This window comes from Staurois parvus, unplaced genomic scaffold (assembly GCF_062004578.1).
Source record: "Staurois parvus isolate SC_StPar_1 unplaced genomic scaffold, SC_StPar_1.0 ptg000080l, whole genome shotgun sequence".
Classification (NCBI taxonomy): Eukaryota; Metazoa; Chordata; class Amphibia; order Anura; family Ranidae; genus Staurois; species Staurois parvus.
Window position 1 is genome coordinate 503,843 of NW_028317876.1, and position 255,005 is coordinate 758,847.

A 255,005-nucleotide genomic window follows, 5' to 3' on the forward strand; every position below is an offset into this window, starting at 1 on the left:
ATTGTAACCGCACTGTGAATCTGTGTTTATCAGCTTTTCCTTAGCAAATATCGTGACTAAACTGATGGCGCCTTGGTGAAAGACCCCTCAGCCATGACAGAACAGCTGTAGAAGCTGAAGGAAGGAAGCAGGTGACCACCATACGCAGTCTCCTCCTTGCTCTGCTCAGTAGTATGCAGCGCACGTCCCTAACCCCAGGTGGCGCTCTCCCAGCAGCCATTAGGGCTTTCAGAGCACACCACGTGACTGGGAGCGCTAGTTTCCCGCCCTCTCCCTGTTGTCTGGCGCTTCCTTGGTTGTCAGGGTAACCGGCGTGTTTCCGTAACGCGTCGGCCCTCCGAGCCTAATCCTAATATGGCGGACTGAGAACAGAGGGAACGGCCAACGGAGAGCGGAGGAGGCCTCAGGATACAGAGACTTGACGGGTACACTACACGGGGTGAGCGGACAACCGGGCTCCTCTGTGTATGGGTGACGAGCTGGGCTTCCTCTGAGGGGGGGGGGGGGATTTGGGGCGGGCGGGCGGCTTTTTTTTTTTTATCGGGCCGTGTACACTGATTGTCATTTCACAATTGTGGCCTTAGTCGGGATACGACCAGGTACCTCAGGACTGAGCAATTATATATACAGATAGAATGATTTTCTTGTGTATTTGAACGGAGCAGCGAAGGGTTAACCCCTTGTCATCTGTGTCCCACTGAGGAGATTGCCCTTCACTTCCTGCCCGCTGGACACACCAGGAAGTCCATTCAGAATGAGGTCACCAGTATAAGTGTGTCCATTGCAGGGTTGCACTGCTACTCCCCTTCACAATTTTTATTTTCTCTCAGGCCCCATTCACACCTGTGCTTTCTAGGAATGCGCAGCAAAAAGCACATCATGCAGGCGGAGACATTGTGTCTTCATTGCACGCCAAACGCAGATGCACTGTGTTCACTGTCTGAAAAGGCGTAGGAGTCCCTGGCGTGTTTGTTGCCTTTACCTAAATGGACTTCCTTGTGCGGTCACATGAAAAACGCGCAAAGAAACGTGTGAAAAATGCGCATTAGTGCCAGTCCCCATGACAAGTAGAGAGGACACTGGCAGCAATGACAATCAGACAGGGGTTCTAACACCTCACTACTCTCTCTTATATAGAAATGGGACTGTTCATACACTTCAAGGGTGCGCAATTTAGGTCTCCTGACCCCCGGGACATGGAACATAGAAATGCAATTATTTTAGTAAATATAAACTGCTAAATACCTTTTCCCATTAGCAATTACAACAGTCTTGTGACTTCTGCCAGTGTCCAGCTAAGTACTGGTTAAAGCTTGCAGGAGGAATTTTCATTTTGCTCTAGGACGATGCAGGACCCCTGCCCTCTATCTGGACAGTGCTGATTGGCCCTGTGCTGATCACATGCATTCACCCAAGAAAGGAAAAAAAAACTCTCTAGCAATACACACTAAACTGAGCATGTGCAGAGTGTCTCCACAAGATATATCTTATCAGGAGATAAGAAGGGGAGGATCAGAGAAGTCAGGATCAAACAGGGTTTTTTTTACACAATGCAGAGGATTAACCCTTTACATTCCACAGCGAGTATAACCAGCATTTTTTACTACATATACAGACTGAGCTGACTGTTGTGGGTTTAGTAACACTTTAGCCACTTGCTCTCCTGAAGATTTACCCCCCTTCATGACCAGGCCATTTTTTGTGTTGCGTCCAGGGGCGGACTGACAACTCATGGGACCCCTGGGCAATAGGGATAATGGGGGCCCCTGTGTCCTTGCCCAAACTAAAAAAAAAAACCTATGAAAAAAGGTTCCAGGGGCATCTCATGGGGCCCCCTACTGACCCCGGGCCCTCGGGCAGTGCCCGTGTTTCCAAATGGTCAGTCCGCCCCTGGTTACATCACTGCGTTACTTTAACTGACAATTGCGCGGTCATGCAACGCTGCACCCAAATGAAATTTACGTCCTTTTTCCACACACGAATTGAGCTTTCTTTGGTGCTATTTGATCGCCTGTGCGTTTTTTTTATTTTTTGTGCTATAAGCGAAAAGACTGAGAATTTTGAGAAAAAAACAATATTTTGGACTTTTTGCTATTAAACATGTCCAGTAAAAAAATTTGAAAAACCAAATTTCATCATAAATTTAGGCCAAAATGTATTCTGTGACATCTTTGCTAAAAAAAAATCCTAATAAGTGTAAATTAGTTTACATGAAAGTTATAGCGTTTACAAATGGCAGCATAGATAATGGGATTTTTTTTTCTACTAGTAATGGCGGCAATCAGTGACTTTTAGCGGGACAGCGGTGGACATTCTGACCCCGGGGGGGGAACTAACTTAGTGTAACTGACATCCCCAGTGACACCAATACCGTGATCAGTGCTAAAAAAAAAAAAGCGCTGACACTATACTAATGGCACTGGGCAGGAAGTGGTTAATATGAGGGACGATCAAAGGGTTAACTGTGTGTAGCGAGTGTTTTACTATGGGGTGGGGGGGGTGTGTGCTTCACTGTAAGCATACTGATCGAGATGGCTGTACTGTGCACAGCCATCCTGAGCAGTGTGCTCGAGTTGACAGGGAGGATGATTGTTTATAAACAAAACATTCTTCCTCCCCTTCGGAGGTGCTCGGGACCCGGTGATTGACAACGCCGGGCACAGATAGGGCGCGCGTGCCCCCTTACCCGGAAATGCAAAATCACATGTGTATGTATATATATATATAGCAGGTATACTGCTACAGGGCGGCACATGTGCGCAAAATCCTATATATATATATATATATATATATATATATATATATATATGTGTGTGTGTGATTTTGCGCATATGTGCCGCCCTGTAGCAGTATACCTGCTATAGGGCGGTCCTTAAGTGGTTAGCTACTTTAATATTTTTTTTATTCATTCTTTATTTATGAGTATTTTTACATAGAATGTAGCACGGCCAAAAAACAAAACAAAAAAATTTTTTTACTATAAAATTACTTGGCGCCAGTGATACGTAAATATGCGGCCTCTTGGCTGGACCTGGACGCCGAGTGGCTTCATATTTGCGTACCCAATGTAAACAAACGCGCCGAGAGCGCACGCCCTGCACGCTCCCAACACAGTATGGGATGTATAGGCAAGCAGATATACTGACAGGAAGGATCAATGAACTAACACTGCACCGTGGTAGTTGAGAACTACAAGCCGACAGCCGCTAAGGCTGTCAGGACTTGTAGTTTTCTCATTCATAGAGGACTGTGAATAAGTGACCTGGGCGGAGCCATGCACAACTGTGTTTAACAGCTGTGGAAGCGGGGAAGGGGGGCCTGCCAATTCACAACATATTACACCCTGAATATGTGTGTAACATGTTAAGGTAAACTTATCCTTTAAAACCCCCAGAACATGATATATTTTCTGAAAGCAGAGGCCCTGTGGAATAAAAAGATGGTAGTTGCAATTTTTTTAATGTCGCACAATATTTGTGCAACTGTTTAACAAATGCTTACATTTAATTTTTAGTAAAAAAGACATTTTAGTGCAAACACACATTAGAATACTCAATTTTATTAGTAAAATATAAGGTTGCATTAAGTAAATAGATACAAAACGTGTCACATTTAAAATTGTGTGTGCCGTGATATTGTGAAAAACTAAGATGCCCTAAAATCTCCATAGATGACGTTTTAGAAGTCTTTACAGCTCATCAGTTTGACGTTAATGCGGAACTAAACCCTCCTATTGTTTTCAGCCAAGGAAGCTCTGTTTAATCTTCAACTGCCATGGTGCTGAGCATGTGGTCAGTTATGACACCAGCCATTTGATGGTTTCACAGTTTGGTTGAGAGCACAATCAAATAAGACAGTTACGTTCCTGGCATTCCAGGAATTTAACTTTTTTTCTTTTTAACCATTAAGGCTGTTTTCACACTGATGATTTTTAGAAGCGCTTTAAGAGGGCATAAAGCATAAGCGAGGCTGAAGAAAGATTCTTCCCTATGTACAGTATGTCTTCACACTGGTCTGTTTCGGTGTAAAAAAATCCTGCTTGCCTACTTTTTGGAGAATATTTAGTCAGTTAAAAAAACAGCACCAAAAGTGCACCACCCCATTAAAATGCATTGAAAACGTGGCAAAAACGCACCTTTGAGTTTTTGATGCAGTTTTTGAGTCACATGTCCTGTGAAAAAACGCACCATTATCGCGGTACAATCACATATGTGTTTTTGCTACAAATCACTGTGAAAGTGTCCTAAATTGATGGGTTTAGTTCTGCTTTATATCTGAGCTATGGCCATAAAATTATTGCTCTCACTCCAGCATTCATGGTGATACCTCACATGTGGTGCAGTCGCAGTTTACATCACAGCTTTATGTGCGCACGCATTCGGAGTGAGGCAGGGGTTATGGATAATTATTTTTGTTTAATACATGTTGTTAGAATTTTTTAAGCTAATTTTCTTTAACTTTGTTGCTATCCCAAGGGGTTAACAAACCCTCATTTAGTTATATCAGCTACTTGTATAGTGCTGTTAATTTACACAGCATTTTTACTTATTATTATACAGTATTTATAAAGCGCCAATAGTTCGCTCAGCGCTGTACATTACAAAGGGGGACAGAACATGTGACAGAACAATACCAATACAATGCAAAACATGAGGGGATCGAGGGCCCTGCTCTTTCGAGCTTACAATCTAAGGTTCCTAACTTACATTCATACATATACTGGGGCCAATTTAGACAGGAGCCAATAAGGCCTTGTTCACGCATGTGTGTGTTGTGATTAAAGCATTTTTCCACTGCGTTGTGCAGTGTGTTTTTGAACACGCATTTTGTACATATTTTTGATGCATTTTGTGCTTTTTTTTTGCCAATAGAAAAGTATTGAGTGTGACTTTGATGCAACTTTACACTCTCTGGCACTCTGTCACATCAAAGCAGTTCAGGAACCTTTTCGAAGATGCAGCGACTTGGAAAATGTTCCTACACTACTTTGATGTGACTTAGAGTGCCAGAGAGTGTAAAGTCGCATCAAAGTCACATTCATTACTTTCCTATTGGCCAAAAAATGCAATTGATACATTTTTGGTGCGTTTCCATTGAAGTCTATTGTACGAAAAACACAATTTGCTGCGGGAAAAGTTGCTATTCTTTCCCAAAAACGAGTGGTTGAAAACACATTTCTGTGAACACGTCAGATAGGAAACCATGCTAAATGGACTGTAGTGCGTTTTGCAGAGAGATGCATAGTTGTGAGCCAGGCCTAAACCTCCCAGCATGTCTTAGGAGTGTGGGAGGAAGCCTTTGTACCTATAGGAAACCCACACAGGCATACTACAGGCAGGTAATGTCATGGCTGTGATTCAGACCATTGACTCTTGCTGCTAAGTGGATGTGTTAACCCTTAGCCACTGTGCTGCCTATATATAAGAACGTTTTGTCGAGCTAGGCTGTATACAGCTTATTGTACAGATATACTTTTAAATGCACATAGCCTGTTTTAGTACTGGAAGAAACTTTGTATTGCTCAGTGTAGAAGTAGCAGAGTATAACAATATGTGGTTTAGGACTCACCACTGGTAAAACAGAACTATATGCAAACCTTTTTTTTTTTTTTTTCTTCATTTCGGGGCGGGTTATAACCCCTGACGTGTTTATTTATTTTTTTTTACATCTGTGTCCTATTGTGGAGATTTCTCTTCACTTCCTGTCCCATAATAAAACCGGAAGTGAGTGGAAACCCTTGAAAATTAAGTGAATTCCTTGGGGACCCCCAGGTCACCTGAACTAGTGTCCCCATAGGAAGATTTCCCTTCTATTACCTTTTTTTGGGGACCACCCAAAATGTGGGTTTTTCTTTTACTTTCACTTTCAATAATAATTATAAAACAGGACAAATAAATATGGTGAATGTCCTTAACTGGGGCACAGACAGCAATAAAACCCGACACGTTTTCTAATCCATTTCCACTCTATCCAAAACTAAATAAAAAACGTTTTGCCTTTAGTTATACTTTAATATTGTTACCGTTGACAAAAAACATTTTACACTGTAGCATGTTAACAAGTTTAACAAGTTATCCATTTTCCAGGAAGTGACAGACGTTGAATATACAGTGGAATACATTTAGATATGTCTACTTTTTGTATTTTACAAGTAGTGGGATTTCTCAGTTAAGCCAGCTATGCGTGGATTGAAATTTGACCGATTAAACAGGGGCTGGCCTAATTCCGATCCATCTATAAGCAGGCTGGTTGTACTGAAGTAGATCTGCTGATGAACTTGTGTACAACCAGCCTGTTAGGGGTTTTCCTGCACAATTAGTGCCACCGGCTATAGCTGGCAACACTAATCATTGTGTTCTGCTGACAGGGAAGGCTCGCCACTGCAGAACACAATAGCTCTGTGGATGGGATTCCTCCATCAACACTAAATGTGTTGGAACTGAGCAATTTTCTTTCCTTCCACTTGTGGAAGAAAGGTTATTCCTTTTCTAATCATCAGTGGGTCATATTGACGGTTTTTTTCAGTTGCATTGATTTGAAGGAGCAGGATGGGGATTTTTTTCCGGAATGTAGGAATTTCAAAATCTAGCCATACATGGATTGGAATTCAGCCAGTTTAGTGGGAACTGGCCGAATTTCGATCCATCTATGGACAGGCTGATTGTACAGAAGTCACTTAGAGATCGATCGATTTTGTACAACCTGCCTGCTGGAAAGTGTTCTCTCATTCAGTACTGCTGGGCTGGAAGTGTATTCTGACGGCGGGGAGATCTCCATGTACGGAGACTGCTGGTGAATGGCTCTATGGCGCTGTCCTCCATTCATAATCCCATCTGTTCACACGGAGTCTTTTGTCATTGTACACCCTTTCAGCCCCAGAGCCATGTGACACCGCATAGGAAGGGAATATGTGATGGCTGGCTTTGTGTTGCTCAGTCGTGGTGGCAGTGTGAGTACTCCCTGTGCCATGCTTTCTGATAATGGTGGTGTGATCAGCGGGCGAAGAACGATCCGGTTCCCGATGTGATTGTTGTGTATAGATGGAGCCGCCAGGTCAGGTGTAGGATGATGTCAGGTTCGGCGCCTCCTAGTGGCGGCGTACTGGCGCGGAGTGTGTGCCCGGTGGCGGGATGGCTCGTTATTGTCAGTCCGGCCCCCTTGGCGGAGAGTCTCCTCCTCTCATCGTGCATTCCTCTGCAACGCTGCGAACTGCTGGATGTGAGATTGAGGGAGTTTGAGGCGCTGAGCCCGGCGATCTTTGGCAGGTTTGTTATTTAGATGACATGGATCCGTAACCAGCGGCGGCCTCTTGTGAGCCGTGGTCTGTATAGCCTCGTGTGTTCCTTTGTGCTGTCTGTCAGCTGTGCCTTGGCTCGCTCTGTAGTCCTGCCTTTCTTCTGACCTATTACACCGGCAGCCTGGCCCTGACATCCTCAATTCATTTAGGAGCTTCCTGCACGTTATGGGTTTTTTCTGATCTCTGCAAAAAGCAGTTGGGGTGACGGGTATAGTTGCTGTGGATACTGTAAACACTTCATACTTCCATACTGTGGGAAGGGAGGGAGGGGCCAGAGGCTCAGAGAATAATCACCTTTCATCCTAGCCTTTCCTTTCATCAATGTCTACCTGAATGGCTTGTTATTTCCTGCTTGGTAATTATGTTCTATTGAAAGCAGCAAAGCATAGATTTATACGCATTTGTCTTAGCACTGGTTTGTTCATCCCTTGTGTCTGTTCATGGTCTGCTGACAAGGCATGAATACGGTTCATATGCGTCTTGTGCAACTGATTTGTGCCTGCTTGCTTATTCCCTATGGGTTTGCTTATTTGTCTTCTCCACCTTTTGTAAACAAGAATTCCTGAAATAGCTATGCTTATAGAAAATATTTTTATATTGTCTAATATATCCCAGCAGCTGTTTCCATTAGAAAAAAATTAGTGTGATGATGATCATGTTTTATGTTATGTAATAGTCTAATAACTATTTTATATAAAACAATGTATAGCAGGTTATGTAGGGTGTGTAAAGTCCAAATAAAATGCTGTTTTTACTCCTTAAACGTCAGCTCACATCCAAGTATTTCTTCTTTAGGTGGATGCTGGTCATGTGCTCAGCCCATCCACTGGGCCTATTTATAATGGATATATTTTTTTTGTTAGCTTCTTTTAGTTTGTGTTTGCAGATGCATCGTAAGGAGTAAAAAAAAACAAAACTTTCTTGGCTTCTTAAAGGTTGTAGCTGCTGGCAGTGCTAGCAAATCTTTCAAAGAAAGCTCAACATTACAGTCCTCTATTGCTCTATGACGATTAAACTGTAACTAAGGACAAAATAAAAAATGACATGATGCAGTCTGTCCTTAGCATTAACCCAGTGTCCCCTGTAATATAGTTTTATTACCCGGTGATCCTGCTAGTATATCTGTGTTGTAACTTCCCCTAACGCTAGATTCACATTTGTGTGGGTGGTTATGGGTATGGACAGTGTGTAAATGGCACCTGTTCCTGCAACCACCCACAGCCAAAATGCTTTGTTATTTTGCAGACATGCAGGACTGCCATTCATTCTTAATGGTCCCTCAAAAATCTGAAAACGCAGCACGTTTTCAGGTGCTTGTAATCCCATGGTTCAAAAGCACTATGCAATTTCCCTGTGGCTGTGTTTTGTAAAAGGTGCAGGACCTTTTTTTTTTTTTCTTTTTTTTTCCTGCATGAAATGCAGGTACAGCAGCCCATTCCAATGAATGTGGTTCGCAGAGCCGCTTAGGTGTGAACCTAGCCTTGCAGCCAAAGCTGTCCTGTAGAAAACAGGAAAGAAACAGCAAAAAAAAAAAAAGAACTTTAAAGGGGTTTAAACCTTTCCTTTTCTATCCAAAACGTAGCAAAATTTTGGTAGTGCATTGCATTTTAAGCCACGTTTAGATCCTTTAAGGCAGAGGTCTACAAACTTTCTAAGCAAAGGGCCAGTTTATTGTCCTTCAAGTGGTTGTAAAAGTAAAAGGTGTGTCGTTTTTTTTTTTTTTTGTTTTTTTTTTTTTTGTTTTCTACCTTAATGTCTTCTCTGCAATAAGTTAAAAAAACCTTTCAATGTTCGCTCCCCCCCAGCTCCCCGCAAAAACTTACTTGAGCCCGATCTTGATCTGGCACTGTGCATGTATGCAGCAGTGCTGCTTTTCTCTCCCCTCTCTCAGGAGGCTCAGCAGCCATGGGAGTCGATGTCTCCTGTCACTATCAGTCAAATCCTGGGAGCAGAAAGCAGGAGGTGGGGCAGTGCTGAGCCACACTGTACTTGTCAAAGGACACACACACAGTGCGGCTCAGGATTAAGCCTATATGAGCAAGCGCTTGCTATGGGTCACTTGAAGAGGAGGAGCCAACCCTACCAGAGGGGGACCCCAGGAGAGGAGGATCGGGGCTGTTCTGTGCAAATCCATTGTACAGAGTGGGTAAGTATGATGTGTTGTTATTTTAGAAAACAATATTAAATCTTTACAATCACTTTCATACTTTAGGGGGCTGGACTGTGGTCAGTTGGCAAAAACAATCCCTCGGGTTGAGTGGTCAGTTGGGGTATAATAAATTACATCGCTACTGTGATAAGTAGAAGAGGAATAGTGCCTCATCATTGATATTATTGGGAGGAATAGTGCCCCATCATTGGTGTCAGTGGAAGGAATTATGCCCCATTGTTGGTGTTAGTGGAAGCAATAGTGCCCCATCATTGGTGTCAGTGGGAGGAATTATGCCCCACTGTTAGTGTTAGTGGAAAGAATGGTGCTTCATCTTTGGTATCTGAGGGAGAATTAATGCCCCAAGGGCCAGATAAAGGCAACCAAAGGGCTGCATCTGGTCTGCCTTTCACAGTTTGGAGACCTCTACTTTAAGAGAGGATGCAGGGTCAGTCAGAAAAGAAGGACCCTACCACACCTGCTTAGTCCTGTTTTGTTACAGAAAACTTACTGTGTGTTGTTTTTTTTTTTTCTTGTGAATTACTTTCCAGGCTTTTAGTCACTCTTTTCTCCAAAGCACTTGCTTACAAAATGGCTACTGGGGGAGGAACACCTGAGGAGGGCATTACGGAACAAGATCTGCCTAACTGGAGTCATGAATCTCTGGAGGACAGACTGAATAATATGGTATAGTTTATCTTTCTTAATGTTTTGTAATTAACCTTTTTGTAACTACTGTGCCTCTGCTTGTGAGAGTATTTACCAGAAACACAAAGACTATCAATAAAACTTCTTTTGGCTAAAACAGATGCAGATTCTCTTCTGACTTTATGTGAACACCAGGAAAGCCTACTTGTACTTCTGACTTTGAGAAAGAATAAGGAGCTTCTTTTGCAGGAGGATGCAAAGAACAATTTGTTTTTCCCTGACACCAACTTCGGTTGTAAAATTTAATAAAAAAATAAAATAAAATCAACACTTTCATCTCCACGCATTCATTAAAATTAAGCTTTCTTGCAATGCTAGCAACCTCTGTTGTCTGCACCCACCTTTAACTATTTTGAGGCTCATCCTTGCAGCCTCAAACCTTCAAATTAATAGTCTGAAAACACACTGCACCTGGATTACATGTGAATCGCACAGGAACGCACAGCACATTCCTTTGTGATTCATGGTGTGAAATTATTATTATTATACAGGATTTATGTAGCACCAACAGTTTGCACAGCGCTTTACAAAATGAAGGTAGACTTTACAGTTACAATACACTTTGGTACAAGAGGAAACAGAGGGCCCTGCTTGTTAGAGCTTACAATCTAGGAGATGGCCCTAAATGTCATTAATTTGGGATATGCAACTGTGTTGATTTAGCAAGGTAGTGGATATACGTCAACCCTCGTAGTGAAAGTCAGAGAATCTTCCAAATTGGTCTCTGTTTTTTTTTGTCTTTAACATTTTGTACTGAAAACTAAACAAAGATTTAGCTTTAAGTACCCTTTAAAGTGATTATTAAAGGTTGGTTTATTTTTTTAGAAAAATAACAAACGTCATATTTACCTGCTCTATGCAATGGTTTTTCACAGAGCAGCCCTTATCCTCTTCCTCTAGGGTCCCCTCACTAGCGCTCCTAGCTCTTCCCCCCCCTTTGACCAGTGCCCACAATAGCAAGCTGCTTGCTATGGCGGCTCTGGTGTGTGCTTGCTCTCAAGCCCTCTGTGTTCATAAGACACATAGAGCCACGGCTTGGCCTTGCCCCCTGCTTGCTCCTCATTGGCTTACTGGCTGTAATTGATAGCAGTGGGAGCCAATGGTCCCACTGCTGTGTCTCAGCCATTGTGGAGAGAGAGAGACCCGAAAGAGCTGAGACTCCCGTGCACAGCGGTGGATCAAGAGGGAGTTCCGGTATTGGGGACACACACAAGGTTTTTTTACCTTCATCCCCATCCTTCAGCTGTTATGTCAAGTCAGAGAATGAGAAGTCATTTGTTTTGCTTCTTGGTGGCTTCCTTTTTAAAACATCTTTCAGATAGAGGAAGTGTTTGGACTGGAGAGGTTCACCCACTAATAGTCAAGGTGACCACTGATATGAGAAAAGAAATGGGGTGGGAAATCCAAAACATTTGAATAGTCATCTGCATAGGAAAAGAAGAAAGATAGTCAGTGGGTGCACCCTGGTGGTTTGATAGGGGATTCCCATTCTGGAGAAATTTTCCTCTAATTTTATATTGTGTGTCAGGGACAGGACGTTAAGGGATATCTCCCCAACAATTCTTTATCCAAAACGATTGTTTTGCCTTTACATCTACTTTACATTTATTGCCATTTATGGGGTGCTGTTTTCATGATTGTTGTCTTTTAAGGACTGGAGTGGACAGAAGAAAGCTAACCGATCATCTGAGAAAAACAAAAAGAAGTTTGGCATGGAGTGTGAGGCACGCCTTACAAATGACATATCTCCTGGGTCATCTCCTGGTGTTGGTCGCAGGAGGACCAGAACGCCACATACTTATCCACATACTAGATACATGTCCCAAATGTCTGTCCCAGAACAGGCAGAACTGGAAAGACTCAAGCAGAAAATAAATTTTGGTGATATGGACCAGGTATGTTTAATATTGTTTATTATTCTGTTATTTTTTTTATACTGGTTTTTTTTTTTTGCCTTCTTAAAAACTAGCTGTCACATCCATAATGTTGTGACAATCCAGTTGTTTGATGTGCTTGGCTTTATTCGTATAATACTGGACTTCCACAAGCCAACTGGCATTATGGTTAATTTGATTCTTGAGTATGAAGTACAAGTTGCTTTCTGTAAAATTCAACTAAAATAAAAGCTGTTTTCCATTTTAAACATTTAAATGTGAAAGTCCAGCCTAAGAGCTGATACAGCAAGGTGCCCTTTGTTACTTTTACTGGGCACAAAGCATTATGGTAATGAAAACAATGAAGTGCTAGATGACAGGAGCAGAAAATGGGGATCAGCAAAGTGTCAGAAGTGTGTCATTTTTGGACACTAAATTAGAATTGCAATTAAATGCATAGAGAGGTGCAGAACAGTGTAACCAGGATATAATATGAAATGTATACAGGGCTAGAGATTATGAAGGTGCTGGTTTTGATTCTCAACCACTCGGCTATGGTTTGAGTTTAAATATAAAGAGCTGCTTAGAATAAGAAACATTCTGCACAATTGTTGGGTAATATTTATGATTTAATATAAGTCAGAGAGCTGCGTAAAGTGGTATAAAACACAAAAGTAATATTTTTTATTTTGCATCTTATTTTTTAAATGTGATGGCTGCATTCATTTTCTCTTTTAGGCTTTCTTTCTTCTGTTTTCATCTGGTAATACAGTCATTAAGTCTGTTGTTTTTAGAAAGAATGAGCTGTTCAGCAGAACATATCGGTTACAGATATGAGGCAAACAATTTAACACAAGCAAGGGTTACTGATCAGCTTTTATTTATTTATGTAAAACATTTATCCCAAAAGGAAAACTATTTGCTATAACTGCTTATAAAGTATTAGCTGGAGTTTGGCTTCAATTTGTTAGTGTTTTAAATCTGCAAGTACATTTTACACTCGCCATCCACCAGACTTGACAATGCTGCTGTCCAAAGGTGCCCTTTGTGTTCATCCATAATGAGAGCACTGTATTACAGGAGGTGTGTTACTGACCAGACCACCAGGTGAAAACATAGGTGAATGAAGCCAAAAGAAAACTTATGCAGCTACAACATCTTATTACTGGTAAACTGCAATATATTGCATTTTTTTGTTTTGGGTTTACTGCTTGGTGACCCACATCAGGGAATTCTTGACTTGCATAGTTGCGTGATTGAACAAATAATCTTAAGAATATAACAAGCAAACAAAAGACCTTATTGAGACCAAGACTTGGTGAATTCCTCCAAAACCTTCCATGTCCCAATATGAAAATACTTTTATTGAGTCATAGAAAGATTTGGAAGAGTTTACCAGCTCTTGGTCTCAATAAGTTTTTTTTTTTTTTTTTTTTTTTTAAGATTGTTGGTGCATGTACGCAACTATGGAAGCCAAGAATTCCCTGGCGTGGGTCACTAAGCATTAAGCACCTCTTTGACTTAGATTAAGTCATCGCTATTACCCAACGATTGTGTATTAGTTTTTTTTTCTTTTTGAAATCCAAGCAGTCAATGTTTTTTTAATAGTATACATGTTAACTGTTTTATAAATTATTTAGTTTTCATAGATAAAAGTGTAAACTGCTTTCTAAAAAACTTAGTAAAAGAAGCATAAGTACCATCTGAACCCATCAGAACATTCCCCTGATTGAGAAGCCATGTAGTGCAATGCCAAGGTGTGTGATGTATAGTGGAGCAGCTTTGGATATAGATTATGATTTGTATATAGTCAACCCAGCAAGAGTGTACAATTTATAGCACAGTTTGTTCAATAGAGCATATAACACATCGCTCAGTGTATAGTGTTGGAGCAGTAGAGAATATAATATACAGCTCAGGGAACTAAGTATAATACAGTTGCAAGAAAAAGTATGTGAACCCCTTGGGATTACGTGGAGTTTTGCATAAAATGTGCTCTGAACGTCATCTAAGTCACAACAATAGAAGAACACAGTCTGCTGAACATAATACTACACAAACTTTAGATGTTGCCATGGTTTAATTGCACATAACGTGTAAACATTCACAGTGCAGGGAGGAAAAAGTATGTGAGGCCCTAGCTTAATGACTTCTCCCAGAGCTAATTGGAGCCAGGAGTGAGCCAACCTTGACTCCAATCAGTGTGATATTGGATGTGTTGCTGACAGCTGTCCTGCCCTTAAAAAACACACACCTGTTTTGGGTTTACTGGTTTCAAGAAGCACTGTCTGATGTGAACCATGCCTCGCAGAAAAGAGCTCTCAGAATACCGATGATCAAGAATTGTTGACTTGCATGAAGCTGGAAAGGGTTACAAAAGGATCTCCAAAAGCCTTGATGTTCATGTGTCCATGGTAAGACAGACTGTCTACAAATGGAGAAAGTTTTGCACTGTTACTCTCCCTAGTCGTGGTCGTTCTGTAAAAATGACTGCAAGAGCACAGCGCAGAATGCTGCATGAGGTAAAGAAGAACCCCAGAGTGTCAGCTAAAGACCTACAGAAATCTCTGGCACATGCTAACATTTTTGTTGACACATCTACAATAAGGAAAACATTAAACAAGAATGGAGTACATGGGAGGACACCACGGAGGAAGCCATTGCTGTCCAAAAAGAATATTGCAGCACGTTTGAAGTTTGCAAAAGAGCACCTGGATGTTCCACAGCACTACTGGCAAAATATACTGTGGACAGATGAAACCAAGATTGAGTTGTTTGGGAAGAACACACAACACTATGTGTGGAGAAAAAAAGGCACAGCACACCAACATCAAAACCTCATCCCCACTGTAAAACATGGCGGAGGGAGCATCATGGTTTGGGGGTGCTTTGCTGCCTCAGGGCCTGGACAGATTGTTGTCATTGATGGGAAAATGAATTCCAGAGTTTATCAAGACATTTTGCAGGAAAACGTACGACCATCTGTCCGCCAACTGAAGCTCCGCAGAGGATGGGTGATGCAACAGGACAATGACCCAAAGCATACAAGTAATTCAACAAAACAATGGCTGCACCAGCACAGAATACGCCTTCTGGAGTGGCCCAGTCAGAGTCCTGACCTCAACCCGATTGAAATGCTGTGGCATGACCTTAAGAGAGCGATTCACACCAGACATCCCAAGAATATTGCTACACTGAAACAGTTTTGTGAAGAGGAGTGGTCCAAAATGACTCCAGATCGTTGTGCAGGTCTGATCTGCAACTACAGGAAACGTTTGGTTGAGGTTATTGCTGCCAAAGGAGGGTCAACTAGTTATTAAGTCCAAAGGTTCACATACTTTTTCCTCCCTGCACTGTGAATGTTTATTTGTTATGTGCAATTAAACCATGGCAACATCTAATGTTTGTGTAGTATTATGTTCAGCAGACTGTGTTCTTCTATTGCTGTGACTTAGATGACGTTCAGAGCACATTTTATGCCCAATTCATGCAAAACTCCACGTAATCCCAAGGGGTTCACATACTTTTTCTTGCAACTGTATATGGCACCATAACTGCAGTAAAGCACTGCACCATATGTAAAGTAAAGCACAGAGAATGCAGTGAAGCAGTGTGAAATATATGATGCACAGTGCAAATATAGGAGTAGCATGGCGTGTGTGTGTGTGTGTGTGTGTGTGTGTATATATACAGACAGTATATTGTACAGTTGATGGGTATCTAGGTGAATGAATCTATATTTATATTCGCTGCATGATACACCTGGACATGTTGATGATTAACTTCATTAAATTCATTAAACAAAAGGTCAGTTTGTACACCAAAAATGGTTACCGGTTTCTTTATAATCATAATTTTATCTTAAAAACTGGTTTTGACATGGGGAGGAGCTGGAATATGTTGCCGGCAGGACATTGAAAGTGAAGAGCTCCCGACATGACTGCTGCCTGCATGCTGTAGGAACCCTGGCTCTATAGAGCCGCCAACCCCTTCCACTCCCCCCCCCACCTAGTTTGTCCCCCTACCTGGAGCCACATGAGCGGAGAAAGGAATTTCGTGTCTCTCTGTGCGAGAGCGGCTGCCGCAGTGAGGAGAGGCGGAAGCTGAGAAACGCCCACGTGACAGTAATGGTGAATCCCGGGAACAGCTGCCTGCCGGGGAGGAGACGGGACTCCGGGGCTCTCTGCTTTGGACAGGAGCTCTGTTTCCCCTGGATCCTCAGAGAAAACCGTAGAGAAGCCGGTGACAGGCGGAGATTGCCTGTGTGATGAAAACGGGCTGTGCCGGAAGACACTCTGCTCTGCATAAAAAATAGGAGATTGGAACCTCTATCCCCATGGAGGGTGCTCCCTCAACATCTTCAAAAGACCCCCTCTGAACAAAAGAAACCATCATATATACAATTGGGTCCATATATATTTGGACACAGGCACAATTTTATTTTGTTCTGGTATTTACCAAAACATATTCAAGCTATATTTATATAATGGATATGGGCTGAAAGTGCACACTCTCAGGTTTAATTTGAGGGTATGTACATCCAATTTGGAGGAGTGGTTTAGGAATTACAGCTCTTAAGAGTAGCCGCCCCCTTTTTCAAGGGACCAAAAATAATTGGACAATTGAATTAAAAGCTGTTTCATAGCCAGGTGTGGGCTACTCCTTCGTTATTTCTTCATCAATTAAGCAGGTAAAAGGTCTGGAGTTGATTCTAAGTGTGATATTTGCATTTGGAATCTATTGCTGTGAACCTACATCATGCGTTCAAAGGAGCAGAGAGTACGGTTTGGGTGGTATTTAGAGACAAGATCAGTGATGTAATTTGGGGCAGTGTTATGAACGGCTTTATAAGTCAGTGTTTTGAATTTTATCTGTTGGGCAATTGGAAGCCAGTGGAGGGTTGACCGAGAGTGGTGGCAGATACAGAACGGTTAGTAAGGTGGATGAGTCTGGCAGCAGCATTCATGATAGACTGAAGTGGGGATAGCCTGTGATGAGGTAGGCCAGTGAGGAGGGAGTTACAGTAGTCAAGGCGTGATATAACAAGGGAGTGAATGAGTTGCTTAGTGGTTTACAAGGTTAGGAACGGTCGTATCGGAGATGTTGCGGAGGCGAAGTCTACACGAGTTTGTCAGTGATTGGACCTGGGGCTGAAAGGACAGATGGGAGTCTAGGATTACACTTAGTACCCTGGCATGAGGGGTGGGACTGATGATAGTGTTGTTGATCTTGATGGAGAAGTCGGGGGGGGGGGGGGGGGGCATGGGCTGGGGGTAATACTAGTAGCTCAGTTTTGGAAAGTTTGAGTAGCTTAGTGATACGAGTGGAGACGGGGTGAGGTGAGGGGTAGAGAGATGTGTGTCGTCGGCATAGAGATGGTAATTGAAGCCATGCGAGTTTATCAATTGGCCAAGGGAGGAGGTGTAGATGGAGAAGAGAAGGGGTCCGAGGACAGAACCTTGAGGGACCCCAACAGAGAGAGGGAGTGAAAAGGAAGTGGCAGCATTATAGGTAACACTGAAGGAGCGCTGCGATAGATAGGAGGAGAACCGGGAGAGAGTGGAGTCTCTGAGGCCAAGAGAGTGTAGTTTTTTTTGAGGAGGGGGTGGTCAACCATGTTAAAAGCCGCAGAGAGGTCAAGAAGTAGGAGTACTGTATAGTGGCCATTGGTTTTGGCGGTTAGTAGGAAGTTGGCGAGTTTGAGTAGGGCAGTTTCAGTGGAGTGTAGGGGGCCGAAGCCAGACTGTGTAAAGGGTCGAGAAGGTTGTTGTCGGTGAGGTGGGAGCTCAGGCGATTTATAGACTAAGCGTTCTAGGAGTTTAGAGGTAAATGGCAGTAGGGAGATGGGTCTTAAGTTGTTCAGGTCGGTGGGGTCCAGGGAGGGTTTAAGTATGGAAGTGATGTGCTTTAGAGTGGAGGGGAAGGTACCAGTGGAGAGGGAAAGATTGAAGATGTGAGTGAGGCAGCATAGGATGGAAGAAGAGGGTGACCGTAGGAGTTGAGGGGACAGGGTCCAGGGGGCAGGTGGTGAGACTGGCTTCTGAGAAAACCTTAGCGACCTCTTTGGTAGTAGCGAGGTCAAAAGAGCGAAGTTTTGAGGGGGTTTTAGTGTGAGGAATGTTAAGTGGGGTGGATGTCTGAGCAGTGGCGATGTCCCTACGAATTGCGTCAATCTTGTTTTTGAAGTGGTTAGTAATCTCGTGGGCGGTGAGTGAGATACTGGGTGGAGGCGGAGAGAGTAGAGAGTTAAAAGTAGAGAACAGCTGACGAGGACTGGAGGAGAATGTATTAATGAGGGTAACAAAGTAGGCTTGTTTGGCAGCTTGAAGGGAGGAAGTGTATGTTAAGAAGGCACATTTATAGCGGGTGAACACTTGTTGGGATTTGGTTTTAAACCATAGTCGCTCCAGCGCACGACTATGTCGTTTGAGATTTCTGGTGTGGTCAGTCTGCCAGGGTTGTAGCGGTCGGGACCTAATGCTTTGTGGTGTTGGGGGTGTGAGCGACTCTAGAGCGGCTGAAAGCGAGTTGTTGTAGACAGTAGTGGCCAAGTCAGGGCAGGACAGTGGATGGATACTGTTGTAAAGTTGGTCATTTGCAGAGTGGAAGGGAGCAGGGTTCAGCGCCAGAGACCTTGGCCAGGAGCAGATCTCTGAAACCACTACTAGAATTAATGGGTAAAAAGAATGTTCGATATAGTTGGGGCATCCCAGCATGTTTGGGTGTAAGGACGGGAGATCAGCGAGACTGAGATTCTCAAAGGACTTAAATGCTTTTTGTGAAAGACTTAATATTCAGAAAATTGATATTCCATGATAGTTGGAAGGGTTAAGGAGAGTGTAGACTTAGAAAGAGATGAGTGGGTTTTAGTACCCAAATAGTCTCCCATTCATATCCTATTATTCAGCAGGTGGTGGGTTGGGGGGATATGGGTGGGCAAGAGAGGTGAGGTGTGTGTGTGTGTGTGTGTGTGTATATATATATATATATATATATATATGTATGTGTGTGTATGTGTATATATATATATGTGTGTGTGTGTGTGTGTGTGTGTGTGTGTGTATATGTATGTATGTATGTGTATATATATATATATATATATATATTTATAAATAATGTATGGAATTTTTTTTTTCTCACCAGCTATGCTGTCCTCCCCCCCCCCCCCCCCCCCCCACCCTTCCCCTTAAAGTATATATGGGAGTCGGAGGTATTGGGAATAGCGTTCTAGTTAAGAAAACGTGTTTTGAGAAGAACCACAAAGAGGAGTTGAGTGTGGGAAAATACCACTTCAAACTCCAGGGCTTTGAAATGTGCCAAAAGGGACAAAAAATAGGGATGGACAAGGGGGGGGGGTTTGGGGGATGGGAGGTGGGAGATAAAGGTCACTCCGAAGATCTTTCTGTTCCAAATTTTATATAATTGGGCTCCTTTAAGCGAGTACTCAGATGGAGGAGATAGTCGGTCATAAGAACGACCTTGAGTAATTTTATGACATATAACATGAAAGGGGTAAATACCCCGACTAAAAGGCATAAGATTCTTAGGGAAATACATCAACATTGCATAGACAGTGTTCCTGCAAGATACATATTTATCACAGAATGCAAATTATATTCTAAATATTACCCAACATGGTATTATGCAGATTTACTGATTAAACATGCTAAAGGGGTCGCAATAGGGATGGCTAAAAATGTAATATTTACTTTGGGAGATAGACTAGTTGATCCAGAAAGTCATTTTTCTATTTTTGAAAGGAAAATTATAGGGAATACAATGCACATTAGCAATTATGTATTGCCCTAATAAGAACTCAATGACATATCTAGAGAGCCTGCTAAGAAAACTTCTAAATTTTAAGAAGGGTTATCTGATTTGTAGCAGGGGATTTAAATTTTTGTATGGACCCTTTGATGGGTACTTCATCATGAGCATGGAGAGACGGAGGTAAAAATCTGAAGTTGGTCAAGAAAATGTTACACCAGTGTCAGCTGATGGACTCATAGAGAATCATTCATCCAAGAGACAGATTATACCTTATTCTCTCTGGTGCACGGGATGTATTCAAGGTTGGATTATATAATGATTGAACATAGGCTGGTAAAATCTTTGGTAAAGTCTAAAATAGTGGTAATGACCTTATCAGACCATGCACCAGTCATAACAAGACTAAGGTGAGAAGGGGAAAGGAGTGGAGGTAGTACGTGGAGGTTAAACAAGACGCTTATACAGGACATCGAGATGAAGAGAAGAATAAAGAGTGAAATAGAGAAATATTTTATACTCGATGAGACAGAAGAGGTTTCCATTGCTACTATCTGGGAAGCACACAAGACTTATATAAGGGGAATCCTCATCTCAGTGGGAGCTGAAAAAAGAGAACGGAAGAGAAAAAAAGTTTTTGTTAGGGAACTATGACTTAGAACAACTACATAAGGAGAAAGAAATACAACAGAAGATAACTCAAAAAAGAGAAGAATTAAAGGAGTTGATGGAACAGGAAACGAGAAGAGCCTTTAATCTAGTTGCAAAAGAGAGATGTCAGTGGGGTAATAGACCAGGAAAATATTTAATGAGAAGCCTGAGGGGAAAAAAAATTGAACTATATAGAGAAAATAAAAGATAAGAATGAAGACATGGTACATTCAACCACTGCTTTAGCTAAAACGTTTAAAAAATACTGTAGTGATTTATATGAGATAAACTCTAAAAACCCGTTTAAAATCAGAGAAAGAAAGAAGGAAAAAAGACAGCCATACTTGAGAGGCTGGATTATCTAGACTAGAGGAAGAGAGATTAGCAGTATTAGATAAACCTATATCACAGGAAGAAATCTATACAGTATTGAAGAGTACAGCTGCAGGCAGGAGCCCTTGACCAGACGGATATACGTTAAGATATTACAGGAAATTTAAAGAACAGGTGCCTAAGATGTGCAAGTACATGAATGCTTTAGGAGAGGAAATGGATATTAGAGCGGAGTCATTGCAGGCATATATTACAATCCTACCGAAAGAAGGGAAAGACCCGTCCCAGTGTGCTAGTTATAGACCAATATTGCTATTAAACATAGAAAATTATATGCGAAGGTTTTAGCAAATAGGATGAAAGAGATCATGCCAGAATGGATCCATTTAGATCAGGTGGGTTTTATCCCGGGGAGGGAGGGAAAGGATAATGGTTTGAGATCATTATTGCTTTTGCAAAAAAGCATAGAAGAAAATCATCCGGTAATAGTCCTATCAATTGATGCTGAGAGAGCCTTTGATGGGGTAGATTGGGGATATATGTTTGACACATTGGAAGTTCTGGGAATAGGACCAAAAATTATGCAATGGATTAAAACATTATACAGTTCTCCAAGGGCAGCAGTCAAGGTTAATGGCTCTCTGTCACAGTTATTTTAAATGCATAATGGAACCAGACAGAGATGTCCACTCTCCCATACTTTTTGTTATATCATTGGAACTGCTTCTGTGCGAAGGAGTCTAGATGTAAAAGGAATTGTGGTAGAGGAGGTGGAGCATAAGGTAGCGGCCAGGGGCAGACTGACAACTCATGGGGCCTCCGGGCAATAGGGGATCATGGGGCCCCTGTGTCCTTGCCCACACTCAAACCACACCCAAAAAAGCCTATGAAAGGTACCAGGGGCATCTCATGGGGCCCGCTACTGACCTCGGGCCCTCGGGCAGTGCCAGAGTTCTCGAATGGTCAGTCCGCCCCTGGTAGCGGCATATGCAGATGATATGCTATTTTATATAGTCAATCCCAGAGTAACTCTACCCAACTTAATAAAAATGTAAAAAACTTATGGAGAACTATCAAATTTGAAAATTAACCTCTCACAGTCAGAAGTACTAAATATCAATATTTCAAAGATAGACAAACAGATATTACAGAAAGCTTTTCCCTTTTGCATGGAGGGATAAGGAGTTGAGTTATTTAGGTGCAAAGTTAACTCCCACGTTAAAAAATATATAGCAGACAAACTATATTCCATTAATAAATGAGCTGAATGAAGATTTGAGGAAAATACCTACCAGACCAACCTCCTGGATTGGCCGTATAAATCTATTAAAAACATGTCCCAAAGATCCTGTATAAAATGCATATGCTACCAATATATTTACTGGGGTCTTTCTTTAAGATAATAAAAAAGATGATACTCAAGTACGTATGGGCAAATAAAAGACCAAGAGTTAGTTATGAGGTATTATGCAGGGATAAAGCTAATGGTCTGAACGTGCCGGATTTTAGGAGATACTGGGCAGTATTACTTTCACGAATAGCAGATTTCGTACTGTATGTAATTCATGGGGGAAAAGTTGGGTAATGATAGAAAGCACACTTAATGAGTCACAGTTAGAAAAGATTTGGCTTCCGCAATAGTTTAGAAAATTGTCCCAAAACTACAAGCACTCTAACACAAAATGTTTTTTGGATATGGGATAGAATTCATACACAAAGGGGGTGAGAATATAATTCACTGTTCATACTGTTGGGGGGAACTAAATTTTTCCCTCCGGGAAAGAGGATATTGCAGGAAAATGGATGAAAGATAGAAATGCATGTTTGAATGATATCACTGAAGAGGCGAAATTGTGCACTTTTATGGATTTAAAAAATAAGGAAATATTTTCCATGTTAGATGAGTGGCGTTATACTCAACTAAGACATTGGGTAGCAGCACTCCCACAACCACTAAGGACGACGGAGGACATGTATCCATTTAAACTATTTTTTAGTACAGATACAATACGAAGGCATGTTACTTCCCGCATTCACAAGATTCTTACTGCTATATATGGAACTATCCTCCCCACCGTTTTTAGAAAAGTGAGAGAAGGAATTAGGAATAAACCTAAATGATCAAGAAAAAAAGAAAATATTTAATCTAGTACATGGTACAGTGGATATGAACACAACAGAAATGAATTATAATTGTTTAGCAAAGTGGTATAGTACACCTAGTGTGGCACATAATCAACGAATAGAGAGTTCACCATTATGTTGGAGGGGGTGTGGGGAAAAAGGAACAATGGTACACATTTGGTGGGAATGTCCTAAAATACAGCAATTTTGGCAGGGAATATTACAACTAATACAGAAAATAACGGGGATTAGCGTATTGAAGGATCCATGGGTTTGTTTGTTTAATAACCTGGATCTCACAGTGAATCAATATAAAAACTAGATGATATTTCACTTAATAAATACGGCAAAAGGATTGATCCCTAGGTTCTGGCAGGTATGGGAAGCCCCGAAAATCTCGAACTGGATATCCAGAGTAGAGTTTATATACAGAATGGAGGAACTATATCATATTGGGGAGGATAAAATTGAAAAATGTAAGAATATATAGGATAGATGGATGGTCTTTAAAACCTCTAGAAGATGGCGCCCGGAGCAGCCGCATGACCGCCAGCTCCTGCACTCCATCCGCTGCCATCCAGGCCCCTGAGCCTGCTGCCGGGGTCCCCACCAACACCCTGAAGGGGCCTGGGACAATCCGTCCCTCTGACAGGCCAAAGCGGATTGAGGCCTACCACGGCAGCAGAAGCCGCTGTGTTTCCTGCCAGCCGTGGCCGGAATCGCGGTCGCGGCGGGAAGCCTCCGCTCCTCGGGGAAGCTGCCACCATCCCCACCGGTCCTACTGACACCCGGGAGGGGTCCGCTTCCACCTCAACATCCCAGGACACCAGGTACTCCATCAGGGGCACCCACTACCCACCAGGGGGCCCAGCCACCATCACACCACTAGCCAGCAGGGATTGCAAGCTACTAGGGACCCCAGGCTACTATCCCACCGGGGACCGCAAGCCCACCATCCCACCTGGGACCACCACTATCCCTCCGGGAATCGCAAGCCCACCATCCCACCAGCACACCACCCCGCCCTCCGGTGCGCTGTCCCTCTGGCGAAACTCCGGCGACTCCTTGCCTACCACGACCCCTGAAGCCGCGGCCTCTCCCTCCAGCCGCAGCAGACCACGGAGGAGCGCGAACCACGAAGGGCTGAGGTTTGTTGCCGTGACGCCCCGCAGATTGAAGGATGCAGCAACCACCCCCGCTGGCACAAAGAGGGTAAGCCGCCACCGGCCCCGACTGGGAAAGCCACCGCTGCCACATCTCCCCACCGTGCTCCACTCAACCGTGCCCCTGCCGTGCACAGCCCTGAGCTCCGCTCCATCCGACGGAGGCGCCCACCAACGCCTAGCCCATTCCGGACATCGGCCTGCACCACCTCCTGACGCCATCCTACACCACCTCCTGACGCCGGACCCTCAGCGCGCCCTGCCACCGGGCCCTCAGCGCCCCCCCGCCGCCGGGGCCCTCAGCGCCACCCGCCGCCGGGCCCTCACCGCCTCCCGTCGCCGGGCCTCCAATCACCTCGTCCAGCCGCCAAACCACTGTGCCCGCGGACGCCGGCCTACAGCACCCACAGACTGCAACCTGCCAGCTGTGGCCCCAGCTCAGATCCTGACTGAAACCTCCCTCCTCTCCGACCCGATCAGCATTCTGCACACCCTAGCATGCCACCTGCACTCCTCTCTCCTCTCCTCCATCCCCAAACTTGCCTCCCTCTACCCCCCTACTCCCCCAAAACAGCTCTACATCGCACCCTCACTTCTTCCTTCCCCCCTCTACGGCTCTCATCACCTCCTCCTGATACTCCACTCCCCCGCCGACCCACATGCCACCACCAACAGACCCACACGCTCCTGCACCTCCCATTCCCATGCCACCTTCCTCACCCTCCTTCTCCTTACTGCCGGTAACATCTCCCCGAACCCTGGCCCCCCCCATCTCCCCACTCCCCCTCTCGGCACCCCCCTACTCACGCCAACCACCGCAACCCCCTCAATCTCATATCTGTCCCCCTCCTCCCCACATCCACCCCTCCCCTCTCGGTTGCACTCCTGAACGCCCGTTCGGTTTGCAACAAGCTCACCGCCATCCATGACCTCTTTGTCTCCCACTCCCTCAACCTCCTAGTGGTCACCGAAACCTGGATCCAAGCCACTGACTCCACCTCTCCTGCTGCCCTCTCCTATGGAGGCCTCGTCTGGACCCATTCACCGAGACCGAGTGGCCGCAGAGGTGGTGGGGTCGGCATGCTCCTGCCACTGCTGAGCACCTTCCAGGTCCTCCCTAACCCCCTCTCCCCCTCTCCCTCTCTCCCTATCCTTCTCCTCCTTCGAGGCCCACTGCATCTGGCTCTTCTCCCCCACCCCCCTGAGGATTGCGGTAATCTATCGGCCTCCTGGCTCCTCTCCACCTGTCCCCACCAGCTCTTCTCCACTTTCAAATCCCTGCTTTCTCCCCCCCTCCCCACTCAGCACCTCACTCACCGCCCACGAGATTGCCAGTCATTTCCTCAACAAGATTGACGCAATCCGTAAGGACATTGTCAACTCACAATCTACCTCCACCCAGCCTCTCGCCCTCCTTCAACCCCTCAACCCTCCCCTCCCCCGACCTCATAGCCGCTCTACCCGCCACTATCCCTAACGCTCTACACACTATCACCTCCCCAACACTCTGCTCCTTCAACCCAGCTACCCCTGAGGAGGTTTCTAAGGTCTTCACTGATGCCCGCCTCACCACCTGCCCCCTGGACCCTATCCCCTCTCAACTCCTCCAGTCACCCCCCCCTCCATCATTCGCTCCCTCACCCACATCTTCAATCTCTCCCTCTCCACTGGCACTTTCCCCTCCCCTCTAAAGCACGCGCACATCACCCCCATACTCAAAAAACCCTCCCTTGACCCCACTGATCTTAACCTTAGACCCATCTCCCTGCTGCCATTCACTTCCAAGCTCCTTAAGCGCCTGGCCTACAATCGCCTAAGCACCCACCTCACTGATAACAACCTCCTTGACCCCCTACAGTCCGGCTTCCGTCCCCTGCACTCCACCGAAACTGCCCTATTTAAAATCACTAACGACCTGCTAACCGCCAAAGCTAATGGCCACTATTCTGTCCTGCTCCTTGACCTCTCCGCGGCATTCGACACTGTCGACCACCCTCTCTTCCTTTCTAAGCTGCACTCCCTTGGCATCAGGGACGCTGCTCTCTCATGGTTCTCCTCCTACATTTCCCAACGCTCCTTCAGCGTCACCTATAACACTGCCACCTCCCCCTCCCTCCCCCTCTCTGTCGGAGTTCCCCAAGGCTCTGTCCTCGGACCCCTCCTCTTCACCATCTACACCTCCTCCCTTGGCAAACTAATACACTCCCATGGCTTCAATTACCACCTCTATGCCGACGACGCACAAATTTGCCTCTCCATCACCCCCTCACTCTCCGCCCGCATTGCCCACCTCCTAAATGACATATCTGACTGGATGTCGCTCCACTTCCTCAAACTTAACCTGTCCAAAACCGAGCTCCTGGTCTTCCCGTGCCCCCCGCCCATCCTCTCCATCACTACTAACAACGCCACCATCACTCCCACCCCACATGCCAAAGTCCTGTGTGTCACCCTGGACTCCCACCTCTCCTTCCTACCCCACATCCAATTGCTTTCATGCAGATTCCACCTCCGCAACATCTCCAAGATATGTATATTCCTCACCCCGGACACTACCAAACAACTCGTACACTCCCTCATCATCTCACGCCTGGACTACTGCAACTCCCTCCTCACTGGCCTACCCAAACGAATGCTATCCCCACTCCAGTCGATCCTGAACTCAGCGGCTAGACTCTTCCACCTCACCAACCACTGCACATCTGCCACCCCCCTCTGCCAATCCCTTCACTGGCTCCCGATTGCTCAACGCATCATATTCAAACTGCTAATCCTGACCTACAAAGCCATTCACAACGGCGCCCCAAACTACCTAACCGACCTGATACCTAAATACCACCCTACCCGTGCCCTTCGCTCCTCACAGGACTTCCTACTTTCTAGCTTCCTGGTCTCCTCCTCCCACACCCAATTGCAGGATTTCTCCAGGACCTCCCCCATCCTCTGGAATTCCCTACCCCAGTCCATTAGACTGTCACATACCCTCATCACCTTCAGGCGCACCCTGAAGACCCACCTCGTCAGGGATGCCTACCCCAACCTCACCTAACAACTGACCTCCTCCACTCCTCCTACCACTTCATTCCCCAAAGCCATTTCCTCTTGTTCCACTTCCCCTCCCTCCTAGATTGTAAGCTCGAAAGAGCAGGGCCCTCGAACCCCTCGTGTATTGCATTGTTTCTGTCCTGTCTCATGTTCTGTCCCCCTGCTATTGTACAGCGCTGAGCAAACCCTTTGGCGCTATATAAATACTATATAATAATAATAGAAGATGTTTAGAACTGATGAGGGGGTAAATGATGGTTTTAGTTAGGATAAGAAAGGCGGTCGTTATTTAGTTATTGATAGGTAGGTAAAGAGAGTGGAGTGAGACAAAAAGAGGTTGGGAACAGAATATTGGAACAGGAAGTAAGAGGTTTTAAAATAGGAGGTGACTAAATGGGGTAGGGAGGGGGTGAGATGGGAGGGAGGGGATGGGTATATGCAAAATTCATTAGGGTCATTGTATGATTTTTAATGTATGGAAAATAGTTGTATTTGTATTTTTGATATCAAATTTAATTAAAAAAACAAAAAAAAATGGTTTTGAAATGTTACTTGTGTCTGATCTTCTACATCTGAATCCAGGCAGATAAAAAGAAGTACCATTTTAATGCAGGTCTTTGCAATCATTTCATGGATTTTGAAATATAGCTGCTTTGTATAAATTAGATTTCTGTAATTCATTGGATATTATCCCTAAGACTGGTGGAAGGGGAACCAACAATTTTGCAAGTAAGATTCTCTCTTAGCTAACTGCCACTTGTTGGGACATTACCTTGTATTTGAGCACTCAAAAACTGGGCAGCATGATGGCATTTGGCAGCCCTGATTCACATGTCTGCTGCTGATTGAAGCTCTGGTTTCAAAACTAATTGATACAGCAGTTTTTGAGTAGTTCGGGTCAGGTTTACATCAGGTTCAGGAAAGGTCTCGATGAGGTTCCGGTAGAGCCGGTTCACATATAGGTGGATTGGATGCGGTTTGAACCGTATCCATTCCGCATGACGTGAAATAACATTGCTTTCTATGGTGCCTGTTCACATATGCCTGGTGCAATGTCAGTGTGGATTGAAAAAGTGTCCTGATGGATTTCTGAGCAGTGCAGTCTGGTACAGTTGTGGATTACAGGCTCATTAACTTCTATGGGAACCAATTCTGAGTTGCACATGGCGTGATTTTGTGAACACAATTTCAGGCTGGTTTTCTCTCCTGCTCCCGATGTAAACCTGACTGAAACGCGGAACAACTATTTTGTCAATAAGCTGTGAAAACGGAGCTTCATTTAGCTCCACACATATGTGAATCCACACTGAATCTGGCCCTGCATCATTATGAAATAGTGCAGAGGGAGTTTTCTGGTTGAGAAAAGGTAGACGTCTTGTGAATAACAAATCCTTTCACATATAAACTTTAAAGTTCTCAAAATAGTGGCTGTTTTTTTTTTTTTTTTTCTAGACTTTTTTTTTTTCTTTTTTTGGTGATCCTGCCAAGTAGCTTTCCTGTCTTAGGGTCACACCACTTGAAAGAGAAGTGTGGGATCCCGCCCCCCCCCCCCCCCCAATCATACTTGCCTAGTTCGATGCAGCATCGCTCCAATGCTGCATCTGTCTCCCCCCCCCCCCCCCCCCCCCAGAACGAACTGCATTCCTGTGATTCACAAGAGAAGTACAGCCAAAAGAGTGTTAGCTGTACTTCTCCTTTTAATATGTATATACTGTAAAGTAACTTTAGGTTGCTCTCCTGATTTGGTTTATAAACCTCTTTCCCTTTCCTCATCTCCATTACATAGACAGGCATTGCTTCACAGAATATAGCTGAAACATTTTTTGGGGTTACTATGCACAGGAGGTTGCAAGGATATGCCAGAAGATTTCTCACAGGATCAGCATGGCTGAAAAAAACAATCAAGCCACCCCACCTATGGCCTTTTTTTTTTTTTTGGTCCTTGAGTTTAGATATAATTAATCATTCAGTTCATATGTATCTATTTCAGCTGTGTTTGTAGCTGTCTGCATGCTGTAAAAGAGGTTCTGCAGAATCCTTGGATATATTCTGTAGCTATGAAAAGGAGTAACGATTATGCAGAATCCGCTAAACCTTTTTCAGTCATCTGTGTTCTGCACAAATGTTTATTTCACTTATATTTCTCTTTGCAGAGGAGCATTGGGAGTGACTCCCAAGGCAGGGCAACGGCAGCAAATAATAAACGGCAGGTTTCTGAGAACCGAAAACCTTTCAACTTTTTACCGCTTCAGCTGAACACTAATAAAGATAAGACTACTACACCAAGCCCACCAAAAAGAGAAGCCAGCATGTCGTCATTGCCAAAGGACTTCCTAACTTCTGCTTACTCTAAAGATTTGGCACACAATTTTGAGCCATCTTTATCGGATGATGTGAGGGGAGAGGCTGCCATTGACAGTAACCAGGTATAGTGTAATTTTCTCTCAAGTTGCTGGTATTTTGATAGAAGTAATATAGTTCTAGTCTTGCAAGACATTAATTGAAATAGAGCTGTATGGATATTTTAGGGGCATTCATGCTGGGAAAAGGTCATCTACTTGGGGGCTTCATTTTTTTTTTTTATAAGGCTATAAATATTGGCTGGCACTAGTGAGGTTGTTTTATAATGTGGGAAAAGTGATATACTTATATTTTTTCAGTGTGTTAAAGTGTGTACACTGGGACCTTTCTTGCATCCTAAGCTGCAATTTTGAGGTTTACTGGCCACAGTTCCTATACCAGTTCCTATGTGTATTGCTGCTGCATTTTATCTACTTGTCAACTGTGGTGCCCCATGTTTACTACATCAATAACTAATGAGAGACATTTCCCTTGAATTATGAGGGGAGATGTACCGTATTTGCCGGCGTATAAGACGACTTTTTGACCCTTGAAAATCTTCTCAAAAGTCGGGGGTCGTCTTATACGCCGGTACACATGTTAGGGGGGCTGCGGCATTAAGTACAGGGGTTTGCAGGGGCTGATGTCTCTTACCTGGATCCAGTCCCACGACGATCCGGTCCAGGAAGCGCGGCGTCTCCTTCAGTTCGGCCACTGGATGTTCGTGCGGCTGCTCGGCTCCGCCTCCTCACCGGTGATTGGCCGCCAGAACTGTAGCTCAGGAAAGGCACACAGGCGGCCAATCACCGGCGAGGGGGCGGAGCCGAGCGGCCCCACGAAAATTGAGTGCCGGAGCAGCAGGTAAGTGTGCTGTGTAGAGGTGCTGCTGCAACCACATATGCTGGCTGCAGCAGCACCATACGAGAACAGGGTCAGCAAGTCTCAGTGGGAGGAATAGTGCCCCATCATTGGTGTCACTGATACCAATGATGGGGCACTATTCCTCCCACTGACACAAACGATGGGGCACTATTCCTCCCCCCCACTGACACCAACGATGGGGCACTATTCCACCCCCCACTGACACCAATGATGGGGCACTATTCCACCCCTCACTGACACCAATGATGGGACACCATTCCTCCCACTGACATCAATGATGGGGCACTATTCCTGCCACTGATACCAATGATGGGGCACCATTCCTGCCACTGATACCAATGATGGGGCACTATTCCTCCCACTGACACCAATGATGGGGCACTATTCCTGCCACTGATACCAATGATGGGGCACCATTCCTGCCACTGATACCAATGATGGGGCACCTATTCCCCCCACTGATACCAATGATGGGGCACTATTCCTGCCACTGATACCAATGATGGGGCACTATTCCTCCCACTGACACCAATGATGGAGCACTATTCCTCCACTGATACTAATGATAGGGCACTATTCCTGCCACTAATGCCAATGATGGGGCACTATTCCTGCCACTGACATAAATGATGGGGCACTATTCCTCCCACTGATACCAATGATGGGGCACTATTCCTCCCACTGATACCAATGATGGGGCACTATTCCTTCCACTGATACCAATGATGGGGCACTATTCCTCCCACTGGTGTGCATTGGAAGAGGGGTAGTCTTATACGGCGAGTATAGCCCAAACACTACATTTTAGCAGGAAAAGTAGGGGGGTCGTCTTATACGCCGGCAAATACGGTACTATTAATGTATGTAATTTAAACTATGCTAAAATTACTTGTTTTTCATTGTTCTGATTTTGTAATTGTTTTTTTATACCAATCGAACATATTGTAGTCAGGACCTGTTGCTTGGTTCATTAAACTGATGTTAAAAGCCAAACTCCAGATTTACTTTCACTTTTATTAGTTTGTTTGGGAAAAGGTGGCCCAAACAAACTATTTTCCAAACTAACTGATTTGGCCTCTGTCAGCTCTGTATAAACTAAACTGTATGCAGGATCCGCTACATACAGTATACAGTGCTGTGTCTTGGTAGTTGTACAGGGACCTCCATTCTGCTGCCGAGACAAAATCGAGTTGGGCTGAGTGCTTCTCAACCATTTAAAGGAAGCCTTGTATTTATAAAAATACAAGGCTTCCTCTCATTGGCCACAGGCGGAGAGATGACATCACAATATCCACCTCAGCCAGTCAGAGGAAGTTTTGTATTTTGTCCTAGCAGCAGACTGGAAGTCTGATGCTATATACAGTAAAGACAGCGCTGACAGCAGCTGCATCAATGAAGTAAACCTGGAGTTCGGCTTTAGAGGAAAATGAGAGATATGTAAGCTGCCAATGTCAGCTCTAATCTTGAAAATACTATTTTTTTTTTTTTTTTTTTGTCAGAGGATGCGCTCACACTGGAATTGGTTTACGTGAACCATGCCTGACTTGACTTGACTCGCCTCCCTACTCTTCTGCTTGTCTGAACTCACACTAGACTTAAAGCAGGTTGTCCTGGGCATACCTACGTCATCACCCCTGCTAACCAGACCAGTTATCCCTGTTTCTATAGACAATCTTTTATGGAGAGCTCTGTGCTTTGGCGCAGTTTGCACTCGCACTATAGCAAAACATTCAGGACCACAATTGATTCGTGCCCAGGGCCACCCCTTCCAAGTGATCCGGGGCACAGTTAACCGATCCTGAGCATGGATCACTCACACTACACAAACATACCTGCACAAGGGGCTAAACCTTGTCTGTTACTGGTTCAAAGTACCAGTGTGAGTGCACCCTGAGTCACAGATATGAAACAAGTACATAGGTGAGGAATTCTGACTTTGGTTGCTGTATGCTTGTGTCTATCCTGACAGCTGTGTTCTAAACACAGATTTGTCCTGATTTAAAGCTAAAACATTAGGATAATGTACACTTTGAGAGAACATTGCAAGGCTGCTTTGGCATTTTGATTTAGTGATGAGTATGTTCTAAGTGTTGGCTGAGCAGGGCTTGTCTGCTTTGAACTTGTAACATAGTTATATTTACCAAATATACCCGCATTGTCTCTTTAGTCCTTGTGTGTTGCATGTAAGTATTTAAATTCTACTTAAAATCAATTTTAACCTGCATTTTTCTACTGTTTTTATATTTAAAACCTCATTAAACCCAAAATAAACCAAAAAAAATTCTTTATCTTACATAAGAGGACACAGGGTATGGTATCTTCCTTTGAGATGGGATTATGCTGCCACCTTTAGGTGATTGGACACTGGCAAAAAAGACCAGAAATTCCCTCCCACTTATGTATTATTATTCAGGATTTATATAGTGCCAACAATTTACACAGTGCTTTTACAATATAAAGGGGATAGTACAAATGCAATACAGTTCGATACAGAAGGAATAGGAGGGCCCTGCTAATGGAACTTGCAATCTACAGGGAGGGAGCAGTGATATAAAAGGTAATATCTGTAGGGGATGATCTGATGGAGGTGACTCAAGTACAGTTCTTAGGTGCAGGTGGGATAGGCTTCTCTGAATAAATGAGTGTATAAGGATCGTCTAAAAGCGGACAATGCATAGATTCAGTTTTTTGCTCGTGTCTCAAGGTGATGGTTACATCTGTGTTTTCTGCGCAAAATAGTTTTGTGGTTTTTTTTTTGTTTTTTTTTTATTTTTTTTAAGCTAGTGTTCTCAAGATTTCCATCTGGGAATACGAGGCTTGTCCATATCTGTCTACGGTGCTCTGCTAAGAGGGATGGTACCTAGAACCTGTACTGACAGGCAGGTGCTGTAGTGGCCATCAGCTGGAACTGAAGACCGTCAAAGTAGTAAAAAAAACGTCACCAACCAGCACACCATGGATCTCCAACTTGGGTCCAAAGCTTTATTCAGCGATCACATTGTTATAGCAGGAGCCAATGGTTTGGAGCCTTGCAGGACCCCTTCATCACATGCCTGATGAAGGGGCCTTGCGAGGCTTCGAAATGTTGCTTCTGCTGTAAAAGTGTGATCGCTGAATAAAGTTTTGGACCCTCCTGGGAGATTCACAGTGTATTGGTGACTTTCTTTTGCTTAGAGCCTGTGCTGGACACTCCCTGTAATGTTGCCATTTGACACTGGACTCTGTTACGAAACCCTGTGCCATGATTAATTTGCATTCGAACCTGCAGTGTGCTATACAGGTCCAGAGAAGTGATCCTCACCTGGGAAATTGAGTTCCTGAAGATCTTGTGGCATTTGTCCGCCAAGATGGGTGAAGTCTGAACCCACCTGGGGGGCCTTGGAGCATGGGTTGATGAGTGCCCTGGTGGTAGTCCTGTTATACTGGGTGCTTTTTGTTACATAGCATTGTTTAGGGACGTTTCAGGAGGTGTTTTGTTACCACTGAGAGCAGAGCATTGTGCAGGAAAGCAGGGGGAAAAAGAGCAGCAGAACTGAAACTAATGGAACTTGATGTCTGTTCTCCGAGCCGCTGATGTCATTTTTGTGATAAAAGGCGTATGATGGATCCAGGATGTGCTGCTGTGATCTTGCCAGCTGGCTGATCTATATGGTTTCTCTTTTGGATGTCTGGATTTTAATTGGCGGTACTATATACTCCTTGCTTTTTGTGAGTTCATTTGACTTAATCTTTTAATAAAGTGGCATTTTACCACACTGCACCATGAGGTCTGTCTCTTTCCATTCTTTTCTTGTCTGCTGTATGTGACCTGCCTGAGTGGAGCTGCAATCATCCATTCCAAGGGCAGAATTGTTACACTGATTTTAAGCCTGCTTTGACCAGTTGTGTGGATGGTCATATATATTTTGGTAAGGGGCTTTGCTGCTCATCTTGGATGCTGTTCTTAATTGCAGAAGATTCTTTGGGCACAGATCCTCCTTACAGAGTGGGCTGAGTTTTTATAAACTTGTTGCAATGTTGCCTTGATGGCGTGTACATGTATAGGATCACAACAGTTTGTTCACATGGGAGTGAGCACTTTTTCTCAAGTTGTTGTACATATTCTACATATTACTCTATGTGAGATTTTTTGTTTTGCATAACGGTTCCTTGGTTCATGGATCTTTATAGGAGACAATAGTGCAGAATCATTTCTTTGGAGGTCCACACAGATTGTATGTTTAACTACCATAGAGTGCTCTTTGACCACTCTTAATTAAGGCGGTCAATTTATTTCAGCAAGTGGTGAAGTGTGTAATCTTCTATCACATCCAGAGGGTGGTGTGATTTGCATGGACCTTTACTAAGGACTTGATTTGTGAAATTTTATGATGTATACTGTTCATATTTTTCTTCACTTTGGTTCATATTATATTTGTGTATAGTCATATTTTAGAACTGCGTTGGTGACTGTGAGAATACCTGAGCAGCAGCTGCATCTGATTTGCATTCAAACGCTGTTCAACTTTTTATGACCTGGCCTTTCCTAATGTATGGCCAGCTTTCTTTAACCACTTGCCCTCCCTGAGGATTTACCCCCCTTCCTGACCAGGCCTTTTTTTGCTATTCGGCGCTGCAATATTTTAACTGGTAATTGCACGGTCATGCAATGCTATACCCAAATGAAATTTATGTCCTTTTTGCACACAAATAGAGCTTTCTTTCAGTGGTATTTGATCACCTATGCGCTTTTTTATTTTTTGCACTATAAACAAAAAAAGACCAAAGATTTTGAAAAGAATATTTTTTTTTACTTTCAGCTATAAAAAAAAATATAAGTAAACTCGAAGTTAGTCATAAATTAGGCCAAAATGTATTCTGCTACATTTCTTTGGTAAAAAACAAAATCCCAGTGTATATTGATTGCTTTGTGTGAAAGTTTATAGCATCTACAAACTATGGTATAGATACTGCAATTTACACCATTTTTGCTGTACAGCGCTGCACTAGTTTAACTGACAATTGCAAGGTCATTCAATACGGTATATAAATTAATTTGTCCTTTTTTCACAGAAATTGAGCTTTTTTTTGGTGGTATTTGATCACCTCCTAGGTTTTTTTTTTTTTTTTTTCTTTTTTTTTTTTTGGCGCTATAAACACAAAAAGGTTGAAAATTTGGAAAAAAAAACATTTTCTCATTTCTGTCATAAACAAAATTTAAAAAAACTCAAATTTCATCATAAATTTAGGCCAAGATGTATTTTAATACGTGTTTGGTAAAAAATTAAAATCCCAATAACTGCATATTAATTGGTTTGTGTGAAACTTTATAGCATCTACAAACTATGGTAGAGATAACGGAATTTACATAGCATTTACTTTGGCTGCCTATCACATTTTTTGAGGTGCTAAAATACCAGGACAGTACAAACACCCTCAAATTACCCCTTTTTGGAAAGTAGACACCCTAAGCTATTTGCTGAGAAGCATATTGAGTCCATTGAAGATTTATTTTTTTTCCACAAGTTTTTGGAAAATGACGAAAACGTGTTTTTTTTTTTTTTTTTTGTTTTTTTTTTTTTCCCACAAAGTTGTCAATTAAATGATATATTGCTCACATAAGCCATGGATACATGTGGAATTATACCCCAAAATACATTCTGCAACTTCTACCAAGTATGGGGATACCACATGTGTGAGACTTTTTGGGAGCCTAACCACATACAGGAGCCTGAAATCCAATGACCAGTTTGAAAGCCTGTGTAAATGCGTGTAAGGTGTGTAAATACCTAATTTCACTTCCTCACTACCTATCACAGTTTCGGAGGCCCTGAAATGCCAGGATAGCACCAGCCCCCCAAAATAACCCCTTTTTGGAAAGTAGACACGCCAAGGAATTTAAAAAGAGGCATGGTGAGTATTTTGCAGATCTAATTTTTTCTCACAAGGTTTTGAAATCTAAAACAAGAAAAGAAAACATTATGTTTTTGTTTTCTTTCTTCATTTTCCAATAACTTGTAGCAACAAACAATATCTGAAAAATACTCACCATGCTTCTTATCAAATTCCTTGGGGTGTCTACTTTCCAAAAAGGGGTCATTTGGGGGTGGGGGGGGGGGGGTTGGTGCTATTTTGGCATTTCAGGGCCTCTGAAACTGTGATAGGTAGTCAGGAAATGTAATGAGTAAATAAAGCCCTTTAAAAGCCTACAGGTGCGGTCCTGTACTTGGCTAGACTGCCAAAATGTCTCTCAGATGTGGAATCTCCATACTCTGGAGCAGAATGTATTTTGGGGAGTAATTCCACTTATATCCATGGCATGTGTGAGCAATAAATCATTAAGTGACAGTTTTCTGTGTGAAAAAAAAAAAATATATATATATAATATTTTTATTTTTTTTTTATTTGTCATTTTTCAAAAACTTGTCGTAAAATAAATTCTTCTATTGACTCTACATGCCTCTCAGCAAATAGTTTGGGGCATCTACTTTCCAAAAAGGGGTAATTTTGGGGGGTGGGGGTCATTTTATGCCCAGCATTAGAAGTTTATGCCACACATCACTCACTCTTTTAACCATCTGAAAACAAATCCTTTTCTGACACGTTTTAGTCACATGAAAAAAATCAGTATTTTTTGCTCGGAAATTACTTTTGAACCCCCAAACATTTATATATATTTTTAAAGCAGACACCCTAGTAATTAAAATGGTGGGTGCTGCAATTTTTTATGTCACATAGTACTAGCGCAGCGATTTTTCAAACACACGTTTTTTGAAAAAAATATACACTTTTTTACTTTTATTGCCCAAAAACACAATCTATTGGCCAATTATTTGATAAAATATAAAAGATGATTGTATGCTGAGTAAATAGATACCAAACATGACATGCTTTAAAACTGCAGGACCCTGTTGCTGTAAGAATAAACAAGTCGGTGCTTCAACTGAATGGCATTCCTGCAACGAAAACAGTAATGGTTAACAATAACAGCTTTTTTTATTGAAATATGTGGCAAAAAAAAAAATATATATATATGCACCGAAGCATAGGGGCCATCCACCCACTGGCCACCCCAGGCCCTCCATGCGTCTGGATATATGCTCCTTTTTTTTTTTTTTTTGTAACTGCGGATGAAAAATCTCATACAACAGTGCTGCACACAGACTTATGTATATTCTGAGAGCAAGTTCCTGTTGCTGTCAAAATAAACAGGTTGGTGCTGCAGCTGAATGGCATTCCTGCAAAGAAAACAGCAATGGTTAACATTTAATCAGTAAAATCGTAACAGTAGAACATTAACTCGACAACAAAATAAACTACAACTATTTTTGATTTTTAACATTTTTTAATTTTTATTGTACTTTTTATTTATTCTTTTTGGTTTTTTTTTTTTTTTTTTTTTTTAACTTGAACTTTAACAGAATGTAGGGTCTCTCAACATGCAATAGCCAGTTTCCTGACTACCTAACATCTATCGAGACCCTGTGTAAATATGTGCCCTGAACTGTGCTGTGCTGTACTCGATACTAATACTTCACTAGTGTGTGGTAGCGACAGAAGCAGTCCTTGAGGCAGAGACCAGGTTGGCCAGGACAGGAGGGACAAAAAAAGCAGATGTCACACCTAATTCCATCTCTGCTACAGACAAATATCTTTTTTGGTGTGTCCGTTTGGGGTACCAGGAATGGCATCGGGAAAATGCTTCTCATGCAGCCGGCTAACTGCATCTGTGTTGGGGGTTTGGGCCACAGCACTTTCTGGATACAAAAGGGCCATGATCTCTTCCTGGAAGTTTAGGAAGGATCCACTTCGTTTAGTTGCTCTGTAAAGCACAAAAGCATTGTATAAAGCCAATTGAAACAAGTAAACACACACTTTTTTGTACCAGCGTCTGGCTTTTCAGGAAACTAAGTACGGCTTCCTCATCTGGTCATTGAATTCCCTCACATGTAAGGTTATAGTCGTGGACACAGAGGGGCTTCTCAACACCAGCTGCCGTGGCAATGGATGGTTGTGAATGGAAGACAGGACGAAAACATCCCGTTTGTCCTTCCACTTCACTGCAAGCAATTCCTCATTTCTCAAGCAGGCTTTTTCCCCCTTTCTAAGACGGGTAGTTACAAGCTGCTGGGGGAAGCCCCGGCGATTAGGTCGCATGGTGCCACATGTGTTAATTCCAAGATTGTACAAATGTCTAAATAGTGGCACGTTTGAATAAAAATTGTCCACGTATAAATGGTACCCCATATGGAAAAAGGATGACACCAAGTCCCAAACTATCTTGCCACTGCTCCCCATGTAGTTTGGGCATCCAGGGGGGCTCCACGTGACTATCTTTCCCCACTTAAATCCGGAACTTATATGTATAGCTTGTTGTCCTCTCACAGGTCTTATACATCTTGATCCCATATCTGGCATGCTTGCTGGGGAGAAATTGTTTGAATGTAAGGTGGCCAGAAAAATGAATGAAGGACTCATCAATGCAGATGTTATGCTGGGGAGTAATGCAAATTTTTGGTTAAGGTGATTTACAAGGAGCCTAGTTTTGTGGAGCCTGTCAAATTCAGGGTCACCCCGAGGACGACAGTGTATTGTCATTGAAATGAATAAAATGCATTATACTCTCATATCTATGCCTGGTCATGGCAGCAGAGAACACAGGCATATGATGAATCGGGCCTGCGGACCAATACAACCGCAAATAATTTTTTTAGTAATGCCCATGTTGAGCGTTAGGCCCCAAAAAACTTTACATTCGGAAACTATAATGGGTTTCCATTTGAATGGTCTGGCAAGGTTTGAATTTTTGTTGGCAGCGATAAACCAGCATGCATATAAATTGCTTTGATCCACAATCAATGCATACAGATCTTCTGTGAAAATCAGCTTCATAAAAAATCAAGGGGAGTAGTTAACTGCTTCCATACAGGGCACTTTTACCCCCTTCCTGCCCAGGCCAATTTTCAGGTTTCAGCGCTCTCACACTTTGAATGACCATTGCGTAGTCATACAACATTGTACCCAAACTACAATTTTATCATTTTCTTCACACTAGAGCTTTCTTTTGGTGGTATTTAATCACCGCTGGGGTTTTTAATTTTTGCTAAATTAACAAAATAAGACCAAACATTTTGCAAAAAAAAAAACACGTTTTTTCTTTGTTTCTGTTATAAAATTTTGTAAATAAATTTTTTTCATAAATTTAGGCCAAAATGTATTCTACTACATGTCTTTGGTGAAAATAACCCAAATTAGGTAGTATTATTTATTCTGTAGGAAAGTTTTTATAGAGTTCACAAACTATGGGATATATCTGAAAATTGATCAAGTACTGACGGCCAATCTAATTTCTTGAGGTTCAAGAATGTCGGAACAGTACAGATCTCGCCCAAATGACCCCTTTTTGCAAAGTAGACCGACGTATTCATAACAGTCATAGCGAGTTTTTTGAAGTTGTCATTTTTTTTGTCATTTTTTCAGAAACTAAGAAATAAAAAAAATGATTTTCACCATTTTTTTTTTTTTTACGTACTGTCACCAGTGCAGTACAGCGTCATCAGATAACTGGCATGGCAGTGATCAGGGACACTGACTGGTGACCGTATATAAAAAAAAAATAAAAATTTTTTTTTTAAATTATCAATTTTTTTTAAGATTTTTTTTTTTTCTTTTTTCACTATGACCAAAGTAGTATAATGTTACCATAGTAACATTGTATTACTTTGGGAAGTGATCAGTATTTTTTTTTTTTTTTTTACACAATTTGCTTATAGCAAAGAATTACTTTGCTATAAGCAAGCATTTACCTGAATGACATCGATTCATTCAGGGTTTTTTTTTTTTTTTTGTGTTTAGGTGTGATTTGGCTACGGCTAATCACATGACACAGCTGGGCTGTGATTAACCCGGCTTGTGCATGTGATCGCTGTGACCATTCACAGCTAGACACACTAGTATACAATAGATGGCATGAAAGGAAGCCATCCATTGTATTCAACTGATTGGTCACACCAGGTCACATGGCACTGGCAACGGGGCTGGTACACATATCTGTCATCGGCCGTGTTCAAGGTACACGGCCGGTGACAGATCACAGCTCTGCGGGCAGGCAAACTGCGCATGACTGAAAGGACGCAATATGGCGTCCACCTGGAGGGACGAGCTTCTCGCCCGGCAGCCATCTGGCTATAGGCCGGGGCGGGAACTTGTTAAATTTGCTGTTTCCACCTTAATTCCGGGTCGGGCAGTGAGTGGGGGAAGTACGGGGGCTGCCAATTGGGATTTGCAAGTATATCTGGAAGGATACTAGGGGCTCTATGGGCCTGTGTGCAAATCCTTGGCGGTTTCGGGACACTACTTGTGCTCGCCACCACACCAGCTTGTACTGCACTTGTGGGGCTCGACACGTCACCAAGTGATACCTCAGTGTTGGTATGTATAATACCAGGATGTACTAGGCCGCTGGTGCTCGCCAGTTCACCAAAAGGTAGAGTGGCACTAGAACTGGCACTCTGTTGCATATGAGAGTCATCATATGATTGTAAAATCTCACCAACCTGGGAACGGGGTTTGGTACACCTCACCTTAGCAAGGACGACTTCTCCATCGTCTGAGCTATCTGTCATGGTGCCTCTGCTGTCTACAGGTTTGTATTCTGAGGCAGATTGTGTCAGTGAGTCTTCCCCTTCGCTCTCACCTGACATGCTCAGAAACCTGTAGGCCTCTTCACTACCTTTCGATTGACATTTTGGCCACTAAATTTATAGGTACCTAGTAGGGGTGTACGGAAATTTCGGTGGCCAAAAACACCCCTATTGGCCGTTGGCTGATATGAATAAAAGCACCGATACAGGTGCCGAAAATAACCCCGCTCCCTCGTCGCAGTTGCTCGGTAGTTCTCAGCCTTACCTAAGAAACCACTGAACAATAGAGATTAGTGTAGGAAAGATGGCCTGCACTCATCTCTATGCCATTGGAGGACCGGAACGATGTCACTTCCGATTCCAGTGCCTTGTAAACAAGGCCATTTTTAATTTATGTTCTTTTTTTAAAGCGCTAGATCAATGCTTTTTTTTTTATCTAATGCTTTACATTGTAGGAGATATGTGGGGTCTTACCCCATATCTCTCCATAAAGAGGACCTGTCACTAATTATTTCTATCACAAGGGATACATGCATTCCTTGTGATAGGAATAAAAGTGATTCATTTTTTTTTTAAAGGGACAGAGTAAAAATAATTTTTTTTTAAAAAGTTTACTGTGACTCCATCTCCCCCATGCTCACGCGTAGTAGTGAACACATGCGTAGGCCCCGCCCACATATGTAAACTGTGTTCAAACCACACGTGAGGTTCGCCACGAATGTCAGAACAAGTGCAATAATTCTAGCACTAGAACTCCTCTTTAACTTTACACTGGTAATCTGTAGAACATTTTAAAGCGTTGTCCATGTAGTTTGATTACATAACATGAGCGTGCGCGGTTTTAAAGAATGACATGTTTCTATTTACTTGCTGTAACATCCTCTTTCATATTTTACAAAAAAGGGGTATTTATTGTGTTTTTGTTTTTTTAATCATTAAAGTGTATTTTTTTCCAAAAAGTATATATTAATTTTTAGATGCCAATTTCGGCTTCGGCACCAGAATTTTCACTCCAGTGCACCACTAGTACCTAGTGCGACTCACAGGAAAAAGAGCACCTGGCTGTCAGGGACTGCATGAACCGCTACAAAAAAATTTACTGGCAAGTGCTAACAGAGATCAGGCCTGACTCTGCGAACACTGCGGTTTTTTGTGCAATGTATCAAGGGACAGTGATCTACTGACACTGCACTTGCTGGGGGAGAGAGATGGGGGTAAGCGTAGGGGCTAAACGCAGGTGCTGGCTGGTGCCGGGGCTGATCCTGCTAACGCTGCGTCTTTGGGGAAACTATACTAATGTGGGTGCTGGTATAGTGCTGATCTGATCAAAGATATTGATCCGTTCAGACATTATACTAGCAATGAAGGTTTATTGTATATGTGAGCGTGTTCCTGGCAATCAAGTGGTTAAATGTGATGACTGGTGTACTGATAGGCAATCTGACGCTATTTGGGAGGGACGCTAGCTGACTCTAATGCTAGAGCTGACTCTAATCTAAAGTCACCGGCGACACTAATACAGTGATCGGCAAAAAATCTGTACTAATGACACGGGGGTGGGGGGGGGGGGCGATCAAAGGGTTAAATGTGATCTGAAAGTGTTCTAACTGTGTGCAAGTGTGCTGTTTTACTCACTGTCTTCTTCTCTCTCTGGGACAGGATGTGCCCAGAGAGAGATGTCATAATTTCCTGTACCTTTTGTAAGTGTAAACACAGGTACAGGAAGATCCCTGATAGGGCAGGGATCGATCATCTGATTTAGGCCGAACATCACTGGGCTAAATCAGATGTTTGATCCCTTGGGGATGAAATCATGGCACCCGCGGGTTGGCTGGGGGGGGGAGGGGGTGCGTGCTTGATTCTGTGCACCTGTGCCGCCCTGTAGCAGTATTTCTGCTAAAGGGCGGTCAAGAAGTGGTTAAAGAATTTGTAAACCCATTTTAGATTCTTAAACATAAAAACAATATGTTGCGCTCCTGCTTTGAATATTAAATCAATACAAATTTCCAATAGATATATCAAAAAAATCAATATTAATAAACTTGTGAAAAACAGAAAATCATGTGAAATCAAAATGTTATCCCGTGCTTATCATACACGAAAAAATATATAATATAAAAAATATAATATATATAAAAATTAATCAGTCTTCAATGAAAAAAAAAATATATGTGACTTTTCCCAGTGAATCAAATCAATAATTCCAGGTGACTTCCTTAGTGAGTATAAGATGTGCGCTCACCTCCAGATTAGCCTGTAACAGGCTAATAACACTTTTTGTCCACTCAATGGGACTGATGTTTATTGCACCATATGAAGAGTGGTGGGTCCCTCTCAGGCTGCTTCCCGTCTCCTACTCCTGCTGGAAGCAGCCTGAGAGGGACCCACCACTCTTCATATGGTGCAACAAACATCAGTCCCATTGAGTGGACAAAAAGTGTTATTAGCCTGTTACAGGCTAATCTGGAGGTGAGCGCACATCTTATACTCATTAAGGAAGTCACCTGGAATTACTGATTAGATTTGAATCACTGGGAAAAGTCACAAAATTGTTGGTGATATAAAAGTGTTTTTTACACTATTTTTAAATGTGAGTGCTACTGATACTTAAATAAAGCACTGTTTTTTAAAAAAGATACAGCACTATTTTTGGTAATTTTCTTTCCACTGAGGGCACCTGCCAAGGAAAGGAAAGCAGGAGATAAGCAGTATAGGAGTAAGATCCCAGCAGGAGTAGGAGACGGGAAGCAGCCTGAGAGGGACCCACCACTCTTCATATGGTGCAATAAACATCAGTCCCATTGAGTGGACAAAAAGTGTTATTAGCCTGTTACAGGCTAATCTGGAGGTGAGCGCACATCTTATACTCACTAAGGAAGTCACCTGGAATTACTGATTTGATTCACTGGGAAAAGTCGCATATAATTTTTTTGTTCATTGAAGACTGATTCATTTTTATATATATTATATTTTTTATATTATATATTTTTTTGTATGATGAGCACGGGATGACATTTTGATTTCACATGATTTTCTGTTTTTCACAAGTTTATTAATACTGATTTTTTTTAATATTTATTGGAAATTTGTATTGATTTAATATTCAAAGAAGGAGCGCAACATATTGTCTTTATGTTTTTGAATTATTTGCACATTTAAAGAGGATGTTTTGTATGTTTGCGATCCTGTAATAGCAGTGAGTGGCTCGCAAGTTACATCTTTGTTTTCATTTTATATTCTTGATATGTGTCTGCTGTACCATGTGCTTGTATGAAAAAGTATCATGTTCTCTGTGTATTGCTTCCTTTTGTGTGAAATCCCTTGTGTTCCTGCCAGTCCCTCTGGACTGACCAAATGACCAAACTGACCAAGCTAGACATGAGAACACAGGTAGTTCTCCAGCTGTGCTGAGAACAGGACAATTCTGATCATTGGAGGAGAAAAGGTTCAAACACGCCTCCCCCCTGCACAGCCATTCACTGGGAAGATCAGTGTATTATAGGTGCAGGTGAGAACAGAGTATGTGATCACTTATGAAAAAGGGAAAAATATGTGTTTACTATTTAAAATTTAATTTTATATCTATGCACAAGTGTTTTGCCTTACATTTCTATTTTAAGCAGAATTGTTTATTTTACAAGGTTTAGGTTCACATATACTTCAAGGGAATTTCACCTAACATCCTTTATAATTTATACTCCGTACACAAGGCTGACTTACTTCATTACAGTACCTGAGCGACCATTCATATGTCTTGATATGAAATTGCAAGCTTAGTTATGGGCATGTTGTTGTCCATTTATTACTTTAGTGTCTCGTAAAAAGCTAAAAATAAAAAAAGTTCTAAAGAAAATGACCACAAAAAAGTGTGGTACTAATTGGATCCATTCATCTCTTGCCCATGCCAGATTCATTTTTGCCATAAGATTGGCTTGCTAGTGACTGCACAAATATTATATAGAGTCCATTATTGTGGATGAGTTGAAAAAAGTACAGCCAGAGCTTGTTTGGCTGTACTTCTCCTGTGGATCACAGGAGTGCAGCTTGTTCTGCACTCCTGTGACCCATTTTCAGCTGACAATGGGCTAAATGTCACTCAGCCGGTCCAGGGTAGGGAAAGATTGTGGCTATGTGGTTAGGATCCAAGCCTGAGCCTGGACCGGCACCTGGGTCAGCCGCTCAGCGAGAGCCTGAGCCAGCTGCTTTTGTCTCCTCCACAGTCCAGGGCTCCAGTGAGCATTGGGAAGGGGGGGAGGGTAGAGCAGACAGCGCTCTCTGCTCAGTGCGGCAGGGAGTGCTGAGTGATCAGTGGTGTCTGATTGCTCAGTTCTCGTCTTTTCGGAGCCAGCAGGGGATAGAAGCAGCATCAGTTTGATACTGAATCCACCTAGCAAAGTATGATTTAAAAAAAACAAAAAAAAAAATTATACTTCTCTTTTTACACGGGTGCTGATTGTTTGCATTTCACTTTGTTCTGTTCCATATAGTATTGCTGGGCTAACTGTGTGCATGTGATTTGTGGAAATCTGAAAATGCAAGACCATAAAAAGACTGCTTCTACCATCATCTTCTTTTATGTATCCCAATAATATTTACTCTAAAAATCCGTTAATTCTTTTGTTCTGTTACAATGTGCCTGGCTAACACAAAAAAATAAAAGCCATTTTGAACACATAGTTACCGTTCATGCCTTTTTCTGTAGATTGTGAGTAGACTTGTACAGATTCGCAACTATATCTCTAAGGCCAGTTCTATGAGAGATGACCTTGTTTAGAAACATGAAAGGTCAGCAAATGTGGAACACTTGTCAGACTTAATTGGCCATCTAAAAGCCCAGGAAAAGGGTTACTGTAAATTTCTTCAAAAAATGCTTGTAAGTCTGATTTTTACCGACTGCATGTTACGTGTCTGATGAAATTTTTAAAATGCGTAATTTTGTCTCTCGACTGTTTTTCAATCTTTTATACTAATACCATATTTCAGGCTAGTGAAAATGAGGAGGATACCCGCACTATAGATTCAGCAGTGGAATCAGGTTCTGTAGCTGAGAGCATATCACTAAACTTTGATGTGCAGTCTGAGGCTTCAGATACCACGGTAAGCACATTTTTGAAATACCTGGTTCCTTTTAGGTACGTAAGCCCCTTCAGTTTAGGTGTGTGTGTCTCCAAGTGGAAGCTTTGTCATACTTCATAGCATTTTTAAAAAAAATATTCTAAGTAATTTTTACTATACTAGTTGACCATATAATGCATTTCTCCCTGAATTTGTTGTAAAACTATTTGGTAAAATTATTTCAGAAACCTTGTCCAAGATGTAAAACTTGGCATGTATTTACTATTGTCATGGCTTTGTAATATTTTGGCCTTGACTAAAAACATACATAAAAAATCTAAGATTTTGTTCAAAGTTTAGTTTACAGTTATTTTTTGAAATGTAGGCAATATGGTGATCTGCTTGGCTTTTTGTGTCTATTGGGGCTTACAGCGATGAGAACTAGTGGTGGCTCTGGTTCTGTGCTAGTTGGGGTTTTTGGTGTTCTCACTTCTTGTGCTGCACTCTTTAGTATAAGATCCTGCAGTGAGACTAGAATATCTTTTGCCTGTGGCATTTGTGAAAGTGTATAGATGAATGGAACTCCTTCTAAACAACTAAATTTATAGTTGTCGATATACTAAAGTTAAGAACACCTTTGTTTTGCAAGGTGAATGTTCAGATTCTAAAATTATCTTTCAGTTTGCTAACTAAATAGTCACTGTGTAATCAATCCCATAGTGTTATGAATGAGCAGGATAGACTGGCTAAAATAAGTCAGAAAGATCATGTCTCCAGTTTTGTTTCCAGGGGTTGCTAAGTTGTTTCGTGTGTCTGGTCTTCTCTCTATTTTCAGTAAGCTCTGATAGTCTGTCAATTTTGGAACACAGATGCCATCTCGTTGGTGTATCAGACTTTATCATACCTGTTAGTGACATAATAAAAGGAGTTTTTCTCACACTTAAATCCACAGTAGTAAAATCAGACTATATGATGTGAAGCATGCTTGTTATACTCGCTTTGGAACCTAAAAGACTAATCCCTCCGCATTTTATAAAAAGGCTTTTTTGTCCTGCCTTCTCTGATCCTCCATTTCTACTTTCTGCAATACATTTGGCTATGAACAGCACACAAGAACACAGTGGCAAGTCTGCACATGTTCCATTTGGTGTGTATTGCTAGAGTTTTTTTTTTTTTTTTTAAACTCCTCCTACAAGATTAAACAGTGCTTAGCTGGACGCTGATAAAAGTCACAAAAGTGCTATGTACTGCTGATGAGAAAAGGTATTTAGCAGTTTATATTTACTATAATAATTGCATTTCAATGTTCTGTGTACTGGGGGAGATCAGATATATTGAATGCAGGGTCCTGGGTTTAGTAACACTTTAAGGTTTTTCCATTTTGTTTTCTCTTTTAGAGAACACCAAAGAGTCATTGATCCTAGTGTTAAAGCATGAGGAGTAAGAATCAAGGTTTTGGATGGCAGAGCTGGGAATTGAGCTAGGTTCACATTGTTGTGGTCTGGGAATGCTCTCCAAACCATGTGCTTTCCCGATCCACAGGAAAAGCGTGCTGCTCTTTAGCAGACACATGGGGTACCATTAATTCTTAATGGCACCCCCATGCATCGGCAAAACATCTGCGTTTTTGTGCGTGTGAAACCTCATGGTGCAGCACTATCCAGGACTTTTTTACCCCACGTTTCTGCTTTTAGGGCAGCCCAATGACATGAATAGGCTACCCTACCTGCATAGCATGGGTCGCACATGAATGGAGCCTTATGACTAAAAAAATCTCATCGATGGAATCACTGAGAGATTCTGTTCACAGGTAGCATTCACCATTAATGCTGGTTTACTATGGAGTGCCACAGGCAGAAAATTTGTATGTCCCTTTCTTTTAATTTAAAGGATCCATTTTTGGAGATGTCCTTTAAAGTACACCTGTGATTAAGAGAAATTAAGGAGCTCCCATTGCTAATCTTTATGTACCTGTAAAGGAGAATAGTTACCTCTCTTACTGTTAGCCCCACAAACTGCCGGTTTCATTTCAGAAATTCCTAGCTTAAGTTTTTTGAAGAAACCTAAACTTCTAAGCATTTAGCTGCCCATACATGTTTGTTTTTTTTTTTTCTCAGCCTGTTCCATCCACACAAACAAGGTGGATGGAGGAATCCGCTCACCCCCACATCCAGAACATTGTGTTCTTGTGTTTTTTTTTTTTTTTTCTTTTTCATTTAGATTTTTTATTTCACTCTTTAGCACATTACATGTTACAACAAGGCAAAAAGGAAAAATCCACCAAGCATGGAGGGACAATAACAAATGTTATAAGTAAAGTATGAACATTATTTACCTCCATATCGTAGAAAACTGTGCCTCACTGCAGCACACATGAAGCAGCAGGTAGACAGATGAAATGACAGTACGCCCAGAGGTTAGTTACCAGGCAGGAGTCATTGTACAACCTCCTTGCCATCTCTCTGAAACATTAATCCGGATCCCACCCTTTCAGGTTTGGGCCTCTAGAGCAAAAACTTTCCAGAAGCGATGGGTAGACAAAAGGCAGCAAAAAAGAGAAAGAGAGGAACACAGGAAAGAGAGAACGAAAGGGAGGGGGAGAGAGCGAATAGAGGGAGGAAAAAGGAAAAAAAAAAAGGCGGGGGGGGGGGGGGGGACGGGGACTGTGCTATAAGGAATTAAGGGAAGGGGGAAAGGTGATTGTAGGGGGGGAAGGGGGCTGGAGTCTTCTTTAGAGAATGCCGGGGGCAACTTAGTCCACTTTCACTAGCCCTGGACCTATGCAGCCTGTGAAGAAAGGAGCAAAGCCTAATCTTGTGTGCATTGGAAGTCGTGCCAATAAAACCACGTTTTGCTAATGTTTAATGGCTGCTGTCAAACGTTCCATGTCATTGATCTTGTTCACTACTGCTATCCATTGGCTGCTTGCTAGAGGGGCAGTTTGTTTCCATTCAATGGAATACACACTCTGGCTGCATTGAGCAAGTGGATCAGGAGGGACTTCTTGTACCTACGTCTGGGAGTAAGGTTCAGGAGGAAAACTTCCGGGCACATGTCCAGAGTGAAATCGGTAAGTTTGTGGATCATCTGTTTTAACATCATTTCAAAAGGCCTGTAAAGCTGGGTATGACCAAAAGGTCTGCAACAGTGTACCAGTCTCTTGCTGGCAACACCAACACAACTATGAGAACTCTGAGAAGATCTTGTGGAGGAACTCTTGGATCCTATGCCATCTGGTCAGCAGTGTGTAGCTTGATTCTTGATATCAGCTGGATAGGGAAGACCAGTGTGCATAATAAAGAACCTGGGCTTTCTGAGCCCGAGACAGGATTTTTCCATTTCCCATCCCTGAAGAAAAGGGGGAACATAGTCCTCCGGAGGTATGGAAATCAAAGCATAGGACATTGAAAGCGTTTGACGTAAAGAGGAGGTTTCCAAGCAGAGTTGCTCAAATTGCGAGATCTTACATGAAAGCACCTTTTTCAGTTTAATGGTAGAAAGTGGCATATTTGCATAGCTTTCCATGGATCTAGAGGGGGGGAAAGCATCCCTTGGATCTCAGAAATGGAGCGCCATCTGTTGCCCATTGAAAAGTCCTAGGCGCGGAATTGGAATTGATTGGTGGATAGAAAAGCCTGAAATCGCGTGTCCTCCACTCCCGAGGGAAACTCCTGAGCCCCTATGATAAGGGACATTAGGGAAAAAGACTTGTGTAGCAGAGCTTAAGCAGCCCGCTTTAGCCAAGGTCGCCATTGTGGTCCCTATGGTAGGATGCATTTTGACCTCCGAAGGGAAAGGTGAATTTTGCCACAGTAGTGTCGGTAAAGGGAGTGGTGACAAAAATTGTTCCAGGGTTACCCATTACTTTTCGGAGCTATGTTTGATCCAGTCTAGGGTACGGGACATATGTACTACATGGAAATATGTGAAGGGATCCGGGAACCCTAGGCCCCCTGCTCTTTGGGTAAAGCCAGAAGTTGATATGAGATACGTTTTCGTTGTATGGCCCCATAAGAAAGTCAAGCATTCCGCTTTGATCGCTCTGAGAAAGGATCTAGGGAGTGCAACCCGGAGTTTTTGCAGCAATTATAGGAGCCTGGGCAAGACTGTCATTTTCAGAATACTGTTGCGGTCAAACCAACTAAACGTTGGTGCCAACGGTTCATATTCGGTCTAGTTGTTGACAACTGCGGGAGAAAGTTCTCTTTGAATATCTCAGATGGGAAGTGGGTGAGATATACTGTATGCCTGAATATTTTAGTTTTTTCTGGGCCCAGGCAAAGGGGAAATTATAGAGACTATTTTAGATCCTCTGGACTCAGGTTGATATTTAAAGTCTCCAATTTGTTTATATTTATTTTGTAGTTTGATAACGCTGCATATGTTTGCAGCTCTTGGAGGGGGTTGGGAATTGTGTGGTCATGTAATAAAGAAGAGAAGGTTGCTGGCATAAGATGCTACCTTGTGCTGAATGTCCCCGGCCTGTAGGCACCTGATATCCAGGTGGGTCCTGATTCTACAGAGTAAAGATCAAAACAAAGATCAGGGACAACAGAGGACAGCCCTGTGTAGTGCTTTTACTCAGTGAGAATGCGGAGGACATGACCTCATTAGCTCTCACAGTCGCTGTTTGGTGTGAATAACTTCTGTCCACCCATTTGCACATATGATCTCCCAAACCTATATGTCTCAAGGAAAAGCCAGTTGACCTGATCAAAAGCCTTCTCCGCATCCGCTGATAACAACAAGGTGGGGGATGTCTCTAGAGCGGGCCAGATTAATCAGATTGAGTGCTTTGGTGGTGTCATCCCTCACCTCACTGTTCGGAATGAAACCCACTTGGTCATTATGGACCAAGGTGGGCCAGTGCGATATGAGCCTATTGGCTAGGATCTTCATAAAGACTTTGAGGTCTATGTTTAACATAGAGATGGGACAATAATTTGCGCAGTCCAAACCTTCTCTGCCCTCTTTGGGAATCAAGACAATATTCGCAGCAAGAGTGGATACGAGCAATACCTCCCCGTTCAACAGAGAGTTACATGATTTCACCAATGTAGGTACTAAATGGGCAGAGAAAGTCCGGTAGTAGAGTAAGGGGAAGCTGTACGGGCCGGGCATCGGTTTGTCTCCATCCCCTGCATCGCCGATAGAACCTCTTGTTCTGTAATGGGACCCTCCATTTCTTCCCTGTCTGCTGCAGACAATTGAGGTATACCCAGTTGTCGAAAATAGGCATCTTTAGTCGATGCTCTAGTCTGGGGATCGGTTGGAACACCATTAGGTAAATTGTAAAGCTTCTCGTAATAATACCTGAAACAGTTTGTGATATCTTGAGATTTATGCAATTTGTCACCCTGCGGGGATCTCACCATCTGTATATGAGATTTTTTTTTTTGGTATCCCGAAGAGCTCGGGCCAGTAGCCTCCCAGGTTTACCTCCAAATTCATAGTAATGTCCCCGGGAATACATCAATTTACTTTTTGCTTTCGTGAGAAGGATAGAGTTTAGGTTGTCTCCTCAGAGTTTAAGGTCAGCTCTATCTGAAGCTAGGGAGCGTTTGAGATTGTTCCAGGACCCTGATACGGCCCAAAAGAGTATCATGTCCTTTTGATGTTCCTTTTTAACTCTAGCCCCAGCTGGAAAAGGGAACCCCGCATGACACATTTATGTGCCTCCCACATCACCCATGGAGAGAGCTCTTGAGTCTCATTAGTGACAGAATATTCTTGAATGTCCTTCACAAGGCCAGCTAAATATTGTGGTTGTTGAAGCAAGCTATTGTTCAACCTCCACAGTCCAGAAAGAACATCTTGCATCCTCCCCTAACCTCTTAGGGTCAGAAATTGTTCAGAGGCTGATCTCCCCCGCCATCAGCAAGGGAAGTGCAGACTGGCGTAAGAAGAAGTAATCTAGACGCGAATACAGATCATTCGAGGCATAATGAAACCTATAATTCAGTGAATTGGGATGTAGGAGATGCCATACATTCACCAGGGTTTCCCCCAAGAGGGTCTTTTTTTTATTCTCCATAGGGCCACGTAAGACATGTGAGAGGACCCTTTAGAGACATCCAATAGAGGGTCCAAGGCCACATTCAGGTCCCCCCACTATCCGAACTCCCTCCGCAAAGGTTGACAATTTCTCAAGACAAGGAAGCCCACCAGATCCATGTTGAAATTTGCCAGAGTTACCAGGTGACCATAAATAGTGCCCTTAAGGAAGAGTGTCGGTGCAACTCCAGGGCACCATCTTGGAGGCATCAGACCCAGGCTTCGGAACTGTCAATTAGGGTTCAGAGTCCAAAGGACGATCCCGGGGCCTCTGTACACTGGCACTTCTGGAATGCTGCCATTTTCTCCTTTGGTGTAAGGAGTTAAAGGTTGGGATCGGTGGAAGGGGGTCCGGAAAGGCATCGAGCCAGTCAGGAACCGGTATTGGAGCAATCCCCAGGAATTGAAACAAAGCTGGCAGGTGGGCCGGTGAGTACATGGCAAATTGACGATTGTCCGTTGTAACGATGATGTGGAAGGGTATCCGCACTTGTATGTGGCCGCTGCAGTTTGCAAGATTTCTAGCAAAGGGTTTCAGCTTCTGGCTCATTTCTAGTGTAGGCCTAGACTAGTCCGGCAAGAGGTGGACTGTAGCAACATCGAACTCCATAGGACCCTGGCGCCAGGCCTGTTTTTTAAAATCTGGTCCTTCTCCCAAAAGAAATGGACCTTGCAGAGCACGTCCCTAGGTTGGTTGCGGGTCGCTGCTCTAGGGACTGGTACTCTGCGTATCAGGTGCAGTTCAATCACTGAAGCAGGGTCTCGATCCATATATTTGTTAAAGATTGCTGTCGCAGTAGATGCCAGGACTGCGGTTGCTGTTGCTTCCGAAATCCCTTTCAAGCTAATTTTGTTCCTCCGACTCCGGTTCTGTCATCTGCCCGCAGGTGCAACTGTATGACCTAGGCACATTGCTGCAGGAGGGTTGTCTCCAAGGCCGCAATGCAAGCCTCGTGAGTGGTTTGAGTAGTTTCCAGTTCCGATACTTGTGTCTCTGCGGCCGTGACCTTGTCTCTAACCTCATCCACCTTCCTTTTCAGCTATGATTCAATATGTAATGCCCAACGTTCCAGCTCGTTTTTGGTAGGGAGTGAGGCCAGACTAAGCTGAATGTGCTTGAGGGTTTCCAACTGCCCTGGCTCAGAGTAAATGGAGCCTGAGTCTTCCGACCCTGCTGGTCAGTGTGTAGTACAGAGTTGGGGTGTAGCAATCGGGGAGACAACCCTGACCTCAGAGGTGCAGCTGGGTATGCTGGATGTGCGACTCCCACGATGGGGAGAACCAGAACACTCCTCATGGTGTGCCTTGGCAGTCCCAGGCACAATGTTGGATTCCGGCAAGCTGTGAGGGTCCAAGCCTGAGGGGTGAAAAACCGGCTCAAGTCTGTTGTCGAGCTGTCCCTGGAGGTGCTATGGTATTTGCGCTGTTTTGGCATCCGGAGAAGGGTATGGAGCGGGTATGGAACAGGTAAAGTCCGCTGTTATAAGCAACATTAGTAGTGTCCAAATCAACAGTTTGGTACATTCTGAGGAAAGAAGAACGCACTTGTGAACTCAGCAACATAAAAAGGCATGGATGTCCATGGAAGACAACAGTGCTGGATGATCGCAGTTTCCACTCTATGGTAAAGAAAAACCTATTCACAAATCCAGACAAGTGAAGGACACTCTCCAGAAGGTGGGTGTATCATTGTCAAAGTCTACAGTCAAGAGAAGACTTCATGAGAGCACATACAGCGGGTTCACCACAAGGTGCAAACCATTCATAAGCCTGAAGAACAGAAAAAGCCAGATTAGACTTTGCTAAAAAACAGAATGCGAGGAAGAAAAAAGTGTGGAGAAGGCTTGGAACAGCTTATGAACCAAAGCATACAACGTCATCTGTAAACATGGTGGAGGCAGTGTGATGGCATGGGCATGCATGGCTTCCAGTAGCCCTGGGTCATTGGTGTTTATTGATGATGTGACAGAAGACAGAAGCAGCCGGATGAATTCTGCAATGTTTAGAGATTCAGCCAAATGCAGCAAAGTTTATTGGATGGCGCTTCACAGTACAGATGGATAATGACAATGATCCAAAACGCACTGCAAAAGCAACCCAGGAGCTTTTAAAGGAAAAGAAGTGGAATATTCTGCAATGGCCGAGTCAGTCACCCGATCTCAACCCAATTGAGCATGCATTTCACTTGCTGCAGCTTTTTTTTTTTTTTTCTTTTTCTCAATCCCTTCTAACATTCTGCTTAAACTTTGTGATTTGTAATAGTACTGCTTAGACCTTGAAGAAGGGGACATACCCCGAAAGCTTGTCCTCAAAATTGTATGTTCGTGCAAATAAAACAAGTATCACGGACCGTACACACTTGCTGAAGGCAAAACTAAAGGCAGAAAGACCCACAAAGAACAGCTGAAGACAGCTGCAGTTAGAGCCTTGCAAAGCATCAGAAAGGAGGAAACCCAGTCTTTGGTAATGTCCATGGATTCCAGACTTCAGTCAGTCATTGCCAGTAAAGGATTCTCAACAAAATATTAAAAATGAACATTTTATTTATGATTATGTTCAATTGTCCAATTACTTTTGGTCCCTTGAAAAAGGGGGGATTGCTACACTTAAGAGCTGTAATTCCTAAACCCTTCCTCCAATTTGGATGTACATACCCTCAAATTAAACCTGAGAGTGTGCACTTGCAGCCCATATCCGTTATAGAACTATAGCTTGAATATGTTTTGGTAAATACCTGAATAGAACTAAAATTTGTGCCTGTGTCCAAATATATATGGACCTAACTGTATGTGGAGGTTGGTGGGAGGAACTGGTGTGGATCAAGACATAGAGCGAAAAGTCCAGAAGATCTGTACCTATAAAGAGGAAATTAGTTACTAGCCTCTTTGCACTGCCAAACGCCACTCTGATCCAGAGAGATCCATGGAAGAAGTCTTCTGCAGTAACCAACACCCTCTTGGAGTCCTGGTCTCCATGCCCCCCCCCCCTTCCCCAGAGCTCCATCTGATCTCCACTACTATGTTTTGTGATACAGGAAGGTCAGTGGGGGGATAATCTCGAAGTGTCAGTTCCTGCATAAGAAAGCATCTGGAGAATTCTCTGGTTTGGAGTGGCGCTTGGTAGAGCGGCGTCAGGAGAGGTATTTCATTTCCTCTTTACAGGTAAAAGAAAATTGTGACATTTCATTTCAACACAGGGCTTCTTTGCTTTATAAACTGACTTGTTACAATAAGTTATCTTCATACTTTTTTCCAGTCAGCGACTGAAGGTAATGAAGCAAGAGGGGTCACCATGGCAGTTGGGTAACTAGCATTTTCAGATGAAGAGGTCAGAAATTATACTCCATACTTTCCTTCTGATTGTTTTTTTTTTTTTTTTCCTCTTTAGAGCAGTAGTAAACATGGGTGGTGCACTTGTACCTACAGGTAAGTATCCAATAAAGCTTACCTGTAGATACAAGGAATATATCCTAAACATACAAGGCTGTTTTCATTGTTTATGCAGCCCTGCGCATGCGATTTGAAGAGACGGCATACTCATGCTGCCCCTTCAGTGACAGGGAGCCACTGGAGGGCTTTGTTTTAAGGTAAGTATTTAATAATATGTTAGTATGTGATGCATATTAGAACATTATGCTATTACTTTGCAGAGGGATTTTTTTTTATTAATTAAACTTTACTAACATTTTAAGGCCATTTTACCTTGAATTGTATAAGTTGGATGTTAAAAGTAATTTTTTATTTTTATTTTTTTTGGCATTTGTGAGGCAAGCACTTGCTGTGTGATTAACAGGAAACCACAAAATGGTGAAATGAGATTAAAGCACCTCCCCCCCATTTATAGTTGTTAAAAATTCAGTTTGCATGTGGTGTTGTGTGGCAAATCTAAGAAATGTAACTGTTTAATAAAGGAAGTATCTCTTAGTTGGCCCTGCATTGAAGACAAACTAGAAAGCTCACAAATGAAAGTTTCAGAATTCAGCATCTCTACCTCTTCTCAAAGTAAGAGTGGAAGCCCAGCTGTCATTGACAGGGTACTGTGGCCACGTAGCACTCCCCTTCTGAAATATGGTTTACAGTCAAAGGTATATATTTAAGACTGTGTAAAATAGTTCATCCACATTACTTTTAGCTTCTTCACACTACGTGCATATACCCTTTCTTCCTATCTGAAATCATTCAGCAGTGCTTTGTGGCTTGTTTCTGCATTTCTAAATGTAGGATGGACATATGAGAAGTTCTAGAATCCGTTAATCGCATCTAGCAAACTTATTTGTATATACAGTGCCTTGAAAAGCATTCATACCCCTTGAAATTTTCCACATTTTGTCATGTTACAACCAAAAACGTGAATGTATTTTATTGGGATTTTATGCGATAGACCAACACAAAGTGGCACATGATTGTGAAGTAGAAGGAAAATGAAAAATGGTTTTCAAATTTTTTTTTACAAATATCTGAAAAGTGTGGCGTGCATTATAGCAAGTTGAAAAGGTTTTACATTTTTCATCTAACACCAAACTCCTCACTTGAGAATGTTCCTTTACTTCTACCTTTTATTTGTTGGCTGGGACTGGGAATGCTGCAGGTGAAAAACATTGATTCAGGTTCAGATACGAGGATACTCTCTTTATTTCATAGGCATATCTGTATAAATGAACAGTGACAAAGTATTTCAATTTCACTGTTAAACCTATATAAGGCATTTAAGTAACTGTATCCAGATGAGCACTTCGTATAATATATATATGGCTGGCTAACTGTAAGTTAATATTCCCATTTTGTTTTCTATATATTTTTTTGGCAGGTATACAATATTAACCATTATTTTTAATTATTGTTGGCTGCATGCTATAACTAAATGATCTCTTCCCGTTAGCAGAGCTTGAATGTGACAAAGGGATTGTTTGTGGTTAAATTGCAAGTGACGACTTCAGGGAAAGTCACTGTTTACATATTTTATATAAGTATTTCAGCAAGGAACCAACTTTTAGGTAAACTAGTTAAGTAAACAGTAGGTAAAAACAAATCCATTGAAGGCATATAATTGCTTTCAGGCTCATTACTTTGACACCGTTTCACTTTAATGTCACTGGTGTAGTAATGTTTAAGCCTTAAAAACGAAACCTTTTATTCAGTTCTCCTTGATTAGGTGAATATAGTAGTGTAATATTGTTTGAAATAGATCTTTTAGATCTGTGAATAAATAAACTACATGTTCTCCTGCGACCATGGCAAACAGACTTGTATTGTCATTGGTAGTGATGGTATTCAGTGCATTTGTAACCCATTAATCATTCCTCCAGCAATCTAACAGAAAGCGTGTACAGAGGTACATGCAGAAAGCTGGAGGAAGTGTCTACAGGAGCCTGACATGGCACCCACAATCCATTGATTGTGGGTGCAGTGCTTTGCAGGTTCCTATAGAAAATATATATAAGTAAATGTATATAAATATAAGGAGTAATCCTTCAAAACCTAGTGTACCGTCAGATGTTATTAATTGCTGTTCTCTGCGGAATAGCTCAAATTCTTCATGTAATGTTTCTCTCTGTTTTTCTTTCTCTTTCCCTCTTTCACGCTCTCTCTTTTTCTCTCTCTCCCCCCCCCCACCCCCCCACCCTCTCTCTCTCACGCTCTCCCTCTCTCTTTCTCTTGTGAAATCAATAAAGAATGCTCACTGACCAGTGACCCCTTATTATAAATATACAGGTCACTATGCGCTTTGCTTTATTGGAAAACACTACTCCACTCTGCTTCCAGTATGCCAGATCTTCTGGAACTTACATTTCCATCTCCTCATTATACCACCAAGGGACTTGCAAAAACAATAAAGAAATTCTTATTCAGTATACTCACATTAAAAACCATAAGTTACCACTTGCTTTTGTTTGTGCCGAAATCGGCACCAGAACATTCAGGCCACTGATATGATTCAGGAATCGCTGCACACCAATTGCCAGAAACCATGTAACTGGAACTGACGTCTCTGGAACCAGAACCGACGGCCACAAGGCCCACCTCTACACGGTTCATCTTCTTTTTTTTTAACCTGCTGGTTGAACAAAAAAAAGCTGAACGTGTATACCCAACTTAGGAGTCTTTTCCTCCCCCAAAAAAAGAAGGCTTTCATTTCTGAAGCTCAGAAAAGTTTGTCTTCCAGCTCCAAGCTGAAGCCTGGAACAAGCGTTTGTCAACAGATGTGGGCATCCAAGCAAATGTCTGTTGGCCTTTTTGCCCTTCTGATCCAAGAAAATCTGACGTCTTGGTTCAGAGTTTGATTTTATAGAGGATACAAGCTAGAGTTTAGGTTCTTCCTCCCCCCTGTTCATGTTCTCAATTTTCTTCTCTTCCCACAAAAATGAGCTCATCTTCTTGTTGATGTTCAGCAGTTCCTCATGTAAGGAGTGATCATTGCAGTTGCAAACAAGGGATGCTTTCAGAGATTCCACTCAAACCTGTTCAGTTTCTAAGCCAAATGGAGGAGTTTGACCCATCCAGGATCTGAAGACTCAATTTGTTCCTGCAGGTTCAAAAATTCTATATGGATTCAGCCAGGTCACTCATTGCCTCCCTCTTTTTGGGGTTTTTGTGGCTGGTGATTGGCCTTACCAATATGTCAACCTTCTTTAGCTGATAGCAGCCCTCTGACTTTGGACCAAGGTGCTTACCCCAAGCCTTGCTTTGCTTTGTTCACAGGGGTAACAAATTGTGGGGTACTTGGGCAATGTTCTACTAAAGGATCAGTCCCCTTCTCTCTCTGTCAGTCACTTTCCAGTGCAGGAAAGTGCAGACTCTGCATAGATGTATTTGGATCCTCAACCTTTGAAAGTCATTTTTACAACTAAGTTATTGATTAGAGTACTTGGGCCTGACATTGGATTTTCCTGCCCCAGGTCAAACTTCTGTCCTGCTGTCATACCCAGACCCTTCAGTCCCCAGAGTTGATCCTCCGATCATGCCTGCATGAGGATCTTGGGCCTGATGGAAGCCTTTTTCAAAGTACTGCCAAATGCACAGTCCAAATGTGCTGAAAGGGTCTACCTCTCTGCTACAGCCTCCTTTTAGGTAATTCGATTCCCTCTTTGTGCTTTTTGAGGGTTTCTGCAGGGACTCTTCTTACTTCACCATTGCTAGGTAGAATAGACATGCCTATGGCATAAAGGATCAGGTTCCTCTCTGCTCTGTTAAGGTGCACTACAACAGATCTTTTAGTGCCCATTCACATATATGCAGTTTGAACCTCATCCTATCCACATGACATGTGAAATAACATTGCTTCCTATGGTGCCTGTTCACATATGGTCGGTGCTGATTAAGTGCTGTTTTAAAGAGTGCTGTCTGATTTCTGAGCAGTGTTGTCCAGTTCAGGTGCGCATTACAGGCTATTTATATTTATTGCAACCATTCCTAAACCGCATATGTGTAAACAGGATACGTTCCTATACTAATCCTGTCCTGAACCTGATGTAAACCTGACGTGAACCTGTCAACAACTGCTGTATCAATTTAGCTGTGAAACCTGAGCTTCAATCTGCACCGCATATGTGTGAATCAGGACTTAGGCTGGCCATACACTGTACAATTTTCTGTCCAATTTCCTTTATATTTACCTTCAACTATGTAGAGCAAGGGCCTACCTAATTGGATACAATTGAAAGTGTTGTTTAAGTTTGACCACATATTATATGGTTTTTGGTAAATCTAAAGCAATATTCTCAAGAAAATTGTTTAATGTATGGCCAGCCTTCGTCTTTCATGGGTTTTTCTGTATTTGCATCTGTTTCTCAGATGTGCAAGGCTTTTCATCTTATCTTCTAATAAGTTTTTAGTTAATAGATGTCCAGAGCTCATCTGATGTCTTTTTCAGGTGTGAGGTGCTACAAGCTTCTCTCTGAGTCTGTGGAGCTTTTCTTAACCTGTTTGCAAACAAATGCCAACAGGCCCATGTTACAGTGTTGCCCACCACTCAGCTGGACTACTTTTGAATGCCCAATAGGTAAAGACTAAATACCTTGTTTTGTACTGTACAACATAAACAATTGGATTTTTGTTATACCAGTAAAATCAGTTTATTGGCCTACAGTACAGGCCACAGGTCCCACCAGTCTTTTCTTTTGATCTTCCTATTGCTTGCTACAAACTGGGCCAACTGGGATTCGGAGGAACCTGTGGCCTGTACTTTTTTTCTAAGAAACTGATTTTACTGGCAAAATTCCAATTTTTTTTTTTTTCGTTTAATAATGCCAGCATACAAAATTTTGATGATGCGTCTGTATATTGTAGAAGTGAAGGAGTAACTTCTTAGATTTATTTTGATTATATTTTAATACAATTAACCCTCAGCACTGCATATTTTGTATGCTTTTGCCTGTATGAGTAATTATGGGCAAATTGGATATTACCTTCCAGTTTCTGTGGTTACATTATGAGATTGTGATATGAATTGTAGCATACCTAGCGGTTGAATTTATAGAGATTTCTGCAGGACATTTTTCATACGAATGCTAGATCTTTATGTAATACTTGCTATATGTTATGTGAGTCACTAGACTTTATAGCAAATTACTGTTTCATTTGCAGCCCTTAGATCCTCAACAAGAGGCCAAAGAAGAATTAAAAAATATGAAAAAACAGCATGCATTGCTGACAAGGATCCTTCAACAGCAGGAGCAGCTTAGGGCCTTAAAGGGAAGACAGGCAGCTCTTCTTGCCTTACAGCACAAGACCGAACAAGCAATCGCTGTGATGGATGACTCTGGTAAGTGAGCCATTTCATTCTTCAATATAAAGAAGTAGGATATTTCCCTTCTCTCCTCACAGTATGTAAGCTCTTAAATAAAAGTAAAAGCCGAGCACAATGTACAGCAATCACATTTATCTTCAGTGGAATGACCTTCTCCATGCCGTGCACAGAAGAGTTAACTGTATTTTTCTCTTTCATTGAAGCTTCATTCACACTTGGAGTTTTTTTCGAACACGCGACAAAACACACAAAAAATACATTTTGCCCCACGTTTCATAAACGCACTATAAATGCTGCGTTTATGATGCCCTTAATTGTTAAAGTGTTACTAACCCAGGACCCTGCATTCACTATATCTGGTCTCCCGCAGCACACACAACATGGAAATGCAATTATTTTAGTAAATATTAACTGCAAAATACTTTTTCTCATCAGCAGTTAGAGCAGCCTTGTGACTTTTATCAGTATTCAGCAGAACACTAGTTAAAGCTTGTAAGAGGAATTTTCATTCTGCTGTAGAAGGGTGCAGAACCCCTGGCTGATTGGTCCTGTGCTGATCACATGCACCCTTCAAAGAAACAGCAAATCTCTCGAGCAATACACACCAAACTGAGCATGTGCAGAGTGTCCTCGAGGCTCTGTTCTATCAGGAGATGAAATGGGAATGTGGAATAAGAGGAGAATGAGAGAAGACCGGATCAAACATCCTTTTTACAAAATGCAGAATATTTGCTCCATACATTCCACAGTGGGTATAACAAGCATGCTTTACTGCATATACAGACTGATTTTGCTGTTGTGGGTTTAGTAACGCTTTAATATCTCTCCATGTACGGGTAGTAGGTGTGCGTTTTACTATGTTGCAAACACTCCAAAACGAACTGTGAAAAACGTGCAACACTCTGCTTCAAAAAAGGTTTTGGAGTGTATGTCGCAGTTCCAAATGGGCTGTCCTATGCGTGAAAAAGCTCCAAAACACATGCCAAAAATAAAAAAATAAATAATGCAGGTACCAGAGTTCATCCTATGCTAAGGTTTTAACTAGAGCTGCAACTAACGATTATTTTCATAATCGATTAGCTGGCTGATTTTATGGTTTCAATTAATTGGATAAAAACCTCCAAAAAAAGTTTGGTGTATAATTTAGTTAATATAGAATGTACAGTAATTTATTCTTTAATATCAATATGCAGTGGTAAATCTAAATAACCACCTGTATGGTCAGAGTAACAAAATATCTAATCCGCTCTGAGAATAACAGATGAGATGTATATAGTATTAGAGTTTGACTCTGGTAAATACCATCAGACTTAGAGATCAAATTTTTTATATAAAGAAAAACAAAACGAAGAGACCTAAAATGCTGTTTTGCAGATTTTTAGATTGGACTGTAATATAAAACTCATAGGGAGGTAACTTAATACAATATAAGATAAATAGTGCAGCGCTTGATGTTATATGACTGTACCAGTATTGAAGATGGTACAATATCCCTTACTTAAATGTCAGCAGATGTGGACCACATGCATTATATGTGACCAAACACACTATATGTGATCCTCCCAAAAGTTGGAAACAGGAGGGGGAGAAGAAATGACGCGAGCTCCAACAATTTTCACTTCACAATACAAAACGCACAATATAAATGCACAGTATAGTCCAGTCATCAAAGAAACACAGATGAGTGTATCTCGATGAGATCTTTGTAATGCATGTAGTCCGGCGATATGCAGAAGAAATGAATAAATTGCGCACTCACCGGAAGCACAATTTAAATTGTGCGTTTGTGTCTCATACACCAAAGATCACTCCGACTGTGGATGAAGGGAAACTCCGAAAAGATGGTTCTATGATGAAAGATAACCCATCTGGGGATTCCTACTGGCAGACAGGTTCCAAACAGGATCAGCTGAATATATCTCTGAGCCTTGGGGTAATCGCCTGGTGGTCCTGAGGAATTAAATGCTCGATGTGGAGCAAAAAGGAATACCCATAGTGTAGTATTTATGTTAAATTCTGAAAAAAATTTATTGTATGTTAAAAAACACCACACTTAACATAAATATGAGAATAAAATCAATCCTTGTGCACTAAGGATATCATGAATGACACACTGACCAGCTGGTGTAGAAGAGTGGCCGCCGGACCCCCTTTGATCCGGCGGCTTAGCGTCACGGCTAGCAAGGGCTCCTCCTTGACGCGCGTTTCGTATCACACGTACATCATCAGAAGGAATAAGAGCCATAGCTGCCGGACGCCACAAAAGCCATATATATAGTGTATTGTGTGCCTGTAATAAAGTTAATTGGGTGCCATTTTGCCGAAGTCCCGCATACTGCGCATGTGCGGGCGTCCGGGCGCCATTTTATAGTGGTCTAAATGATATGTGCATCCACCACATATCCAACTGCGGTGGAACATATTCCACACAAATGAATAAACTGATGGGGAGGGGCTCACCCCTCTCTCCCACATGTCGCAGTCCCAGGCTTCCCCAGGTACCCCCAAGGGAAGATAGAAGAAGCGCCGATCGATGCGGATCGGCGCCATATTCCCGGGGGCTGGCTGTATGAATGCGCATGCGCGAATGAGCACGACAGATCGACGCCATTTTGCCGTGGGTCGGTACAGCAGTGCGCATGCGCGAACGAAACCGCCATATTCCCGTAGTCTCACAGAATGAAGATAGAAGAAGCGCCGATCGATGCGGATCGGCGCCATATTCCCAGGGGCTGGCTGTATAAATGCGCATGTGCGAATGAGCACAACAGACCGACGCCATTTTACCGTGGGTCGGTACAGCAGTGCGCATGCGCGAACGGAACCGCCATATTCCCGTGGTCTCACAGAATGAATACACACTCACTGTATCTGCACAAATGCAGGGACAGTAAATGAACAGTTAGGGATATACTTAAAAGCTATACAATGTCTTATTTACCTAGGGGAGGCTATGAAATAAAGATTAGATACATCATACTTAATTTAATAAGTGTCACATGTGGTATCTTATGTGCCCATTCATAACATATATTTAACTCTTGAATACTCTATGGTGATCAAAAATCACTGTGGTGAGACTAAAAATTATATACAATGCTTAAAAACATTATGCATAAACAATATTACTGTATACAAACATGTATAAAATTATACGCATATTAGCCATTGGGGATCATATAGACTAAAACATGGGGGCTATAATGAATATACATAACCATACAGTATATGTCCTCATTAAACCCACTTCAATACAGTAAGTTACCTAAAATTGAAGCAAATCATTAAAAGTTACAGTGACCAATATCAGAAAAAATATGAATAAAATTTCTAATTTCTAAATGGGCCATATTAGAAACCTTATGAATCATAATCAACACATAAATAGATTGTTATAGTAACTAAGGTAGTTTTAATCCATATTCATGTAATGTAGTGATACTCCTGATAATCCACAATATAAATGTGAACAATCAGAACTATACAGAAGGCCATATGAACAATTAAAGACATAGACATCAACTGTTATCTATATAGCAATTTATGTCTACCTCTACATTATGGCCAAGAGGGGATAAAGTTCTCATCTCGTATATACACCTCGTTTCCATTTGAGAGACTTGTCTGAGCTTATTTGTACCTCGCCAGTGACTATGAACTACATCGATCCCTGAGAATTTCAAAAAAGTAGGGTCCCGGTTATGGTGGTAGCGGAAATGTCTAGAAAGAGGATGTTCTTTCCGGCCCTTTTTGATACAATTAACGTGCTGTCTAAACCTGTCTCTGAGCCTTCTGGTGGTTCGACCAATGTATTGCCGTTTACATGGGCACTCTAAAAGATATACCGCATAACGGCTATGGCAGGTGATCAATGTAGAGATGTCATATGTTTTCTGAGTTACAGTGGAAGTGAAAAATTCTATTTTCTTTTTGCGTGTACCATCTAGCTTACATCTAACGCACTTGTTACATGGGTAAAAGCCCGTCATATTACCAAAAAACGTAATTCTAGGGGGAGGGTCTACCACATTTGGTGAGATTTTATCTCGTAAGGTAGGGGCCTTTCTGATGACTATTTCAGGCCTATCAGGTAATACTCCAGCTAGGATTGGGTCAGCATTAAGAATGTCCCAGTTTTTCTTAATAATCTTACCGACTTGTTTGTATTGAATAGAAAAGGATGTAATAAAGGGACAAAATTTGCCATTCTTACGTGAGGTAGAGGTGGTTAACATCGTATCTCTATTCATATTTGCCACTCGGGCCATCTCATCATCTAATACCGTAGCATTATACCCTTTCTCAATAAACCTTTCCTTTAGGACAGTGGCCTTCTGATGATAAGTGTCAGTGTCTGTACATATTCTCCTTATCCTCATGAACTGGCCTACTGAAACTTAATACAAGCTACCTGCAAGTGCTTTCACTTATGCTGGCCATACACAAACAAATGTTTTGAGTTTATAATTGTTAGTGGTATCAAATCGATATTTGTGTTCGACCACAGTGACAGGAAAATTCAAAGGAGCAGAATAGAAAACTTTAAAGCAAAACTCTGGCAAAATGTTTTTTCCTCCATATCTCTGTGTTTTGGTTGGATCCTGAATCATCAGAAAAGGGCACTGTAATCCTCTCATCACTTGCAGGCAGCTTCGGCCTCAATGCTGCAATGTCTCTACAATGTGTGTACAATTTATTAGGCAAGTTTTGTTTTTGAGGATAAATTTTATTATTGAACAACTACAATGCTCTTAGTAAATCCAAAATGTTAATAAACCTCAAACCTGAGTATTAAAGTAAGTAAAAGTAAGGTTTTAGCTTTCTTAGGAAAATATTGATGTGTGCACAATTAATGGGAAACTATTAGTGTGCAGAATTATTATGCAACTAAATGAAAAATGAAACTCTTGCTATCTCACCTGTTTGTTTTCATCTGTTAAAGTGAGAATAATAAACAATTTTTAACTTTACAAATAAATATTTCTGACATATTTCTGGCAGCAGCAACCACAGCCTTCCTGACACTAATCAGAAAGGTGTACAGTTTTTCTTCACTGTAAATCTTCTTTTTTAAGAAGGACCCATGAGTTCTCAATAGGGTTTAGGTCAGGTGAGGAAGGGGACCATGTCATTATTCTTTCATCCTTATGGCATTCACTGGCTAGCCACGCAGTGGAGTACTTTGATGCATGTGATGGAGCATTGTCTTTCATAAATATCATGGTCTTCTTAAAAGATGCAGACTTTTTCCTGTACCACTGCTTCAAGAAAGTCTTCTAAAAACTGTCAGTAGGTTTGGGAGTTGATTTTGAGTCCATCTTCAACCTGGAAAGGTCCAACTGGCTCATCTTTAATAATACCAGCCCATACCAGTAACCCACCTCCACCCTGCTGGTGTCTAAGTCATTGTGAAGCTCTGTGCCCGTTACTGATCCAGCCAGGGGCCCCTCCATCTGGTCCATCAAGAGGCGCTCTCATCTCATCAGTCAAAAAAAAAACATTGAAAAATCTGTCTTCAGATATTTCTTGGCCCAATCTTGACGTTTAAACTTGTGTCTTGTTCAGTGGTGGTCAGGTTTCAGCCTCCCTTACCTTGTACTTCTTGGCACTGCAGGTAGGTTGCAGTTCTGGAATATGACCGGAGGCACTGCAGAATGGGTTGCTGGTAGCTTCACATTTTAATTTTTCTCCCATCTTTGCATCTTTTTTTTCTCAACATGTTTCTTGCGACCCTGTTGACTATTTGCAACAAACATTTGATGCTTCTGTGATCACGCCCTAATATCTTAACAATTTCTAGAGTGCTACATCCCTCTGAAAGACTTTTTACAAATTTTGACTCTTCTGAGTCAGTTAAATCTTTCTTTGGCCCATTTTGCCTGAGGAAAAGAAGCTGCCTAATAATTTTGCACACCTTGGTAATAGGATGTTGATCTCCTTGGGCCACACCCTCCCACATTATACAAATAAACATCACCTGATATTCTTAAATCCAATAAGCACATTTATACAGCTTGGAGATGGATAATATGCATAAAAATTATGATTTGGTCAAAATACTTGCCTTATTGTGCATACTGTGTATTAAGGTGGAACAGTAAATCTTACTGCAATAAGACAGACCTGACCTAGGCTTTATTTTACTTTCTAGTCTTGTTTGCTTTGTCCATCTCAGGTGCTGTCAGGCGCCCTCCAGCTGGTTACTTCTGGATGTACAGGAGCAGTTCATACACCTAAATGCATTCTAGAACCTGTGTGGAGGACATCGGATGCAGGCCACTTGATATCCTGATTCAGTTACATAGTGGACAGGTTCGTTTCTAGGTGAAGGAATTATTTGACAGTAGCATGGAATGCTTTCACTATGTGGGATCTCTGCACCCTTTGCAGGGTGGAAGCCATTCAATGGTATAAATTCCTTCATCGTACAGGAACTGCCTGCATACTCTTGCCACATTAGGCCAGGCATTGTCGTGCACCAGGAGGAACCCAGGACCCTCGGTCAGACCCTACGCTGGTGCAATGGGTCTAAGGATTTCATCCCGATACCTAATGGCAGTCAGGGTGCCATTGTCTAGCCTGTAGAGGTCTGTGTGTTCCTCCATGGATATGCCTCCCCAAACTATCATTGACCCACCACCAAAATGGTCATGCTGAATGATGTTAGAGGCAGCATTACGTTCTTCACGTCTTCTCCAGACCCTTTCACATCTGTCACATGTGCTTAGGGTGAACCTGCTCTCATCTGTGAAAAGCACAGGGCGCCAGTGGCGGACCTGCCAATTCTGGTGTTCAATAGCAAATGCCAATCGAGTTCCATGGTGCCAGCAAGTGAGCACAGGGCCCACTAGAGGACGTCAGGCATTCAGGCCACCCTCATGAAATCTGTCTCTGACCAAACAATCAGAATCATTCACACCAGTGGCCTGCTGGAGGTCATTTTGTAGGGCTCTGGCCGTGCTCATCCTGTACCTCCTTGCACAAAAGAGCAGATACTGGTTCTGCTGATGGGTTAAGTACCTTCTACAGTCCTGTCTAGCTCTCCTAGAGTAACTGCCTGTCTCCTGGAATATCCTCCATGCTCTTGAGACTGTGCTGGGAAACACCGCAAACCATCTGGCAGTGACATGTATTTGTGTGCCATCCTAAATTAGTTCGACTGCCTTTGCAACCTCTGTAGTGTCCAGGTATTGCCTCATGCTACAAGTAGTGACACTGACTCTTGCCAAATGCAAAACTAGTGAAAAGCAGAAAAGATGACAAGGGGAAAAAATCTCAGTGGCCTGTAAAAATCATTCCTGTTTTAGGGGTTGTATCATTGTTGTCCATCTAGTGCACTTGTTAATTTCAATAACACCAAAGCAGCTGAAACTGATTAACAACCACCTCTGCTACTTAACTGATCAGATCAATATCCCAGGAGTTTGATTGTCTTGATGCTATACTCTGATTAAAAAGTGTTCCTTAAATTTTTTTGGTGTGTCTGTGTCTCCGCATAAATAAGTACACCCGTACAGATTTGTCAGAAAACCTTTACTTTCCTTTCAGAATCAACATTTTTCTATGGGACACTATATTACGAAGTACTCCCACAAATGTGGACCATTGATTGCAGACCAGATTTGTGAATTTGCACACACACAGTATTTTTCTTAAATTCATTCAGGACCATGTTGGAAAAATGAATACACCCCAATGAAAGTCAAAGGGCTCGTTCACACTAGGCTGTTTTGCCAACGCTTGCCAAACGCCCCTATAGCGTTTGGCAAGCGTTGGTCCGGTGTTTGCGGAGCGTTTTTAACGCTCGGCAAACGCTCCGCAAACGCCGCATGTGCGGTTTAGCGGCGGTTGCTAGGCGTTTGCCGAGCGTTAATAACGCCCCACAAACGCCTATAATGCATTTGAGTGGTGTTACCGCTCCGCAACCGCGTCGCAACCGCACCGCAAACGCCGGCCGGGCGTTTGCGGAGCGACACCATAGACGAGAATAGGAGGCTTCAAAGCCTCCTGACTCGACCAGAGGCGTCCGTTTTGCCGCGACGCAAACGCTCCTGTTAGAACAGCACCATGTGCTGTAATGTGCAGAGTTGGCAGAGGCGTTTGGGAAGCGGTAAAAACGCTTCCCAAACGCCTCTCTGCCGCCTGCACACAAGGCTAGTGTGAACGTAGCCTTAGAAGCAAAGCTAAATTTTAGACAACAAAATCCTAATTAACAAGAATGCAACTACAGGTGAGTCTAATTATTCATTAAACAGGTGCCCAGCAGACAGTTGATTATAAAAGGGAGTTAATTGCAGAAAACCTCTTTCCATTTCATGCTGTCAGCAATGGCACCACCTGGAAGCGAAATGTCACAAGGCCTGAGAAAGAAAATAATTTCTTTACACAAGAAAGTTGAAGGCTACAAGAAGATCAGCAAAACTTTAATTATCAGTCAGAATACTGTAGCAAAAGTAATACAAAACGTTAGCAAAGATGGAACAGCAACCATCTCACAGAGACTGCCAGGCTGTCCACAGAAGTTAACACCTCGACAGAAGCATCTTCTGATGAGAAGGGTTACAGAAAATCACCATGCAAGTGCACTGCAGTTAGCTAAAGAGGTAGAAAGCCAAACTGGGGTGAATTTTTCCCGTGACACAATATGGCATACGCTGCAGAGGAATGGCATGCATGGGTGTCATCCATGATGGAAGCCCCTCCTGAAGCCCATGCACAAAAAAAGCCCACCTAGAATTTACCAGGGCACATGCTTAAAAAGAAGACGACTACTGGGACTCTGTACTGTGAGTGATGAGACCAAGATAAATGTTTTTGGAACTGATGGCTTCAAAGCTGAGGAGTGCAAAGAAAAATACATGGTGCCTACAGTGAAACGTGGTGACAGTGTCCTTTTGTGGGGCTGTATGAGTGTTGCTGGTGTCAGGGAGCTTAATTTCTTTGATGGTATCTTGAATTCACAGATGTACTGCTGTATATTGAAACAGAAGATGCTACATCACTCCGTGCCCTTGGTCGTCGTGCACTTTTCCAACATGACAATGATCCAAAACACACATCTAGGGCCACTGTTGCATTTCTTAAGAAGAACAGGGTAAAAGTGATTCAGTGGCAAAATATATCTCCTGATCTGAATCCAATCAAACACCTATGGGGAATTCTGAAGAGACAAGTTGCGCATTACTCTGCATCCAGACTCTAAAAGAGGTCGTTCTTGAAGAATGGAAAAAGATAGATGTTGCAATATGTCGCCAACTTGTTCATGCCTAGAAATTTTAGTGCTATCCTCACAAATCATGAAGGTCATACAAAATACTACATGTAGTAGTTTTTGTTGTGGGGTGTATTCATTTTTTTCATCAACTAATTTGAGTAAAACTGAAGATTTTGTAATCCAGCTTATATTATTAACTTTACTTTCAAGTAATGAGCTTAACAAATGTTCTATAAAACTCAGTTTTGGAAATTGTACTTGTGTTCATTGAGATATTAATTAAAATTTACTTTTCAAAAGGTGTGTGTGTGTGTGTGTGTGTGTGTGGATAGAGATATATATATATATATATATATATATATATATATATATATATATATATATATATATATATCCGTGTGTATGATAAAGATAGGTGCACATACATGCAGATACCTATCCATTGTGTCATACCATCAGGGAGGCGAGTGGCTCCCAAATTTATTATGCAGCAAGACTACGACACTAAACATGCAGCCACTGTCATTAAGAACGAACTTCAGTGTGAAGAATGTGGAGTCATCGAAGTGATTGTTCGGCCATATAAACCTATATATCATTTTTTTTTTTTTTTTTTGTGGTCTTTGAAGTTGTTACAGAGACAACTGGAAGTGTGTCTGGACTGAGCCTAACATCAGAGCTAAATGAAGAACTGAATGACCTGATCCAGCGTTTTCATAACCAACTGCATGATGTTCAGGTAAGATCGATGTGTTGTCTAAATACAGTGTAATATTTCTCTCATTGCTAATTGTTTAGGACTCCATCTTTCAAATATTGCTCTGCTCTTACAAGTTTTTTTTGTTTTGTTTTTTTAAATCTTGTCATAAAATGTTCAGATTTGACTCTGTTTGGATTTTGGTATTCATTTCTGTTGGTTTTTATCTGTAAGCTGCTCTTTTGGTTTTATTTTTCTTACTTTTAGAGTCCTCCAGTACCAGATAATAGAAGACAAGCAGAGAGCCTTTCTCTTACAAGAGAGGTTTCTCGAAGTTTGAATTCGTCCATTTCTGAACCCGTTTTAGAGGACAGAACTCCACTATTTAGTAAAGTTGGGGTACTGTTGGAAAAGAAACAGAAAATGGACTCTATTTTGGGAGAACTCCACACACTACAAGATCACCATTTAAATAACACTGCATGTGAGTAAAGAACTTCACAGTGATTGTTTTACTATATCTCAGTTTTTGTGTTTGCCTGACCACAAAATAAATAAGACAGCGGCACAGCTCAGGTTTGTCTTTTTAATATTGCAATTGGGTTTTTTTTTTTCTAGAACAATCACGCTTCTCTTGTCTGGCAATCCGATGGATGTGTCTGGGTTTTGCTGTTGCCAGCAGAACGGTACTTGCCTGACTGCATTATGCCAGGTGTAAAGTTTGGTAGCGTGGATTATAATGTGGGGTTGTTTTTCAGTGGTTGAGCTTGGCCCCTTAGTTCCAGTGAAGGGAACTCTTAAGCAGGGGTCCTCAAACTACGGCCCGCGGGCCACATGCGGCCCGCCGAGGCCATTTATCTGGCCCGCCGGAAGGGGCGGGACAGAAAGGGACACTAAGTACAGGGGCGGGCAGGGGGCTGCTGTACCTTACCTGGCTCCGGTCCCAGTCCCACGATGATCCAGTCCAGGAAGCGCTGCTCCTTCATTCACTCCGGCCACTCCCTCACTCCTGCCGCTCGGCTTTGCCTCCTCACCGGTGATTGGGCGCCAGAACTGTAGCTCAGGAAAGTCACACAGGCGGCCAATCACCTGCGAGGAGGCAGAGCCGAGCGGCCCTGCGAACTTCGAGTGGTGGAGAGGCCAGAGTGAAGAAGGACAGCTGACAGGTAAGTGTGCCGTGCTGATGGTGCTGCTGCAACCAGGTATGTTGGCTACAGCAGCACCATGCTGGAAAAGGGGTCAGCAAGTTAGGTGTCATTGGTGTCAGTGGGAGGAATAGTGCCCCATCATTGGTGTCACTGATACTAATGATGGGGCATTATTCCTCCCACTGACACCAATGATGGGGCACCAGGGGCGGACTGACAACTCATGGGGCCCGTGTCCTTGCCCAAACTCAAAAAGCCTATGAAAAAGGTACCAGGGGAATCTCATGGGGCCCCCTGCTGACCCTGGGCCCTCGGGCAGTGCCCGAGTTTCCAAATGGTCAGTCCGCCCCTGTGGGGCATGATTCCTCCCCCCGCTGGCGCCAACGACGGGGCACGATTCCTCCCCCCGCTGACGCCAACGGCGGGGCACGATTCCTCCCCCCGCTGACGCCAACGGCAGGGCACGATTCCTCCCCCCGCTGACGCCAACGACGGGGCACGATTCCTCCCCCCGCTGACGCCAACGACGGGGCACGATTCCTCCCCCCGCTGACGCCAACGACGGGGCACGATTCCTCCCCCCGCTGACGCCAACGACGGGGCACGATTCCTCCCCCCGCTGACGGCAACGACGGGGCACGATTCCTCCCCCCGCTGACGGCAACGACGGGGCACGATTCCTCCCCCCGCTGACGGCAACGACGGGGCACGATTCCTCCCCCCGCTGACGCCAACGACGGGGCACGATTCCTCCCCCCGCTGACGCCAACGACGGGGCACGATTCCTCCCCATAAGACACACTTGGGGGGAAATGTCTGTGCATCTTATGGAGCAGCCAGCCCAGTATTCCCGCCGCCGTTGTATGTTCGCAGTCTCTGGTCCATCTCCTGTACTGTGCCCGCAGTCTCTGGTCCATCTCCTGTACTGTGCCCGCAGTCTCTGGTCCATCTCCTGTACTGTGCCCGCAGTCTCTGGTCCATCTCCTGTACTGTGCCCGCAGTCTCTGGTCCATCTCCTGTACTGTGTCTGCATTTGTTCATAGTTTTTTTTTTTTTTAAACTATAGTACGGCCCTCCAACGGTCTGAGGGACAGTGAACTGGCCCCCTGTTTAAAAAGTTTGAGGACGCCTGTCTTAAGGCGTCGGCATACGAAGACATTTTGGACCATTTCATGCTCCCGACTTTGTGGGAAAAGTTTTTGGAGATGTCCCCTTGCTGTTTCAACATGAAAGTGCACAAAGAAAGGTCCATAAAGACATGGATGAGTGAGTTTGGGGTGGAGGAGCTTGACTGGCCTGCACAGTGTCCTGACTTCAACCTGATAGAAAACCTTTGGGATGAATTAGAGCAGAAACTGCAAGCCAGGCCTTCTCGACCGACATCAGTGTCTGACCTCACAAATACGCTTCTGGAAGAATGGTCAAACATTCCCATAGATACACTCCTAAACCTTGTGGACAGCCTTCCCAGAAGAGTTGAAGCTTTTATAGCTGCAAAGGGTGGGCCAACTCAACATTGCAACCTACCCACAAAGACTGGGATGCCATTAAAGTTCACATGCCTGTAAAGGCAGGCATCCCAATAGTTTTGGCAATATAGTGTATATGTATTGCATGCCTACGAAAAGTTGTTCCTCCCCTACTGGGTATACCCATTGTACTAGCCAATTTTTTTTTTTCTTTTGTTAGGAGTGTGGTTGTAGTAGATCATTTAAGTCCAGGTTTAGTTTTATCTCTGTTTATCTTCAGGATTTTTGAGGTTGGAATAGAATCCAGCTTTTCCTTATGTATATCACATCTAATGTGTGCCCTCTGCTATGCTGCAGTTTTGTTTTTCTCCTTTTCATTTTGTGTTTTATTTTCTCCATTTAAATAGGCTCCCCTCAAAGGGGTGTGGATCAAAGGAGCACAAGTTCAGCTACTTCTGCTACACAGATCTCTGACAATAGGGCTGCAAACAGCCCTGCAGCAGTGGCTGCTTTTCCTTCTGCTAACTCTGTGAATGATAGTGAAGATGAAGAAAATCAAAATCCAGCCGAAAAGCTAAAGTAACTCTTTCTTAGTCTTGATTGCAAAGCGTCAATAATTATAATGTTTGCTGTTATACATGTATAGCTTTCTAAAAATCACTAAACTTGAATGTTTAAAACAGCCCTTTTTAATGAAGTAAAATAGTTTATACATTATTGAATAACAAGTATATTCGTTACCAGGGACATCCAGATAAAGATACATTATGCACATTATTGCTGTAAAGTACTCCTGCAAGGGAGAGTTCCCTTCACTTACTGTCCTATGGCAAATTCTCTCTTAGATAGTGTTATATAAACAAATGTCCCTATTGGAAGCTTTCCCCTCTGTTCCTGTATTGGTGGCAACTCAGAATTTTACTTTCTTTTTATAGTCAAATGTAAAAAGGGTAAGTCTCCCTAATGGGGATGTTTAACTTCTTAATAGCTATGAATTGGTGACATGTTATGCACTAGAATGTGCTGCTTTTGCCATGGCCTGTATAGTCCATGCTTTTTGTATGTTATCCATTGTGAAATGTATATGTACACTTTGTGTACCTACAACAAAAAACACCAAAAAGGATATGCACCTCACAGGCTATCATTGGCAGTATTTATTCTGGACATAAAAAGTATGTGTTGGAACCATACAAAACAATCCATGTGCCCAGTCCAAACCACCCCTCTACCCTTCCTCCCTCAACTCCACCCGATCCCCCCCCCCAACTTACAAACCCAGCACCCCCCAGCCTGACCCCCACCACACTCTAGATCACCCGGATCCACCACCTCCCACTCCTCTCTATATTCCCCTAGTCCCCTTATCCTAGAAAAGCTGGAAAATATCCCCCAAAGAGTCCCTCTGTAGCAGTGCTGAAACTGGTGAAGGATTGTAAGAGTCTGTGATTATGAATACCTGGCTCAAATCCACAATAGAATAATATAGTTCCAATAGGAGTAATGTCGGGTGTAACCCACTTGGTGGTGGAAAGAGCGGAGGGACAACTACAATGCCCCACTTGAGGTGGACCATTTTTATGATAGTGTGCCCAGCCATTCGATGCCGCTGCTCCCTCCAGACCACAGTAGTTCCTCAGAGATCATCCCGGCTACCCCCTGATAGGCACCAGCCTACCAGAATTACGCAGTAAAAAGGTAGCTGATTGACCTGTACACAGCCTGTGTGACGCAGGTGGGTGCCTCCTGTGACAACACAATTTGGAACCTCCCAGGGATAATTCTACTGTATACACCACGTGGGTCCCCCCTACCGATTGGTTGACATACAGGCACATTGCAAAACAGGGCACCGAGCCCCAAAATCTCCTTTTCTATCCGCAATTTTCCCCAAACATGGGCGAAATCCAATCCTTTACCCTTTGTGCCTGGCTGGAGGCCAATCGCTAGTTGTATACATAGGCATAGATATTCATCCTTATAAGAACAGTTGCAAACATGCCCTTTAATGGTGTTTGTATATTCATGGGTTCACTTCTGCTCCTTCTATATTCTCTGCGAACTAGAGTGTCACCTATGGTAGGGGCTTTCTTTGCTATAATCCAGGGTCTTTTCCCCAGTATGTTTGTTAATCTAGCATTAAAATATGCCAGTGCTTGTTTAACACTGACTCTAGCTAGCGTCAATGTGTTCCATACCTGGTGACCAACCCCCGTTTGTCTTGCTTTAATTTCTTTCTATAGTTTCTATTTTGCAGCAACTGTGTCCTGTTTTGTTTTAATGCTTTCACTCTTCCTCTTTCTAACACTAAATTAAGATTCTTTTAATTCTTCGCTCTCAATATAGTAATCGTCTATATTTGATCAATTCCTTCTACTTCTTAAGAATTGTCCATATGGGATCCCTCTAATTTAGTGGCCACAGGTGATGGCTGGTGGCATGGAGAAGAGTATTAATATTATTATACAGGATTTATATAGCGCCAACAGTTTGCTCAGCGCTTTACAATATAAAGGGAGACAATACAGCAACAATACAGTTCAATACAAGAGGGATAGGAGGGCCCTGCTCCTTGGAGCTTACAATCTAGAATTTTCCACCTTGGATTTGCGGAATGTGGTAGTCTCCATTCTGTCTCCTACATTTTTTAAATTTTCAAATCCAGGATTTCCATTTCATATTGATCCACTTTATATGCAAGGAAAATATTTTTATCGTTAAGGTTTAATTCTTGTATAAATGAATGGAACTCATCCACTGATCCTCTCCACACCCACCAGCACATCATCCATATAGCGAACCCACATAGTTACATTTGTGTGATATCTAGGATTCTTATATACTATAGTTTTCTCCCACCAGCCTAAATGCAAACACACGTATGATGGTGCACATGCCATGCCCATCACAACTCCTGTAGTCGGACAGTAAAACTTAACGTCAAACATGAAGAAATTATTGTGGAGTATGAAATCCAGCAATTCCACCAGGAATTCATTTTGTGGACCAGACAAGGGGTTTCTCAATTCCAATCAATCTGTAATGGCCTGGATTTTTTTCTGGTTGGGTATGGACGTGTATAATGACTCCACATCCACCCTTGCCAGAATGCAAACCACCGGGACCTTCAAATATGTCAACTTTATTCAAAGATCCCCTGTGTCCAGGACAAATGAGTGGAATTCTTCCACTAGGTGTCTAATTCTCTTATCCACATAATGTCCCAGGAGTTTGGTAAGGCCACCTACCCCTGAGACAATAGGCCTCCCCAGTGGTCAGGTTACATTCTTATGGACCTTTGGGGTAACCTAGAACATAGGAATATTATATTCTTCTACACTCAGGTAGTCCTGTTCTCCTTTTTTTTTTCTTTTTTTTTTTTTCTTAATCAACCCCACTTCAAAGGCTCTCTCAAGCTTGAAATTAATGTCAGTGACAAGGGCAGGAAAGGGATTATTTACACATTTCATAACACAACTTGTTGTTCAACTGTCTGTACACAACTTCAACATAATCCCTCTCTTTTTCAAATCACCACGTTCCCTCCCTTGTCAGTGGATTTAATAACTACCTCTGTAAGGTCTTTAAGCTCCATAGGGGCTCTACGTTCTACGATGGAGGGTAAAGCAGTAGAAGATATTCCATTCCCAGGACAAGGCTTTGCCCCTGGGGTTTTTATACACTCTTTGTGTCGCTCCGTTTTGACCTTGCTAGTGGTAGGCTTAGATGGGATCTTCAGTTTGAAGTATTTAAACACCTGCTGCATTGCTCTCTTTTTATAATCAAGCAGTATTTACTCAATTTGTATTATTTATTTAAAGCTGAATCTGGGATACCTGCAAAATTTCATCTTTGCTGCTGATCAATATGTATATGAGTGCTTGGTGTTGCTAAAAGAAAAGGAGCCCAGTTAAGTAGAAATCTTTGAAAACGCTGTGATGTCATTGTTCCTGCATCCTTTTAAACAGCACTGGCTGGGACTCCGATGTAGAGATGCAGTTATGGCACATTCTCTCTGAACAGCCCCCACAATTGCAAGCTAGAATTCTCATGATTCCATGGGCTATCTTTTGTGACTGGGTGGGATTACAATGTGAGGTTGTGCTGGGCGGGACAGACCAGAAGTCTCCTTGCTTGTCCCTCAATTTGCACAATGGGAGTTTGATGCCAGGTTCCTGAACACTTGATCAAGCAGCAGTTTGGTGACATTTTGCTTGCTCTAGCACAGAACTACAAAGGGGAAGTTGCTCAATCAATAGCCAGGGGAAATGGCCACCGGTCTTGTAAAAAGAAAATCAGGGTGACACATCATGACTGAGCACTGATTTAATGGAAGATTTGGAAGAGGGAGAACACTTGCATGAAAAGTTTAGTATAATATCATTTTATGTTCAAATAGTCCTGGCTGGAGTTCAACTTTAAGGGTTCCATGTGGTTGTTATGCATTAATGTTCTGAGTGTAATTGCTTCATGGTTCTGCTCACAATCATGTTTCTGGAAGGCCTTGTTTTCTAATCCACTGTGGAGATTTTTGATGCCATTAACATACTGAATTCACTTGCAGCTGTCATCTTTGCCTTTATGTTGTGGATCCAGTTGACTGTTATAATAGCATTTCTTTATGAAGACCCTAAGTCTGTCATTATAGGCTAATGCAATCTCCTGCACATCTGAGAGAAATTAAATATTGAGACTGAGTTTTGAAAAAACCCTGCGGTTTTATTTTTAGAAAACTGAAAGAAGTTCGGAAAAGGCTTAATGAGCTCCGTGACCTTGTCCGCTATTATGAGCAAACATCTGACATGATGACAGACGCTATAAATGAAAACACTAAAGATGAGGATGAGGAGGAAACTGAAGACTCCTGGATTGAATCTGACCAGGAAGTGAACCAACCAGTTATAAACATCAGGTTAAATACAATTTAAATATATAAACTAGAATTATTTGTAAGTTTTCGTCAATGCCATTTGTAATGAGTTTCCTACACCTCTGATTTACACATGCCTTTTAAAGTGACAATTTGGCTTTGTATAGTGAGGGGCTGCCTGAAGACCTATGCAGGGCTACAAGAACTGGTGACACCTTAGTGACTCAAACATGCCCAACAGTAAGAACAGAGCTTGCAGTTTAAATTCCTTAAACCATTAAAAAGTATATCAGCCCAGCATGAAAGTGAGATTTTAAATTGAAGTTCTTACATTTCACCAGTATTGTGTTCCTGTAATTTGTCACTCTAGTTTAGCAGAATAACTTGGTCAAGGATTCATTGCAGACTTTGACAGACCAGTGTATGATCAGTACTGTTCTGAGCAGGTGTTTGCTGTGTTAAAGGCTAAGTTCACCTTTAAAAAAAAAAACAAAAAAAAAACCCAATTTATTTGCCGGTAAAAAATTGTGCACTTTTTTCTTAAGGAACCTGCAGCGTATTGCACCTGTAAACAGCAGAATATGGGGGCAATCTCAGGCTGCTGCAGGCTCTAGGATAGCTGTCTTCTCCCTGTCAGAGATCCTCGGCAATCGCTGGGCGCCGGCTAGTAATCACCGGCCAGGGCCTGGTGATTGACAGCCGCCACTGTGAATGGTGGTGCGGGTAGGGCGCGTGCCTTGCACCTGGAAATGCAAAATCACGTGTATATATACACGTGATTTTGCACACCCGTGCCACTCTGTAGCAGTATATCTGCTATAGGGTGGTCAGGAAGCGGTTAAGCAGATCTTGTTCTGTTCAATAAATATGTTCTAGCAGTGTTTTTGTCTTTATAGTAGAATCTTTGTATAAAAACAAGCAAATGCTACCATAATAATTTTTATTAACAGACATTTTTGCAGGTTTATTTTATTAGAGCTTACATGTTTAGTAATACTATCTGTTTTCACTTCTTTAGGAATCCACAACGTTTGAGTAGCTGGGCAGCAGTGAATAGCATTTCTAACTCGCATTGTGGAAATAATAACAGGGATGAAAGGCCACTTAATACTGAATGTGAAATAAACAACAGGTCTTCGGTTAATTTAAGAACCTTCAATGTGTCCTCTGCATTAGGTATGCATCAGTAGACTGTATTGGCATTCACTGTCTGTGACTTGATATTTCTGACCTTACAACCAGGTCTTGTTAGGAAGTTAGTCTAGATATATATACCACTTTGTCCCTGTCTGCTATTTGTCTTGTGATATAATGCTTGATCTTTTTGTGGGTGCTTTGAATGAACATTAAGTGCACGTTGGAGTGAAGCTCCAGTGAGCATAACTTTATAATTAAACCAACTCATTGTGTAGTTAAATCTGCCCTTAGTATTATGCCTTGTTAAGAATGAAGTGAAGGAACTAGATGTGTACGCTTATTTTTCAAATTGGTTAGATCCCAGGATGTACATTGGTTTTGTATTTATTTATTTTCTTTTTTATGGTCATTACAAAAATGTTATATTTTAAAATACGGCTTAGTACTATGCTTACCCATTTTCATTAGCAGATGGGGCAGTTTGGGTTCTGGATGACCTTGTCCTAGCACTGTGGCGAAGTTTGCTAGTTATGTTAAAGTGTTTCTAAACCCAGGAACCTGCATTCAATATATCTGGTCTCCCAAGATACACAAAACATGGAAATGCAATTATTTTAGTAAATATAAACTTCTAAATACCTTGTCTCATCAGCAGTTAGAGCAGTATTGTGACTTCAGCAGAGCACTGGTTAAAGCTTGTAGAAGGAGTTTTCTTTCTGCTCTAGGAGGATGTGAAACCCTTGACTCTCTGTCTGGACAGTGCTCGTTGGCCCTGTGCTGATCACATGCACTCTCCCAAGAAAATAAAAAAAACCCTCTTTATTAATACACACCAAACTGTGCATGTGACTACGGATTCAGTCTGTATCAGTTGTCATTTCAAAAAGAGGAGGGGCAGAGAAGAAAGGATCTAACAGCCTTTTTACACAATTCAGAGGATTAACCACTTTAGTTCCGCAGTAAGTATAACAAGCGCGCTTTACTGCATACACAGATTTTACTATGGTGGGTTTAGTAATACTTTTTATGAATGTAAGCAGTTTGACTTAAACTAAACTTGTGCCACAAAAAAAATTCCAAGTAAATCTGAGCTTGTAAATGAAAGGTTACCTTATAAGAAAACATAGGTGAATCATAAAATATTTGGCATATGGTATAATCCCTGCTTCCTGATAGTGGTCTCTACATTATTCATTTCATGTTCATTTTCAGCTTTGTTTAGGTTCAGTTCTTTTGTCTTTAAGCCATAATGGCCATTATTTTAAACCAGCTGAAATAAAAAATAAAAAAATTAATTTGACTGAATTGACTTTGTTGAGCCAGGGTTAATGGCTTTCCCTCCCATTGTAGAATGCCTGTACAATAGGGAATCTAGAGATGAAGAACAACATCTCAATGTTGATTTGGATGATGATGATGATGATGATAATGATGATGATGATGAAGAAGATGAAGATGCAGATGATGACCAGGAGAGTGTGGTGTCTCTATCAAGTCGGAGTAGTGTCACTGAAGAGGCCCAAACTGCTGAATATGAGGAAAAATTCAACCGTCTTATTGCAGCCAAACACAAACTTAAACAACTTCAGGATCTTATTGCAATGGTGTGTTTATATTTGTTATTATTTCAAGTTGTATCTTTGGGAAGGACCAAGTCTAATATATATGTAGAGGGTAAGAGTAGGCATGTTGTATTACAAAAGCAAAAAAGAAAGGTGTCTGTTAACAGTGAGGCAGTTTTTGATTCCAGTAAACTGAAATGTGGATGCTAACTGTGGGTTAACTACATCATTGGTGAACTTTACACTGTCTGTTTAAATACACTTGCATTTTTCTTTTTAAATGCTACTTCTTTAAAGTACATCTTTGACCAAGGAATGGACATTCAAATATTTACCTATTGTCAACTAGCAGTAAATGAGCTTTAAAGTGTTTTTTACACCAGTATTTCATATTGCTCATATGTGTCTGTGTAACAATTTACTTTCATAAAAACATTATCCTGTTCTTGCATTGCTTCCTTTTTTGTTTTTTCCTTTCCTGTTTCAAACTGACCATGCTGGGGCATGGAAGCACATCCATTACAGCGTGGTCCATTTGCTTCTTTGCTTTCCACCTGGGAGCACTGCCTGTTCGTACTCCAGTGGACAGACTTTTGCTTGTCTGCCCCCTGCGCAGTTTTTTTACAAGGAAGGTCATTGTATTGCTGTTTCTCTGCCTCCTGCTGACACTCCCTCATCACAGTGTGTTCCTGTGTCTGTATTTTGCACTGGACTGTATACTTTAAGATGTTCAGTTCATTTTCTTGCTAAAACAGCCACAGCCTGTCTCCTGTCAGTTGCAGGCTGAGACTCTTTCTGTGGAAGCAGTAGTCTTATTTGAGATGTCTGATACACCTCCCCCTCCCCCCGTTATTCAGTTACAATCGGTAAACCTCATGCTCCATGCTGATTGGCAAGCTCTTGAAATAACTGGAGAGGGGATGTTGGACCTCTGCAAAAGGGATCACAGAGAGCAAAGGTCCTTTTCTGCAATATATTAGCAGGGGACATGTTTTTCTGCTTATACTGTGGCTACTTTCTAAAGCAAATGTGTCAAGCACAAGGCCCATCAGACTATTTCATGTGAACCTCGCAACTCTCCTGCAGCTGCCATCATCTGCTACAGGAGGGTGCGTGAGCTCTGTGCTGGTCTGCACCTGCCCTTCACAGCTTAAGAGTTAATGTGATATTAAAATTCCTTGTTTATTTTAAAAAAAATATATATATATTTTTATACTTACCAGCTCTGTCCAATAGTTTTGCACAGAGCATACCCGATCCTCCTCTTCTCGGGTTCCTTGTAGGCGCTCTGAGCTCCACCCACTCAAAATGATATCTGAGCAAGCTGCTTGCTTTGGGGGCATGCATGCTTGCTTCTGAGCCCTACCTTGTGTGCCCATAAGGCACACAGAATGGGGCTCACCCCAGCCTCGGCTCTTGTGTACATCTCTGGTTTGAGATTGGGCTCAGGTATGTATTTAGGGGGGCTGCAGAGGAAAAAACCTTCTGCCTTTGCAACCACTTTAGGTTATTACTAAAATTTAGTAATAATCAAATGCTTAGGCAATTATTTAAAATAATAAATAGTGGATATATTTATATTGTCTTACAGACCTTTTTTTTAGGGTAACCATAATGCTGATGGTGTTCAAGATTAAATTGAATTTGACACCCCTGTTCTAAAGAAAACAACTCTAGCACTTTGCACACTTTTGTTTTAATGAAATGCATTTTATGGATTTACAGGGTTCAATTGCTCTTTAAAATAATTCCTCACTAACCTCTGTAGCTGCAGGCATGTGGAGCAATTTGCCCTCAGTTTTCATCAGAAACCCTTTCAATTCAGCAGCTCAGCTCATTTTGCCCCCAGTCCTAGCAATGACTTGGCAGCCTGCCAGCTTTCTAAACTCTGGTGCAAGCACAGAACATGTGCATGGGAAAAGGGAGGGTAGAGTTCTGAGCTTGAGGGTTTATTTTAAAGCTTATTTACGGCATATTAAGTATATGAAAATATTTTAATGTCCTAAGTCTGGCTACAGTCCTACTTTTTACAGAAGTACACCTCTTCTGACCTGTGAAGTATTGTATAGGTTTTAGATTTGTGCTTTAAGGAGAACCAAGATTAATGTAAGTTGGATAAATAGTCTTGATTACAAATCTGTGTGAATGTTGAGGATGGATTATGTCACATTAAAAAAACTCCCAACAGTTGTAGAATAAATTCATTTTTAGGAATATTTAGCAAATGACATGCACAGTCGTACTGCAGTGAAATAAAAATGTATATATTAAAACCATTAATCATTTTTGCATCTGTTGTACACTTTGCATAATTTATTGTGTTTTTTGCTGAATATTAACTTTTTACATATTTATAGCACTGCACATAATACACTGGAAAGTTTATATTGATATAAGTAATATAAACAAAAATGTATTCAATATGTAACTTTGTAATGAAAAAATAGGACTTTTTTTGTTGTAGATTGTTACTTTACGACTGCTGACAGATATGAAAGACATACTCACAGCAGATTCTAGTACTTTCTGCTTCCTTGAATGCAAAGGAATCTAATCTGCCAAAGCTTTAGCACTTCCACAGTGCTGAACATTGACTGCCCACTCCAAATCTTCACACATTCTACTGGCTAGTTAGGCAGCCATCACCATAGTGCTTGGTTAGTAGGAATGTGTGCTGACTGAATGGAGTATAAAGCTTCAACATTGTTTTGGCAGTGTCTGCATTTTGCCCAGTGAGAGTGGCCTGTCATTGAGGTGAGGTAGGGGATGCTACTGAAATCTGCTACTGGCTATATCTATGCATATCTATACCAGCTGTCATTGTTAAAGTGACAGAATGCCTTTAAAGTGCATCTTTAAGAACATTAATTTTTTCCAGCATCTTTTCCTTAGTTTTTCCTATGTAATGATAAATTAAGATGTTTTTTTTAGAAAAAATGTCTGACAGTCAAACCTTTCCAAAGCAATAAGGTAATTTTTGTGTTTAAAATGTAACTAAAGGCAAGGGAGGGTTATAAGCATTGTCAGTTGGTTTTAGTCATCTGCATCAAATTGGGCGAGTTTTCCTTTCACACATGGCCCAGGGTTGCTGATAAACCTGGAATTTCAATCTGTTTTTCAGTTAAGAAGATGAGTGTCAAGTTAATGTTTTTTCTCTTTCCTTAGTATGATGGTGATACAGAGTCTGAGACAATGGCAGCTGAGAGGTCTGCCAGTGGAAGTCATTCCTTACCAGAGGAATCAAACCCTAAACAACAACCAAATAACACACGAGCCAATGTGTCTAAAACACAAAAGGATGTAGCTCTTAAAGAACAAGCAAGGTAATTCATATTTACATATTTTGTGTAAAGACAACTTTGCTGGTGCTCTTTGCTAACCATTTATATATTGCAGGGAGAAATTTTATGAATCTAAGCTACAGCAGCAGCAGAAAGAGCTGAAACAGTTACAGGAAGAAAGGAAGAAGCTTATTGAAATTCAAGAAAAAATTCAGACTTTAAGAAAGGCATGCCCTGATCTACAGGTTAGTAAAATACAAAACTGGTTTGTGGAAAGACATTTCTATCTGTTTTGTCATCTCCACAATTGGAGAAACGCAATGAGCATGAGTGGGCTGGGCAGGTTTGGCTGTATCATATTCCTTATCCTCAGTTGTGCGCAGCAGTGTAGATCATCACTTTTCACACATTCAGGACACTGCCACATTTGCCTGAAGGATTACTTTACCTTTGCAGTAAACATTGTAGTGTAGTCAAGGGGCCTAAGCAGCTTAGAAACCATTATGAAGGGTATAGAGATAATAATGGTTTCAAATTGCATACCTGTAGGTCAACCCCAGCTTCCACAGTGTCCAGGTGAAAAAAACAACAGTTTTGCATTGTGTGTGTTCTCTTCGCCATCCTGCATATAAGCCAGAGCATATGGCATGTTGAGCAGCTCAAGTAATAGTAATTGCTCACCCACAAATCCACACATGCACAGTGTTCCCCTGGATGGTTCTCCTTCATCCTCCTATTACACTAAATTGTGAATTAGCGTGTTAAATTGTGAGAAACGTAGTTCTCTCCATACATTCTCCTGTTGCACATGCTGATTGGGATCTATCGCAAGTTTAGTTGCTGCAGAGATTACCACTTGACTTATGAAGATTTACCGCCCTTTCTGACCAGGACATTTTTCTGTGATACTACACTGCATTATTGCACTGACAATTGCGCGGTCATAAATTTAAATTTTGTCTTTTTTTTTGTCACATGTAGAGCTTTCTTTTGGTGATATTTGATCACCTCTGGGTTTTTATGTTTTGCGCTATAAACATAAAGGTGCGCAGGTATTGGATGAAATCACTATGGTCTGTTGTGGTCTTTCTGTACCATGGCGACTTCTCAGCTTTGATCGATATTAACCACTTGCCATCCTGAGGATTTACCCCCCTTAATAACCAGGCCTCTTTTTGCTGTTCGGCTCTGCACTATTTCATCTGATAATTGCACGGTCATGCAGTGCTGTACCCAAACGAAATTTACATCCTTTTTTTCACACAAATAGAGCTATCTTTCGGTGGTATTTGATCACCTGTGCGCTTTTTATTTCTCATGCTATAAACAGAAAAAGACCGAAAATTTTGAAGAAAGACTTTTTCGGCTATATTTTCGGCTATAAACAATATATTGTAAGTTCAAAGTTGGTCATAAATTTATGCCAAAATGTATTCTGCTACATGTTTTTGGTTAAAGTCCCAATAAGTGTATATTGATTGCTTTGTGTGAAAGTTATGGCATCTACAAACTATGGTATAGATAATGGGATTTACACAGCTTTTACTTTCTGACTACCCATCACATTTCTTGACGTGCTTAAGTACTTGGACAGTACAACCCCTCCCCCGAAATGACCCCTTTTTCGGAAACTGGACACCCTTAACTATCTGCTGAAAGGCGTATTGCGCCCATGGAAGTTTTTTTTTTTTCTCTTTCCACAAGCTTTTGGAAAATAAGTTTGTTTTTTTTTGTTTTTTTTTTAACACAGAGTTGTTAATTAAATTTATATTTTTCTCACACAAGCCATGGGTATATGTGGAATTACACCCCAAAATACATTCTGCTACTTCTACCGAATATGGGGATACCACATGTGTGAGACTTTTTGGGAGCTTAATCACATACAGGAGCCTGAAATCCAATGACCACTTTGAAAGCCTGATGGTACGTAACTTCCTCATTTCACTTCCTCACTACCTATCACAGTTTCGGAGGCCCTGAAATGCCAGGATAGCACCAAACCCTCCCAAATGACCTCTTTTTGAAAAGTAGACACCCCAAGGAATTTAAAAAGAGGCATGCTGAGTATTTTACGGATCTCATTTTTTCTTCCAAAGTTTTGAAATATAAAAAAAGAAAAACATTTTTTTTTTTCATGTTCCAAAAACTTGTGGCAAAAAACGAGATCTGCAAAATACTCACCATGGTTCTTATCAAATTCCTTGGGGTGTCTACTTTCCAAAAAGGGGTCATTTGTGGGGGGGGGTGGTATCCTGGCATTTCAGGGCCTCCGAAACTGTGATAGGTAGGAAGTGTAATGAGGAAATAAAGCCCTTTATCCGCCTCCCGCCCGCCATATACGTAAATGACGGGCGTAAGGTGGTTCTCTCGTTTTGGGAGGACATCATATGAAGTCCTCCGATTCTAACCGCGCGTGTGCAAGTCCGGGGGCGCTTAGCACGGTGATCAGTGGTGTGCTGTGTCCCTTGGACACAGCGTATCACCGATCAACAGAAAGCCGAAGACGTCGGCTCGGTAATGTAATCAGCTGTGTCCAATCACATCTGATCGCATGTAAATAAGGAAATGCCAGTTATCTGCATTTCTCTCAGAGGGGACATCTACCACTGATCATCAGGGCACTGATGATCAGTGTGCCCTGATGTTCAGTGTAGCCCCAGCAGTGCCACCTGTCAGTGTCCATCAATGCTACATATCAGTGCCTACCAGTGCACATCAATGCCACATATCATTGCCCATCTGAGCCGCCTATCAGTGCCAGTCAGTGCTACCTATCAGTGCTGCCTATCAGTGGCCATCAGTGATGCCTGTCAATGCCCATCTGTGCCACCTACCAGTGCCTCCTCATCCGTGCCCTTCAGTGCAGCCTATCAGTGCAGCCTCATTAGCGCACATCAGTGAAGGAGAAAAATCACTTATTTACAAAATTATATAACAAAAACTAAGAAAAAAAACATTTTTGTTTTTTTGTTTTTTAATTTTCAGATTTTGGTTTGTTTAGCAAAAAATAAAAAACCCAGAGGTGATTTAAATACCACCAAAAGAAAGCTATCTGTCTGGAAAAAATTATAATAATTTCATATGGGTACAATGTTGCATGACCGCACAAAGTGTCATTCAAAGTGTGACAGCGCTGAAAGCTGAAAATTGGCCTGGGCAGGAAGGGGGTATAAGTGCCCGATTAGGCAAGGGGTTAAAAAAGCCTTAAGGTGCTTATTGGATTTTGGGGTCCTGTACTTGGCTAGACTGCCAATAAGTCTCTCATATGTGGTACCCCCATACTCGGGAAAAGTAGCAGAATGTATTTTGGGGAGTAATTCCATATATACCCATGGCATTTCTGAGCAATAAATCATTTAAGTGACAATTTTGTATGTGTGTGTGTGTATATATGTATGTGTATATATATATATATATATATATATATATATATATATATATATATATATATATAATGTATGTATGTATATATATATATGTGTATATATATATATATATGTGTGTGTATGTATGTGTATATGTGTATATATATATTTGTAATTTTTCAAAAACTTTTGGTAAAAAAATAAATTCTTTTGACTCACATGCCTCTCAACAAATAGTTTGGGGTGTCTACTTTCCAAATAGGGGTCGTTTTGGGGGGTGGGGGCATTTTATTCCCAGCATTAGACGTTTATACCACACATCACTCGCTCTTCTTACCACCACTTTTTTGTTTACATGAAAAAAAGTCTGTATTTTTTTTGCTAGGAAATTACTTTGAACCCCCAAACATTCTATATATTTTTTAAAGCAGACACCATAGTGAATAAAATAATACATTTTTAATATCATAGGCAACGCTTTACAAACCTTTACAAGCTACCATTTTAGATTTACAGAGGAGGTCTAGTGCTAGAATGACTGCCCTTGATCTGACATTTGCAGCAATACCTCATACGCATGGTGCAACCGCTGTTTACATTCTGGCACAGGGTCAACGCTTGCACACATGGGGGGGGGGGGGGGGGTTTGAGAGTGCTTTTTTTTTTTTTTTTTCTTTTTTTTTTTTACACTGTCCCTTTTCATTTTTTAAATTTTTTTTCTATCACTTTTAATGCTATCACAGGAAATTCAAATATCCTCGATGGGCATTGTCATATATTCTTTTTTGAGAAATGTGGGGTCTATCAGACTCTAAATCTTTCCTCTGCCCTTACATTATCTAATCTCACCAAGATCGGTGTGGTCAGATGCTTTCCCAATTTTCAAATGGCGCTGTTTATATCCTGCAAAACTGAAGTGATAAAATGCTCGTAGCTTCCGATTTCTTAGACTATAGAGATGATTGACACCATTCCAGTCACCAATCAGCTCTATGGTTCACTGCCAGAAACACCGGCTGCGTTCTCAGGTTCCCCCGATGGCACGGGACTGCCCTAGAAGGCTGTGGAAGGCAGCGGGGGAGGGGGGACATTGTCTCTTGCTGGTTGTGAAAGCAATCCTGCAGCTAATTAGCCACTAGGATTGCTTTTACATCGATCACTGGCTGCAAAAAAAGATACCAGGATGCTTGCAGCTGTAGTATTCAAAGTCCAGTGATGTACCAGTACGTTGCTGGTCCTTGTTGTGTATATATGCTATGTTTTATTTATTTTTTGGTATGCAGCCTGTGGACTGAATGAAAAGAGAAAAAATCTCTGCCAGAAAAAGTGCATGGTATGCCCACCATTAGAATATACCACCCTGCATCCACCCACTTCTAATGGTGGGCACACATTAGGTCGTGCGGTGCCACATGCACCATTTCCAAGATTGTACGAATGTCTAAATAGTGGCACGCTTGAATAAAAATTGTCCACGTATAAGTGGTACCCCATATGGAAAAAGGGTGACCCCAAGTCCCAAACTATCTTGCTACTACTCCCCATGTAGTCTGGGCATCCAGGGGCTCCACGTGACTATCTTTTCCCTCATAAATCCGAAACCTATAAGTATAGCCTGTTGTCCTCTCACAGGTCTTTTACATCTTCTACATCTTGGCCCCATATCTGGCACGCTTGCTGGGGAGAAATTGTTTGGATGCAAATGTTTGGATGCAAGGCGGCCAGAAAAATGAATGAGGGACTCAACAATGCAGATTTTTTGCTGGGGAGTATAGACATTTTGGATCTCAGAACGACTGTTCAGACACTATAGTAGCAATGGAGGTTTATTTTGTATGAGTGTGTTCCTGACAATCAAGGGGTTAGATGTGTTTACTGGTATACTGAAGGGCAATCTGACGCTATCTGGGAGGGGCGTGAAAAGCATGGGAGCGCGAATCACGTATATATACGTGCTTTTGCGCATCCGTGCCGCCCTGTAGCAGTATTCCTGCTATAAGCCGGTCAGGAAGCATTACAGCACTGCTTTACTTTAACAATTGTGCGGTCATGCAATCCTGTACCCAGATTAAATTTACATCCTTTTTTTTTCCCCCACGAATTGAGCTTTTTTCGATGGTATTTGATTGCCTTTGCGTTTTTTACTTTTTGCGCTATAAAAAAAAAAGGCTGACAAACAATATTTTGGACTTTTTGCTATTAAACATGTCCAATAAAAAAAATTTTTAAATCCATTTTCGTCATAAATTTAATCCAAGATATATTCTGCGACATGTCTGCTAAATAAAATCCCAATAGGTGTAAATTATTTGGTTTACGCAAAAGTTATAGCGTTTACAAATGGTGGTATAGATACTGGATTTGTTTTTTTTTACACTAATATGACCGATCAGCAACTTATAGCGGGACTGGGCGGACATTTTGACACTGGGGTGAACTGACTTGGTGTCACTGACATCCCGGGTGACACCAATACAGTGATCAGTGCTAAAAAAAAAAAAAGAAAAGCACTGACACTGTACTAATGGCATTGGGCAGGAAGGGGTTAACAATGAGGGGCAATGAAAAATTTACTAGGGGGCGTGTGCTTCACTGAAAGCACACTGATTGGGATGGCTCTGCTCAGCCATCCCGAGCAGTGTGCCCAAACTGACAGGGAGGAGGGCTGTTGGTAAACAATGCAGTCCTCCTCCCTGTCGGTGATCACCAGTAATCACCGCCTGGGACCCGGTGATTGATACCTGGGGTCGCGATCGGCGGCGTGGGTAGGTCGTGCGCGTCCCGGACCTGGAAATGCAGAATCACTTGTATGTATTCCTGATCCTGAGCACAGGGGTCGCCCTGTTGCAGTAAATTTACTGTGGGCAGCCCTTAAACGGTTAAGGATGCATACCTCTTCATCACCATCTCTCACAATCATCGGTGCTTTCTTAGGGTTGCAGTAGGGGAGCAACATTGAAAGTTTGTGCTGCCTCCTTTTGGTCTGGCATCTGTACCTTGGGTGTTCACCCACATTCTGACATTAGTACTGGCTTTTCTGCACATACAAGAGACCTTGAATGTGACGACGAGATCAAGATTCAAACCTTGGAGGAATTTTGATGGACCCTGAAATTGTGCAAGTCTGCCCTACTCCCTTGATCTCGCTTGGACTATCTGGAAATTTATTCTGGATACCAAAGAGGGAACAGTTTGTCTTCCAGAAAAGATCCAGAAGAAGCTCCATTTTCATATCACCCAATTGGCCTCCCTTTAGCTCATGTCCAGGGTCCTAGGTCTCATTGTTGCTTCCTTTGAAGCAGTAGTGTCAATGCAACATCACACCAGAACTCTAAAGAGGAAGATTTTGACAAAACAGAACAAGCTTCTTAGTTCTGAGTTTTCTGGACAGGACAAAGTTTTCAACTTCCCATCAAACGAAGGAGTCCTTAGACTGCTGGCTATGGTGCCTGCTAATATTGACTGGAAAATCCTTTCTTTCTCTGTTGGAAGATCCTCGGAACTGATGCCAGTCTGTTTTGCTGGGGAGGAGTACTGGGTCTAAGTTCAAGGCAAATGGACCCAGAAAGCGTCAAAACTCTCCATCATCCTTTTGGATCTCAGAACGATTTGTTTCTTTCTCCCTTTCATTGGACATCCTTTCTCTTGGATTGCCTGATCTGGGTACAATCAGTGCCAAAGTAATGGCCTATATCTATCACCAGGGAGGTACAAGGAGTTAGCAAGAAACTATGGAAGTTTTTCAGATCCCAGATTGGGACGGAACATTACGTGGTTCACATTTTGGGAGTGAACAGCAGGCAGGAATAATTATCAAGGCAGGAAATGGCAAAAAGCAGAGCGCTGAGGCAATACCAAGCAAAGAACACCTTTTATTGAAAGCAGCATGTCAAAAATCACCAATCTGCCAGTGGTAAGTAACACAGCAGGTTGAGAAATCAGAGGTGGTCAGCTGGAGGTACAGAGAGTCAACGGATGGCCTCCAGGCTTGTAACAGCAGGGGATCCAAAGCATCAGCAGATAGTATAGAGAATGAGTCAGAGTCTCCATCAACACTCTGAAATTGACAGCTATCATAATACTTTGGTGATTTCGGGAGGGGACTAGCATCTGTTTCAAGGAACTCAACCCTCTTTTTCAAATGCATAGGAAAACCTGGAAGCTAAAGGATTAAATAGCCGGTAGAGCAGGCAAAGGGGAGGGGAAGGCACAGAGACCGAGTTGGTGCATTTTCGGCAGTATCTCAGTAATACAGTACACAAGCACAGTATGCATAAGTCTGGTAACATTTCTAAACTACAATGCTAGAACACGCTACATTGGCAAAAATCAAAGAAAACGATGACAAAGATGACATATTAAAACCATGATATAGTGAGCAACTACAGTTGTTAGGTCCATGTATATTTGGCCACAGGCCCAATTGTATTTTTTTTCTTTTCAGGTATTTACCAAAATATATTCAAGCTATAGTTATATAATGGATATGGGCTGAAAGTGCACACTCTCAGGTTTAATTTGAGGAGGAAGGGTTTAGGAATTACAGCTCTTTGGATTAGCCAACCCCCCCCCCCCCTTTTTGAAGGGACCAAAAGTAATTGGACAATTGAATCAAAAGGTATTTCAAGGCCAGGTGTGGGCTACTCCTTCTTTTTTTTTTTTTTTTATTTCTTCATCAGTTAAGCAGGTAAAAGGTCTGGAGTTATTTCTAAGTGCGGTATTTGCATTTGGAATCTATTGCTGTATACTTACATAATGCGTTCAAAGGAGCTATCCATGCAAGTGAAACAGGCCATTTTAAGACTTCAAAAATGAAGCAAATCCATCAGAGAGATAGCAGCAACACTAGGAGTTGCCAAATCATCAGTTCTGTACATTCTGAGGAAAGAAGAATGCACTGGTGAGCTCAGCAACATAAAAAGGCATGGATGTCCATGGAAGACAACAGTGGTGGATGATCACAGGATCCTCTCTATGATAAAGAAAAAACCCATTCACAACATCCAGACAAGTGAAGGACACTCTCCAGGAGGTGGACGTATCATTGTCAAAGTCTACAATCAAGAGAAGACTTCATGAGAGCAAATACAGAGGGTTCACCACAAGGTGCAAACCATTCATAAGCATGACAATAGAAAAGCCAGATTAGACTTTGCCAAAGAACATCTAAAAAAAGCCAGAATAGTTATGGAAAAGCATTCTTTGGACGGATGAAACTAAGATGAGTCTGTACCAGAATGACGGGAAGAAAAAAGTGTGGAGAAGGCTTGGAACAGCTCATGATCCAAAGCACACAATGTCATCTGTAAAACATCACAGGCAGTGTGATGGCATAGGCATGCATGGGTTCCAGTGGGTCATTGGTGTTGATGATGTGACAGAAGCAGCTGGATGAATTCTGCAGTGTTTATAGATATAGTGTCACCCCAGACTCAGCCAAATGCAGCAAAGTTGATCGGCTCTTCACAGTACAGATGGACAATGATCCAAAACACTGCAAAAGCAACCCAGGGGCTTTTGAAGGAAAATAAGTGGAATATTCTACAATGGCCGAGTCAATCACCTGATCTCAACCCAACTGAGCATGCATTTCACTTGCTGAAGGCAAAACTAAAGGCAAAAGGTCCCACAAAGAAAAACTGAAGACAGCTGCAGTTAGAGCCTGGCAAAGCATCAGAAAGGAGGAAACCCAGACTTTGGTAATGCCCTTGGGTTCCAGACTTCAGGCAGTCATTGCCAGTAAAGGATTCTCAACAAAATATTAAAAATTAACATTTTATTTATGATTATATTCATTTGTCCAATTACATTTGAGCCCCTGAAAATAGAGGGACTGTGTATAAAAATGGTTGCAGTTCCTAAAATTCGTACTTGAAATTTATGTTCAACCCCTTGAATTAAAGCTGAAAATCTGCACTTCAGATTCATTTGGATTGTTTTGTCTTAATTTATTCTGGTGGCATACAGAGCCGAAAATATGAAAATTGTGCCTGTGTCCAAATATATATGGACCTAACTGTATATGCCAATAAATGTGGATGAAAGAGTACAGGGGGACCTGGTAAGTGCAAAGACCATATATGATGCCTATAAATACTCCTATTACATGGTCTAAAGGAAGGGGGAGAAAAAGAAAAATGGGGAATGACTCAATAAAACTAAGAGAGATAGAAGAAATACTTTCACATAAAACACACGTGAAACATGTATTAATGATAAATAACTGATAAAATTAGCGAAAATGATTGCAGTTAAAGGCAGTAAGCAAATACTGACCGCTACAACAAAAAAAGGGTAAGGTGTGGTAATACAGACCAATGGCAGCAGAAAAACAAAATAAAAGCTTAATTTATTTTAAAATAAAACAAAAACTGAAAATTACAGAATGGTCCACACCTCCAACTCGTCATTCAGACCCCCTGGTGATAAGGTGTTAAGATGGTATATCGAACTAATTTCCCTGTGGCAGAGAATATTGATCCTCTCTGCCGCAGAGTCACGGACAGGATCTGCTCAAGAACCCAAACATGAAGATCCTCCGTGGAGCCATAGTGAATGGAGTTGACGTGTCGGGGGACACTATGATCCATGCTACCCTCCTCAATTAACCTCCTTTGCTTGTCTTATCATAAAACATTGCTAAGGAATGAGATGGCGGTTTCTTGGTAAATGATACTTTACTGGGGGCAAGTTTGTTTTTAATATTAGGGGCCCTCCTGTAGACAAATTTGGGTCTGCTGGGGAGAATGGGCACCAATTTGGGGTCTTTAAGCATAATCCCCCAATGCCTATCAACAATCCTCTCCATCTGTTTTAAACTTGCTATAGAACTGAGTGATAAATGTTATGTCTGACCCTGTGGTCATCTCAGTTTTAGAAGCATTAGTGCGAATGGTGGAACATCCCTGATAGGATTTCTTGACGAGCCAGGTAAATCCCTTGTCTAAAAATTTTGAGGATTTGACCTTGGGAGGAGTAGTTTTGATCCAAGGTGCAGTTTCTCCGAAGCCTGCTGAACTTTCCCTGGTAATTTTGTTTACCCACCTCAGCTGGTGACAGCTCTGCAAGTGTAAATAGGAATTGCCCAAGGTGGGCATGAGGTGAATTTTGGAAGTCATTTCCCTGTTTACGTGGCCTCTCTGTAAGTAAAGGAACACCAAGTGAGACTGGTCACACACGGCTAAAGGAAATGTCCTAAGTATTATTATTGAAATGCTGTACAAAAAGTTCAATCATGCAGGGGGCCGCCCCAGATGATGAAATAATCGATCTAGCATCTATAAAGGATGATGTGGGCAGCAAAAGGATTGTTCCTCCAGATACAAGACTGTTCCCACCAGCCAAGGATGAGATTGGCATAGCAGAGCACAAAGGAAGTGCGCATCGCCATATCTGGAGGAAAAATCACCTTGAAAGGAGAAAGTTATGCTCCAACCTCCATGGGGGATGGAGGTTGGTCTCACTGCCCTCAGCCACTTCTTCACTAAGGAATCCCACCTAAATCGTGCGCAGGCCGTTTCGTTGTTGATGCTCCACCATGGGGTCTGAATGAACAGTTGGAGGTGTGGACCATTCTGTAATTTTTTTAGTCGTTTTTTTTTTTTTTTTTTTTTTGTATGACTTTTTTTTTTTTTCCTGCTGTCAATTGTCCCTATTATATCACCACCCCCCATCCTATTACTTTTTTTATTGTAGTGGTCAGTCCCTCTTTACTCTCTCATCCACATATATTGACATGTAGTTGCTCACTATATCACAGTTTTAATTAGGGATGCACCGATACCGTTATTGGTGCCTATACCAAGTATTTTCATGAGTACTCGTGCAAATATTACCGATACTTTAACCGATACTGCACATTGCGATTTGCGTTAATGGACACAAATTGCACCACAAAGGTTAGCATGCCATTTGAACATTCCGCACTGATCCTGTGTGTACCAGGCTTGTCATAGCCCTCATTCACACAGGAGTGGTGCGGGAAACCTCCCTGCAGCTGTCCCATGCTTAGTGTCAGGGTAGGATAGGAGAGAAAGTGACAGGGATTTGAAATCCCCGCCGCTTTTTTCCTCTCCTTGCAGCGATGACAGTTGGGGTAGACAGCATCTGATTGGTCAGTAGCCACCTAGTTCACACAGGAACAGTGGGGAAGCCGCATGCAAATCGCACCGTACAGTATTGGAACGCAGTATTGGCAAGTACTTGACTGAAAGTATCAGTGCTCGTACTCACCGATAAAAAGACTGTATCGGTTTATCCCTAGTTTTAATATTTTTTTAAATGTATGTCATTTTATCCTTTGTTTTCGTTTGCCAATGTAGCACATTCTAGTATTGTAGTTTAGAAATGTTACCGGTTTCATGCATACTTCTCCATTTACACATTGTAGATTGCCTACCATAATGTGCCTGTGGTATTGTATTATTATCACATTGCCGAGATTTCAGCAGCTCAGTCTCTGTGCCTTTCCCTCCCCTTCTCCTCCACCTTTCCCACCCCACCTGCTATTTAAACCTTTATCTTCTGACTTTCCCTATGCCTTTGAAAAGGAGGACCGAGTACCTTTGAATCATGTTCTGCTTGCCCCATCCCGATATCACCAAAGAATTCTGACAGCTGTCATCTTCACAGTGCGGCTGGAGATGCTGCCGACTCTTTCTCCTTACTATCTGCTGATGCTTTGTATTTCCTGCTGCTGCAAGCCTGGCGGCCACCTATTGCCTCTGTGTATCTTCAGCTGACCAGCTCTGGTGTCTCAACCTGCAGTGTTATTATCCACTGGCGGATTGGTGATTTTTTTCCATGTGCTGCTTTCAATAAAGATATTTTTTGCTTGGTATTAAACATTCGTTCATCCATCCTTTGGACATAGTCAATCATAGATTGTGGTAAATGGCTGATCACAACGGCCTTTTACTATGTAATCGCTGTGCCCAATGACAAGCGACCACAAGTGTAAACACTTTAGGTCTTCAGCAGTTGACCGCTCTCCTTCCCTCACACAGATTCCAAGTGTGAGGGAATGAGAGAGATCTGTGCTGGACAGTGAGTTGTCTATTATTTTTCAGTGCTTTACTGTGCACATCAGTGTTACAGTGTCCATCAGTACTGCCTCATCAGTGCATAACAGTGCTGCCTCATCAGTGTAGCTGATCAGTGCTGCTTCTTCAGCGGAGTCTCATCAATGCCCATCAGTGCGGCCTCATCAGTTCATATCAGTGTTGCCTCATTAGTGCAGCCACATCTGTACCAGTTCCACATCACAGCAGTGTGTCACCACAGCCCACAGTCACAATTATGTCCTAAAGAATTCTTTACATAGTCTGGCTGAAAAAGACAAAAGTCCATCCAGTTCAACCATAAAAAAAAAGTTATAATCCTACACCCACAATTGATCCAGAGGACGGCAAAAAAACCCAGCAAAGCATGATCCAATTTCCTCCTGCCGGGGAAAAAAATACCTTCCTGATCCCCTGAGAAGCAAAAGGATATTCCCTGGAAAAACTTTACCTATAAATATTAGTAACCAGTTATTGCCTGTGTATCCAAGAAAGAATCCAGGGCTTTTTTAAGGCAATCTACTGAACTGGCCAGAGCCAACTCTTAAGGGAGTCTATTCCTCATTTTCACAGCTCTTACTGTGAAGAAACCTTTCTGTTTTTGGAGATTAAATTTTTTTTCCCTCCAGACGTAAATAGTGCCCCTTTGTCCTCTGTGATGACCTCAAGGTGAATAACTCTACACCGAGTTCACTATCCGAACCACTGATGTATTTATACTTGTTGATCATATCCCCCCTTAATCTCCTCTTCTCAAGAGAGAATAAATTCAGTTCCTCTAATCTTTCCTCATAGCTTAGCTCCTTCATGCCTCTTATAGGTTTGGTTGCTATTCTTTGTACTTTCTCCAGTTCCCTAATGTTTTTTGTGAATCGGAGCCCAAAATTCAACTGCATATTCCAGATGAGGCATTACTACTGATTTGTACAGGGGTAAAATGATATCTCTCTCTGGAGTCTTTTAATACCCCCAGTTGTGCTCCCCCTAGTATGTATGATGCATGCGTATTCTTCGCCCCCAAGTGCATTACCTTACATTTATCAACATTAAACCTCATTTGCCACATAGTTGCCCTAATTAAATGGTGCAATGAGGTTGGCTTGAAAGTTGGAGACATCCTGTAAGGACGTTATTCCACTGCACAGCTTGGTGTCATCTGTAAAGTCTGAAGTAATGTAGTATTTTTAATCCCAGACCCTATATCGTTTTTAAATATATTACAATTGAGGAGGCATACCAAATCATAAGTATAGCTGAGGAGACCAGTGGTGAGCTCTATGTGTTGAATTCTGATTACAAACCACTGTTAAGCAGTGAGACACTAACCGAGTCAGAGGAGGAGGATAGTGTGCCCACCAAATGAAGGCTCTGGGTTGAGGAGCAGGCTACCACAAGTAGTGCACTAGCATCCACCATAAATGGACTACCTCTAGATGAAAGGCCAGGTACTAGTGAGGTGTCCCATCAAACCCCAAAGGGTTAGGACCCATGCCAGTTTACCGTATGCACTTTATAACCCTCTATGGTTTCCCCCTAACTCAGGAACAGCTTACATCTCCCCCTCTTACTGCCCAACCAGGTCTTAAGTCCAACACAGAAACTTTTGCCCCCATTGATTTTTTTTTTTATTTAATTTTCACGGATCACTGATTACATTCAAGTGTGGACCAGTGCAGCCTCAATGCCCAACAATTTATTTCCAACAATTCAACTTCATATTATGCCCGTCCCTTTCAATGGACATCATGAACAGTGGAGGAGTTCAAGGTCCTTTTGGGCCTCACATTTAATATGGGACTCAGAGAAAACAATGATTTACACTATTACTGGTCCACCCACCCCATCAATCATATGCCCATTTGTTCATCCATTATGCCAAGAACAGGATATTTAATGAATATGTGGTTCCTCCATTAAAATAACACACAGTGCCCTCCCCGAAATGACCCCAAAATGACATATGATAAATTGTATAAAATTCAGCCACTTTTAAATTTTTGGAGAAATTTGCCTAATTTATGTCGGTCAAAAATATCTGCGTGAATGGGTTGCTTTTCCACTTCACTGACAGGCTAGGAATCAAGAAGTTCATCCCCAGGAAAGGATATCAAGATGCATCCCCCTGAATGCTCAGACTTTCTTGGAACCAGTGGAAAAGTCATTTGGGACCTTGTTTTCCCACTCTTTGAAAAGGGTTATCTCTGTTGATAACTATTTTGCTAGCTTGTCCCTTTTCCGCAATCTTTAGTGGAAAAAAACACTAGCATGTGGCACTGTGAGAGCTAGTAGGAAGGGCTTCTGCAAAGGCTGCTTAATACAAAACTACAAAGGGGGAATTGGGGAGTTTGTGGAAATATTGGCTATGAAGTGGCGGTACAGAAGAGACATCTACATGCTTTCCTTAGCCCACAATGACACCTGCGTGCAAATCACTGGAAGGAATAGCCCAGTCCAGAAACCCGAATGTGTGCATAATTACAATTTGTTAATGGGGGAAGTTGCCTTCAATGATCAGATGATCCAACCCTACCTTACAACAAGAATAACTTACCATTGGTACAAGAAAGTCTCCATTTTATTTTTTTAATATGGCAATATATAACTCGTATGTGATATTCCGCAAATCCACTATAAGACCCGTATACTTTCTTTGCTATCAGGAGGAAATCATCACTGCTCTTGTGTACCTGGACAGCCCAGTAAAAAGCATTTGCTTGGCTGCAGTAGGCAAACTTCACAAACACCATTTTTCCGATTAAAGTCCTTCACAGAGAAAAAGGCCATAGACATAAAACATAGTCTGTTGTGCTCCAGAGGAGGAGTCAGACGAAACACCAGTTATTATTGTCCCGAATGTCCGTCCCAACCAGTCCTCTGCATAGGTGACTGTTTCTGCCATTACCATACTTCGCTACAATATTAGTGAATTATAGTAAACCTAATTCTAAATTTCTGCCATTTGCCTTTACACTCCTTAAGCCTCTGCTTGCTCCTGAACTGACCCTAGCCTGTTATCTGACCACGCCATTGCCTGCCGCCTAAGCTGACCATACTTCTGCCTGCCCTTGAACTGACCCTGGCCTGTTTATTGATGATGCCTCTGCTTGCTGCCTGAATAATCTACCATGTCTTTGCCTTCCACCTGAACTGACCTTGGCCTGTTAATTGACCACATTTCTTACCTACCGCTTGGACTGATCTTTTGCCCTGCTACTTTAGTAGTGGGATTCAAGATAACACAGGGGGTCTCACATATATGAGGGGTTTTGGTTTCTAGGATTTGGAATTCTCGGATTAGGGTCTCGAGACCGGAGGCTTCGAAGAGATTTGGGTAGGAAGAAGCCTCTACCCCTGTGCCCAGGTCTTACCTGACAAGGCCCTAAGCCTTATATTTCTGCCTGGTGCCATCTTACCCTGGCATGCCATCATACCTCTGCCTGCCACATGAGCTGACCACACCTCTGCCTGCTATATTGTACTGACTATGGACCTATGCCTACTGCCAGGACTAATAGTTTGGCTGTTCTGACCATGTGTCTCCCTGAAAAATTCTTTTTGGCTGTTGCTGACCACATTTCTGCCTGCTGCCTGAACCAATGCTTTGGCTGTGCTGACAATATTTCTGCCTGTACTGACTATGGAAAATATTCCTGCCTGTTGCCTGGACAATTAATTTCTCTGTCGCTGACCACGTCCCTGTCTGCTGCCTGGACCAATGCTCTCTTCTCTGGACAACTGCACTACTAAAACCACAGTTAATCTTTTGTTTACCCTTTGTTCAGCAGAATGTATTTTGGGGTGTAATTCTTGGTATGTACACACCGTGTTTGGACTATGAAGGGCCTTCAAAAATGTTGTAAGTTGTCAGGGAAAATGTGTGATTTATGTCCCTAGAACATCTGATGGTACTCCTTGGATGTTGGGCCTCTCTATGTGGCTAGGCTGTGAAAAAGTCTTGCACATTTTGTATTGCCAGAAGTAGCAGAATGTATTTTTGTGTGTAATATTTGGTATGTATGTGCTTTGTGATAGAAATATCTTCTAAGTGGACAACTTTGTGTAAAAAAAATAAATAAATACATATATAAATAAGTTTCATTTTCTTTCCACATATACCAAAAACTCATTATGCCTCTCAAAAAATACATTAAAGTGTTTGCTTTCCAAAATGGGTTTATTTTGTGGGTGTTTCCACTTTCCTGGTGCTTTAGGGTCTTCAAAATCGTGATAGGTTGTCAGAAAATTAAATGTGTAATTTTTGACCCTAGAACACCTAAAGGTGCTACTTGGATATCGGGCTTCTCTATGTGGAGAGGCTATGGAAAAGTCTCACTCATGTGGTACTGCCTTACTCAGGAGTAGCAGAATGTATTTTGGAGTGTAATTTTTGGTATGTTTGTGCTATGTGTTAGAAATATTTTATAAATGGACAACTTTGTATTAACTACTTGCCCTCCACAGGATTTATCCCCCCTTCCAGGCAATTTTGTAATGCAATGCTGCACCAAAATTAAATTTTCATCCTTTTCTTCACTAATTGAGCTTTCTTTAGGTGGTCCTAATTAAAAAGGTATACGCTAATAACAAACTTATACAAAAGGTGTATATCATCATCCAAAAAAACATTTAGTGTTTTAAATAATTTATAGTGACCAAACATAAATTAGTGTCCAAAAAAATATATATTAGTGTCCAAAAAAAAAATATATATATATATATAGATCTTCAGTGACTTGAACCAATTGTGAAAAATCCACCACCAACGGAGATTAAATTAACTCACCAGAGCTAATGGCTGGTCAGATTATAAACCAGCAACAGCACTTGTGCTCTGGGAGCAATGAACCCGATGTCCAAATAGATATGGTGATGTTTCAGATACTTCCGGATAGTAATAATCACAGACAAACAACTTTGCAGCCCAAGCTCTTATGATGAACTTCTCCACTCTCTCATATCTCCATGAGAGCATACAGTACACTCAGGGACAAAAAAAGAGAACATAATGGTGCAATACGTTTTTTCATTTATTTCTTTAATAAAAAAGGTATAAGGAAACTCACAAACAAGGTGTCCAACAGACACCAGCTTCAATCGCAAAAAAAAGGTGAGATACAATTACCGCTCACCGCGGATCTCTCCCATACAGCACAGAACAGCAAGGCTCTCTAATGTCCACATCGTGTAGGCCACGCCCTACCGGTTTCGTCACACCGACGTCATCAAGGGGCGTGGCCTACACGATGTGGACATTAGAGAGCCTTGCTGTTCTGTGCTGTATGGGAGAGATCCGCGGTGAGCGGTAATTGTATCTCACCTTTTTTGCGATTGAAGCTGGTGTCTGTTGGACACCTTGTTTGTGAGTTTCCTTATACCTTTTTTATTAAAGAAATAAATGAAAAAACATATTGCACCATCATGTTCTCTTTTTTTGTCCCTGAGTGTACTGTATGCTCTCATGGAGATATGAGAGAGTGGAGAAGTTCATCATAAGAGCTTGGGCTGCAAAGTTGTTTGTCTGTGATTATTACTATCCGGAAGTATCTGAAACATCACCATATCTATTTGGACATCGGGTTCATTGCTCCCAGAGCACAAGTGCTGTTGCTGGTTTATAATCTGACCAGCCATTAGCTCTGGTGAGTTCATTTAATCTCCTTTGGTGGTGGATTTTTCACAATTTGGTTCAAGTCACTGAAGATCTATATATATATATTTTTTTGGACACTAATTTATGTTTGGTCACTATAATTTATTTAAAACACTAAATGTTTTTTTGGATGATGATATACACCTTTTGTATAAGTTTGTTATTAGCGTATACCTTTTTAATTAGGATTATTGTTGCCAAAATTTATTTGGGGTGGGATATGCTGCTGACACTTTGGTGTTTTTTTGTAAATGGCGCTTTTTTCTTTTTTAATTTGGTATTTCTTTAGGTGGTATTTGATCGTCTGTGTGTGTTTTGTATTTTTTGCGCTATAAAAAAAAAAAAAGACCAACAATTTTGAAAAAAAAAACCCAGTATTTTTGACTTTGCTATTAAACATCTCCAGTAAAAAATTTAAAAAGTAAAATTTCATAAATTTAGGCCAAAATGTATTCTGCTACATGTCTTTGCTAAAAAAAAAAAAAAAAAATCCTAATACGTGTAAATTAATTGGTTTACGTGAAAGTTATGGCAGTATATATACTGGAATTTTTTTTTAATTTATACTAGTAATGGCCCACAAATAGAGCTTTTTTTCCGTGGTATTTGATCGCCTGTGTGTTTTTAATTTTTTTGCGCTATAAATAAAAAAAATACCAACAATTTTGGGGAAAAAAACAGTTTTTGACGTTTTGCTATTAAACATGTCCAGTAAAAAAATGAAAGCATATTTTGTCATAAATTTAGGCCAAAATGTTTTCTGCTAAATGTTTTTGCTAAAAAAAAAAAATCCCAATACGTGTAAATTAATTGGTTTATGATAGCTTTTACAAATGGCGGTGTATACATACTAGAATTTTGTTTTTTTCTAACCTAGTAATGGCGGCGATCAGCAACTTGTAGCAGGACTGCGGCAGGCATTCTGACACTGGGGGGAATTGACTTGGTTTCACTTACATCCCCTGTGACACCAATACAGCGATCAGTGCTAATAAAAAAGCACTGGGCAGGAAGGGGTTAACGGGCGATCAAAGCGTTAACTGTGTGCTGTTTTACTATGTGTGCTGTGTGTGTGTTTCACTGTAAGCACATTGCTGGCTTACAAAGCAGTGTGCAGGAGCTGACGGGAGAGATCAGTTTTGTTTACATACAGGTCTCCCCCCTTTCTGAAATCCTCAGGGATCGCCAGGTGCCGGTGGGGAATCACTCGGTGGGACCCAGTGATTGACAGCTGAGGCAGCAAATGGCGGCGCACGTGCCCCCTACCTGGAACTGCACAATCACACATATATACGTGATTTTGCGCACCCGTTCCGCCCTGTAGCAATATTTCTGCTATAGGGCGATGCAAAAACTGTTAAAAAAAAAAACAAACGTTTTTTTTTTTCATTTTCTTTCCACATTTTCCAAAAACTTGTGGAAAAAAAATGACATGTTCATGTAGACTCATTATGCCTCCTAAAATATACTTTGGGGTGTTTGCTTCTCAAAATGGGGTAATTCCATTGTCCTGGTTCTCCAGGGCCTTCTAAAGGATAATAGGTAGTCAGGAAATTAAATGTATAATTTATGCTCCAAGAACACCTTGGTAGTTAAACCTGCTCTAGAAAGAGTGACTGAAGAAGGATTGTGCTCTCATTTGAATTTCTCTTTCCTCTTTCAATCAGTTGTCATCATCTAGTTTTAAATTAGGCCCAACAGCCAGGAACATACCAACTGCTTCTTCAACTCCAGAAGTTAATGTAAGCAGTGCTGCAGCCATTCCAAACATGCCAGACCCTGAGGACTCTTCATCAGTGGATAATGAGGTATGCTAATATCTAAAGCTAATCTCTTTAGATAAATTTCATTTTGTGAAATCTAAATCTTAGTTTACATCTTGTCTGTCTTCCTCTCCCTGGTTCCTAGCCTGTGGCCCTTTAGCACTTATGCTATAGACAGTAGTCTGTTTTTCCTTACCTAGGTGCTTACACACCAGGGAAGGAAAATAATTTCTAGTCTGATAATAGTTAAATTGCTTATTTATTGATGTATTTTTTTTCATGCTTTCTCGCTATTGCCTCATTTTTTGTGAGTGTTCACTATCTCTATTTCTTGCATCATGCCTGTAGACTCTAATGGCTTTCTGTAGCATTACATTCACTAAATATTATGTGCAGTCTCTCAGTGTTGTAAGAGGCCTCCTTTATCAAGAAGTTGACCACGATTGATCTAGCTACTTTATTCTTCTGCCAGCCAATCTACCTACATACCAACATTTACCAAAAAATAGGGAATCATTATGTTGGATTTGGATGACTTCCTAAATAAAAAAAAAACACATTTTCATTTATTAAAAGGTTTGGTCAGAGATTCGCTGGAACCAAATTTTAAGAGAAGATTTGCGACAAAGAAGAAAGCAGCTGGAGTCTTTGATGGCTGAACATCAGCGGAGACAAGGACTCGCAGAAACCACATCAGCTGGCTCTTTAAGAAGTGACGACTCTGAAACGCAAGGCCTTCATCATCAAAGCCGAACTGAAAAGTAAGTTGTCGGAATATGGACCCATCACGTCCTAAAGTATCCGAACTAGCTGAACTACTATATTGCCAGGAACTTATGGTGTTGATGTCTGGCAGAGTCCCTCGATGCGCTGTACCGCTGGCGGGGCTTCCATCTTCACCTGGTCTTCCCTCCTGGTTTGCAGGCTGTGGCCGTCTGAATCTCCAAACCGCGATTACATCACTTCTGCGCATGCACACGAGAGTTATGGCTGTAGCACAGAGCTCTGAAGGGACAGCATAAGTATGCCATCCCTTCAGAGAGCATGCACTGGTGACGTCAGCAGCTGCAGGAACAGTGAATATCCTCTAAACAGTGCATGAGTAGGTGATATTCCTGTACCTACAGGTAAGTGTCCAAGCTGTGTTTACTACCGCTTTAATAGTATTTAATGTACTAATATAAAAACAGTAGATTTGACCTAGCAAAATATTTCTATTAATTTTGTTAATAAGTAGATTCAACAGTTTCAGGTTTATTAGATGTTTGCTTTTGGGTATAATACCACTTTAAGTAACCACAATGAGCATGTTTCATCATTGTCCATGATTTGATTCTATGCCTGCGCAAACCACCCTTAGAACCCATCAGAGAATTCTTTGAATGGTCTGTCCCGCAGAATGGCCTTCTTAGTGGCTATCAGACCTGTCAAATGTGTCTCTGATTTAGTAGGTCTCTCCTTCTCATGTCTTATCCTTCATAAAGACAAAACAGTCTTGGGCTCAAGACCTGCCTTTCTACCCAAGGTGGTATTTAACCTTAATGAAAACATTGTCCTTACCTCTTTGTGCCCTGTTCCTAAGCACCCCAAAGAGATTGTTTTTCATTTGTCTGTACATTGGCTCTGCTATCTAAGAGCTAAAGCTTCTATAAAAGACAGATTCTCTGTCTTGCCGGGGCCTCACAAAGGAGGCATTCCAACATCAAGCTTCTATTGCTCTGCTTTGCAAGGCCAGGCACAAATCCTAGCTTCTGCAAATGCAGCTTTTCTGTCGCAAAAGTTCTTGCTGCAGCATGCAGAGTTGGGTCTGTTGAAACTTGTTGCTGGGCCTGTTGGCACAGTTCTGTTTGCCTTGTTGTCGCCCACCCTTCTTATTCATTGCTTGGGGTGTACTGCATGATTATTGTGTAATGTGACTTACCTGTAAATCTCTTAGTAATATATTGCTTGCTATAACCCTACCCCAATGTGTGAATGCTCAGATTATTAGTGAGCAATGCAGGGTAACACAGGCACAGAGGGGAGAGTGGATTAGTGTCCTGTACTGTACTGGAAGATAAGGAATTTAGAGGTAAGTCAAAATTCCTTTTTCTTATATCGTAGGGAGACAAGGTGGTCCTGTGACCTAGACCCTCCTTCCTGCCCCAAAACATGCCAAGGAGATTTTTTGCCATTACCTGGATGTAGTCAGATCAGTTGGGGTCCACCAAGCTGCAACATCTTCCTTTAGAAAAACGGAATCTCTTTGTCCTCCCTGAAGGTTCTAAGAAGGGGCTTCCTGTTACTTCTCCCACTATTGATAGGTGGCTTAGGGAGTTCATTTCCAGAGCTTATGGCCTCAAGGAATGAGTCCTTCCCTTCCGTACCAGGGCCCATTTCTGTGTATCTTGGACTTTTCAGCTTCAAGCATCTGTTTTGCAAGTTTGTAGGTCGGCCACGTGTTCATACCTTCTCAGTTTTACTAGGTGGACCTCCAGGGCTCTGCTAATTCGTGCTTTTGCCACAAGACACTTATAGTTGTCATCTGAATGTTTTGGGTTTGTTGACCCTTGGTTTTTATGGGCCTATTTTTTTCTGTTTTTGCTATTTTGCCCACCTCTCCGGTTATTACTTGGGGACGAGCCATGGTCCATGACTGCAAGTTCTATGTCCTTTTTCTGTATGATTAAGATAATTAATTTTTTACTTGTCTGTAAATTCCATATTTTAGAGCAGTGCTTCTCAACCTTTTTCAGTCAAGGCACCCTTTAAGATTATGTATAATCTCAAGGCACCCTTTAAACTGTTGCACAATCTCAAGGCACCCCAATCTAAAATGTAAAAAACTATTCTACACACATCCAGTACACCCAACGTTAAAAGTGATTTATTCTTCCAAAGCAAATACACCTTTGCACACTTGTACTGACTAGTATTCCAGTGTGTGTCCTGTTTTCCCTCCCTAAGTCACCGGTCACACTGCTGCTCTTTAAAACCGTGCGATTTGTGTGCAATTTTCGCATGATTTCAGGTGCAATTTCTGAAGACTTTCTTGCTACTTGTGAAGATTTTCAACGATTTCTTACAATTTGCAGTGCGATTTCTATTATTTTCTATGTATGTGATATCGCCACAAAACTGCAGAAAAAGTAATGCAAGAACTACCTTAGAATTGGCACATGTTAAGACACTAACATTCACATTCATTAGATGCAATTTCAGGTGTGATTTAAATTCCCAAATTGTACCTGAAATCGCACCGGTTTGACGGAGTGGGGCAGGGGAGGGCCAAACAAGGATGATGTGCCTGCACCCGATGTCCTCCTTATCAACTGATGATGTCATTGGTTGTTAGGATGCTGGCAGCTAGAAGGTCATAAGAGTACACAATGAAAACCTGCGGCTTTGTGTACTAAAAAGGCAGGATTGATCCACCTGCTGGCTTGTATACAGTTTTTGGGCATTTTGCCAAGGCACCCTGGTTGAGAGGATGTTTTAGTGTACAGTACAGGACACAAGTCTGTCCCCCTGTGCTCTTTTTCTCTCCTTACTCCTTTCTGCATAACTGGAGCCCCACAGATTGGGTGGGGTTATATGAGTAGGCACTGGGGGTGTTCAAGAAAAGCGTTGTCAAGTGTCCAGTAACCTAAAGGGAGAAGCATATAACCCATGGTCTAGGACTGCAAGTCCCATATTGTAACCCAAGATGTATAATGTACAGGTAAGGCAAAATTTATATACTGCCCCAACTTTCTATCTCATGTTACTGCAATAAAGATATGATGTGGGAATGGAATATGTATGTACGTTTCTTTACTGGAAACAAATTTTCATTGAAAACACAAATTATTAAAAAAAAAAAAAAACAAGAAAAAAAACTTTGGGGCAGTATGTAATAAGTACAAAATTTTCCAGCTCTTTAACCAGATTACATTTTTGCTGATCAGTTGAGCTGGTTTAGGCAGAAGGGGTATGGTCAGACAGCAATAGTTCATTAATCCTTACATAATTAGGTGGCTAAAAAAAAAAAAAAAAAAGTTTAGTACAGGTTTAATATTTATTTGGCACTGTCAATTTACAGAGTGCTTTACATTCACATTAGTCTCTGCCTTTGGAGAATTTACAATCAATTGTTCCTATCTCACATAGATGCCCTTACTAGGGCCAATTTACATAGTAGCCGATTAACCTACCAGCTCACTGAGTAGTAAACCTATGTGGCTAGAACATGCCAGTAGTACATTTTATCACAAAAACATTGGTCAGATTTTTCAGGATTATCTACTCTTAAATTTAATTTTTTGTTAGAACTATGGCCACTTGGGGAGGGTCCACCCAGTGCGCACTCGATGAGGATGATGAAGATGATGACTGCATTTCAGATGTAAATCAGGTGGAAGATGAGGAAGAGGAAGAGCAGGAGGACACATTCCATGAAAATGTCACGTATGCTCACAGCAGTATCAATCAGAGTGCCTGCACTGGAAAGGACAGTAAACAGGGGTAACCTCAGGTTTTTCCTTCTTAATGAAATGTTTGTATTCTAAGTCACCTTTCACATAGACGTTCAAGGGCAAACAGATGTGAATAGTTTATTATCCATTTACATCCACATATGTTCATGTCTATTTTTGTTCTGTGTTTAAAATAAATGAGACCGGCCTTAAACAGATATAATCAGACAATGATCCATTTTTGTATATGTGATTCTTTTGAGCTACTATGGTGTATACTTTAGGTGAAATATATGTATAGAAATCGACCATATTATTTAATATATCATCGTATGTTTGATATATGTGCAATAATTTAAACAATTAAACTAATATGCAAATAACTGAGTAAATAAATAGTTAAATAAATGAGTGGGTCGCCTACACTATACACATACTCATACCAGTGTGTCTAAACAAATCCTATATATATATATATATACACAACAAATAATATCAAGTGACTGAGTCCTAATAAATTTCCACGGCGTGATATTGCAATCACGCTAGTGTTGCATCCATATCTTCAAACAAATCCATGGTCCTATGGTGTCTTCTAATTGTGTATTACAAAACAAATATAGTCCACCAATTCATATATATTGTGCTCCTTCACCAGTTGTGCTCTCACCTGACGTATATGACCAAACCATTAAGTGAGGTCATACAAGCTTGTGTCCCTTTTTAATTGGGCTCAGAAGTGGACAAATAGATAAATCCCAGATGGATAAATAGAGTTTACTTTTTGCCAGCAGGCGGTCTCGTCGTTTCCTAGAGATCTTTCTCCTGGAGGCAGATGGATGAAGTTATCCCTCTTCCCACTAGGGGGTCTCTTGACTCCTTTTAAACTTTTTCCTCCATGTGTATATATACCATGTATTTAAAAAGTAAATATAGTGCCTTATCTTCTTTTTAAAAAAATTATTAAATAAATGTAGTTCACTCACATAGTATACAGATAAAAACCGCTTTTTGTACAATTTTGCATGATCCTTATTATGTTTGCCACACTCCCATATACTTGCTGTGTGGTTGCTTTTAAGCGTCGTGAAGTCAGAGCCCCTCCCCTACGCGTTACGCCACCGGGTCATGTGGCTTTGTTAGGGGGAATTAATTGGACGGCACGGTGCTCATTAACTTATATAGGACCTATGGGTGCCATTTTCTAGTAGTCTGCATGGCGGCCATGTTTTTGTCCAGCTCATCTATTAGTGATCGGAGTACGTGTGACTGGCATGCAGTGTGACAGATCCCTCTGAGATGGATTGGCTGCATTGCCATTTCACTCCACTCCCTCACTATCTATTTATGTGGCAATTATTAATAGTTTTTATAAATGTTGGGCAACTGGATGACCAATAACATTAGTATTAGACAACTGGATAGCATTGACCCTATTAAGGGTGTGTATAAAAACCCACAGTTGGCATAATTTACTTTTCTGGGGAAAATCATCTACATATTATGTGCTGTTTATATGTAGGGTACATGTACACAAATTACATTTTATTTGGCATGTTTTTAAATGTTTTATATGAAGAAATATTAAAAATTATATATTGAAAAATATTAAAAATATATAAAGTATTGAAATATAATTTACACATAACCAATATTTCAAAATTACAAATGTACAAAACCTTAAACATCAAGCTTGACATCATTAATACCTCTATGTCCCTATATTTAATTACTAAATCCTATAATGAGTACCGCTCAATATTTAAATATTGTCTACATTCTACCTATAAGCCGATACTAGTATCTATTACCACTGCTACCATGCTGTTATTTGAAATTATTTATTGGCTACTATTCTAAAATGTTCTCCTATTATGGATAAAGTATTAAAGGATTAAGTTTACCTTACATACAAAATTTATAAAAATGAAGTATTTTTAAAATGTATTGTACATCAGACCAATACTAATTTCTGGGCCTACGCTATATTCAAATATACATATGATTACATAGAGAAATATATACTACAACAAAGTTATATATTTAAAATTTTATATTATTATAATCATTCTTCCCAAAGGCGGGTGACAATATCTACTACTACTACTACTACTAAATTTTAAAAAATTAAAACAAATTAAAAATTTTTTTTGTATAATATCATTCTGCCCAGATGCAGATGACCATATCTACTACCACTACTAAATATAATTGTAGACATTAAATTGATTATTCTAAAAAGTTATGATACCAATATAGTCACTTGATATTATTTGTTTGCAATTTGCATCTTGACAACCAGTGACTCGTCCCTACTGTCAGCATTAAGGAGTCATTGGTTGTTAAGGAGCCAGCACCTGCTGGCATCCTAACAACCACAACTCATCCCCAGTGACAGCGGAATGTAGATAAAGAGTGCCCCACCCTCCCTTTCCCCCAAATACATACCTGGAAAGAATTTGGGGGGGGGGGGCTCACGCTTTTTTTTTTTTTTTTTTCTTTCTTTCTTTTTTTTTTTTTTGCATTCTGCTGTCAGTGGGGTATCCCCCTCCTCTTGAAACATACCAGACCAAATTACCCTCAACATGGGGGACGAGGGCCTCTTTCCTTCAGCCCCAGCCTGGTGGATGTGGGGGCTAACTTATTGGTGATTCAAGTGAATGAGTATAGGGTACATACCCCTATTAATTTACAGAAAAATTTAATCTTTTAAATAAATACACAACACAGTCTTTTTAAAATACAAGAAAAAATGTCCCCGATGTAGATCCATCCGTCATTCAAGTTAACCAGCTATGTAGATCCATATTGGTCACGATGAATGATGGCTGCACAAAAATTAACTCGCTGAACCCAACTACTCTGCTTAGATGAATGTGGGAAAGCCTCCTGCCATTTAAAAAAAATAAAACAAATATGGCTAAGGCCCCCCCCTCAAATCAATACCAGGCCTGGGGGGAACCTGCACACTGTCTGACATGAAAAGTGATGTAAACTGAATCCATTTTTTCTTTGGAAAAAGCAAGACTGAACGGATGACATCCGTGTTGAAGGGGCCTAATATCTGGCTTGTAAAATGTAATTTTGTTCAAATGTATGGGTGGCAGTTAAAAGAAATTACATCAGATAGTCAAAGGATATTTTGAGTTTAAAAGGAAATGTGCATAGTATAGTGTGTTTTTTTGTTTTTTTTTTGTTTTTTTTTTCTGGACCTGGAAGAGCTTGTTACACTCATAGATATCACTATATAAACGTATCTTGGATTTTGGGCAAATGCTTTTTTATTGTCACACTTAATGGCTGACCTTTTGGGAGGCCATGTTTATACTTGACAGATTTCTGTGATAAATCCCACAGTCTGCCTAAAGGTGCACAAATCATAAATGTCCCCTTCTAGCCACAAATTAGATTGAAGGATAAGTTTACCTTTGGGAACATGCATGTTGCTCACATTTTTAGGGTGGAACATATATCATGTTCCTACTCCTGCAGCTGTTCCCTATCCCCCCACTAAGCGGGTCAAGATCTTCTCCCTGCATCGGCTATCACTATTTGAAAAGTGTAAAAGAGTGTGGCCATGAGGGGCTCCACTCACAAGGATGTGTCATTAATTCACAGAATTCTACATATGAGCAAACTTCAAGCATTGACATCCTTTGTGACTCTTGGCTTGTAGTTCTCAATGAACTACCAGGGTGCTGTTAAGCGCTCTAGGTAGTTGGTTGATTCTTCCTGTCATTGTTTAACTGCCTGCCTGTACAAGGTAGAACTAGATAGGTTACACTGACGGTTGCAATGCTATCCAGGCTCCTACAAATTAAATAATGAATTCACATTTTTTTTTACCTGCACATAAAAGTGAACTTTTTTTTTTTTTTTTAAGATGAACTTATCCTTTAATGACCCATGTGCTGCACATTTTATCATTAAATATTGTGGTTTTGTTTTTTTTTTACATTTCAGTTTTCAGCAACTTAATTATTTTTTCTCTTTTTCTGAGTAAATAATTTACTTGTGTGACATATGCTTTGCAAATGTAAGTTGTTTTACATCATTTTTGTTCATAGTTATAAAGGCCAGCATCCATATGCAGTTGATGGTAATTACAGGCCCTCTCCCAGAACAAGACAGCAGCAAAATATTAGCATGCGGAGGCAAGAAAACCTAAGATGGGTGTCTGAGCTTTCCCAGGTGGAGGAAAAACAACTTTGGCAGGAGCAAATAGACCAGATAAAGAGACAGCTTGATTTCAGCACAAACATGTGTCAGACTTTAATGAGGGATCAACAGGTATGCTCTCTAATGACCTTTGAAAAATCCTGATAACTCCATGTTAAAGTATAACTAAAGACAAACCTTTTTTTTTTTTTTTTACGTTTTGGATAGCGTGGAGATGGTTTTGAAACCCTGTCAGTTTTTATTGCTGTGTCCCTGTTAAGATTCATGCTCTCTATTTATTCTGTTTCCCATCATCATTAAAAGTAAAGTAAAAGAAAATTCCTTATTTTGGGTTGTCTCAGAAAAGTATTAGAGGGGAAATCCTCCAATGGGGACACTAGTTCTGATGACCTGGGGGTCCCCAATGAATTCCCTTAATTTGCAGGCATTTCCTCTCACTTCCTTTTTGGCCATGGGACAGGAAGTGAAGGTAAATCTCCACAATGGGATCTAGATGGTGAAAAATAATCTGGCAGGGGTTATAACCCTCCCTTACTCTATCCAAAATGGAAAAAAAAAGTTTTGCCTATAGTTCTACTTAAATGTTCCCGCCAAAAAAACAAAATGTATCAATAAAGATAAGTGGCCAGATCCTGCACCATCCTCCTCCTAACAGCTATTCTCTCTAGCTGTAGCATGAAATAAGTGTCTCTGTATTGTATTAATTATATATGAGATAGATATAGATATTTTTTTTAATTTGCAGTATATGAGAATTAGGTTGCATATAGTACATGGAGTACACAGAATGTATTTTCAAACAAGTACCACCCAAAAGAGGTTGTGTGCTAAAAAAGAATCAGATCTCCTTCATTCATATACTCACATTTCCTTCCCTGTTACAATGTTGGCTCTTTGGATGGTACTTTTTTTTTTTTTTTTTTTTTAAATCATGAACGTCTGACAGGTATTTGAAATAGTTTATTTAGAATGCATAAAATAAACCCTGTTTTTAATTTCTTTATTGATATGCCCAAATTGGTATTTGCTTTCTTTTTTCAGTCTCTTTACTATCTCCTACAAAACTTGTTTACAAATCCATACAACATGATGCCTAGTAACATGGGAACGTCACAAATCCACCTCATCATGCACCAGCTGAACCAGTGTTTTACTCAGCTTAACTGGCAGCAGAACAATGTTATCAGGTATGGAACAATTTTCCTTTTAAAAGAAAATCTAGAGTTTTCCCACAAATGTATAACATAATGTAAATGTTTGTCATAGGTTACTCAGTATATTGGTTATTTCTCAAAATAGTATGTAACCAGTAAAGTGTTCTCTTAGAGCAGTATGGTCAGAGTTTTTTTTTTTTGGCCATGTGCCTTTTGTGGGTCACAGGAGCGCACTTGAGCTCTCCTGTGACCCAATATCAACAGACAGTGGACCAAAGCCCGATGTCAACTGATGTCACTGAGCCACTCCATGCTCTGGAAGGATCAGCCTTTCAGCGTCCTGCTGAGAGTAAGAGCCAGCTCCTCCCGCCACCTACCCTGCCTGGCACTTCAGTGAGCGCAGGATGGGCAGAAAAGGGAGCATTGACTGACAGTCATAGCTCTCTGCTCAGAGCTGACCCAGAACTGAGTAATTAGCAGTCATGTGATCACTCAGTTTTCCGTCTTATAGCCAGCAGGGAACAGCTGCAGCATCAGGTCAATGCTGCAGCAATGAAGCGAATATGCATGCATGCATGTTTGTTGTTTTTTTTTTTTTTTTTGTATTAAGTTGGTAATAAACCGCCTGCTAAATAATGGGCCCATGCAGTGTTAGGTCATAATGTACTAGTATGCACTGCATACTAGTACATTATCACACTTACCTGTACACAGAGCCCTCCAGCGCTACGCTGTTATGACTCACCGCCATCTTCACCTGGTCTTCCTTCCGGGTTCGCAGGCTCTGGCATTATTAATAGCTGGAGCTGCAGTGACATCACTCCCACGCGTACGCCGTCCCTTCAGAGAGCATACGCTGGTGACATCACCGCCTGCATGCTGTGTGAATGTTTTGTAAACAGTGCACGTTTAGGAGATATTCACTGTACCTACAGGTAAGCCTTAATATTATAGGTTTACCTGTAGGTAGAACTTAAACAGTGGACTTTACTTCCACTTCAACAACCCCAAACTTTTCTTTTAATGATATACCATAATATCTAAGCACACAAAAACCTAGGTTTTACCTCTTATGTCACCAGTTCTTCTCCACTCCACATGCTTGCAATTATGTGTCAGGACTTGTTTTTAGATCGACTGCCTAAGTCCAAATGGTGTTGCAGAACTGTTTGTCAGCTGCTCTTTAAGCGCTGATCTGCAGAAACAGATGTTTCTGTTGCACAAAGCTGGTCCTATACTTCCTCCTTGGTGGTCTTCCCTGGTGCTGTCCTCTCCTTCTCCTTGCGAGTGCCCCATAGCAAGCCATGTGCTATAGGGGCTCCCTCCAGAGCTAGGCTGTGTGCATTCATGGGAACATGAATTGTCTGCCAGTGAAGACTGTTAATCCAGGAAGAGAGGAGAAGGGGGTGCAGGAATGCCCTGCTGTTTAGCAAGCCAAAGTGTCCTGATCAGCTTTTATCAAAATAATACTTTTTTTTTTTTTTTTTTTGGAGTTTGAATTATGGTGTTGTGTATGAGGTGGCTTTTTTATCTTTCTAGGCTTAAGCAGATGCTAAGTGATGTAATGCACCAGCAGCAGGAGCCCATGCAGCAGAACAGCCAGCAGAGGAAGCCTCAAGAATGCAGCGCAGCACCACCTGCGTCTCCTAATCTTTTTGATCAGTTTGGCTTCCTCCCACCACCCATGAATGTTTTCAGCATGCCTCCCTTTGGAAGCTTCCCCAATATGGTTCCTGGTATGTAGTAACTTTTAATGGTCTTTTTTTATTTTTTAATTGGCAACTTTTCTGTAGTGTTTCTAAAGGGTAACATTGTTCTGTTATTTTTGTAGTAGGCAAAATGCTGCAAACATAGGAAAATGCAAAGAATGGTCTGTAATAACTTTCAGATTAGTTTTTTTACTCATTTTATATCTTATTCGTACAATACAAGACACGACACAGCTGGATATTCATAGACCCTGGGTTATAGGCTGGTATCGTTAGGTGCTCGGACCCTGGGAAATCTTTTCTGGACACATCCCCTGGGTATACACCCTACAACCCTACCCCACTCTGAGACATCTTTTTTTTTTTTTTTTTTTTTTTTATAGTGTCCGAAGGTGTTGGACCTCTTCTCGCTTACAGAGAGATCATTTGCTTCACTTGTTTATTATTCAATCAACTCCTCTCTGTCTTTAAACAATGGAAGCAGCACATCTGGATTGGTGCAACCTCAGTAAAAACTTGGGAGCCAAATCCGGACCCCATGCTGTGGGGACAGCATGTAATGTTGCTTCAGGCACTGGATGCTGCTTGGGCCCTCACCTTAGAACTTAGTGCAATACATGTAGTTAGCCAGAGGGTGCTATACATGTCCAGGGCTGTGGTCCATCCCTATGGAACCCACACATTGAAAATCCATCTAGAGCTATGCCTGCTGTGATGTGCAAAACCTGGATCCTGATTATGGACCAGTGACATGAACTTCTACTGCTCTTTTGCCACAAGGACTTTGTTACAGGACAGTAAGCACCTGCGTTGCTGCATACGTCTTTGTAGACTTGTTTACACCATTTCTGCACCGTACTCCTTGAGTACGTCAAAGGAGAATGCCCTCACCAATGGCAATGGCGGTAACCGGGCACAGGGAAACTAATTCAGGCAAACATTCACTGATCTCTACATTTGATTTTAGCTCTATTTCAGACACACATCACTTGGCCTTTCTGACCAAGGCAGATTGAACAAATAACGACTATCATTGTCCAGAGCACGAGTGCCAAGCTCCTTCTCTACCCCTGCCTTCTCTGCCAGAATCAAAAAGTGAAATGCCTCCTCTAGGGGACACAGACATAGAAGAGAATGAAGAGGACCCAGAGGCAGTATTAGAGGAGGCCGCAGAAGATTTCTCACCCTCAGTTTCACCTCATGTTATGGCTTCATGCAGTTTTTGTACATATGCTCATCCCTGCTGTGTGCAGATGCTTTTGCATGGTTGTGTTTCATTCTCCTCTCTCCTCATTCTCCCTTGGGTACTAAGAGACCTGCTAAGTCAAAAATGACATTCCCTTTTCATAAAAAAATAAAATCCTGCAGCCTCAAACATTCACCTTAGAGTGGCTGTAAAAGATGTTCCTTCATTTAAAGATTCATCTGAAAGAACATTTTGAAACACTTTTAAACATTCTCTTTAATCATGCATGCCCAGCTTGCCAACTGGCTGTTATTGTTTTTCTGTTTGCCAGACCACAGCTATTTGGACTAGGGTAATGAAAAAACAGCACGATTCTGTCTTCTAGGATCCAACCTTGGCAGAGTACTTGCAGACTCTGCTCCACTGCTTTATTCTTTTGTATTGATGCCCCAGAACAAGTCACAAAGACCCAAATCTCCATAATTTCTGGCCATATGTCCAGAATTCTATGGCTAACCTCTTCACCCGATGTTTCTTTTGGGTTCACACACTCTGGCTGTTTGGCTGGGCCACAATTACGTCACTCCTGCTTTGGCAGCGTCCAGAATCCTATGGCTAAAAGCCTGGCCAGCTGAAACTGCTTGCAAACACCAGCTCAGAGGTACACTCTTTTGAATCAGGACATTTTTTTAGTGAGGCACTTGACAAATTCTTAGTAAAAGTAAAGTCTCTTGGGGTGGGGGGGGGGGGACAATCTGGTTAAGATCCTTTTGTCCTGATTTGATCTTTCAAACTGGTCCACGATGCGCTCTAGAAACGATATCACATCTTTACCTTTTTGTTCCATTGTGTTTCTTGGACATCATTTTTATCACTGTATTCAGCTTGTTCTTTTTTGTACCCACAACGCCGATTTGTTTAATCTATACAGCTTGTTTAAATCAATAAACATATTGAAATAGAAAAAAAACAAACAAACTGGTCCAACTGCAGGTTAATGTGCTAGTATGCACCTGTAAAGCCGATCCCTCCAGCGACACGCTGTCGCCATTGACAGGACCTCCATCTTCACCCGATATTTCTTCTGGGTTCACACACTCCGGCCGTTTGGCTGGGCAGCGAATACGGCACTCCCCCTTGCCAGAATCGTGATCGCACCACAGCACTGTGAATGGTTGCCACATGTGCCAGTGATGTCACTGACTGCTAAAAATGTGGATGTCTCCTAAACTATGGAAATGTAGGAGCTATTCGTTGTACCTACAGGTAAACTTTATTATGGGCTTACCTATAGGTGCAAGTTAAAAACTGGACTTTACTACCACTTTAAAGAAATCACAGGAGGTAAAGTACTTCTTCCACAGTGAAAGATTCCTAAACCCCCTTTTTCAGGGGCTTCTACCTCCACAAAAAAGAAGAGTGCCCCATCGCTTTCCCCAGTCTTCATCTGGGGGCGGGCGTCTGTTTATAGTTTGCCTTTCTCAGTGTCACAAACATTGCAGGTCTGTGGTTTCAAAGGGATACAAAATAGAGTTCAAATCTCTACAGCCCCATCGTTTCACTCACACCAACCAAAATCTTCTCAGAGACAGTCAGATCTGTGATTGACACAGGATCACCAAGTGGAAAAATGCCTGAAAAAGAAAACTAATGCAGCCACCACATAAAACTGGTAAGCTATAATATGTTACATTTTACAGTTTGGATACACTGAAATTTGTGCCTAGTGTTAAATGAGAATTTCAGGAATCCTGAGGGTTATTAGAAAGAACTGCATGGTTTCATTTCCCCCCTTCTTTAAATAGGTTTTTTCAGTAAGAACAATTTTTTTTTTTTTTTAGTTGTATAGCCAACTTTAAGTTGAACCTCTTGCATGCTTTTCCTGAAAACGTGCCTGTTTGTTTTGGTACAGGTGTGAACTTTAATCCAATCTTTCAACCTGGAATTGGGGACTTCACTCGGGCTTCTAACTCTCATACTGATGTGCCTCTTCAGTCTCATGATCCAAACACTTCAGGGAAGACAGAGTACATGGCTTTCCCAAAGCCATTTGAAAGTAATTCATCAACTGCAGGGGACAGACTGAGGTATTCAAGATGAAATTAACACATCTTTCAAAAAAGTATTTAATTTTCTAGGTATTGTGCAACTTGTCATAAATCTGATTTTAAGCCCCTTTGTACCAAATCTGACTGCCCTTGCCTTCTCACTAGTTCTACTTTTCTAACTGTGTGAAAAACCTATGTAAAGGCAAACTTTATGCATGTCGAGTATTTGCATTGGGCTAAATTGTGGATATTAGAGGGTAGTGTCACATATGCCCGAGAATTGCCAGGTGATTGATGAAGCCTCAGAGTGGCAGAGGCGAATGAAAATAGTCGGTGCAGCACTTATGCTTTCCACCTAAATAGCTTGATTTCTGATTTTTTTTAAATTCACTTTTTGAAAAGTTGCTTTATCTGTCTTGAGTTTTTGAAAAATGTTACATAAACAGAGGAGGAGGTGTTTCTCATGTGTTTATGAACCAGCATTTTCATTCAAAAACAAAACCATTAAATTTTATCTTTAGCCCCGGTTCACACAGATGCAGTGCGGGAAGCAATGGCACTGTTCCGCAATCTGCTGCGGGTGTCAATAGAAAGCTTCTGACACCCCAAAAACAGGTTGCAAACGCAGTGCGTTTCCCTGAACGAGATCGCATGGATATAAACACCCATGCAATTTGGTTCCAGTGCGAATTACAAAAAGAAAAGGAAAAAAAAAAAGAAAAGCTGCCTGCTCCTTTTTGATGCAGATGCGATGCAATTTTAATAATTCAAAATGAATGGGCACTGCACAGAATCGCATGTGATTTGCACAGGAATGCGGTGCGATTCCTGTGGGGTTAACAAGCGGTTCACAGTCTGAACCTAAACTTAAAAATAGCATTCATTAGTATCAGCTGTGGTGAAAGTCTCATTGAATTAATACGCTTGCAGTCTTGCATCTCAGTTTCTGTCTTTTAAATTTTATTTTACAACGATAAAGCTGATAATTGGGGTTTTCAAAACAATAAACATACATAATATTCTCCTGTCCCCCACTGGCTGTAAGCCCTAGAACTGAACGATCACATTGCTCAGTTTTCAGTCTGCTCGCTGGAGCTCTGAGCTGAGCTGGAGCAGCTGGCTTCTGGTCTTAGCCGAGTTCTGATGACTGGAGCCAGCAATGTGTCACATGCATCTGAGATCTCATCGCAGATCTTCAGTTTAGATCAGGGGTCTCCAAACGTTCTAAACATAGGGCCAGTTTAGTGCCCTCCCAAACTTTAGGGGGCTGGAATGTGGCCAGTAGGAGTGGAATATATCCCATCAGTTGGAGTAAATTGGGTCCCTTCTTTGGTAGTAAGGGGAGGAATAGTGTCCCATGATTGGCGTCAGTGGGAGGAATAGTGCCCCATCTGTGTCATTGGGAGGAATAGTGCCCCGTCTTTAGTATTGGGGGTGAAATACTGACCAATCATTGGTGTCGATGGGAGGAGCAGTGCCCCATTGTTTGTGTTATTGAGAAAAATAGTGCCTCAGTGGCAGGAACTATGTCCCACTGTTGCTGACAGTGAAGGGAATAATGTCCTCCTCCAAACCCCCCCCCCCCCCCAAGAGCCGGATAAAAGCAAGCAAGTTCTGAGACCACTGGTTTAGATCATAAGATTAAATGTCTTGTGGTTTCTACCACCAAAGTAAATATTTCAGTACTTCAGACACTGCTTAAAAGTAAAAGAGAGAGGGGGGTTTAAGGGAGTGGTATAGATCTTGGGTAAAGTTGAATATTGAAGGATAAGAAAATCTTCTCTCTGGCTCTGTGTATCAGTATATATGATGCAGCTGTGATTGTTTTCTACATGTTTTGAGTGATGTAAAGGTGAGCTTACGCTGGCACTGAAATTGTACTTCTAGCACCACTCCTAAAATAGCTGAGGGAGAGCGTAATAGGGGTATCCAAAAAGAAATCCGAAGTAAGGATGAAGAGAAGAAGCCATCCAGTATGGATGCTCCGTGTTCAGCATCAGGATGCTCTTTCAAGCATTCGGAAGCAGCGTGCAGAGTGAAGCAGTTTGACGAAGAATCCATGGACAGTTTAAGCAGCATGCCTGATCCAGTGGATCCAACAACGGTTACTAAAACTTTCAAATCTTTAAAAGCATCAGCCCAAGCCAGCCTGGCTTCAAAAGACAAAACTCCAAAAAACAAAAATAAGAAACGAAAGATTGCTCATCAGAAAAACAGAGGATTAAAGAATCTAGGTATTTTTTTTACATTTTTTAAATTGTACTTTGTCATTGATTGTCATGTAATGTAATAATTGTAGTATTTTAGTTATAGCATGGTGGGTTGAATAAGCTACTAGTTTTTTATGTGTCTTTTACAAGCCATCAGCGAAATCTGTCAGCTAGAATTCCAGACCCTGTTTCTGTGCCTTTTGGGAGTATTGGGTGTTTCCACTCGTGTTTGTTCCAGCTGCTCCTGCTGCATTATCCACAACAGAAATAGAAATAAAAGAAACAGGGAGGGACATGCTCACGTTGGGCACAAAAAGTGTGCAGGGATCACACCAAGAGTGTCCCAGCCATTGTCAGGTGGTTATGTTCTCTGTGAGAAATCACCCTTTAGGGCAGATGTATAAAAAAGAAAAGTTGAATTTAACTGTAACCTCTTCTCATTTGCCTCTTTCCTTTTTGTGAAGCTAGTCATACTAAAACCAATGTACATCAATATGTCCAGTTTGTGTGATTAGTATGTCCAATCTGTGTCCTTTTGTTCAGAACTCCAAAGTGCCAGTGCCTCCAACATAATTGAACCCAAGGAGAGTAGCAGCAAGCATGCCCAGACTGAGGAAACTGGTGCAGGTAAACCCATTACTTCTGAGCACTTGCAAAGACTAAGAAAGGACAGTAAAGCTGCAGACATTTCTTCAGGTAAATTTCGTTTTTAGATCATTCTGCTGTAATCCAGTAGTTATCGCATGCAAATGTAACCAGTAAAGTGGCTACCTTTTTTTAATCGATAAGGCATTGGAACACATTGCACTGCTAAATAAAAGCACATTAATATGGGTTCTTATGCTGTTTGGCTATTGTGTCAAATTTATCAAAGTGGAAACTTACCTGTTTCTTATATTAAAGCGACCCTGCATTGGAGAAAAAAAAGTAAAAAGCACAGTAGTTTGGTATGGGTATAATGCCATTGCACATGATCTCGGGTCTCTTGCAGAACTACAGTTGATCTTAGTGTTTTGATACTGTACAGTGTGGCTCCTCACCCCGGCTGCAATGTGACATTTCACTTTTAAGGTCTCTTTAAAGCTGTTCATTGATGGATCAGAATTTGGCCAGTTCAACAAAGACTGACCAATGTTTAATCCATGTATAGACACTGTAGTCCAACTACTGATCAAATTTTGTACAACTGCCCTGCTAGAAAATTTCCGCTCAATCAACGCTGCAGGCTGTAGCCTGCAGCACTGATCTGTGTATCATGACGGCAGGGAAGTCTCCCCACTGCCAGAATGCAATGACAGAAAGAATTCCTCTATCCATTACGAATGTGTGGATGGGGAAATTGGGTCTTTCTTTTTTTGCCGTCCAACTCACTGGTTAAACCATAAAAATAATCTGACCCTTCTATTGTACCCTCTTATTGAATATTTGTGTGGAAAATTGACCACCTTTGATGACTCTAGTTTGATTTGAAAAAATGAGTTTGAAAAGAAAAAAAAAAAGTTGCTCTATTCTGACAGAATGGAGTTTGTACTGTTTGCCATAAACTGATCTTCCTATGATGCAAAGTTGAAGGGGAATGGCTGTTTTTGTGTAAGAAAAGATGCTTATTTTAACAGACCAGTTGTGTGCTGGACTGATGTTTTATGCCCCCTTTTGTTTCACAACTGCTGAGAAATACTTTATAATTTATTCAAATGACTACAGGCCAGTCTTTTATTGTCGTGTAAAGCTGTCGGTTGTGTCCTTTTTCAGAAGCTGGAAGCGACTTCTCTATGTTTGAAGCATTACGTGACACTATTTACTCAGAAGTAGCTACTCTCATCTCGCAGAATGAATGCCGTCCACATTTTCTTATTGAGCTCTTCCATGAGCTGCAGCTTCTGAACTCTGATTACTTGAGACAAAAGGCACTTTTCGCTTTACAGGTAGCAACCTTTTTAAACTGATACACACATATTTAGGCTTCTATATGACTGCTGTTTAATTCATATTCCATACTTATTGCCAGGATATTGTAACCAGGCGTGTGACTGAAAATACAGAGCGGAAACATGACTGTTCCAAGCCTCTGGATTCTGTGGGGTGGATGGCATCTAACTCTGAACTTACACCAAGTGAAAGTCTAGCTACAACAGATGATGTACGTAATTACCTGTGCTGTGCAATTAAGTGTTAACCTGAGCTTTCAGCCTACACAGAAACTCCATTCTACTTTATTCTGCTTTCTCATGAAGAAATGGTGGATAAATATGTGGGATTACATAATTATCTTTATTAAATCAAAGAAGGTTTTATTGAAAACATTTAAACAAAGGTACAGCAGACCGGTGCTGGTAGGCACCCATTGCAAAAACATCCAACTACAGCTCCTAATCATACACTCACTGACAAAGGCAAAATATTCAAGCAGTGTATGGTACAGTGTACATATGTCACTAATGAGATTCCACAGAAACAGAGCAAATTTACCAGGACAACCTCCTATGCTGATATATATATTTTTCCAGTTGCAAAGAGTCACCATGTCAGCGAATCCACTCCTACAAGGAAGGGGGTGTTGCAGATTTCCAGTGGACCAAAAACTATTTATGGACCACAAATCGGGTACTGGAAATGGTCTCCCTGGTAAATTTGAGTGCTATATTTTCCAGCAAATTCAACAGGCAACACTTGCGGTCTAGAGGTACAGTGGTCTAAAACAGAGTTAATGGTGTTGACCACCCCTTCCAATAGATGTGAAGCTTGGGGCATTGCCAGAGTCAATAATGTTCCCATTGTCATGCTGGCAATTAATGCAATGGGGGTCTGACTGGATACCCATTCTATGCAGGCGTACAAAGGTGATAAAGCACCATCAGCCTTGGGGCCTTGGAGTTGTTTTAAGCAGACTCTTGGCAGGCGGTTATGCCAGATCAGCATGTGCAAGTTGAAAAATGTTTAAATGGACCACAACTGGGAGGATGCTCACAAATATATAAATTGTAGCATAAGAATCATCTTTTTCAAATTTATCTTACCTACCACAGATGGTCAGTCAGTTTTAGACAATTGTTTCTCAACCTTTTTTCAGTCAAGGTACCCTTTACAATTATAGACAGTCCCGAGTCACCCTTTAAAATTATGGACAGTCTTGAGGCACCCCATTCTAAAATGGGGTGCCTCAAAACTGTCCATTTTAAAAGGGCACCCCATTCTAAAATGTGAAAAAAATTATTCTAATAGTTTTATATAACGCAGCAACATCCACACGTGTAGGACACCCAACATTAGAGGTAATGTATTCTTCCAAAGCAAATACATTTTTGCACACTGGTACTGACTAGTTTTCCAGTCTTTCCACTCTCCCTCAGTTTTTATCCATCACTGAGCTACTGCGACACCAGCACTGATGGAGAGGGGCAGGGGAAGGTCAAACTAGGGTTCTGTGCAGGCAGCAGTAGAAGGTAGTAATGGAGCACAATGAAAACCTGGGCTTTGTGTAACTAAAAGGAATCTCGACGGTTGGGCTATATCAAGCCAGGTCTGCAGGAACTTTGTATGCGTGTCTTACAGTATAGCCGTCAGCTTTTCATTAACCATGATAAAGTTCATCCGATTTTTGACAGCCTCGAGGCTGAGGAGGGGCGTCTTCCAAGCCTTCGCGATCGTCAGCTTGGTGGCCATGAATAGATGCGATGCCAGCTACCATTCAGGACGAAGTAGGCCCACTAATGGTTTAAATAGGAGTGCTTCATACGGGTTGCGCTTAATATCTGTGTGAAACATTGTGCGGAGAAGGGCATAAACCCTGATCCACAATCTGCATACCTTGGGGCAAATCCACCAAATATGGACCATAGTGCCCATTTGTTGACAACCACGAAAGCAAGTCGGGGAGTATTTGGGGATAAAACGAGCCAGACGAGCAGGCGTGTAATACTATCTATAAAGAACCTTATAGGCATTTTCTAGAATAACATTCCTAGAACATTTAGATAATGCTTGGGTCATGGTCCGCCAATCCCGCTGATCCAGAGTGACTCCGAGTTCCGACTACCAACGCTGATAAGAATGGACCCGGAGGCGTTCTATAAGAAATAATGGAGCAGTAGACCAGAAAGATTAAGCCCGGAGCATGGGGTCTATGTCTGCATTGACTTTCAAAGGGGGTCAACCTGTAGGGCCCCGAATGCATCTGTATTAATGTACTGATAAAGTGGCGGAGTTGAAGGTAGCCAAAATGCTCTCTCGGTGGGATATCATAAGAAGAGCGCAGGATTTCAAAGGTTAGTATCCTAGTGGGGGAGAGCAAGGAATGTACATCATGGAAGCCATGGGCTAGCCACCAAGCAAACTGTCCGGGATTGTCACGATCTGGGGGAAATAATGGATTATGTAGCAAACATAGTTATGGCAGGTGGGCGGAAATGAGGCCAGCAAAATATTTAATAGAATCCCAAACACGAAGCGTCCACGTCAAACTAAGGAATGAAGGGTGATGAATAGGAGGACGCCACGGCAAAGAAGAGAGTGGTATCGGGTGGGAATCCATCAAGTCTACAGTAGCCCACAAGGGAATATTGCGAGATGCATGGAGATGGGCTAAGGGGGCAATATTGGCCGCCAGATAGTAAGCCTGAAGATTTGGGACAGATAACCCATCCTCGGTCTTATAGGCAGATAAGATTTGTTTGCTAATTCTGGGTCGAGAGGAGCCCCAAATGTAAGACAGAAGTTTTCGCTGATGAATACGCAATATATGTGAAGGAACAGAAACTGGTAGAGCTCGAAACACGTACAATAATTTGGGAAGATAAGTCATGCGGATCGCTTTTATTCTACCAAACCATGAAAGCGGGTAGTGAGACAAGGAGGACAACATCTCTGTCAAATCACTAAAAACAGCGGGGAAATTAGCCCGATAGAGTCCTTCATAATTCGGAGTGAGCTTGATTCCTAAATACAGGAGGGCCGAAAGCCATTGAAAAGGGAACAAATGTTTCAGAGTCGCCAACATTGATGGTGAAAGGGTAATCGACAGCCTTAGATTTGGCAGGGATGACATGGAGACCTCAGAGAACTGCAAAGGAATCCAAAACCGCAAGTAGGTTTGGCAAAGTAACCCCCGGATTTGTAACTGACAATATATCGTCAACGAACAGAGAGAACTTATGTTGAGAACCAGCTACATCCATTACCTTAATATCAGGATGCATACAAATGGCTTCTGCCAAAGGTTCTAAAGCCAAAATAAATAGTATGGGAGAAAGTGGGCAACCTTGTCTAGTTCCCCTGTCAATCGGGAACGTTGAGGACTCAAAACCGTAATATTTTAGTTTTGCTTGGGGGGACGTATATAGCAAATAAATCCAACACAAGAACGAGGGACCAAAGCCAAAATGGTGAAGGACCGACATGAGATAAGGCCAGGACAAAGTCTCAAAGGCCTTGTTGATATCTAGAGATAGGAGCATCATATCAATTTTGCGAGTATGAGCCAGATGTTGTAACTGTAAAATGCGTCTGATGGCATCACCCACTTGTCTGTGGGGGACGAAACCTACCTGGTCCTTCTTAATCAGACGAGAAAGGAAAGAATTCAAATGAGTGGCTAAGATCTTGGTTAGGATTTTCATGTCGATGTTAATAAGAGAAATTGGCCTGTAATTTGCCCATGAGGAATGATCTGTATCCGGTTTTGGGATCATAACCACATTAGCAGTCAGAGAGTCAGGGGAAAAAGTCGAACCTCCCTTCACCGCATTGTACATAGTGGCAAGGTGAGGAGCAAACACATCAGCTAATTTCTTGTAATATAAAGCCGTGTATCCATCTGGACCTGGACGTTTGCCCGTCTTCAGATCCGCAATGCAATGCAAAACTTATCACAATCCATCAGATCCTTATGAGCCTGAGTCAAAGTATGCAAAGACAAATGGGACAAGAAGTCAGAGATAGACTGAGAATCGGCCTGTGTGGGATCCGTATAAAGTCTGGCAAGTCGATGCCGGAATTCCTCCAACACCGCTACACGATTACTTGTAAGAACATTCTGGCGAGGGCGTAGAGAAATCGGTTTAGGGTGATGCATAAAAGAGCGCAATCTACGTACTAACATGGAATCTGGTTTATTTGATTTACTATACCATTTCTGGAGCGTCCAATGCAAAGAACGCTCAGCCTCATCAGTCAAACAGAGATCCAGTTCTAAGCGGGCCTCATCTAATAACCTACGGTTCGATGGGGTCGGTACCTGCTTAAATTGAGCCGCCGCAGAAGCTAGCTTTGATTCAAGCTGACGCTGTTTATGTTGTCTATCCCTCTTCTGCTTCGAAGCTATCTGAATAATATGGCCCCTAAGAACAGCCTTGTAAGCCTCCCACAACGTAACTGAAGAAGAGACAGAACCCGAGTTTAACTAAAAATATTCTTGGGATTTGCGCAGTAGTTCCACCTGAATCTCCTTCAGCGAGAGCAGAGAGTCATTCATAATCCAAGAGCAGTAGGTGGCTTACAGAGGAGAGATCGACAAACCACCAAAATGGGGTCGTGATCAGACCATGGAACCGTTAGGATAGAGACGGAACGCACCAAAGGAAGATGTTTACGTAAAACAAAAGCATGGTCAATTCTAGAGTGAGAATGATGAGGGTGAGAATAGTAAGTATAGTCTTTCCCCCGGGGATGGAACTTACGCCATAGATCTACCATGTCATGGGTACGTAACGTACGGTTAAATGATTTAGCTGAAGCGGAAAAGATGGAGTTCTCTGTGGGGTATTTATCCAGGGAAGGATTTAATACTAAATTGGAATCTCCTGCCATCAGAAGAGTACTCTGTTGATGGACTGCCAGGAGGGCGCAGATATGTGATAGAAAGGGTCCAGGTTTGACATTGGGAGCGTAATAGGTCAGTATTGTAACATCTATACCCTGAATCGTGCCCTGTAATAAAAGATACCTGCCACTTGGGTCAGCAATACGCTTCACACAAACAAATGGGGTTTTGCTGTGAAAAGCAACAAGAACTCCCCTTTGTTTAGTAGGGCCAGTAGCCTGAAAAACCCGAGGGTAGCGTGCATCAAAATATTTTGGGGTGGAGGTAGTCTAGAAATGAGTTTCCTGTAGACAAGCAATATGGACACGTCGAGCCCGGAGAAACTTAAATATCTTTACCCGTTTTTGTGGGGAGCTCATTCCCTGAATATTCAAAGATAACCAGTTCAGCGACATGGCAATCGAAGAGGAAAAAGATAATTTCCGCCACGATCCCCAGGAGCCCTGAAAAAAAGTTGATAAAAACACAAGACACACATGACAAGAAACCAAGAAAAGAAGAAAGTGGAAAAGGAAGAAAACAAGAAACCACCTGGTATACAATCAATATTCATATGAAACAATAAGATTAGTACAAACATTGTAACAATCAACTGTGGGTGATATACCGGCAAAGAGGCTGAGTAGTGGGCAGGACACCAATCCGGTCCACTAACCAGCTCGGAGGGGGACACAATCGTCCACCAGAACTACTTGGCTTTGTTAAAACAGGAAAATACTAAGCAAACAACTTACGGCCTGAAATCAACCGTCGGTTCTACCCATCAACAATAACATAAATAGAAACATCTAAACAGAACTACCACGGCTATTGAGGCGCAGGCCTCAGCGGAGAGAGTGCTACATTACTTATCTGCATAGTAACACCTGTGATTGGTGTCGCCCGCATGTCAGAAAATAAAAAACAAATGTGAGTACGAATACCCAACCAGACCCAGAATGAAACTTCCTAGAAACGCTGGGCCTGTAAAGATCGAAGCGCTTGAGTGCTACTCTGGCTTGGAGGAGATGATTTACTTGAAGACTGGGAACCCTGGGTGCGTAGTAACTGCAGCCTCCTCAGTCTGGGAGTGTGGCAGTTCCAATTTTAGTTCCTAAAAATGACGGAGAAAATCCGTAGGTGAAGAAGCTTGGAACTGACGACCTTGAAAGGAGAAAGAGAGCTTGAAAGGTAAACACCATCTATATTTAATGTCGGCTGATTGTAGAATCTGAAGGTAGGGTCTCAGGGTACGATGTTTCGCAAAGATGGAGTTACCCTGAAATTCCAGGGCTGGACGATTCCGAGCCGCCTGCAGTAGACGCTCTTTGGTGCGGTAAAAATGGAACTTAATGATAATGTCCCTGGGCGGGCCCTCGGTGGGTTTAGGAGCTAAAGCTCTGTCGATAAGGCTGAATTCCAGTCGCTCCAAGGGGATCTTAGTAGCCAGTTCCTGGAATAGAGCAGTAGCAGTGCCCTGTAAATCAGTAATTACCTCAGGAATCCCGCGGATGCGGAGGTTTTCCCTGCGAGCTCTATTCTTAACATCTTCCAATTTATCCTTTAAAGTGTCCAGCTCAGCATGCAGATCGTCCGCCTCCTGTTCATGACCCTCCAAGACTGTAGTCGCCAGATCCATACGTTGCTCTAGTTGATGGGCACGGTGTCCCAATTCCTTTAGGCCTCTTACCAGATCAGAAGACAATTTACGAGAGGCAACTGTAATCTCCTCCCGCACTATGGCTCGGTATTTGTGTAGCAAGGCTTCAGGGTTTTGTTCAAGGGGACTGGTCAGTCCCGAGGGGAATTATTATTATTATTATTATTATTATTACATCGAGTTTATATAGCGCCAAAGGGTTTGCTCAGCGCTGTACAATAGGGGGGGGACGACAATACATGGCACAGTACAACAATAACAAACAACGTACGAGGGGTAAGAGGGCCCTACTCTTTCGAGCTTACAATCTAGGAGGGAGGGGGTAATGGTACAGTAGGAAGTGGCTGAGGGGTGGGAGGAAAGAGGGAGGATGGCCGTTAGGTGAGGGTGGGGTAGCCTTCCCTGAAGAGATGGGTTTTGAGGGAGCGCCTGAATGTGAGGAGGGAAGGCGACAGTCTGATGGATTGGGGCAGTGAGTTCCAGAGGATGGGGGAGGACCTGGAGAAGTCTTGCAGTCGTGCGTAGGAGGAGGAGACCAGGGAGCAGGATAGAAGGAGGTCCTGTGAGGAGCGAAGGGTACGGGTAGGGCGGTACTTGGGGGATCAGATTGGTGAGGTAGTCAGGGGCAGTGTTGTGAACGGCTTTGTAGGTCAGGGTTAGAAGTTTAAATTTGATGCGTTGGGCAATCGGGAGCCAGTGGAGGGAGAGGCAGAGGGGGGTGGCAGAGGTGGAGCGGGTGGTGAGGTGGATGAGTCTAGCCACTGAGTTCAGGATGGTCTGGAGCGGGGAGAGCCTGCACTTGGGTAGGCCGGTGAGAAGAGAATTGCAGTAGTCAAGGCGTGAGATGATGAGGGAGTGTGCTAGAAGGAATTGCTGCTGACTATCGCCATCCGACTCCAGATCCCCTGTAAGCTGCGTAATGTCATCAGGCTGTGGAGGGCTGGGCGTTATCTTGCCAGTGTGAATATGCGGAGGAGAGTGCTGCTGAGCCCGGTGTTTGGGTTTAGTGCGCAGGGTACGATGCATTTTTAGATGACGCCTGGGTATTTTCACAAGCGCCTCCAACCGGTTGTATTGATACGCAGGGGTTTAGAGGCCCAATATGCCGAGGTAGATGTTCTGGTGGCACGGCGCAGGGAGATCGAATGGCCATCTCCCCTGGCTACGTGTGCATGCCCCCCTACGGGGTTGTTTTTACATAAGTTCCATCACTGCGGAACAGTTCTTGCATCCCGCCATAGTCATTAAATTGTAGAAAAAATTATCATGGTGGGGGGGAGGGGTAAATATAGGCTGAAATTGTAACTGTACCTTCTTTAGGGTGATGGAGTCCCAGGCAGAGTGGGCGTAAGCCCCAGAAGGATCCCAGCAACAAGTGGGGCTTGAGGGTCCGCGACTGCCTGGTGAGGTGGGCTGTAATGGTGGAAACCCACAAGAGGGGACACAGGAGCCTCTGATTCGCCCCCTATGGAAAGGGAGCAGAAGGAGTAGGCCCCTAGGCCTGACGGGGGCCCCACGTCCATTATGGTGGGCCTCCAGGACTTAATTATTGGTGCCTCAGCCTGATGTGGCCCCTGAAGCCGATGGGGAGGCCAGGGAGTCACATACAAACCACCTCAGAAGCGGGTCCGGCAGCAGGGGGGCGGTGCCCCGATACGGCCGCGCCTTTAGCAAAGTCCCAGCTTCGTAGGCCGCAAAATCCCGGAGCTCTGGAGGGGGGGGCCAAAATTGCCCAGCACCCCTCCCTAGGTGTTAATCAGGGGCCACAAGTCTCCGATGCCCCTGTAGAGCCCGCTGCCGCCCGGATGGCAACAGATTGAACTATGGGGTGACAGAGCTCCTAATTAGGCTGCAGCTCCGGTCGCCATCTTGGACACTCCCCCCCCCCCCCCCCCCCCCCCCTTTGGCCAGGATCTTAATATCACACTGCAATAAGGAAATGGGTCTGTAAGAGCCCAGTTCTAGGGGAATCCTTACCTGGTTTTAATAGGACAGGGAGGGAGGCTGGCTCTGTGAAGTATGAGCCTCTTTAACACTTCAATAAAGTAGGGTAAAATTTTTCCCCCGTCCCAACCAAACCCCTCCATTGGTAAACCATCGTCCCCAGGTGCTTTGTAGTTCCTCCAAGGAGATGGGTACATGTAGCTGTTTCTGCAGTACAGCAGAAAGGGTGAGTAGCGAGATATTCTGAAGGTAATGAATAGTTTCTGCTGATGAACACTCACAAAACATGCAATATAAGTCCTTGTAAAAGGTCACCAATTCAGCTAGGACTAGGTCTAGGCTGTTTACAATACACCCATGTTTGTTCCGTATGGACCCTGTAGTAGGGAAAGCTTGATGGGCATTCATAAGTCTAGCTAAAAGGCGACCAGTTTTCTCCCCTCCTCAAAGAACTCTAGTTTGTTAAAGAAGTTTGTTCAGCTGCTAATGTCAAGTGATCCAAAGCAGCCTACGCCGACATCCACGCCTTACGTGAAGCATCAGAAGAGTTAGTAATATATGCCGGCTCCAGTTGTCATACCTGCTTTTCTACTTGTTCATATAATTCAGAAGTTGATCACTTAACCCCATTCATTTCTGCAATAAAAACACCACAAAAAATGGTTTCAAAAGCCTCCCACACCAGTAAACTTTCAGAATTGTGGTCCTGAGTTTGGAAATAGATGTGTTGGGCTACCTGATCATGAGAAGGGAACAATTGCAGCAAGAAAGCATTGTGCTTCCAGGGGGCTCTAGCCAAACAAGTCAGAGGCTGGGCAGTAACCCAAGCAACCAATAGGGAATGGATAGACACCACACGTGGTTAATACTCAATATTGTAAAGCAAAGGGCCCATGGAAGGAGTACCAAAACATAGGTCAATTTGTGAAAGGGAGGAATGTGTCTTAGAGGAACAGAAAAATTGTTTACTCAAGAGGTGCCTATTCCTCCGCATGTTCTGTCAGGCCACCTCCGCCAGAAAGAGTGATAGGGCACGCACGCACTGGGTGTCACAGGGGGGGTGCCTATCCAACTCAGGGTCAAGGTAACCATTAAAATCCCCCATAAGCAGAAGTGGAACATTGGGCTTATCAATCAGGTTTAAAAACGACTGCAGAATCAATCTGGAAAAGGAAAGAGGTATATAGATATATTCTAGGACAAATGTAATAGTGGCTATTCTGCAGTAAATGAATACATACTGACCCTCAGAGTGAATCAAAGAATAATATGCTTTAAAATCCAGTGTCTTTTGGACCAGAGCACAGGCCAGAAGAGAAAGAGATAAGGGTAGAGTGAAACTCACTACCTACCCAAGGCAAATTGGAGGCAACTGAGTATAGCTCATGAGGTGGGTCTCCTAGAGATTAATAATGGGAGGGAAAACTTGTGGATACATGTAGAAATTATACTACGTTTTTAAAGTGTTTTGGACCCTCTCACATTGCACAATACAATTTGTATGTCTGACATAGCTGCACATAAACAGTAACCAAAGGATATACCAAATATAGAAATGAGCCCCATGGACATCGATTCAGGCCCACCCAGTAACCCCATACACTGAAAGCATAACAAGCAGAGAATGCAGAAGTCCCCACTGAGGCTGAGAGTGCTGAATCTATGCAGTCCCAACACAAAGTTTGCAGGAGTGACATTTGCAATGAAGTTAGGAGCTGTCCCAGAAAAGTCTGCTGATACCTAAAACAAAGTCACTGTTCCCCAGCACTCAAGCAGGTGGAGTCTAGCATCGTAAACAGCAGCAGTGCAAGGCTGAGGCCCAGCCACAGAGGTAATCTTTTCTCCATTCCCCAAGTAAAGAAATAGTAACCACTGTCGAAGCGGTGTTAGGGTTCCTGAAATGCCAGCCTGACAGCCTAAGTGCAAGGCAGTGCAACATAAGGAAAACCTTGTAATGAAGTAGACAATGAAAAAAAAAAGGTTATACTCCTTGTAGATCTGGTTGTAGAGTATCCTCTTGCTGGAACAGCTGTAGTGACTGTCCCTTGAGCAGAATTTAATCAGAAAGCTTGCAGTGCTGCATCCTGAACTCTGAAAAAAGGGCCAAGAAAAAAGAGCAAAGTAGCCAGAAAATTCTTCAATCGTCTTCTCTGGCTGTAGCCCCACGTCACAGGCTGTGTTTGTTCGTGTCCAGCCACACAGAAGCTTTATTAGCTGTATCAAAGTAGTGTGCCTGTTAGCAGTCACTGTGACGTGCTGGATACAGCATGGCATAGGTCAATTGATGACATTGCATGCTTTTCCTCACATCTGTGAAATTGGCTTGTTTTTGTTTGACCTCCGCAGAGAAATCTGGGTAGAAAGAAATCTTTGAACCTTTGTATTGGATGTTGGCCTTATTGCAGGCCAGGTGTTGGATAATCTCACGATCTCTATAATTCAAGAGGTGAGCCAGTATAGGCATAAGTGGTGAGCCAAGTGTGCCCATGGCCCACGGCAGAGCACGTTGGGCTCTTTCCACCGCAAAAAACCGAGTGAAGGATTCTTTGCCAAAGAGTTCCAGTAACCAGTGCTCCACAGTTAGTGGGGTTCCTGCCCTAAGTATGTTCTGGGAGACCCACTATGCAGTTGATGTTGCAGTGAAGGCGGTTCTCAATATCATCTGCTTTAGAAGTAGTATCCACCACCATCTAGGATGCAGAGGGGAGGTCCCTGATTATTGCTGGAAACCGGTCCTCAATTTCAATAATACTGCCTTGCAGGGCTGTAGTGCACTCCCTGATTTTTTTTAGATCCTGGCGGATTAGTGAAACCTCCTCCCACAGGCCACCAAAATGTTCTTTTAGCTTATTAGCTGAAGCGGCACATTTACTGACTGGTTTCAGAATCTCACTGAGTGTAGGCTGCTTGGCATCCCCCTCATCTAAATACTCATCTGAGGGCTCTGGGGCAATGGCTGCTGCCGAGGGCCCTGGTTGGTAAAGGGTATCTGGCTCAATGGAGGAGGGGGTTCTCCTGTGGTGAGGATTCCCACTGGCCCACAAGCTTCTGTGTATAATAAAACGTATCCCTGGGAGTATCCTTGTGTTGGGCTTAATAGATTTAGGCTTTCTACTCTCAGCATTTTTAGACTTATCTGAGCCACATGGAGCACACTGTGCAGGGTCGGGTTGGTGCCATCTTTACAGAATACCATCTCTGAATGCACAATACATTAAACCTTGAAGCAGATGGGTTACACCAGCAGAAGACCACACCGGGTGCCACTCCTGTCAGATAAGCACTGGAAACGAAGGCTTCAATTCGCACAGGCTCACCAAAATTAGACAGTAGAAGACTGGAAGAAGGTTGCCTGGACTGATGAGTCTCAATTTCAGCTGCGACATTCAGATAGTAGGGTCAGAATTTGCTGTAAACAACATGAAAGCATGGATCCATCCTGGATCGTATCAACTGATCAGGCTGGTGGTGGTAGTGTAATGATGCGGGGGATATTTTCTTGGCACTAGCAAGTTGTACCTAATACAATGGCTGGCGAGTGTGTTTGGTCATTGTAATAGTCGTGCAAAGATATGTTTTGTTTTTCATAATGGTATCATGTACAAAGCAGCAACCTAAAAGCAAACATTTATTATATTGAAACGTACCAATTTCTATATGTGCTGGCTGCATTATTTTTCTTCTTTTTTTTTTTTTTTTGTGTTTCATTCCTTTTATAATGTGGTGGTTTATGTAAGAATTTATTCTAAATACTTAGGCCAGTGTCCTCTCCCTTAAACAAAATATTGCAGTGCCTCCAGCCGTTAAAATACGGCAATTATTTAAGAAACCAGTAATTTGGACACCTTAATAATTTGATCACCACTTAATAATGTACCTTGAGTTCTTTTACCAATATGATTTTGTACCATATACACAAAATTTGCCTTTTTGATAAATATTATTTATGTACAAATATATATATATATATATATAAATACAAACGCAAAATATTGGTGATTAATATACTCGTACACACAATCAAAGATATAATATGCTAATATCTATATTATCATACAATATATGATTTCAAATAAAGGAAAAACTACATTTTGGGAGGTTAGTTGCAACCTATAGTGCTTCAAATATTATTTCTCATTTCCCGTGGCTATAGGGAAATAAGAAAATATCTCTGATGATTAGCACCACAACAACACTACAAATTAAATATCAGAATAACGGTGTTCCTCCTATATAAAATATCCCAATTGCACAAGAACACTTTTACCCCAAAAAGTGTGTAAATCAATAATAAATAAAGTGCTATTACTCAATAAAAATAAATAAATTAACTCTTAAATAATACTGTCCAAAATGTATGTATTTATAATGTCCAAAACCATGAGTATTCCAAAAACAGTCCACAGGATGATGTTCCAGCAAGATGATAGTCCCAATAATTCTTGGAGATTGAACCTCAAGAGAAAGAGAACTAATATAGTGTAATACCACAAATACATGGAATCAAACGAACATCACTGCAAACGCATGTGAATCACACTGAACCACACACATGTGAATGACATAAATACCACACGTGATCTATAGGTGAACAACATGCGTAAAAAATTTTAAGGGTAACACTTGCATGCAGTGTCAAATCGTGAGTGTCCACATCTAATGGATAATATACTATTACCAGAAATGTAGAAAATACCAGCATATAGATCTCAATCAAGAGACCACTTTGTAAATCCAGACAATAGGACACAGATCCTCCATCCATACACCAGCTCACTAATTGCCACTGGCCAGGCTATGATGGTATTATCTCTACGGATACTTCCAACAATGCTTATCTGCAAGCGCTTATCCCAGAGTATAAACACCAGAATTCAGCAGTACAATGTTCATCATCTAGGTATACTTTAATAACATAAGTTCATAATTCAGCAGTAGATAGAGTAGATAAAACAAATGAAACAAAAAAAAACAAAAAAAGCACAGCCAGACCCTCTGTAGATCCTCAGGAGCGCTCTTTCCTGTGTCTGTGTATGAGGATTCCTGGATCAAAGATGGCCGTCCGACAACTTCCCGCTATGCTGTGCGTCCTGACGTCACTTCCCTTTGACGCGTCTCGTCACCTGACCTTTATGATTAGGTCGTGACGAAACGCGTCAAAGGGAAGTGACGTGATATAATAGTCTATTGTGACAGCTCAAGAAGTTTTGTTTGGTAATCACACACTTCCCAAGGTTTTGTGAGAGATAAGACAATAAGGATTTCCTCTCACCATTGTCACCTTGGTCTGGTGTATGCTCACCTGCAAAAACTCAAATAGTGGTGTTTGACCTTATTGTATTTCAAACAGGTCTCTTCCACTCATTGTGTGTGTGGTAACTTCTTGGAATATCACTTGAAATTCAACCTAGAATGTTAACCCCTGACAGTCAGCTTTTAAGATGTTCTTTAGGGCAATATCATTTTTCTTAATAAACAGTCCAAAAGTCATCACAATATACACCTGGTGATCTGGCCAATAAGTCTGTTGGGTTTCAACAGAACAAACTGTCCTGCAGATGTAGCAATTAAGGTGCTGAGACAAACCATTTAATACTAATGGGGTGCTTACAATTATCAGCTTTTATTCATCTATGTAAAATTTTTAATCTCAAAAGGAAAAATGTTGCTTTAGCTGCTTTAAAGTGTTCGCTGAAGTTTGTCTTCCATTTGTTTGTGCAAGTCTGCTAGTCCATCCAACACTCCCTTCCCCCTAGATTATCAGTGCTGCTGTCCAAAAGGTGTGTCTGTTGCTCCTTCGTCCAGACCAGAGTGTAGGCACCCTAAGGCAGGAAGTGTGTTACTGGCCAGGTGACAGGGTGAAAACTGAAGGGAAAGAAGCCTTCAAAAAGAAATTGAATGCAGCCACCACATCTAAGGATTAGTAAGCTGCAATATATTACATTTTTGGGTTTAATACTGCTGTAATCTTCAATGTATTGCATGTACATTCGTGTTGTAATATGACTTTTTTTAATGTGTGTATATATATATATTGCCTTATTTTAGGAAATGTATGTGAAAAACTCTAACAGCCAAGCTTGCAATGACAGTGAGAAAAATGATGCAGATAACATTAGCACCTTATCAACTTCTTCCATTTTTGAGCCTTTTGCAACAGACGACCTAGGTGAGTATGAGCCATTCACAGAATTGCCCTTTAGAATGCTTGCTCATCCTGTCAGGTAGTTGTGCATCTCATGGTGTTGTTCACCTGTGGGCTTAAAGGTGCTTTCCAAGCTTAAAAAATACATTTTCCACCAAGATGCGCAAAGAAGTAGCTTTTGTAATCTATTTACTCATTCCATCCTTTCCATATCCATGGGCAGACCTACAAAATGGTCTGTTATATGGCTCTGTATTGCAGCTTCTGTTCTGATTTCCACTTGTGGATCTACCTCCTGTCTATAATTTTGACCACATTTCAAATGAGGAATCATTGCTGCCATTCAGAAAAAGTGGAAGGGTCATGCATGGTCTAATGAGATATGTAAGTTTATTGGCTTTCCAATTGCTGCTTGCAGGAACAGATGGAGTGGTTGTGGCCAAGCTGACATATATTTTCCTTGCATTTCATTTGCACCCTTTTCCATACATTTGATTTGTGATTTTGGTTTAATCAGAGAATATTGAAAATTGCTGGTAAACCCCTTATATAATGTTTATGTCAAACATGTTATGGCTTTGTTTGCAGGTAACACTGTGATTCATTTAGATCAAGCACTGGCCAGGATGAGGGAGTACGAGCGCATGAAAATTGAGGCTGAAAATAGTTTAGATGCTGAATGCTGCAGTAAGCTTAACAATGCTGCCTCTAATGTAGAAGGTAACTGTTTAAACCCCAAATATTAACAAAAAACACCATGTTGTACCTGTAACAGGAGAGATGACAAGCAGCTTACATAACCGGTTGTGATAATACATTTTAATTAAAAAGTCACTGACCTAATGATATTTGTTATTTAAAAAAACTGTATGAGAAAGCCTGGGAGGAGGAGGATTTGCCCCTCTACCTGTTAAGTAGTGGCATCATGTGTTGCAAAAATGATTGTGTTCTAAGCGCTGTTGAGTTCGCCCCTAGTAACCTTTTACAAATTCCTCTGTGCAATTCCAGGTCCTATAATTAGCACATACCTGTGGGCCACATTTTGATATTCTGCTCCTGCCTTCCTTTACATATGCAGCTGTGGGGAACTTCTCCATAGAAACTGCTGTCCCCTCATCCCACTTCTGTCATGCTATTTGCAGGACAGGCTGGACGCCTCAAGTGTGCACCCACTAACTGTTTCTCCAGTTAAATTGCATGCATACACAGTTCATGATTATATGTTGGTATTTATTTTCAAAGAAAAATGAAAAGTGAATATTTTTTTCGCCTCATATTTAAAATAGAAGAAAGGACCACATAAATATTCTAAATATTTATGCACATCATTTCTCCATTATGCTAATAACACAACTCTGTGCAAACATTTTTTGAAGTATGATTTGTTTTATGAAGTATGCTGCAAACGTTTAATTTATTTTGCTTTTATTTTGAGAAGGCTCCAATGATGAAGAAGAGCACAGTAAACAGTGCAGTGACGATGGGTCTGCAGTCCCCTGTCCACGTATTGATACTCAGCAGCTGGATCGGCAGATCAAGGCAATTATGAAGGAAGTCATCCCATTCTTAAAGGTGTGCACATCAATGTCTTCTGTTTATTACTGTGAGGGCACATTGTACTGTAAAAATGGATTTCCTTATTTTATATAGTGCATTTTAAAATTTCTGTGCAAATTTTAGTATTTTAGAAAACTAACGAGTATAAATGTCCTCCTTTACAGAATGCAAACTGATCATTATTGTCCTGTATTTAATTTCCACCAACAACTATATGCTGTAGAGAATTTTCAAATTAAAAAGGATATCTAGGAAAGTATATGGTCCAGGTGATGGTATGGAGGACCTTTCCTCTTACGCAACCTCCCAGCAAATGGAATCAGAACCCCATCATGCTGCCACACAAAGAAATACATAATTTATCTTGTTAGTGTTGGCAGACCTGTTTTTAGGTTCTGCCAGTAGTGCATGTTTTTCGGACAACTTCACATGGTTTCCAGACAACTTCACATGTTTGCATATGGCATAATTCATGTCTTCAAAGTGTGCCCTGTTGGTCGGACTTGGGGAAAGGTTCATCAAAGTGGTTAAAAAGTTCTTGGTTTCAAAAAAAAAAAAAAAAAGTCTGTTATACTTACCTGTTCTGAGCAATGGATTTGCACGGGTCAGCCCTGATCCGCTTCTCGGCTCTCTCACCAGCACTCCTTCCTCCTCCCCCTTGACCAATGCCCCCAATAGCAAGCTGCTTGCTATGGGAGCACTGGTGTGTGCTCTCTCCCAAGCCTGGCTCTATATGTCCATAAGACACATAGAGCTGTGGCTGTGCCCTGCCTCCTGTGCTCTCCTCATTGGCTCATTAGCTGTGATTGACAGCAGTGGGAGCCAGTGGCGCCTGCTGCTGTCTTAGTCAATGAGGGGAGGGAGTCCTGGGACAGCTAAGGATCTCATGCACATCACTACATCGAGAGGGGGCTTAGGTGAGTATTAGGGGGGTTTGAGGGGGGGAGCAGCTTTTACAAACACTTTAAAGATAGATGTGGTAATCATTACCAAAACGCCAGATTTCACCATAGGGTGGCACTGCAGACAAACGTAATTGCTAATCCTGATACTAGAAAACTTTGACCTTTCCAGAAAAAAAGATAGAAATCATCACTCGAAATGAAAGACAAAGATAGCAATAAAAGTATTTGGTACTTCAAGTTTTTTTTTTTTTTTTTTGCGGTCTGAACAATCCTGTCACCAGTGCAGGAAGTGGGTGGGAACCATATCAACTAAGATTTGATATGGTTGAAAGAAAACGAAGGCTGTTTTAATGAAATCATTTAAGGCACCTGAGACTTTTATTTTGGAAGACTACTGCTAGAGGAAGTATAACAGGTAAGGATAGTACCCCACATCCTTTTGTTTATATGGATATTAGACGTAATTTTCTTCAGGGCAAAGAACTGTGTTCAGTGTCCTATTGTGTCTCTGCAGGAACATATGGAGGAGGTCTGTTCTTCTCATCTTCTGACCTCCATCAGGAGAATGGTCCTCGCTCTGACTCAGCAAAACGATGAAAGCAAAGAATTTGTGAAGTTCTTTCACAAGCAGCTGGGCAGCATTCTGCAGGTACTAGATATACACATTTCCTTTCTATTTGTCCATTTTATCTGATTTGTCAGTGTTCCTGTGTAAACTAACAGGAAAAGGCTGTCCAATAAATAGAGCCAGTGGATATTTTTAAATATCTAATTTTTAGTTTTTAGTATATGACGATATATGTGTGTATGTGGTGTAAGTTCTCCTAAGCTTGTAAATTTTAGAAATGCTGTGCATAGGTACAGATTTTGCGAAGCATGAGGGGTTGTCCGTTTGCTTATAGCTTCAGAGTTTAGACTCATTGGGGCTTTATTCCCTAATTGGTTAATGCGTATGTAAGAAAATCTTCACAATGTATTGAAGGTGTGTTCCAGTCATAAGTGCTTTTTATTGACTGATAGTTACATTTTAGTTATTGAAGGCTGTGGCTGGACTTTCAAAATTGCTAGGGAATTTCAGACTGTGTATTTGCTCCTTTTATGTGTGGCTTCTACAGTGTTTCATTGTATTTTTAAAGTGAATTTTGAGTCTAAGCATTTAATTGAATGACATTACCTTGTGTCTACTTTTATGCAACGGGGTTGTGATGACACAAACAACCTAGATAGATCTCAATTTTAGTAGTAATTTGTCGGTGCTTTCAGCACGGATTTGTATCACTTCTTTTGATAAGGGATTTACTATGCTATTTGCAGGTCAGTAGGAAAATGGCAGGTATGTTACTTATGTCAGTTATCCTGATTGGAGTACCCAAATTGCTCTCCCTCCAAGCAGTCTGCTTGCATAAAAAGGACAAGTTTATTGACTTTGGGCGGCACAGACCTCTTCAGCATTTTGCACTGTGGAATCCCCACATTACAGTTGGTTCACAGTTCTGTTGTATATATTGTGAATCATGGTAATTTGTTTAATCTTTTTTTTTTTTTTTCCTACCTTTCCTAGGATTCTCTAGAAAAGTTTAGCAACAAAAAGTTGAAGGACTGTGGAGAAGATCTTCTTGTTGAAATATCTGAAGTCTTGTTCAACGAGTTGGCTTTCTTCAGGCTGATGCAAGACCTGGACAATAACAGCAGCTCGGTGCAAAGTAGAGGGCAGCATAAGTCAAACACTGAGGTTTTGCAGTCTTTCAACAAGAAGGTTGATAATGAAATGTGTTTTTATTATTGAGACTGAAAAATGTATCGTTCATTAAATCGTTTTACTTATACTGCCTGTACTCTTTTTAACTAAAAGTTGTCATTTAAAGCCTCGTAGTCTGTTGTTGTTGCCGTTAGTAAACGAGTACTATCCTATTTCTACTCAGTGTGTCCCCATGCGGGGCAAGAGCCAGTTAAAGAGCACATCCAAAAAAGAAAAAAAAAATTTTAAGTGGTTTTAAACCCAAAAGCAAACAATAATTGTTTTGCAGCTTACCAATTCTTAGATGTGATGGCTGTATTCCTTTTTTCTGTTTTCACTTTCTTTTGTTTATTTTCACGTGGTGATCCAGCCAGTAAGTCATTTGTTTTATTTTTAAAAGAAGCCAGCTCTCTTCTAGATTTAGCAGTTACAGGTTTGAGACAAACCATTTTCCACTGACAAGGGTGCTTACAAAGATCAGCTTTTATTTTTTTTATGTAAAACCTTTATCCAAAAAGAAAAGTGTTGCTATAACTGCTTAAAACGTGTGAGCTGCAGTTTGACTTCGGTTTGTTAGTGTAGCTAAATTTGCTAGTCCATCTAACACTCCCATTCCCCCCTGATTAACAATGGTGCTGTCCAAAAGTGCCCCTGTTCTCCTTCATTCAGTGTTGGGGCACTCTGATACAGAAGGTGCGTTAGTAGCCAGATTACCAGGTGAAAATGGTGAGAGAAAGTCTAAAAAAGGAAAACTAATGCAGCCACCACATCTAATTATTGTTAAGCTGCAAAATATAAAATTTTTTGGTTTTGCGTTTATTACTGCTTTTAAAGCTAGTGTCCTTGGGCCTTTTTTATAGGGCTGGTTTGTATTTCTGCCTGACTGGTCCTCCTCAACTCTGCAAGCATTTGATCATTTTTTCTTTTGATTTTCATACAATAAACAACTTTTTCTTAATCTTGAAGAGAGTATAATTTTTCTGCCATTCTTCCCAGACATGCCATATTATGGAGGTGAGCCATTTCAGCAGTCCTTTGGCCTGTGTCATGGGCAGCCAGTCAACTTTGGACTGCTTGGCTTTCTGTGGCAAAGTCTCAAAAAACTGTGCTTTAAAACACTGATGGTTAATAGGAGTCAGTAAATGACAACCCCTACTATTTGCAATAAGCCCTGCAAGACAAATGTGTGTTTTTCCCTAATCATGATAAATATTTAGACTGCAGTGGCAAAATGGTATACTTACTGAAGCAAGCTAATGGATCTTAAGAAATTCAGTATGAAAAAACATTTCATCCTTTTATCTTTAGCATTCAAGTCAGATCTGTGGCAAAATCTGTCTAAAAATGTTCACAAAAATAATTTAACAACGTGCCAAACCTTAAATTAGGAGCAATTTGGGGGGGGGGGAGCACTTCAGGTATTCCTGTAACAACTAGCCACCAGTGCCAAGTCAGTAGTTGGGGCTTGTCTATTTCTCAGTTAACAGCTGCAAATAAAAACAGTCTGCACTCAGCCTTTAATAAAACATTTTTCCATTGGGCTGAGCTCCTTCTGTGTCATGTTCTGTGTAAGAGCTTAATCGCCCATCAGACCTATATGATTTAAGACCTTAGCAAGGGTGAAATGCACAAGGGAAGGAGTGGAGTCTGATGGAGTGCAAGGTCCACTTGAAGGAATACACATTTCGATCACTTAAATCTGCGGTGTGCGGCCAACTTTAGCACCTTTTTGTTGCAGTTGAAGCAACCATCGTCTAAGGCTTGGCTATACATTAATCATTTTTTTCTATTTGAACCAGCAGGTTGAACAAAAAAAAAAAAAAAAAAAAATTCCTGTGTTTACATGGGGAGATCTCTCCCTCAGTGCTATTATATTCTGTTGGTGCAGAACCCACCCCAACAGTAAAATATGATCAGTGCTGCTGGTTATAGCTGGTGCACTGATCGTTTGGAAAAAACCCAAGAGACTGGTTGTACAAAAATTGATCTATCGGCTTGTGTACAGCTAGCTAGCTCATACTGTATATGGATCAAAATTTGGCTGGTTCCTGCTGAAATGGCTGAATTTCTTTCCATGGATGCCCAGCTTAAGGGCATACACAGAATTTACTTGGCATGACATTTTGTCTATAGCTTTCACACCCTTTTTTAGGAGTGCTTTTTAGCTACTGCAGAGATGTAATTTTTTTCATCACAAGGCTTTTGTTCCCTGTAATTACCTTACCTATTCACATATTCTTTGAGCTCTATTAATGTGGAACTCCTCAGTATTGCACAAGTTTTTGTAGTCTCATGTTGGTTGGCAGTTATTATGTCATTATAGAAGTGCAGATATATTTTAGTGCAGACCTTGCAGCTTTATTCTGATATTTTCCTCTAGGCACGGGTAATGTTGGATGGAGTAGAAAGCTCTGATGCACGAGAGAGTGATGATGAAGACAAGGTATATATTAATATAATAGTTATTTTTGTGGTTAACTCCTATTTTTGGTTGACAGGTCTACAAATGACAAGGACAGTTGTCTTTATTATGGAATTTGTACCTTTTTCGCACGGTTTGGCTTTTATGTACTCCTAGATTGTAAGCTCCAAGGAGCAGGGCCCTCGAACCCTTTGTGTATTGTATTGTTACTGTACTGTCTCAAGTATTGTCTCCCACTATAATGTACAGCGCTGAGCAAACTTTTTGGCGCTATATAAATACTGTATAATAATAATGTAGAAACTGCGCTATTGCAACATAAATTCCAGTGTATTTCCCCTGTCTAGAAAGTCCAGTTGCATTGGGTACAGCTGCCCATAGATGTTAATGGCTGTGCATTAGTGCCATGTACAAATGTAAACTAAGCATTTATACTGAAACTTTCCATTGCAGTCCTATATACTCATATGCCCTGGTAATAGCTTTTGACGTGCCTTTTTCCCACCATATGATTGGCTCCCATACAGACATGTAAAAAGCGTCCTTGATTGTTTGAAGAACGATGTTTTATACATTAGAGCTACAATAAAACCTTCAATTCAGTCCATGAAAAGCCATAGTGCCGATGATTGACTGATATTTCTTTTTTGGTTCAGAGCATTTTGACTTAGTGTTTTTGGCGCATATAAGGGCACATTAACTTGTAAGGTTTGCCTGCACACTCTTCATTGCAAAGTACAAATTTCTTCTTGCTGGATTGTTTACATATATATGCATTAGAGGGGAATTTTGCATGTTCTACAGTATGCCTAGTGATATGTATGGTATGTCACTTTAGTAAATATAAAATATTGCGTATGAATATTTCCCATTTACCACTGCAGCCAATAGGTTACATGTAAATTGAGTGTAAGAAAAGTTTCAGAAAGATGATTTATTACTATGCCATGGCTAGATCTGAATAGCAGCTGAAACACAACTGAACGACTTCCTCTTTTATAGTAGAAATGGTGATTGTTTTTCTACATGCAGATGTTGTCAGAGCATAGTGCTGCTGTACTTTTTTATAAAATCTAGCATGCTCTGAAAACAGTATCATGAAAGTGTCTGGCATGTGTTCTGAGTGCCGCACACACAGGCAGCATGAGAAGGACACAAAGAACAACAGCCACGCATCTCCTCTGCAGCAGCGGCATTTGACAGTGATTTTATGTCCCACTTGCACTGCTTGTGTTTGAAGTTCTCGGACAACTGAACGTAAAATTGTAGTACAGTGCGGGATCATACATATAGAGGGGACTCTTACGGGACTCCATGGTTCCCAGTGGCATAAGGAACATACAGAAAGCATGTAGTGTGGCCAGAGGATACTTTCAAAAATACACCCAGGGAGGTGTATTTTTATAGCAATTCTATGCAAGTTTTTATATGACTTGCTTTCTGAAAAAAAATAGACTTTAATATCACTTTAAGAAACAGTATTACTTTAGTGTTTGGTTGATGCAGTTCTGCAGGATGTTTGAAGTCCATCTAGTTCAACCAAAAAAAAAAAAGGGGGGGGGGTGGAATTATACCGTCCAATATACACAATCTTATATCAACAGTTGATCCAGAGGAAGGTGAATAAACACTTAGCAAAGCATGGTCCAGTTTGCTCCAGAGGGGGAAAAATTCCTTTCTGATCCCCCAAGAGTCTATTGGATATTCCCTGGATCAACTTTACCTATAAATGTTAGTATCCAGTTATATTATGTGCCTTTTTATGCAAATAATCCAGGCCTTTTTTAAAGCAATCTACTAAACTGGCCAGAACCAGCTCTTGAGGGATTCTATTCCACATTTTTACAGCTCTTACTGTGAAAAGGCCTTTCCATTTTTGGAGATTAAATCTCTTTTCCTCCTGATGTAAAGAATGCCCCCTTATCCTCTGTGATGACCTTGCAGTGAATAACTGTACTCTAAGTTCACTATGTGGACCACCTATGTATTCATACATGTTGACCATATCCCCCTTAATCTCCTTTTCTCAAGAGAGAACAAACTGATTTCCTCTAATCTTTCCTCATAGCTGAGCTCCTCCATGCCTCTTATCAGTTTGGCCATTCTCTGCACTTTCTTCAGTTTTCCATGTCCTTTTTATGTATTGGTGCCCAAAACTGAGCTGCATATTCCAGATGAGGCATACTAATGCTTTGTACAGGGATAAAATGATCTCTCTCTGACTCTGTGTGTGTGTGTGTCTCTCTCTCTCTCTCTCTCTCTCTCTCTCTCTCTCTCTCTCTCTCTCTCTCTCTCTCTCTCTCTCTTCTATACCTCTCTTAAAACGAGAAAAGATTTGCTTGCTTTGGAAACCACAGATTGGCATTGAATGCCATTTATATGCTTATGATCTGCCAGAATACCCAGATCTTTCTCCACCATTGATTCCCCCAGTTGTACCCCCCCTAGTATGTATGATGCATGCATATTCTTAGCCCCCAAGTGCATAACCTTACATTTATCAACATTAAACCTCATTTGCCACATACAGTCAGGTCCATAAATATTGGGACATCGACACAATTCTACAATTTTTGGCTCTATACACCACCACAATGGATTTGAAATGAAACAAACAAGATGTGCTTTAACTGCAGACTGTCAGCTTTAATTTGAGGGTATTTACATCCAAATCAGGTGAACGGTGTAAGTATTACAACAGTTTGTATATGTGCCTCCCACTTGTTAAGGGACCAAAAGTAATGGGACAATTGGCTTCTCAGTTGTTCCATGGCCAGGTGTGTGTTATTCCCTCATTATCCCAATTACAATGAGCATATAAAAGGTCAAGACTTCATTTCAAGTGTGCTATTTGCATTTGGAATCTGTTGCTGTCAACTCTCAAGATGAGATCCAAAGAGCTGTCACTATCAGTGAAGCAAGCCATCATTAGGCTGAAAAAACAAAACAAACCCATCAGAGAGATAGCAAAAACATTAGGCGTGGCCAAAACAACTGTTTGGAACATTCTTAAACAGAAGGAACGCACCGGTGAGCTCAGCAACACCAAAAGACCCGGAAGACCACGGAAAACAACTGTGGTGGATGACCGAAGAATTCTTTCCCTGGTGAAGAAAACACCCTTCACAACAGTTGGCCAGATCAAGAACACTCTCCAGGAGGTAGGTGTATGTGTGTCAAAGTCAACAATCAAGAGAAGACTTCACCAGAGTGAACACAGAGGGTTCACCACAAGATGTAAACCATTGGTGAGCCTCAAAAACAGGAAGGCCAGATTAGAGTTTGCCAAACGACATCTAAAAAAGCCTTCACAGTTCTGGAACAACATCCTATGGACAGATGAGACCAAGATCAACTTGTACCAGAGTGATGGGAAGAGAAGAGTATGGAGAAGGAAAGGAACTGCTCATGATCCTAAGCATACCACCTCATCAGTGAAGCATGGTGGTAGTGTCATGGCGTGGGCATGTATGGCTGCCAATGGAACTGGTTCTCTTGTATTTATTGATGATGTGACTGCTGACAAAAGCAGCAGGATGAATTCTGAAGTGTTTTGGGCAATATTATCTGCTCATATTCAGCCAAATGCTTCAGAACTCATTGGACGCCGATTCACAGTGCAGATGGACAATGACCCAAAAAAAACTCTTTGGTTGCTTTTGCAGTATGCTAAGGGAAAGTAGTGGAATGTTATGCAATGGCCAAGTCAATCACCTGACCTGAATCCGATTGAGCATGCATTTCACTTGCTGAAGACAAAACTGAAGGGAAAATGCCCCAAGAACAAGCAGGAACTGAAGACAGTTGCAGCAGAGGCCTGGCAGAGCATCACCAGGGATGAAACCCAGCGCCTGGTGATGTCTATGCGTTCCAGACTTCAGGCTGCAATTGCCTGCAAAAGGATTTGCAACCAAGTATTAAAAAGTGAAAGTTTGATTTATGACTATTATTCTGTCCCATTACTTTTGGTCCCTTAACAAGTGGGAGGCACATATGCAAACTGTTGTAATTCCTACACCGTTCACCTGATTTGGATGTAAATACCCTCAAATTAAAGCTGACAGTCTGCAGTTAAAGCACATCTTGTTCGTTTCATTTCAAATCCATTGTGGTGGTGTATAGAGCCAAAAATGTTAGAATTGTGGCAATGTCCCAATATTTATGGACCTGACTGTAGTTGCCCAGATAAACAGTGCCTTGAGGTTGGCTTGTAAGTTGGAGACCTCCTGTAAGGATGTTATTCCACTGCACAGCTTGGTGTCATCTGCAAAGACTGAAATGGTACTCTTAATTGTAGACCATATTTCATTTATAAATATATTAAAAAGTAAGGGTCTCAACACTGAACCTTGGGGTACACCACTAACAACCCTAGACCATTCAAAGTATGAATCATTAACCACTACATTGAATACAGTCATTTAGTCAGTTTTCTATCCATTTACAAACTGATTTTTTTAAAGCATGTAGACTTTACCTTACACATTATCCAGGTGTGGGGAATGCGTTTGCAAAATCCAAGTAGCACGTCCACAGCTACTCCTTTGTCCAAGATTTTGCTTACCTCCTCATAAAAAGAAATCAGATTTGTTTGACAACTTTCATTTTTAATGAATCTATGCTGTCTGTTGCTTAAAATATTTTTTTCCAGCAAGAACTCATCTATGTGGTCTTTTATTAAACTCTCCGGTATCTTCCCAACTATAGACGTTAAACTAACAGGTCTATAATTACTTGGTAAAGACTTTAACCCCTTTTTAAATATTGGCACCACGTTGTCCTTTCCCCAATCCATTGGTACTGGAATGTATATTGGGGAATATAGGTTAGTTTAGAGCAGTACTGTGTGCAATAGATTCTCAAGCAGCTTAATAGTGAATAGATTGAATGGGTCATCATGTATATTTGGAGAAGGCACAGGGAAGCCAAACGATGATTCAGCGACAGCATGCTTGCTGAGCAGTGAGCAGATTGCTGCCAGCAATCTTTCATGCCTATGTCTATTCTGCAGTGCCAGAGGTTAATATAATGTTAAGTATCATTTCTGGGTATTGGGTACATGTAAATGTGTTACTATTTAGTTAGTACTTTGTTGCTTTTTTTTTTCTTTTCAATATCTCAATTGTTGTTTTTCCTAGGACAAGGATGAAACAGAGGTCCTATCAAAGTCGCAAAACAAACATATTGATGTTTCTGAAGCTCATAGTGGGAGATCTGACATTTCAGAGGAAGAAGATGGAAATGAGAACATTCCTGTGTCCATCAGTAGGATTTTTTTTGTTTGTTTTACTGGCTTTTTCTGTTATAATCAATGTCTTTACTGGCTGCTGATTTCTCTTGTTCAGTGCTTAGTGTTTTATGGATTTTCATGTGCACTTTACCCAGCGGGTGTAGTTTTATATTTCTTTATGGGTAGTCTCAAACCCCCATGGGAAGTAGGGGGAGGGGAGGAGAGTGGGTGTTCGGGCTAGTTAATAAGCCTGTCATAATTGTTCTAGTTTCACTTGGTAAGTCTTTCCTGATCTTCTGGCTCTGACTTCCCTCTCTTGACATATTCCAGCTGGCAGAACCAAACTTAGGAGTCTGTTCACACCAACCTATTACAGCAACACACTATATGTGCATTGGTGTGTTGCAGTACCATGTATTTTGAATGGCACACTAACATACCTGTGCCGCAAAAAGAAATTGTACACTGAGGTGCATAGCATCTAATGCAGCTTGCCACAACACACGAAAACCCATACATTGCAGAGGTGTAAACAGGCTCTGAAGGTTTATGCAGCTTGTGCTGAAGGCCAGTAGATTTTGAATGCTCATGTGGCCGTTCTCTATGGTTGTCCAAATCTGATACATGTCTCTCTTTATTAAATCTATAAGGCCAAGTGCACATGGCTATTGTCTCTCCCTTGTGTTTTTGATAGAGAAAAAAAAACAAAAACTTGGCGCTTGCCCTTTCTCTAAGGAACTCTTAAGGTAAGGAGGTACAGTTGGGTCGAGCATCAGGAACTACCTAATTTGCTTTGTTTGCTGGGCACAGTCGCTTCCTGTTTTCCTTCTGTTTCTCCGCAGAAGGGATTAACACTGAAAGTGAGTGCTGGTGTTTCCCACTGGGCAGGGTTTTCTGCATGCATGTTCCATGTATTTTCCCACCATACACCTCGAGGAAGCATCTCCTGCTGCTGCATCTCCAGCTTGCATAGACTCTCATGCAATTTCGATCCATTCTTGCTGCCTGTCCACAGTGACTTTGGTCACTTCCAGTCATTTGATCCTCACGTCCTACCAGCTGTCTGCGTTTTTCGAGTACTTATAGCATTGCCTCCTACTCTGAACATATCTTATCATCCTGCAGTCACAGCATGTCATGGAGGGGACAGTCCCACTATACCAAGTGCCCCCGGTTCACTTTTTACTAATGGCTCCGAGTCCTCTTTTAGCTCCGCCTGGTGTGGTGGTTGTTTTTGCTTGTAATCTTTTCAGCTACCTTACAACAAGGAACTTTAAGAGCCTGTAGTATTACTGTGTTCTTACTAAGCAAGAGTGTTGCATATACCAACTACTTACAATTGTCGAAAAATAATACAGGACATAGAGAGTACTACAAATATGCCTTCAACACACATGCACACTCTATCCTAACCTTGCTAGCAAATAAGCATTGACCATGGTTTGTATGCTATAGGGATACACCAAAAACTAATTTAGCTTGCATCATAGCTGTTTGTGATTTCCAAGGCTACTCAAGTGATTGCAGGAAATAGAGTTCTCTTGTAGTGTAGATTTAATGTCATCCCAAAGTTCAATTTTTAGCTTGTGCTGCTTGCCTTTTTTTGTATTATTAATATTTCATTAAGTTTTACATTTTATCTCTTCCATCAATCAAAATTTCAATATAACTTATTCCATAATTTTCACCCAAGGTACAAAAAATACAAACTCCCCCTTCCCCCCTCCCTATCCCACACCTTGCCTTCCCCTCCCAACCCCCCCCCACCCCTTTTCAGCATCCTTTCACTGTCTTTTGGAGTTCTAGGGTATTCATTTATTTTTCTTTCCTATACAATTTCAATTAATTTAAACTTAAACTCCTCCCACTTTTTCCATTTCTCACGAAAACACTCCGCTTTATCCTCATCTATATGGTATAGTTCTTCCATCCTATATATCCTTTTTAATCCAGCCCGATATTTTTGGTGCTTCCTGTTCCATCCAGAATGTAGTAATCAAACCCTTTGCTGCATTAATATAGTGCAATAACCCAGAATTTTTATACCTTTCAACCGTTAACTCTGTTTCATGTAAGATACATATCCCTGGCTCCTTTAGTATTTTTATCCCAGTTATTTCTTGTGTCAAGTGAAGTACTTCTTCCCAATATTTTTGAATTTTGTAACATTCCCACCAAATGTGACCTACTGTGCCCTGTTCCCCACAACCCCTCCAACATAAAGGTGATTTATCCCTATTTTGTTTGTGTACTATATTTGGTATCATATATCACCTCTCCAAACATTTATAGTTTAACTCTACCTCCTCCATGCTCACATTACCATGTGTTAACTTATAAATCTTTTTTTGTGTATCCTCCTCTGTTTTTATTCCTAATTCCTTCTCCCATATCTCCATATATGTGGGTACCATATTTGTTGTTAACTTAGTAAGAATTTTTTATATTTTCGAAGTTCCAGGTTTCCCATCTCCCCGTGTAGTAAACAAATTTTCAAATGGGTTCCATTGTTCTTTCTTCCTTAGGAGCCTAGGAAGTTTTTCTATGAAATGTTTTATTTGTAGATACCGCCACTCATCTACTTTAGTGAACAACTCCTTCTTTAATTTTACTAAGGGACAAATTCCCTCGCCTTTTCATTAGGTCTCTTAATTGAGCATCTCCCTTCCTTATCCATCTCCCTGAAATCTTTTCATTCCCCGGTGGAAAAAAAAACTGTGTTTACAATAGGCATCAACATAGAGTTATATTCCCATCCCATCTGTTTGTGCATTATGTCCCAAGCTCTCAAAACAATTCTTGTAAATACACTTGTACTTTCTATCACTCCACGAAAGTGAGGTGGCAACCATAGTATCCTATCCAAATGTGTTTTACTTAGTGTTTTCTATATTTATCCAACTTTTCCCCTGTGAATTACCGTATTTTTCGCTCCATAAGACGCACCTGACCATAAGACGCACCTAGGTTTTAGAGGAGGAAAACAAGAAAAAAAAATATTCTGAACTAATGGACTGCAGACACAGTGCAGGAGATGACCAGAGACTGCGGACACAGTGCAGGAGATGACCAGAGACTGCGGACACAGTGCAGGAGATGACCGGAGACTGCAGACACAGTACAGGAGATGACCAGAGACTGCAGACACAGTACAGGAGATGACCAAAGACTGTGGACATAGTATAGGAGATGATCAGAGACTGCGGACATAGTATAGGAGATGACCAGAGACTGCAGACATAGTACAGGAGATGATCAGAGACTGCAGACATAGTACAGGAGATGATCAGAGACTGCGGATATAGTACAGGAGATGACCAGAGACTGCGGACATAGTACAGGGAAAATACCAGGGACACAGTACAGATGACCAGAGACTGCAGACAGTGCAGGGAATAAGCAGAGACTGCAGACAGTGCAGGGAATTAGCAGAGACTGCAGACAGTGCAGGGAATTAGCAGAGACTGCAGACAGTGCAGGGAATTAGCAGAGACTGCAGACAGTGCAGGGAATTAGCAGAGACTGCAGACAGTGCAGGGAATTAGCAGAGACTGCAGACAGTGCAGGGAATTAGCAGAGACTGCAGACAGTGCAGGGAATAAGCAGAGACTGCAGACAGTGCAGGGAATAAGCAGAGACTGCAGACAGTGCAGGGAATAAGCAGAGACTGCAGACAGTGCAGGGAATAACCAGAGACTGCAGACAGTGCAGGGGGTGACCAGAGACTGCTGACCTTTGGGGAAGGAGGGGGAGCGGGTACCTGCTCCCACTTTCGCGGAGTTGTCCTTCCCTCTTCTTCCCGCGCTGGCTTCTGTGACAGCCGGGTGCCCACTGCGCATGCGCGAGAAGCGTGGCGCGTTGTGAATGGCCCGGCGCCTTCTGGGACCTGTCATGCGCAGTGGGCACCCGGCTGTCACAGAAGTCAGCGTGGGAAGACTGTACAGCGCTGGAGCGAGGAACAGGTAAGGCCCTGCAAGAGAGAACAGCTGAGCGGCCAGCCCGATATTCTGACATAGTGGCGGCAGAGATACCGGACCGGCCGCTTTATATTCGCTCCATAAGACGCACTGACATTTTCCCCCCTTTTTTGGGGGAAAAAAGTGTGTCTTATGGAGCGAAAAATACTGTATGTGTCCAATCAAAAATTTGTGCTATCAATACTGCATTATAATATCTTCTGAAATCCAGTACACCTAAACCCTTGTTTTCTTTGTTTCAAGTTAGAACTTCATAACTTAGTCTAGGTTTTTTATTTCTCCATATGAATTTTAGCATAATTTTTTTCATCGTCCTAAAATACAGTCCTGGCAGCTTTATTGGGATCATCTGGAATTTATATAAAATTTTTGGGACGATTACCATTTTAATTACATTTATTCGTCCTATCCACGATATACCACCTATCCCAAATTTTAATTTCGTTTAATAATGGAATATAATTTACTTGTATAGATTCTTCAAGGAGACAGCTAAATTTATTCCTAAATATTTTAGTTTTTTCCTTCCAAGAGAAAGAAAATTCCCTTTGCAAGGCCTTTCTCTCTCCTCTTGGAAGATTTATATTCACGATTTCTGTTTTAGTTGGGTTAATTTTCAAGTTAGACAACTCCCCATATTCCTTCAGTGTTTTCTTTAAATTGGGTAATGTTATCCTTGGGTTACCTACATAGAAGAGCATGTCGTCGGCATACGCCGCATCTTTATGCTCTGTCTCTCCTATCCTAATTCCCTTAATATCTGTATTTTAAATTTTTTCTCTAAAAGGGATTCTAAGGACAGGACAAACAGCAGCGGTGACAAAGGGCATCCCTGACGTGTCCCATTATACAGCTTAAAGCTCTCTGATATTTCCCCGTTAACCTTTATTGCAGCTGATGGTTGACTGTACAATTTCCCTATCCATATTCTCATTCTAGGGCCCATACCCAGGACTTTCAGTGTATCCAACATATACCCCCAGTCTACTGTGTCACACGCTTTTTCAGCGTCTACAGAAAGTAACAATACAGGGAATTTTTCTCTTACTTTTTTGTATGAGCATTATTGATCTTATTCCATTATCCCTACCCTCTCTTCCAGGGACAAACCCCACTTGATCCATATGGATCCACTCCAGTATTAGCTCCTTCAACCTACTTGCCAACACTTTTGCATACAGTTTGGTATCTGTTTAGTAGGGATATCGGCCTATAACTAGAACACTGTTTACTGTCTTTCTCTTCTTTTGGTTTTATAGTGATATGAGCCTGGAGGGATTCCTTCCTCATTTCCATCTCCCCTCCCAATGCGTTCATGTATGTAGTTAATTTAGGTATCAATTGATCTTTAAATTTCTTATAGTATCTCACAGTATACCCATCCGGTCCTGGACTTTTCCCTGCCATAGTACTCTTCAGTGCACTATAAATGTTTTCTTCTGTTATTGCTCTCTCTAGGGATATTAACTGCTCTTCTCTCAATTTTGGTAATCCCGCCTCTTCTAGGTATGTCTGTCTTTTTTTTACTTCTTTCTTCCTCATCTCTTATGCACTGTTGGGGATTGATATTATATAATTTACTATAATAATCTTTAAAGACTTTTGCGATATTTTTGGTAGAATATTTTAGTTCTCCTTTGTTATCTCTTATTTTCTCTATATAGTTCCTACCTTTCTTTTTTTTCTTTGAGCTCTCATTAGGAATTTTCCTGGTCTATCTCCCCACCGATATTTTTCACTACTCATCTTATTAAACACACTCCTTTTTTTCTCCCTCCATTAATTTATTTAGTTCTCATTTTTCCAATACCTTCTGCTTATTCTTTTTTGTTATATTCTTTTTATGCACCTGTTCTAATTCAAATAATTCTCTATTACGTTTATTAATTCTCTCTTTCCTTTCCTTTTATCTTTTTTACCCCAATTGCTATTAAGATTCCTCTAATATATGCCTTGTGGGCTTCCCATACAGTCGCCACCGACACCTTATCAGTCTAATTTCTTTCGAAATATAATTCTATTTCTCTTTTAATTATCTGTTCCGTCTCCTGATCCTGAAGAAGTGTCTCATTTAATCTCCACGTATTTACATTTTTTTGTTCTCTTCCCCATTTTAACCTTATTGTGACAGGTGCATGATCGGATAGCGTTATAATTTCTATCTTTGCTTTCACCAAAGACTCTAGAAGTGTATGATCTACCAATATATAATCCAATCTTGAATACCTCTCATGTGCGTGAGAATAGAATGTATAATCTCTGTCCCTTAGATTTTTAATTCTCCAACTATCCACCAACTGACAATATTGTATTGTTTTGCTTAATTCTTTCAAATGTTTGTTACCCTCTCTCAACACATGAGACGTCGAGTCAAGCTGTGGTTCCATGCAACAATTAAAATCTCCTGCCACAATTAGTTTACCTTTTTTAAAATCTAATAGCTTCTTCAGTATGTTCTTTAGGTAGGTCTCTGATTTTTTTATTGGGGCAATATATATTTGCTAATGTACATTCTACCTCTTGCAATTTCCCCTTTAAGAATAAAAATCTCCCCTCCGGATCCTCCATTTTATCTTCCAAACAAAACCTTAAATTTTCCGCAAACCCAATTGCCACCCCTTTAGCACGTTTAATTGCGGAATCTGATAATACCATAATGGGTAGTGCTTAGAATGTAATTTCACATTTGTTTCTTGTATTAGATGAGTTTCCTGTATAAACACTACCTCAGTAAATCTTTTTTGTATTTCTCTAAGTATCTTAAATCTTTTCTCCCAACTATTTAGCCCTTTAACATTGTAAGTCATAAAATTAACCTCCTCCATTACTATATATATTTTCCATTCTTTCTTTCCCCAGGGTTCTCCCTAGTTCTTTTATCTCCTTTCTTTTTGCTGAGTATCACTCTTATCCCTTTACTCTCCCCCCCACCCTCAATTTCCCCTTCCCCCTCCTCCCACCACCCTCCCCATCCCTTAGGCTACCTTTTTGCTTACAAGTCATTTGTGGTCCCTATACCACTCTTGATTCAAGTTTTTAAGGTGGTGCTCCGACCATGGGCAGTTTGCCAGCCACCTGTCGTCCTCTGTGATGATCCTTCTATATGGAAGGACTGAAGCTAAAGAAAGAAGAGGAGAGGGTAGAAAAAAAATAAATAAATAAGACCCCTCTCCCCTCCTCCTCCTCTCTATTCTCTATTCCTCCTTCCAACTGCCTGCCAATTTTCTTTTCCCATAGCCCCTATCTCTCCTTCTTTCTCTTCCCACCCAGGTATCACCATTTTCTCTAATTCAAGCCTCTTACAAAATTCTCTCATATCTTCAGGAAATCTTAGTCTTGCTGTCCGTCCATTTTTCCATCCGATCAAACACTCCGGGAACCTCCATCTGTATTTCTTCTTCATCTGTTCTGATAATGGTTTCAGAGATCTCCTTCTTGTCAGCGTCTCTACAGCTAGATCTGAAAAAATCTGAATATTCATTTCTCCATATTTAATCGATGCTCTTCCTTTTATTTTCTTCCATACATTGAGGTCCATAAATATTGGGACATCGACACAATTCTAACATTTTTGGCTCCATACACCACCACAGTGGATTTGAAATGAAATGAACAAGATGTGCTTTAACTGCAGACTGTCAGCTTTAATTTGAGGGTATTTACATCCAAATCAGGTGAACGGTGTAGGAATTACAACAGTTTGCATATGTGCCTCCCACTTGTTAAGGGACCAAAAGTAATGGGACAGAATATTCATAAATCAAACTTTCACTTTTTAATACTTAGTTGCAAATCCTTTGCAGTCAATTACAGCCTGAAGTCTGAAATGCATAGACATCACCAGACGCTGGGTTTCATCCCTGGTGATGCTCTGCCAGGCCTCTACTGCAACTGTCTTCAGTTCCTGCTTGTTCTTGGGGCATTTTCCCTTCAGTTTTGTCTTCAGCAAGAGGTGATTGTAGCCGTATTAGTGCATTTGCGACAGAAACAATTGAGTACTGTCCGTGATACTTTTTTTATTTGCACTAAAATACAATTTTGAGGACAAGCTTTCGGGGTATGTCCCCTTCTTCAAGGTCTAAGCAGTACTATTACAAATCACAAAGTTTAAGCAGAATGTTAGAAGGGATTGAGAAAAAAAAAAAAAAAAAAGGGCTACAGATAAGATACATCAAAAGCGAGGGGGGGAGGGGGGGGGATACAACACTCACACAGAGGGGGTCAAGTTTTAGCTAATAGTCATAAAGCTGTCGGATAATGGTTGAGGAATCCCATGTCCAAATTAAGGCCGTTATCTTTTGTGTCAAATAGAATTATCATTCTTAGTTCAAATGTTTTTCTTTCCTGGATGAATTTAAATTTTCCTTTCAGAACTAAAATATTGAGGTCTTCCATATTGTGGCCTGGTTGTGAGAAATGGTGTCCTACAGGTGTGCAGAGGTCATCTTCTTTATGTTCCTTGATACATTCTGCTTAAACTTTGTGATTTGTAATCGTACTGCTTAGACCTTGAAGAAGGGGACATACCCCGAAAGCTTGTCCTCAAAATTGTATGTTAGTGCAAATAAAAAAAGTATCACGGACAGTACTCAATTGTTTCTGTCTTCAGCAAGTGAAATGCATGCTCAATCGGATTCAGGTCAGGTGATTGACTTGGCCATTGCATAACATTCCACTTCTTTCCCTTAAAAAACTCTTTGGTTGCTTTTGCAGTCTGCTTTGGGTCATTGTCCATCTGCACTGTGAAACGGCGTCCAATGAGTTCTGAAGCATTTGGCTGAATATGAGCAGATAATATTGCCCGAAACACTTCAGAATTCATCCTGCTGCTTTTGTCAGCAGTCACATCATCAATAAATACAAGAGAACCAGTTCCATTGGCAGCTATACATGCCCACGCCATGGCACTACCACCACCATGCTTCACTGATGAGGTGGTATGCTTAGGATCATGAGCAGTTCCTTTCCTTCTCCATACTCTTCTCTTCCCATCACTCTGGTACAAGTTGATCTTGGTCTCATCTGTCCATAGGATGTTGTTCCAGAACTGTGAAGGCTTTTTTAGATGTCGTTTGGCAAACTCTAATCTGGCCTTCCTGTTTTTGAGGCTCACCAATGGTTTACATCTTGTGGTGAACCCTCTGTATTCACTCTGGTGAAGTCTTCTCTTGATTGTTGACTTTGACACACATACACCTATCTCCTGGAGAGTGTTCTTGATCTGGCCAACTGTTGTGAAGGGTCTTTTTCTTCACCAGGAAAATAATTCTTCGGTCATCAACCACAGTTGTTTTCCTGGTCTTCCGGGTCTTTTGGTGTTGCTGAGCTCACTGGTGCGTTCCTTCTCTTTAAGAATGTTCCAAACAGTTGTTTTGGCCACGCCTAATTTTTTTGCTATCTCTCTGATGGGTTTATTTTGTTTTTTCAGCCTAATGATGGCTTGCTTCACTGATAGTGACAGCTCTTTGGATCTCATCTTGAGAGTTGACAGCAACAGATTCCAAATGCAAATAGCACACTTGAAATGAACTCTGGACCTTTTATCTGCTCATTGTAATTGGGATAATGAGGGAAAACACACACCTGGCCATGGAACAGCTGAGAAGCCAACTGTCCCATTACTTTTGGTCCCTTAACAAGTGGGAGGCACATATGCAAACTGTTGTAATTCCTACACCGTTCACCTGATTTGGATGTAAATACCCTCAAATTAAAGCTGACAGTCTGCAGTTAAAGCACATCTTGTTCGTTTCATTTCAAATCCATTGTGGTGGTGTATAGAGCCAAAAATGTTAGAATTGTGGCGATGTCCCAATATTTATGGACCTGACTGTATCTCTTCTTTATCCCCAAGATTATGGAATCGCACAATTATATTCTCTTGATTTTTCTTTACCCCCTTCTTGTTGGAGCATTCCTATTCTATACACACTGTCCAATTTAAGCGTCTCTGATATCGATCTGTCCATTGTAGTATTCAGGATTTTACATATTATTCCCATTAGGTCTTCATCGTGTGAAATCTCTGGTACTCCTCTTATCCTTAGATTACATCTCCTATCCCTATTTTCTTGATCCTCTATCCTATATAGCAGCTTTCTTTGTTCTTTTCTCATTTCTATCGTCCGCTTTTCTAGTTTCAAAATAGTTTGGGCCTGTTCTTCCACTTTTCCCTCTGTTTCTTCCACTCTTGCTATCATTTGCCTCAGATCTTTCTGTATTATCGCCATCTCTTGTTTAATTGATTTTTCAAGGCTTTGAAACATTTCTGCTATTTCTCTTGTTTGGCATTTGTAGTTCCTTTTCTTGTTCTACCGCCTCCACTCTTTCTCTCCTTTTTTGACCACTATTAGCCATTTCCAGGGATAGTCTAGGACTTTCTTCCATACTGACTTCCATCACACTCCTTTCACTTAGTCCTTGTTTTCTTTCTGGGGTCAGGTTCCCCTGTGAGGGTATATATATTTTAATTGTACCTGTTTGGGAACTCTTGGGTCCACCTCCTTTTGGCTATCTTATTTTTCATGCTGTCAGGAATTTGCTTCACTTATCCAAACTCTATGGGGAGGGTTAGTTATTATACAGTCCCATATATTGCTTTAAATTCTCCACCATCAGGCTCTTGTTACTTTTTCTTCCTTTCTTCTACCCCCCTGGGTAATCTCCCCTTATACATACACTTTGAGTATAGTTTATTTCATGCAATACATTTCATTACTCCATCAGCTCTCACTCACCCTCCTGCCGTTCGCTCTTCCATATGGGGTGACTTCCAGCTCTTCCTTCTGTGGGCTGTGAGCTGTGGTTCTCTCCAGCCCCTCCGCCTGTATTGCACCTTTGCTTTATTATATACAGTTGTGTTCAAAATAATAGCAGTGTGTTGAAAAAAGTGAATAAAGCTCAAATTCCTTCATATAGCTTTTATTTCCATACACACAAATGCATTGGGAGCACTACACAATCTATTCCAAATCAAAACATGAAGAAAAATATATCAAATTTGTGTTGTTCCTCTAAACAAATTGAAGAAAAGTGATTATTAGACTGTTCAAAAAAATAGCAGTGTTTGTATTCTTCTTTACAAACTCAAACATTCACTATATAAACTGAAAAATGTTTGAAGATTTTGCTTTCCTTTGAATCACTTAATGTTTAGTTGTATAAGCACTTTTTCTGAGAACTGCTGTACATCTGTGTTGCATGGAGTCAATCAACTTCTGGCACCTGTGAACAGGTATTCCAGCCCAGGATGATTGGACTACATTCCACAGTGCTTCTCTATTTCTTGGTTTTGCCTCAGAAATTGCATTTTTGATGTCACCCCACAAGTTTTCTATTGGATTAAGATCCGGGGATTGGGCTGGCCACTCCATAACGTCAATCTTGTTGGTCTGGAACCAAGATGTTGCACGTTTACTGGTGTGTTTGGGGTCGTTGTCTTGTTGGAACACCCATTTCAAGGTCATTTCCTCTTCAGCATAAGGCAGCATGACCTCTTCAAGTATTCTGATGTATTCAAACTGATCCATGATCCCTGGTATGCGATAAATAGGCCCAACACCGTAGTATGAGAAACATCCCCATATCATGATGCTTGCGCAACCATGCTTCACTGTCTTCACAGTGTACTGTGGCTTGAATTTAGTGTTTGGGGGTCATCTGACAAACTGTCTCCGGCCACTAGACCCAAAAAGAACAATCTTACTTTCATCAGTCCACAAAATGTTGCGCCATCTCTCTTTAGGTCAGTCAATGTGCTCTTTGGCAAAAACAGTGATTGATCAGGTTAGTGATGTCTGACTGCTATTTTTAACACAACTGTATATATATTTTTATTTTATTAGGGGGGGATTCCCCTGCAGGGTCCCTTTATTTGTAGGTCTGCGTTCAGCTTATCAATGGGAGAGCCGGCGTCTCCCTCTGCCTAGAAACGCAGGCGTCTCCCTCTGCCTAGAAACGCAGGCGTCTCCTTCTGCCTAGAAACGCCGGCCGGCTTCTCCTCCTCCCAGTACTCCCTTGCGAGAGGTCACGTGGCCGCTTCACGTCCTCCGGGCTCCAAGCTGCCCCAGACGGAAGGCTCCAACTGTCTCGCTGCAGCAGTCCCCAGACGCCCCGTCCTCCTCTCCGACCGACTCGCTCCACAGTCTCCGCACTCGCAGCATCCCCTCGTCTCCAGCACGGTCCCCCCACTCACAGGTAGGGCTTTACGGTCTCATCTACTGCATTACAGGGCACAATGAGGGACCAGGCGGCAGCCTTGCGGAGAGTGCTTACATTGCGCTCTCCCTCACCGCCATGACCAGACTCCTCCCTCCATTAATTGATGATGTGCTGCTGGCCTTTTCTTTAGAAAGTTTGGGTAGCTGTCCCCACATGAACCTATTCCTTTCAAGATAACTTTCTATGAGAGAAGCTTTTTTTAACTTCAAACTTTAGATGACAGTGTAGTATCATGCATGCCATTGGTCAATTATGTCAAAAGGTCAAGTTATTGTTAATTTTTATTGACATGTCTTGGGTCCAGTGTTTGACAGAAGCTCCTCCAAAACATTGCCAATAGCTAAAAATGTGTACTTTGTCCAAATTTACAACAATAGTATCTATTTCCTCATTGTGTGCAAAGCCGGTCATGTACCAACACTTTTTGGAACAGTGCCATGTTTGGAAATGTTCCTGCCAGGGACTGATTTTGTTTGCTCCTGAAAAACAAAATATTTTGTTTATGCAAGTCTGATGTAACACAGCTGGATCCCCTGTTTGTATTCAAGGCCAACTGTTGATCCAGACTAGGCTGGTGAAACGGCAGAATTTTTCAAGTGAACTTCCCTGGATGGAATTTAGTTAAGTCAGTTCTTCATCTTCTCACAATAAGCTAGCTATCATAGATTCTTGAGGAAGTTCATACTAGATATACAGTGAAGGAAATAAATATTTGATCCCCTGCTGATTTTTAATGTCTGCCCACTCACGAATAAATGATCAGTCTAAAAATCGAATGGTATGTGTCTTGTAACACTGAGACATGCATTTTTGAATTTTGTGTTGCTATCCTGTCTCTAACAAATTATGCACTGATTTGCATGTTCATGGGGGAAATAAGTATTTGATTCCCTTCACAAAACATGACTTAGTACTTGGTGGCAAATCCCTTGTTGGCAATCAGAGGTCAGACATTTTTTGTAGTTGGCCACCAGGTTTGCATACATCTCAGGAGGGATTTTGGCCCACTCCTCTTGGCAGATCCTCTCCAAGTTATTAAGGTTTGGTGGCTGACGTTTGGCAACTCGAACTTTCAGCTCCCTCCACAGATTTTCAATCGGATTAAGGTCTGGAGACTGGCTAGGCCACTCCAGGACCTTAATGTGCTTCTTCTTGAGCCACTCCTTTGTTGCCTTGGCCGTGTGTTTTGGGTCACTGTCATGCTGGAACACCCATCCATGACCCATTTTTAACCACAAGCCTACAGGGCACTTATACCCCTTTCCTGCCCATGCCAATTTCCAGCTTTCAGCGCTGTTGCACTTTGAATGACAATTGCACGGTCATGCAACACTGTGCCCATATAAAATTTTTATCATTTTTTTGTGACAGCTTTATTTTGGTGGTATTTAATCAACTCTGGGTTTTTTATTTTTCGTAAACCAAAAACCACTGAAAAGTTTGAAAAAAAAAAAGTTTTTTCTTAGTTTTTGTTATAAAATTTTGTATATAAGTGATTTTTCTCCTTCACTGATGTGCGCAAATGAGGCTGCACTGATGTGCGCAAATGAGGCTGCACTGATGTGCGCAAATGAGGCTGCACTGATGGGCATTGACAGGCATCACTGATGGACACTGATATTTGGCTTTGATGTGCACTAGTAGGCACTGATATGTGGCACTGATGGGCACTGGCACAAGGCACTGATGGACACTGACAGGTGGCACTGCTGGGGCTCCACTGATCATCAGTGCACCGATGATCAGCATGACAGCTCAAGAGGAGAGAAATGCCGATAACCGGCATTTCCCTGTTTACATGTGATCAGCTGTGATTGGACACCGGTGATCACATAACAGAACCGATATCTTCGGCTCTTTCCATGATTGGTGATCCACTGTGTCCAAGGGACACAGCGCACCGCCGATCGCCGCACTGCGCACTTCCTGAGCCGCGCATGCGCGGTGAGAATGGAAGGACGTCATATGAAGTCCTCCCAGAACGAGAGAACCACCTTGCGTCCGTCATATTACTATATGGCGGGCGGGAGGTGGTTAATGCCCTGGCTGAGGGAAGAAAGTTCTCACCCAAGATTTGATGGTACATTGCCCTGTTCCTTTAATGCGGTGCAGTTGTCCTGTCCCCTTAGCAGAAAAACACCCCCAAAGCAGAATATTTCCACCACCATGTTTGACAGTTGGGATGGTGTTCTTGGGGTCATAGGCAGCATTCCTCCTCCTCCAAACACGGCGAGTTGAGTTAATGCGAAAGAGCTCGATTTTGGTCTCATCTGACCACAGCACTTTCAACCAGTCCTCCTCTGCATCATTCAGATGTTCAGTGTCAAACTTCAGATGGGCCTGAACATATGCTTTCTTAAGCAGAGGGACCTTGTGGGCACTGCAGGAATTCAATCCTTGTCGGCATAGTGTTACCAATTGTTTTCTTGGTGACTGTGGTCCCAGCTGCCTGGAGATCATTGACAAGATCCTCACGTGTAGTTCTGGGATGATTCCTCATTGTTCTCATGATCATTGACACTCCACGAGGTGAGATCTTGCATGGTGCACCAGACCTAAGGAGACTGACAGTTGTTTTGTGTTTTTTCCATTTGCGAATGATTGCACCAACTGTTGTCACCTTCTCACCAAGCTGCTTGACGATAGTTTGGTAGCCCAGTCCAGCCTTGTGTAGGTCTACAATCTTGTCCCTGACATCCTTGACATCTGTATGGGGATGCATATCCTATCATACCCCAAAAACCATGTTTCAGTAATTAACTTGACTTTGGTGTAATCACCTATTGACCTGCCACTATGTCTAGTGCAGTAGCTTGGCCTCTGCCTGGTCTCCTGTAGACCTGCCAATATTTCTTTCATATTCATTATACCCCATCTACTCACACATTATTATACCCTTTACATTGTTGAAAGTTGAAAAAATAATCGCCCCACTCTGTGTTTGCAATGTATATTAGACACTTTATCATACCCTGAACATTCAGATCACAGGTTGTCTCAGGGACCCCCTCCTTATAGGCTCCTGTGTCTGTTTGACCCATATACTCAAGTTCTCTCCAGGTCATACATATCTTTAGCCCCTTAGTTAGGTTTTATGGGAGAGCTACAATGGGTTTCAAATTGCTCCTTTTTGGAGCACTAACTGGGCAAAGGTATCCTTATCAGACTCCTCAGCACATCCTTGTACTGCCAAGTGTGTCTGACATACGTATTCAGGTTTATTTTGGCATATCTTTAGACCATGGCTGACACTATGTTCAAGAACATGTTCTCGTTGGCAACCTCTGGTTGCCGTTTATCTAAAAAATCCTCTTGTATTATGGTAGTGAACTTGTCGAGAGCCAGTGCCTGAATTTTTTTTTCCTACTTGGGGTCACGGGTAACCTCCTCCTTAAGTGGTTAACTATTATCTTAAACTTGTTTTTCTTATACCATCTTGGCTTTGGACCCTCAGAATTCACTCCTGTGCAAGGATTGGGGATTATCAGATTGCTTGCCTTATGAGTTGAAAAGCCATCCTGCTCTCGCCTCCTCAAAAAAAAAAAAAAAAAAAAAAAAAAACTGTTATAATGGTCAACTTTGTTCACTAGCTTAGTACTGATAGGAATTGCATTGCCCCCTGTATTTTGTCAGTTACTTCATTCAAATTGCACAGCCAAGCATGCAAAGAGGATTGCAAGGTTACAAAGTAATGTTAATGTACTAAAACTGTACCAATATTTTCCAAGACTGATATACCGATCATAAGAGTGTCAGTTCACGATACATAAAATGTGTACTTTAACAACCCTGGTGTGTGGTTTTTATAGAATGAGATGTTATGTAGAAAGTGTTTTTTGAAACTGTGACATTGGTGCTTCTCTGTGCTGCTTTATGAATTGTATTTATCTCCACAACATACACTACCCAGTTGGTGCATAAAGGCAGCTAGCTGGCAAGGGAAATCTCATTCTTGACTACTTTGATAAGAAAGACTTACAAGTATGGTAGTTATAAAAAATTTTAAGTGCAAAAGTAAATTTTTTTCTGTTAGTATATTAATATTTTTGTTTCATTTTGGTGGCAGGTCTATCCAAAGCAGAAACACAGGCGTTGACTAACTATGGAAGTGGGGAAGATGAGAATGAGGAGGAAGAGAATTATGAGTTTGAAGCTCGCCCGGTGGATGTACAGACATCCCTGGAAGCCAATGCTGAAACCACTGATGAAAATGAAAAGGAACAGGTGCGTATATTGTAAATTCTGGTAATGTTGTTACTGATTAGTGCCTTGTTTTGTGTATAGTATCCAAATGGCTAATTTTATAATTTCATATTTGGTAGATTTTGACAAATCCTATCATGGAAACAGAAATAGAGAGTGAATACACAGCAGAACTATGCATACAGGAAGCAGGTAATGTCGATGTTCTCACATCCTGATGCTGCTACATATAGGCTTGAGCTAAGAAGACAAGAAAGGGTAAAGCTTATTATCTCTGCAATTATTTAGTTATTTTTAACATTTCAGAAAATTACCTAACCAGTGCAGAAGTAGTTGGGTAACCTGAAAAATAAAATTAATTGCCTCCTAAAAAAATAAACCTAATGTATGAAAAAATATAAAGTGGAAGAAAACCCTAGCTAGATACTAACTAACTTTTCCTAAATATGTTCCCTCCCCCCTACTCCTTCTTATCATGCCTGACTGTATAAATAAGATCAATATCCTTATTTTCAATGTGCTCCAGTCTGGTCAGGGAATCCTGCAGCCATTGTTGGTGCTCCCTCCTCTCCCCTGTAGCAGCCACTCACTGACATGAGGATGCTAATTCTGTGGGATGATGTGATCAAGTGTTACCTTCAGGTGATTGGGCATTGGCAAAAAAAAAAAGCCACAGTGACATCTCCTATACGACCTCTCCCATTACCAGTAAGCCTCAGTTTTTTTGCTAGTGATTGGAGTAGTCTCTTGACTGAGAGAAGCTTACCTCTCTTGAATTCCATTTTTAACTTATGATTCTTCTATTAAGATTTCTCGCTTCTTTTTTGCATCTTCCCAGATAGGATGACCCTTTGGCTTAGTCCTTTGGGTGTGTACCCATACCCTTTATTGATGAAAATGGGGGAGGCAGTCTACAACATTGCTTTTGGCAGTGGATCCTACATAGGCTTTCAACTTGGCATGTAATGCATCGCATTGTTAGCCACAGGGTGCTGTAGTGGTCCAACAGTGGCAGAACCTTGTCCCTGAAGACCCCTGTGGGGGGATATGCCCATCTAAGAAGATGAAGCCAGGGATGGGTCTTATTCCTAACATCTTGCTCCAGTTGCTAAAGACATCTGCCCCTAATTGGACTAAGGAAATGATTGATCAACAGAATCCTGTATTCAAGGACCAATTTCTGGTGGAACACCTAAAAGTATTGCCTTCCGCCCTTTTTTTCCTGTGTTGATGCCCTAGAATAAGTAATGACACAAATTTGAAGAATGATCTCATTTATGTCCATATGCACAGAATCTTATGGTGAAAAGCCTGAACAGCTGAGCCTGCCTGTGAAAGATGCCTCACTCATATGGAGGACCTATTATTGGTTATGTACTTACAGGTTTAGTAAGGAGGTCAAAAGAGGAAAGGCACTTTTCCCACAACAAAATGCTCTAAAACCCCCCGGCTCAGGGAAATTGTACCTCTAAATGATGAGCGACCATATCACTGTTTTTTATGATTGTCTTATTGTTCGCTATACAACTGAGGCTTGCTGGGAGGTCAGATTACCTCACGATATATGGTTAAGAATAAAGATTTGCCTTGTACTGCAAAAAAAAAGTTTTTGTGCAGGTGAGTCTAAAATTTGTTCTGAATGATCTCTTAAATTCAGAAGGTCGGTACATTCACTTTAAATACACTAACAGCCAGTGTTTAGAAAGTGGGGCCTATGTTGAAAGCAGAATTTACTCTCCATTTTAGAATCCGTTGCATATAGGAATCTTTCTGCATTTATCTCCAGCACCAACGAATTTTAACTTTCTGTCTATTTTGTATTTAAAAATAAAAATTTGTGTTTCACTTTAGAAGAGGTACAAAATGTAGCGGAGGAACAGAATCAACCTAATATCTCAGCTGAAATTGTATCGGCTTCATTGAATTTAAACAAAGATGGTGATCTGTTGTCATCAGTGGACGTGGATACCAAGTCAAGTCTGGAATCAACTGAGAGCTCTGGACCTGGCAGTCCTGCCACTGACTCCCCTGTGCTAGTTAATGAATATGTAAGTTTATTTTATTTATTTATTAACCATTGCAAATGTCGAACTGTGATCAGTATATGTTCTTATTGTGCTGCTCAATTTACACAGTATTTGAAAGCATGTGTGTGAAGATTCAACTACACCTTGAACTATTGGTTGTCATCAAGGCTGCAGTCACAAAGTTTTAGTGTTCATTTTGTTATGTAGAGTGTATTTTAAAACACACTGTAAAGCCATTTAAGAAAATAAAAAGGCATAAATTGTTACTCATCTGGAGCAGCTTTTATCCAATCATGTATCTGTGTGATTGCTTGTTGACAAAAAAATCACAGCAGATTGTTGATAGTTGGGTGACACATTTGTCTCTCAAATTGCTGAAGGGAGAGCCTGTCTGACATGCAGAATAAAATGGTGGCAGTTGCAATCTTTTACGTTGCACAATATTTGTTCAGCTGTGTATCAAATGTATATTTTTGGGGAGCATACACTAAAATGAATTTCAGCATACACAATGTAATACCCAATGTTTGGATGATATGTAACAAACATGTAAAGACTAAATTGGTGAGTGACCATGAAATGGCAAAAAAACTACAGTACCTAAAATTTTGCATAGGTGATATTTTAAAACCTTTTACAGTTATCAGTTTAGAATCGGCAATGAATTATGGCTCAAAAATTGTTGCTGTCACCCCAGCATTCGTGGCGATGCCTTGCATGTGTTGCGAAGTCACAGTTTACTTAAACGCATGGGTTGCAGAGCCACCCGGATCACTTTTACTGAACAGCAGATTGCTGCCTGAAAAAGAAGATACCAAGCTCCTACAACCATAAGCTTGTTTTAAGATCTTCATGTCCAGGATGTTTTAAAACAGCCTAAGGAAGTTAAGTGGTTAAATAGTCAGTGAAGGACTGATTATTGCGTCGTCTTAACACTCAGTATTTTTTTTTTTTATGCATAAGTATTGTAAATATGCAACACAGCCAAAGAAGGTCAAATCCATCCTATTTCATTAAATTGCAGCGGTAAGAACCTGTTTTGGCAAACTACGGCCAGCAGTCTGTGTTTTGGGCTCTGGTTATGGCTGCCTGTGAATATTGTACTGTGTTGAACCAATGAATTGGTAAAAGCATTGAAGTGATTCTACCATGCTTTTGCAGTAAGGGTATTGCAGGGTCTGTGCTTTGACCACAGGAAGGAGTTAGTATGATTTCACTGTAAATACGTTCAGTTACTGCAGTCAGCTCTTATAGGAAGCAAGCAATGTCTTTTGGGGAGAATGCAAAGCTTTGGATAGTTCCACTTAATCATCATAGCATACCTTATGTACACTACAATGAAGGTCCTTTAGTATTCTCTTTAGTGGCAATATATGCAATTTGTAGTAACTCTGATATGTGCTTTTTGTTGAACAGGAAACTGGCTCTGGAAATTTGAGTCAGAAGTCTGATGAAGATGACTTTGTGAAACTTGAGGATCTGCCTCTTAAACTTGCTTTACCCAAGGTATTCAGTTAGGTTTAGGCTTTTTAGAAAGTTAAGATTATATTTTTTCAAGATATGATGCTAATGTTTTATATTCATTCCACAGGCAGAACTAATAGCTGAGATGGAAAAAGAGCAACTAAACAACAATATCTGTGATGAAATTTTAAATGGACAAGGACCTGGTGCTGATTTGCTGGCGGGAGATGCTTTATCACTGAAAGAGCCAGGTGAGTTCCTGAATGTTCATTTCATAATATAATATTGTGATGCCTGGCCTGCGCCATATATATGTTAAACCACTACTGGTTACTTACTCTCTAAATGGTCAGTTATTTACAGTGCAGCGTATGGGTGACCCGATGAAATTGAGCTACGTATGGGCCTACCAGTTCCTTATGATGTTCAAACAAAAGGATACACATGATAGGACCCTTAAGGCATTTTCCCTCATTCATTTTGATTGTTAGACTTGTGGACACTATTCTCCACGGTACTTATATTCTGAGGCAACAACTTTGTGTTGCTGTCCAAAATCCAGAATAAATCAGAGACTGCCAGTGTAATGGTCGTACATACTGGGCACGCAGATAGCTGTGTGTGTGTAGCAGCCTTTCTGTCATGTCACAAGTCTCCTATGCCATCTTGTCATAAGAAGGCATAGCCCAGTGATCTCCCCCCCTCCACCCCCTTTCAGTTTATACGATACACAGACTGTTAACTGATGTCAGGACCTTGTTATCAATTGGTGAGACACGCAGACTTCTTCATTACCCAATCCACAATTTTAGTATAGAAACCCTAATAAAACTGTTGCCCTCGCAAGCTTTACCAATCCGGACAGCTAACAGATACGTAATCATTAATAGCTCAGCTGAAGGAAATTGGCAATCCCATATTTCTGCTAGAAGGGTTGTCAGCCAAGACTCTAAAACCTCAGCATATTTCATAACTCATTAAATCAATACAGCATTTTGAACCCAAACATCCCTTATGCTAAGAGGTATTGGAGTGGGTTAGGCCTCCTCACCTCTCCTTTGAAAAATAGATATCCGAGACCTGCCATAATCTTATCCATTTTGCGAACTACTGCCAGGGTCAGTGTTAAATAAATGACACCCCAAAACAAATCTCAATACGCAGTGCAATAATCGGATTTTGGTGCCCCTTTCATGTTATGTACTGCAGTCTATGCTCTGAATATGCAAAGGGAATATCCGACATTTATGGCAGTGTCCAGTAGGGAAGGAAGACATAGACCTTCCCTCCCAACCTCTCTATAGTTCTGTGATCTAAAATTTAAATTACAGTAGATAATTGTTATTAGCTCATTTAATGATAGGCTGTTTGCTAACATGCTAAAACCACACTTCTGTGATTTGTATTTGAAATTGTACAAACAGCAGACTTCCAAACTTTGTCCTTTATATAGCTTATTTTACTGTCTTGATTGTATTGGAAATGGTACTATTAACAATCGACTACTACTCTAATAAGTTTATTTCTACAGTGAAAATGATATATACAGTATCCTTTAACCATTGGTGGATTTGTCTTTGGTCTTGTAATTAAAAAAAAAAAAAAAAAAATTAAATGCTAACTTTTAATAAAAAGGCAGAGCCAAGCGGGAGTGGGTACCTGTCAAAACTAGGCACTCCTAAAAAAAACATTTTAGAGAGGAGGTGGGTGAGGAGGAGGTTAAGCAGAATTTCTCTTTTCAGGTGAAGTTCTGCTTTAAGTAAACATCACCATCTGCTGTAACTAAATGTACAGTTAGGTCCATATATATTTGGATACAGGCAATGGATTTACCAAATCATATTCAAGCTATAGTTATACAATGGATATGGGATGAAAGTGCACACTCTCAGGTTTAATTTGAGGGTATGTACATCCAAATTGGAGGAAGGGTATAGGAATTACAGTTCTTAACATTAGCCACCCCTCTTTTTCAAGGGACCAAAAGTAATTGGACAATTGAATCAAAAGCTGTTTCATGGCCAGGTGTGGGCTACTCCTTCATTATTTCTTCATCAATTAAGCTGGTAAAAGGTCTGGAGTTGGTTCTAAGTATGGTATTTGCATTTGTAATCTATTGCTTGTGAACCTACATCATGCGTTCAAAGGAGCTGTCCATGCAAGTGAAACAGGCCATTGTAAGGCTTCAAAAACAAATCCATCAGAGATAGCAGCAACATTAGGAGTGGCCAAATCAACAGTTTGGTACATTCTGAGGAAAGAAAAACACACTGGTGAGCTCAGCAACATAAAAAGGACGTCCACAGACGACAACAGTGGTGGTTGATCGCAGGATTCTCTCTGGTAAAGAAAAACCCATTCACAACCTCCAGACAAGTGAAGGACACTCTCTGGGAGGTGGGTGTATCATTGTTAAAGTCTACAATCAAGAGAAGACTTCACAAGAGCAAATACAGAGGGTTCACCACAAGGTGCAAACCATTCATAAGCCTGAAGAATAGAAAAGCCAGATTAGACTTTGCCAAAATCCATATAAAGAAGCCAGACCAGTTCTGGAAAAGCATTACTTGGACAGATGAAACAAAGATTAATCTGTACCAGAATGACGGGAAGAAAAAAGTGTTGCGAAGGCTTGGAACAGCTCATGATCCAAAGCACACAGTCATCTGTAAAGCATGGTGGAGGCAGTGTGATGGCATGGGCATGCATTGCTTCCAGTGGCACTGGGTCATTGGTGTTTATTGATGATGTGACAGGAGCAGCGGAATTAATTCTGCACTGTTTAAAGATATACTGTCAGCCCAGATTCAGCCAAATGCAGCAAAGTTGATTGGCCGGCGTTTCACAGTACAGATGGACAATGATCCAAAACACACTGCAAAAGCAACCCAGGAGCTTTTGAAGGAAAAGAAGTTAAATATTCTGCAGTGGCCGATCTCAACCCAATTGAGCATACATTTCACTTGCTGAAGGCAAAACTAAAGGCAGAAATACCCACAAACAAAGAACAACTGAAGACAGCTGCAGTTAGCCTGGCAAAGCATCAGAAAGGAAGAAACACAGTCTTTGGTAATGTCCATGGGTTCCAGACTTCAGGCAGTCATTGCCAGTAAATGATTCTCAACAAAATATTAAAAATAAACATTTTATTTTTGATTATATTCATTTTTCCAATTACATTTGAGCCCCAGAGAATGGACTGTGTATAACAAATGGTTGCAGTTCCAAAAATTTGTACTTGATATTTATGCTCAACCCCTTGAATTAAAGCTGAAAGTCTGCACTTCAAATTCATTTGGATTGTTTCGTTTTAATTTATTCTGGTAGCATACAGAGCCAAAAGTATGAAAATTCTGCCTGTGTCCAAATATATATGAACCTAACTGTATATGTATACTTATTGAAAACTTTTCAATGAAAATTAAAATAAAATGTTTTGCCGAAGAGAGGTACAAGAGAGACTAGAGAAACTTAATGTGAACAAATCATCAGATCCAGAAGCTTACACCCGCAAGTCCTTAGGGAGAGGTTATAGCTAAGCCGCCATTTCTAATTTTAAAGACCCCTTACTGATTAGAATAGTACCACCTTATTGGTGTAGAGCAAATATGTTACCGATTTACAAAAAGGGATCAAGATGTACACCAGGAAACTACAGACAAGTCACAGGTACGGAATGTAGCACCACACACGTGTACATACATAGGTTGTACTGGATGGACCTGTGTCTATATCCTCTGCAACCTTATAAACTATGTAAATTAATATACAAATTATATATTGATGGCGAAAAAATGCGTTGGCCAACGATTTTTACAAGAATCTATACATGAAAATCAGTGTATGCTCAGCTTTGTTTGGTTAGTTTATTTAAAGTTGTTTAATGTGTGCTTTCTATTGTTGCAGAAAGTAATGGAGCTCATTCTGGATGAAACAAAAAGCAGAACCCACAAGCCTGAATTTCAGAGTTTAAATCTGCACTATACCTTGAGTTTGTAATAAAATGTTAGGACACTGCTGTTTAGGTCCTGTTTAAAAAAGGAAAAAAAAAGGAACTTGTTGGAAACCTCAGTTGATCCAAGAGTATGAAAATTGTTCTCTATGTTCTCCTAATCATTCTTTGTATGGATTTTTGTAAATTCTGATTGTTAGAATGATGTTCTAAATAAAGTTTGGCTTGTTGTATATGTGTTCTTTTATTACCTGACGTACACCTATCGTAAAAGAGGTTTGGGGCTGATGTTCCTGAAAATATTATATTTCTGCTCGTTTTGCATTTATGCTTAATTCAGACCTGTAACATGCATGCTATTACAAAATTCAGGATTTCTGATCTGTAAACATGTTCTAAGTTAATAGCTTTTAAAGCAATAAAGCCAAAGCGTCAGCAAGACAAGTGGGGAACTAATTTTATCAGAAGGGAGAGGTTAACAATGGCAGCCTACACAATGCACTGTAAGAGGTTTTATCTCTTAACATGTAGCATAAGGTTTAGGGTGCATTCACATTGCAAATGCACCCTGGCAGGGATTACCTGTGAGAACTGCAGCGGGGTTTCCCGCAATTAGCTGAAAGTAGGCATCCCCATTGAAAGCAATGGGAGACTGCTGGGTATCGCAGCTAGTCACACCTCTCGTATGTAATCGCTCATGCTGCAATCACATGCAAGTGATCAACCCTGGATACAGACTGCCTTCCTCCAGGGCTGATCACCCGCTTATAATTGCTGTTTGAGCGATTACATGTGAGTGGGTGCAATTAGCTGCGAGAGGCGGCAGCCTCCCGTTAGTGTCAAAAATATATTTTATGGTGTTTTATCAAGTTGAGAAGTAAAAAATACATACATTGATTCTGCCAGAAATCTCATGAGCTGATAACTGCCTCTAACTCATATTAAATCGTGTTGTCTCCAAATGTTTCTAAGGCTGACCATACACTCACTATTCAATTTTCTTGAGAATTTTTCTTTAGATTTACCAAACACCATATAATATGAGGTCAAACCTAAATTACACTTTGAATTGTATCCAGTTAGGCAAGCCCTTGCACTACATAGTTGAAGGTAAATCTAAAGAAATTGGACAGAAAATTGTATAGTGTATGGCTAGCCTAAGGTTTACGAACCACGCCCCTCTGTTATGTGACTAAGATAGGGGTGGGGTCCAATAGTCCTCTCAGGTATATGTTGTCCGGTGAATGAGTGTTGTTATGATAGGACTGAAAGTGTCTTACTGGCAGAATAACAAGGAGGAAATGAGGGGAAAAAAGCTTTAACCACTTGCCCTCCTGAGGATTTACCCCCCTTCCTGACCAGGCCATTTATTGCATTACGGCACTGCGTTACTTTTAACTGACAACTGTGCGTTCATGCCATGCTGCATCCAAATTAAATTTACGTCCTTTTTCCCCACAACTTGAGCTTTCTTTCAGTGGTATTTCATTGCCTGTGCGGTTTTTTTTTTTTGTTTTTTTTGCACTATAAAAAAACTGACAATTTTGAGAAAAAAACATATTTTTTACATTTTGCTATTAAACATTTTAAGAATAGATTTTTGTCATAAATTTAGGGCAAAATGTATTCTGATACCGGTCTTTGCTAAAAAGAAATCCCAATACGTGTAAGTTAATTGGTTTATGTGTAAGTTATAGCGTCTACAAATGGCCGCATAGATACTGGAATTTTAAAAAAATTATTTTTACTAGTAATGGTGGCGATCAGCGACTTATAGTTTGACTGCGGCAGGCATTCTGACACTGGTGGGAACTGACTTGGTGTTACTGACATCCCCAGTGACACCAATACAGTGATCAGTGCTAAAAAAAAACTGTGCTTACAGTGGACAGGGAGGAGAACTGTTGTGTTTACAAACCGTTCTCCCTATCGGAGATGCTCAGCAATCACTGGGCGCCGGTGAATAATCACCAACCGGGACCTGGTGATTAACAGCCACGAATGGCGACACGAATAGGGCGCGCCCTCTACCTGGAAATGCAAAATCACTTGTATATACGTGATTATTGCGCACCCATGCTGTCCTGCAGCAGTATTTCTGCTATAGGGCGGTTGGGAAGTGGTTAAAATAAGAAAAATGCAGACACTACAGCTAAGGACATCTAAGCTTCTTTATTGACTTCAATATTTCCTGAGTTAATGATCTGACAAAGGAATGTATTGTAGATCAGTTCCAATTTCACTTTCTGCATGTTCTAAGTCAGTGATTCAGAAAGCACTGAGTTCATTAGATCATTTTGGTAACCAAACAGCCAGTAATTCCAACAGCAATGGCTGAATTTACATTTCCTTTAAAGCTGAAATCTGGCTGAAAACATCAGGAGATCTAGGAACAGGAAGAGCTGCCCAGTAGTATTACCCTGCACCTCTAGTAATATGGTGGCTGCCTCATAGTTGCCTTGCACTGTTAAGTGGAAGCACAATGCCTATTATGAATGCAATGTATATCACAACTGACTTGCCTCATACTCTGAAGGATACATTTGCCAGAGTCTAGGTCCACTTTAAGAGACCTAAGCTATTATCAGGTGGCTCATTTAAAGAGAAAAATTAGGTAATTCTTGTCACTTTTATGCCAAATGCATATTGGCAGCCCGGTGAAGTTTCTAAGAAAATGTGTGGTTTGTATCATAGGTAGCTCTAAAACGAAACCAGAGTTCATATCTGTATTTCATATAAATCCATACCGTAGGCACTTTTGACTGAAGTTGGAATGTATTCCTATGGTGCTGAGTAAGCTGCATTTGCTTATGTTTAAAATCCTCCTTTTCATTGGTATGTGTGTTATTTGTCCAAATGTAAAATAGAGACTACATCTGAAGCAAACACATGCATGTGTGTCACGTACTGTACCTGGCGAAGACTGAACCATTGAGGAGGCCTCTCTTGCACCACTTGCCCAACATTCCTGAAGGTGGGAACAGTGTGTGTGAAGGCATAGAGTGGCATGAGTGCCGTAGTAGTTGGCTGGTGATATCCTCTCTTTAGGTGGGTAGAGCTCGTAGTTGCCATCCTCAGGACAGATTGCAGGAGCAGCTTGGCACCAGAGCAGAAGACAGAAGCGGGACCAGGAGAAATGCAGCAGTCGGTGAGGGACCAAGCCCCCAGGCAGAGCAAGTCCAGGAGGCAGGCCAAGGTCAGTAACAGCTGGGCAAAACACTACAGAATCAGCAGGCAAAGACAAGTCAGTAAACAGGCCAGGGTCAGAGTAGTCATGTGAACAAGGAAGGTTGAGATAGGAGCAGAAGTGAAGTCCAAGGGCAAGTTAGGTCATACACAGGTAAGTAGGTCTCAATATTACAGGAATAAGCTGAAGACTATTCAGCAACTGCTCATTGTAACAGACCAATTTAAATAGGCCACCGAGCACCAAGTGTGCATGCTAATTTTCATTTACATGCGCTTGACAAACTGGAACAGTATAACATTGCCCATTCGCTTGGAAGCATGAGCATGTGTGCAATGTGCACATGCATGAGCACCAGCATAGGTTCACACTGGTTTTCTGATGCTGAGAATCTGGTTTACCTTACTGTCTGTGTAAAAATAAATATACAGTTCATTCGGAAAGTATTCAGACCCCCTTTACTTTTTTCAATTTTGTTATGTTGCAACCTGATACTACAGTTGTGTAAATTAATTTATTTTTCTCATTAATCTACACTCTGTACCCCATAAGGTCAAAGCGAAAAGAATTTGAAAAATGTCTGAATTTATGAAGAATAAAAACCTGAAATATTACATTGGCATAAGTATTCAAACCCTTTGCAACGACACTTGAAATTTACATCAGGTGCCTCATATTTCTCTTTATCATTGCTGAGATGTTTTTACACCTTGATTGAAGTCCACCTGTGGTAAATGGATTGGACATGATTGGGAAAGGCACACACCTCTCTATAACAAAAACCCACAGCTGACAATGCATACTGTATCAGAGCAAAAGCCATGAGGTCAAAGGAACTGCCTGCAGAGCTCAGAGATAGGATTCTTGCAGGGCATAAATCAGGGAACGCTTACAAAAAAAAATGCTGCACTGAAGATTTCCAAAAGTACAGTGGCCTCCATAATTCTTAAATGGAAGAGTCATGGTTGTCCCAAACTTCTTCCAAGAGCTGATTTCTGGCCAAACTGAGCAACCGGGGGAGAAGGGCCATAGTAAGGGAGGTGACCAAGAACTCGATGGTCACTCTTACTGAGCTCCAGAGATTCTGTGTGGAGATGGGATAACGTTTCAGAAGGACAGCCAAGCTTTATTGCAAACTCCCAGCATGCTTTCATGTGTTTGGCACTGAGGAGAGGCTTCTATCTAGCCATAAAGCCCAGATTGGTGGAGGGCTGCAGTGATGGTTGTCTTTCTGGAACTTTGTCCCATCACCACACATGATCTCTGGAGCTCCGTAAGTGACAATCATAGGGTTCTTGGTCACCTCTTACTAAGGCCTTCCACCCCCCCCGGATTGCTCAGCTTGGCGGCCAGCTCTTGGAAGTTGTGCCAATCATCTTCCATTTGAGAATTATGGAGGCTACTGTGCTCTTAAGAACCTTCAGTGTAGCAGAAATTTTTATGTAGATGTCCTCTGTGCCTTGCAATAATTATGTCTCTGAATATAACAGGCAGTTCCTTTGACCGCATGGCATTTCTTCCAATACAATGTGCATTGTCAGATGTGAGGCTTTTAATAGAGAGGTGTGTGCCTTTCCAAATCATGTCTAATCAATTTAATTCACCACAGGTGGACTTCAATCAAGGTGTAGAAACCTCTCAGCAACAATCAAGAGAAATGTGAGGCACTGGAGTTAAATTTCATTTGTTGCAAAGGGTCTGAATACTCGTCAAAAATTTCAGTTTTTAATTTTTAATAAATTCAGACATTTCTAAAATTCTATTTTTGTTTTGTCATTATGGGGTACTTGAGTGTAGGTTGAGAAAAAAAAACTAGTTATCAGGCTGCAATATAACAAAATTTAAACAAATGAAGGGGGTCTGAATACTTTCTAAATGCACTGTATGTATGTACAGTGAGGAACAGAAGTATTTGAACACCCTGCGATTTTGCAAGTTCTCCCACTTAGAAATCATGGAGGGGTCTGAAATTCACATTGAAGGTGCATTCCCACTCAGAGACAGAATTTAAAAACAAAATTCAGGAAATCACATTGTATGATTTTTAAAGAATTTATTTGTCTTGCACTGCTGAACATAAGTATTTGAACACCTGAGAAAATCAGTGTTAATATTTGGTACAGAAGCCTTTGTTTGCAATTACAGAGGTCAAACGTTTCCTGTAGTTCTTGACACTGCAACAAGGATTTTGGCCCACTCCTCCACACAGATCTCCTCTAGATCTGTCAGGTTTCGGGGTTGTCGCTGAGCAACACGGAGTTTCAGCTCCCTCCAACGATGTCCTATTGGATTTAGGTCTGGAGACTGGATAGGCCACTCCAAAACCTTGATATGCTTCTTACGGAGCCACTCCTTGGTTATCCTGGCTGTGTGCTTCGGGTCGTTGTCATGTTAGAAGACCCAGCCACGACCCATCTTCAATACTCTGACTGAGGGAAGGAGGTTGTTGCTCAAAATCTCACAATAAATGGCCCCATTCATCCTCTTCTTAATACAATGCAGTTGTCCTGTCCCCTTCGCAGGAAAGCACCCCTAAAGCATGATGTTACCACCCCCATGCTTCACAGTAGGGATGGTGTTCTTGGGATGCAACTCATCCTTTTTCCTCCAAACATGACGAGTGAAGTTTAGACCATAAAGTTCTGCTTTGGTCTCATCTGACCACATGACTTCCTCCCATGCCTCCTCTGGATCATCCAGATGGTCATTGGCAAACTTCAGACGGGCCTGGACATGTGATGACTTGAGCAGGGGAACCTTCCGTGCACCATGACGGCATAGTGTTCTACAGTCAGTGACCTTTGAAACTGTGGTCCCAGCTCTCTTCATGTCATTGACCAGCTCCTCCCTTGTAGTTCTGTGCTGATTCCTCACCTTTCTTATCAGTGATACCCCACGAGGTGAAATCTTGCATGGAGCCCCAGTCTGAGGGAGACTGACAGTCCTCTTTAGCCTCTTCAATTTTTGAACAATTGCTCCAACAGTTGATCTGTTTTCACCAAGCTGCTTGGCAATTGCCCTATGGCCCTTCCCAGCCTTGTGGAGGTCCACAATTTTGTCTCTGTGTCTTTTGACAGCTCTTTGGTCTTGCCCATGGTAGTAGTTGGCGTCTGACTGACTGTAGGGTGGACAGGTGTCTTTAAAGAGCTCAGACAGGTGCTACTAAGTTAGATTAATGAGTGGAGGTGGACTTTTTAAAGGCACAGTAACAGGTCTTTGAGAGACAGAATTCTTGCTGTTTCTTAGGTGTTCAAATACTTATGTTCAGCAGTACAAGAAACATAAATTCTTTAAAAATCATACAATGTGATTTCCTGATTTTTTTTTTTTTTTTTTTTTTTTTTTTTTTTAATTCTGTCTCTCAGAGTGGGAATGCACCTACAATGTGAATTTCAGACAAATACTTCTGTTCCTCACTGTATGTATGTACTGACTCCTATTTTAACATGAATGCGATTGTTTAATTCTGAACCCAGCTACATCACCAGTTATAAGAGGGTGTGCACACTTATGCAATCACATTATTTTAGTTTTTTATGTTTACTCCCCCCCAAAAGATTTCAGTTTGTTTTTCATTTGAGTTGTACAGTTTATAGATCACATTAAAGGTGGATAAAGTTCTGAAATGATTTATCTTTGTCATTTTTTTTACATCACAGAAACCTGACTTTTTTTTATATCCACTGTATGTTTGCAAAGAACTATGCAGCGGCACATGCAGAGCAAAAATCTAAATTGTTATATATTATTTACTAATGTAAATAATATACATTCTCAGATACTCAGGAGTCAGCAGAGGTGAGAGCGCAGTCGGAAGATATCCAGAGGTCCCAAATTTTATAGCATTTTTTCGGGCAACCTCTATGCCTATATGTTAATTCTTTCCTCTTTATTGTGAAATTCACTGCTTCTCTCCATTGTATTAGTAGGGGATGTTTGCTAGCAAGGTACAAGGTACACATCAGATCTCAATAGGGAAAAATATGCTGGATCTCTATACTGATTTGGACTGGCTAATGTCTTAGGAATTAAGGATGCCCCATCGTTTGATGGAAATGAAAATTATCAAACTATAGAGGACTGAATTCAAAGACACCCCAAAAATCAAAGTGAAAAAATGATGCAGCAGGTTAGTCCATTTTGCTGAACTTTCACTGCAGCAACTCAAAATGGTCCTCAGTAGTTTGTATGGCCCCCAAGTGTTTGTATGCATACCTAACAATGTTGGGGCATGCTCCTAATGAGACGATGGATGGTGTTCTTGGATATTTCTTCCCAGATGTGGACCAGGGCATCACTGAGCTCCTGGACAGTCTGACTTACAACCTGGCAGCGTCAGATGAACCAAAACATGATATCCCAGAGGTGTTCTATTGGATTTCAGTCAGGCTTGGGGTCATTCAATGTTATCAATTCCTTCATCCTCCAGGAACTGCCTGCATACTCTCGCTACTTGAGGCTGGGCAGTGTCGTGCACCAGGAGGAACCCAGGATTCGCTGCACCAGTGTAGGGTCATCCCTGATACCTAATGGCAGTCAGGGTGCCATTGTCTAGCCTGTAAAGGTCTGTGCATCCCTCCATGGATATGCCTCTCAAGACCCTCATTGAGCCATCACCAAAACGGTCATGTTGAAAGATGTTACAGGCAGCATAATGTTCTCCACAGCTTCTCCAGAAACTTTCACATCTGTCACATGTGCTCAGGGTGAACCTGCTCTCAGTGGCACACCTGGTAATTCTGGTGTTCAATGGCAAATGCCAATCGAGCTCTATGGTGCCGGGCAGTGAGCACAGGGCCCACTAGAGGATGTCAGGCCCTCAGGCCACCATCATCAAGTCTGTTTCTGATTGGTCATAGATATTCACACCAGTGGCCTGCTGGAGGTAATTTTGTAGGGCTCTGGCAGTGCTCATCCTCTTCCTCCTTGCACAAAGGAGCAAATACTGGTCCTGCTGATGGGTTAAGGACATTCTACAGCCCTTTCCAGCTCTCCTGGAGTAACTGCCTTTTTCCTGGCATCTTCTGCATGCTCTTGAGACTGTGCTGGGAGATACAGCAAACCTTCTGGCAATGGCACGTATTGATGTGCCATCCTGGAGGAGTTGGAATGCCTGTGCAACCTCTGTAGGGTCCAGGTATCGTCTCATGCTACCAGTAGTGACACTGAACCTAGTCAAATGCAAAACTAGTAAAAAAAAAAAAAAAGTCATAAAAGATGAGTAGGGAAAAAAATAATCAGTGACCTCCACCTGTAAAACAATTCCTTCCTGTTTTGGGGGTTGTCTTATTGTTGCCTATCTAGTGCACCTGTTGTTAATTTCATTAACAACAAAGCAGCTGACACTGATTAAAAAAACCCCTCTGCTACTTAACTGACCAGATCAATATCCCAGGAGTTTAATTGATTTGATGTTCTACTCTGATTAAAAAGTGTTCCTGAGCGGTGTATAATCCAAGGGAAACATCTCCTCCTGGATAATAGCCAATCTAGCACCCTTCGGGTCTAGAGGGACTTATGTAGAACAAATGTTAAGTGTAACAAAAATTGCAGTCCAATAACGATAGTTTGGGACAACACCACAGCATATGGATCAAAGACCCAATATGTACCGTACAACGCGGGCAGTTGGGTAAAGAACATCTACCACAAATGTGCAAGCGGTGTGGGGGATAATGAACCCCGTGTAAAATAAATAGTTGTGTCAACCGTTGAGAGGGAGATAATGATACTTACGGATGAGTTCCAAGTGCTTGTTGCCATTGATCTTCAAAGGGACCCAAATCCTCCTCCCATCTGTCTCCACACTTCAACTGTATCTGTTCCCTAAATGTGACATGTAAGGCAGAGTATAAATCCCCTATCAAACCCCTTTTACTGCTGGATGAGGATACCGCCATTTCCAGTACATTGGAGGCATTATATTTCAACTCCATCGAGACAGCCTGGCAACGTAAGGCATGACAGAGCTGAAGATATTGAAAAAATATCGTATGTGTTCAATGATATCTCTCCACTAAGTTTTCAAATGATAACAAAACATCATTCCTATACAGTTGATATAGATGGATTATACCCGCTTGCCACCAGGTATTGAAACCTGTAAGTGTGGCCAATTCAGGGAGGTTAGGGTTGTTTCAAATGGGCATATATCCTTTATGAGATGTTAGATCCCTAACATATTCCCACAGATGATGAAGCATGTAAAACGTCAAAATCGTACGGTGTACCTGAAAGTGACTCAATACCAACAGGCCCACTAAGGGGGCTTCCGGAAGTCTGGAAAATAAAATGCATTGCATGGGGTCTAGAATGTTAACTGAATGCCACCCACACATGTTGGAGGTGGGAGGCTAGATAGTACAGTTTGGCATTAGGTATCGCCACACCCTCACTATCCTTGGGAAGCTGAAGGGTAGTAAGTTTTATTCTGGGGTGTCCTTGTTTCCAAATAAGTCAATGGTAAACCCAGAAAATGAACCATATACAGAGATAAGGGACATGGAAGCTGTAGCGGAACCGTTCTGCCTGGGCTTCCTTGTGCGGAGCGATGCGTCTCAGCCAATGATCCCCTTGTCCAGCAAGTCTTCCAGCACTCTGCCAAGGCAGGTATTAGAGCTCAAAACCAAGCCTTCCCTGCTATCCCAAACCATGAGTCGGAACTTCGTGTAGGGTGAAATGAATCAATCTTTATTGAACCCCCACCAGACAGCCTGGCACAGGGTTTTCCCCACCCACAACAAAACCCTACAACCCAACAATTCAGTATGAACTCTATAGAAGTGAAAGACTACAAGGTCACATTTCCCTAAACAAACAGTGTAGAATATCTGCCTACATAACAGCTGCTAAACATATACAGCTTTACAAAGAGGAGAAAACTGAAACAGAAAGGGCAAAATGTTATCACAAAGTGACGGTTCGTCACAGAAGCCATCAAAGAGGAGGAGTTATCCCCTAAAAACAGAATGGGTATCGTCTGCATGTACAGCTACGTTATCCTCCCCCAACCTTCTACAGAAGCCCACTATGTCTGCTGATCGTTGGATTGCAGCACAATTTAAAGGCACAATTTGACTTTGTTCCTGTCATCCACGTCATTAGACGCTCTGTGACTGAACAATAATTCCTCTCAATTACTCTCTTTGGCCTATTTGTAGGCTGTTAGCAACCATTTATCTTTGTATCTTCTCCTATGAAATCTCCTTCGTAATTCCTTGGCTTTTATCTCAAAGTCAGTCAAATCTGTACAATTTCTTCAGGCTCTCAAGTACTGGGCAACTGGAAGGCCATGAACTACGGGGCATGGGTGAAAGTTGTCTGCATGTAACAGACTGTAGCAGTCGGCTTTCTATATAAAGTAGTCTTGCTGGTTAATTGGGATGTTATTTATATTGACAGATCTAAGAATGTAACTTTGTTTCAGTGCCAATCACTCGTGAAACGAAGATTGTAGGGATTGATTGAAAGTTGTTCCATGAAATTCCCCCATCTCCTCCACCATGCCAGTACAGAGGATGTTAATGAATCTGAAAGAACTGCATTGCAGGAATTACATTTAAATTCTGAGATAGTGGTTAAGGCCGTAGACCAAGGAGGGAATATTGTTTTTATGGATAGAAACAAATATATTGCAATGTGCAGATGCATTCTTAATAATCCTGAATGGTATACACCCATTCCGCCTATCAATTTAACCAGAGAACAACTGAATTATTGGTAAAGCTTACAGCGGTGATCTCATAGACAAGGAGACAGTATCATTTTTGAAAATTGAGCACCCTAGGGTGCCGGTCTTTTATGCATCTATCTTGGAGACTGGGAATCTTGGGTATTTGCTGGAGGGGGTATCGTCGATGTGCCTGCCCAGGATTTTATCCTGGTATAGATACATCAACAATGTCCTCATTCTCTGGACCAGCTCTTACTTTGCAGCCACTTAGACTCAGGAAATCTTGCATTATGTCTATGGCAAAGCAGTTTAGACCCATCTGTGCTATGTAAAACAACAGTCCATGGCAAGCAATTCCGTGGCATAGTTCGTGCATTCACAGAAGGATGTTTGTAGCCCACAGTGAAAAAGAAAGCCACTCTCTGTGCTACCTACTACAAGTGATGGTCTGGCAGTTATATGCACAGGATTGTTATGCATAACCACAATATATTCAATCAGAATGGTCTGGAGTGGTGTCCTGGTGCCTTTACAGCAACTATTGGACAATATGCTTCTGAAGTTGGATCATCTAAACCCCTATATGTGGAATACATTTATGTTTTCAGTCATGTATGATTCAGGATTTTAGTTGACAATTGGTGCTTCACATTGATTTCTTGCAATTAATTATGGCAGCAAACCACTCTGTCCATGAGTAAGTTAGGCCTAGGTTAGTATCCCTCTAAATTTAGGAGTGAGTTGTGACTACAAGATTTAGGAGGACAAATGTAAGGGGATACTCTCAGTGAGTTTGTAATTATTTTGTCTATGTTAATTAATTCCTGGCTTTTAGTACCAGGGGCTGGCAATGACAGTGCAGTCTCAGACTATGAGGATAAAAACATGAGAGTGGTTTATACCTATTCCTAAAAGGTGAAATCCAAAGTCCTATCCCATCAGTCTTTTCATCACTACTTAGTCACTGACTCAGAAAGAAGATACATGCTTCATAGATGTTCCAGGTCAGTGGCACACTATGTAATGAAGGAAAGTTGAGCGCAACAACTCTGGAGATTGCACTGCAGTTGAAGTCCACATTTCATGGTATCTTTCCACTATCTGGCATGTATTCCTGTTCTGAAACAAACAGGCATCAGAAAATGAAAATTATAGTAGGTATCAGAAAAATAATTTTTCAATTTCCTGCTCAAAGGACCGCAGAGAGACAGTGAGACCATATATATGCAGCAATATTTTATTCATAGAGCATACACTCAAGAACATAAGAAAAAAATTTATATATGTATCTGCAGGAAAATGATGAAGCAAACTCTTGACACACAGGCCAAGCAAAACAAAAAAATAAAGTGTTATATATATATATATATTTATTTTTTTTTTCCATTGTGCATTATGTGGGCTTTTTAGCATGATGTGCCAAATTAACTATCAATCAAATGCAGACTGGAACATTTGTTGTCCTATTTTAATGTACACTTCTCTCTCCTCATCGGTCATGAAGGACACCAGCGTGGGGTTCTGACTGACCTCGCTGTATACATGGGCCTGACCACCAACCATGACCACTGGATCTACAGCTTCTCCTTCCTCCTCCTGCTCTGCACTGCTGCTGGGGTTTATTGGAGCAGGCTGTGCATGCTTTTTTTCTTCATCAGATTCACTAGTATCACTGTCTGAATCACTTTTAGAATTTTGGGTTGGGGTGGGACCAGATCCAGATTTCATTTCATGGATTAGAAGAGTTCTGATGACCTCATTGTCACCACCACTGTCTTTCTTGTTGGCATTTTCATCAATGACTGGCATATCAGTTGCTGTGGAAGAAATGGAAAGAAGGAGTGTTTATTCAGATCCTCAAAACTATGCATTATTGTCATTTAGTTTAAGGCAGGGTTCTCCAAACTTTTCAAACAAAGGGCCAGTTTACTGTCCTTCAGACTTTAGGGGGCCAGATTATGGCCAGTGGGGGTAGAAAATGTCCAGCATCAATGAGGATAAACATGGCCTCAGGTTTTGTCGTCAGTAGGATTGGTGCCCCATCATTGATATAAATGGGAGCAATAGTACCCCATCAGTGGAAGAAATGGTTCACCATTGTTAGTGTCAGTGGGAGGAACAGTGCCCCATATCATTGGGAGGAATAGTGCCCCAAGGGCCAGATATAGGCTAGCAAAGGGACACAGTTTGGAAACCCCTGGTTTAAGGTATTATTTTTGGGTCTGCAGCAGTATTCACATGGAGGTTGCAGTGTCACCAAAGCAATGGCCCTTGTACCCAATTACAGTAGTTCCTTTCTTAGTTACAGTGTCATCAGGTGTCCTGTGAACACTATAAGGGTCAACAGCGCTGGTTTACCAAAAACACTTAAAAAGTATGATAAAGCGCTGCACAAGTGATCTAAATTTCTTGATGTAATATTTTCTTAAAAGGCCATTTTAGCACTCATTAAGTGCTAGTGCAATTTGGTGAGACACACTCATCAATATTACAGTTACTATTCGAACATCATAACTCATGGCCTAGATTAGCCAAAGTACCTTCCATAGGCAAGGATGGTTACTCATATAGGAGTATAATCAGACTCTAGAGCCTGAAAAAAATTGTAAATACTCAGTGAAGCTAAAAGCCCACGGCCTGCTTTAAATGAAAACTGCACATATGTATTATTTTTGGGCAATTAAATAGGCTAGTTAAACATAGCACAAAGAAAAACTATATATTGGTAACAAAAATATATACACTGCTCAAAAAAATTAAAGGAACACTTTTTAATCAGAGTGTAGCATCAAGCCAATTAAACTCCTGGGATATTGATCTGGTCAGTTAAGTAGCAGAGGGGGTTGTTAATTAGTTTCAGCTGCTTTGGTGTTAATGAAATTAACAACACATGCACTAGATGGGCAACAACGAGACAACCCCCAAAACAGGAATGGTTTTTTTAGGTGGAGGCCACTGACATTTTTTTCCCTACTCCTCTTTTATGATGGTTTTTCACTAGTTTTGCATTTGGCTAGGTTCAGTGTCACTACTGGTAGCATGAGGCAATACCTGGACCCTACAGAGGTTGCACAGGCAGTCCAACTCCTCCAGGATGGCACATCAATATATGCCATTGCCAGAAGGTTTGCTGTGTTTTTTGAAGTGTCTCAACAGCATGGATGAGATTCCAGGAAACAGGCAGTTACTCTACTAGAGCTGGACAGGTCCTTAACACTTGACAACCGGGATATAGCTGAATGACTGCTACAGCGCGGTTGTCCAGTTCTGGGAGGGCGTCATGTGGGAGGGTGTGATGTGGTAAAAGGCCAATCACAGTGGCCTTTTACCACGTGATCAGCTGTGTCCAATGACACAGCAGATCACCTTGTAAATGCAGTTGCTGATTGTCGGTTTCACTTCCCTCACGCTGTCACAGCGTGAGGATAGTACTACCAATAACCAGCAATTGTCAGAAAACAGTTCGACACTGATGAGCAGTGCCAGTCAGTGCCCAGTGTTGCCAGTCAGTACTGCCCATCAGTGCCATAGTGTCCATCATTGCTGCATATCAGTGCAGTATCATTAGTGCCAGCTCATCAGTGCTGCCTATCAGTACAGCCTCATCAATGCACATCAGTGAAGGAGAAAAAATTACTTGTTTGCAAAATTTCATACTAAAACAAAGAATTTTTTTTTTTTATTCTTTGCTTTTTTTTTTTGCTTATAGCACAAAAAATAAAACATCCAGTGGCAATTAAATACCACCAAAAGAAAGCTCTGTTAGTGTGAAAAAATATATAAATATTTCATATGGGTACAGTGTTGCATGACTGTGCAATTGTCAAAGTGCGACAGTGCTGAAAATTGGCCTGGGCAGGAAGGGGGTATAAGTGCCCAGTAGGCAAGTGGTTATCATTTGGACTAGTATCTGCTCCTTTGTGCAAGGAGAAACAGGATGAGCACTGCCAGAGCCCTAAAAAATTACCTCCAGCAGGCCACTGGTGTGAATGTCTCTGACCAAACAATCAAAAACAGACTTCACGAGGGTGGCCTGAGGGCCTGATGTCCTTTAGTGGGCCCTGTGCTCACTGCCCGGCACCATAGAGCTCGATTGGCATTTGCCACTGAACACCATAATTGGCAGGTCTGCCACTGGTGCTCTGTGCTTTTCACAGATATGAGCAGGTTCACCCTGAGCACAAGTGACAGATGTGAAAAAGTCTGGAGAAGCCACGGAGAACGTTCTGCTGCCTGTAACATTGTTCAACATGACCGTTTTGGTGGTGGGTCAGTGATGGTCTGGGGAGGCATATCCATGGAGGGGCGCATAGACCTCTACAGGCTAGAAAATGGCACCCTGACTGCCATTAGGTATTGGGATGAAATCCTTGGACCCATTGTCAGACCCTATGCTGGCACAGTGGTTCCTGGGTTCCTCCTGGAACAATAACCAGCCTCATGTGATGAAAGTTTGCAGGAAATTCCTGGAGGATGAAGGAATTGGTAACATTGAATGGCCCCCATGATCACCTGACCTAAATCCAATAGAACACCTCTGGAATATCATGTTTTGGTCCATCCGAAGCCACCAGGTTGCACCTCAGACTGTCCAGGAGCTCAGTGATGCCCTGGTCCAGATCTCAGAGGAAATACCCCAGGACACCATCCGTCGTCTCATTAGAAGCATGCCCACAACGTTGTCAGGCATGCATACAGGCACGTGGGGGCCACGAACTACCGAAAACCATTTTGAGTTGTTGCAATGAAATTTCAGCAAAATGGACTAGCCTGCTGCATAATTTTTTCACTTTGATTTTCAGGGTGTCTTTGAATTCAGTCCTCTGTAGGTTGATAATTTTAATTTCCATCAAATTATGGGGCATCCTTACATTCCTAACACATTACCCAGTCCATAGCAGTATAGATATCCAGCATGATATCTTTCCCCATTGAGATCTGATGTGTTTTCAAAGTGTGCCTTTAATTTTTTTGAGCAGTGTAGTTGCAGGCACCCACATTATTGAGGTCTTGACTGCAAAAAATACAAAATAATTTTTACTGAAACTGGAGATACATATATATATATATATATATATATATATTTTTTTTTTTAAACGAATGCCCCATACAGAGACAGAATAGCAATAGAAAATTCAAAAGAATTACATGTCAAACAAATTATGCACGGATTTGCATGTTCATGAGGGAAATAAGTATTTGATCCCCTTCACAAAACATGACTTAGTACTTGGTGGCAAATCCCTTGTTGGCAATCACAGAGGTCAGAAGTTTCTTGTAGGTGGCCACCAGGTTTGCACACATCTCAGGAGGGATTTTGGCGCACTCCTCTTGGCAGATTCTCTCCAAGTCGTTAAGGTTTTATAACTGATGTTTGGCAACTCAAACTTTTAGCTCTCTCCACAGATTTTCAATGGGATTAAGGTCTGGAGAATGGCTAGGCCACTCCAAGACCTTAATGTGCTTCTTCTTGAGCCACTCCTTTGTTGCCTTGACCGTGTGTTTTGGGTCATTGTCATGCTGGAACACCCATCCATGACCCATTTTCAATGCCCTGGCTGAGGGAAGAAGGTTCTCAGCCAAGATTTGATGGTAAATTGCCCGGTCCATCATCCCTTTGATGCGGTGCAGTTGTCCTGTCCCCTTAGCAGAAAAACACCCCCAAAGTAGAACGTTTCAACCACCATGTTTGACAGTTGGGATGGTGTTCTTGGGGTCATAGGCAGCATTCCTCCTCCTCCAAACTTGGCAAGTTGAGTTGATACCAAAGAGCTCGATTTTGGTCTCATCTGACCACAACACTTTCAACCAGTCCTCCTCTGCATCATTCAGATGTTCAGTGGCAAACTTCACACGGGCCTGGACATGTGCTTTCTTGAGCAAAGGGACCTTGCGGGCACTGCAGGATTTCAGTCCTTTTCGGCGTAGTGTGTTACCAATTGTTTTCTTGGTGACTGTGGTCCCAGCTCCCTGGATATTATTGATAAGATCCTCACGTGTAGTTCTGGGATGTTTCCTCACTGTTCTCATGATCATTGACACTCCACGAGGTGAGATCTTGCATGGTGCACCAGACCTAGGGAGACCGACAGTTGTTTTGTGTTTCTTCCATTTGCACCAACTGTTGTCACCTTCTCACCAAGCTGCTTGGCGATAGTTTTGTAGCCCAGTCCAGCCTTGTGTAGGTCTACAATCGTGTCCCTGACATCTTTGGACAGCACTTTGGTTTTTGCCATGGTGGAGAGTTTGGAATCTGATCATTTGATAGCTCCTGTGGATAGGTGTCTTTTATAAAGGTAACAAAATGAGATTAGCAGCACTCCCTTTAAGAGACTGCTTCTAATCTCAGCTTGTTACCTGTATGAAAGACACCTGGTAGCCAGAAATCCTGCTGAATGATAGGGGATCAAATACTTATTTCCCTCATGAACATGCAAATCAGTGCATAATTTGTTAGATGTGCATTTCTTCTGAATTTTTTGTTGCTATTCTGTCTCTCAGTGTTACAATACACCTACCATTTGATTTTTAAACTGATCATTTCTTTGTGAGTGGGCAAACATTCAAAATCAGCAGGGTATCAAATACGTATTTCCTTCACTGTATATAATTCATGCCCATATGTCTCTGTTATTGTTAATAACCATTGAATATGAAATGATAGATTTGGAACAAATACTGAATTTAGTCTCTGTGATTTCAGGCACAAGGGTCACAAATGCAATGCAGTTTGCAGACTCTGTACTAAAAGAAAATCCTCAATTCCTGTGGGATAGGTAGATGATTTAGTCCATGCTTTGCTTGACAAATCTACCCCCTCCACCCAGTGCATTTGTTATGTGTCACTGCATATCCTTAAACCTTTTGAAATGTGCACTTACTTTCCTAGGTCCAATTCATATGATAAAATCAGTGGGAAAGATCACTCCAGATTCCAGTTTTACCCAATCCTTACACCATATCAAAGTGTGGTTCCCTTCCACCAGTTCTTCACCCAACATCTTTCTCCAATACTCACTGCAACTGGCACTTATTTCTGGAACGACTTCATGCACTGTACTAATTTTCATCCAGACCGGCTGCTCCTTCCCCTTCTTTTCCTTGATCTTTTTCAGTTCTGGTTCGCGAACATTAATGGTAATATTCTGGACATACATGTTACCCATAGATGAGCTTTTGTTGGCCCATCTTCCCTGGCATCCCTGTAGGTCCATAGCGGCAATGGCGGCAGCCTGTTCATAGCTGGAGTATATAAGTCTGTATTATATGTCTGATCAAGGATTAAGTCTCCTAAACGTTTATCAGCATTTGGACACACATGAAGTTTAGCTCTGCTGTTGACAGTAGATTAGACTTACAAAGATCAATAATAACACAGATGGCCAACAGTTAAAGCAGAAGGTAAGTTAAAAAAATACACAACTTAATGCAGGCATGCATTTAAAAGAGAAGTTTGGAAACTAAAAAAAAAAACAAAAAAAACCCCCACACATATACTCACATAGGTGGATGCAGCATCAATCTGATGCTGCATCTGTCCCCTGCTGCCTCTACATTGAGAACTAAATGATCAAAGACCATGGATTGCTTAGTTCTTGGTATTCACAGAGAAGAGAGCCGGTGATTTCCGGCACCAGCTTTCTGCTCTGCCCCTCCAGTGCTCACTGAGGTGTTGGGCTGTGGGGGTGGGTGGGAGCGGCTGGCTCAGGCTCTCAGAGGTGAGTTGAGAGTCTGAGCCAGCTGCTGGTCCAGGGATCTGGGTGCATCCCGACATTAAAGTCAGGATCTCTCCAGAGTCTGAACCAGCTGAGTGACATCAGGCAACAGCGGAGTTTAACTGAACTTTGCAGAACTAAGTGCACTTCTTTGACACACAGGAGACGTAGAGCCAAAAGAACATACATCCTACTTCTCCTTTAATTAAAATAAATGAAATGCATTTTAGACACAACTACACCTGAAATTTACCCAAATTTAAGCTTTCTGTAACCGTCCCTTCAGGAGATTCTGTAAAAGAGAGAAAGAGGGGAAGCACTTGGAACCAATCAAGTGAGCTGTATTCTAATGTGCTGATGGAAGTGGAAAGCAAAGACGCGGCCTTATAAGTCTGTTGCTACATGGTGATGACCTGGCTGCATTGCTTAATCACAGAACAAATTCAGGTTACCTGGCTGGCTGTGCTATAGGGCTATAAAAAAAATAAAAAAATCACGACTGGATGAACAGAAATAAAAAATCCTTTATAAGTAAAACAGATATATATTTATATATGTTTCAGCTTCCCACTAAATAGTTATGTACACATAGGCATATATGTTGAGGCCTAATGAAAAACAAAATTCCTTGCTCTCTACGAGTCCTCAGTGACATCATCTGCCCCTTAGTTCTTGGTATTCACGGAGCAAAGTGCCGGTGACTGTCAGGCACTGGCTTTCTGCTCTGCCCCTCCAGCGCTCACTGAGATGCCAGGCTTTGGAGGGTGGTGGGATCGGCTGGCTCAGAGGTGCACTGAGAGGCTGAGCCAGCTGCCAGTCCAGGGATCTGGGTGGATTGCGACATTAAAGTCAGGATCTCTCCGGAGTCTGGACCAGCTGAGGCAACAGCGGACTTTAGCTGAACTTTGCAGAACTAAGTGCACTTCTTTGACACACAGGAGAAGTAGAGCCAAAAGAGCATACTTCTCAGTGACATCATCTGCCTCTGGTATATTGCTAGCATCAGCACGCATTAGGCCTCATTCACAGGGGTGTACATATCTGTACACCCATGCGAGGGGCCATCTTTGTCTGTACGGGATGCACAGGTGTTCCTTGCATTCATGTGCAGGCAGTCTCATTCATGCCTGTTGGGATAGAGGTGTGTTTATAAGTGCTGGGTGAGCAAGGTATGTCATCTTCAGGTGAGCAGAGAAATCCCAGAACAATTCAGCGGTGCCTCTAGGTGTAGCACTAAAATTGTACAGCAAGTCAAAGCCTGTCAAAAGGCTTTGGGCTTGTGTCAATGGCATCAGTTTGAGACATCGGAGATCCTTCAGAATTCATAAACAGGTGCATTCGCCTTACTTTAAAAAGGTTTTACATTCCCCAAGACTTGTGTAGCACCCTCCTAGATAGGTGCTAGGTTTAGATAGATAGGATTTAGTTGTGTTTTGGAGGTAAATCATGTCACACTGTAGTCGGTGAGGTTGTAATTGTTGTTAGGTAAAAGCATAACTTGCACACTGTAATCAGCGCCGCTGTGTTCTGCTAGTTAGGTCTGTTCAGTATGTTCAACTGCTGCCAACCTGATAGCTCCCTTTGCATCCAGAAAGCTTGAGAAGTTTCTGGATGATAGGTGTGGAGCTATGCAGATAGCAGCATGAATATTGATACAGCCCTGGCCTATCCCAGAGAAAGAGCCTCTGATGGCATTCTGGATAACTGTATATATTCAGTGAGCACACTGAGTTCTAGGTCTTTCCAGTATAGGATTGGTCCAGCCTGGAAAGGGGATGCTCCCCTCCCAGGCAATGTTGCTGTATCTACTGCCGTAGGCCTCAGGTAGGTGTCCTGAGGGCCTGAATGCTGAGACCCAGGTTCTGCTAGAGCTGAATGAAGAGCCGTCTACTAAAGATCTGGCGTGATGATATGAAGGAAGACAACCATCTGTCCTTGGGCCTTGTGGGTACAGACAACTGTAAAGCAGTGGCTCTCTACCTATGGAACCTCAGGACCCACATTTTTCCTTGGTCATGAAGTCGTGACCCAAAAATAATTTAATTTCCAAAACATTATAATTTATTCCACAAAACAACTTGTGCCGTATTCTACAATGTACATAATTTTACATAATAAAACACTTGTTTAGACTTTTAAAATAAATAATTATTTTATGCATACATAAAATAACAAACATCCACCAATACCTCCTAACTTTAAGCAAAGTCCCCTCTACCTCACGCTAATAGCCCATTAAGCTGAGCAATACCTCCTCTACCGCTCACTCTAAAAAGGCACACAAAGTTAACCGTATTAATGTCTTCAGTGGCTTTTAAATAAACAAAATAGTTTGTGCAATATTTGTGTGAGGGTTTTCAGTCCCCCCCCCATTTCATGCACTCCTTGAATCCCCCTTTCCATGCCTTGCTTTAGCCCACCCTTTCATGCCCCCCCCTTCCTTTCCCCTTTTATGCTCTTTCCTTATCCCCCTTTTACACCCTACTTTAATACCCACCTTGACCCACTTTTCATGCCCTCCCCTTTCATGGTTTCCTTCAGTCCTCCCCTTTTATGCACACTTTCAGTCCCCACCCCCATCACCATCACTTTCCTGTTTTCTTTCACTCCTTTCATAATGCTCTCTCCAACACCCATCCACAACCCATGAAAAGTACCTAGCGGAGTCATTCCCTGGAGTACAGTGGTGCTTTTCTTCCCTCCGGCGCGGCTGGCTGGAAGCGTAGTTATATATCACTTCCTCCCAGTGCTGCCGCGGAGAAAGGGGGAATGAACACGAGGGCTGCGGGACCGCTTTGTAAGTGCACTGTGCACACCACCTTAATGGGACCGGCTGGCCCCAATAATACAAATATTAAGGTTGGTAGTAGTTGCAGTTCCAGCCATATTAACATGTATATTAATGCAGCCAGCAGTTTTTATTAAGCTACATTGTCAGGTCACCGGACATTTTATTGGGGCATTAGAGAGGCCTGGGGGGCACTTGCCCCACGGTCCAGTCTGCCCCTGGTTGCGACCCACTACTTGAGAAACATGGCTCTAAAGGATCTTAGAGATTTTGTGCTGCTAAAACCCCTCTGGTGCTAGGGTATCAGCTGCGGGTCTTGCTAAAGGGGGCATCAGCTTCTGTTCTGGAGAGCTCTGTCCATTTAATCTCTTACTTGAAGGGGGGGGGGGGCTGCTGCTGCTGCTGCTGCTCTCTAAGCTGAAGTCTACTGTTTGTTTCAAGCACAGGCTTTGCCATAGCTTATCGAAAAGAATACTTAAGTCCTCAACAGTACATAGTTTCTGTTTTTGGAGTATTCCACATAATTTCCTCATCCCTATCCAAGTTCTCCAAAAATAGAACACACCCCTAGACTGCTCATTGAAGAAACGTATGAATGAGCCTATGTGCCTGGCTGCAGGGCAAAGCTTTTAGGGAAGACCTGGACAGCATTTCTGTGGCTCCTACAAGAGTAGCACTAGACTTGTATGGAAATGCCAAACCTATTTCAAGCGAACAAAAGTCCATAAACCTATAGACCCTTACTAAATTTCAGAGAACTCTTACTTATTTCCTGAGAAACTTTTCTACTAAGTCTGAAAGGTTCATCCATGGAAAAGGTAGTCATAAAAATTCTGTGATTTTAAAGCTGAATTTCAGGGAAAGAAAAAATTCATTTTTTTTTATGCAGGTTACACAACATTGGTGTTTTGTATTGCAGTGGGCAGCAGATTTATATAAATGCCAACATGCTGAGCATGTTTGTATCTCTCTCCTATTCCTAACAAACTGCCATGGGCTGAGACTGAGCCCAGAAGCCTGACTGAACCAGTCCTAACACCCTCAAACACTGACCTGTCAGCAAGTTCTGGAATCTCAGTTGGCTGAGGCTCGAGCAGCTCACTTGGAAGGACAATGTCTTCTGTTTCCCGAAGAAGCAGAAAAATTGGTTCTATCTGCTCATTGAATTTAGCGAGTAGTGTTCTGGCATCTCTTTTGGGTAGTGATGAAAAATCCTCCTCAACTTCTTGATTGCAGTAGGTACAGCGAAAGAGTTCTGCAAATGAAACAAGGAAGACCTTATTATAGCCAGCTTCAGTCAAAACTTTATAAAATTGCCCAGATCACATATAGGAGAGAAAGAGAATAGAAAACCAAGCATATATGGGACTTTACAGGTGCCCGAACATATATTGTATACAATGTATGCCACTGTCTTTGCTCTGTCTTATCCATGCATATGTGTCACATCATCATGTAACACTTTGGGAAACACCCAGTTTATAAATGATAAAGAGATGGGCAATCAGCAAAAGTGGGGGAAACACACAGGCTAACTGTGAAACAATGTAAAATGTATTGGTATGTGTTCACTAATGCGCCATTCATGGCCATAATTGCATGTATTTTAATGTATCTCAGCATATTTTAACTGTGGCATACATTGTATCTACAGTCATGGCCAAAAATATTGGCACCTCTGCATTTCTGTCAAATAATATACCACTTCGCCCAGAAAATTGTTGCATATTACAAATGTTTAGGCATTCTCATGCACACCACAGCCATCCAAAGCAGTGCGATTACAGTGAAGTATACTGACACAGCCCCCTAGTGAAACACTTCCAGCGCGCAGTTAACCCTTTGATCGCCCCAAATGTTACCCCTTCCTGCCCAGTGCCATTAGTACAGTGTCAGTGCTTTTTTTTTTTTTTTTTTTTTTTAGCACTGATCACTGTATTGGTATCACTGGGCAGTGTCAGAATGCCCCCCGCAGTCCCGCTATAAGTTGCTGATCGCCGCCATTACTGGTAAAAATTAAAAAAAAAAGAAATTCCAGTATCTAGATCACCATTTGTAGATGCTATAACTTTCACACAAACCAATTAATTTACATGTATTGGGATTTTTTAGCAAAGACAAGTAGCAGAATACATTTTGGCTTAAATTTATGATGAAATTTGATTTTTAAAATTTTTTTACTGGACGTTTAATAGCAAAAAGTCAAAAATATATTTTTTTTTTCTCAAAATTGTCGGTCAGGCGATCAAATACTACCGAAAGAAAGCTCAATACATGGGGAAAAAGGATGCAAAATTCATTTGGGTGCAGCGTTGTATGACCGAGCAATTATCAGTTAAAGTAACGCAGTGCCGTAACGCAAAAAATGGCCTCGTCAGGAGGGGGGGGGGGGGTGTAAAACCTCTGGAGGGCAAGTGGTTAAAGAAAAAAATACAGTCTCTACAGTCAAACATGGTAGAGGTTTACTGATGTTGGGTTTCTTTGCTGATTCAGGCAATGGATGTCTTAACCATGTGCATGGCATTATGAAATCTGATGACTACCAAAGAATTCTGGGGTGCAGTGTTAGAAAGTTGGGTTTCTGTCAGCGATCATGAGTCTTACAGCAGGACAATGACCCAAAGCACACATCAAAAAGCACCCAGAAACGGTTTCAGACAAAGCGCTGGAGAGTACTGAACTAGTCAGCAATTAGTCCAGATCTCAATCCCATAGAGCATATGTGGAGAGATCTCAAAACAGCAGTTGGGAGAAGGAACCCTTCGATTCTGAGACCTGGAACAGTTGGCGAAAGAAGAGTGGTCCAAAATTTCAGTAGAGAAGTGTAAGGAACTCATTGATGGTTACAGGAAGTGATTGATTGCAATTATTTTTTCCAAGGGGTGTGCTAACAAATATTAAATTGAGGTGCCAATAATTCTGTCCAGTCAATTTTTGGGGTTTTCTGTGGAATGTGTCAGATTTGGCTTTTTGTTTCTCCACTTTTTTTGAGTCGTATCAATACAAACAAAATAAATAAACATAAGAATGCCTAAACATTTGTAATTGCAAACATTTTCTGGGGAAGTGGTGCATTATCTGACAGAAATACAGGGGTGCCAATATTTTTGGCCATGACTGTACTATAGCTCCTTCTTAGTTTATCTAGGTGGAGCTAGACCCTGATGGCTAGTTAGGTGTTGATTAGCAGCTCAGGTGAGATAATCAGAGGGGTCCAGTTCTGGTCAGGCCTGAGAGACTCTGCAGACCAGCCCCTCTGGAATTTCCCCCTGCTCTGAGGCTTTCAGCGGAGGGCTTTGGAGGCAGTGGGTGGATCTGAGGAGTGGTTGGCTCCACTTTTGAGGGACCTCAGCCAATTCCCAACAGGAGGCTTGGCAAGGGGCTGGACTCACTTAAAAAGGTGTTGGAGCCTGCAACACTGTACCCATATGAAATTTTTATAATTTTTTTTCACACAAATAGAGCTTTCTTTTGGTGGTATTTAATCACTACTGGGCATTTTATTTTTTGCGCTATAAACTAAAAAAAAGAGCAAAAAATGAAAAAAAAAAAAAGGTTTTCTTTGTTTCTGTTATAAAATTTTTCAAACAAGTTATTTTTTTTATCCTTCACTGATGTGCATTGAGGAGGCTGCACTGATAGGCGTCACGGATGGGCACTGATCATCAGTGCCCTGTTGATCAGTGCTGATTGCTTCTCTGACAATTGCCGATTATCGGCAGCACTTTCCTTACGCTGTGACAGCATGGGGAAAGTGCAGCCGATAACTGGCAACTGTATTTACCTGGTGATCTGCTGTGTCATTGGACACAGCTGATCACATGTTAAAAGGCCACTGTGATTGGCCACTTACCGTATCACGTGATCAGATGTGTCCGTAGGACACAGAGATCACCAGCAGAGCTGGGGGTGTGTTCTGGGAGAACATCCATGGATGTCCTCCCAGAACTAGACAACCGCGCTGTAGCCGTCTTTTGGCTATAGCACGGTAGGGAAGAGGTTAATGGCACTTTTTGTTTTAGATGGAGTGGAGAGAGATTAGAACACCTGTCAGGTTTCCATTGCTGTCTGTGTCCCCATTAGCAACAGGAAGTAGGAGAGGTAATCTTCCAATGGGAACACTAGTTGTGGTGAAAACCAAGGATTTCCCTCACTTCAGAGAGATGTCTTCCCACTTCCTGTTGTGGCTATGGGACAGGAAGTAAAGGGAAATTTTCCCAATAGGACACAGATGGTACAAAAAAAAAAAAAAAAAAAAAAAACTGATAGAGGTTATAACCCTCCCTTATCGAAGATGAAAAAAAAAAGGTTTTGGCTTTAGTTCTACTTTTAGTAGAATGCTGACTGCACTGTCTGACTTCCAATTATGAGTGGTCTCTAATATCTGTAGATTTACATAAATAGTGCTTATGATCAATATAAAACAACTACCTTGCAAGTCAAATATATCATGTACTGTACATTCAGATTTTTATTTATTACCTGTTTTACATAGTTACATTAAAAGTGATGTTAAAAGTGAATTAAGTGAATTTTGTAGAAGTGAAATACACTAAAAAGTAGGGAGCATCTGAGTTATGTGTAGAATAAAGAATAGGGACAAAATACATTATACAGTCCATTTATGCAAAACATGTGCAGTTACCATATATTATTCCTTTAAAAACCCTACAGAATAACATCTACTCACCTGTCAGAAATGCACTCCGCTCCTAACTTTGTATTATGGGGTGACAGCACAGAGCATTTTTGTGGACTGAATTGTGTCAGCCTTGCCCAGTTACATTTTGCTAAACTACTGAACCACCTCCGCTGTCCCCATCTCCACAACATATGGACTAATTTGTTTGTAGTTCAAGATATGACCTGAGCAGTTAGCTTACACAGGGACATGGAGGCGATGGGGCATTACCCATTTTTGGCATATTTTCTGTGAATGCTCCCTACGCTCATTTGCAGAGCTATGTTCCAAACAATCTCCCTACCTCTATGCAATTTTATTACCTTCTGTTCCAACATGCAGTTAGCACATGAGGTTCCATGAGTCTCTCTACAACACCTGTATTTAGTTATGTCCAGTTGGTGTCGGAAACTAAAGGCTTTATTTCCCAGTGCTATGAAATAGTTGACGCCTGTCCTATTTGGAGGGACATCCATGTTAATCTAAAGACACATGGGAACAGGATGTTGGCAATTTTGAAGATGGACAGTTGGGCAGTGTGTTGGAGTCTGTGTTGTCCTGTTCTCTTAATACTACCCAAAGGCTATCACAGCTTTACATTTTTCCGTTTCACACCTTTGAAATTGTACCAAATGGAAACCTTATAGTCCCCATTGTGTGTCAAATGTATTACAGCTCAAGGCGACCTCATCCACTTGCTGTGGTGCTGCCCTAAAAACTTCATCATTATTGGGCAGAGATAGTGGATACTAAAAATTGGGTTTTTCAAACTACCATCCCTTTAGAGCTGAAATGTTGCGTATTAGGTATTTTAGATGGCTATGCCCTAACGGACTATAAATAGGATCCTGTATCAGGCCAGGAGGCTTATTTTGCAATACTGAAGTATGACCAATACCCTGACCTATAGGGACACGAAGGTTTCCCAGGGAAGTTTGATAAGATCTGGGGAGACTGGCTAGCAGTACCGGGCTTGACTCCTGTAGATCTTGTCATGGACAGAATTTTGGGCATGTATTAGTGCCTTAACCTCATTGTTCAATGTTTTTATACCCAATGTGAGGCACTACTGCTGTTATCTGGAACGGCTCTGTCAAGGTTTAGAAATGTTGCTCTTGATATGTGCTATATTGAGAAGGACATCTTTGAGTTGGTAACTTTCACATATGCAATATTGACATAACCTGCTGAATGCTCTGGAACACTCGTGTAGTTGTGGGCATTGTTTGTAATCATTCTGTCCTCTCTTTTTTGTTCAATAAATATTTTCTGATTAAAAAAAAAAAAAAAAAAAAAAACTGAGCGGGCTATGTAGGCTTTTTGTAATAAGCAGGATGTGTGCACAGGATAGCTTTGAATTTCTGACATGATCAAACAGGTATTTTTTCTACTTATTGAACAGAAATAACAAAGCACTTTAAATAGTGTATTTAAACAGACCAACTGGATCAAGGTTAGGGTTTACAGACATAAAAAAACACTTTACCGAGGGAAACATGAGGATCTCACATTCTGTAAGTGCTAGTTGCCTAGCTGTCATGCAGACCCTTTGACTTGTGTATATAAAGCCAAGAACCAAGAGTATGCATAGAAGGACTTCTGAGGTTTCTCTTATTTTTTCAGTCTTATATGGAAAGGTTTACTTTACGTTTTCCTTCATGGTTCTTTGAACACAATATTCTGTAGCTGTATCACAAAGCACCTTCTGTATTCTCAAATTGAAATGTTTCTATTCTACAAACATCAGAAATGGTGCTACGCTTTACTGAGAGAAACAGAGAGATTGCCAGTGGTGACCACTCATACTGACTGTTTTGTCTATAACTTTATATACTCCATCACAACTGTACAAATTGATACGTCGGCTTTATAGGTGGAGCTCCCTGTATTTTGTGCAGTCCACCAACCAAGTAGCTGTATATTGCTTGAGCTACAGAGAGTCTTAAATGCCCAGGACCAGTACTTGCGCTCTATTTTGATCTTTTTTTACTCTGCTAATCTAGGATCTGTCCCAGAACTACCTTGTGGTAAATACAGTAGATCCCTGTATACAAATCAGATTATGTTTTAGCTCTATTGGCTCCTAGCCATTTCTAATCACCTGACAACTTTTTAAACCCCCAATTTTCAGTTTTTACACAGACTAATTACAGAACCAGACTTCAGGTTGGACTCATAACTCATACCTGTAAATGGGTCAAATAGTTGGTTGACTTCGAGGTCAGAGTAGGTGCTGTGACATCCAGGGCACTTAAATGAAGCTCTGTTGGTGGACTCCCTCTCATCTGACTCGATCTTGCGACGAACGTGGTCAAGTTTATATTTAATAACATCTACAAGCACCTTGTAGTTGATGTAGTAATAATTGTGTTTGGTGCTCTTCCCATTTGGTCCAGTCTGGATACGCATACGACACTTGATAAATTTGTCAGACTTCAGGGTTTGCAGGATGGTTCGAAGCTGCTTCTTTTCAAACTTGAGGAGCAGGGCAATGTCCTCTTCCTTGACACAGGGGTATCTGATGAGCACATCCAGTGTCAGGGAGTACTCAAGGCCATAGAACCCTCGGACCATATACTTGGCAAGTCTTTTCAGGGCAGCAGGCACTTCTGTCATGGCGTCTTGATCCCCCATTGTGAATGGACCAAGGCATGTACTTTCTGTAGGTGCAAAACACCAAACACTATACCATGCAGTTGACTATGATTTTGTACAAAGAAAGCTGACTAAATACAACAAAGGAGGTAAATAACATGTACAATAATTACACAAGCTATTGTAGCCACAGAGGACAAGCAATTTCAAAATATATTGCAGAGATATGGAAAAGAAAAATCATTGGCAGTGTATCATATCAGTAAATTCCCAGAGGATTTTTCTGCCAAAAGCCATGCTGCAAACAGGTGTAATGAGCTCAGGAGCATTAACGATTTCAGCACTTTGCATCATTCAGCTCAGTCTGCAGTACGTCAATGTAAGATACATGGCTACATAAAGACTATGTTATATCCCGACTGCAGCTACAAAGATATTTACACAAATTAAGATACAAACCTCATCCAAAGTCCTCATGCACACTGGACGTTTTTACAGCTGCTGTTTTTGGCTTTTGACGTTTTTTCTACAGCTATTTAAACCCCCCAGTATGTTATCCTATGTGTCCATGCACAGACTATAATCAGCTTTTTTTGGCTAGAAAAAAAACCAGGACTAAAGGAGTTTTTTAGCTGTAAAAATGCTAAAAAACGCCGCAAACCGGCATTTTTGGACTCTATTTGACCAGGAAAAAAACGTAAACGCAGAAAAAGGCGCTAAACACTAATGCAAAAATGATAAAAAAGCTGAAAAACTCACGTTTTTAATGTGACTTTACACAGCCAACATTACCAGCGTTAACAAAACGTGTGTGCAGTGTGCATGAGGGCTTACTGTCACTATCATTCAGGTCAAGCTTTATAGTGCATAGCACAAATATTCAGTGCTTTCATAAGAATCAGGTAATTCTCTAGTCTAGAGCTTTCCATATGCAAAATGTCATTAGAATATCTCTTTATCACCCCATAAACTCATCCACTGGTCATCATTATTGATGTCCCATGAAATGAAGCATGAGACGCTGACCTTCAGGCTTCATCAGAAACGTTTCCTACCTCATTAGAGATATGCAAATATCAACTCTGAAGACCAACCTGCTGAGATGTTAATAAGTAATTGAATGCTATTATCTTTCCTATTGTTTTGTTATACTTTTAAAAAACTAATAAAAATTTTGTGAAAAAAAAAAAAAAAAATCCAGAGACCAATAAACCTGCACTTGAGAGGTGAAGAGCACAAATACAGACCTACATTTTCAATACAATTGATACTCCTACATTGTTCTAAGTTACCCATTTTCAAACTGTGCCTTTCCAACTTATATCATCAGGAGACTTTGTATGTAAGATATACCAGAAAATAAGTACAAGCATACCTCGGTTTATGAATTTAATGCGTTCTGCGGGACTTTTCGTATTGCAAAAAATTTGTAAACTGAAACGCAGTTTCCCATAGGAATGCATTGAAAACCAATTAATCCATTCCGGAGGTCAGAAAAAAAGTAAAAAAAAAAAAATGTATTTTATCTGTTCAAAACTCTTTATAAAGTGCACTTTAAAAGGCATAGTACTATACAGGGACATGATTAACCACTTCCATACCAGGCACTTTTACCCCCTTCCTGCCCAGGCCAATTTTCAGCACTCTCACACTTTGAATGACAATTGCGCGGTCATATAACACTGTATCCAAACTAAAAATTTATAATTTTCTTCACACAACTAGAGCTTTCGTTTGGTGGTATTTAATCACCACTGAGGTTTTTATTTTTTTCTAAATTAACAAAAAAAGACCAAAAACTTTGATAAAAAAAAAGTTTTTCTTTGTTTCTGTTATAAAAGTTTGCAAATAAATAATTGTTTTTCATAAATTTAGGCCAAGATGTATTCTGCTACATTTCTTTGGTGAAAATAACCCAAATTAGTATTTATTATTTAGTCTGTAGGAAAGTTATAGAGTTCACAAACTATGGGATATTTCTGAAAATTGATCAGTCCTGAAGTACTGACAGCCAATCTAATTTCTTGAGGTCCAAGAATGTCAGAACAGTACAGATATCCCCCAAAGGACCCCTTTTTGCAAAGTAGACAGTCCGTCGTACTTCATAAGAGGAATGGCGAGTTTTTTGAAGTTGTAATGTTTTTGTCATAATTTTTTTGAAATTGAAAAAAATTAAAAAAATGATTTTCACAATTTTTTTTTTACATACTGTCACCAGTGCCGTACAGCGTCATCATATAACTGGCATGGCGGTGATCTGACTGGTGACAGTAAGAAAAAATTGATAGTTTTTTATTTTTGTTATTATTTTTAATTTTTTTCTCTTTTTTTAAGATTTGTTCTTTATATTTCACTATGACCAAAGTAGTATAATGTTACTATAGTAACATTGTACTACTTTGGGGAAGTGATCAGTATTTTTTTTTTTTTTTTTTTTTTTTTTACACAATTTGCTTATAGCAAAGAATTACTTTGCTATAAGCAAGCATTTACCTGAATGAAATCAATTCATTCAGGGTTTTTTTTTGTGATAAGCTTTGATTTGGCCACGGCTAATCACATGACACAGCTGAGCTGTGATTGGACAGCTTGTGCATGTGATCACTGCGACCATTCACAGCTAGACACACTTGTATACAATGGATGGCATGAAAGGAAGCCATCCATTGTATACAACTGTCATGTGACCTGCTGTGATTGGTCACAGCAGGTCACATGGTACTGGCAATGGGGCTGGTACACAGATCTGTCATCGGCCGTGTCCTGTGCAACGGTTAAAAAAAAAAATTGTAAATGCATTGAAAATCAATTATTCCGTTCATATTGCGGAAAAAAATTGTAAACCGAGGCATTATTTTCAATGGATTTTCATTCGTAAACCAAAAATTATGTTAACCGAGGTATGCCTGTATTTCCGTTATCCAACCCAATACCAGTACTATATCATCCTGGTCTCCTGAGCATGCCAAGTAAGGTCTCATTCACACTAAATGAATTATTGTTGGTTTTACTGGTTATTCCAACCAAGGCTGCATTTCTTCATAAGCCTTGGCCTAGGACAGGGTGCTGTTTTATAATGTGAATGTAATTGTTAGTGGCTTAGTCTTGAGCAGCAGCACCAGTATTTATACACTTGATAGTGGTTTACATTAGCACTTGCAGTTATTTTTACTCCTAGCGTGAATTTGTTTGGTCTTACTAGGACAGCAATACTGCTCCTGCGTAGCCTTTGAAGTTTGGTTGGTGGCTTTGTGTACTATGTACTCACTGGTTGCCCACTCATTCTGTACAACTTGGTTCTGATTCTCGCTCTCTGTGAACCATAGCAGTTTTGTTCCTCTTTTGACTCAGAAAACCTATGTGTCGGTGCTTGGTTTTACCTCTGCAAACATGTTCAGATAGTATGGTAATGTAATCACCTCATATATGATCCTGATTTTGTCAGTGTGATAACCCAATCAGTTGCTATGGTAGGTTGCCCATCACTGTTTTTGCTACTTTAACCTATAAAAAACACTAAGGAGGTTGCTAACAACCCTATTATGGAATCACTACCTAGTGAATTGCAGATGGATCAGCAATTCATGGTTTAGCCCTCATGCACACAGGGCGTTTTGACAATGCTGGTAACATTAGCTGTGTAACGTCATGTTAAAAATGTGAGTTTTTCAGCTTTTTTTAGCGATTTTGCTGTGTTTAGTGGCGTTTTCCCGCATTTGCGCTTTTTAGCTTTTTTTTGTTCACAAAAAGTCCAAAAACTCAGTTGTGTGGTGTTTTGCTACATTTTTCAATGTTAGAGCATTTTTACAGCTAAAAAACTCCTCTAGAAACCCACTAGTCCTGGGTTTTTTTCCAGCCAAAAAAACGTCTTAGCCAAAACACGCTGATTACAGTGTATGTGTGCATGGACACATAGGATAATATGCTGGGGGGTTTACTGGCTGTAGGAAAAATGTCAAAAGCCTTTTTTGGCTTCAAACCCAGCTGTAAAAACATCAAGTGTGCATGAGGACTTAGATTCAGACTGTCTTTACTGGTTGCATGTAATAAATCACTATGCTTGCTGCACAAGGTGCTTTTTTTTGATGCAAGTGCAGCTCCTGTGCCTGTCCCTATAAAAACAAGTCAGCAGTTGTATTTGTCGTCACATGTTTAAAAACCAGTAAAATGATTGCCAGGCCTTAAAGGAACCCTGTACTCAAAGAAATACGCATGTTGCCTTTTCTGATCTGTGAAAACACTGATTGCTCAGCTGCCATACTGATCCTCAGGCTCCCATACTTTCTGCTCTGCCAATTGCACTTACTGAATTTTGCTATGTAGTATTGCTTTGCTTTATTGTACATCTCTTTGTATACTTTCAATTAACTCCCCCAACTGATGACAAGTTTAGCTGTCTGTTAAGATTCATATAGTTTGTATCTATTATTAGTTGTCATCCACTTGGATTGCGATCATGCAGGATGGAAAACCCCTTACACAATAGACTTTGTGTATTTGCCCGTAGTCCAATTATTCTTTTATCCCCTTAATGATCTGGTCATTTGGTGGCCAAATTACTGGAATGAACATATGTGGCCATACTCCAAAATCTGCAGAGTTCTATTACTAATGTCAGTAGGGCTGCCACCTCATCCCTTTAAACCTAACCATATGTATTACACAGGTTATGTGGCTGCTCTAGATGATGTTTAGTATCATTCAGTAGTTTACCTGCATGTAATGTACAGCGCTGAGTGAACTATCGGCGCTTTATAAATACTGTATAATAAAATAATAATAATTTCATTAGCTAACAAAGCTGATGTAATTCATTCAGGTTTAAGGAGAAGAGAAGACAATCCTAATTTACATAATAACACAGCCATCAGATTAAGTAGCTGCTTAGTATTTAAAGGTGAGACTATTCAAACCTGTAGGGAAAGCCATACCTGTACATCTTATATTATGGTTGGCAGTATGACTACTTGTCAGGTGCAATATGTAAGTTTGAATAATTCAATGTAAAAGCACATATCTACACAATTCAGTCAAAGTAAGCAAAATAGTGGCTGATTATTACCAGGCTCTGTATAGTGATCACTGGCAGATATCAGGATGGATTCTGATTGGTTGGCATAGACAACTGCAGTGTGCACATTACTTTTGCCTTACTCCCTAATCCCTTGTGTGTACTTCATGCAGTCTAGTAATAGATTGAAGTTTGGAGCATGTCTTCCTAGATCTGCATAGAAAGTACATAAACATTTTAGTAAAACACTTACCTCTGGCACTGCTGATGCAAAGAGCAATGGGAACATGAATGTGTTCAGCTTCATTACACAGGTTTGCGTGATTAATGAGACCACACAAGGAAGATCATTAAAACCTAGTGGTCAGCTGCAGCCTTTTTTGGTGAAGCAAAACTGACACTACTGGGTAACATATTCCAAATGAATCTTCAACAAAATATAACGCATACAAGTACAAAGTGTGGTATTCAGAGGTCGGTCCCCTTTTTAAATTAGAATGTTCATTAAATGCTGAATAAGATACAGGAACCTTTAAACACCCACACCTCACTCTGGCCGCTTGCCTAATAAAAATCTAAATCCTTAGTTTCACTTAAAGCTAACTAAAGGCATAACTTTTTTTATAGTTTTGGATAGAGTGGAGAGGGGTTAGGACAACTGTCAGTTTTTATTGTCTGTGTCCCCGTTCAAGAGATTCCCCCTCTCTATTAGTCCTGCTTACCGTTCTCATCAAAAGTAAAAGAAAATCCCAAATTTTGGGTTGGCATCAGAACAGTACTAGAGGAGAGATCTTCCAATGGGGATATTAGTTCAGGGGACACATCAGGATTCCTTAATTTTGGAGGGATTTCTCTCACTTTCTTTTTTGGCTAAGGGGCAAGAAGTGAAGGGAAATCTTTGCAATGAGAAATTAAAAAAAATGTTTTGCCTCTAGTTACACTTTAATTTAAGCCACAGTCACATAATCATCCCTTCCTTTCTCTGTTTGCTTGCTGGATGGGATCTTCTTCCAGGTGTCCATGTTGCTGCCTGTTTGGCATGGACAATTTCTATTGACTGGCCAGCAGAGGGTTACTTTCAGGATCCGGAAGAGAACAGATGTCATAGCAATAGGATTGAAGGGGACTGACTGACAAGGGTTAACTCTCTCATTTGGACTGGAAGCAATGGGACACTAAACTTTTTCCAACAAGACACAACAAGAAGAGAAACTAAGGCTGGCCATACACTATCCAATTTTCTGTCAAATTTCTGCCCAATTTCCTTTAGATTTACCTTCAACTATGTAGTACAAGGGCCTGCCTAATTGGATACAACTGAAAGTGTTATTTAGGTTTGGCCTCATATTATATGGTTTTTGGTAAATCTAAAGCAAAAATCTCAAGAAAATTGTATAATGTATGGCCAGCCATAGAGGAGAATTTATGAAGACTGGAGCAGACAGAATCTGGAGCAGCTACGCATGTCAACCAGTCAGTTTCTACATTAACTTTCAAAGCTTAATGCAGGCCATAGACGGCTCAAAAACTATCTGTTTTTTCGTCTGATAAACAAAACACCGGTCGTTCGTTAAACCAACGTAACCACCAATTATTAAGAAAATTGGCAACCAAGTCATAAAGTTCACCCCATATAACAGGCAAAACTTCTGTTCCTTCCAGGTCATGGTTCATGCGCATATTTTTTTCGTAAAAACGATCGTATGATTTGACCATCATTGACGCGAAAATTGGTAATTTTCCACAAATTTTCCAACATGACCGATAATCCAAAAGTGGAAAAAACTCGAAAACCGGACGACAAATTAACCCACTAACAGTGCAAAAATCGCCCGATTAATCTTTCGGATGAATAATCGGACGATTTTCAAACTGCCTGTGGTTGGCATTAGACCGAGTTCATTTGTAAAAAGAGATCTGGTGAATTTGTTCAGCGGTTTAGATGCAAATTTTTAAAGTGTATGACACTAGAAATTGCACCTGAACTAGACTGAAAATCGTACCTGACCTGAATCTGACTGCGGCCGGCTTGCACATATGTGAACCGGCTTCATAGAAAGCCGATTTGATTCACATATCATGTGAATCGGATGTGGTTCAAAACGCATTCCAATTTGCATATATGTGAACCGTAGGTTAGGCTAGATTCACTCTGCTGTGATCAGATTTTGATCCAACTTTCAGGTCCTTCGGTCTGACATGGATTTTAAAGGGAAACCCACACCAAAAAAAGGCATGGGGTCGTTCCCAAAATCCTTACCAAACCAAAGGGTTTGAAAGTTGGATTAAAATTTGATCGCAGCAGTGTTCTAGCATGCAGCACAGCAGGCTAGGAAAGGGGGGAGGAGACAAGAGAGCACCCCCCCCCTTGCTGAACAATACCAGTGGTTGCTGGGGGTAGCTTATCAGAATTTAGAAGCCTCAGATCCCCCACACCCTTGTGAATGAGTAGGAGTACAAAGTACCCCTACTCATTCATAAACAAAAAGTCAAAAATAAAAGCTCACATTTTTGACAAGTCCTTTATTAAAGAATCACAATGAATGCCAGCCACTGACCCGCAAAAAACTTAACAGCGGGGGAAAGTGGCACTGTCACTTGGCGAGTGTCAAGCAATGGTCATGTTCAGTGGGTATTTTATTTTTCATGTGGGTCATTCATTGTGATTTTTTTAATAAAGGACTTGTCAAAAGCTGTATTGTGTTTTCATTTACTTTAGACATTTTTTGGATGAATGAGTACCCCTAACTCATTCACATGGGGGGGGGGGGGGACAAGATCTGGAAGCCCCCTTGTTAACCTCTTTGTGACAGAGGGTATATCTAATGTTAATGCCCAAACACAATTTTGCAACTTTGACTTGTCTTAGAAAAACTGTACATATCATCCCAACCTCAGTAAATGGTAATGGATATCTCCTTATTTTTTTTATTATCAAAGAAAATCTGGCCCAAAAATAGTAACAAAATATTTTTTTTACTTTAGATGTATATGTATTGCTATTATCATAACTTACCACCAAAGAACAACCCATAATAATTTTGGCTGCTCCTGACGATCCCAGTGATGCCACATATGTGTATGTTAACTGTTGTTTGTACCCATAGTAGGGTCAGAAACAATAGTGCGCATTTATGTTATTTTTTTATCCTACCTAAAACACACTGACATGCTACCTGACGCTGATGCTAATTAAAAATGTTTGTTTTCTTAAAAAAATCCAACCCAAACTGACCCCGCCTTTGACTCTTAACTTGCTCTTTGACCATAACACTAACTCTGATCTAGATCAAACCCTGGTCTAACTATTTTTTGTTTCTTTTTACATTTTTTAAAATTGTTTACACACTTTTGTTTGCTCAAATCCAACACAAAAGTGCATTAAAAAAGACATGTAGATGCGATTTAGATGCATTTCCACTGAAGTCTATGGACTACAAAATTGAACTGCATCTCACCAAAGTAACAAAAAGGACCCTTCCCCAAAGTTCCATGGAGGTACATCTCATAGCTCCAGGAGGTACAGTCAGGTCCATAAATATTGGGACAACGGCACAATTCTAACATTTTTGGCTCTATACACCACCACAATGGATTTGAAATGAAATGAACAAGATGTACTTTAACTGAAGACTGTCAGCTTTAATTTGAGGGTATTTACATCCAAATCAGGTGAACGGTGTAGGAATTACAACAGTTTGCATATGTGCCTCCCACTTGTTAAGGGACCAAAAGTAATGGCACAGAATAATCATAAATCAAACTTTCATTTTTTAATACTTGGTTGCAAATCCTTTGCAGTCAATTACAGCCTGAAGTCTGGAATGCATAGACATCACCAGATGCTGGGTTTCATCCCTGGTGATGCTCTGCCAGGCCTATACTGCAACTGTCTTCAGTTCCTGCTTGTTCTTGGGGCATTTTCCCTTCAGTTTTGTCTTCAGCAAGTGAAATGCATGCTCAATCGGATTCAGGTCAGGTGATTGACTTGGCCATTGCATAACATTCCACTTCTTTCCCTTAAAAAACTCTTTGGTTGCTTTTGCAGTATGCTTTGGGTCATTGTCCATCTGCAGTGTGAAGCGGCGTCCAATGAGTTCTGAAGCATTTGGCTGACTAGGAGCAGATAATATTGCCCGAAACACTTCAGAATTCATCCTGCTGCTTTTGTCAGCAGTCACATCATCAATAAATACAAGAGAACCAGTTCCATTGGTAGCCATACATGCCCACGCCATGACACTACCACCACCATGCTTCACTGATGAGGTGGTATGCTTAGGATCATGAGCAGTTCCTTTCCTTCTCCATACTCTTCTCTTCCCATCACTCTGGTACAAGTTGATCTTGGTCTCATCTGTCCATAGGATGTTGTTCCAGAACTGTGAAGGCTTTTTAGATGTCGTTTGGCAAACTCTAATCTGGCCTTCCTGTTTTTGAGGCTCACCAATGGTTTACATCTTGTGGTGAACCCTCTGTATTCACTCTGGTGAAGTCTTCTCTTGATTGTTGACTTTGGCACACATACACCTACCTTCTGGAGAGTGTTCTTGATCTGGCCAACTGTTGTGAAGGGTGTTTTCTTCACCAGGGAAAGAATTCTTCGGTCATCCACCACAGTTGTTTTCCGTGGTCTTCCGGGTCTTTTGGTGTTGCTGAGCTCACTGGTGCGTTCCTTCTTTTTAAGAATGTTCCAAACAGTTGTTTTGGCCGTGCCTAATGTTTTTGCTATCTCTCTGATGGGTTTGTTTTGTTTTTTCAGCCCAACGATGGCTTGCTTCACTGATAGTGACAGCTCTTTGGATCTCATCTTGAGAGTTGACAGCAACAGATTCCAAATGCAAATAGCACACTTGAAATGAACTTTGGACCTTTTATCTGGTCACTGTAATTGGGATATTGAGGGCATAACACACACCTGGCCATGGAACAGCTGAGAAGCCAATTGTCCCATTACTTTTTGTCCCTTAACAAGTGGGAGGCACATATGCAAACTGTTGTAATTCCTACACCGTTCACCTGATTTGGATGTAAATACCCTCAAATTAAAGCTGACAGTCTGCAGTTAAAGCACATCTTGTTCGTTTCATTTTAAATCCATTGTGGTGGTGTATAGAGCCAAAAATGTTAGAATTGTGTCGATGTTCCAATATTTATGGACTTGACTGTATTTCTGTCTGTTGGAATAATATTCCAATGTGTTTTAAGTTTCTGTAAATAATAAGGCTTACAGAAAACAAATTGGGGTTCAGGTGAAAAAGGCAACAAACATTTGTTATTATAGGAGTGCTCCTGACAAAGTAATGCAGAGGTCTCCATTGACCCGCTGGGCTTCCATACTGAATAGTTGAATGGTGGTGTGCAAGACGCAATCATAGAATAGAAAAGGACTGTAGGACTGATGATGAAGCCTCTGTATATTATGTATTTAAACAATGGAATTCCACCTTTTGCCACCCCCCTTCTCTAGTTAGTTTTTCTCTTTAAACTCTCTGTGCATACCATTCATGTACTCTTCAGCCGTAATGCTATGCATTCTTCTTTCTCAGTGGCAGTGCACTATCTCCTGCATAAGGACACACGAGTGCTGCTCAGTTCAGCAGCATTACATAGAGTGTCCACAAATACCCCCCACCCTTTCCCAGGGTTGCGTCATCACACAAAAACAATAAATTAAAAAATAAAATTGGGAAATTGGTTACAAAACAGCTATTCTGACTAATCATATGATGAAAAAAATTGTTTCCTTCAGTGTGAGCTGTAGTTTCAAACAATGATTTGATTCAGGTACAGACAGCTAAAGGTAATGCAAATCTAGACCGTCAAGTTTGGCTCAGGTCCCTTTCTGCTTCCCTATTGGTCAGTAAGCAACCCATTGTTTTTAGGATTCAAGTGGATGCTTGAGGGTGGGGCCAAGCTGGACCTTTACAAAGAACTTGGGCTTCCCATATAACCAGGCCCATTAATAAATCCCACATTTTTCAACATGCAACATGTTATTTATTGCATAAAGAGAAAACCCCATGTACAGATTATAGTGTAGTATGCTTGAAACAATGTGTTTTTATTATGTAATGAAAATAAAATACTTTTCAATAAGAATGGTTAAAAACATTTACAGAAGTGGTACAAATAACAGGCTCAGCAATGAACGTTGCTGCAGGGCTCCTGTCACTGTAGCAACCCGCTATGCCAGCCAGCAGCTGCAGGGGGAGCTCAGAGTGTGTGCCATGAAGGAGTGTTCCACACATGCTCCGAAACGCGTCACTGCCCCTTTTGAAGTCACTTCTGGTTTTGCGCTCTCCCTGCAGCTGCTGGGTGGCATAGCGGGTTGCTACACAGTGACAGATGCCCCGCAGCAACATTCATTGATGAGCTTGTTATCTGTACCACTTCTGGAAATGGTTTTACTGTTCTTATTAAAATGTTCCAGATCTACTGCACTTCGAAGCGCCTTCTTGCCTCTTTTCTCATAAGCTGACAATCTATCTAGCAAATAAGAAAATACAATATGTATGCAATACATATACTATACTAAACAACTGCTCAGCTTGGGCTATCCATTGATGGAATCTTATGCATGGTTCTCTTCTGTCCCCAGAACAACTCTTTGTCTGAGCACATGGCCTGTTCAAAAGTCCTATTCCCCTCCCCACTATTTCCTGCTACATCATATCCCATAGCCTGACTTTCCTGTGCTGAGCTCATAAACTAGTCCAGCAGGTTAATTTGCATATCAATAGGGGAGCCTTATCTTCTAAACAACACATGTAACTTAAAATCACATATCTAAGCTATAGAAAATATCACCAACTAATCCATAGCAACACACCAGGGGAGTAGGTAGGTCACTCAGGTGTAGTGTGGATTGCCAGTCTAGAGGAAATCCCTCCGATATGTGTTCCACCCCTGACACTATTCCACGAGGACGTCATCCAGGCAGGGGGGCTTCCATTGACAGCAAGAGTGTCACCCTCCATGCAACTCAGCGGTCTAGGCTCCTGCAGTGTTTCCTCTCTGTACAGCCCAGCAGGGCTTACTCCACGCTACACCTGAGTGGCTTACCTGCTCCCCTGGTCATGCTATGCTCTGCCTCCTGGTGTGTTTGTGAGTGCATATTATTTTCAATACATAATAAATACACTTTGTTTTTAGCATATTATACTGTAGTCTGTGAGCGGGTTTCTTCTCTTTGTTCATGCTTTTCATTTCCCCAAAGCTCCCCCTCTGGCCACCCAGAAGCCCTAGACTGTGTGCTGGACTGTTATTATATAGTGCCTGGGCACCAGTGACCATTATGCAATGACAATTGTGGATATTTTTACATGGTGAGTTATAATGTGATTTATTGAATCACATCTTTCACTTGTTATCTTCTAGTGAGAGCTTGCTCTGATTTTACGCTCACTAACACCACCTGGTGATTTGAGATGTGCACTCTGTATTGCTTTTATTGTTGCTGCACAATACTGACATGGAAAAGACTTCGCAGAAGAATTCATTAACATGCGAGTGATGTCATGGAAATACAGCTCTTGTCCATAAAACTCACTTTTGTGAGTAGCACAGGCATGTGGGGAAAAAAGATAACGGTTTGTGCGAGTCCTACATCTATAACATTCTAGAATTTTAGTAAAGACACAACACCAAGTGATAGTAGAATTAGTAATTCTTTACTTAAATAGATTCTTATACAGTATATTTTATAGGATTGCATTGCTTTAAAAAGATTTGGTTTATCAGTGCAAAACAGAACACCCCCACGCCTTTTTATTAAATTCCACTTAAAAGCCTTACTGAACATAATGCTATAGAAGAGGTAGATTTGAGGAATAAGCAAATTGATGTACATCAGGTGAATCAAATTTTTTTTTTCATTCACCTGAACAGACTTCAGTATGTTTCCATCTGCAGAAAACCACAAATAGATTCTTGAACAGCACGATTCTCCATGCATCAGACAGATCTACATGGAAATATTCGGCAAATCAGAAATCTGTGATTCACTAGTTCTACCAATTGTAGGATTCTGCTTAATGCACAAATCAGCATTAATATATTTAGACATCACTAAATCAATTGGCTCATCTCTAGTACACATTGTATTTTGTTTTTACTTTATTTTAAAGTAATTATGCGTCAGTCATTATCTACGCCAGTAAGGCTCTTTTTTTTTCCTGATTAAGCTCCAACAGTCATTCAGAAAATCAGAGTTAACAATGACATTTTAAGCTATTCCACAGTCTTGCCTTACACCATGTACAAGACAGCAACACTTAAAGAATATGTAAACCCAAGATTTTATATTCCTGATACGTGCCTGCTGTACCATGTGCAATTATGAAAAAAAAGTCCTGTTATCTTTGTATTGCTTCGTTTGTGTGAAATTCCTGGACTTCCTACCACTTCCTCTGCTTTCTTATGAAAAACTGACCACACTAAGCAGAACATACCATGGTCAGTTCTCTAGCTGTGCTGGGAACTCTGCCTGCTCTCCTCCAATGGTCAGACTTGTCCTGACACGATTCCCCCCCCCTGCACAGCCATTCACTGGGAAGATTAGTGTGCTGCTGTTTCTCCTCCCCCAGCTCGTATGCATCTGATAACAGAGGAACACTTATAAAAAAGGGGAAAAAAGTGTTTAGAATGTGTTTGTTTTATATCTATACACAAATATTTTGCCCTTCATTTCTATTTTAAACTGAATTAGTTGTTTTACAAGGTGAGGGTTTACATATTCTTTAACCACTTTGCGCCGGCACCTCCTGGCCCTTTAAGAGTTTCAGAAGCCGGGAGGGGTTTTAGGGTCACGTGACCGCCGTGATTTGCCGTCACGGTGGTCACACGATCAGAAAAAGGTCCCGATCGAAAGGGGAGATTGGGACCTTTCCGTGTGAACGTGCGCTCAAAGCACATATGTATTTTCTAATTAGACACAAATACGCGGCTGCTCGGCATCAAGGCCCAGACACCAAGAGGCCGCATATTTGCATGCGCTCGGCGTCAAGGGGTTAAACAGTAAAAACTATAAACTAGTATAATGTGTAGAGCTTATCCCTCTTCCAAAGACCTCTGAAATCATTACTCAAAAAATAAGACAAGACAATGGAACATTTTCCACATATACAGGTACACTTTAAACTGGGGTCTTTGAGGTGAACAGAGGCTAGTGCAATACATTACAGTCTTTAGTAAATCACCCTGCTAATGGTTTAGATTGCTCAAAAAGTCTGAAATATACAGTTTTGTTCAGTGCAAATAAAACTGGATAGAAGCATCTTATGCAAAAACATAAAAATAATTAAGAGAGCCAGTTATACAATCTGACAGCAGCATGTTACTAGTACACTGTGTGTACTGAACATACAATTATATCAATCATTAGGAAAACAAATATTACAATTTTATTTACATTTCCCTGCATTTGTCACAATATAGTAAACCATTTTAAATGATACTGCTGTTTTGTTAATTTATTCTTGAACACTAGCTCAGTAATAAGGCAAGCATTAAAGAGGAACTAATCCCATAAAGAGACACTGGCATGTGATGAAATATATTAGTAATCTATGGCGACTTTTTTTTTGGCTTCATTTTAGGGACAGAACAGCTGTCTACTCTGCATGTTACTTTGCTCACGGCATGCCGCCATATGCAGAACATGTCTAAGCCTGTATAAAGGAAATAGATAACATATGCTCATTTAGATTTACATGATAAGACTGGTTTAGGCATAGGATTGGTTAAAAAGGCTTCCAAGACTTGAAAAAGATAAATCTCACCATTAAAAGATATACATATTTTAAGAAATGCAATCTGCTAGAGTCACATGAGAACAGTACACACTGGCTTGTTATTGCAGTCTCTTTTGGAAGACAGTAAAGTTTCCAAGTCAAGGGAGCTTCAAGTTATTATGGGCTGCAGAAAGCAGATATATTTTCTATTGAGTCCCAGGTTCCAGCATTTGTCCTTTCACCAAGGCATACAGGGATCTGGACAGTCCCTAAGGTAGGCCTCAAGCTTGTTCTCAGAAAGTGACATCATGGCTGTGTATGTGGTAAGCTGCAGGAAATACAAAAAAAAATACATCAAGACAGAGAATCATATAATCATATAGCAGCAGCACAGAAAAGTGGGATGTAGCTTGAAGCAGCTAATCAGATACCTGATTTTACTTTTTTACTTCAGAAATGATTTGTCATTGATTATTCTGAACAATGCCACTATTCTGTCCAGTTTTTATTAGTCCAGCCCATGAACTCCCAGTAAAAAATTCATGTGGACTGTAATACTTATGTCATCTGGGTGCTTTATTTTTTTTTTCATCATCCAAGTGTACACTGCATGCATGCTTAGGATTTACAACGCCTGCCTGTTTAAATCCCAAGAAACATTATATAATGTACTCCAGGTCATAAGTATAGTCTAGATTTCACTTATCACACATCATATTGTATATTGTAAAATGTAATTATTAAAAAACAAGAAAAAACATGACATCTGAAGCATCAGTGGAGGAATAAAAATAGAAAGGAAACAAAAGGGTGCACCACCCTAGTGCGTAATTCTCAAGGCTTCACTTCAATGTGGAGACTATGTGGAGTTGTTCACTTTGTATGATCAGTGGAGGAATACTGAAAAATTTTCATCCACATTACTATATAATGTGGCGTAAAAAAAAAAAAAAAAAGGAGTACAAGTACTTTTACACTGCTTGAGGCTGAATTCTGGGGACAAAAATGTTTTACCCTTTGCAGTGGTTCCCCCTCTCCATTGCAAGAGTTAACTGCTGGTCATCCTGCCTAGGGGATGACAAATAGGAGGTTGTTTACTAAAACTGGAGAGTGCAAAATCTGGTGCAGCTCTGCATGGAAACCAATCAGTTTCTAGGTTTTATTGTCAAAGCTTCATTGAAAAAGCTGAGGTTGGAAGCTGATTGGTGACTATGCACAGCTGCACCAGATTGTGAATGCTCCAGTTTTAGTAAATCTCCCCCATAAGGTGATATACTTACCTGATTCTTTGTTCCTACAGGCCCGCTCTTTGTGCTACCCATCCATTGAAATCTCTCTTTTTTTGTCTGACTGGCCGCAGCTATCTGCAGCAGTCCTGCATTATATAGGAGGACCCTTAGCGCCTGCCTACAAGCCGGGAGCGACAAGTAGTGCAGGAGAGCACTGGCTGCTGCAGGAGTGAGGAAACCGATAGGTATATCCTCTTATTGTTCATCCTCTAGCTAATATGAGAAGTTAATGCTTGAAGTGGTAAGGGGTACCCATTGCAATGACAAAGGTTTTTCATCCCTAGAGTTTACTTTAAACAGCTATTGAATTGCTATACTAAATTACATGATTTAGCGCCAAATCTCGTTAAGTATTCTTGGCGCTCCAAAAGCTCATTTATGCAAGTTTTCTCTTTAGATGAGAAAGTTGAGGCTTGGCCCTCCCATCATGTGCTAATATGTTGCTCCATCAAGAACTAACAGAGAAAAGCACGAAGGATGGGCCAAGTGTCAACTTTCTATGTGACAGTTTGTGTAAAATGAGCTTTTAGGGCTCCTGGGCAAAAGGGATCTGGACGTGACCACAATGAATTTCCAATAGCAGGTAAAGTACACTGTTCGTTGTGGTGAGCACCGCAAAATAACTCTTCCGGGCTCACTGAATATTAAAGAACTTTATTGGAAAAGCTGACTAAACTCAACAACATCCACCAAAAGGAAATACTCAGATTTTTATGTTTTGTTATTATAACAAGTGCACATGAAGAAACAAAAAGGGAAGTACGCAGACCATAAGATGAAGGCTTTAGTCCGTATTCGGTACAATATGTAGTATCAGTAACAGTAGGCTATACATACTGGTGCATAAGGCATATCAAAATACAACATGGTCATTTCCTGTTAGGTAAAACACAAAAGGAGTATAACTGGAATGCTCAGTTTTAGAAAGATTTGCAAGTTTTTAAAGAGGAAGAAGAGCCTAACTAACTGTTCTTAAGAAAGTTCCATTCTCCCTCCTCCTACCTATCCTGTGTAAAAAAACGTCTGCGTACTTCTTTTTATTCTGCTTCGGTCTGGTCATGTGATCCTGCAGCTCTAGTTACCCTATGTCAGTGAGTGGATGCTGCAGGGGGGAGGAGGGGGTGCCAAAAATGGAGGGGCCATGGGAGCCTACGGGCAACATCATAGCTCCTGGCTTTCACAGATGTTGTTGAGCACTCCCTTACACTAGATTCACATATATGCAGTTTGCGTTTGATCCATTTCTGCAGTGCTTTTTGAAGTGCATTTTGCGTTTTACACATGCGTTTGTGATGCGTTTTGCTTTTTTTCCCCATCTTGTTGCTGGGCAGAATAAAATGCAACAAAAACGCACTACATGCTTTTCTGCAGCATCTCCATTGAGATCTATAGAACCAAAAACGCAATGTTTTGTGGTTAAAAAAGTCCCTGACCCTTTCCAAAAAATGCATTGGGTGAAAACGCTTAGATGTGAACCTGTCCCATAGGAAATAAGGTTAAATGGACTGCTATGCGTTTCTGCAAAATGCAAGGGAGAATGTCACCAGCACACCAAGGATCACCAATATGGGTCCAAAAGTTTTAATGAACAATCACATAGTTACAGCAAGGCAATGTCACCAGCACACCAAGGATCACCAATATGGGTCCAAAAGTTTTAATGAACAATCACATAGTTACAGCAAGGCAACATTTCGGAGTCTCACAGGACCCCTTCATCAGGCATGTGACCAACTGGAAAACGCATAGGTGTAAAGCTAGACATACAATGGGGAGCCAGAGCTGTGGAATCATGTGACTGGACCAAACTGGATTAAAAAAAAAAAAGGTACGTACACAGATCTTTTTACATAGGGTATGCAGGATACAGGGGAAGGAACGTTTTAAGGATATATCAGTATATCATACAATTAACAGACATTTCCTCCCTCCATGCTGCCAAACAAGCCTACTTTGTCGCTCTTATTAATAGCTTGTCATCCAGTCCTTGTCGTCTCTTCACTACTTTTAACTCTCTACTTTCTCCACCTCCACCCAGTACCTCACTCACTGCTTGCAAATCATTTTAAAAACAAGATTGATGCAATTCCTAGTGGCATACCTTATACTAAACCTCCCTCGACACTTTCCTCTTTTGACCTTGCTACTACTGAAGAGGTCACTAAAGTTTTCTCAGAAGCCCACCTCACCATCTGCCCCCTGGATCCTGTCCCCTCACAATTACTACGGTCACACTCTTCCATCCTATGCTCCATCACTCACATCTTCAATCTCTCCCTCTCTAATGGTGCCTTCCCTTCCCCTCTAAAGCATGCACACATCACTCCCATACATAAAAAGCCCTCCCTGGACCCCACCAACCTGAACAACTTAAGACCTATCTCCCTGCTGCCATTTACCTCTAAACTCCTAGAACACTTAGTCTACAATCGCCTGAGCTCCCACCTCACCGACAACAACCTTCTTGACCCTTTACAATCTGGCTTTCGCTCACTACACTCCACTGAAACTGCCCTACTAAAACTCACTAATGATCTACTTACAGTTAAAACCAATGGCCATTACTCCGTACTCTTACTACTTGACCTCTCTGCGGCTTTTGATACTGTTGAGCAGATATCTCCTCCTCTTAAAAAACTCCACTCTCTTGGCCTCCGAGACTCCGCTCTCTCCTGGCTCTCCTCCTACCTATTGCAGCGCTCCTTCAGCGTTACCTATAACTCGGTCTAGTCCTCTCCACCTCCTCTTTTTGTAGGGGTCACTAAAGGTTCTGTCCTTGGACCCCTACTATTCTAAATCTACACCTCCTCCCTTGGTCACCTGATAAACTCCCATGGCTTCAAGTACCATCTCTATGCTGATGATACACAAATCTATCTTTCTATTCCTCACCTCACCCCTTCATTCTCCTCTCGCATTACTAACCTACTAAGCGACATATCAGCATGGATGTCACTCCACTTCCTCAACCTTTCCAAAACTGAGCTCTTAGTATTCCCTCCAGCCCCTGCCCCCTCCCCTGACTTCTCCATCAAGATCAACAATACAACCATCAGTCCCTCCCCTCATGTACAAGGTGTAATCCTAGACTCCCATCTGTCCTTTCAGCCCCAAATCCAATCACCGTCCAAATCTTGTAGACTTCACCTCCATAACATCTCCAAGATACGCCCGTTCCTAACCTCTGAAACTACTAAGCAACTTATTCACTCCCTGGTTATCTCTCGCCTTGACTATTGTAACTCCCTCCTCATTGGCCTACCTCATCGCAGGCTATCCCCTCTTCAGTCTATCATGAATGAGGTTGCCAGACTCATCCACCTTACTAACCGTTCCATATCTGCCTTCCCTCTCTGCCAATCCCTCCACTGGCTTCCCATTGCCCAACGAATAAAATTCAAAACATTAACAATAACATATAAAACCATTTATATGCCCCAAATTACATCACCAAACTTGTGTCCAAATATCACTCAAACCGTACTCTCCGCTCTCGCATGACCTCCTGCTCTCTAGCTCCCTTGTCTCCTCCTCCCAGGACTCCTCCTCTCCAGAACTTCTCCAGAGCCTTCCCCATCCTTTGGAACTCTCTACCCCAATCTATCAGACTATCACCTACTTTGCCCACTTTTAGGCAATCACTGAAAACCTATCTCTTCAGGGAAGCCTATCCTGCCTTCAGCTAATAATGGAATCTTCTATTCCTCCTACCAGTTCATCCCCCACAGTTATTACCTTTTGTACCACTAGCCCCTCCCTCTTAGATTGTAAGCTCCAAGGAGCAGGGCTCGCCTAACCCTCTTGTATTGAACTGTATTGTCTCCCTTTATATTGTAAAGTGCTGAGCAAACTGTTGGCGCTATATAAATTCTGTATAATAATAATATCTTAATACATAGTTGTAAGATGTTTACCTTGTTAAGAACAGGCTTAGTAGAAAGCACATTATAAATTGTTGCAAATGAAATACTCTGCAAAAAATAAGCAAAATATAAGGTACAGTATTATGATCATGCAATATTAAAAGACAAAATCGGACTCTGAGTATCTGCTCTATCAACATATACGACTTTTACACTCCCACCATCTATGTCTAAGAGCTTATCTTTCTTACCCTTAAGCCAAATAAAGACCCTCTTGATCCAGCATCCTATAGACCTGTATCTTCACTACAAACAGATGTTAACATTTTAGTGAACATACTTTTCCTCAGGCTTATTCAAGTAATCCAAACCATTGTACACCCGGATCAAACTGGCTTCATGCCCAGTAAAACCACCTCACTTAACAGGAAATTTTTATTCATGAATACCAGATGAACGCTAGGATTGAGTCGAGTCTGGATGTAGCAAAGACATTTGATTCTGTGGAATAGGGCTACTTGTGACAAAATGTTACACAGCTTTAGGTTTGACCCTTGAAATATTAAATTGCTACAACGTCTCTCTGCTTCTCCCATGGCCAGAGATTGACATCTCAGGTTTTTCCACTCACCAGGGGCACAAGATATACATGTCCCCCTTCTCTTCTGTATCACCATTGTGATTGAACCTCTGGCTGCTTGACTCAGGGAACATCCTGATACAGGTCTACAGGTGGCAGCACATGTTGAAAAAGCTGGATTGTACAATGACAATATGATTTTATATTTAGAAGGCCTTTCGCTTAAAGTGGTTGTAAACTCTCACATATTATCAAGTGAAGTGACCGGCCTCAGGTGATACACAGAGATCAAACAAATCCTTCTACATATGTTGTACTTGTTAATCTGCAGTCTTCTTTTCTCTACAACCATTCAAAGTCGAGAATTTATACAGCTTTCCTGAACTTTCAGAAAACAGGGGGGTGGAGAGCTGAAGCAACACTCTGCAGAGCTCAGTGAGGAGAACTGAAAACTGACTGGATGGAAGGAACACCTCCATCATTCACACAGCACACCTCATGTCTGAGGTTTACAAGCACTTTGAACACTTCTCTCATGAATATTAACGATTTTGGAGGTTATTCAGCTATTAATAACTGGTAAAAATGACTTATTTTACCTATTGATTCTTGTGCCTGAGGTATTGTTTACGGATAGCTAAGGTGTGTAACCAAGATGGGGTACTTACTAACAATGGGAAGTGGTAATAAAACATTTCCATATAAAATACTGATCTATGACCACAGAGGTTGCCCCAAAAAATTTTCAGAAAATTTGGGTCATGTGTTTATGTATACATTCCTTCTGTGCATGCTATATTGTAGAGAATGTACCTTCTTTTTTTTTTGACTGCGTACAATATAAGTGCATGTCTTTGTTGCTTTATGCCCATTTCAATATGAATTAAAATGCTTTTGAATTTAAAAAAAAAAAAAAAAAAATGCCGCCCCCGAGAAGGGGGTGTTCTTTAGTTCTAACACACTCCCTTTCCTAGGGTGACAACACTGTACATATAGCATATTGAGTGAGTATTGCCATTCTTGGCTAGTATCGTAGCTATCTCCTCTAAAGACTGGTAAGCTGCCATATATTACATTTGTGTTCTTGAAGTTCGGACATGCTTTAGGTTACCTTTTGTCCTGTTCGGTTCATGCATTTCATGGCTGGATCCCTTCTGTTGTCAATGGCTAGTGGAGGCTTCCAGTGGTCATAGTTTGTTTCCAAGACATACCATTCACCCTTCTTAGTATCCAGTCTGAAATATAGCCACATAAACGAATGATTACATGGATGAGGTTTATGTATCTAATACAGAACAGAATTCTACTACTAGTTCAACATTTGGACTGATCATGTGACTATATGAGAGGCAGTCTCTCCCTCCCCTTAAGTACTTAGGAAGTTGGCAATGGTATTCGAGTAGAATTGTATGTCAGTTTCAAGAGAAACAGCAGCAAATTAGAGTCTGCGGGGAAGTTGACCTGGAGAGGATTGTTTTTATTCCCTCAAAAAGACACGTCATACTATAAACTAAATGCTACAAGCACACAATCAGGCAGAATAAAATGAAAAATAATGAACTAGCTACAAATCTATATATGATTTTTAAAAAGTTTTCTTTAATTAATAGAATATGAAGAAAGAATGCAATTAAAATGCACTTTAGCAAAGAGTAAAAGAGTTAGCATAGCAAATTTTTTTTGTTTTAGTTTCAGGGAATGGTTAAAAGTTTGTCTTCTATTGTCTGTATTCTATCAGTGAGATTTCCTTTCCTGTCCTGGAAGATAGATGAAATCTCTTACAGTGAGTTAAATTCCCCCTTTAGGGCTCTTTCACATTTGCGGCAGTGCATTCTGCCCTCCGAAAAGCGATCCAAGATATATCACTTTTCAGAGGACAGCATAGCACTGATTGGTAGGTGTTCAAGATGCGATCCTGCTACCTTCTGAATGCCTTTTTTTTTTTTAATTAAAAGTTCTGCACCACAACCACCAGCCAAGTGTTTATTTGTGGTTGGAGCACACTACCATTGACCACAATGACCAAGTTTGAAAGATGGTGCTACCTGTCAACCTCTGCTGGTGGAGTTAAAATTTCCGGAGATGCAATATGTATGCAGCCCTCTTTAGCTGCATATGTTAGAATTCAGGTGGGTAGAAAAACCATGGCTTTTTTTTTTTTTGTTTACAAATTTTTTTTAGGTAGAAATTGGTGGTACAAAAAAAGCACAGTTGTAAAAACATACAAAATTGGGTATTCAAAAAAGATTACAGGTGAACATATATAACAAGGGTAAAAAGGAAGATAAACAAAACAATACCAAGATAGAAGTAGAGAAAGCCAATATGAGTGATAAATGAATGATCCATTTAGTATAGGATAACGATGAGCTAGTTAACATTCAATAATTTGAATGTTCAAACCAGGGATCCCATTTAGTGTATAAAAAGCCACAGAGTTATATAGAGTGTGAAATATTTTTTCCACAAGACAAAATCGAGTCTACTCTTATTTTTAATTGTGGAATGGGAACTGAGGAAGATTTCCAGTGTCTAGCTATAAGCCAGTGTATAGAAACACAAATGGTATGGACGGGTCTCATCTGGGGGATAGAAAGCCCATTGAAAAGTAATCAATTGGCTAGGGAAATGTGGGTAGGGTTACCAGATAAAGTAGTAGAAAAAAGTCACATTTCCAAAAGATATGGGTGTCAACTGCCTATTTTTATTGCACCCCGTAACCCGTGTGAAAGAGCCCTTAGTTGTCACTGAGGTAGAGGTCCTCATTGGAAGATTTACCCTCACTCACTGCTGACAAATATACCGGAGGTAATTTGTGGAGGTAATTTTCTCACATTCAGAAAGGTATGGGTGTCAACTGCCTATTTTTATTGCACCCCGCAACCCGTGTGAAAGAGCCCTTAGTTGTCACTGAGATAGAGGTCGTCATTGGAAGATTTACCCTCACTCACTGGTGACAAATATACTGTTTTTGATTTCCCCTTGTTTTCTGTTTTATTGTGAAAAAGAGGGGTACATTTCATCAACGGGAGCAAGGACAGCAAAAAAAATGTGACTGTGAATATTACCCTTCACCTCTGTAAACAATAAAACCCTAGGCAGACATACGGTTGAATTCCTTTTGTACATTCCAAGGCTTAATTTTCACTTCCAAGTTGATTATATAAAACCCGAGTGACTACTCACTCCCAGAAATTGATGGAGGACTTCCTGCTGCGTGTGATTACACAGGCCTCCCCAGGCTTGTTACCTCCCAAGATGAAATACGCTGGAGCAAGCATCTCTGTTTTTGATAGAACCTCTTTAGCGTCATCATAGCTGCACATATAGATGGGAAAAAACAGAATACATTTCTATTGAAATATATTTATGTAATGTAGTTGTTATACATCTTGGTCAACAAAATCTAATCCCAGAATATCTTTTGAATTTAACTTGCACTCTATCCCAAACATAAATACGGATTAACCGCTTTTCTACCGTGGCAATTTTTTCATTTTTTTGCTAGAAAATTACTGTAAACCCCCCCAAAAGAATATATTTTGAAAGCAGAGATCCTGGAGAAGATGGTGGTAGTTGCAATTTTTTATGTTGCAGGATATTTGCACAGCTATTTATTAGCTCTATGACAGACCAGACTGTATTAAGGCTAAGTTTAGTTAAAAAAAATATATTTTATTAAACATAAACTATTTGTTTCATAAATTTACAGAGACTGCATATAGAGGGCTAGCATGTAGTACAAATTGCAGAGGAGATCCAAATAACGATAATGAAATATGCAGTTTTGTAACTTGCAGAAGCAAAAAATAGTCCTTACCAGGTTGCATTTTCTAGTACACTTCTGGTTAGAAAGCCCATCCACACTCCCTGTCTTTTTCCAATTATCCACTCCAAGATTCCTATACATACACAGGGAATGAGTGTAAGGTGACTGTAGGCATATTTGTGCACATGTATTAACACAGTTAAGGACTGTATGTGATCCTTGTAATACCTGGGTCAGAAGAAGGGAGTGGAGCTCCCAAAAGTCTGTCCTGAAATATGAACTTGTTAGTGCATATACATATAAAAATATAACATACAACACTTAATTGCATTGTTACAGAGAATGGTTTAACCACTTCCAGTCTGGACACTTTTACCCCCTTCCTGTCCAGGCCAATTTTCAGCTTTCAGCACTATCACACTTTGAATGACAATTGCACGGTCATGCAACACTGTACCCATATTAATTTTTTAGCATTTTTTTGAGACAGATAAAGCTTTATTTTGGTGGTATTTATTCACCGCTGGGATTTTTATTTTTTTTGCTATACAAATGAAAAAGTCCAAAAATTTTGAAAAAAAGTGTTTTTCAAATCTTGGCCAAAATTTATTCAGTTATCTTTTTATTAAAAAAAAAAATAACCCAAATTAGCTTATAACCAAAAATTATAAATTTCAAAAAAATTTTTTTTACATTTTTATATTATTTGTTTTTTTTTTCTACATACTGTCACCCTAGCAGTGCAGTATCACCATGACACTGTACTACTTGTGGGGGGTGATGAAGATTTTTTTTACACCGATTGCTTTTACACCCATAAAGGCTGTAAAAGCAATCATTTCTCCTTCTATAATCATTTCATTTCTATATATATCCTTAAAAAAACTATACTCCCTTGGCATCAGAGATTCCGCTCTCTCCTGGCTCTTCTCCTATCTATCTCAGCGCTCCTTCAGTGTTACCTATAACGCTGCCACCTCCCCCTCTCTGTTGGGGTCCCCCAAGGCTCTGTCCTCGGGCCCCTTCTCTTCTCCATCTACACCTCCTCCCTTGGCCAACTGATACATTCCCATGGCTTCAACTACCACCTCTACGCCGATGACACGCAAATCTACCTCTCCACCCCTCACCTCACCCCCTCAGTCTCCACCCGAATCACCTGCCTACTGAACGACATATCAGACTGGAAGTCACTCCACTTCCTCAAATTAAACCTTTCCAAAACCGAGCTCCTAGTTTTCCCCCCAGCCCGTGCACCCCCTCCCCCCCAACCTCTCCATCACGACCAACAACGCCACCATCAGTCCCACCCCACAAGCCAAAGTCCTAGGTGTCACTCTTGACTCAAATCTGTCCTTCCAGCCCCAGGTCCAATCGCTGGCAAACTCATGCAGGCTCCACCTCCGCAACATCTCCAAAATACGTACGTTCCTAACCCCAGACACTACTAAACAACTCATTCACTCCCTCATTATATCACGGCTCGACTACTGCAACTCCCTCCTCGCCGGCTTACCTCATCACAGACTCTCCCCGCTTCAGTCTATCTTGAACTCAGCGGCCAGACTCATCCACCTTACCAACCACTCCGTATCCACCACCCCCCTCTGCCAATCCCTCCACTGGCTTCAGATTGCCCAACGCATAAAATTCAAACTACAAACATTGACATACAAAGTTATTCATAATACTGCCCCAAACTACCTCACCAACCTGATATCCAAATACCACCCAACACGTACTCTTCGCTCCTCACAAGACCTCCTATTCTCCAGTTCCCTAGTCTCCTCCTCCCATGCCTGACTGCAGAACTTCTCCAGGTCTTCCCCCATCCTCTGGAACCCACTACCCCAATCCATCAGACTGTCATCTACCCTCCTCACCTTTAGGCGCACCCTGAAAACCCATCTCTTCAGGGAAGACTACCCCGCCCTCACCTAACAGCTGATCTCCTCAACTCCTCCTACCACTCCATCCCCCACAGCCATTTCCTCCTGTACCACTATCCCCTCCCTCCTAGATATTGTATTGTTACTGTATTGTCTCATGTACTGCCCCCCACTATAATGTACAGCGCTGAGCAAACCTTTTGGCGCTATATACTTTATAATAAAAAAAAAATAAAAATAAATATAATAATAATAATTATATATATATATATATATATATATATATATATATATATATCATACATACACACACACACATATATATACACACACATACAGTCCTTTACATTTTTTTTAATATTATTGGACAGTTGAACCGGAGACCAGACACCACCACCAAGATTGGCACAGTGAGTCAGCTATATAACTATACAGGCGTACCTCTGTCTTTTATCTGTTCAAAACTCTTTGCAAAATGCACTTTTAAAGGCATAAATACTGTACAGAGACATGATTAAAAATGAATTTGTAAATGCATTGAAAACCAATTAATCCGTTCCGGAGGTCAGAAAAGAGTAAAAAAAAAGTCTTTTATCTGCTCAAAACTCTTTATAAAGTGCACTTTAAAGGCATAGTACTGTACAGGGACATGATTAAAAAAAAAAATTCATAAGTGCATTGAAAACCAATTAATCTGTTCATATTGCGAAAAAAAAATCGTAAACCGAGCCATTATTTTCAATGGATTTTCATTCGTAAAACCGAAAATTACGTTAACCGAGGTGTTCGTAAACCCAGGTAAGCCTGTATAATCTTCAGTGTGCTCAATGGACAATTAATTTAGTGAACCGTCACCCTTGCCCAAAAAACAATTAGATGACCCAGCACTGTGGCATTGTGAGGTGTGTAAAACACGGATTGCATGGACTGGCCAGGTAATATAAATAAATTCATGCAGCAAGTATCTCACCTATGTATCCTCCATCTATACTGAAACGTTCATTCATAGTGAGAGTTAGGATACCCTGAAAGAAGAGCAGAAACAATCAGAAATGTACCTTTCCACCCTAATAACACCATACCTGCATTATCGACTTCTAAGAAACAAATATTATCCAGAAACTGTTACTTTAAATTACACCTAAAATGTTCTTGTATGACAGTCTAAACAAGAATGAAATCTAGATATGCGATGCACAAGCCTCATAATACAAACAAGAGCTTCCTTTACCTACCATGACTGAGCCAAATCCTCCATTTGTTTTTCAATTGCTCCCCCTCCTAGACACTGCAGCTCACAGTGGGGGGTTTCAGTAGCAGTTGCAGTGCTGTGAATCCAGAAAGCAGTAGACAGGACTCTGTAACATGAAGGGGCTAATCAAAATCCAGCAGGTTGTGCGCATAAATTCTGGAAATCAGGAATCAACCATAAAGTGGGAAGTGCTTATCATCCGCTGGTGTGTGATAGATTAGTGGAATTGCAAACTCACCAGAAGCGCAATCTTAATGCACATTAGCCAAAATTTGCCAGCCTGGAGATCTCCCTTCAATGGAACCTGGTCTGGTCTGGAAATCTTTCCCTCTGATGGTATGGGCGTTTACGGTGAGGTCAATCAGAGGTCCCTCTCATGGATGGTAAGACATGGTCTGGTCATCAGAAGGAAAGATTTCCAGACTAGACCAGGTTCCATTGAAGGGAGATCTCCAGGCTGGCAAATTTTGGCTAATGTGCATTAAGATTGCGCTTCTGGTGAGTTTGCAATTCCACTAATCTATCGCACACCGCCGGAAGATAAGCACTTCCCACTTTATGGTTGATTCCTGATTTCCAGAATTTATGCGCACAACCTGCTGGATTTTGATTAGCACCTTCACAATACAGAGTTAACATATTGGGACTCACATACAGTTGCAAGAAAAAGTATGTGAACCCCTTGGGATTACGTGGAGTTTTGCATGAATTGGGCATAAAATGTGCTCACAACAATAGAAGAACACAGTCTGCTGAACATCATACTACACAAACATTAGATGTTGCCATGGTTTAATTGCACATAACATGTAAACATTCACAGTGCAGGGAGGAAAAAGTATGTGAGGCCCTAGCTTAAAGACTTCTCCCAGAGCTAATTGGAGCCAGGAGTGAGCCAACCTTGACTCCAATCAGTGTGATGATATTGGATGTGTTGCTATTTTTGTTTTTCTTTGTATTATTCTATATTATAGTAGACAGGACTAGATGTGGCCATTTGCTGAATGACAAGTTGGTGAATCAACAGTGACAATGCAGATATCCACACCTCCTGCAATGACACCTCATCCCACTGTAGTGTGAACAGGTACAGCCTATATGAGAGTGGCAACTCTGCTCTGAATTCAGGTGCAGTGCAGCACTGTTGCTACACCATCACAGGACGCTGCATTCTGTGGCAGATCCTACAGGTATTTGGGGGACTTTCCAGGTGGACTAAGGCTAAATTGTAAGTGCAGATGAATTTACAGTTAATAGAACTATTGGCAAAACTGTTTTTTTTTATCCCGTCAGTTTTTTTTTGCCATCTGCGTAACAAATCCTTGCAAATTAAGGGAATCTCTTGGGGCCCCCAAGTTACCAGAACTAGTGACCCCATTAGAAGGTTTATCCTCTAGTACTGTTTTAGGGACAACCCAAAATGTGGGATTTTCTTTTATTTTCACTTTCAGTGATAATGACAAACAGGACAAATAGAGGGCCGGACCTCTTTAATAGGGCAGAGGAAGCAAAAAAACCCAGGTATTTAACACCCCCCCCAAAAAAGTTTTTCCTTTAGTTATATTTTAAATGATGTAATAGTTTTATCAACCACTTGCTGACTGTGCACTGTAGTTTTACTTCTACAGTTCGGGCTCAGATTCCAGCTGCGCAGAATCACATACATAAATACACACACACAAATATATATATATATATATCACGACGATACCTCACAAGTGTGGGACGATCGCTGTTTGTGTGCATGCGGGACAGACGCATATGTTCTCCTTCACTTTATTTTTTATTTTGGATCACTCTTACTGCTGCCGCAAGGAATGTAAACATCTCCTGTGACAGCAATAGACATGTGACAGGTATTTTATGGAGGGATCTGGAGTCTATGAGACCCCAAATCCTTCCTCTGTACCTGAAAGCATTTAAAAACACCAAGATCAGTGTCTTTGAATGCTTCCAGATTTTTGAAATGGCACTGAAATTTACCGAGTCAACCAAAAGTGATGTCAGGTCATCGCTTCTGGTTTACAACAAAGGCCAGCCGATCAAAGCTGATTCCAGCTTTGATCAGCTGTCCAGCCAGCCGCAGGTATCACTCCAGTACCACCATGGAAACCCTGTCACTGGCCTGGAACCTCCAAAAGATTTCATGATCAGGTAATTTTTTTGCTATTCGGCACTGCGTTCTTTTAACTGGCAATTGCGCAGTCATGCAACACTGTACAAAATTGATATAATTTTTTTTGCCCACAAACAGAGCTTTCTTTTGGTGGTATTTCATCAACACTGGGTTTTTATTTTATAAATGAAAAAGATCATACATTAAAAACAAAAAAAACAATATTTTTACTTTCTGCTATAAAACATATCCAATAAAACATTGTAAAAATCAAATTTCTTCATAAATTTAGGCCAAAATATATTCTGCTGCATATTTTTGGTAAAAAAATCCCAATAAGCGTATATTAAATGGAGTTATAACAGAAGCTGGCAGAATCTAAAGGGAAGCTATACATAGTTCCTGGTTAGTTTAAATAAATTTTAAATGATGTTGCATTATAAAAAAAAATGTATATATCACTAGTGTGGTTTCCCTGTGACCGCATTTGCTCCGGTACAGCAGCCACAGGGAAACCGCATAGCACTATGTGGGTCCTGGCACTGGAAAACGTGCTTCGGTTGTTTTCAGTGTGTTGGAGGTGCCATATGAATTAATGGCACCCTGTGTATCTGCTAACAGCATCACATGTTTGACATGGGTGTGGGAAAGCGTGTAACCACACACAGTCCTGCACCTGCATATTGTGTACTTACAGGTTTATAAACCAATGTTTTATATTTGTCATTTTAGTATATTATGTAGTCTTTGAATTGTTTTAATACATGCAAATATATTACCAGAGCACTATGAGTTACCTAAAGAGAGCACACCATTAGACTGCCTCTTAGCTGGCTTTGTCTGACTGAAGCTTTATACCTAACCACCTGACAGAAGATGAGGCTCCAGTTCTGTGTGTAAATTTCCAATCTATTGAGTATTTTTGATTTGATCATGCAGTGCAAAGCAACAGGTTTTCCTATCGAATGTCCTCCCCAGCATTACATACTAACATTCTCTTTGCTCCCCCACCACTGAATGTAAACACATATACCAAGTACTTTCATGTATGGGAACCATGTGATTTACCTCAATCCTCCCAAGTGACAGAGCTGTTGTTAGGCCATTCAGGCACCCATCAATAGCACATGTGGGTGGGCATAAGTCACACCTTGAACACCCAGCAGCCAAAGAGAGTGGCAGGAAGCAAAAGGAAGGAGAGCATGTATAGCTGGTAGGGGAAGGGAAGGGGGGAGACATAATTAAACTTTTTGTTTTGCTGTGCTTGGGCAAACCACAAGATCGTTTTAACTACTTTGGATCTCCTCTTCAACAAGCGACAACAGTAAACTAATAGTAAAAACTTGCATAGGATTAAAGCTCACAGGTTTCATTCCAGTTAGTATTCCGATGTATCCAGCATAAACTGTAGACACGAAAACTGTTTTATTATTTCTTTGGAAATCCACGTTGACAACCATCGGTTTAAGGAGCTCAGATACAGTCCATGAATTGTTCTTCACATCCCATCTAATTAAAAAATTAAAAATAAATAATGTATATATACTGCACGGTAGAAATTGTGTGTATGTGTGTGTATATATATATATATATATATATAAAAACACATACATTCACACATATACATATACACACACACATACATACCACATAAATACATACATACACACACACTACTCAAAAAAATGAAAGGAACACTTTTTAAGCAGAGTATTGATCTGGTCAGTTAAGTAGCAGATGGGGTTGTTAATCAGTTTCAGCTGCTTTGGTGTTAATGAAATTAACAGGAGCACTAGATGGGCAACAATGAGACAAACCCCAAAACAGAAATGGTTTTACAGGTGGAGGCCACTGACATTTTTTTCCCTACTCATCGTTTCTGACTGTTTTTCACTAGTTCTGTATTTGCCTAGGCTGTGTCACTACTGGTAGCATGAGGCAATACCTGGACCCTACAGAGGTTGCACAGGCAGTCCAACTCCTCCAGGATGGCACATCAATACGTGCCATTGCCAGGTTTGCAGCGTCTCCCAGCACAGTCTCAAGAGCATGGAGGAGATTCCAGGAGACAAGCAGTTACTCTAGGAGAGCTGGACAGGGCCGTAGAAGGTCCTTAACCCATCAGCAGGACCGGTATCTGCTCCTTTGTGCAAGGAGGAACAGGATGAGCACTACCAGAGCCCTACAAAATGACCTCCAGCAGGCCACTGGTGTAAATTTCTCTGACCAAACAATCAGAAACAGACTTCATGAGGGTGGCCTGAGGGCCCAACATCCTCTAGTGGGCCCTGTGCTCACTGCCTGGCACCATAGAGCTCGATTAGCATTTGCCATTGAACACCAGAATTGGCAGGTCCGCCACTGGCGCCCTATGCTTTGCAGATGAGAGCAGGTTCACCCTGAGCACATGTGACAGATGTGAAAGGGTCTAGAGAAACCGTGGAGAATGTTATGCTGCCTGTAACATCGTTCAGCATGGCCGTTTTGGTGGTGGGTCAGTGATGGTCTGGGGAGGCATATTCATGGGGGAACACACAGACCTCTACAGGCTAGACAATGGCACCCTGACTGTCATTAGGAATTGGGAGGAAATCCTTGGACCCACTGTCAGACCCTATACTGGTGCAGTGCGTCCTGAGTTCCTCCTGGTGTACAACAATGCCTGGCCTCATGTGGCGAGAGTATGCAGGCAGTTCCTGGAGGATGAAGGAATTGATATCATTGAATGGCCTCCACGCTCACCTGACCTAAATCCAATATAACACCTCTGGGATATCATGTTTCGGTCCATCCAACACTGCCAGGATGCACCTCAGACTGTCCAGGAGCTCAGTGATGCCCTGGTCCAGATCTGGGAGGAAATACCCCAGGACACCATCCATCGTCTCATTAGGAGCATGCCCCGATGTTGTCAGGCATGCATACAAGCACGTGGGGGCCATACAAACTGCTAAGTACCAATTTGAGTTGCTGCAATGAAATTTCAGCAAAATGGACTAGCCTGTTACATCATTTTTCCACTTTGATTTTCGGGGTGTCTTTGAATTCAGTCCTCTGTAGATTGATAATTTTCATTTCCATCAAATGATGGGGCATCCTTACATTCCTCACACATTACCCAGTCCATATCAGGATAGATATCCAGCATGATATATTTCCCCATTGAGATCGGATGTGATTTCAAAGTGTTCTTTTAATTTTTTTGAGCAGTGTAAATGTCAGAGATATATGTATATTCAAGCACAAGTTGATAGAAATGTGCTTACTCACCCCAGAAATAATCCAAAATCCAGGTTTCTTGCATGAATTAACTTGCCTGTATATGAATAGAGACATTTTAGATGCTACAAATAGTTTTTAACAAATTAAACTAAACTAGAACAACTAAAAACGTTACCCGAGGTATCTTGTGCTACTACTGATGTGCAAACAGAAAAGACTTCATAAAAGATGTTGAACAACATAATTTCCCCTGAAATAAAATGTAAACAGAACAGGGTTATACAGTGAAGCTTGAGGCTGATATACAAGATGTAAGCCTTGCTTCTGCCCTACAATACAAGGCTTTAGCTTGGTGGGCCCCAATGGATTATAAATGGGTGCTCAACCTGCAGCCCTCTATTTGTCATGGACCTGCAAGTTCCATCATGCCTCTGTCTTTGGAAGTCATGCTTGTAATTGTCAGTCTTGCAATGCCTCATGGGACAGTTCCACAACAACTGGAGGGCCACAGGCCATGGATTATACTGAGCCCTTTAGGGGTTGTACCACTCTTACAAAAGAATGTAGCTAAAAGCTGTAGCAACTTCCCTACACAACAACAGGTACTGACAAACTAGATGTAAAATATGTTAAGTTTTTGGATAAAAACAAAGTTAAATTATACCTGCAAATGCCAACCTAGGCCACAAACACCAAAACTATCTATAAAAAATACATTTCTACCCTATAGAAACTTGATTCTTTTTTTTACAACCTAACCTGTCCTGGAAAAATGTGCAGCTTTGGCCCAAATAAAGGACATCCCCACCCTTCTAAAACCATGTACTTTGGTTGTGTCTTTGGTTGGATTTAACATGAAAAGTGCCATGATTTCCTGTCGCTTTGATTAACCAGGAACAGTTTAAAACCCCTGACAGATAACAAAAAAAGGCTTCAGCTATGGAAATGTTGTCCTACATTGGCAGCAGGCAGCCACAGATTTAGGCAGGGCTGTGGAGTCGGAGTCGGAGTTGGAGTCGTGGAGTCGGAGGAAATTTTGGGTACCTGGAGTCGGAGTCGGCAAACAATGCTCCGACTCCGATTAAATTTAGATTGGAATTAAAAAAAAAGCAAGTTTAAATGTCCCAATTCACAAAAAGTTATAATTAATGACTTCTCTACTGTAAGAATAAAGACCAATGCATGCAGTGCCTCACGTAACCGCAAAACGAACACGTTAAGTGACCGTGAAGAAGCATGCTTTTCATGTGCTTCACTATATGGCACGCAACGCACAATTAGGAGTGGCAATACTTATACTTTCCATAGTGTTTTACAGATTTTGTTTTGGGTTCATATAGATAAGCTTTGTTTTTGTTCTAAAACAACCAAATAATGTGGTTTGTATTTTTGGACTGGTAAAGTTCCTGTTCCTGATGTTTATGCCTGCTGCTACTATCCAGCCACTTGATTAATTAATAAAAAAAAATTAATAAAACTTTGTTGTTTTCATTGTGTTTGTCTTTTGCTTAAACTGTTCAATACAGTAGACTGTTGGCTTCCCAGCCAGTAGTCCTGTGGTAATGACATGTATGTTGCCTTTCTTTCCTTCAAGGAATGTATAAAATACATTTGCATATTAATACAGAGGAGTCGGAGTCGGAAGTACAAAAAACTGAGGAGTCGGAGTCAGAGTCGGAACATTTATCTACCGACTCCACAGCCCTGGATTTAGGATCTCTTCTTTATCTGTGAAAGTTCAGGGATGGTTGACTTCCCTAAAAATAACTAGTGATAAAAACTGAGATGAAATCCCAGCATGGTAAAGTCATACCTAGTGGTTGGCCAGCTGCATCTGCAATGCCTTTTAGTTCTTCACCAAACGGGGATGGAAGATTTCCAATAAGGAAAGGCTGTAACACAAACGGGTTAGATATTGAAGCATTAGGAACTCCCTATTATAGCGCACTCTGATTTAAAGAGCAAGTCCGCTTCTTCAAAAAAACAAAAACAACACCCCACAACATGTATATTAATTGCCATTTTTTTTGTAATGTAGTGTTGATAACAAAAATATCTTAGTGGTTTACTTCTCTGAAATATAAACATGGAAGCAATCCATTTATCAAAGTATAGTTCATGAGAATTGTTTACATGGCCACACAGCCTGTTTCATGCTAAACATTATTTTTCATTGAAACTATATGTCAGCAATATAGACAATTCTTATTTCAAGCATCTTAAAGGATAAGTTCACCTCCATATTTAGGGTGTAACATGTTATGATCGGACCAGCCCCCCCCCCCCCCCGTGTCAAATGATGCTGGTGTTCTGTCTATCCTGAAGTGTTTCTAAAGATTCCCAGTGTGAGGGAAGCCATAAAGCCATGGACGCTGTGTATTACACAAACAGTGAATATTCATCTGCAAGGCCCTTTTTTAAGGCCTTATTCACCTGAGCATACCTATTCATACACCCATACAAAGGGCTGCATTCACCCACGCAGGATACATAGGTGTTCTGTGCACACCCACACAGGCAGCCTGTTAAATCAATGATGAGCAGCCCGGGTGTACGGATACATTTTTCTGCACAGGATTGTATCCGTTTTCCACGTTTATCACTGCTGGAAGAGTCTCAGCATAACAATGCCAATGTAAACATAGATTATTCAGGAGGCCATATTTATTACACTGTGAAATCAACAATTTATGCCACGGTTACTCACCAATTTCTTATCCACTATGTCGATAAGTTTTGGAAAAATGGATTTTGCCAGGTTCTTGATATGCTGAATTAGTTCTGTTAGCTGCAGAAAAAGATAAAAAAAATTATATCATGAGGGTATCATTTCATGTTTACTACAATCATGACCTCAATAACAAAAAAAACATTTCTAAATGTTAAAAGGAGAAGTTCACCTTTACAAAAAAAATGTTATATTTCTTTTGTTAGGAGCCTGTAAAGCATTGCTGTGTAATGCCACGGTCCTGCAGACTGTCTATGTAGCTGTCTGCCCGTACTTCTTATAGGGGCAGGTAGTTAGACTAATCAGAAGCTCAATGAACTACCTAGAGAGATGAACAGTGCCCTGGTAGTTCATGGAGAACTACAAGCCGACAGCTTGTATATATGTATATATATTTTTATTACACATTTTGCTTTTCATTTCTATTTTATACTGAATGGGTTCACAGATACACTATAGCAAACGAATAAACAATATCTACTGAATTGCTGAATAAATCAGCGTATTGAAATGAATCATTATACAAATTCATATATTGTGACTCAATCGTGAATTAGTTCCTATGTATGTGATCACATACACCATAACATCATAATGTCACATACGAATATAAATTGCAGACGCCGAGCGGCCGCACATTTGCATGCAATTATAAAAAAACATGTGCTGAGAGCGCACGCCCTGCACGCTCCCAGCACACATGTCCGGTACTCACGGAAAGGTCCCGATCTCCTCTTGTGATCGGGACCTTTCCCGATCATGTGACTGCCGTGACAGCGAATCACGGCGGTCACATGACCATAAATCCCTGCCCACCTCCTGGCTTCTGAAACCCTGAAAGGGCTGGGAGGCGCCAACGCTAAGGGGGTTAAATTAAATTTATTTTTCTAATTAACCACTTGCCGGCCGCCTACAGTACTGTTACTGCGGACAGGTGGCAGCTACAGGACTAGCGGTGTACAGTATGTCACTTGGGCTGAACCAACACAGGGCAGCCCTGCCTCCCCCCACTGCGAGCTATTCCCAGTAATCGGGACCCGGTGATCATGTGACCACTATGCGATCACATGATCACAATGCTAGCAAAGTTTTTATGAATCAATCTGATTCATAACAGCTTTGCTTCTGTTCCTGGAGAGCTGTGAATGGATGCAGCTCTCACATGGTACATGGGCGGCCAAATACAGCACCCTGTATCATGTGACCAACTGGAGCCAATCACAGATAATTGTATTTTGAACTGTCATGACCTTAACCCATTCATGACCGTTCAACACAACCATTGCATTGCAGGAGCAATATTCTTAAATGCTCCTACAATGCAAAGTGCAAAAATAATCCCTGATCACCCTCCCTAGAGTAGTACAATGTTACTATGGTAAAGCATTTGTATAAAAAAAAAAAAAAATTAAATATTGAGAACAATTTTTATTTTTTTTAACTACTTGCCAACCGGCCGCCTGCAATGTGCGTGTGAGTTACGGCTCTGGGCAAAGCAATGTACCCTTACGTCGCTTTCTATTTCTAAGTGTGCATGCACCCCCCGCTACCCCCTATGCTGGTCCAGGGAGAGAAGAGAACACCACACCATGAGAAACCAATCACCTTCCAGGTTTTATTACCAAAGCTTAAATGAACAAGCTGAAGTTGGAAGCGGATTGGCTACCATGCACAGCTGCACACGATTTTGCACTCTCCAGTTTTACCATATCAACCCTATTTTCTTTACATATGATCAAGGTGAAAGGTCAAGGGTTTCTGGTCCCCTATTACAATGTTAATGTCTTAGTATGTACGCTACATGGTTTATCAAAAAATATACCTAAGAGGAACAGAAATTCACTTGGTAACTACCTCTATCTACTGAAATAGTCATCTTATTTATGACTACAAACAGATGTTTGAATGAATATTGTTCTGTATGGGTGCTATAACCATGTAAAAAGTACAATCTATTCCATTGTATAAACACATAGCATCATGACTTGTTACCTTGAAAATAACTTTTGTTCCTGACACCCTATTACTCTTGTTGTTATACCATAAAACAATAAAAATACTCCAAGTGATTATTACTTTATTTCAGCAATATTATTTGAACAGTTTCCTGGCAGTTAGGCAAAGTCATTCTAGTAGCTAACCTCTTCTTCCTGTAGTGGCTAAGCTACATTTCTCATTATTAAATAACAAAATGGAAAAGAGGAAGTCTGTAAAAATGTGGAAGTAATGACTTTAAAAGGTTTAAAGTTCACCTTTTAGACAAAAATAATAAATACACATTTTTTGCAGGTAAAAAAATTTGCTTTTATTATTTTTATCTACAGGAGCCTGGAAAGCATTGCACCAGTGATCAATAGATCACTGATGCCATGCAGGTCTCCTGCAGACCTGTCAGAATATCTGCTTGCAGTACTGGATGTATAAGCAAGCAGATATTCTGACATTAAGCTTCAATGAACTACCTCGCCTCTCCACAGTGCCATGGTAGTTTACTGAACACTACAAGCCGTCAGCCGCTATGCGGAGCCCTGCATGGCCACACGGTTTTCAAATTTGACAGATATCTGTCAGAGGGAGGGGGGCGGTGGGTGGCGGTTGCAGCTATGGGAACATGTTACATGTTCCACCCAAAAACAGGTGGAACATGTAACATGTTCCCAAAGGTGAAGTTATCCTTTAAGTCCAATAAATAACTCAATATATGTGCTCCCCGAAAATACAAAATACTTTCTGTTTAAGATGTGTAATGATGTCATTTGGATGACCCTTGACTGACAGGTCCTCATATCATATCCAGAGGCCAGACAGTCTCTCTCTATAACATCTTTGAACATCGTGCAATGGCACATATTTGTTCTAAATAAGCCACATATGTAGTTTTGAAATCAAACTCAGAGGTCATGCGACACTTGAAATCAATATGCTCAGGCTCAGCTTTGTGTGGCTGTACAGTTGTGCTCAAAAGTTTGCATACCCTTGGAGAATTGGCAATATACAGTATGTACCATTTTTAAAGAAAACACGAGTAAGCAGGCAAAACACATTTCTTTATTTCTTATGGGATTCATATTCAACTGTGGGGCCACAATTCAAGCATGGTGTTGATGATTGCTGGATGATAACGCAACATATACTGGATTGGACGTTTATTATCATAATTGTGTTACACAATCTTTTGGACTGTCATTTTATGTTTTCAAAGCACATGGGTTTATTTATGAGGATATAGCGCACTACATTTTTTTCATTTATCATTGTATTGTGTTCCTTGAAACAGTCACACCGTCTTTTTACAGGGCAGCCTGTATTTCTTCCTGCAATCTTGCTTGGTCTACCTGACCTTGGCATCAAGAGATCCCCAAATTTTCCACTTCTTAATAAGTGATTGAACAGTACTGACTGGCATATTCAAGACTTTGGATATCTTTTTATATCCTTTTCCATCTTTTTAATTACCTTGGTACGCAGGTCTTTTTGAGTTCTTTTCTGCTCCCCATGGTATCTAGTCTGCTCAGTGCAACCATGTTAGAGCTAACAAACTCATTGGCTATTTATACACAAACACTAATTGCATTTTTAAAAGCCACATATGTGGGAAGTTAACCTTTAATTGCCAATTTAACCTGCCTGTGTCACCTTATGCGTTGTACCAAGGCCAGTTTTTTGGCATGATCAGCCATATTTTCAATATCAGTGCCAAAGTTTCAGGATTTCTGCCAGGGTATGCAAACCTTTGGAGCACAACTGTATATTGGAACAATGAGCGGGCCAGAACTTTTCACACTCACCGGGGCCTTCTTATCACTAATCAGCTTTTGCCACCTTTCATATGGGGGTAGGTCCAGATTTACAGTATACCATTGGACATTTCCTTTAAACCTGTAAGTAAAAAAAAAATCAATAGACAGTGTTAGGAGTGATCTGCCTAAACACTACAAAAATTGCTTACATCTTGATATGTTACGTAAAATGTATTTTAGCAAGCTTTAAAGTGGATCTCCAACCTCTCCAACCTCTTTTTTCTTGGTGGGGGTTGTAACCATTTTGTATACTCACCCACCCAACAGATCTAGCGGTGTCCTCCAGAATCCTCTCAGAATTCTGCCCAGTTTGGTCCTGCACCACCATCTTCTTACGTGACATCATTGTGAGGCCCACCAGCTCTTCTGGGTTCAGCAGCTAGGCTTCATAATGATGTAGCACTAGGCCTGCCCCTTTCCTCTATTAACAATGATGGACTTATGTCTCCTGGGATATGTGACATGCATATCCCTGGAGGTACAGTGGGATTAATGCACGCCAATTACCTAGGGGGTGGGCCTGAAGCTCTTTCATGAAAAAAAAACGAATTAAGAAAAAAAACGCACGCTGTAAGAAGAGGAGGGGTGGAGAGGAGGCATTTTATGTTTGAGGGTGAAGATCCACTTTAAAGCCCACTAAACACGTTAAACTCTGTTATGTCCAAACAAACAGAACATTAAAGTGAACCCTTAGCTTGAGTCGCTAAATTGGCGTGTGTATGGGGACAGGGGAAAGCAGCATACATGGTAAATTTGCTCTCTTAGGCAGGCCATACATGAATATTTTTTTCTTAGTTCAATCAGTGGGTTGAAAAAAAAAAAAAGACAATTTCCTCATCCACACACTCAATGTGGATGGGGACTTCAGGTTGAGTTCTTGTATTCTGATGGTGAGGAGACTTCCCTGCTGTCAGAACACACTTATCACTGCCACCTTCTATAGCTGTTGGCACTGATCAGTCCGAAAAAAAATTGGACAGGCTGGTTGTACAGGAGTCAATAGGTAGATCAACTTCTGTACAACCAGCCTGCCTATACATGGTCAAAATTCATCCAGTCCCTGCTGAACTAGCCAAATTTTGATTCTTGTATAGACACCTTTACTGAATGTCCCTGGAGTCCTAAAATCCACATACATACTATCAGCATGTCTTTGGAGTGTGGGAGGAAACCATGGTACCTTAAAGAATCCCACTCAAACACAGGGAGAACATACAGAATTCATGCAGATACTGTCTTGGTCAATATTCAAATCAAAGACCCCAGTGATGCAACGTTGAAGTGCTAACCACCAAGTCACTGTGCTGCCCAACTGTTATTCTGTGATTTGCCAAATTATTACAACACTAATATTATGTTCCAGATATAAATTATGCTAGCTAATTACAAAATAAATAAAAGTATTATCTACGATTGTGTGCATTTCCTGAAATGTCCAAAAATAATATAAAAAAAAAATAAAAAAATGGTTACAAAGTTGTGTACTGATGAAATAGGCTATATTAAACTGTCTGTGCTGCCTCAAAACAATTAACTAGATTCAAACATAGTTGCTGTAGAATGAAGGCTTGGATTGAACTGGATGCCATCAAAGTATATAGATGTTTGACACTATTGTCCCTTGAAAACACCTGCAAATATGGCCCATTGTGATCACAGATGCTCTTTAATATATAGCTACTTATACATCCCTCTTGTAAATGTTCCTCTGCAAAGCAGGTGTAACAAGGTCCTCAGTGACTGACAACAATGTTACTAATACAAACACAAAGCAGTAACTAGAACAGGGGTAGGCAACCTTCTGAGCATAGTGTGCTGAAAAATGTTTTCGAAGAAACTGAGAATGTCAGTTATGTAAAAAAAAAATTTAACTTTACACACTCAATCACGAAAATACATTTTCATACAGTAAATGCTGTAAACTATTTGAATAATACCGGTAGTAAGAAAAAATTAAGCTTTCAAAAGGATGGTAAATGGTAACTTACCCTTTTTCCAAAAACACGTGCTGTGAGGCAAGTATGGTAAGATGGAAATAAATATGTCAACATGTAAATATGTGCACCTTCAAACCTCAGATCACACCAATTCCTGCACCTTCACAACTCAGCTCACCAATTCCTGCAACGTCTCACCATGTCCCCAGCGACAATTCTAGTGCCTTCAGGCCTTAGATAAACCCCAACTCATGAACCCCCAGAACTCTGAATACAATTTCTGCACCTCCAGACCTCAGATCAGCCCCAATTTGTGCACTTTTACACCTCCGATCATCCCAATACCTGCACCTTCACAATTCAGATTACCCAAATTCCTGCGCCTTCACACCTCAGATCAGTGTCAATTTCTGAACCTTCACATCTCAGGTTACCCCAATTTGCACACCTCCTGACCTCAGTTCACCCCAATCCCTGCATTTTTACAACCCAGATCAGCCCCAATTCTTGCTCCTTCAGGCCTCTGATTAGTCCCAATTCCAGCATTTTCACACCTCAGATCACACAAATACCTGCATCTTTACACCTCTGATCATCTCCAATTTTTTCACCCTTACAGCCCATATCACCCCAATTCCTGCAACTTCATACTTCAGCTCACCCCAAATCATGCACCTTGGCACCTCAGATCAGCCCGAATTTCTACACCTTCACACTCCTGCTCACCCCAATTTCTGCAAATTCACACCTCATTCTCCAGTGACAGTTCCTGTGTCTTCAGGCCTCTGATCAGCCCCAATTCCTGCTCCTTCAGGCATTAGATAAGAGCCAGTTCCTGAACCTCAAGAACTCTGATTACAATTTCTGCACCTCCAAGCCTCAGATCAGCCCAAATTCCTGCACCTCCAAGCCTCAGATCAGCCCAAATTCTGCACCTCCACGCCTCAGATCAGCCCAAATTCCTTCACCTCCAAGCCTCAGATCAGCCCAAATTCCTGCACCTCCAAGCCTCAGATCAGCCCAAATTCCTGCACCTCCAAGCCTCAAATCAACCCAAATTTCTGTACTTTCACACCTCAGATTAGCCCAAATACTGAACGGTCACACCTCAGGTCAGTCCTAATTTCTGCACCTTCAGACTTCAGTTCACCCCAATTCCTGCGTTTTATAACCCCATCAGCCCCAATTCCTGTTCCTTCAGGCCTCATATCAGTCCCATTTCCCCACCTCAAATCACCCAAATACCTGCGCCTTTACACGTCTGATCATCTCCAATTCCTGCTACCTTACACCTCCTATCACCCCAATCACTGCACCTTCACACTTCAGATCATCTCAATTCCTGCACCTTCACACCTCTGAGCACCTATTTCCTGCACGTTCACATCCCAGATCAGCCCCAATTTCTGCTCCTTCAGGCCTCAAATCAGCCCCAAATCCCAGACCCTCTGGCAAAAATGGACCAAGCTGTTTCCGCATGCAGTACAATTAGAGAATTGAGTCCCAACTCCTGCAGTTCCGAATTCCTTTTTCTAAAGGTGGTAGTTACCAATATCTGTTCTGAAGTTGTAGTTCCCAATAGAAGTTTTAAAGTAGTAGTTACCAAACCTTGTTTTAAAGTAGTAGTTCCTTCTATTTGGACGCCACGATGAATGGCAGCAGCAGGAATCTGCTGATTCCTGCTGCTGTTTTTGACACCCGAGACTGCTAGCTGCAGCCACTGAGCCTGTACACTGAACTTCTATGACAAGTTGCCGGCAGCCATAGCCATTTGTGGCTGTCCACACAACCGGCGATTACAGCAGCCATCACCGCAGGTAATCACTGACTGTGGTTTGGCGGCTGCAACTAACTGCTCACTGGTGTCAAAAACAGCAGCAGGAATCAGCAGATTCCTGTCGCTAAAATTTGCATCCTGGCTAAATGTCCATGCGAATGTAGTCTAAATTAGTGTCAGAAAAGCCTTTAACCACTTCCAGTCCGGACACTTGCACCCCCTTCCTGTCCAGGCCAATTTTCAGCTTTCAGTGCTATCACACTCTGAATGACAATTGCGCGGTCATGCAACACTGTACCCATATGAATTTTTTAGCATTTTTTTTTTCAGACAGATAAAACTTTATTTTGGTGGTATTTATTCACCACTGGGATTTTTATTTTTCTTGCTATATAAATGAAAATGTCCAAACATTTTGAAAAAAGTGTTTTTCTTATAAAATTTAGCAAATATATAATCTTTCTTCATAAATCTTGGCCAAAATGTATTCAGCTATCTTTTTAGTAAAAAAAAAAAAAAAAAAAATAACCCAAATTAGTTTATAACCAAAAATTAAAATGTTTATAAATCTTTTTTTTTTACATTTTTATTTTATTTATGGTTTTTTTTTTTTTAAAAACCTACTGTCACCCTAGCAGTACAGTGTCACCATAGTGACACTGTACTACTTGTGGGGGGTGATGAAGATTTTTTTTTTTTTAACACTGATTGCTTTCAAACCTATAAAGGCTGTAAAAGCAATCATTTCTCCTCTCTGGATGCATTCTTGCAGCCATTGAAAAATACTGTGAGAGCTGTGATTATGTGATTAGTCACAACTTGTCACATGGTACAAGGCTGTTGTGAAAGCCTTCTACCATGCGACCTCTGTGATCATTCACATATTTCACAAGTAGTAAGCAATGATGTTAGGAAGTGACATCTTGCTTACTACTATTCATGTGATCACTGATTGGCCAGTCAGTGATCACATGATCAGGATCTCACACAGAGGTCCTCTGGACACAGCGGGCACCAAATCGTGGTGCTGCGCACTCCCAGGAAGCACGCACAGGCAGTAAATGTGGGCGCCGTTTATGAACGGCAACCCGCTCCCTCCCCATTAAATCCTTCTTTACATTGAGTTACTCATAAAAGATTGCTGTGGAAGGGGTTAAAAGCCATTTGAAGATAAACCTCTCTGGCTATATCCCCTCCAAGCTGAGCCAGGCACATGAATTCTGAGGATGATAAATATTCAGAAGGAGGGCAGGTACATCAATGGTAAAAGCCTGGCCATGAGCTGGCTCAGGCTAAAAGAGTGCTGTACCACAGAGGGGGAAAAATACTGAACACATGTACCCTTCCAAAGTGAGAACAAGCAGCCTGGGGAATCCAACCCGACACAGCTTCAGTGTGGAGTGAGCAACACAAGAACTGACACCAGCGGGTCATATAGGTGGGCAGACGCCAGCCACACTGCTTCTTCTGTATGCAGCTGCTGGTCAGCTTTATTGTTTGGGAGGTGGGTCTCCCCAGGACTCAGGAGGGTGCCATCCTTGATGATGTGCCATCTCTGGAATTAGTGCCGAGGGTTGCCTACCCCTGAACTAGAAGAACAAACTTTCTGGAAAATGCTTTGTAACTTACGTAGGTCCAGAGGGGGGGTAAGTTCCACTTCTGCAGTCTTCTGTATACTAAAACAAAGCAAATACAATATCATTAGCAGGGGCGGACTGATCATTTGGAAACTTGGGCACTGCCCGAGGGCCCGGGGTCAGTAGGGGGCCCCATGAGATGCCCCTGGTACCTTTTTCATAGTCTTTTTTGAGTTTGGGCAAGGACACAGGGGCCCCATGATCCCTTATTGCCCGGGGGCCCCATGAGTTGTCAGTCCGCCCCTGATCATTAGTGTCCTAGTAAGAAACAAAACTCTGCTCTATATGAAAAGCAAGGAAGCAGATCTTCCACTCTTCCAGGTAGGTCTGCTTTAAAGACCTGACAGTGGTTCTGACGCTTCTATACAAAATTGGGGTGTACTTTGCGTTATATTTCTAAAAAAGAAATTCTCCGGGAGGTATTCATCATATGTAACTGCATCTACATTTGTTCTGTGCAAATATGAATGTTATTGGGCTATTTTCTTTCCAGGTCAAATGTTGCTCTTCACACAGGATAGAGTCAACCAGGAAAATATCACATTATGACCACTAGATGGAGCTGATGATTTTAGAAAACTCAATCATCAACTCCATCTAGTGGCCAAAATACTGTATTTTATTCTTTATTTTCATTCTATTTTTATTAATACCATTCGACCTGGAGAGAAAATAGCGTAATAGCACTCGATTTTGCTCCCATACGCACAGAACAAATGCACATGCAGTTTCAGAAGGCGAATAGCTCTACAAATTGTTTTCATAAATACAAGCCATTGCATTCTTGAGAAAAGATTTTAACTCTCTCCCTCTACCCAAAGAAAAAAAAAAAAAAAAGTAGTGGTGCACCGAAATGAAAATTCTGGTGCCGAAACTGAAACCAAAAATTCAAAATGCCGTAAACCGAAACCAAAATGTAGTTTTAAAAATAAATATATATTTTTTGGAAACAAACATCCAAGGAGATTAGTTAAAGTGCCTTGGGCTGTAAACTTGATGACAATGTTGCGCACAGTGGACACAGGAACATTAAGATCTCTGGAGATCTAGAGACTTGTAACTTTAAGATTGTCCATGCTTTTTTACAATTATTGTTCTCAAATCCACAATTCTTTGCTGCTCTCTCTTCTCTATGCTCCATGTGGCACACAGAGACACACAACAGAAAGGTAGAGTAAATTTTTCACCATTTTAACTGATTGCAGTTAGTGGTGCACCGAAATGAAAATTCTGGTGCCGAAACCGATACAGAAAATTCAGAATGCATGTGGCCGAAAACCGAACGGAAACTGAAATGTCTGCGTATGTGGAGGTGGGGAGGCTCCAATTTTTTTCTACGTTTATGCAGCAGCAGTGTATACAGTGAGGTAGCAGTGTATACAGAGAGGCTCCCTCACTGGCTGTCATTATATGTCAGTGCTGGTTTTTAAATGCAATTGCCGATCTTTTGTTTTCTTCATCATAGCTCAGAGAATGAATGAAACTTTGTTTCTTTTAACTCGGGAAAGAAACTAAAAAGAAACTTTGTTTATTTTAGCTCAGGGAAAGTGACAGCTGATTCTCTAAGCTATAGTGGAAAAAAAAAAAACCCAGCAACTGCATTTAAAAAGCGGCACTGGGGGGATCTCAGTGATAGACCTGTGTACGATCAGGGGGGATCTCAGTGACAGACCTGTGTACGATCAGGGGGGGGTCTCAGTGACAGACCTGTGTACGATCCGGGGGGGGTCTCAGTGACAGACCTGTGTACGATCCGGGGGGGGTCTCAGTGACAGACCTGTGTACGATCCGGGGGGGGTCTCAGTGACAGACCTGTGTACGATCAGGGGGGGGTCTCAGTGACAGACCTGTGTACGATCAGGGGGGGGTCTCAGTGACAGACCTGTGTACGATCAGGGGGGGGTCTCAGTGACAGACCTGTGTACGATCAGGGGGGGTCTCAGTGACAGACCTGTGTACGATCAGGGGGGGTCTCAGTGACAGACCTGTGTACGATCAGGGGGGGTCTCAGTGACAGACCTGTGTACGATCCGGGGGGGTCTCAGTGACAGACCTGTGTACGATCCGGGGGGGCCCCAGTGACAGACCTGTGTACGATCCGGGGGGGCCCCAGTGACAGACCTGTGTACGATCCGGGGGGGCCCCAGTGACAGACCTGTGTACGATCCGGGGGGGCCCCAGTGACAGACCTGTGTACGATCCGGGGGGGCCCCAGTGACAGACCTGTGTACGATCCGGGGGGGGGTCTCAGTGACAGACCTGTGTACGATCCGGGGGGGGTCTCAGTGACAGACCTGTGTACGATCCGGGGGGGGTCTCAGTGACAGACCTGTGTACGATCCGGGGGGGTCTCAGTGACAGACCTGTGTACGATCCGGGGGGGTCTCAGTGACAGACCTGTGTACGATCCGGGGGGGTCTCAGTGACAGACCTGTGTACGATCCGGGGGGGTCTCAGTGACAGACCTGTGTACGATCCGGGGGGGTCTCAGTGACAGACCTGTGTACGATCCGGGGGGATCTCAGTGACAGACCTGTGTACGATCCGGGGGGATCTCAGTGACAGACCTGTGTACGATCCGGGGGGATCTCAGTGACAGACCCGTGTACGATCCGGGGGGGTCTCAGTGACAGACCTGTGTACGATCCGGGGGGGTCTCAGTGACAGACCTGTGTACGATCCGGGGGGGTCTCAGTGACAGACCTGTGTACGATCCGGGGGGGTCTCAGTGACAGACCTGTGTACGATCCGGGGGGTTCTCAGTGACAGACCTGTGTAAGATCAGGGGGGATCTCAGTGACAGACCCGTGTACGATCCGGGGGGATCTCAGTGACAGACCCGTGTACGATCCGGGGGGATCTCAGTGACAGACCCGTGTACGATCCGGGGGGATCTCAGTGACAGACCCGTGTACGATCCGGGGGGATCTCAGTGACAGACCCGTGTACGATCCGGGGGGATCTCAGTGACAGACCCGTGTACGATCCGGGGGGATCTCAGTGACAGACCCGTGTACGATCCGGGGGGATCTCAGTGACAGACCCGTGTACGATCAGGGGGGATCTCAGTGACAGACCCGTGTACGATCAGGGGGGTTCTCAGTGACAAACATGTGTACAATGAGGGGTGAACTCAGTTGCAGATCTGTCTGTGTATCATGGGGGAAATCTGAGTTCCCGGTGGTGCTACACCCGCACTAGTGTTGGATCAGCTCTGGCACCTGCTAGTTGTATCCCCCTCCTATACCGACACACAGCTCTCACTCACCGGAGGGACATCCTGAGCCAGCACCGGGCCGCACACGGCCAGGACCGCAAACACTAACACCGATACCATCATCTTCTCTTCCCGGTCCAGGAGTGCCCAAACACTGACACCTCTGTCACATGACAGGTCCTGGAGCGTACCACTGCACACCGCCGGAGGAGGCTCAGGGCGGCCCGGCTCTGTACAGTGCTCAGTGTACGGCTGTCCCCCCCCCCTGCAATGGGATCTCCCAGTCACAGGACAGTAGTCACGCTGTACACACAGGAAGACAATGTGGGCAGAAGGGGAATGAACTGAGAAGACGGAGGAGGGAGTCATTGTGTGTCAGAGGAATGTGTGTCACCAACTACACCACCAGGGTGTCAGGGGACCTGATACAAGTAGTCAGGAACTATGCTGTAGTGTGGAGAGTATGTGAATAATACACACAGGCTTAAAACTTTCAGCAAAATATATTCCTCAGTTGCCACAAAGGATATGAATCCAACTTGTGTGTATCAGATGCATTTTCAAACCAAGATATTGCCTTGTAAAAGTATCAGTGACATCATCACTGTGCTTTACATGCCCTGTGCAGAGAGTAGAACTGTGGGAGGGGCATAGTAGGCCCAACCCACTATAGGATTCCTACAGGAGGGGCAGGGACAAGACCAGACACCCTGCACCAGGAGAGAGAGCAGCCATGACTGGTCTTTATTACAGGAAGCTTCTGCACAGAGGCACAACCTTTCATGCTGGAGTTCTGCAAAAATCCAAAAGAAACACACAAAGCACACAAGATTCAAGGAAGAATACACATGTATTAGACAATATGTGCTCATGACAGCTTTTAACTTTTAGGAGTGTCCTTATTATGCATGACATATTATACCCAGAGGGCTGCTGTTAGAAACCATGGGGCCCCATACAGCCAACCTGACAGGGCCCCCAAAGAAAAGGTTTGCAATGCTTCAGTTATGAACACAATAAGTGATTGCTACTGATCACTCATTGTGTTCATTCAGGAAAGAAGGGCTTGCAAATATATGTTTACTGGACCCTTCCTCCACTTTCCATCCTGAAGGATCTTATTGTGTGCTTGCAACTGCTGGTGGGAAGGAGAGGGGGGAAGCACTGTGAGGGTGGGGGCACACAGGGGAGCCTTGCAGCAGGGGGGAATGTATGATGCACAGGGAGGGTGATGGGGGGGAAATTACTGGAAACAATCCCTCTCTCTGCAACAGCTGACATCCAGCGGGAGGGAGAGGAAAGGAAGCCAGCTTTTAGCTGCGGCAGAAAGCCATTCAGGGGATTGGTTCCAGTAATTGCCCCCCCATCTCCCCCCCACTGTGCTGATCACCCTCCCTGCCCACATCCAATTCACCCAGCTGTCTGGGCCCCCCTGCTAGCCTGGGCCCCATACAGGAGGACTGGTGGTACCCCCTTATCCACAGTCCTGTATACCCAAGACAGACAAAATTTGTAGAGCATTGGAAGGATAAGAACGTCACATTTAGATAAGTCCAGTAAGGGGTTTTATTTAACTTGGTGCAAAAGTAGTAAGCTAATGCATTTGGGGGCTCCAAACTCCCCCTTCATCAGAGTTTATTCAATAGCAGTGGGTTCAGATTGATACTGAACTGCAGTGAGAGAACAGATAGTATAACGGTCAGCTGCCTGTGTGACAGCTGTGCGTCTTTTGGAGCAGCAGTACCGGAATTTATTTAATACAATTTATGCACTGCTCTACAGATTTATCATACCTTCACATCAGTCCCCGCCCTCAAGAAGTGTACAATCTAAGGTCCCTAACATTCATACATACACATACTAGGGCCATCTAACATACCAGCATGTCTTTGGAGTGTAGGAGGAAACCAGAGTCCCTGGAGGGAATGCACGCAGGCGCAGGGAGAACATGCAGACTCCAGGCAGGTGGTGTTGTGGTTGGGATTCAAACTGATGACCCTTGTACTGCTAAACAGAAGTACTAACCACTTAACCACTGTACTGGAATTGTGCTGAATACTATCTATTTTTTATTATATCTTTATTAGTTTTATAATGCAAAAATTCACATTATATCAAACATCATAAAGCACTAACCACCATTTTTATTTAACATTCCCCTTCCCTCCTGTTTAGCCCCCTTACCCATCCGCCTCCCTTCTTAACCCTTTCTTATACTTCTTGTTCTTCTGATTTTGTTCTACCTGACTTTTTTTTCCCCTCTTATCCTTTTCCTTCTCTTATCTTTCCCATACTCTGCTGTTTAGTTACTTATTTCATTACACTCCAACCACTTCTAAGTATCTTTTTGATTTTTTAAAATTAGACCATCCTTCCAGGATTTTTTGTTTTTAAATTTTATCCTCATTTATGTGGTATAGTTCTTCCATCTCATATATATAATCAACTCTATTTATCCAGTCTTTTATTTTTGGTGGCTCTATTGTTTGCCAAGCTTTAGGAATGAGAATAAATGGAACAATATCAAATTTTTGTATTGTTTCACCGAAGCCTCTGATTTGTGGAATAAACAGACCCACAGGTCTAACGGTATACTAATGTTTAGGATCTCTTGTATGTATTGAATTATCAATCCCTAGTACTCCAATATTTTAGGACAATCCCACCATATGTGTGCCATTGTTCCCTTGCTCCCACATCCTCTCCAGCACAGAGGTGAAACCTCTGGTCTTTGTTTATGTGCCACATTAGGTGTAATATACCATTTTACAAGACATTTATAATTAATTTCAACTATATTCATATTCACCGCCCCATGTGTTAATCTAAACATTTTATTCTTTTGTTGCTCTTACAATTTTGTTCCAAGCTCCTTCTCCTATTTATCCAGAAACACTTGGGATACCAGTCCATCTACAGTATCTCAGTAAAAATGTTATAAATCCTAGAGATAGCATGTTTTTGTATTACATTTGAGCTAAACAATTGCTCTAAAGGGTACATATCTCCCACTGTTCTTAGTGGCATTGCAACAAAATGTCTAATTTGATAATACCGCCATTCATCCAGTGAAGAAAATATTTCCTTCTTATTAGTGTAAAGAACATAATACTGCCTTTAACGACAATATGTTTTAAACATGCATTTCTATCCTTTATCCATTTACCTGAAATATCATCATTCCCGGGTGGGAAAAGCTTCGTTCCCACCAGCGGGATTGACAATGAGTTAAACTTCCAGTCCTTTTGTTTGTGCGTTTCATCACAAATCCTCAGCACATTCTGTTTCAAAGTGTTTGTATCTTCGTCCAATGTGCAGAACTTGTGTGGTATCCAAATAATCCTATCTAATGGTGCCTTACTAAGTGTGCTCTCCATTTTTACCCAACCTCTCTCTGAATTATATATGCAATCTGCAATTTGTGATATTAACACTGAATTATAGTATCTGTTGAAATCCGGCATATTTAGTCCCCCTTTTCTTTTAGTACTATATAAAATGTCATATTTCACTCTTGGTTTTTTATTAGCCCAAATATATCTGAGTAAGAACCATAAAAAAGGACCCCGGTAGGTGTATTGGAAGCATATTAAATGTGTACAAGTCTTTTGGTACTATAACCATCTTTATAATATTTATTCAGCCTATCCAGGACAACGTTCCCATTGAAATTCTCCTCAATTCATCTTTTATCTCATTTATTAGTGGGATATAATTAACCTGATATTAATTTTTTATGGTGAAGTTAATTTTATTCCCAAATACTTTTATTCTTTTTCCCTCCATGTGAATGGGAATTCTTTTTGTAAAGTATGTTTCTCAACCTTTGAGACATTAATATTTAAAATCTCGATTTTGAGGGGTAAGTTTTCAAGTTTGCTAACTCTCCGTAATCTTTTAATATTCTCATTAAATTTAGTAATATTAGTCTAGGGTTCGTGATATAAAATAGCATATCATCTGCATATGCTGACACCTTATGCTTGACCTCCCCTACCCACATTCCTTTGACATCTACACTGTTTTCTTCACTGTTGCCAATAGTGGTTCCAGAGAGATCACAAACGGGAGAGAGTGGGCATCCCTGTCTTGTTCCATTATACATCCAAAAAAACTTTGATAGTGATCCATTGACCTTCACTGTAGCTGATGGGTTCCCATATAGCTCTTTTATCCACCAAATCATTCTGGGCCCAATTCCTAACATCTTCAACGTGTCGATCATAAATCCCCAATCCACTCTGTCAAAAGCCTGTTTGGCATGGATCGATAAGATGACCCCTGGCACCTCTCCTCTTCCATTCTTTTACAGGATAAGCAATGATATTAGACTGTTGTCCCTTCCTTCTATACCTCTAGATGTATACAATCGGGCATCAGCTGCTTCATCCTTATTGCTAATACCCTCACATAAAGTTTTGTATCGGTATTCAGCAAAGATATAGGTCTGTAACTGGTACACTGAGAGCAATCTTTCCCCTCCTTAGGTATAACTGTGATATATGCCTGTTACGACTCCTCTCTCATCTCTGTCTCTTTTCCTAATGGGTTTATATATGTACACAGTTTAGGGACTAGTTATCCTTTGAACTTCTTATAATATCCCACAGTAAATCCATTGGGGCCGGGGCTTTTACCTGCGGCTGTACTCTTCAATGCTAGCCTAACTTCTTGTGAAATTAAGCTAACGCTGTTAATCTAACTTCATCCAATCTGGGTAGGCCAGCCTAGTTCAAATATATTTGCCTTTTTCCCTTTATCTCTTCCTCTGATTCTTTCTGGTTCTTAGATTTTATTCTATATAAACCACTATAGTATCTCTGGAATGTATTAGCGATATCAGTGGTTGAATAAACCGTTTCTCCTTTTTCACCTTTCATTTTTTCAATATAATTCCTCGATTTCTTTTCTTTCGGTTTCCTCATTAAATATTTCCCAGATTTATTCCCCCACTGATATCTTTCCTTCCAAACCTTATTGAAAAACTTCCTTGTTTCTTGTTCCATTAGATCCTTTAATTCTTCTCTTTTTAATGTGTATCTCCTGTTGTATTTCTGTGTCTATTTTCTTTTAATGCAATTGTTCCAACTGAAATAGTTCTGCCGTTATTGATCTAATTTTTTTTACCCTGTTCTTTCTTTTTCTCTGCCTCTATCGCAGTCAGTATACCCCTAATATAGGCCTTGTGTGCTTCCCACACTGTGGTGATTGTAACCTCTCCAGGCTCGTTAAACTTAAAATATTGTTCAGTTTCCTATTTACTCGTTTCCGTTTCTGGGTCTTGTAGAATCGTCTAATTTAATCGCCACATATTCATTTTGTTCTGTTCCCTTCTGAACCGTAGTCTCATTGTGACAGGG

The 255,005-nt window shown here is 41.5% G+C and overlaps 3 protein-coding genes across 9 annotated transcripts; 1 reads left to right on the forward strand and 2 right to left on the reverse strand.

Moving 5' to 3' along the window:
* The first annotated feature begins 283 nt into the window (after positions 1-283).
* On the forward strand, positions 284-173,419 carry PCM1 (pericentriolar material 1). Of its 7 annotated transcripts, none has more exons than XM_089669565.1 (37): positions 284-439; positions 9,998-10,133; positions 11,807-12,049; positions 29,265-29,537; positions 60,647-60,824; positions 70,653-70,762; positions 70,988-71,204; positions 73,745-73,916; positions 78,067-78,249; positions 79,226-79,383; positions 80,695-80,948; positions 84,072-84,229; positions 84,303-84,432; positions 103,932-104,072; positions 104,604-104,788; positions 108,315-108,509; positions 112,528-112,750; positions 113,681-113,826; positions 115,333-115,529; positions 118,601-118,775; positions 120,624-120,970; positions 121,490-121,642; positions 122,699-122,871; positions 122,955-123,086; positions 137,395-137,515; positions 138,080-138,211; positions 138,927-139,063; positions 140,468-140,602; positions 141,515-141,709; positions 144,072-144,134; positions 149,252-149,378; positions 165,607-165,764; positions 165,863-165,935; positions 167,595-167,791; positions 169,187-169,276; positions 169,362-169,485; positions 173,141-173,419. In XM_089669565.1, exons 2-37 carry the CDS (start codon positions 10,038-10,040, stop codon positions 173,164-173,166), a joined length of 5,817 nt encoding a protein of 1,938 aa, XP_089525691.1. In that variant the 5' UTR covers positions 284-439; positions 9,998-10,037; the 3' UTR covers positions 173,167-173,419. The 7 variants fall into 7 exon arrangements, with proteins under 7 accessions (XP_089525691.1, XP_089525687.1, XP_089525689.1 ...); XM_089669561.1 differs by lacking the exon at positions 284-439 and adding an exon at positions 7,114-7,265; XM_089669563.1 differs by lacking the exon at positions 284-439 and adding an exon at positions 7,114-7,265 and having other exon boundaries at positions 112,570-112,750.
* An 11,861-nt stretch (positions 173,420-185,280) lies between these two features.
* LOC149469144 (general transcription factor IIE subunit 1-like) lies at positions 185,281-201,905 on the reverse strand. Its single transcript, XM_089669672.1, has 4 exons — positions 201,416-201,905; positions 195,602-195,803; positions 191,064-191,287; positions 185,281-185,862 (listed from the first exon to the last, which is right to left on the reverse strand). The coding sequence occupies exons 1-4, from the start codon at positions 201,861-201,863 to the stop codon at positions 185,477-185,479; spliced, it is 1,260 nt and encodes a 419-aa protein (XP_089525798.1). The 5' UTR covers positions 201,864-201,905; the 3' UTR covers positions 185,281-185,476.
* A 12,581-nt stretch (positions 201,906-214,486) lies between these two features.
* Positions 214,487-249,883, reverse strand: ASAH1 (N-acylsphingosine amidohydrolase 1). The gene is made up of 14 exons (XM_089669569.1): positions 249,697-249,883; positions 246,421-246,467; positions 241,066-241,156; positions 237,257-237,337; positions 236,363-236,441; positions 234,725-234,799; positions 234,598-234,643; positions 232,692-232,836; positions 228,930-228,984; positions 226,122-226,203; positions 225,488-225,619; positions 223,413-223,536; positions 221,773-221,829; positions 214,487-216,897 (listed from the first exon to the last, which is right to left on the reverse strand). The coding sequence occupies exons 1-14, from the start codon at positions 249,766-249,768 to the stop codon at positions 216,808-216,810; spliced, it is 1,176 nt and encodes a 391-aa protein (XP_089525695.1). The 5' UTR covers positions 249,769-249,883; the 3' UTR covers positions 214,487-216,807.
* Between the last annotated feature and the right edge of the window lie 5,122 nt (positions 249,884-255,005).

Excerpts from the sequence above, each read along its gene's own strand:
- PCM1 (XM_089669565.1), top strand. The coding sequence starts at position 10,038 with ATGGCTACTGGGGGAGGAACACCTGAGGAGGGCATTACGGAACAAGAT. Across the intron at positions 120,971-121,489 it reads CAGAGGATTAAAGAATCTAG|AACTCCAAAGTGCCAGTGCC; the intron begins GTATTTTTTTTA and ends CCTTTTGTTCAG. Across the intron at positions 140,603-141,514 it reads AGCTGGGCAGCATTCTGCAG|GATTCTCTAGAAAAGTTTAG; the intron begins GTACTAGATATA and ends TACCTTTCCTAG.
- LOC149469144 (XM_089669672.1), bottom strand. The coding sequence starts at position 201,863 with ATGGGGGATCAAGACGCCATGACAGAAGTGCCTGCTGCCCTGAAAAGA. Across the intron at positions 195,804-201,415 it reads ACTATTTGACCCATTTACAG|AACTCTTTCGCTGTACCTAC; the intron begins GTATGAGTTATG and ends TTTCATTTGCAG. Across the intron at positions 191,288-195,601 it reads ATTCCAGAACTTGCTGACAG|CTATGAACAGGCTGCCGCCA; the intron begins GTCAGTGTTTGA and ends TATATACTCCAG.
- ASAH1 (XM_089669569.1), bottom strand. The coding sequence starts at position 249,768 with ATGATGGTATCGGTGTTAGTGTTTGCGGTCCTGGCCGTGTGCGGCCCG. Across the intron at positions 234,644-234,724 it reads AGTAGCACAAGATACCTCGG|GCAAGTTAATTCATGCAAGA; the intron begins GTAACGTTTTTA and ends ATTCATATACAG. Across the intron at positions 225,620-226,121 it reads GTACTAGAAAATGCAACCTG|CTATGATGACGCTAAAGAGG; the intron begins GTAAGGACTATT and ends CTATATGTGCAG.